The following is a 248,917-nucleotide window of genomic DNA, read 5'->3' on the forward strand; positions in this document are numbered from 1 at the left end:
CGTCATGTACCAGGGCTCAAGAGCTTTCTTGGGTCAAGTAGTGACCTTGGGGATATGAAAAACACAGAAGGTGCCTAGGCCACATTGGTCATCGTGTCATCAGCCATGGTGTCATGGCCATGTATGAGAGAGAGAGAGAGAGAGAGAGAGAGGAAGCTCTGTCTTATTTAAGCCACCATTTAGTGTTTAGTTACACACAGAAAAGCAAATCCTAAGGCCCAAAGGATGTGAAGTGAGCACAGACTCTTGTGGGCAAACTCCAGTTGTGATTTTTCTGTCTTTTCATGTTATGAATATATCTCTATCCATCTAAGAAATGGATGAATTTGCACAAAAATGCTTTGAGGTTCCTGCAAGATAACTAGAGAAGTGGGATTCTAGCAAAAAAACAAGCCAGATTCGAGATTTAGAGACCACAGGACAATACTGGGGATCTGAAAATATTTTGGAAGCTCATATTGGCAAATCCATATTGACCCAAATAATAAGCACATTTGGATGGAAAATTTCCCATATGTAAACAAAAGAACTACTTGAAAACCACAGGGATTATTGATAAATTCTGGAGACAGTGAGATAATGAAGTCTGTGGTGTGTGTGTGTGTACATTCTAGACTGAATATGCATTTGGCCAAATTCCAAATTGGCAAATGGCACAGTTAATCTTTGGGTCAAATCCAAGGCAAAAGTTGAATATTATAATCATAGAATTAAGTTATGTAATAAATAATAAATTTTACATGAAATACATTAATTTTGAATTTTTCTTATTAAAACAACTTAGTGGTTATCCTAAAGCTTGGAATTAGAGTGTAGGAACCATACACTTCATCATTACTGCCCCTAGGTCATTCTTCTGCCCTCTGTTAATACTAAATAGATGCCTACTTTTCATTATCCATAGAAGATCCTGTTAGCCAGCTCCGTCAGGAAGGCTAAGGTGTGGCTGATGGTGATGTTGCCAATAAACTATCAGGTTTTACTCACGCGCCTTTCTCTTTTATTTATTTTTTGCAATGCTGGGGATGGAACCCAGGGCCTCACACATGCTGGGCAACTGCTCTACCACTGAGCTACACTTTTAGCTGTTCTTTCACTCATAGCAAAGCAGTTGGCATTGAGACTTACCACCTCTCTTTATGCTTGAATAGAGAATTTGGTTCATGATACTAATGGAATTTCATTGAAGCAATTTCACATACTGAAGCTTGGAGCACTATGACCAAAATGCCTGACAAGAACAACTACAACTTAGAGAAGGGAAAGTTTATTTTGAGCTCACAGTTTCAGAGGTCAGTTCATGATTGGCTGACTCCATTGCTCCAGGCCTGAGATGAGGCAGAACATCATGGGAAAAGGGTGAAGCAGAGGAAAACTGCTCAGCTCATGGCATCCGGGAAGGAGAGTGGGGCGGTGGCAAGGACAAGAGATAGTCCAAGGTCATACCCCAGCGACTTAAAGTCATGACTAATTTGCCTGCAGTTGCAAGGCAGTAGTCCATTCAAATTATTAATCCATCAAATGAATTAATCCATGGGTGAAATTATAGTCCTCATAATCCAATCTTTTCACCTTTTAACATGGTTACATTGTCTAACATGAGTTTTTTGAGGTCATTAAAGACTCAAACCATAATAAACTGAAATTATAAAAACTCACACAGGAAAACAGATAACCATGAAAGCCTTTGGTCTATTATAGAAGTGGAATTGATAATTAAAACTCTCTAAGAAAACAAAGCACTAGAATTTCTTTGGCAAATTCTGCCAAACATTTAAAGAAGTAATATTATTTCTTTATAATTTTTTCCCCAGAATATAAAAGCAGATGGTACACTTTCCTACTCATTTTAACAGGGTAATATTACCCTAATACAAAAAAAAAAAAAAACAAATAAAAACATTACAAGAAATGAAAAACTACAAGACAATTATCTTTTATGAATATAGAAAAACCCTTAAGAGATACGGGCAAAATTGAAAAGAGAAATACCAAAAAAAAAAAAAGGATATTATGTCATGACCTAGTAGGAATGTAAGACCAATTCAACATTCATAAAGCAATCAAAATAGAAAGCCCATGGAGTTGGGTCATGATGGAAATGTTTAGAACTCTAGGATTAGAAGGGAACTCCCCCAATATAATGAAAGTAATATACAAAATCCCACAGCTAACATCACACTAATTGTTAAAGATTGAATAGTTTCCCATAAGCTTGGAAATGAGGCAAAGAAGTCCTCTCTCACCACTCCTATTTAACATTTTGCTATGCACGATGACAAGAAAAAGAATGACAGGCACTACAGATTGGAAAGAGAAGATATTCCCAAACATTTCCAAAAGTACTCTAAATTGTTACCCTTTTTTGCAGTTTTTGTTTCCTGTATTTTTGCATTGACTTGATGCTTTGTATTATCTTTGGAATAAGGTGTCTTCAAATTTTGGGTCTAGAACTTTGGTAATAGAACATAGTAATTGGCTTTAAAAGCAGTAAAATCACACCTGAGTTTCTAGTGCATTTCAGTTTTCATGGTATGCACACAAATTTCAATCTTTTCCTGGAAAAAGGTAAGAGGAATGTTCATATCAGCCCAGAGTTGCCAGATATGACACTGAGATCAGCATTCAGCTATTTATTCTCCCAAAGGCCAAGGACAATTTTAATCATATGTGGACAAGCACTCAAACCAAAATGAAACTTCTGTGAACCCCCTAGCATTTATCTGGACATTCCCAAGTTCTCCAACCTACTGGAAACCCTTCCCCTTAATAGCCAATATAGGCCTGAAGTTTAAACCATCTTCTTGATTGGCATAAAATAAAGGATTTAAAAATGTTCTCTCCCAGGATTGCAGAGGGATATAAGCATATCCCAAAATATGTACTGTCTGTTATGTATCACCTCAACAACAGCCTTTTTTTCCAGATCATGCTGGTTCCCTGTAGATGCTTTCATACCACTTCACAGCTGCTCTCTCCCAGGCCCAGAGGGTTCCTTCCTCCCTAATCCCCAGACCACTGCTCAGATGGGGCTGAAGTGGTTGATACAACATTCCTGTAGACAACATCCTAAAAATAGAAAACAAGATTGTGCTCCCAGGTCCTAAGGCAAAGTCCCACTTTGAGGGAGGCTGCCTCCTCAGTGGTTTCTGCTTGGCCCCACACCTATCTCTTACCAACTTTGTCTCCAAAATAAGATGGCAGCCTCTTACCATTTGTTCCTGTAGATATGAGAATCTTGAGTTCTAGATCCAAGGAAAGGAATCTAACCTCATCTCCAAAGAAATGCAACTCTGCCTTCAATGAACATATCCACCTACATCCTTTTGCAACCCACGTTCATCAATTCCTTATTCAAAATTTCTCCCATTCAGAAGAGATTCTGACTTTTTTTTTATAGGAGCCTTACTACAATATCCTCACAAAATCAACCTGCAGTGCCATCTTTACACAAAGTCTGTCCTACTGCAATAAGAATGTATCCTCTTGAACATTAAAAAATAGTGGTATGTCCCCACTCCTATGTACTGAAGTTTTGAAAATATTAGGTTCAATATCAGAATACCTTATTACAAATACACATCCTAGAAGACTCTACTAATGTCTTTTTCAGCATCTTCTCTTCCTTCTTCTTTCCTTCCTGTTTTAAGCACTATGCTAGTGTGATTTCTGGTATTTGCTGTCAAACACTTTCTTAACGTGTGTGTGTGTGTGTGTGCACGCATGCGTGCATGCACACCTATATTTAGCAAAGCTGTGAGCACATAAATTTCTTTTGTCATAAGCCACTTCTTTCTGCCACACTGCTACCTCTCCCAGGATGCCTGGCACACAGGGAGGCACTGGTCAAAATGTGAGCCTAGAATAGACTCAGCGTTATCAGTGACATCCTCTGCACTGGCCATTCGGGAAGATCAAAAAATATTTGTTGAGTAAATGAATGCATAAAAGATCCTGTTGTCAGGGTCCCTCTAATCTATTGGAGGAAGTAATAATTAACATTTACAACCTGTAGGATCAAGTAAGTACTAAAACCAGGGGTTGGGGGACTCACATTTTCTGGTTCAAATTTTACAACAAGAATCCAGAAAAAAAAATTTATGAAATTTAATTTTTTATGAAATTTAATGAAAATCTTACAAAAGATACTCTAAACTCATGCAATTGATCTTCACCACCTCCACTTCTTCTGCCCGTATGTAAACCACACTATCTCAGCCCTGGAGAATGGGGTTGTTTCCCAATGCTGGTGACTGTGTCCCGTCATACCTCTGCAGGTAGCTCGAGGTTTTATGGATGGACACTGAGCAAGTGAAGCACTCTTTCTGGAGTCTTCATCCAGTAGTAGAATGGAAGCCTCTGGTTGTCAGTCCACAGATTACCTTTAAAACACTGGTCAGTGGTGTGGAAAAGTAAAATTAGCAAAGCCCTGGCAACATACCTTGAGTCCCTGGATTCAGCTGTCCCTAAAGCCTTTCTAGATACCTAAGACAATTTCCTTTTTATGCTTAAACTCCTTTAGAGTTAAGTTTATGTCACTTTCAATCAAAAGCACTCTGGCAAATGTAATTTTCTAAGCCCTTGTTTCTTCTTCTGCAAAATAAACTTTCTAAGGCCCATAGTGAGAACCAAGCAAACCAATGTTTTTGTCAGAACTTTTTAAGTATAAAGTAAAATTAATCATGGTCACATACCCTCCAAAAGCACTTATTGGATAAGATGATTTGGGGTGCATGTACAGCAGTGGGCAACTAAAAGCAGTGTAGGCCATAGCTACTCAGAGTGTGGTCCCTGGACCACCATCATCATCATCATCATCATCATCATCATCATCATCATCATCTGGGACCTTGTTGGAAATTCAAACAAGGGCCTTCCTCCAGCCCCACGGAATCCAGAGTGCTGTGTTCTAAGAGGTTCCCTAAGTGATCCGCATGCACACTAATATTTGGAAATGAGTGAATTAGGGAACAAAGGATTCATTATCTGGTATAAATAATAATCCAAAGGCAAGTGGAAGCAGGTGGCATAGTTCAGGTTGCTCATTTAATGCTGCCCAGGGCCCAGCAGCTCTGGTGTTCACCCATCTTACACCCACGAGTATAAGATGGCGGCCTCAGCTCTCAATAGTTAAGTTTCATAGAATTATGTCCAACAATAGGAAGGGCCATTTCTCCTCACAAGTCCTTTTCACCAGGGAGGAAAGCCATTCCTAGAAATCTCCAGAGGACGCTGAGGTTTGACCCACACCTGTGCCTCAGCAGACGTGTAGGTGACAATGAAGTGACCACAACCAGCTTAGATTAAACAGCACTCATCCCCTTTCCCTGTCTCCAAGAAGAGGCCAGCCCTGGAGCACATGGGAGAGAGTGCTAGGCCCGGCCAGGGCATGGCCAGCAAGGTGAGAAGGAGCCCAGCAGGAGGGGCTGCCACACACCTCCCAGCAGCGCAGCCTGGGCTATGGGATGCCAGTCGTGCTGCCTGTCACCCTGACCCTTCATCAATCAAGTAAAATCAAAGTTCTGCGAGCCTTCTCTGGGTCTTGGTCCTCCATGGGCATGGATGATGGAGATAATTCAAGGCCTATCAGGTCAGTTTTGTTTGTTCGTTTGTTTGTTTGTTTGTTTACTGGTCCTGGGGATGGAACCCGGGGCTTTGCACATGCTAGACAAACATTCTATCACTCAGCTACAACCTCAGCCCTTTTTACTTTATTTTGAGACAGGGTCATGCTAAGTTGCAATTGTCTGGCCTCAGTCTCTTTAGTAGCTGGGATTGGTGTGGGCCATCCTGCTTGGCCAGGTGAGATTTGTGTTAGCTGGGAAAGGCCAAGAAAAAGAGATTGGGCAGGCAGGGGCCCAGACTTCTCAGAAGCTGCCTGAGGCATCACATGCCCCACAGTTCCCTAAAGTTCTATGCAGCATGGATTATCAACCCTTCCCCAATACCAAGGCCACACCCATAACATCAACAGTGTTTCCTTTGCAGTTCTGCACAGCATGATAGTTCTACGTGCTCAGGTAGCACAACTGAGGTACCTAATGGGTACCCGGCATTCTCAAGAAATAAACTCCAAGGTGTTTGTATTTCTGAATGCATGAACACCACCATGGCACATAAGATCCCCTGTGAAATGCAGGTAAGATCCCCGTGAAATGCAGCAAGTATACTTCATGTAAGTGACAGTATGTGAGAGGAGAAATGATCACTTAGGTCGGGGGGCAGGTGCTGGGCAGGCAGCTTGGCTCACTTGTTAGCCTATGACCTTCTGCACAAGAGCCCCTGAAGCTGCAGAAATAAGACCACAGATGCAAAGTGGCTTGACAGAACACTTCAGCTGTGTCCTAAAAATTCTGCATTCAGGAGGAAGTGACCAATTTATCTGGCAGCCAGAAGCCAATTAACAACTGCCCCTGAAGCTTATGCGTTCTGTTTTACTCGGGAATGCTGCCCGAGATCTTATCGCCACCCCCCCCACACACACACACACACACTCCCAACTTACGCACCTTTCCAGAAAATTCCTTGTTGCATTATGTTTGGGAATATATCAGGAAGTAGGTTCTGGTATTTACAAACAAGAAGTTTATAGAGCACATTTGACAAGCATTGTAAGTTTTGAAAAAGGATGGCATGATAGTAAACAAGGTAAAACACGTACCTGAATGGAGATTCTAACATATGAGCTGGGGACAAGAAGAGATAAAGACACAGTAAGGGAAAGAAAGGAGGTTTAGACACACCTCTAAATAAACACGGTATTTGTTCCCTGTCTAACACTGAGGTTATGTGATATAAAATTGGATAGGGAGGCTGATTTCTCTCATTACTGCCAACAACTCAAAATTCTCAGCTCAGGAAGATGGCAATTTAACGCCTGGATTGTTAAATCTACAAAATCCAGGGATGTAAGCTATGCAGTCTCTGACTAGGGAGAGGAAACAGCTGGAGAGGGAGCCCAGAAGAGCACATGGATGCTATAAACCATCCCATGTAGACAGATCTGGGGCATCCTTGGCCTTTGCCAGTTGATTCTGGGGCCAGCTCCCTGAACTTGACCCCTGACCCATCACCGACCAACCACGCATGACCTTGGGCAATGCCTATCTGTGAACCCCAGTTGTTCCTGAGATAGGGGTCCTGGGGGGTGTGGAGAAGGACCCAACGCAGGTGGCCCAGGGGTGTGCTTGGTGTTTAGTGAGCTCCCAGGGAATGTCAACCTAGGGGTCACTGAAGATGATGATGGTGTTTCTCACACCTCCCTCCACCACCTCTCAAGACCCTGCACAAAGCAAGGGCAACTCAGTAGGTGCAGCCCACCAGGAATGCCAGCCAGGCTCCTGGGACCCTGCCAAAAAGAGACAGTGACAACAGGAGGCTGGCATCCCACATCCACCTGGGAACTCAGAAAGCAGACCACTGATCTGAGCCCATGGCAAGTGGGCCGACGCTCTCACATTCCACTCAAGAGAGGGATCCTGCTTCCAGGCTCAAGTCCCACTGGACAGGCTGGGCGGCCTCACCAACAGGCCAACCTGGCAGCTATGTGGGCCTCTAGTCCCAGGGTTCCTGGAGATTGGGGAGAGCTGCCTCCTGCGAGTACTCCCATCTCTCCGAGAGCTCTCCAGAGACAGAACTGCAAGAACCCAGGCTCTAGAGGGGTGTGGGCTGCAGGGTGAACCCTGGGTCCCCAGGTGCCTCCGTTGGAATTATTTATGATGCCATATAGGTCTAGCAGTGTTTTTAATTAGCATCCTGGGAAAAGGCTGCTGTCTCATGGCCTCCTGTGGACCCACAGGAAAGCTCTGCAGGCCCATGGAATTGTTTTGGTAACAGGATCAAATACCAAGCTCAGTGAGCAGGGGCACCTTTGGAAGAGGAGTCAGACCTGAGTTGTGTCTTCCTAGCTTAACATGACCCTGAGGCATCTGCCCTCAACTTGGGGATTGTGACGCTCCTCCTAGGCAGAGCTGGGAGGCGTCAGTAAGAGGCCATCCTGCAAGGCTGGCCCAGGGTCTGACGCCGTGCAGACAGCCCTCTCTGTCTCTTGGCGTGGCATTGCCCAGGGGCCCTGTGCATGGTCAGAGCTGTGCCTGAGTAGCTCTGGGGCCAGCAAACCTATCTTGGAAGCACTATGTGAGCTTCTCCAGTAACTACCAGGAGACATCAGAGCATGAGGCTGGAGAGGAGGCAAATGGCAGCCCTGTGAGACCAGGAAGGCAGAACGAGATGCTCAGAACCACACAGAGGTGAGGCCCCCTAGACACCTGATCTAAATCCCAGATTAAGGGCCTCCATCACATGGCGATGAACTAGCTGGGTGAATTCGGACATTCTTGACCACTCAGCACCTCAGTTTCCCTCTCTATAAAATGGGGCAATGATAATGAGCTAGCACATAGAGGTACTCAAAAGAGAATGTTTGTTTCCTTGACCCTTGGTTTCTTCCTCTGTAGATATAAGAACATTCACTTCATTGAGTTGGAGGGGAAAACATAGCAATAGCTGTTGTATATAGTATTGACTGAGCACAACTCTGTGCCTCACGTCATTTTTTTTTTGTTACTAATTTATCCTCCCAATAAAGTGGGCACTGTTATCATTTCCATTTTAACAAGCTAGGACCAACAACAGAGCAATTAAACCCGCCCAGGGCACACAGCACCTATATTCTCATCCACATTTGCAGAGGGAGAAAGGCATAGCACATTAGCAAGGTGATTCTGAGGGATCCACTTAGGCCATTTTCATTTTTTTCCTTTAGTCTTTTTGCTACTTCCAAGCTTTCTTCCATGAAATATGTCACTTTCATTATCATACACAAAATAGGCTCAACAAAGGTTAAAATAAACAAACAGGAAAACCACAGCTCAACCTGCCGCTGCCTGATGCTCTGCGGGCCATTAGGAGAGGTGGTTGTATAATTCTGTTTATGTGAAATGCCCAGAATAGGCAAATCCACAGAGACAGACAGCCGCTTGCTGTTTGCTGGGCTGCGAGGTGCGGTGAGGAGCCGTTGCTTTATGTGAACCAAGTTTTTTTTGGGGGGGTTCATGAAAATATTTTGAAAGTAGACAGAGGTGGCAGCTGTTCATGTTAGGAATGTGCTAGATGCCACTGGTCACTTTTGAGTGGCTAATTTTGTTGTTGTTGTTATGTGAATTTACCCTCAATGTAATAAAAAATTTAGAGAGAGAGAGTCAGAGAGAGGAGGGGGTCCTGCCCAGAGCTAATGCTTGCTTGGTGGCCTGGTCTGCTGGGAAGACTTTCCTCTGTTCTGGGCTTGCCTGAGCCCTTAGGGAGAGGCCAGCACTGTTGGTGGCCCCTAGACCCCCCAGGAGGGGGCATTCATGAGCTCTTGTCCCAGGCTGCCTGCTCCCCACCCCTGCCCCCGACTTCACTAGTAGCCCTACAGTGCGGAGCCCTTGTCTCCAGCCTGGTAACAGTCCCCCCAGGTGGCCAGCATGAGGAGAATGAGTAAACCCAGCGACTTTTTCTGAGCTTCATCATGGTTCTCTGCCTGTGATGGGACATTGCAGGGGACTCATCCCCCTCCTAGGCCCCCTTCCTCTTTTGAAGCTGCTACCCTGTGTCTTGCTGAGCACAGGCATCAACACCAGGACTCTGGGTGGTAGAGGTCAGAGCCCCGAGGATCCTCACAATCCAGAATTTTCTCGGGGCACGATTACCTCTCAGGAAAAGCCTGTGCCACAAAGGTTAGCCACATGCAGTGGTCACCGTGGGCCTGCTTTGTGGCCCCAGGTCTTCAGAACTTGGGGTCTGGGTAGTAGGATCCCCCTGATTCCAAATTTCAACTGCGCTCTTGGGAAACCAAGTTAGCAGGGCAGCCAGCCCTCAGCGAGAGTTCAGAGCCGCCAGCTGCAGCCAGGGTGGGAAGGTGGCCCGGTGTCACTCTGAACATCCTCTGGAGCACAACATCAAGTACTCGGGTACAGTTTCCGGGTGGTTCTGAGGAGACCCAACAGAAGGGTGTGTTTGGCTCTCGGCTCTGCCACCGCTAGTGGGGTGACTTTGGGTCTGTTGGCTTCTCTGCTTCCTTGAGCTTGGGTTTCCTTGGCAGTGACACGGGGAACCGGAGCCCAGCCTGTACCTCCCGGAGGCACAGGGAGCCCTGGTGGTGGAGGTGCAGGCTGGCCGGCCTCTCGGAGGGTCATTGGACACAGCTGTGACTGGCAGCGGGGGAGGGGGCCACAGACACTGCGCTTTCAGCCACTTCCTGCTGCCAGCCGTCTTGTGTGTGTTCTTGAGGTTGCGCCGGGGTTTGAGAGCTGGGGCCTCCCACAATGTTTTGCAGTGTAAATAAGGAAACTGCTGCCAATGTCAATCAAGATTCTCTGCCCCTTCGGAGAAGCAGGTGCTCTGTCCTGTGGGCACCAAGGGAGATAATTGGCAGTGTTGCTACCTAACACACAAGGGCACCAATGGCTGCCATGGCAGAGCCTCTGTTTACATGCCAGGGTGCAGCTCCTTCTAGGGCAGGCGTGGGGCTCTCAGAGCTCCAACCCCTGCGGCCCCCAACAGGGAACTTAAATCTCTACCTCTTCCTGGATGCAAGGACCCTGCAGCGGACACCCAGCCTTTCCAAGCCTCGGGCCTCAGGGGTCCTCATCAGTAAATAAAGATGATGATCTCTTTCTCACAGGGGCGGATTCGTTTCTTAGGGCTGACTTAAAAGTCCCCCAGACTCAGAGGCTTGGATAACAGAACGGCATCGCCCAGCAGTCCTGGGTGCTGCCAGGGGGAGACCACAGTGTGGGCAGGGCTGGCTCCTCCTGAGCACTGGTGAGAGAGGATGCCTCTCTCCTTGGCTTGTGGGTCTCCCCCTTCTCCTGATGCCAGTTCATGTCATCCTCCTTTTGGGCAGGCCCCTGCCCCTCTCCTCTGGAGGGCACTTTGCCAAGTCTCTTCACCTTGGACGTCAGAGTTAATTGCATACTTTATCTCTGGGTCACAGTAGATGGGCTATGCTCTGTGGGGGGCCTCTCTACCCTCCTGGCAGTTGCTCCAGGCTCCAGGGCTTCCTGTCCCATTGGAATGGACAACAGCTCTGTACCATTTACTTGATTGTTATCCGTCTTGTAAACAGGCTGAGACTCCTCAGCCCCATGCATGATGGGTAAGGGGTGGCAGAACCAGGATTTGAAGTCAGTCCTACCTTTAAAGACAAAATGGGCTGTATTCATTTTAGATTATTTTTACTGCTACAAATTCAGCATGGAATTCTAGAAAACAGCTTAGTGACACATGAACAGGAGTAGACTGGCAAGACTGATCTTATTGTGCCAGAGGGCAAATACAAAGAGTGTGCCCTTTTCCCAGAAGGATTGAAATTATTTTACAGTCTTCTTTTTGGGTGAGGAGACACATGTATATTGACCTCAGATGAATCAAAAACAATTGGCTACTGTGAGGTCCCAGACATTAGTGATGCTGGGTTAGCATTTTTTTTTTTTAGTTGTAGATGGACACAATACCTTTATTTTATGTATTTATATGTGGTGCTGAGGATGGAACCCAGTGCCTCATACATGCCAGGTAAGTGCTCTACCTCTGAGCCCCAGCCCCAGCTAGCCGTGTTCTTAAGACAGGACTGGTGAGGAACACCCGGGACTCCTGGGCAAGCGAGAGGTGCATGGCCACAATCCCAGCTGGTGTCAATTATTTGTGAGCCAATTAATTTTTTTCTAGGAAAAGAATTTATTCTAGGAAATCTTATAAATACTGAGCTTCCTAGCTATCATCAGCTGAAGTAATACTTTAAAATTAATATTTCTTAATTCCCTCAGTGAAGATACGAATCGAAAAAGAGAGGGTTGCCACGGAGGGGCATCTAAGGGCAAATTTAGTTCAGTGGGTCTAGCTTGGACCCTGAAGAAAGAAACCTTTACGATAGTTCAAGTCTTTGCCACATCAAAGCCAGCCATGAGAAGTCACCTGACCAAAAATGCAGTCTGCCATAGAATGGAACGTAGAAAAGCAAGAGAATTATACTCTAAAGCACTTCCAATAATTCCTTTTCCACTCAGCACTTACTAAGTGAAAATGCATGTGTTTTAAAACTTTCATGCTTTACCCACCCCCAAAAAGTTGGCTCCCCAAATGTCTCACCTATAAACCTGAACAGAGCAGCACTATTAAAACCCTAGAAAAAATATCAAAAGGGCTGAGTTGGAGAAACTTTTAGATCACAATGATTGGTTTTTCCTAAAGAAAGATTTCTTTTTTATTTTAATGATAATTAAATCGAATTTTTTTTTTCCATAGAAAATCTGGAAGCTACAAAGAAATAAAAAAGAAAAGAACGTTGCCCTGTTGCACACGGAGAAAATCATAGTTGTCGGTGTATGTTCTTTCTGTTTTCTCTGCCCTAATCTTGCTTTTCACAGCCTTTGTGTTTGCTGCTATTTATTTGCTCATCATTGTGTTCTAAACAGCAACCATGCCCTTGAGGATGGAGGTTGAGGCCCCAGAAGGATCTGGAGACAGAGGCTGAGTCAAAGAGAGGCTGCGATCCTAGGTGAGTGTCTGTTAGCTCTGGGCTAGAGGTTTATACAGGTCAGTTCCAAGAAACGGAGAGAGCAGAGAAGGTTCTATCCACAGCAAGGCATAGGCACCTGCACTTTGTGTAGTTCAGAGCCTGAGTCCAAACCCTTAGCCCCTAGTGGTCCAGGAGCCCCAGGTGAAACAGCCCCTCCACCTTGAACCAGGAGATTTTTAAAGACCCTTTGAGTTTACAACTCTGCCTTTCCAGAGAAGCTTGCGCTACTTCCAATTAGGACTGAAGTCACCCTGAGTCCTAAGGAAGAAAGGAGGAGGAGCCCTCTGGAGGTTTGCCTGGATTCTCCCCCCAGAGAGGGCCGCCATTCCTGGGAATCACAGAGCCATGCTGTACGAAGGGGAAGTTGGCAGCCTTCCTGTGCACGGGGCCAAGCCCACACTCAGGGACATTTAGATTAGCAAGGCCTGTTTGTGTCGGGGTCAGGGCAACAAAGCTCAGTCATCCGAGTTCAAGGAAGAGTTTGTTTTTCTGTCCATTCAAAATGGTCCTGGTTCATTACATGCCTTGGCCACCTGGGGTGATGGCCACACCCAGGATCTGACCACACAGAGTCCAAAGAAACCAGGACAATGACTAGCTCCAGGACAACATCCACTCCAACTAGGTACAGAGTTGGGTGCTAGGGTCTAGCTGGTTGGTTGGGGTCCTGGGGTGAATGTGCCCTGGGAAGAGCTTCTGGTGGGGAGCTGGAGTGAGGGATGGAGGAGAAAGAAACAAGGACGCGCTTGAGGGACACTGAGATGGCTTCAGGCTGCTCGGGGAAGGCCTGGGCATGAGAGCTGAGTGGGTGTCTGGGGCAGACCCTCCACCCAGTCAGGGGGAGCACCGAGCACAGGCAGCAGGGAGGGTCAGGGTGTTAGGGGAAGGCAGGGAGGAGGAGCAGCTGGTGTCCTGTTAGAAAGGGGAGGACGTGGGAGTTGGGGACAATGGGAGGCTATTACAGGCCATGCTGGATGTTTGGACATTGTGTGAGTGAGGGGTGAGATGGGAACAAATGGTCAAGGGGATTGAGCAAAAAGGTAACCCGTCTTCCACTTTGAAAGCGTCGATCTGGCCACTGGTAGGCAATTAGACCGGGAATGGGAAAGACAGAAATCAGGGAGCAAATTTGGACTCCTCATTTTCAGACAAAGATTCTGAACCTCACGAGTAGGCCTCCAACCTCTGATGGCCGGCCTGAATCTTTGCGGAGAGAGCACACCTGTGCAGGATTCTCTCCAGCTGCCCTTCCCATCTCCTGGACACCTGTTGCCTATGGGATGTCCCTTTGGGCTCGAGGCCAGTGTTCCTGCTATTTACCTGGCCCTTGTGCATCTCTCCCATGCCTATGACACTCTCCTCTGGGAGAGTCTTCACCTGGTCCAGTCCTAGTAGCCTTTCACATCCCCAAACATCCTTTTCTCAAGGAAGCCACCCACATCCCCTGAAGAGCAGGCGACAAGCTCAGCACCTCTGCAGGTCTTTGCTCTTTGTTGGTCTCCCACCTTGGCTTCCATCACCAAGGTCAATGTCTCTCTAGCTCACCCATCAGCACTTCCACCAGGAGCAGAATCTCAAGAATCCGGTGGCACTGCTACTGTCTTGGGACACTCTATGAGGAAAGTCTGGTGCTTGCCTAAGTCCACACAGATAACAACTGGAAGAGAAGAGGTCTAACTTCTAATAGCTTCATGGAGCCTGGGCTCAAACCCAAGTCTTGCTGCGCCTTGTAGCAAGAGATCTAATGTTTCTGGGACTCAGTTTCCCCAGGTGTAAGTGAAAGTTCTAGAGCCACATGTTCTGCAGAGGCTCCCCCAAGCTCCTGACCACAAGAACCCCCAGCTCTGGGATGTTCCTTAAGAATTCTTCTGGCCTCACCCCAACCTGCAGAACTACAGCTCCAGAATGTGTGGCCTCCGGACTCCGATTCTGTTGCTTTGTCTGTTTAATGAAGAGGCTCACAAAACTTCTCCCCAAATAAGTTTTCAACATGTATTTCTACAGGACTTCTTTTCAAGGAAGTTTCCCCAGAGAGAAAGATCAAAGGGGAGGAAAAACAAGATTGCAGTGACTATGACAGCCACGACAACAGTTCCTTCTCAAATGTCTTCTCTCTTTTATAAAAAGAAAGTCTGCAACTGATGCCTGCTATTTATTTAGGGGGCCTGCTGGAAGGTTCCTGAATCTCCACTGAGAGTGTGTTCTTGGAAAACTCTAAATAACATTGCTCTGACAAGCTTGGACCAAGTTTGAATTCAAAAAAAAAAAAAAAACAACTTGTGGAAGGAGCACAGCAAAGGCAGGGAGATTCTCAAAGGCTCTGAAAGGAGACAAGAGGCCCAGAGGGGTTAATTAACTTGCCTGTAGGCACACAACTGTTAGGTGGGAGAGCTGGAACCAGATCCAGCTCCGAGTTCCTGACTGGTGTTTTTTCTTCTGAACCATAAGTCCATATTGGGGCAATATTGGATCTGCCCAGAGAACTGCAGAGCTCACACGTTGGAGCCACAGGTGCTCCATAAACCCCACATCAGTGATGACCTGTCCAAGAGCAGCGGCATGTCACAGGCACTGTCCTCTAGAGAGTGGTTCTCGGATTGACTGGCCCCACCCTCTTATCACCCTGATCTGACAACAGCCACTTTTCAGACTGTTTTATTCTCTGCCTTGTTGGATTAAATTCATGGAGCAGCTCAGCTAGTTTTCCACTAGTGCGGTGGACACATGTTGGATGAATTAAAATACAATGTTGGGCAGGAGGAGGCAGCTGCTCTCACGTCCTCACCTCTCAGAAGCTCGGTTTCCTCGCCTGGAAAATGGGGGTGGTGCCCCATCTGTGTGTGGCTGGTGAGGATTGAGATACCACACAGTACCTGGCACAGAGTAGCTCCCAGGACTAGAGAAAGGTACTTGTCACCTTATTATAAGGGACATTCCAGAGGATCCAGAGGTGGACACGCTGAGGCATGGGGAAGGGCACGGAGCTTCCCTGCCCTTTGCCAGTGCCCCACCCTCCAGGAACCTCTGTGTGTGGGGGTTAGGAAATTCTCCAAACCCTGTCCTTTGGGGGTATAGGGGTGCTTCACTGCCTAGCCGTGATGGACACATGGACAGCTGTGTGGAAGTGTGATTGGACACAAAGGGTTGCATCTATGTGAACAGAGAGCGGGGAGCCAGCAAGGCTGCCCACTCTGATTCCTCCTGGCCTTGCGGTGTGGCATTCTTCCTCCTGGCTAGGGGACAGGACCCTCTGACGTGGGGACCTTATGATCTACTATCAGATAAGGTAGATCAGAGAATTTCTTTATCTTCAGCTCCAAGACTGAACAGTGAGGGAATTTTTATGACCCTTCTTGGAAGAGAAATCCTGGTTCTGTGGCCTGCCTTGGGGAAGGAGCTATGAGCCAAGTTCTATGCATGAAAATTCAAAGTGTCTCTCATAATAGCACGCCTTCTGCCGAGGAAGGAGCTGGCAGGCTGTGCGCAGGGCCAGCTTGGCTAGATGCAGCTTCCTGCTGTGCGCTTGGCTTTTCAAGAGAGAGCAAAGGGCTCATCCAAGGTCACGGGGTCAGCTTACCCCCACTCCTGCCCTGCCACCTCCCACCATGCCTCTCCTTCCATGAGGATGTTCCTTTGGGCCTTCATTCCTGTTGTCTTCCTCTACTGTGGGATTGAAGGAGAGATACCTGAGCTGAGGAATCCAGGGCCTCGGTACCCATCGTCCATAGTCCTCTATGATCTACTGAATTCTGCTGCTTCTCCACCTACGTCAAGGACCAAGTGCCAGGGAAGCTGTGCAGAGAAGAGCTATGCAGGCAAGACCTGAGCAGGTGCACGAGATGCTCCTGGCCCAAGCTGGGTGGTCACCACTCCTGGCATTTGGGAGGGAGGAATGCATGGGGTGTGTTTAAAGGCCGCAGCAAACAGGGTGGGCCCCACAGGGGAAGACAAGGTTAGTGGGGGACTCCGTCAGCCCAGCTGTCTGCAATGGTGCACAAGAGTTTGAGAACCACTGGGCTGGACACTCTCGGGGATGCTTGCAGTCTTGCCTCGCTCTCTCCTGAGATGCTGGTGCCAGGAGCTAGAGACAGAATGGAGGAGCAGCCTGGGAGTTCTCTTTATCAACACAGATGGTTCTGGCAATGTGCTATCATTGGCCCCATCGGGGCACTCTAGGCTTCTGAAGCCAGAGGCAGTGGCTTCACATTATAATAAGGAACAAGGACTTTGTGGGCCCCAGAGAAAAGGGGGCATGATTGACATATTTAAGTCTTCTTTTTTTTCCCCTAACTTGAAAAATGGGGAGATCATGAGCTGGACAGAGTGGCAGATTGAAGTCAGAGAGACCCAGGGTTTTGCTCATCCCCTACTGACCCACACAGTGACTGTATTAGTCAGCTTTTCATTACTATGATGAAAAACTTGAGGCAGGCTACGTACGAAGAAAAGAAGTTCACGGGATTCAGTTTTGGAGGCTTAGATCAAGATCAGGCAGCCCCTTGGTTGTGGTTCTCCCTCTGGAGAGGGTGATGGTCAGCATCAGGGCATGGCAGGAGCAGGTGAGGAGTGTTGCGGGAAACAGGCTGGCCGAGAAGCAGCAAGCAGCACTCAGAGAGGACGAGAACTCCAGCATGTATTTTACACTGGCAGGCCCAGAGGAAAACAGAAACTCCAAATTCTGAGCCCTGATCCACAGTTTCTCACAATATTTATAGGCTACCTGACATCATCTTAGACCCATCCTACTATTGGGGCTTTTTCCTCTTTTTAAAAAAGTTCCTAGTCTATGCGGCAGAAGGCCTGTGCAGGGGCTCTGACATAAAGCATGCTCACAGAAACAGACCAGAGGAAACAGCTCTTTTTACAGGCATCTGATACATTTCCAGAGGGAATAGTAGATTCCTAGGGCAGCTATTTACAATCCAGAAGGGAGGGACCCAGGGCTAATTAGGCTTCCTGGAGAAAGGCCAAGAGAGGGGAGCGGAATGGACCCCTTTCCTAGGCGTTGGCTTCTTAGCATAACATTTCTGTAATTTCATTTCACAACCAGGTCTGGTTTTGCCATCATAGGAGCAAGCTGTCACACCCCCCTAGACGGGAAGCCAAGGGTGGGGGCAGCCTTGCTCCTTTTATAATCACCTTCCTCTAAGAACTACCCAGGGGTAGCACAGGAGTTATCCTCGTTCTGTTCAAGATCACACTTCCTCATAGTGCCACCTGGGAGCATGCCTTTAACCCAGGGCTGTTTATAGGAGCTCAAACCACATACAGACCATGGCAGTGTCATTAGGAAAGACACCAGCCAGCCTGGGACAAATGCTCAGTGAAGACTTATTAAAAACAATAGGCTCAGTGATAGAGCACCCTCCTAGCACGTGTGAAGCCCTGGGTTTGATCCTCAGCACCCCATAAAAAATAAATTTATATAAAGGTGTTGTGTCCAACTGCAATTAAAAACAAACAAAAAAGAAGAAGAAAGAAAGAAAACAGACACCGTGAAAAGCTCTTCATGTGACAGCCAGAAGCGCACAGACCAGGGACCTAAATACAGAGAGGCTAAATAACTCATCATGGGGACATAGATTTTAAACAACAGCTACTCTTCCTCCAGAGCCACTGCTTTTACCCCTCACCACCACCACCCATCCCAAATCCCCACTCCTGGTATAAAATAATCAAAACATAAAACTCCCGGAGCCTCCTTTTCTCTTGAGCATCCCGGCTGGTAGATGGGCACAGCTTGGGTCACATCCTTCCCAGGGCTGAGACTGAGACCAAGGAGAGAGAGATTGTCCCCAAGTCTGAGATGGACAAAAGAAATCGAGGAAGAGGCAGCATCGTGAGCCCAGCGGGAATGGAGGAGGCTCGAGGGGCAGAGACCCCGGCGAGCGGGCGGGTGTGGAAGGAATATTTACTGAGCACTCACTGTGCGCTGTCATGAAGTCTTCACATTAACCCAGGAAAGTAAGGGGCTCTTCTCATTGTTGATGCTAAAACCGAAATCCTGAGCCACGAGATAACATGTCCAAGATCAGAGCATGCTGTAGACATAGGCTTTGAACCCACATACGTGATCCCAAAGCCCATGTTCCCCCTCCCATGCCTATTTCATATTTTTCCAGAGGTGGCCCCACAGAGGACATACTTGTCACGTCAAATAGGCTTCCAGACCTGCCACTGCAGAGCAATGCCTCCAGAGAACTCCCTTACAGCACCTAAGGCCAGGGACCAGCTGGTTTCTCTGAGTGATTCATAAAGCTGGGGCCACAGGGAACCTGCCTCAGGAGGGAGAGTGGCCAGGAGGCTGGACCATGGCTCTCATGAGCCTCTGCACGACATCCAGCCCCCAACACTGGGTGACACCATGAGGTTTCCTGACTTTCACTTAAAACTTGGGATCCATGCACTGGTGGTGAAGCTGCTGAGGGTCACAGCAGTGTCTGTTACAAGCCATTTAATGGTCTAAATTAAAATAGCAAGCTCCCTGTGAATCACAGCTTGTTCCAATATAAGGATAACCTTGGGGGAAAAAAGAAATCACAAACCATCAGAGATTCCACCCTGGGATAAGGAAGCTGAGACCTGGGGATAGGTGTGCCCTCTCTAAGTCCCTACCCAATCAGGGGCCCAGTCAGCACTGGACCCTCTGGGCCCTGATCCCAGTTAGTGCCCAGCATTGGGCCACAGTCCACAGCAAAAGAGATGCCCACTTAGGTTCCCATCTGCCTATGGCTTTGAGAAAACCTCTGCCCTCCCTTCCCTGGTTGTTTTCTTTATGTGATTATCTCCATGGTTCTTAGCACCATCTGAAAGGATCTGCTTGGTTTTTTTGGTTTATAGATCTTTCCACCCTTTTCCCAAGCTAGAGGATAAGGCCCCCCTAGAAGATCAGGGTTCCCCTCTTCTGTCTGGATCTTGCTGTGTCCCAAACTTGGAGTGATACCTGGCTCACAAAGGGGTTCCATAAATGTTTGTCGAAAAGCCACAGGTTGGGAAGGGGAAGGGCGGGAGGAGAGAAGCAAAGGAAACACCTCCAGGCACCTACTGTGTGTCCGGTGGTCTCTATAAGGCCCCATTTCCTCTTCTTTGTGAATTAATACATACCTTGCTTTATTTTTAAAACATAAGTATTGTGAGGCCCATTTCCAATGAGGAAACAGGTGCAGGAGGCGAAGGGACTGAGCAGGATTTGAATCTGCTACGCAAATGTATACCAAGCACAATCCTTCTGAAGGCAACCTGCTTGCTCAGAACCAGTATCGTTCATTCAGTGTGTGTGTTTATTGAGCTCCAACTCTATGCCAGGCACTGTTCTAAGCTCGTGGGATATTTCATGAACAAAACAGACCAAGCCCCTGCTGTTGCAGAACTGATATTTCATGGGAATCTAAAACTTCAATGAGGTGGAACAGAGGAAATGACCAGGAGCCTAGAAGCAAAGTCCAAGGGAGGTGGACCCTTGGAGGCCACCCCAGGGTGGAGCTCCTCATCTGCTCTGTCTCCTGCTGACCAAAGCTCCCCTGTGGCAGGGAATGCTCAGGGGAACCAGGCAGCTGGCAGCCTTTACCCAGGCTGGGCCTTGGCTCTTACTCCTCCAGTGTCGCTGGCAATTCAAAGCTGAGCTATTCTCTGGAAAGAAGTGGACACTGGGATTATATCCAAATGGTTCTTTTTGTTTGTCTTCTTCTGTTTTTAATGTAACTACTACTCACCCCAGTGGGCCTCTAGCTATGCAAATGGAAACTAAAGGTGTTCTGAGATGGAAGTGTTTAAAGCCATGGCTCTGGGAAGCAAATAGGCTCTGACCACTGAGGGAAGGTGCTAGGCCTCAGGCTGAGCTTTGTGGGGAGGACAGGGGGGTGGGGACGAGCAATGGACAGCACAGAGACTCCTCCCTGCCCTCCCCCAAGGAGGTTGGAGCACGCGAGCCTTTCTGATCACAGGTGTAGTAGATTCTGAAGCTGAGGAGCCAGATCCCAAGATGCTCATGAGTCTCTTGGAGCAGCCAGAGCCATTTTGGTTCTGAATTATGGGTCAGATCTGGGGACAAGGCCACTGTTCCCACATCTGTGTGACAGCCCCTGGGTCCCCAGTTTTGAGGACTCCAGAAGAATCTGGAGGTGGCAGCAGCATGGCTGCTGGTATCTTGGTCTGGACTCTGTGAACAGGGGCTGCAGGGGCTTCCAGCATGCATGGTGGGCTGTGCGTGTCAAGGCGGGAGCCGAGTGGTGGGAGGTGGGCAGGCACAGACTGTTTCTATTGAGAATGAATGAGAGCTTCCTGAGGGTCTTCAGCCTCAGGCATTCACTGTGTGCAACGATTGCACTTTTCTTGACAGCAGTCGGGAAGAGGAGAGGTTAGGTCTAAGATTATTCCAAAGCCCAAATCCCCCAGGAAAGGCCATTGGATGCCACCACCCTCTTGAACCAGTGCTAAGGAACCACATGGGTGGCCTTCTGCCAGGCTCCTACCACTCCCCCCATATTTTCTACTCCTCGGCCTCCTTCTAGAATGACCCTCCTAAGACTAATGCAAAGGGATTACTCTTCTACGCTGTAACCCCTGATGGCTCCCCAATGCCATCGACGGTCTGAATTCCTGGGCATGGCATTCAAGCCCTCCACAGCCTGACCCCTCCCACCTGCCCATCCTTACCGTCCTGGATTATGTTCGAGCATGGTGCAACCCAGCCTCTGCTCAGATCCCACACTGCATCTGAGTAGCCCGTGTGCCGACTCCTCTGCCCAAGGTGTCCTTCGCCTCATCTCACCTGGTGAGTTTCTCATTCTACTGAGTTACCTCAGCACTCCAGCCGCCAGGAAACCCACCATGTGTTTACCGAGCCCTCCTGCCTCCTCCCTGTGCGGACCATGTCCTCACCCTCTCTTGGTGCAGTTAGAATTCAGAGTGGCATCTGTTTCCCCTACAAGAAAGTGACATTTTTTAGTATCAGACATCCTAAATGACAACCAGAAAGAGGTTTATTAAAGATAGTGGGTTTAACGGGGACAGCAGAGCATTGCAATGAGAATTTGGGTGCCACCGTGAGCCACAGGTGTGCACAGGGTGGCAAAGGGAGACAAAGCTTTTAAAGGTAAAATGAGGAGGATTATACCAGTGGCTTGGGAGGCTGAGATAGGAGGATCACGAATTCAAAGCCAGCCTCAGCAATGGCGAGGTGCTAAGCAACTCCATGAGACCCTGTCTGTAAATACATAATAGGGATGGGAATGTGGCTCATTGGCAGAGTGCCCCTGAGTTCAATCCCTGGTACCAAAAAAATAAAAGAGGAGGATTATGTAAGTTATTTTGCAACGATTACCCTTGGCTACAAGGATTAATAACAAGGTGGCGCCAGTCCTTGGTCACACAGACAGTTACTAAGTTGCAAAGCAGAGGTCCTTGTGCAAGTATTTTTGTGCAAGGTCATGGTGGCCTTTGTGTAGTTATGGTTTTGACAGAGCCTTCTGTGATAGTTTCTGCTGTTAAGAGATCATGCCTGAGGACACACACCCTTTGTGGCCTTCCCTGACTCCATTTTGATTCTGAGAACTTGGCCACTGTGAATTATCTCCATCTCCTTGGGTCCTAGAACAGATGGGCACAGAGCAAATCTCTGAAGAATTTATTCAGTGAATGAAAGAAGTATGTGAATGACCTCTGGTTTTGTGTAGAGTTGTGCAAGGGTGCACAAAATTTAATGAGATGCCCAAACAGCTCACCAATTAAGACCAATAATATTTAATGCAATATTTTAAAAATCCATATTGATATGTATGCAAAAAAACTCCACAGTGAATCCATCTCAAAATGCAAAATAAAGATAGGATCTGACCCTGCACTTACATGACCTCTCCCTTGCCTCCCCCTGATCCTGTCCCCGTGCACTGGCTCAGAGAAAACAGGACACAGTCAGTGGCTGAATTAGCACTACCACCACGAGATGGGAGAGGAGGAGACAGATTAGAAAGTAAAGGGAGATGTTGAAGGTAGTGTGTTTAGTTTAACCATTAAAGAGCAACAGAAGCACCTTGTGGCTAAACTTCCTTGGAAAAATAACATACTGTAAGGGTGTTGGATGACCTTGGGCCTTGCCGGGAGAATGGAGAACAGGATGGAAACCGAGGGTGATCACAATATTTATTGTTTATTGTCTGTTTTTCTATCCAGAACGATGGCTCCGTGAAGGCAGGGATCACTATTTTGTTCATGAAGTTGTCTTATGTGCTAGCACCAGGCTGGCACGGGCATGCTGTAGATGCTCAGTTAACTATTTGTTGGGTGAATGAATGAGTGATTATCTGTTTTATGAAGATGATCACTGACAAGCATTTCTGAAGTGCTCTCTCAAGGCCTGTTTCCTTGAGAGCTGTTTTAGCACCATGGTTAAGGGTCTGACCTCCAGAGTCAGCCATACTCAATCAGAATCCCACTTTGACTGCTCACTACCTGGTCGATTTCTTAGTATCAGTCCTCCACCTGTAAAATGATGCCATTGTGGGTTGAATTTTGTTCCCTTAAAAGATGTTAAGGTTCCAGTGCCCGTAAATGTGATCTTATTTAGAAATAGGGTCTTTGCAGAGGATCCAGTGGAGAGAGGTCATCGTGTTGAACCCTGATCCAAAATAGCTGGAGTCCTTTTAAAAAGGAAGAAGTGTGGACGCAGAGACAGACATGTCTGTGCGGAGAGAAGATGATGTAAATACTTGGGGAGAATCTCATCTACAAAGCAAAGGACATCTGGGGCCACCAGAAGCTAAGAGAGCGGCCTGGAACAGATCCTTCCTCACAAACTTCACTAGCAGCCAACTCTCCCAGTACTTGATTTTAGTTCCAGACTGTGGGACAGTGCATTTCTGCTGTTTATGCCATTCTGTCTGTGATTATTTGTTACAGCAGCCCCAGGAAACTCATACAGACACCCTCATTATATGGTTCTATAATCCATGTGGGTACAGCCTATGTCAGTCTCAGCTTTTTGTCACAATGACCAAAATACCTGACAAGAACAAATTAGATGAGGAAAGATTTATTTTGACTCATGGTTTCAGAGGACTCTGTGCATGGTTGACCAGCTTCTAGGCAGAAACATCATGGCGGCAGGGCAAGGAAGCAGATAGCTGCTCAGATGGTGGCAGCAGGGGAGGGGTGGGATGGAGGCAGGGAAAGGATCAGGGACAGATACAGTTCCCAGGGCCATTCGCCCAGTGTCCTACTTCCTCCAGTCACATCCCACCTGCCTACAGTCACCACCCAATTATTGAATGAATGATGTTTTGGCTTTCATAATCCAGTCTTTCCATCTCTGAACACTGCAGTATCGCCTAACACCTGAGCTTTGGGGGGCAATATTCCAGATCCAGACCATAGCACACCCTCTTCTGTAGCATTCCACTTTACCTGGAGGTGTTGGTTGATGTCAGCTTCTCTTCCTAGACTGTAAGTTGCATGAGGGCAGGACCACTGGTGCTTCAGCCTCTCCACCAGCAGCTCTGTCTTGCCACCTAATAGATACTTCCTGACTTCCTGAGATTATCTTAAAAATTAAATGCAAGGTGCTTAAAATTGTGGTTGACCCCATTAGTGTTATTCTTATTGTAGAAGTGAGAAAGTAGAGCCTGAATTTGTCAGCCTCTATTTCTTGCTCTGAGAAATGGAAATAACAAGATCCTTATGAGGCTTTAGTTAAATTAGAGAAATATGTGGAAAGCACCTCACTCGGGGCCCGGCAAATAGTAACTCAAGAGATGGTAGTAACAGGTGCGTAGAACTACCCTGTGGATATACTTTGTCAATCTTTTAGAATGCATTTGCTGTGGCTACATTTATTTGTATTCTTAAGCACTTTCCCCTTCTCTTTATTGTTCCTTGTTTTCCTCTGATTCATTGAAAACCTATTCTGTGCTAAGCAATTTATCATTTAGTGCAAGGAAAAATTCAGTAATTCCTGCTTTCTAAGTGCTTTGATGCTCAAACTTAAGTAGGGTTTGGGATTTCAACACGTGCTGGACTATATGCAGAACAAGCTCTGTGTGCTGCCCGTGCACTTGCCCATCCGTGAGGAGCCCAGGGAGGCATGCTACCTCCCCTGGAATAATTTACTGGGTAATTATTGCACAGCGGGCTGTCATTGAGGCGATGTGGTATAAATGCAAGGGTGACCTCCCCAGTGCAGTCCTTATTTATGGCCATCTTTTCTCCTGCTCCCTTGGTTGTTGGAGAATTTTACCTGCAAGGTATCTCTGATTAGAGGCTGAGTTACCCACTCACATGAAGTACAGATTCCCACAGGGGTTGCCATGGTCCAAATGTCCCCTCCCGAACTCACATTGAACTATAAGTGCCATTGTGACAGTAGTGGAAGATGGGACCTTTCAGAGGTGACCAGGTCACAAGAGTTCTACTCTTAGATGGTCAAAAGGTGTCGTCTCAGGAATGGGTTCATTATGCATTCACACTCCACCCTCCGACTCTCAAGCGTTTGTTTGCCCTTTACCATGTTTTGACATGGCACGAAGACCCTCATCAGAAGCAATCCCCGTCTCGGCCTTCCCTTCCCAGCCTTCATAACTGTGAATGCTGTTTATAATGGACCCAGTCTGGGTATTCTGTTAAAGCAGCAGAAATTGGACTGCAACCAGAATCTAGGGCTTATATCGTACCTGGACAGTGTAAAACCCTTCTGTGCTGTTCTACGTGAGAAGAGTCCTGATAAGGAGTCAGAAGGTCTGCTCGGTCCCACCTGCAACAAGAGGCAAATCACTTGTTCTCTACTCCTAGACTTTCCCATCTGTCCAGCGTGGCAACTAATACCTACTCACCAGGTCTGTTGTATTAAAAGAGGAAATAAGCATTGACTACAAAAATCTAGTAATCAGGAGAAGAAGATGCACCTGCCTACAGGGCCAGGTATGCAATTGGTCAAGAGTGCAAGTAAGGATGCTTCAGCTCATGACCACAATCCTTAGCCTGTGCCAAATTACTACCAGCAACCCCTTTTTAATATATCTGATAAGATTATTCCCCAAATAAATAGTAATTTCATTTGTGACTTAAAAGCCCTCAATGTCAAGAGTGCTGGAATTTTAAAACCCTGATTTAAAACAATTTGCTCATTTAAGCTATCATTTTTCTTCCTGCTATAATAACAATTCTGGAAATATCACTCAAAATGTTCCCACATTATTGAAAACTACTAGGCAGCCTAGCTATTTTATCCCAACTCCAACATGGTTTCTGCAAAAATACTCCACCCTTCCAGCCCTGTCCTGGTGCTCCCTGAACTTTGAGGCAAGGTAACTCTATTTAAATTCTGATGATGGATGTGTTGTCAACATTTGAACTTGCTTCTCGGGCACTTGCCTAGACCTTTAAGGACCTCATGCTTGGGCTGAGGATGTAGCTCTGTGGTAGAGCATGTGCTTAGCATGTGCTGCAAGGCCTTGCTTCAGTCCCCAGAAGTGTACACATGTGCGTGCCCACACACACACGATGAAAACAAAGCCTCAATCTTGTTAATTCAAAAACATCAGCCAGGTGCTGCGGTGCTCACCTGTAATCTCAGTGGCTCGGGAGGCTGAGGCAGGAGGATCACAAGTTCAAAGTCAGCCTCAGCAACTTAATGAGGCCCTAAGCACATTACTGAGACTCTGTCTCTAAATAAAATATTAAAAAGGACTTGGGGATGTGGCTCAGTGGTTAAGCACTCCTGAGTTCAATCCCCGGTACAAAAAAAAAAAAAAAAAAAGTCAAATAATTTGTTCAGCAGTCAAAGGAGTCCCCTGGAATCTAGCTCTTTTAATATCTCCCTCTGTCTCTAGCAGTTGCTTGGAACAGTAAGTGAAACACTGCTCCGAGTGGGGCTCCTGTTAGGAAGAATTAAAGAAGCATTGACAGAAGCTTTGGGTGGGAGGCCTGTAGCGTCTCTCTCCCAGGAAAAGGGCTGTTACTGAAATTCTGGGTTAAACCTTGAAACTCTTGAAAAGTTTAAGCTCTTAAAAGATTTAGAAGTAACTGTGGATTTCACCTTTCTGGCGTTTACTCAAATTTTAATTAAAAAATTAATTGCATGATGTTTAAAATGTGCCATTCGTTTCCCAGGAGATGATAAGCCCCGTGAGGTCTTCTAAGCTCTAATTTTCAGGGAATTCAAAACCTGACTCTGCTGGGGCTTAGCTCCGTGGTAGAGCATTTTCCTATGGTGTGTGAGACCCTGAGGTGCCCTAAATCCTCACATCAAAGGTGTCTGTCAAAAACAAAACGGCAAACAAACAAAAACTTGACTCCCATACAAATATACAGTGAACATACATAAAAGCTTCTGCTCAACTTGTTAATTAACAATGGAACCATAAGATCTTTCTACTTGATTAGTTCAGAGTGATTTGAAGAGCAGACATTCATATAGATAATCAGGAATCTGAAATGAATATTTTTAATAGATGCAAAAGTTGTCAATATTTTCAAATGATGAAGAGATGTGCAAATGAATGATTCTTTAGAGCAAGATAATAATAGTAATTATTTCCAGAAAGATGAAGTTCTGCCGTTGTATAAATTCCAAGTTCCTGGCTGAACAATTTACGGGTTATGATAAAAACTGGTAGGTCTCAGAAAATGATGAAATTCTTCAGCCTACCTCCAGTAGTAATCTCTCACTTGTATTGGAAGGAACCTCGTCATTCTTGAGAAAGTGGGATGGGTACCCTAATGCTTTACAATTCTCCGACTTTCTATGTGGTTCACGTGGTTGCTACCGGCATATTATAAAACCTCATTTGAGTTAGTGCATGTTTAAAATGATGTCAGAGGGAAACACACAGATGGAAGCCAATGTCAGGAGTGCTGAAATTAAAAATGCCTAGGATGAGGGATTCATTTGAAATGGTAATTGACCAGAAAGCAGATTCCAATGCATGAAACCCCAAAGTATCCCAGGCCTGGCCCTGTCAAACTGCAACTGAGTCTCCAACTTCTCTCCAGCTTTCACATTCTCAATCCTGCTTCTGAGGTGCTGCCACTGCCTGGTCCCATCCAGCTCTTTCCTTTTCTTTATTTAAACTGGATGGAAGTTTTCTTCCTCTGCCTTTGAATTAATATGCAATGGGATAGACAGATGAATCACAAATCCTACCTGAAGGTGCTCAAAGTACAAAAAGAATGTTTTATTGGCTTTTGGTTATTAAACACCATCGATGTTATTTTTGGCATCTAAGCCCAGAGGCAAGGGAGAAAAAAAGCAAGAGGAATGGGGAACTCACGAGGTAAAACATTTACAGGAGAACTGGTTTGCTCCAAGTTACGCCCTGTCACTCTCTCTCTCTCCCCACTCCTTCCTCTCCCCCTCTCCCTGGCTATGGCACCGCAGTGCTGAGATGGTACAATTCTTTCTCTAAAGGTTCATACACTGCTATTTCTGCCGGTCACAAAAACACATTAGCATAATTATTATTGTTAAACATATTTATTTTGCTACAGTCTATCATAAATAAATCCCTGGTCTGCCACAGATGCATCTGAGAAGAGCCCTGTACCACCCAACCGGTGACCTTCTGAAGGATGAGCCACTTCTCATCTCAGCCAGAGCACATGCTTTCTGTGCTGTCCGTGTTTGGTGAATGCCTTCAAATCCAGTTAACCAAATATTCCTTTTGTTTTTGGTACCAGGGATTGAACCCATGGTCACTTAACCACCAAACCACATCACCAGCCCCCCCCCCCTTTTTTTTTTAAATTTGAGACAGGATCTTGCTAAGTTGCTTAGGGCCTCGATAAGTTGCTGAGGCTGGCTTTTAACTTGCGAATCTCTTGCCTCAGCCTTCTGAGTGGCTGGGGTTACACATCCCACGCCCAGTCCCAAATAGTCCTTTATCCCCAGAGTAGTCTCAAAACAGTTGATCCAGACATTCCAAGATCTTAAATTCCAAGGAAGTCAAGAGGGATATACAGCCCTAGCAGTGGGCCTGGCTGCCCTAAAAGAGCTGCTGCAGCCTCAGCTGGACCTTTTGCTCTACTTCCCCATGGAGACGGTGGGCGACATAAGAGGGAGGACCCTAGAACAGTGACTGCTGGGACATCTGAAAAGTGAAATTATTTATTTTGAATCATAGCTATTCATGGTAGAAATTGAGAGGTGAACTTGAACTGGCAAGCCTATTTTGTTTTAGTCTTAAAGACTCAAAAAAAAAAATATCTAAAACCACCATCACAAACATCTTGTCCAGGGAAGAGAAGGTTATTGAGTTACCAACTTATATGTAGTCTGACAATAATTAATTTCAATTAATTTTCTTTCTCTCTTTCATTATTTCCTTCCCTCTTTCCCTTCCTCCCTCTCTCTTTCTTTATTCCTTCCTTCCTTCCTTCCTTCCTTCCTTCCTTTGTCTTTTTTCTTTTTTGTGCTGGGGATGGAACTCAGGATCTTGGACATGCTAAGCATGTACTCTACCACTGATCTATAACCTAAGCTCAGTGCTTCATTTCTAAAGCCATATGATCTTCATAATGTTTGTTGAAACTTAGTTTTCTTCTCTCAGTTTTAATATTCCCTTTATTATAGTTAGCCACTGTGATTTAGCCTAATGCAGTCAAATAGACCTGCAATAATGGATATATCCTGTATCTGTGACATCCAAAATGGCAGCCACTAGCCCCATTGAGCATGGCCACTTCACTGAAGTCATGGGAGGTGCCGTGACTTGCAGTTTTGGCAGAACCTGATCAAATCTTTTACTTCTTAGCAAAGTATTCTTCCCAGAACGACATGCCATCTCACGTTTAGATTTCAGCCAACAGGGAAAATGAGGAGTGATTTCAGAAAGAGAGACCTTATTTTTTGTATCATATGACTCTGAGTATGTGTGGCAATAAACTTCACTTCTGTTGGCCAGGCAGACAGCATAAATACAGAAATGCAGTTGAACTAAATAGCAGGAGTGTAGGATTAGGGCTCCATGCTAAGTGTAACAGAACTAACTATTAGGTCTTACTACTCTCTGTGGAAGGCTGCCCAGAACATCAGCCTTAACATTGCCTTAACATTAGGTTCTATTTTTCTTTGCTTATTGAATATCCACAATGGTCCAGATGAGGAGGTGCATTAAGACAGTCAAAGCATTCAGTGCCTACGAAAAGACAGGTAGTCAGCAGCCATTTCAATCAGATGTAACAATGTCTCTAGAGAGTGTAACCCATTCTCTGGTGAACTGGCCAGGTCTGGGTTCAAATTTAGGTCTTCTCTTACTAGACGTGTGACCGTGGACAAATTTTTGAACCTGTTTTAGCTTTACCTTTAAGATGGAAATAATAATAATATGATCTCAAACTGTTGTTGCTAAGGTTACGTAAAAATTCATTTGAAACACTTGGCATAGAGCCTCATTCATAGAAAATGCTCATTGAACGCTGCTGCTCAGCACTACTGCAACTGCTGTTATTATTAGGATTGGAACCAGTGCGTATATCAGAGTTGTCACCATTTTGCAGGCAAGGAAGCTGAGGCTCAGATTAAGCAGCAAAATCACAGGGATAAAATGTGACAGGACCAGACTTTGAGGAAGATTGAATCGAGCTGTTCTCTAGAGAGGGTACTCACTTTCCACCTACCTGGCCTTCTCCCCACCTTCTTCCAGCTAGCTGCCTCTGAACTAGTGGGGTGGCCCCAGAGCAGGAGGACTGCAAAAGGGCTTTGAGCAGAACTGAATAGAAGCCTGGGGTACCATTAAGTTTGCCATGTCCTCCTGTACTTTTCAGAGTTTTATGAGCAACCATTTTCTGGTCCTGGAAATATGCACATTTGAGATCAATGTAAACTCTTAAAAAATAAGACTTTTCTCTCCTCCCAGTATCTGTTTTATGCTGAAGTAAATAAAAGAGCTACTGAGTTAGCAGTCCTGCACATCATTTGTCTGTAGGTCTGTACAACCATTCTTCTGTCCTTCCATCAGACCATCCACCCAGGCATCCATATCACAAACATTTATTAAACACCTGCAGGATGCTAGACACTGGCTGGAGAATGCTTTTCTCCCCAAGTTCTATTTTTCCTACCAGACAGTACAGTCATCCCTTGGTGTCTGAGGGGAGGATAAATTGGTTCCAGGATCCTGACAGATACCAAAATGTGCAGATGCTCAACTCCCCTATATAAAATGGCATAGTATTCACATATACCCTATGAATATTCCCTCCTGTGTTTTAAATCATCTCTAGATTTCTTATAGTGCCTAATATAATGTAAATGCTATGCAAATAGCCATTGCATCGTATAGTGCAGGGAAGGACCACAAGAAAAATCTGTACATAATTGGTGTAGATGCAATTTTGATGGTGAATATTTTCCATTGCCCTTGGTTGAGTCCACAGAAGTGAACAGATAAAAGGGCCACTGTATTTTCCATTCCAGATAGTCAATGGTAAGTGAGGATGTGGTGCCTATCAGTGAGGGAAGTTAAAGGAAGGGGTGGTTACTTCTGTAAGAACCTTGAAGATTCTGGGAATGTCAGGCAACTCAGCCCAGGAAGGCCTACATGTAAAGAGTGATTAGGAGGTAGTGTGCTTCCTGCTGTAGCGGATGCCTGTGTGCATAAATGCAAAGTTCTGCTTAATGGCCTTTTTTTTTTTTTTTTTTTTTTTTTTTTTTTTTAATGATTCCAGTAAGTAACCATTGTGATTTTACACCATAAGAACCAAATGATTCTGGGGCCGGGTGTGGGCTTGCACAGGGGTTCAACCCTGGGGCCTCTCTCATGCTAGGCAAGCATTGAGCTATGTACCCCCAGTCCCAGATCTGGGTTTTGTTTAGCAATTTTCTCTAAAGTTTTTTTGTTTGATTGTTTGTTTTAATGCATTTGGAGCACGCAGCGATGTCTAAAGTGGTGGGTGTGTGTGCGTGGGAGTGGGGGACAGGCAGTCCGCAGAGTCAGCAGAGGCATCTGAGAAGCAAGGAATTTTTAAGGGATAGCTGCACTCCATGTAGAGGCCTCTGACTTGCGTAAAGGAGGGCATAGAGGGTCTGAGCACCGCTCCCATAGCAAGAAATAAATGCTGGCCAGGTCTAGGTGGATTTCCGCGGGCATTGTGGCCGGCTGCTCAGACTGTCCAATCAGAGTGCGGCCAGAAACCTAGGCTTAGTGATCTTTAAGTTACTGAGCCAGGTCCCGACACACCCGGCCACGCGCTCAGCTCTCCCGCGGCGGTTAAGTACGTTTAAGTAGTCATTCCTATCCCGGCGGTTCCATGCTCAGTTCTTGGCCCGGGCATAGGGGAAGCGGCAACAGGTCCTCGCGGACACCCTCGGCTTCCCACACCCGCATTCCGCAGCGTGCGTGGGTGCGGCTGCCCGGCGGTCTGCACCCGTTAGCGACCCAAAGGCTGGCCAGCCGGGCGGACTCTCGGGAATCCACCCCGGTGGTCTCCGGAGCCAGGTTTTAAATAATTCATGAGCTGGGCCCCGCGAGCGGGGCAGTGAAGGGAGAGGTCCGCGGCAGCGGTGACGAAAGCCGGAGATGGAGCAGGACCCCGGCGCGTGGTGAGTAGCTACGACCTCCCTCCGGAGCCGGAGAGGGGTCTTCGGACTGGCAGGGGGACTGAGCGGTCCCCTTTCCCAAGTACTAAGGACAGGCCATGGCGAGAGGAGAATCTCTCTCTGGGCATCTCCCTGCCCCGGTAGCAGGTGGCTGGAGCCCCGGTAGCCACCAGGGAACTGGAGGGGCAGCGAGAAACCGGAGGTGGCCCAGGAACCACGCCAACCCGAGGTTCCGAGATGTTCTGGGAGAACCGGGTAGGGAGCGCAAACTTTTCCGGCTGCGCGGTGGCCGGCGTCGCACGGCGCCGCTGGGGTCTTCCTCCTATTCTTTGGAGTGGAGCCGGCAATTGTGGGTCTCCAGGTGTCAGGGCATGAGATGGCGAGGGAGGCCCCCCGCCCCCGAAGGCCTCAGGCTCGCCCTTGGGGAGGTGGTGAGCGAGGGGAGGCTCGCCAGGGGTTTAGGAACTTTTCCGCGGTTAGGGGAGCGCTGGTGGCCCAGGGGACGCAGGGTGCCGAGCCTCTCCGGTGGAGCCTGGAAACGGCCAACCTTCCTCGGTTTTGCCAAGCAGAGTGCGCTGTGCAACTGACCGTAGTAGGAGGGGGATCTGGGGTTGCAAAGGGAACCGGTTCCCGGGGGGGCCACAGGAGAGCGCACGCGCCCTCAAGGTGGAGCACCACCGCCTCTCCACCCTCCACGACCCGCTGGTTGCTCAGCTCCGAGAGCTTGGGCTTTCCTGGGATGGAGAAGCGGAGTGCTCCGGATGCACCCTGCCGGAACGCGCCGACCGCGACAACAAAGGGGAACAAGGACAGACGAAGAGCTCCGCGGCTGCAGGAGAGTCGGGGTTCAGGATCAGTTTCCCTGAGAGCAGGCCCGAGGGCGGAGGGGCAAGGGTCCAGATCCCCCGCTCTCTGGCGAGAGCGCCCCCAATCCATGCCCACGCGAGGCAGCCGAACGGAACTGGCGCCGACGCGCTGGGGGCAGCCAAGTTACTCCGGCAACCCCCTCCCCGGAGCGGCGCGGCGGCCGGTTCCTGGAGGCTCCCGACTTCCCGCGCCCGCGTGGCCGCCCATTCTTTTGTGTCCCGCAGCTTAGGAGAGGCTCCTGTCTAGGGGTAGCGGAGGCTGGAGGGAGGCCGGCCTGGAGTGGGGTTAGAGGGAAGGCCGGGAAACCCGCGCCCGGTGCCTCCTGCAGCTACAGGTTTCTCCGCGAGCCCGACCGACCTTCCTCCGGTCCGGTGCCGGCTGGAGAAAGGGCAGCCGGGCTTCTTGCGGGCAACTACCGACTTTTGTTAAGATAAGCAAGTGCGTGATTGTGGTCCTTCGCGGCTTCCTCCACCCTCACTCACACTTGACTCCAAACAACTTAGGCAACGAGTTAGGTGGAAACAAATGAAGTTGCTTTTGGGGGATTGAATATTTGAAAAACAGCTCTCTACGATTCAACTTGGATGATGTTGTATATTTTTCTTTTCTCATTTGTGAGAAACTTTCTGTATCCACGGAGCTGCCTTCTCTGGCAAGATGAGCCTGGGGGTCATGGTGGAGTTTTGCTCAGAGCTTCGATGGCAGAGCCCCACCAGCGCTTTGTGAACGCCCCGGCTGTGGGCCAGGACTTTACTGTCCCTTGCAACCCAAGCTGCTTCCCACTGTACAGATGAACGAAGCAAAGGTTGGAGACTATAAACAGCTGTCATTGTCACAGTTAATGAGTGATACCAGAGACCCAGCCCTTTCTCAAAAGCTTGCGGCTATTTTCTATTTAGCAGCACCCTTTAGTTTTGTTTTCTTGATATGCCCTATAAATTTTTTATGAACTTCCGTATGTTTTCCATGCTGTACTATTTCTCTGTGTTCTAGTTCAGTGAAGTAAATAAGTGCATCAAACCACAGGTTGAAAATAACAGAACTTTACGCCAAGTATTATGTTGTTGGTATTGTTTTAAAATATGAAGGAACTAGGTTTTTCAGCGGGGCGGGAGCTGGCTCTGGAGTTTTGTTAAGGATCAGGATGCTTTGTTAAAAACAATGTAAGCAGCCTGACATGTTGGTGCCCACTTGAAATCCCAGCTAGTTCTGAGGCTCAGGCAGGAGGATTGCAAGTTCAAGGCCAGCCTCAGCAATTTAGTGAGGCCCCTAAGCAACTTAATGAGATCCTATCTCAAAATAGAAATAAAAAGGACTAGGCATGTCCTAAAATGGTAAAGTGCCTCTGGGTTCAATCCCTAGAACCACCAACACCACCAACAAAAGCCAATACAAGTGAACTCTGGGAAATTGTTGCAGAAGAGGGCTTCTGGGAATGGTGATTACGGGGTGGCTTGAAGGAGGGACAGGAAGGCTGGCTAGGCCTAGGAGCCCAGGATATGGCAGGGACCCAGACTGGTGTATGGCTATGGTGCTGGATATGGCTGTTGGCACTGCCATCTTTGGTGCTAGAATTAATTAGAAACTATGTGACTTCAGTGTATGCTGCAAGCACAGGCCCAGGGATAGACACCTGATTGGCCCGGCTTGGCTTACCCCTCCAGGACCAATTTGGGGACCTCAGTTGGCCTCATAATGAAAGGCAGGGCTTCCTCCCTCAGGACACACAAAGGTGGGCCCAGAAGTTAGGGAGCCCTCACATCCTGCCCAGAGCGTCCCACATGATGAACACCTAAACAGGGACCCTTTTTTAAAAAAAGAACAATTTTGAGAAGTTCCCATCAAATGAAGAAAAGAAAATGAAGTTGCTCATTCACCCTGTTTGCTTTTTAAACCTGTGTTTGCTGAAATGTGGTTCTTGGACTCCAGACTCAGAACCATGCGAGGTATTTGTTTAAAACCAATCTTTTTGGACCCCTTCTCCTCATGAATTCATTGTGTTTGGGGTAGAAACCAGGAATCTGTATCCCATAAGTCAGGAAAATGGTAAGAGGGCCTTGTTGATTAGTACCTGTTTAAGATGATAGCCCCTGAGGCAGAAATTTCCAGAGCTTGCAAAATTGAGAGTCCAAACAAAGGTATCTCTCCCATTATGGTAGACCAAATGTTCTGCATGAGGAGCTGCAGTGAGGATTGGGTTGGAGGAAATGGCCATGGGCAATCCTACGGGTAGGATAGACCATCCTTTCAGAGGCTAGAAAGCAGCAAATAGGTAAATGTTTGGTACCACTTTAAAAAAAAAAAAGGTAAAAATGAACATTTTGTGTCAGTTTTTCCCACTGCCATTTTATTTTTACAGTCCTTTACTGAATACCTACTGTGTGCCAGGTCCTCAGATTACAGGCGTGAGCAAGTCAGGATCCCTGCACAGCAGCTGGGATAGACCAATTCAAAGCAACATGACAAGGGCCTTTGGGAGAGCACACTTCACATCCGTGTCCTATGGTTGTATCTGAGAAGCCCATGGTATCTGTAGAAAGCGGAATGGGTGATATCCAACCAAGAGCATAATCGTTCTCAAACTTCAGTTGTCTTAAGAATCAGTCCTGAGGAGATTTTATGGAAAATCAGGTTAATGGGCCTCATCCAGAAATTAGGTGTGGCATCTGCATTTTAAGCGAATACCATTGCATGCTGATACAGAAGTTGCTGATACAGAAGCTCAGCAGCTCTTGGGACCAGGTGGAGTTTATCAGGAAGCACCCAGACCTTCTATTTTGGCACAGCCATTAGAGTCAAGGTGAAAAAATGTCTCCATTTGACCTGACAATTTCTTCAATTGTCTAGCATTTCTCTTGTGAGATTTTAATATTTTCTTACAATTTAGTTTAAAATTTAAAATGACGGATCTACACTTCAGAGCAGGATGTAAAGAAATCTGGACTTGCAGCTCCAGTTGCCTCTAGATCGCTGGCTGCCTGTCTTTGCAGGGGTGAGCTGTAGTGTTTCCCTCCACCTGGAATTTCATTTCTGCCTTTCCACCGAGGAGGGCTTTGGCAGTGAGCTTAACCACAGCTCTCCCTAGTCAGTTCTGACTCTGGCTATAGGTTAATGGTATTACCAGGAAGTGAGCCTTTTTCAGCAGCTGAACCTTTAATCCTTGCAGCTGCTAGGATTAAACTTCTTTAGCAAAACTCCAGCTAAGGTTTGAGTGTTGTGTGTTTGTGTGAGAGAGACGTTCAGAAGGGACCCTTCGAGAGATGTTGCCTGGGTCCTGTGCACATTGTGAGTGTCATGGAGAGCCAAAAGCAAAGTGTGGGGTGAGTGCCTTTGTTCCTGGTAGCCACTTGGCGTCCGAGCAGCCCACGATTTGCTGTAGGGTCATGCTGTTGGTTGCACTGTGCAGAAGAAATTGGAGTTGTGTAATGCATTAGATTTGCATTAGTATCTTCATTCAAATAACTCATGAAATCCACCTCTCATCTGGAGCTTACTTTGACTTGGAATCTAGGTAGTGGGTCCTCTGGATTCTTGTAAAATGTGTCTCTCTCTTTTGATTGTTCCCCTTTCCCTTTTTCACAATGTGCATTTTAGGGGCACCTTTTGCTTATCTTGAAAGTTAACGAGTATGATGTGTATGTAGCTTACAAAATGGCAGCAATGTTTTGCAGAACACCTGGGTGGGGGTCAGGGGGAGACACAGACACACGTGTGAGCCAGATTCCACTTCTGAGTTCTGGGCTGTTCACCTCACCCTGTGACCTGGCACGGGAAAGCAGTTACGTTGATTTGTTTATTTCTTATATTCAGCAGATGCTGAATACGGACACCAGCTGTGTGCCCTGCTCTGTTAGATTCTGGGGATGGAAAGAACCTAAGGTCCACCAGGACAAGGGCGAGGAGACTCTGCCCTGTCTCTCACCTTCCTGTGCCTAGCCATGGAGTTGGTGACCTGGGACAGAGGTTTCCATCAGGATAACTCAGCTTCTTAGGAAGGCAAACAGTAGTGTCATAGGATCTCCAACAGTTTGGTCCCTGACCTCGGGGTCATCCCCCTTTTGGTTTGGATTGTGGGTAAGATGGAGAAGAGGCCTTTGGAAATAAGATCAGTCTAATAATAAGCAGAATTTAAGGCTGAGTGAGTTACCTCCAGGCAGGGAGAAAAACACAGACTTGGAGGAGAAAAGTGAGCATATAGTTATTGCTGGGTGCTCTGTGGAGCCTTGATTGGAGCCTAGGACAATGAGCTCTGTAGGATCTGTGTCTTGGTGTCCTGGCTAGAGCTTGGGCTCTGAAGGCAGACTGCTGAGTTTGAGTTCTGGCTCCTGCGATCATCACCTGTGACTTTGGGGAGTTATGAAAATCCTCATCATGAAGTGGGCTAATGCCTTAAGCATGCACAACAGCATTTGGAATCTAGTAAGTGTTTGGTAAATGTTAGTTTCCACCATTGCACGGCCCCTCAGTGCCTGCCTATCTGTAGAGCTTGGAAAAGGTCTGTATTCTGAGTCAGCCCCACCCCCAAGGAAGGACCTTCTCTGAGTTCTTGTTCCTGCCAGCCCCTCCCCTGCAGCTCTGGAGCAGCTGTGTGTTTGATTTCCACCCTCCCGGGATTAGGCTGAAGGGTTTTCTCTAAAGCTTTGCAGTCTCCTCTCCAGAGCAGCTCCTGGTGCAGGCAGGTGGCCCGTGTCGGTGACTCTACTACTGTCTCTTTCATTGCCAGAGATGTTGCCTTGAGTGAATGACTCCATTGAAGGAAGCTCTTCTGCGTCCCTTGCTGCAAGCCAGCCCTGCCAGGAAGAAGACTCAGCAGGTCCAGGACCCACTAGACCACCTCTGCACAGGAAGGACCTGTCTTCCCTAAGGCTTCCAGAAGCTACCTCATGTTCAGGGAATCTTGCTAGCTATGGCCCTCCTGTTTGGTATACTGCTGCTGCTGGGGCTTTGTGGGAATATCATCTCAGAAAACACTTCTGAGGCATTGGATTATGAATTGCCTGCATCCGAATATGAGACTGAAGACACCTACAGTCCCGGGCCCATTAGTGTTCTCTTCGAAATGGTGCGCATATTCATCTACATAGTGCAGCCCGGAGAGTTCCCTGAAGGTAAGTGCCGACTTCAAGGAAAGGTGGGATTTTGTCTCCACATGCACCATGGTATTGTTCTTAATGACAATGCAATTCATATCAAATATATTTAGTATTTTAAACTTGAGTTTCAAAAAAGGCTGATTTGCATAGGCGCAAAAAACTTTGAGACAGAACTTCAGTTAATTAGGTTGGCAGCAGTGTGATTAGGATAAATGAAATTCAACTCTATTGCTATGTTGGTTTTCCAAGTCCTTACCTTTTTTACATTTTGTTTTGCTTTGCTTAGAGCAATGAATTTCTCTAAAGCACATACCGAAGGTAAAAATCAAGGTAAAAATGCAATTTCTCTGTCATGAACTGAGAGGTTAATAGCTACCTGGCTCCTCTTGGCGATGTTAGTGCTTACAAATTTAATTCTGCCCACTGCGAAATGCAATTTTGACACTGCTTAAGGAAAGGGCAGACCTGTCCAAACCTATTTATCTTATTAAGTTTGCTTCAGATCTAAGTTTGGGTATAAGAGAGGGGGGTGGAACTTGACGCCCAGTGTGCTATTCTTTGTACACAGTGCAGATGTCCACTTTGGCCTTCTCGTTCTGCTTTATCCTACACATCAGAACTTGGAAGTTGTGATTGTCTTCATGTTAGGTCTATCCCATGCTTCTAGATTTGAATATTGCTATTGATTATAAAATTTATAGCAACCTTTATTATGTTCCTCAACTGGTCAGTTACTCTGTGTGTGTGTGTGTGTGTGTGAGAGAGAGAGAGAGAGAGAAGGAGAATGAATTTATTTTGGTACATCTCATCACTTATTTATATCATGGGAATAGTATAAGGAGTTTCACTAAATACATGTTGATTGAGTTTTTTTTTTTTTACATGTTTGTCTTTTATCAGCTTGAAAGAACTTGAAGTATTTTGGTTAGTTTAAATTTCAATTCAAAGAAATGAGTCTTACTGAGCTCTTACTGTCATAAAAGAGTATCCCAAACTAATGCTGCTTACGTTTCATTGCTTGAAAGACTATAAATTTGGAAATTCAAAAGATAAAAGTAGGAAATAAGTTGAACTTATTACTGTTGATTACATAATTCACTGTTTTGAATGCATCTCTTAGTTTATTAGTAGGCTTAATACAAGTCACATTGAACGAATAAACAAAATAACTAGGAGTGCTTCTCATCTCTACTTCTTTTTTTATGGTACTGGGAATTAAACCCAAGGGCACTTAACCACGGAGTCAGATCCCCAGCCCTTTTTAGTTTTTTTTATTTTGAGACAGAGTCTTACTAAGTTGCTTAGGGCCTCAGTAAATTGCTGAGACTGGCCTTGAACTTGCAATCCTCTTGCCTCTGCCTCCAAGTCACTGGGATTACAGGTATGTGCCACCATGCCCAGCTTTACTTCTTTTTAAAATATATGTACCAAGTGTAGAATTCAGTTGTTTAATGTGAATTTGCAGTGGATTCTTCAGAAAGATGAGAAGGCTTCCCATGTCTTAGTCTAAAGCTCCTCGTGTACTTGTCTAATCCCTTAATCTCTTTCCATATGTTGTTCTATTTTGCTTCTTCTGAATTTCAGAGGAAGGTTTCCTCATGTTTTACAATGAAAAGCAGTATTTAAAATCTTCCTTCAGATGACCTGAGTAGAGGCGATCTTTTAGTCTTAAACAAAATTAGCAATGCATTTGAAGATTCTGAACTCCAGCAACATTGTTAGTCTAGGAAATACCTGAAGAATTTAAATCCAGAGGTAATCTGAGGTGTTAGCCTGGTTTGTTCCTTGACCTTCATCAGTACTTCGTAGCTTGGAGCAAAATATTATCAGAAGTTTCAGCAGAAGAGCAGAGTAGACCATCCTTACAACCTTTTTGGGGAAAAATCTAATATTGAATATAATGAATGACACCTTGCAATGTTGGTTTTTCTCCACCATCTTGCTGTTTATATTCTTTCACTCAGCTAATGGATTTCATAATGGTCTCAAAGTGTTCACTAGGGGTTTTACAGTGTTGTGAAGGACACATATTAGTCAGTCACAATTTTTCCATTTGGGGCAAATGCATTTCATGGGCATTATAGATATCTTCAAAAGCAAAGATGCAAAAGCATCCCCCCCATAAAAAGTAAAAAGAGGAATTCTTATTTCTTATTCATCAGTTTAACTAACTTAGTTTATTAACCAAAACAAAACTATGGGGTAAATATAATATTTTCACAGAAGATACTATCCCATGGGTATATTTTTTTATTTGAAAGAACAAAAGTACTTTGAATGCAAGGTTCCACTGTGGCTTGAGGACTGGGAAAGGAAGGGACAACCCTGGATCTGGGCTTTTTTTCCCCCCCAGTACTGGGGATTGAATCCAGGACCTCGGACACTGAGCTACAACCCCAATCCTTTTTATTTTGAGAAAGGGTCTCTCTAAGGTCTTGAAGTTGGAATCCTCTTGCCTCTGCCTCCTGAGTGGGTGGGATTACAAATGGACACCACTGTGCCTGGCCCCATCTCATAATTTTTTTTATATACAATTTTCAATTTGCTATTTATTTTTTAATGTGGTGCTGAGGATTGAACCCAGGGCCTTGTAAGTGCCAGGCCAGTGCTCTATCACTGAGCCACAATCCTAGCCCCCCCCCCCCGTCTCATAATTTTTAAGAATTCAGCATGGATTTTTCTTAAGATTTTATATGCAAAACTTTGTGAACAGTTATTGTTGGCCAGAGGATATAAATATGAAAAACTCCCCCGTCTGGGGGCAAAAAAAAGGGGGAGCCTGGCCAGGTGCAGGGGCACACACCTGTCATCCTAACTGCTGGGGAAGCCGAGGTGGTGGGATCTCCAGTTCCAGGTCAGCCTGGGCAACTTACTGAGCCCCTGTTGTAAAACATAAAGTAAAGCTCTTCTGGGTTCAGTCTCCAGCCAGCGCTGGAGGGAAGGAAGATGAGGGAAGTCCTGCTTTCTGCAGCATCCTTGCTGTGAGTTGGGAATGGTACCTGAGGACAGCTGCTAGGGTAGGTCACTGGGGGTGGAGGCTCCTGCCATGGTTCAGAGGGTTGATGGTGAACTCACAACAAAGCAGAGGGTCACGGGGAGGTGGATACAGTATGTATCTATGGCCAAAGAACTGTAGCATAAATCTTGGCTCTTACTGTTGCCTTCTGGGAGGTCTTGGTCAAGTTCTCCCACCCCCAGACCCTCTTTTCCCTTGGATGGAGTATGACTATCACCATAGCCCACTTTGGCTTTGTGCAAGGCTTAAATGAGATGCCTGCTGTATGTGTAGCCTTTGTTTAAAACCTGGCCGGAAAGGCACAGAGAAATAGGCTCAATGATTATAGTTGCTATTGACTTCAATATTTGAGAGGGAGGGTTGGCCAGATAGCAGGACTGGTTGAGAGCCGTGTGTAGGAATGAGAAGGTGTCTCCAGGAAGGATCCCGAAACCGACCACATCGCTGTCCCAGGAACGTTCCTCATGGAATGGCCCCATTGGATGCACTTTTGTTACTTCTGGTTGGAGGGTCTCCTGAGCGCCCCCATGGGAGCAGAACCAGGCAGAGAAGACAGTGCGATGCCCGTGCCCTGAGTGATCTGCACTGCGCTGCGCTGTCTGTCCAGCAGGCTCTTGGTTTGTCCATTTCTTTTTTCCTTTTTGCTGTCCCAAGCCTCCTGTCAAGGCTGGCTTTGCCATGCGTCAGCTCCCTGGATTCCCCACAGCTGGGGGGTGGGTGATGGTGGTCGGTAGGGTTGCTATTTCTACTTATTATCCTCCCCTTTACGGATGTGAAAACTGAGAAAGACATTACACATTCAGGGTGTGCCAGTAGCAAGTGGCAGCCAGAGAAACCCTAGCCCCCAGGACCAGTTATCCTTCCCATAACCCATATCTCCCTTGTTTTCCTTCCATTTTACTGTGATGCTTTTAAAACTAACCACGGGCAGGACCGGGGATGTGGCTGAATGGTAGAGCAGCAACAAAACCCCCACGAGTTAAAGAAGAGAACAAGAAAGCAAGCAAAGAAAAAGTTTAGAAAAAAGAAAGAACCCAAATAACCATTAGTTGGTAGGGAAAATAGTAAATTTTGCACATTAAAAAGAATGTACAAACCTGATGGGGTCGTTAAGTACCTCTTTTGGTTTTATGTGGCTGGGATGAATTTGGCCTAAGAACCAGATCTGAGCTGCTCTAGTGAAGCAAGCAAAGGAAAAACACTCATCTGCTTTTAGTTTTATAAATTGTCTGAAATGGTTCTCTACATTGCTTCGGTATATTTTTTAAACGAGCTCTTTGGATGGTTGACCTATTTCTAAAAGCATTTTCGGCTGATCTGATTTGCTCGGAGAATAGGGTTGAGATAGAGGTACCAGGGGGGAAGTCGGGGTACTTGGGGAGTTGGGGCTGCTGCCAGGGTGTTGTAGTAGCTGCTCAGTTGCAGGTGGGGAAACTTACTCACTAGGTTGACCAAAACAGGGAGTTTATCTTCAGAACTCCAGGTGCCTCCTGGTGCTCAGTGAGGTAGGAGCCACAGGACTGCGCCTCGCGCTCAGGATCCTTCCGCTGTCCATCTTGGCTCCTCTGAGCATGTCCACGCTTGGCACCTCCTCCCCACCCCTTCCCATCTGGTTCCCCCTCTGCCACTGTCCTTGTGGTGGACATTGCATTGTAGAGAGTGGCCAAGAGTTCTTTCTCTTCTTGTCCCAATTCTTCATTCCCCAGGGATGGCCTCTGGACCCCAGGGCCAATTGCCAACTGTGAGCCCATTGAGTGGCTGTGGCCAGGATGGTGCTGTGTGGGCCTGGCTCACCTACCACTTGCCACCTGCCACCATGGCACCATGCCACCATGGCATCAGTGGCAAAGGAGAAACCTGCAGTAAAGGCAAACCTTGGTGGACAGCCCAACAGAGTGTCGGTGCCAATGTTCATGCAGCCCTGGGCCCCCACACCTGTGTGTTCTTACCTAAGTCACACAAAGCCAGCATTGTTCCCTAGAGACCATGTGACTCATGTTGGCATTGGACCCTGCCATAAATAAGGTCATAGAGGGAAAGAGCTCATAGGCACTGCTGCTCCTTCCCCATCTCGGTCGCTTCCCCATCTCGGTCGCCTTCAGTCCACCTATCTTCCCTATCAGTCCACCTACCTATCTTATCACTGGGACACTTCAAGGAATTTAGACAAGTCAACCCCTCTGTGGACGAGGTCCTGTTTGTACCCATTTACAGAAGAGGAAGCTAAGGCTGGGACCTGCCCAGGTACTTCAAGTGAGGTAGTCAGGGCTGAGCCGACTGTAAGGTCTAGACTCATAATTTCTGCTGATTTATTTTGCTGATAAAGTGAGACTCACAGAGGTTGAGGGAGTGCCCCAAGGTCACTCATGCTGATAGCCAAGAGACGGTGCCCAGGTTTGAACCCAAGGTCCTGGAACCCCCAAGCTTGGGCTTTTCCCTGAGTGCTGTCCTGTTGGCTCCACAGAGGGGGAGGCCTGCTGTCCAGATTGTGTCTGTCTGTTGCCAGGGACCTGTGTGAGTGTGTGTGTGGGGGTGGACAGGGATGATAGCGGGCGCTCCAGCCCGCCTCTGTGAGCGTCTCCAGTTTCACAGGACGGCCTTTGAAGCGCAAGTGAAAAACTTGCCCTGACAACTATTGTTTCACTTCCTTGTCTACAAAGAAGCCCTGACGAGTGGTCCTGTCTTTCCTTAAGTAAATAACAGGCCAGCTGGGCCCAGCCGGAATGCCTCTAGAAAGACACCTTCCTACCCTGCTGTCCCCACCATGATGAGGCCTTCCCATGGGCGCAAGAAATTGGAGATGAAGCAACAATAAAGTGGGGCCACCCTAGCAGCTGCGGGGTGAAGCCAGAGTGGTGGGCACCTCACCTTTCCCGGGGACTGGGCAGAATTCACATCTTCACATCTGTGCTTGGAGAAGCGGCTGGGAAATGTGGTCTCTACAGCGTGGCACCAGCTCCTAGCTGCCCAGTAGGATGGACATCACCAGGGGAAATGGCCATGACAGGCCTGCCATATACCCTCTGCTGGACTGAGGTCCAGATTCAGGAAAGGGCCCCAGGTGCTTTGTGGTAGCGAAGAACTTGTGTCCTGTAACCACTGCCTGGGTTTGGATCCTTGCTTCTTTTACTAGCTCTGTGATGTTGGGCAAATTACTTAATCTTGTCTGTTCCTTAGTTCTCCCTCTTTAAGATTGAAATTGTTAATAATTATACCTGCTTTTTAGGTCATTGTAATATGTAAGTAATTAATATTCACAAGGCACAATAGTGCTTGATAGAAATGCTGTGTGTTTTCAAATAAAATGTGAATATATAAACCCGTGCTTATTAAAAGCTTTTAAATATCAGGCTTTGGTGAACATGGAGGGGAGATGTGTTTATCTGACCCTCACTTTCATTGATTCTGTATTAGGGCAATGACATGTTATCACAAACTGGGTAGCTTAAACCAGCACAGATACATTCTCTCCCAGCGGGAAGCCAGAAGTCTAGAATCAAGGTGTGGGCAGGGTGTCATACCCTCTGAAGAATGGTTCCTGTGTCCTCCAGACTCTGATGGCTCTAACTGTCCCTTGGCCTGTGGCAGGCTCACTGCCATCTGTCTAGCTTCACATGGCTGTCTTCTGGGTCTCTGGCCCAAATCCCTCTTTTCCTTTCCAAGGACATCTGCTGTGGGATTTGGGGCCCCACCAAGTCCAGGATGATGTCATCTCAAGACTCAACTCACATCTACAAAGACCCCCCTTCTCTAAGTAAGGCCAGTTCACAGGTTCCTTCCTGCATATAAGCATATATCATTTCAGGGGCCACCACTCAGCCCACAACCCGTGATGTTCTTCCTTAGTTCTCTCAGTAGCCCTACGCAGCTCACAGATTTTAAACCACGTGGCCCAGATCACATTTCTAGAAAAGGACTGCAACCAGGTTGAACCTGTCTGACTTCAATTCTGTGGATAACTGGTGAGCTGCTCCTGCTGCGAGTCAGGTGCCTTTCGGCTGAAGGCGTTGGCGGTGTCCTGGCTCTCAGAAGGCGGCACGCACAGTTGGCTCTGACCCTGGGCAAGCTGGTCCACGCACATCTGAGGGATGAATGGTGGGGCGTCAGAGGAGGCCACACGAGGAGAGGAAGCGGCATCTCAGTCGAGCTGGGAAGTGGGTGGGAGGGCTCCAGAAGCAGAGAGCGTTCTGGGCAGAGGGCACTGCCCATGTGAAGCAGGCTGAGCGGCCAGCCTGGATGGAGCCCTGTGTGGCCAGGAGGTTGTCAAGGGTCTGAGCCAAGGGGTGGTTTGTGGGCAGTGGGGTGGCACGCTCTGGCACATCACATGAGGTTCTGCAGAGAACAAGGCAAGCATTCCTGAAAAAGCCTGACCAAGGCCACCTGGAGCAGCCACGGGGCAGGCATGCGTTTACTAACCTGCTGCTGGAAATTCTCCTGTCCATCTGCTGCCAGGGTGTAGTCTAGCTCAGTGTCACTCCAGGTGTGGCCTTCGGGCCCGCAGCATCTGCATCCCCTGGAGCCTTTCAGCTCCCAGATGCTTGGGCCCTTTATCCCTCACTGAATCAGAGTCTCTTGTTTTGTTTCGGCTAAAAAATATTTAAATTTTTATAAAAATTTTAAAAATATTTAAATTTTTTTGAAGTATAGAATGCGCGTACAGAATGGTGCAGGTAAGCTGACACTGTGCAAGTGAATCACATTCAGACCAAGGGAAAGGCTGTCGCCCAGGAGAGCGCCTTTTGTTTCCTGGTCACTGTCCCCTGTCTCATGCCAAAAGTGACAGCCCCTGGCTTGCATGGCATGGCCCAGCTGCTCCTGGGGACCTGCATATGTGCACTCTTTGGCTCTGGCTTCTTTCACCAATATTTTATTGATGAGATTCATCTATATTATTACATGTATCTGTCAATATTCTTTTTACATATCATCCTACTATGTGAATGTTTCTAAATTGATGGTATCCACCCTACTGGGCTGCTGTGTGAGAGTTTCTGGTTGGGGCCGTAATGCCCGGTGCTTTGGTGCCTTTTGGTGAGCCTGTGTATACATTTCTGTTAAGTGCTTACCTAGGCGTGAGTATTGCACGGTTTTCACCCTTAGTAATACGACCAGTTTTCCCAAGAAAATGTGCCAATCAAGTCCTTAAAAAATCATGGAGAACTTCAAACATGTGCAAAAGAAAGAGCAGAGTCTGATGAGCCTTCGTTTCTGTGTCGCTCAGTTCCAGCAGGACCCTCTTGTGGTGGCCTTCCACGTCTTTTCTTCCTTGCAATTTATTTGTCAAAAAACCAAGTTGCTTTTCCTGCAGTGTTTCCCACAGCCTGCACTTTGCTGATTGCGTCTTTGTGGTGTTCCTTATCATGTTCCTCTGTCCTTTGCATTTCCTGTGAAGTAGTGCAGTCTCTCCTCACCGTCCTCCAGGAGGGATTGGTTTCCAGACCCTCCGTGGATCCCCAAATCTCAGGATGCTCCAGTTCTTTATATAAGATGACACTGTGTTTGCATATAACCTATACGCATTTCCCCATACGTTTTAAAACATCCTTAGACTACTTACAATACCTGATACCCCGTGAAGTCTCTGTAATAGTTGTTATATTACTTAGGTAATAATAAGAAGGAAAAAGTCTGGACACGTTCAGTTCGGTACAGATATAATTTTTTTTTTAAGAGAGAGAGAATTTTTTTTTAATATTTATTTTTTAGTTTTCGGTGGACACAACATCTTTGTTTGTATGTGGTGCTGAGGATCAAACCTGGGCCGCACGCATGCCAAGCAAGCGCGCTACCACTTGAGCCACATCCCCAGCCCCAGATGTAATTTTTTTCCAAGTATTTTGTATCCACAGTTGGTTGAACCCAGAGATGCATTATGCATATGATCTTTATACTTGTAAATACTTTCTATGCATATGATCTTTATACTTATAAAGATCAAATTTGGGTTCATATTTGAGGAAAAAACAGCTTACAGATGGTGTTGTACATTTGCATCAGAAGATGATGGATAATCTGGCTGTGTCTGTTTCAGATGTTAGCAGTGCTTGATGGTCACTGTCTAGATTTATTCATTCCTAAACGGCTCAGTCTTTTAAAACTGTTCAGGAACATGCTTTCAAAAATATTGAAACTTTGAGACTTTGCATATTTTGTAACTTGAATTTTTCACTTAACATATCATGGGACCTTTCCATGTCTGTTCTTATTATAGTGTCGCCTAAATTAAGAAGGTTCTTTTAAGTAAGGATTTTAAAACTTTCATTCACCAATCTTTTGATGTACGGCCAACACTTAAAATTTGTTTTTATTACAAGTTAATTGTTTGAAGTTCCAAAATTAGTGTTTCTGATATAAATCACACTCAAAATGCATCCTTTATACTTTTTAGTTTCTTTGTTTTGGTTTCTTTGAAGTATAGTAAAAAAGTAAAACACATTTGGAATTCATAGGTTCTAGATTTTTCCATCTTTTATTTTCCTCCAGACTCTTAACAGTTTACTCACACACAATTTCATCCAAATGTCAAGCCTTGATTAAGTCTTTATAAAGCATTTGACTTAGTTTTTAATGCTCACTCTCTATGTTATATTTCTTCAGTTTATGTAATATTGGCATGTTCATTATTTTACATCAACAGTTGTATTTCTTATATAGAAAGAGGCAGAAAGAGGCTTGGGCGCAAACCTGGCATTTGTGGCTTGAGTCCTGTGCCCCTGACCAGGTTCTTGTGTGGAAGTCCTAACCCCCAGTGTCTCAGAATGTGATATTCAGAAACAGGGCCATTGTGGATGCCCTTAGTTAAGATGAGGTCACACTACAGTGGGGTGGGCCCTTACTTCAACATGCAGGTGTCCTTTTATTTATTTAATTTAAAAGTTTTTTTTTTTAGTTGTAGATGGACACAATACCTTTATTTTGTTTATTTATGTTTCTGTGGTGCTGAGGATTGAACCCAGTGTCTCACATGTGCTAGGCAAGTGCTCTCCTGCTGAGCCACACCCCAGCCCCAAGGTACCCTTTTAATTTTTTTTTTTAGAGAATTTTAATATTTATTTTTTTAGTTCTCGGCGGACACAACATCTTTGTTTGTATGTGGTGCTGAGGATCGAACCCGGGCCGCACGCATGCCAGGCGAGCGCGCTACCGCTTGAGCCACATCCCCAGCCCCCAAGGTACCCTTTTAAACGGGGAAAGTTGGAGCACAGACACACATAGGAAGAACACATGTGAAGGTCAAGATGGCACGGCCACCATCCTGCCCCAGAGCCTTCAGAAGGAGCACACTCAGGTGACGCCCTGAACTCAAACTTCCAGCCTCTAGAGCTTTGACAACAGATTTATGTTTTTTAAAAAGCCACCCAGCTCCTGGTACTTTGTTAAAACAGCAAACTATTTCAGCTGGTAAGCGAACCAGGGACCTGGAGTTTGTGGAGAGTCAAGGGCAACTGAGGGAGTGGTCACCTGGAGGTGAGGGACAGTGAGCTGCTGTTTTTTTTATTCCTCCCAGTGCTGGGGATGGAACCCAGGGCCTCACACTTGCTAGGCAAGCACTCTAATACCAAGCCACACCCCCAGCCCTTTTCAAAGGATTAATTTCTTTTTTGAATTCTGAGACAGGGTCCTGCTGAGTTGCCCAAGCTGACTCTGGACTTGGGATCCTCCCGCCTCAGCCTCCTGAGCAGCTGGCTTTGCAGATATGCACCACCATGGCCCCACTGGGACCATGTGTTCTGTGGGAGGAACAAATGACAGGTCACGTAGATGGCTGAGAAAGTGGGATTTAGCTATCAGAGTCTCTGCATGAATGCCAACACCGGTCACATCACCCATGCCTTTAGTTCATGAAGACTTCCTTCTGTGGGCCGAAAAGAAAGAGAGATCAGAAGTGCATGTGACTCTGCCCAGTTCTCTGCAGCTACCTTGTGCAGTTCTCACCTCAAGGAGGCCCATTTCAGCCTCAACTTAGCTTAAATGGAAAACTGCCCTGCTTGTGTGAGTCAAGCGATGTGCGGTTTTCCTAGCCGATTCTTCTGGGCCCTGCTTTTGGCTCCGCACTGGGTGTCGGGCTGGAAGACCTCACCTGGAGATGGAGCCTGTCTGTCGCCCTCCCTCCACTCGCCCACTGACACTCTCCTTTCTTTAAAGCTTCCCTTGAGCTCTGCTGACTCTTGAAATCCACTCCCTCTGGTGTCGAGGTCTTGACGGCCACTTCTCGGTCCCGCACACCATTTCACTGTGGCATTTCACCCAGTGCCTGCTTCCTCATCGATTCCTGTTGTTTCAGAAAGTTTGAGCTTTTTAAGAAATTAGACCTACGCCATTTTCCCCACCACCCTTTCTTTCTGCATCCACTCAGCACAGGTCAAGAATTTCCTGTGTGCTTCCTTGAGATAGGAGCCGCGGGGGTCAGGACAGTGCCCGTGTTATCTTCTGTATCGTGCACATCTCATCCCCGTAGGACCCTGAGCCTTGCGGGAGCTCGGAGCTCGCTGTGCTGCGTGTAAACTCTCTACTCCCCTTGCTTTCAGAGTTGGTGTTCTTTCTGGCATTCCTCCTCAGCTGTGAATGCATCTCCTGTCTTCAAATCCTGAAGTGACATTTTTTACAACTTTCTGGAGGAGTTCCAGTGGGTGGGCTCCCTTTTTTTTCATAGAATTCAAAGTGCATGGATTTTTTTGGTGGCTGTTTGTAATTCAGAGACCTTGAAATTTATTTCCAAGACTACTGCTTTTTCTTCCATGGGAAAATTCAAGTTTATAATTTTTTTTAGCCAACAGGATTCCCAAACTTTATGATAATTAAATATCTGTGAAAAACTGTGATGTGGAGAACACCTTGTGTGATCAAGACCAAGGGTGACAAAGGGCTCCTGGGGATACCTGAAATGAGGAGGGGTAAATATCAAATGGAATTAAAATCAAGTGAGCTCAGTGAGTAGACGATTACACTATGGACTTTTTATATATTGCTTTCCTTCTCAAATCATTAAAATAGAAAACTAAGGTTATTTTATAATATAAAAGCAATATATATACACACACATACACACACACACATACATACATATTGGGAAAAAAACAAAAGCAAATAGCACTTAAAGAATGAAGAAGGAAAAGCAGAACAACCCACTCCACTCTCCAGAGGTAATGATTGCTGACAAGTTTTTATGAATTCATCATCATCCATTCATCCATCCATTCATCCATCCACCCCTGCCTACCCCGTCCACCCACCCAGTGGGTGCTTAGTGAGTACTGACATGTGCCAGGCTCTATTCTTTTCCAGGCTGTGGAGAATAAACATCTATCCATAAAACGTTTTATAACTTTTTTTTTTTCCCCAAGAGGAACTTTTGACATGCTTTCCTGCCCTTGTTTTTAAGACCTAATATATCTGGTACATAATTCTACACTCACATTCCATTTCTTTTTTATTTGAAATAATGCAGAGAAGTATGGAGAAAAATTACCCCCCCCCAACAACAAAAAGTCCATAGTGTCATCATGTACTCATGAATCTGTCATATTGTTTGAAATCAAAGAAAGAAAACATTATTGACAGCTTTGGGATTCCTTTATCCACTGTCTCCAGCCCCACTCTCTGGATTTCCTTGGTCCCCTTCCTGCAGAAACTCTCATCCTCTGAATGCATCTTATTTTGTGCTCACCACATACATGTTTTGAATCTGCCCCCCCACACTGTTACCTTTCTGGTTTCTAGCCACTTTGGAACCCGGGGTCCCGGTCCATTCCTCTGAGCTGTGCTGGGATGTCCCCCTGCACGACTAGGAAGACTGCTGGCCTGTAGTGATGGTTTCAGGGTTTTCCTCCGCTCACTGCTCCTCAGTGCTCCTTGATCACACAGTTGATTTTTTTATTGATGGATATTTGGGTTGTTTTCAGTGTTTTACTATTTCAAATGCTGTTGGAAAGACCCATTTGAATGTCTTCCTTCCCACGCTTCAGCAAGTGAAACTAATGTGAGGAGTCCTTAGGAAAAGGAGGAGTGCAGCAAATGATGTACGCACTTGAGCTTGTTCTCTGGTTTGTTCAGTGATTTGTGCTCCCTGTGTTAATGCACAGAAATGCTGGTTTTCCCACCCTGTTTTTTTTTAAACCATGATAATTAAGATTTTTTTAAATCATTGTCAATCTGACAGGTTCCAGAAAACAATGACATGTAAAACTATATCTTTAATCACAAGTGACTCATGTCCTTTGATCCATTTGTTCTTTGTTTTCAAAAAACTGCCTGCTCTTGCTTATTTTTCAGTTGAATTGCTGGCTTTTTCCTTTCTGCCACGTGGTGTTCTTGTGTTTTAAAAATGATCATTTATCATTTCAGTTTTCATTGCTCCTTCCACCTGGCTTGACCAACGTCAACCGTGTAAGCTCCAAGCCCTCCTGTTTTTGGAAGGCAGTGATGAAGACTGAGTGTGTGCTGGTGTAGTCGTTTACCTGACAACACTGAAGTCGTCTGCCGTGTGTTCACCAGTCCAGCTGGCCTGTCCCCAGAGGATCTGGTGTCAGGTCCTCCTGCACTGTCCCTCCTCTGTTTTCTGGAATCTCACTGCCAGGTGACCTTGGCCTCTTAGCGCTCGGTTGAGGTCCACTGTGTCTCAGACTTTCCTTTGGTAGCAGCTCATGACATGGAAAGACAAACTTCTTTCTAGTCTTAGCTTTTCCCCAGACAATTGGCCTGAAAGTTTCCAGGCTGCTATTGGGAAGTTTTATTTATTTATTTTTTTTTCAAATAAAAAATCTCAGGTGGCAGATGAATTAGGGTCTTTTTTTTTTTTTTTTTTTTTTAAGTGCCTAAGGCTTGGGCAGAGGTGTGAGACTTGAGTCGCCTCTGCTTCTTCAGTTCCTTTGGAGTGCATCTCTCCTGGTGTGGGGCTCCTGAGTTCTTCCAGGGTTCCTGGACTTGTCCCTGATCTTTGCTTCTTTTTCTTGTTTATGCTGTCTTGATTTTAAATGTATCTTTGTAAGCCTTGGTAGAATAAAAATAAAAATAAAAACCCCTAGCAATAAATATAATAACAATTAGAACACACATAAAATCCTAAAAATCAACAAAATAAAAAGAATCCAAAAGCTCAGATCAAATGGAATTAAAATTTAAAAAGAACCAGGTAATTGAAAGAGATCCCCCCTCCTACGGCACACAGGCCGGGGGAGGGAGGGGTGACTGGTTTACAGTAAGCAGCTTGAGCAGGGACAGGGCTTCTGTTTTATAATCCTGCACAAAAGAAACTTCTCAGTCAAATCTGGGAGCTGAAAGGTGCTTATGCACCTTATTCCAATTTGGAATTTCTTTAGCATTTATTGCCTCCTGCAGGAATCTCTAAGTTCCTGAATCATGAAATAAAACGTAATTGAAGGTTCTCTTCCAACTGCATTGTAAGTTAATGGCATTGTGCCTGGGGGGCAGGAGGTTGGGTGTGTTTCATATCCCTTTGGAAGTGGCTGACCTGGAAGCTAGGCCTAATGAGACTCTGCAGACAGCAGCTTCTAGAGGAGCCAGCCAGACATGCTGCATTCAATGTACCACATCTACCGCGTGTTAATGACCCCACTACCTGGATGTGCATGCCTTCCTGCAATGAATCACATTTCTCTCAAGAGCCGTCTCACATAGAATTTGTGCATAGAAATAAAACTGAGCAGAAATGATTTGACTGCCTCTGACATTTAGGCAGACAACTCACCCACTTTGGAAGTGAGGGCTCCCAAGCATGGATGGCAGCAATGTGGTGCAGGCCAGTCTTCCCGAAGAGCTCTTTGCTCACATGGAAACCGAATGGGACAATGTTCTTCAGATCTGTCCCCTGCTCTCTGCAGTAATGCCCTTCCCCAGCTGAGGCTCCCAGACAGCTGGACCACAGTCAGGACCTTCTTTCATAGGTGGAGAATGGGGAAGAGGGTACAATAGCAGCCTCCAAGAGACTGTCATTCCTGTACCAGCCGTCTTCCCCATCCCATCTAGACATGCCTAGCACTGCTTTGCCCCAGTCCCTTTGCACCTGACTCTCCCTTTGCCTGTACCCTCTCCTGGGGTCTTCCTTCTCAATCCTTCCTGTCTTTGCTCAAATTTCATCTCCTCAGGGCTGGGGGTATAGCTCAGTTGGTAGAGTGCTTGCCCCTCGTGCAAAAGGCTCTGGGTTTGAACCCCGGCCTCCTGCCCCAAACACACACACACCACACACACAATTCATCTCCTCAGACAGACCATCTGCCTAGACCCTAGACCGTCTCCTAGACCCCCACTTCCTTACCTTGCTTCATTTTTTTAAGTGTCTCGTGTGTCCTGAAATTACAGTGGTCAATTATTATCTGCCTTTTCTTTTTCTCTGGTTTTAGTAACCTGAGGTCTGAAAATATTAAGTGGGAAATTCCAGAAATAGACTATTCATAATTTCTAAATTGTGTGCTGTTCTGTGTAATGTGATAAAAATCCCAGTGGATCATTCCTTTGTCCAGTATATCACACTGCTTACACTATCTTCCTGTTAGTCACTTAGTAGCTACCTCTGTTATCAGACTGACTGGCACGGTATCACAGGGCTTGTATTCAAACAACCTTTTATTTTACTTAATAATGACCCCAGAGCACAACAGTAGCAACGATGGCAATTTTAGTACTCTGTGTTACAGTTGTTCTATTTTATTCGTGATTTTTTTTAAACCTATTACTCTGCCTAATTTGTGAATTAAACTTCGTCATAGGTGTGTATGTGTAGGAAAAACAGTGTGTAGGGGTTCGGTACTTTTGGCAGTCCCAGGCATCCACGAGGGATTTTGGAACATATCCTCCAAGAATAGGGAAGAGGACTGTCTGATAGATATCTGGGTGTCTCTTGGCAGAATGAGACTGAACATCTGGAGGGGTGGGGCTCTGTTGGTTCCTTCACTTCGTCGCTGTATTCCCAGAGCCCACACTGTGCCTAGAAGTGGCCAGCGCTCAACACACGTGTGCTCTGCGGGAGCCACTCGCTCTTGTGCCTCACCTGCCCCAGGGCTGGGGTCTGCTACAGGAAGCCCATCTGGGCCGCCTGTCCTTGCTCACTGTGCTGCATCGCGCTGGCCTTTGAGTCCCCAGGACTCTGGGAGGTCCTCCGGACACCGGCCCCTGTGCACACGTGGAGCTCCATCTGAGTGTCCTGTGTCCTTCGGGTGGGTGCTTGCTGGGCGTCATCCAGGTCTCCGCCCGTGCTGCCTGCCCAGGTGGGTCTGTTCTGGCCTTGCTCTTGGCACCTCTCCTCCTCACCCTGTGGCACCCTCAGCCCCAGTCACAGTGCCCCGCTGCCCTGCTTTCCCACCATGACCCTCTTTTGGCTGACCTGGTTTCAGCAGTTCCTGGTCATTGTTTTCTCCCCTGTAACCTGGCAGCTGATTGCGCCTAGAAAAAATTGCATCTGTGCCAACTGGACTCCTGGCTGCACTGAGAAAATCCTCATTCCCACCTTCTGCTTTCATTCTCCCTCTCCTCTTCCTGAGTCTCTTGGGAACCCTTCTCCACTGACCAGTGACCTCATTCTCCGTGAGAAAATAGACAGAATCACATGAAAACCAGCTCACCCCTGCTATTTCATTTTTACTGGGGTTGTATATGCAAAACATTTTTTTGTGTGTTTGTTTGAACTTAAGATTGTTTTCTTCCATTAGGGTTTTAGTCAAAAGATAAGATCATTTTCAAAATTTTTGAAAGAATTACTATGGACCAGAAGGTTTATAAAAAATTGAATTGTGAAGGAGACATCACATGATTTTAGTGCTAGGAGCCACAGCAAAAATATTGATACAGGCACCTTTGGGTTTAGTGACTGCCAGCCAGCCATTCAAATTATGATTATGTTAAGTTACATTCATATGCTAATTGGACTCCTGCTGTTTACCTGGGCCCCTTTCGGGACTCAGGTTACTCATGTCACTCTTGTAATGGGAGAGTTCCCATTGGTTGGGAAAGGATGGTAGGAGGGTGTTCCGGGGGAAGTGGAGCCCCCCCCCCTGCTCAGGACACACACGTGGATGGACCCACTTGTTAGGGCAGGAGTGCGGCAGGCGGTGCTGGGCGACAGCAGCGCAGCGGCAGGAGCAGAGCTCAGCCAGTCCGCTCGACCCGGGGCCGAGCAGCCTGCAGCATTTTAGAATACTTTATTTTTTAAAAAACATTTCCTCTTAAGTTTTAGATGGACACAATATCTTCATTTTACATTTACGTGGTGCTGAGGATCGAACCCAGTGCCTCGTGCATGCTAGGTGAGCACTCTCCCACTGAGCCACAACACTCTCCCCTGATTTAGTATACTTTCAATACCCACTTCTTTCTTTCTTTTTTTGGTACCGGGGATAGAACCCAGGGGCACTCAACCACTGAGCCACATCCCTAGTTTTTGTATTTTATTTAGAGACAGGGTCTCACTGAGTTGCTTAGGGCCTCGCTAAGTTGCTGAGACATGGTTCTGATTGCTAGTGAGGTTGATCATTTTCCCATCTGTGTGTTTCTATTTTTTCGGGGTTTATATGTGAAATGACTTTGCCTGGGTATTCAGGAGAGTGTTTATTTAATGTTATTATTATTATTATTATTATTATTATTGATCCTTGACTGCAGCTCTTCATTATGGATCCCTCTGTCTCACACTTAATCTAAATTGGCATAAATTAGGCCACTTGGTTTAAGGGAACTTGTCATTGAGGGGAGATCAGCTGGTCAGAAGTTATAGAGGAGAACACACAGGGAGGGGAGGCTTGCCCACCAGAGACAGGCAGCCCAGAGCCCACAGGACAGGTGCGCACGGAGGAGGGTGGGGACGTTCTCCAGCATACAGGGCGAGAGGGTCCCCTGATCTTCCTGATTGAGTTTCTGGCACTTGGAAGCTAGCAGGAGCTCTTGTTATGTCCACATTCTTTGACCAAGGAAACCAGCAGCCACTGAATTATTTTTGTAATGTTAACTTTTGCAAGCACAACAGAGACACCTTAATTCATTTCCATTTTACAAGTATGTGTTTATATAAGATACACGTAAATAAGAAAAGACCTGCAGATAACTCGGTATACATTTTGGTCTGTTGTTTTTCATATTTTTTTATATGGTTGATTTACAAAGCTAAAATCACATTGCATCCCCGTGTGGTACGAAGGCACAAGGATAGGTCCTAGAAGAAAACAGATTTTTAGGTCATCTGGTACTGAGCCATTTCCTTGTGGGTCTCCTGTGTATGCAGATTATCTAGAACTGACTGCACTCAAGGGCTGGATGATTTTTATTGTAATAAATGAGGCTGGGAAAAAAACTAAGCTCCACGCTTATGAACCAGCCAGCTTCAAAACTTAGAGCTATGGGAAAATCAGGTTTTGTCTGACATTCTTCCTCTGGGACTTTGGGGTTTTAAAGTTCAGCAAGGATTTAGGATTGCAGTTTAGTTTGTAAGAAGCTCTTGTTTCCCACCCCACCTTGCCCACCTCTGGGGTAGTAAAGAAGTGGAGGTGGAAGTCCTACAGTACTTAACCAGAACTTAAGAGTAGTACCCTTGTTTTTCCATATTCTTCCCCCAAGGCAACTCCTTCCCAGAAAGTTAGTTTCTTAGATCTCATCTGCGTGTCTTGCTCACAGCGTGTACTTTGTACTGAGCGCTTGCCACAGGTGAATAGCCCTGGGTCAGCGGTTGTGGCATTTATGTGGGAGAGAGAATATTTCCTTCTTTAAGGGACAAACAGTCTCTCTAGCAGAGGAGACAGAATGCATTTATATAGAATAAATAGTCCTGGGAGCACGTAGCCAGTGGATTGCTAAATGTCACAAGGGAGTGATGAGCTCTGTGTACTTAATGATGAGGAAAGTCAGCTGAGGACCTTAGATTTTAATGTTCAAGGATACAGGGAGGGTTTGCTGGGTGGGGAACAGCATCAGCAAGCCTCAGAGAGCTTATGAACTAGGCATGTTGTGGGAGCCAGGGATCTGGCTGGCAACTGTATTAATTTCTTTCTACTTTTTGTGGTGCTGGGGATCAAATCTAGGGATGCTCTATCATTGAGCCACATCCTTAGCCCTTTTTATCTTTTATTTGGAGACAGGGTCTGAAACTGGCCTTGGAATTTATGATCCTCTTGCTTCATCCTCCCAGGTAGTGGGGATTATAGGCATTTACAACCATGCCCAGCTGTTAATTTCTTTTCTTTCTTTTTTTTTTGAGGGGCGGGGTTAGGGAGGTACCGGATATTAAACTCAGGGGCACTCGACTACTGAGCCACATCCCCAGCCCTATTTTTTATTTTATTTAGAGACAGGGTCTCACTGAGTTAGCGCTTCTCTTTTGGTGAGACTTGCTTTGAACTCTCTATCCTCCTGCTCAGCCTCCTGAGCCACTGGGATTAAAGGTGTGCGCCCGGCCACCACACCTGGCTGGTTAATGTGTGCAGGGCATCGTCTTAAAGGATTTTCACATATTAATTTTAAAAAGTTGGTGTCATTGTCTTCATTTTACAGAGAAAATTGAGGCCCCAGGAAGTTAAATAATGTGCCAAGGTGGCACAGCATTAAGTGTCAGACCTGAAATTTGATCTCAGAACCACCTGATTTCTGGTCATCTTGTGATTCTTCATACAAACTGGGACATTTAAGATATTCATAGAGAGGGCTGGTAACGATTATACCAGGACCACAAGGAGTGTGCTTGGTCACTGTCCTCCAAAGTCTATAGGCACTTCAATTGGAATAGGAAGGGAGGTGTCACATATGGATAGCTTTCGGGACAGTTAGTGGGGTCCGTGTGGCAGAGGGTGCAGATGGATGGAACTGGCAGCCCTGCATGGACCAGGATGGGGTGGAGCAGAGATGAGATGCCACAGGGAGCGTTAGTGGGTGACTCCAGGAAAACTGGGTTAGAGGTGATGAGGGTCTGAACGGGATGGTGGAGGGCGAGGGCAGGGAGATTTCCTCGAGCTCCTTTATAAGGGGAGATTTCAAACCTCCTCAGAATGGGAAGGAAGCGCACAGTGAGTCCTCCTCTGCCAGGTGCCCAGATGGAAAAGTGAGCTGGTCTTGTTGCATTTGTTCAATTCTCTTTCCACTTTTCTTCACTGAAACATTTGAAGCAAACCTGGACACGGTATTCCGAGACAGCATCCATTTCTAGGGCATCTCTTCCTCAATGTCCTTTCCAACCGGCCACAATCAATAAGAATGCCAAATTTTTTACTATTAAGTTTAACAACCCATATTTTCTCAATGACCTTGTTACAGTTTCCTTCCTTCCCTTGAATCGGCGTCCCAGGAAGGAAGGAAGAAACCATAAAACACTGACTCCCCAAGACTGAGTCGAAAAGCTTTGAGCCTGATGATTCAGGAACACTGGCTAGCTGGGTATTTATTAAAGGGAGAGTTTGGAAAAGGCAAAAGGATTGCAGAGAAAGATGGAACGAGGTCCAAGCATGTCTTTCCTTCCAAATTTCTATTTTGAATGACTTCAAACTTGAGCAGCATGGCTAGAATGGTGCTGGTGAGCACCTGTTTGTCCTTTGCCAGATCCTCACCTCCTGAGGGAAGCCCTGTCCCAAAAGTAAACACATTAGAGGCGTCTCCGAAGTCGTTGTGCCTAACCACATGCAGAGAAGACCCTCAGGACACGCAACACTGTTGAACCACTTTCATCTACTGTTCCGTTCCCGCTGATGTTTCTCAGATTTCCCCATCGACATTCCTTATAGCTTCTATTCAAATTTCACATTTTGTCAGGGACACTACGTATGTGAGGTAGGTCCCCCCTGCCGCCCAGTGTGTCTCACAACCTCTGTCAGTTTGTCCCATCATTGCTAATGTTAAGTTTGACTCTTTGCTAAGGTGATGTCTTCCAGATTTTTCCTTGGCCTCTCCTTAGCCTCAACAATCCCTCGTGCTTTAAGATCCACGCAGTATTCTCTCTTTAATGGGTCTTCACTGCTGTATTTTGGATCTTGAATATCCCCCTAAAGGCCCATGTGGTAAAAGCTTGGTCCCCAGGGTGGTGTCAACAGGAGGTGGGGCCCAGTGGGAGGTCTTTAGGTCACTGGGCTTGTGAAGAGGATTGTGGAACCCTGGCCCCTTCATTTGCTACATACTCCTGCTGTGATGTGCTGTCTCATCATAGGCACAAAGCTGGGGGGGCAACTGACCATTGACTGGAACCTCCAAAACCATGAGCCAAAATAAACCTTTTCTCTTGATAAGTTTATCATCTCAGACATCTTGTTACAGTGATGGAAAGCTGACTAACACAATCACTATTGTGGCTGTAAAATGGTGGCATTCTGTCATTTCTTTTTCACTTATTGGTGGGCTTTCTGTGGGTACTACATTACAGGGATGGGGAAAACCTGCCTATCTCAGTGTTTCCCAAGGACTTGATGGTAGTTCAGTCAGTGGTCCAAGCATAGCTCAGAGCTCTGGATTCCGTGAGAGTGCAGCAGATAAGGCTGGAGGTGTGGAGATGTGGAAACAGCAGGGGAGGAAAGGCCTTTGGGTGTTGAAGAGGCTAACTTTAGCCCAGACATACTCAGTAGGGGCTCACGAATCATTAAGCATTCCTTCTCATCTCTACCGGCTTCTCGGTTTCCATCCCCAGAGCCAGGGGACGGCCTAGAGAGAATCCTGCAGGAGCTGGATTGTTGTTTGTTGAAAGAAGGCAGCCACTGGGCATTTCACCCCCCTTTCTTCGGGGTGTCCATGTTAAGGACTTCCTGTAGGAGGGATTCGACGCCAACAAGACGACACCGCGTTCATATGGGGTTCTGGGAAGTTGTCTCAGGCACCACCAGGCTCTCACGAATCCCCTGCTCATTCTGAGTACCTACTGGGGCTCTCAGTATGGCTGCCAGGAATACTGAGAAGACCTGTATAAGTGCCGGATCGCCTGAGGCCTGCTTGCCTGTCTGGGAAGAGATCATTTCATGTCCAGAGATGGCCCGGGTCTTGACGACTGACCGGTCAGCCACAGTGACTCCATCTTTGGTCACCAAGTCGGGGGAGCCTTGCCTGGACTCTGAACTCCCCAAGCCCCTCCTGACGAGGCTGCCAACGTCCCACGCCCCCTGTGGTCAAAGCCCCTCCTCAACATCTTAGGACAAGAAGTCAGCTCCTCCTGTGTGCGGCGGGCCCTGGCACACAGTAGGAGCATCCTTTGCATCACAGAATGATGGCTAGTTAGAGCCGGCGGAAGCTCAGAGCTGACCGTTAGTTAATGGTCCCTGGTGCCTCACAGGATATTGGTGATGATCATAGCTTGACATTTGCAGAGAGGAAACCAAGGCTTCTGGTGGTTAAGCTATCGGCCAGGGCCACCCGGCCACTGTACGGCAGAGCTGGGATCCTCCACTCTGACCCAGGGTGCCTATGGCCGGCTTTCCTCATCTCCCATCTTGGTCTTGGGGTGAAGCGGGGCCAATTCTTTGCAGTCTCTGGAACCTTATGTCAACTCGTGGCTCTGTGACCTTGAACCTGCTGCCCCGTGTCCTGGAGTTCCTTCCCTTCGCTTAATGTCTGAGACATTTCTGCTGCTTTCATGTGTCCTCCGCTGCAGTAAGCCTTTCCCTTGTCCCCGTAGCTCCCCATCAGGGACAGCGGTGTGAGCCCCGTCAGCACACATCTCCCCCCAACACCTGCTTCAGTCTTTTCCCTCTGTGTCTCCCCAGGGCTCTGGCAGCTCATTGAGGGAGAACTGCATCTTTTCATCTCTGAAGCCTTGGCTCCCATTAGAGGTTTTGGGAGCATATTTGTGTCTAAGCATTTGGGGAATTAGCTAGATCATGTCACCATATATGGGAGGGGTGTAGGCCCCGAGAGGGTAAATGACTTGCTCAGTATAATGGAGCCAGAAAACAGAGAACCAGAACTAAACCTCCAACCTGTCACCTCCTGCTCTTCGCCTCTTGCCTACTGCAGACAGGTGTTTTGCCAGCAGTTATGCCCTGAGAACTGCCTGTGCACAACCTGCTACAGCTGCTTCGGTGACCTCCACCACCATCCTCCACCACCATCCTCCACTACCATCCTCCACCACCATCCTCCACCACCATCCTCCATCACCATCTTGGAAGCATTTACCTTGTGTCAGGTACAGTTCCCAGGGTTCCACATCAGGGTTTCGCATGTGTTATTTGTGCTACTTAGAGTCATCCCCCTTTTCATGCATGAAATTGAAGCTCAGAGAATCCAAGTAAATGGCGCAGGCCACTCCATATGACCAAAGGGGTCCAGGGCAGAAGTGGAGTCAGAATTCACGCAGGGGATGTGGTGGGAAAAGAAGGGGCAGTGGCATTAAAACCCCTCGGAGTGGGAGTTCCTGGAGAGTGGTCTCCTACAGCTCCTTCAACCTTCCCGGGCCTCAGCGTCCTCGCAGGTTTGCTGGGAGGATTCTGGGAAATGCCACGACCTGTCAATTATAGTCTTTCAGGATAACAATTACTCCCTCTCCATTTTATAGATGAGGAGGCTGGGCCCAGAGAGCGTCTGTACTTTGACTCATTTGTGGGTGCTGGAGGCAGAACTGGAAGCCGGTTTCTGTTAATCTAGTTTGCAGGCTCTTCCTGCCCTGCCGCCTGGCCTTGAGCGCTTAGCTCCCAGGGTGCTATGTGCACAGCAGATCCTCCCTTCTCTTCTCTTCGCCTACCTTCTCCTTCCCTCCTTTCCTCTGAAGCCCTCTGAGAAAGTTAGAATTGGATGCAGAACTTGAACCCAGAGTTTGGACACTTGATCAAGTAGGACAAGTTTTGATAACTTAGGAAATGGCCCCAGGATTCAAGTACAGTTAAAGAATTATCTGTTTAATCTCACTATCTATTCATCCACCTATGGACCAATTTAAGGAGAGTAGAGCCCTCCTGTGCAACGTGATTGTGACCAGCGCTTGGTAGGCTTTTTATGCATGCTTAAATACTGTAAAAATCACTCTCAGTCACATATCCTACACAAGATGTGGTAAAATCTGATTCATGCCTACAGGAACCAGAATTTTTAACTTCACTCTGTTAATAACTATGTCTTCCTTAAGTTTCTCTTTTCTTGGAGTTGGGAGGGGAGATTGAAGAGTATGTCAATAAAATTGTTTTATTTTTAAAGAATCTAAAAAGGTTTTAAAAATTGAAGTGAACTCAAAGTATATACCAGTGACAAACACAAACACCCCTGCCCCACTGTCAGTCCCCAGAGGCCACCCTGTGTCACATAGAACAGAATGGGGCTCAGTTGACTCATGTTGGCACAGCCGTGTCATTGAGGTCATGTGAGAGTCAGGACAGATCAAAACAGGTAATTCAAACCAGGCAAACTTTTCCTGATGAAGAGCAGACACAAAGTCTGTAAACGGAATTACACTCTCCAGGCATGTTTTGCAGGGGGAATGCCCATGGGAATCCACAAATATTTTGGCAGTGGTCCTTGCCCCCTCTCCTTGAGTCCACCCGCAGCTTCGATACTGGGCCCCGATCATCCCGCTGTGGGGGAGCTGGATTCCCTGCAGCCCGTGGTCAGGGAGGCCACAGAGCCCCAGCTCCTGTCCAAAAGGAGATTTTGCCAAGGATTCCTAGCTCTGTGAGCCCTCAGAAGCCCCCTGTAGGCTTCTGCAACATGACCCCTTCCTCCAAAGGACTTGGAAATGATGACGGGCAGACCTGCCTGGTCACAGGCTGGGCCATGCCACACACTGCGTCCAGGTCAAATAAATCACAGTCCCCGGATTCCTGGGAGCCTATGGCTGGCAGAAAGCTGAAAAGGCCAGACTGATCCCAGGTGTTAAGAGTAACTTATGCCATAGTTTTTCCTAGTTCTTCATTCAGTGAGGGTGTGTGAGTGCTGTCACTAATTCTAGTAAAAGCTCAGTCAGTTGAAGGACAGGAACCAAACAGAGTCACTTGCTAATCACTGTCCTAAAGGAAAAACTATACTAAGGGTGTTTGTGTTGTTGTTGTTATAATAATAATAATAGTAATAATAATAATAATAATAATAATATTATTATTGAAAATGGATTCTCCCTATGTTGTCCAGGCAAACTCCTGGGCTCAAGGGGTCTCCTGCCTTTACCTTCCAAGTACCGAGACTATGGGTATGCACCTAAATCCCAGCAAGAATTGTGTTTTTGATGAAGGGAAAGAAGCTCTCTGTAACTCAATACTTGGTCATGTGCTTGGAGGTGGTGGTGGGGGGCTTGCATTCTCATAAGTCTGATAGACCTGCTGTGGCTTCTAAGTGTCTGAAACATCAGTCTTTTTATTAAAAACAAAACCCAAGAATAAACATAAAGAAATGAATAATCAAACCCAAAGGATTGCATTTGGACGGTGTGAGGATTTGAATGGTTTCACCAAAAATATTCATTTCCATGAAGCTGAAGAGTCCAGCTGGGTTGCAGCAGGAGGTGGTGGTTACGTTTGCACCACTCAGGTACCCGATGGAGACAGGCTCAGCTCAGCTGCACCGGCCACAGGGAGAGGTGAGCCAGAGTGGGCAGGTGTGGTCATTCCTCTGTAGATTATGGCTGCTGACGGATGGGATTGGAAGTACTCCTTTCCAAAATGTGGCACTAAAACTTTCAAGTAACAAACTTCTTTAGTTTTGTCACTTTCAGTGGAAATCTTTTCAGAAGGTATTTGTTGGCTGGCCTTTTAATTCAGTGCACACAAAACAGATCAATCTTTGGGGGCATTTAAGGGTCATCATTCAAGGTGAGTTGTCTTCGGAGACCCCGTGTGGTCTCCTTCCCTTGCACAGATGGGGCCTCAGTTCTGCCCTTATCTTGGTGAGGGGGCTTGAGCTCTCAAGAATTCTTGGGAGCTGTCATTGATAACATTTTATCTCTCTTTGGAAATAAGGATGCTCAGAAATATTTTGCTGTGTGATGCCTCCTGCTCTGAGAACCATTCTTCTTGGGATTAGCAGCTGGCTTGGGTAGAGTGGTGGCCAATTTTCTGTGCCATCTTGGGCAAGCTGTATTACCCTGCAACTTAATCAAACACTGGGCATTTTATAGATGTGGTTAACATCCACAATTAACTGCCTCTCTGTTTAGGTGCTGGGGATTGAAGCCAGAGCCCTGTGTATGCGGAGCACTTTTTCCTACCACTAAGTTCCAAAGCCAGCCTGCAGTTAGTTGACTTCACGTGGAGGGTATTGCCCTTGATAATGTGGGTGGCTCCAGCCAGCCAGTTGAAAAGCTGTAAGAACCAAAACTGAGGTTTCCTGAGAAGGAAGAAGTTATGCCTCAAGATGTAGCATCAGCTTCTGCCTGCATTTCCAGCCTGCCAGTGGGCCCTGTAGATTTCAGATTTGCCATCTCCCATCATGCTGCGCAACATATCTGTATATTTTTATGTCTCTCTCCATGTTCATGCACCTCTGTCTCTGTCTTTTATTGCTCCTGTCTTTCTGGAGATCACTGACAGGTGTAGACAGCCTTCCTAGCGTTTGGGGATGAGGTTGGGAGGAGGGTGTAGTTTGGGAAAAGCCTGGCCTTCTCCCTTTGCAACCACTGGAGAATCAAATGAGCAGAGTCTCCCAAATTCTGCGGCAGAGTCTGATCAGCCAGTGCATTCTCTGAAGGGCCTGTACTGTGTGCAGGCCTTGTGACTTGTGAACTGTATCTGTCAAGTTTTCGTTGCTGGGGCCAAAATACCTGACGAGAACAACTGAGAGAAGGAAAAGTTTATTTTGGTTCATGGTTTAGAAGGTTCTTTTCATGGTTGGCTGGCTTCATCGCTCTGGGCTCAAGGGGAGGCAGAACGTCATGGTGGAGAAAATCTGCTCACCTCAGGGTAGCCAGGAAGCAGAGAGAGAAGGAAGAGCCAGGAGGACAGGATGTAATCCTCAGGGGCATTCCCACAGTGCTCCCCTCTTCACCTGCCTACAGTTGCCACCCAACAATCCATTCAAATTATGGATCCGTCAAATGGATTAATCCACTGAGTAGGTTATGACTGTCATAATCAAATCATGTCACCCCCTGAAGAAACACAGAATCTTTTGGGGGAAACCTCATATCCAAACCATAACATGGGCCAATGAGGTCATTCTCACCTTGGGCCTGTAGTTTGGCTGGCACTTGGTTTTGTTTTGGTGGTGCTGGGGATTGAACCTGAGCCTCACACATGTAGGATCTACCCCTGAGCTACACCCCTGCCCACAGGCCTACCTCAGTGCTTAGCTTTCTTTCACCACAGGTGCTGTCTTAACTAACCTCCATTCTAACCAGAGAACTCGTACTCACAACAGGGCTTGGCCTGGCATCAAATGGAGTGTGATACGTAGCTGTACGCCTTAACTCTACATAAAATGCCTACGGCATGGTTCCCTTCTTTTTACCCTTGAACCTATAAACTATCAGAACTACCATACCAACTGTGATGATTCAGTGTAGACTTGACCATTTTCATGCAATCAGTTGGTTCCGTCACCTTTTTTCTTGATAAAAGGTAAACTGAGTCAAGCTTTCCAATTAACGAGACATTCTGAATTTTCTTAAAGTAATGAGATATCGTCCTGTCAAGACAGGACAAATGTTGATTTTAGTTTTCTGAATCAGGAAGTTTGAAGCATCAAAACAAAACCTAGCAAGGCCAGACCAGTGAAGGATGTCAAGACTGGGCAGCAGTGAATTACCCCTTCCTCAGGGGAGCTCTGGCAAAGGTGTCCTGGGCCATATAAACCACATAAATAAATGCTCATATTTCTGCCCTCAGGCTCTGCATCCCGATTCAATCTGCATTCTCCATCAGAAAGAGCAGCTGATGTTCCTAACCATCGTATGGGCCATTTTGTGCACATGACCCTTGCAGATTGTACCAAATTCTTGAGCCTAACGTGCCTTAACCCTCATCTGGTGCACGTTTTCCAGGATAATATTGTTACCTAAGAGCATTTTCTGTGAATATTTTGGTGGCAGAGACATGTTTGAATCAGTGGTTTAAACTGGCTATGAACATGTGTTTTGTTGATTAGGAAAAACCAGTGGGGGCGGTAAAACTTTAGAAGGCTTACGGACACGTGTCAGGCTCAAGGTGACTGTCAAAGCTTGGAGACGTGTGGGTAAGAAGCAGGCAGGAAGAGTACTTTATCTGAGCTACACTGCTCTTTTTTTTTTTAAGTGATTTTTGTGGGCTTACATGCCTTTTCTTGCATTCTTCCTTATGAATGCAGGAATTTGGATCTCGAATGAAGCTGACTTTTGGAATCTTAGTATACATTAGTGCCAATCTATTGGCTTTGCCAACTCTCCATCTGCGTGTGTTAATCTGTGTATTCTGTCTCTTAAGAAAAATGAACTTTTTCTTATTCTTTATTTGATCAAATAGGCTTCAGGTAGAGGAGGTGTCTTAGTGCTCTCTCTCTTGCCATATCACAGACTGGATAAGTTATAGGGAAAAGAGGTTTATTTTGGCTCACAGCTCTGGTCCATGGTCAAGGGACCTCAGCTGGTGATGGCCTCCTTGCTAACAAAGCATGGAGGTGGTGCTGTGCCGAGGAGGCAAGAGACAGGGAGAGTGTGTGAGATCTAACCAAACAGGCTTTTATTGCTGACCCATTCTCAAGGTAAGCCATTAAGCCCTTAATTGTACAAATGGAATAACATTCTTAAGGGTAGCTCCCCAATCACTCCTTCGAGTTTCCTCTTCTGATATCATAATGGGGATTAAATCTCAACATGAGATGGAAAGGGTCAAACGCCATTCAGACCATAGGAGAAGCGTGCGCCGAGAAATAATGGACACTTGATTGACCACAGCTTATTTTAGTTCGGTTAAGTAACATCATTTGCCCAAGTTTCAGTTAAAAAAAAAAATTCTCTTTCATGGCTCAGTCTTCTCTAGAGGGGAAGAGTTAGGGCATTGAACTAGGATTCTACTTGCTCTGCCTAAAGGTTCTGCCATGCCCCTGGGCTTCAGAATTCTCCATGGGATCCTCCATGTTTGGCTGGGAGATGGAGAAGGAGGCAAACGTGTGTGGTCTTGTGGGAGGGTTTAGAGGCCAGACCTAGAAGTGCATGTATATCTGCATGGTCCCACCTAACTGTGAGGGCTGGCTAGTAGAGTCAAGCAGTGGGACAAAGAAGGGGAGGCAACACATGAATCCTACTGAGCACTCACATGCTGGCTCACTTGCTGAGGGACTAGTAGGGAGCAGAGTGCTGAAGGCTGTGGGGTACCAGAGTGGAGGTGAAGACACTCACATATTGATGTGGTGCACCATGTGGACCGGGCTGAGCATTTTGCTCAGGGCACAGTGCTTCTTGATCTTCCTTACCTGTGCAATGCCAACACAACCCTTTAGAACTCTCTAGATTTATGTTATCTCTGTCAAGCTTTCCAGTTGGCATGCCTATTTGCCCCTGGTCCCATTAGGAATTTGGTCTAGTCAGGAGCAAGTTGTCAAGTTTATTTTTAAGAATCTGTGGAAAACCTTTCATACCCAGAAAGAAATGATTATTGTCATGTTTTAATTAGTATCTAATTTACTAAAATCATGATTTGTACACTTCCTATTTGCAAGTCTCAAAATTGAACTGGAACATCATATTATTCTATTCATAAAACTGTTAAGAGTAAAAGTATGAACAGCTTTTTCACTTCGATTAATAGTGCATTAACACAGAATAGCACACCAAGTCCTTCTTAGCACAGAGCCATGTGGGGGAATCCCCAAACTGGGTGTAAGACAGTGGCACTGAGAGCAAAAGTGGGGCTTTGTCATCTCCCCACAGAGAGACACTTAACACTGTTTATTCTCTTAATTAATCACATTTCTAAGCAAACCCAAGAGCCCGAGAGAACTGACTTACAGATACCATCAGCAGAATCTTTCCAAGAGCACTTAAGCTCAAGACACAGCTGATAAATCAGCCGCAAACAACAGGGGTTTTAGAATTCTCTATTCACTTTCCAAGGAAACATTTCGAGAGTGAAATTCTACTAGGCCCACCTTGAGGTTGAACTGCATATGTATTAAAGAAGTCAGTGAGGGAACAGAAATGTCTTGGTCAAAGGTGAGTTTTGACTGGGCTAAGGGAGGTATATCCATCCTATGTAGGTTCACACACAGGGCACTTATTACTGTGACTTGAGACATCACACCACTTCTGTAGAGAATTGACACACAGAGCCAAGAACCAAACCCAGCTACCTTCTAAGTTGATGCATGTGTAATGCAAGGGAATCAGAATTAGCCTCCTGCTGATAGATTTCCTGATTCATATCCTCATATAAAACTACGAGCAACCCCCAGGTGAGAAGGCATAAGATCCAGAAGCTGAACAAGGAGAGGTTTTCAGCAGCCGTTCCTGGACCTTGAAGAGCCCCTCTTCTGGAGTCCTGCACATGATTCTGCAAGTTCAGACACGGAGAAACCATCTTTCACTAAGAAAATAACCTCCTCATCTGTTAGCTGAAATGCCTTCCATCCACCTTTTTGATATGTCAAGAAAATATTTCGTTGTTGAAAAAACCATGGAATTGGCATACTGGGAGATGAATTAATTGCTGTGTGGCAGAGGGGGCCAGAGCCTCCGACCCTGTGGTGGAAGGCGCCCCCAAGAGCCCAGGAAGGATCTGGTGTCACTGTCATCTCCACATGGAAGCCTCCTGGAGGGCAAGAGAAGGCTATTTTCCCAAGAGTGGCCCAGGATCTCTCCGTCCTGCCCTGTGTGTGTCACATGGCGTGGCTCATGGTGGGCACTTGGCAGATGGCTGCACTGGACAGATGGTTAGATAATGTTAAATGACCCTGAAGACTGGGTCAGGTTTAAGTGCACAGCACACTCAGAACAAATGGAGGCTGCCGTTACCATGGCTCACCTGACTTAGAACCCGCACTGGGCTCTGCACTCATGGGGCTGAAAAATTGGCAAAGGGGATGGGAAATGTCAGTATAAAATCTTTTACTTGGAAACCATCAGTGCTGGTGTTGGTCATGATGTTGTCATCCTTGGTAAGCACTGGGTTAAGGTGTTTGTGGCTTGTCTTGTGTGTCACCTGGGGGTTGATGGGTACCTTAATCACCAGGTGACATATGAAAAAAAAGGCTCAATGTCACCAGTCATTAGCAAGATGCAAATTAAAACCACAGTGACATAGTACCTGACAGATATCACTTATTAGAATGAATATTACCAAAGAGCCTAGAGATGGCACATGTTGGTGAGACTGGAGAAAAGGGGAACTCTTGTATGCTGTTGGTGGGAATTTCAGTGCAGCCATTATGGAAAACTGTATGGAAGTTCCTCAAGAAACTAAAAATAGAATTTCATATGACCCAGCAATTCCACTTCTGGATATCTACCAAGATTTTAAATTAGTGTGTCTAGGAGGTCCCTGCACACTGTGTTCACCACAGCACTATCCACAGTAGCCACGTTAAGGAATCTCCTTGTGTCCACCAAGGGATGAGTGGATTAAAAAATGTACAGATACGCACTGAAGCACTATTCAACCTGCAGAAGGGAAGAGATGCTGGCCATTTGTGACAACATACGGAGAACTGGAGACTGTCACGCCAGGTGAAGTAAGCCAGACAATCACGGCATATTCTCACTGTTGAATCAAAACAATGAAATCAAACAAGCAGAGGGTAGGATGGCTGCCACAGAGGCTGAGGGGTGGGCAGGAGAAGGAGGGAACGACAATCAAAGGACATAATGCCTCAGATAAGAGGAATGAAGTTGTTTGATTCTTTTTTTTTTTTTTTTTAATTTGTTGCACAGTGGCTAGGAGCTGATAATGTACACTTTAATGTCGCTGGAAGAACAGATCTCAAAGATGCCTGTCGTGGAAGATGTCAAATGTTGTTTTGTTTTTTTAAAATTTTGTGTTTAAATTTTTATTTTTTTATTTTTATTTATGTATTTATTTATTTGGCACATCTTCATCAACTTGTTGAAAATAAAAAGTTCTGAACCTGAAAAATCTCTTCAATACACTACTAAAGAAAAACTTTATACAATGCGAATAAGAAACTGCTAGATACATGGAATTACCCTGCCCTCCTGGTCTACCTAGCTCAAACGAAAAGAAAAGTGCAAATTTCTTAAGAATGCTTTCTTCTGAAATGGCATGTGACATACCAACTTTTTTCTTAAGCATTTTTAAATGTTTTATCAGTGCACGATAGTTATACATAATAGTGGGTTTCATTTTGATGTCATTGTACCTGCATGAAATATCATTTGCTCATTTCAACCCCCAGTACTACTTCCTTCCCTCCCCTCCATCCCCCGCCGTTCCCCTTCCTCTGGTCTCCTGGTCTTCCTTGTATTTGTTCATTGATTTTAAATGGGGGCTTTGTAGATACACGTCCAGGTGGAATTCCCTGTGGTGTAATTCATATATGGACATAACATAATCTGGTCAAATTCACTCGGCAGTTCTTCCCTTTACCAGTCCCTCCACTTCACTCCCCTTCCTTGGCTCTGCTGACCTCCCTTCTATTTTCATGGGATTCCTTCTTCCTTTTTCCCCCTTATTTTGCTCTAGGGGAAAAAGCAGGGGAGGGAATCCCATGAAAATCTCGTATTTTTCTGTATCGGAGAGAGAAATTCAACCCTTGACTTTCTGGTTTCTTTCACTCGGTGTGATGTTCTCCAGTTCCGTCCATTTACCAGCCAATGCCGTGATTTCATTCCTCTGTAGGGCTGACTAGAACTTCATTGTGTAGACGTACCCCATTTTCTTTATCCATTCTTCGGTTGGACATCAGATGTTTGAGGCGACGGCTGGGTTGGGGCTGGGTTGGTTGACTTTGTTTAGCCCTGACTTGGTATTCAAAAGTCATGCTGTTATCTTGTATCCCATAAATATGTTCAGCTGTCATTCCTCAATATATATTAAACTACAAATAAATAATGGAATCACTTAAGTGACTCCCACTGTATTTCTATAGGAGAGTGCTGCTCTATCCCACAGGAAGTGAGAACATCTCTGCTCCAAAAGCTTAGATGGGTTTTTGCCCTCACAGCAAGGGGACAGTGTCTACTGGCAGCCAAAGAACAAGAGTCAGCTGCAGGGAGGGTAGTGATATAGATGTAGCTAGGACCATTCCTCGGACTCCCAGGACCACCAGGGGGAGGCTGGGGGGTCCTCAAACACACTTCTGGTAGAACCTGCTAGAACTTGGGCTGCCATGGCCCAAGCTGCCTCCTCTGTCTAGGAGTCTTCTGTTGTATGTGCTATTGATAGAGCCTTGTCCAGGTTCACTCAGAGGATGTGATCTGTCCCTGCTTAGCCTCAGGGAGACTTTCTGCAATCGCAGTCCTCTGGCCTGGTGTCTGAATGAGGCAGACAGACAGAATAGCTCCAGTTCCAGAGCTGGGTTCCGCAGGGTTGGCTCCTGCTCCCAGGATACCTCCCCCGCTCCCCAGGTTCAGAGTGGACCTACTTACTCCACACAGCCTGGAGGGGCTGGCAGACACCAGAGAGAAAGGGCCACCCGCTGCAGGAAGGAACGGGGGCTCTATAAAAAAGCAAGACCCCCTGACTCCCATGGGCAATCAGCTTTGGCCCTAACTTCTCTCCGAAGAAGCTTGCTATCTCTGTTCTGTCTCTTTCTTAAATAAAATTCACTTTCTACGCTTGCCTCAGTGTTTCTGGGGTGTTTAATCTTCAGCACCAGGGGAACAATGACCCAATTTTGATTTCCAAGACCAGTATCACTTAATCCAGTGAAATTCTGATAGAAGTCTAATCTACAGGACAGACCAAAGCTTGGTTGAGAGGAAGGCAGCCTGTTGGGCAGGTCTGCCTTGGGCTCCCTCCTGCCCCTGTGCAGCCTGTGGGTGCCATGGACAAACTGCCTGGGTTCCCCAGTCCCTATCCCTTTTCCTGCAGCCTAATCTTTAAACACCTTCTCCGGTGTCTTCTGTGTATCGAATGGAAGTTGTTTTCCAGAAAACCCTGTTGGGATGTGTTTTGCTTTGTTTTCCAGCATGTAAATCTGATCTTCCTTGTTTTAAAAAAGTATTCATAGTGGGTTCTTTTACCCCGATCCTGGTACTGGTCAGATGTGACGGGTGCAGACCGAGCATCACACAAGCTATTCCTGGGATGTGACTGTGGGTGGCATGGTGGGCAGGAGGCTCAACAGGAGGGGGAGCTGGAGCCTTGGCTTGCTCACCAGTCCCTATTTGCTTCCTTAGCATGTCCTTCACTGTCCGGCTTCACTGTCCTGCCTCGGTTGTCTTGTATCATTTGTTTCTGGTCCAGCCCTATGAGAATTTGAAAATGCAGGAAAATGAAACGGGAGGACAAAATGCAATTTTGCATGACATTTCATGCTCTGCTCATGGGAAACAGAGGGGTTTCCTATACTAAGTACTTTTGGATTCGGTTGACTTCTAGACTCATTTAAAAAAATATTATGCAAATGTGGACTTATCAAAAGGTAAGTTTTTTGCAAATAATAATTAGAAATTTGAACATAACATTTTATTAGTGATTGTTAATGAGCTGCCTTTTGTTTGCTGGTAAATAAATATTAAGGTATATCATGAGAAATTATGAAACCTTTAGAATAGCAACCCTTTAAATTCTGCCACTGGCAAAACAGTGAATCAAAAATATTTGCTTCTTCGATTTCAATTAATGAGTCAAAGGGCTCATTAATTCAATTATTTACCTACATTAAAAAATAAGAACAAAACCATAGAATACTATACATAAAAGTAATAATTTGTAAGCATAGATAAACCTATTTTTTCTAAATATGCATTTTATATTTTTCCTGAAAAAATAATTTTGCTGTTTTGTGGCTCTTTTCCCCCAGACTCCATCAGAAAATTTATACGGAACAAATTTGAAGTCTCAGCTGTTTATGATGAGGTAATTTTTTATTGATGTGTTTGTTATTAAAAATAACATGTATGAGAAAAATCGTGGCTGAGTGGCAAGTAGATCTTCAAACAGCCATTATTTAATCAGTAATTTCAGTATCCTTTGTTATCGACCATTGAACAACCTTATGGATCCCATTTGAATGACAGCAGAAATTTCAAAAGTAGCATTGGAAGAAAATCTTTCAAACTGTGTGTTGTTAAAAAGTCAAAATTTCCCCCAAAGAAATATTGACATTTTTTTAGCAAAGGGATAAGAGTAGACTTGTTTGAAAATCTCTGCAATCGGTGACAGTGTGCTTCGTTTTAGAAGACGACCGGTTAGAAAGCAGCTTCACCTCTATAAGTGACCTTCAGAAAACAGGGAGGGAAAAGAGCTGGTTCTGCACAGAAGCTCCTCCAAGAGGGATTGACTTTGGGGTGGAAAGGATAAGAGGTCAGGAGCAGGTGGGAGGTGTCTCTGTCTCATCCCAGACTGGGAACCACGTGAGCCAAGGGTCAGGTGTGAAGGAAGCAGGTAGGTTGACCAGAGAGAAAGGAAGGTGAGTCAGGGCCCCATCTGCAGGCAAGTGGACAGAATCTCAGAAAGTGCCTCTCTGCCTGATTCCCACGGTGCTGCGGATTCACTGGTTTGGTTTTGTGACTGCCACCTAAAGGGAAGGAAGTTCGTTCTTTTGATCTTGGTTTGTGATGAGAGTAGGTTTTCTGGGAAACCCACAGACAAATAATTGCTGCCTTGTATGGAGAACAATAAAAATTAGTTGAGTCTGTTGGTCACTTTCTCGGTCCTTAGCAAGGTAAGCAAGGCATGTGGCCCTGTTCTCTGCTAGAGTAGCTGAGGTCCTTGAGTTCCAGTAAGCAGAGGTCCTGGTGGACATTCTTTACTGACTAGTGCCACAAATCTCAGTGCTAGTGTTTGAGTGGGGGCAGTTAACACTTGCCCAGTGGACAGTGACCTCAGGTGCTAGAGTTATGAATGACCTCATCATATTCTCAATTTGCAATAAAATGCTACTCAAGAGAAAAGTGAATATAGAAGTCAAAGAGAAAACCTTCTCTAAATGTCATTTATATCTGATGGCAGGAAAGCCTGAGATGGCGGAGGAGCCTTACTCCTTCCTGGATGCAGCTCACTGCGAAAGCATTTTACTCTTCAGTGCCACTGCACTGACCATTCCAGGATTCTTAACTGGGCAGCTCCTTCATGCTCAGCTTAGTATTAAATTGGGAGCTGCTCTGCCCTCGGGGATACTGAATAAAAACCAATGGGGGAGGATAGAGAGAGGATACAGACCTGAGCCCACTTGAATGAACTGAATTGTTCCCTTAAGGTGGAATTGGATCACACTTTCTACGGTTATCCAGGGAGAAGGGATTTCATTAAGCAAAGACACCAAAGAAGTCAGGGCATCTTGGGAGGGTTGGGTTTAGTCAGGTAACTGCTGCATTTGATAAGTTGTCCCCAGTGCCCCCTGAGTCAAGGAGTGAAGAACAGGGAGAGGCAGGGAACACCAACTGGGATGTGGGGAAGGGTTCCAATGAGCCACCTGCCCAGGGGTAACAACTGCCTACTGCAGAAGAGCCCTGGGAACCTGCAAAACATCAGCCTCCAGGTTACCTGGGGAAGGAAGGGTCAGGGAGCTGCAGTTTCTATATACCAAGACCAAGCGGCACTGCCTAAGGGCTGCCTAAGTGTGGAGGACAGCGTTCACTTCTAAGTACTTCTGACCTTCTGTGGTTCTGGAGAAAGCCCTCGAGCAGAATTAACGATGCCAGTAGTTAGAAGTCTGAGGAGGCACACCAGGATGGTAGAGGCCCGAGGGCATGGGCAGGCACCGAGGACGACTTCACTGTGTCCACATAGCACAGGCACACAGGTAAGGACTGTCCAGGTGAGTGGTCCTGGGGTCGAGCCTTCCTGGTCTCTTTCTCCTGGCTCTGTGCTGCATCTTTGGGTCCCTTGATGGCGGAGGAGCTGGGCAGCTGAGTCAGTGATCTCTGTTTGGGGTTCTTCAGCGGACTTTCTTCCTAAGGAGATTCAAAAGCTGTCACAAGTGTAGACCTTTTGTTCCAAGGAGTGAGTGACCCTTGGACCCCTTCTCTTTTGTGACTTTTTTTTTTTTTACCCAGGCTTTTTCTCCCCTTTAGTTATTACAGTGTAGTTGCTTAATTTATATTTATGGAGTTCCAGTTAGGATCAATGCATGGTAGGGGTTCAAACATGCCAGAGTATGGCTCTTCCTCCAAGAATTCAGAGTTGGCGAAAGAGAGGCCAAGAAAAGAAACAGACAAATGCTTGGATGATATGGCTGACTTGCATCCAGAATTCTCACGTCCGCGTCGTCTTACTCAGGAGCTCAGAACGTGACTATATTTGGACAAAGGATTTTCAAAGAGGTAATTACTGAGATGAGGGTTAGGGTGGCCCTCATCCATTATGACTGGTGTCCTTATAAGAAGGGAAAGCGAGGACACAGTCAGGCAGAGAAAACCACGTGATGCTCCAGCCAGAAGGTGAGCGCCCTCAAGCCATCCAGGAGAGAGGCAGCACAGAAACCAGCCCTGCCGGCCCCTTGACGTGGCATTCTCCAGCTTCTAGAACTGCGGGGGACATGAGTGTCCACTGTGGAAGCCACCGTGTCTGTGATGCTCTGTCATGGCAGCTGTGCAGACTGAGACCCTGGGTAACTGGCTGGCGAGATGGAGGGGGATGTGTACCCCGTGACCAGGGCCAGGGTGTTCAGAGAGGGACCCTGCCCCGGGGAAACCAGGGAGGACTCCGTGTGCAGCTGGCCTTTAAGACTGACTGAAAGGCCAGGAGAGTGACAAGTAAAGTCTTACATCCACCAAAAACACTTGGCGGAAGCACCAGGCCACTCAACAGCTTCTGAAAGCCTGTTCTTACACTAGCTCACCATCTTCCCTGTGAAAGTAGGAGCCGCCATCTCCGGCTGCCTGTGCCAGGCTCTGGGCTATGAGCATTGCCTTGTTTCTAACTCTCACAAGGACAGCCTTCCAAGGAGCAAGCAACTGTGCCATTGTAAAGGCAGAAGAAGTCCTGCACTCAGGGAGGCCAAGGGAACTTGCCTAAGGTCACCCAGTGGCTAAGTGAGGAAGCTGGGATTCACACCCAGACCTTTTCTGACTCTGAAAGGACAAATAGCATCAATGAATGGGAGCCTTGTCCCAAGCCACAGGACTGCTTTGGAAGAAACAGGTCTTATCTGAGCTCTTTGGCTGTGTGCAGAGAGTGTCACGGACTCAGCTGTCCTTGCACATTTTCAGCCACACATTTTTAGAGTGGGTGATTGTCCCTGGGCAGAAATGGTCACATCCCAAGTTACCTGTTACTGCAGTGTGACTGAATCCCCAGTTTGCTGAGGAAGGAGTACTGCATGTGCTCTCAGAGAACCTGTGAGAGATTCTACAGCCAGGATGAGGCAGGTGGAGGCAAGTCTGGGTGGGGGGTGACTAAGCTCTCCTGGCCTTTGAGTAAGCCTTAAAGGGGGATCATGGAGCTGTGATGAGAAAGGAGCAGTGAACAGATGACCTCAAAACAACTCTGATGGTCCGAGTGCCCTCAAACGGAATCCCAGCATCTCCTCAGCACGTGCTGGGCCCCAGACGTACTTCCATGTGACCGATATCTGCTGATTCTTCTGGTTTTCACAAGACTCGTCTGTCCACCTGAGGTGCTGAGCCAGAGGGGACTCGGGCAGCTGAAGTGTCCACCCCATTTATTGCCAGGGCCTGGGCTCATGATACAGAAGTGAGCCACACCACGCTCAGCCCTTTCCGCAGAGCTCCGGAATACGTTCTCCTGGGGGTCAGAGCTTGGGGGTGAGCCACTTCCCAGACCCTCCACATCCTGGTTGACGGTACAAGAGGAGTACAGCATGGTGTCACTCAGTGACATGCTCCCTTGGGGTTCTGCCTGGAAGGCAGCTCGAGAAGGCAAGCCTAGCACTTGTCAACTAAGAGGAAGGACAGGGTTCTCACCGTGATAGAATGCCTGGCTTGGGGCATCTGGGTAGATTCCTTAAAACCACCTCCCACTGATAACCGGTAAGTATCATCCACAGTTTTCAAGGAGAAACCTTTCCCTGAGTCCGTTCTCCTAGCAGACCCTCCCCACCTGCTGCTTGCCATCTTGGTTGTTCTGTGCATCTCTGTCAGCGGGACTCAGGAATTTCCTTGTCATGGTTACTGGATTCGTTTCCATGTGGTGGTGTTTTACCTCTACTCTTATTTCTTGATCAGCTCCCTACTAGATTCAGCTGCTTCATCCTTTCCTCATTTATTTCATTTCTCACTTATTTCCTTGCCCTTTCTTTATGTTTCCTCTGGGGAAAGGTACAGGGCTTGGGACTCGTCCCTGTTGCTGTGACAAACTCACTAGCACTAACATCCTAAAAAATCACTGGGCACCAATGCGGCATTTAGTAAATGTTAGGAGCTCACACAAGCAGGGTGGTGAGTTTGGATGCCATCTACTTATCTAAGGCATAAGTGACTTAGCTCCCATTTCCGGCCCTCCCAGGGGGAGAGGACACTCTGCCAATAAGAAAGTTCAGTTCCCTTTCCATGGCACATGGAGAGCACAGGGCAGGGTAGTGCACCACCAGGAATCAAGGCTCCTGGAGCTCAGGTGGCACTTGAGCATCAACCTGGCAGGCATTGGTCTTAAGAATTTGAGAGTATCAGTTCACTTAACATTCATCAAGACACTTGGAATAGAAGAAGGCACAAATCACATTCCTGCCATTTTCTCATGTAGTTCTTGCAATAGCAGCATAAGGCATGGTCTCGGCTTATTCCCATTCTGTCAGCCAGGAAACTGAAGCTCAGTGGAGTGTGGATAGCAATGTCTAGACCCCATTCTGATGTAGTCGTTCAGGGTTGGCTGGCTACTGGTATGTTTTAATTGCTCCCTAAGTGACCATAATGAGCTACAGAATCACAGACACTAAGTGGCAGAGCCAGGACTCACATTGCCACATTACACAGAAGATAAGATCTGCATGACAGCCAGCGTGGAAAGAGAAACAGTGAAATGCACCCAGCTCTCCAGAGGTGTGGGCTGCCACCCTATCATGTGGATCAGGGCAGGGTGACTCTTGGGTGGAAGAAGTGAACATGAAAGAATCGGCTGATTATTGTAACTTTTGGGTGGCTCTGCCCTGGCCACAGCCCAGAGTGGCGAGCCATTGTAGCCAGACTAGGGCAGGGGTCCCACACTGACCTAACTGTGAGTTCAGAATAACGCTACAATCACCAGGGCTCTTATTAAAGACATTGCTGGTCTTTCCACATCTCCTGACTCACACACTCTAGGGTAGAGCCCGGAAGTCAGTGTTTTTAACACTCACTGTGAAGTGCTTGTGGTTGGCACATTTGGGATACTGAGGCCTGAGGGTTAATAAGCCTATGGGACCAACTTGGGATGCTGAGGAAGAAGGATTGAAAGTTTGAGGCCAGCCTGGGCAACCTAGCAAGGCCCTGTCTCAAAAATAGAATTAAAAAAAGACTAGGGGTGTGGCTTATGGGTAGAGTGCTCCTGGGTTTAATCCTCAGGGCCACATATACATACAAAAAATTAAGCATAAAATCCATAATGACTTCCGTTTTCCTTCCTACACATATCACCAGAAAAGGATAGTTTTATAAATTGAGCAAATCTAGCTTTATGGAAAACTCATCGCATCTTCACTATGGGTTGGTCTATCCCCAACACTGCCAGCCCCCATCTCTGCACCATTGTTCAGGAGTTGTTGGTGAACAGTATACGGTTGGGTCTCCTGTTCCTCAGTTCATCAGTTCATCAGAGTTTGACTGGGTGACTGTTAGTGCCCGGTCCTGGGCTGGGCACCTGGGAGCACACGGTGGGCATGACTGTCGCAGGTCTTGCTCTCCCAGACATGAGCAGGGTGTGGAGATAGCTGTATCCTCTACGGAGCATCCCTGCTGCCACAGGCCAAGTGTAGGGCTCCATGGTGGTAAGTAGAGGATGTTGGGCACCCCAATGTCTTGAGGAGGCAACACCTAGACTTAGTGTTGAGTTTCATCAGGAGAAGAGCAAATGAGAATAACGTTCTGGGTGAAGATGCAGCACGGGAGAGCCCAGAATGAAGAAGGGCAGCACACAGGACACGTTCTGGGGACATTTTATAGGGTGACAACAAATACCTTAAGATGGTCAAGGATGGTTGAGAAGAACAGGCACCTGAAGCCAAGATTAGATGATACAGAACAGATTGAAAAGTTTGGAATAAAAATGGCGGAACTCCATTGACCACTGTGAAGCCAGGAGGACACCAGCAGATTTCATTTTAGAGAGGATGGGACTCTAGGCAGCCTCTGGTTTTCTCTTTTATGAAGATCACATGGTTAGCATGCTAAGCATTTGTGACTTTCTAATTCACTTTTTCACAAGTGACCCGTACTGATTAAAAACCTTTCTCCAGGTGTGGCACACGCCTGAAATCCTAGCCGCTTGTGAGGCTGAGGCAGGAAGATCCTAAGTTCAAAGCCAGCGTCAGCAATTAGCAAGGCCCTAAGCATCTTAGTGAGCCCCTATCTCAAAATAAAAAATAAAAAGGGCTGGGGATGTGGCTCTGTGGTTAAGTGCCCCTGGGTTCTTAGTACAAAGACAAAACAAAACCAAGAAGCTTTCAGTAATCGAAATGTAAGCTTCAGAACTTGGCTCTACTCAGAACAGTTCCTCAAATGCACACTCGGGTATTACACTTCTTTCTTACGTTGTTCTTCTGTTGGTTGATTTTCTCTGTGCGGGATGCTAATGTTCTTGGTTGTGGTCAATCACTCACGTGACTTTTCCTGTCTGTTTTCTTGATGCCGCTGCCTCTGCTACACACAAACTCCTCCACTGCTTTGACTTCACAGCCAGAAAACATAGTCTTGATCCTGAAGGTAAAGCTCATGTCTGCTGTCGCTCGCATGTTGCTCTTTGCCTGAAGGCAGTAAGTAGTGCTGCTTTGCTTAGAGCTTTCTGTTCTTCTTTGCTGCCTTCCCTTTGATGGTTTTTAGTTATTCATTTCATTGTTGTTTTTGCATTCATCTTTAATCTTATCTTGAGCATAATCTAGTGCTTTAAGATCTTGGTGTATCAAAAAATAATTTGCATACTCCCAGATCTTGGCTAGCCTTTAGCTTAGGAGTCAACTTTCAAAATGATGCATTCTGAGTCTCGATACTGCCTGATTTAGCCAGCAACATTGGGACATGGGGAAGGTTCTACAGAAAGTACAGAATTTGTACTTGAAGCTAAATTAGTGCATTGTCAACATTTAAAAATACCTTCTTCCTGGGCTTGGGTTTAGTGTCTCCTGTGATTCAGAAAGGGTTTAAAATTCCTTTCAGAGTAATAAATAGAATATTTGGAATAGCAAAATAGGTAAGTATGTAGGAGTTTGGAGTGTCTGGGATGGTTCCTTAGTTGGCCAAAGACACTAGTCTTTGAGGAAGTGTTGAAGAATCTGCTGCACATGGCTCTTCACGGCGGTGGGAAGGGGGTCAAGGTGAAGCATACAAATGTAACTCATGAATGCATCAAAATTCAGCCACTTTGTTTTTCTTTTTAGCATTTTAATATGAATATTGAAGTAGATGGTATTCAAGTGTCACATGCACCTGCTTTAATACTCAAGCATTCACCCAGAGAGTGAATTACTGTTTCTTGATATGAATTCATGTAATTAGTGCATGTCATTATGTTAGGCCATGTGATTCTCCTCCCCACACAGTATGCTGATGGGGTCGAGGACTGAGGAAGTATTTGCTCCCAGGAATGTGACCTAACCCAGGTCTGGCCATTTGCTGCATCCCAAATCAATTTAGTCAAGAGTCAAGGTGTTGAGCCAAGGCAGGTAACTTCATTTGAAAAACAGCTGGAAGAGATGAGGGACTCTTGTCACAAGCCTATCTTGCCAGGAAGCTGACTTGGGAGTGGCTTATACAGGCAGTTGATGGGTGCTTCCAGACTGGCAGGTGTCTTTTCACAGGGAGTGGGCCAGGTCATGCACATGTGATCCCAAATACCTCGTCACAGGATGCTGTTTAGTTCTGCAGATCTCCAGAGCAAGGATCGTTGGGTCCTCAGGCCATTCTTGGTTAGTTTGCTGATGTTCAGCTTCTGACATGTTACAGGATGAACAGGCAAGAGGGGGTTGCTGCCCCCAGGCCTTCTTGCCTATCGCCAAATTCATGGCAACAAAAGAAAATAGACTTTGCTTGATTATTATGGAAAACTAGGGTCAGGCGAGGTGGAATAGGAACTCAGGCAGGAGAGTGGCTCTCAGTGCTCAGCTGTAAGAACGGGATCTGTGTTTCCTTTAGCTCTGCTTGGCCTCAGCATCTATTGCTGTCTAGCTTGTCTGTAGGTTGCCCACTGCCAACTGCAATTTTCTGCCATTCTCAAGAAATGTAGGTATATGCATGAATTGGAGCAGGTCAAGTTTCACTCATTTTCATTTTCCTTGGAATAAAGCCAGTGGTGTTAATGAAAATATAGTTATTCCTATGATTGCATCTAGAAGTTGTACTTGTTCCTGGGAACTTGGGACCAGTCTTAGACATGGACTGCCAAGCCCAGTACTTCCGTGGGTTATGCCTCATGTGTGTGGCATGGGAAGTGTCATTAAGTGTCCACCCTGCTCCTGCTACTCAATCAGGCACTTTTCCTCTAGTCATACACCACAATGTATGGATGGAAAACTAAGTGGACTCTATTTTACCATCAGACTCAGAAAGCCTGGGCCTTTGTTCTAAATCTAGATCTATTCCAGATTCTTTTGAAACCATGAATTTGTCGCTAACTGATTCAATCCAGACTGCCTCGAATCTTTAATAACTTTGTGTGTCCTATCTACATAGAGGATTCACTGTGCAGGTATTCTGGCCAAGACTTATCAAACTATTTACAAGCAAACAAAATACATTTGGGATTAAAATTAGACCATTTGCCCACATCATGCACAAACACAAAAATGGGAAGTTATACTCCATGTATGTATAATATCTGAAAATACATTCCACTGCCATGTATAATTAAAAAGAACAAATTTTTTAAAAGTGAAAAAAAAATAAACCATTCACAATTTGACCCTGGTTTGGACACCTTCCTGGGAATCGAAAGGAAGATAGTAATCCCTTGTTACCATATTCTAATAACTTAATTCTGTTTCAGAAGGGAGTTTCAAATGCACATTAAGGTTCAACTCGTGATAGTGAATAGGTAAAAAAAAAATGAATTGTGTCCACTCGGGGATGTTCCACTTTGTATTTTGTGTGACCGTTTGTGTTGTTTCTTTTGTTTGAATTACAGATCGCCCACTATGAGATCGGCGTTATCCTGTGCGTTATCCTGGGAGTGTTATTTATTATTCTGCTACCTGTGGTGGGTTGTATCTTTGCGATATGTCGTTGCTGTAACAAATGTGGTGGGAAAATGCACCAGCGTCCGAAGGAGAATGCGCCCTACCAGAGGAGGTGCCTTGCAATCTCCCTCCTGGTGATTTGCGTGCTCGTAAGGCAAGTAGCATCGTGGACGACAGCTGATTGGTTTTAGGGTGATGAGCTGTGTCCCCTGTTTTAACTGTTAAGCCCATGAGTTTAAAACAGAACCATGACAGCAATAACAAAACAGGAAAGGGAGAATAGAGGTGCTCATCCAAGACATTCAAAAAGGTGTCACCGTTCCTGGATCATTAAGCTCAGGGAGGAAGCTGCCCTAACCTGACTGAGGAGCCTGCCCTGTGGCATTTTTCCCGTTTGTGGCTATGCTGGAGCATGCAGAGACCGTCCACGCCCTGGAAGCTTCCTCTTCTGAGACAGCTGTGCAGGGGTCAGCCAGCCTGCTGAAAGGCAAAGGCCACATTTGCTAGTTGATTTTCTAGTTAATTCCAAAAGGAATCTCGCTGGACAAGGGCGGTCCCTGCATTTGGAAATTCGAGAACATCGTAGAATACACCTAACTTTCTACTAATTTCTAAACCCACTTTTCTTGAATTTGCTGTTCATCCACTGCCCTCTTTTGAAGTCTGCAACACATTTCATTATTTAGGATGTTTCTGCTGCAGTTTTTGCTGCTACCAGAAGTTTTCCAATTGACAGGCAGATCAGAATTACATTGCTCCTAAGATGAGGATGTTTTGTTGAGTCCACGTCGATTCCTCCACTGAGGAATGTGCACATGGCACTGGTCCCCTTGTGACTTTTGGTTATAGTGCCGCCTTTCCTCATTTATTCAACCAGTGTTTCACATGGCAACCGAGGTGAAGGTCCCAGGACATGACAATCGGCAATCTTGTCTTTCTCCACACACCACATTTGCACAGCGTCCATAGGTAAGATATTTCAAGTTTCATTAAGTAGGTGATGATTGTGTGTTTAAGCCCAAAGCAGTAATTCCTACTAGTTGAAGTTCTAGCTGCAAACCCAAGAGCAAAAATCATTAAGTGTGGCCATCAGTAAGGGTCTGGTTAGATGTGTGTTCTGGGGGTGACCGTTCATCCATCTTGGAATCGAGGATACCCATTCAAAGAACTGGGTGGCTCCAAGAGAGATGCAAGGAAAACTGCAACCCTGTGTGCATGGTCATGAGGCAACTATGATATGAACAGAAAGGAGGGAGACACAAACGCTTGGTTATGTTTGCACAGAATGTATAGGAAAGGCTGGTGAGGGACCAGCCCCAGTGGTTACTTTTGGAAAGGAAATTGGGGGGCAATTGGGTGGAAGGAAGGAACCGTTCTTGCTGCAGCTGGGCTGCCTGACTCTTCTGAATTGTTGTACCACCTATTGAGTACTACCTATTGAGCCAATTAAACTTGAGCAACGGAAAATTCCAGCAAAAACCAGTGCGTTACCACTTGTTCCAGGGCAATTATTATTTAACTAGCAAAGACATAATTTTGCTGAAATGTGTTTAAAAGGATCCAAGTGAATGTGTTAGTCACTTCACGTGCTGTTGGCTAACGGGGAGTCTTTGTGTGTCTCTAGGAGCTTGCGCTCTGACAGGTCTTTGGGCATTTATCTTCTGTGCCTGTCTCTTGTCTTTATCTCCCTTTTGTCTGTCTGTCTTTTTTGTCTTGGCCTCTCTGTGTGTCTGTGTCTTTTTCTGTCTCCCTCTTAAAGTGATTCAAATTGGTTTCTTCACACTGGATTCTGGAAGGCAGATTAGAATCTGGTTGATGGCATCTCCAGATGTCTCTTTCTCTCTCTGCTGTGCCTTTGAAGTATTCTTAGGAATGCACAGAATCATCCCCCTGCAGAAGTTAGTGACCTCCCTCGAGTGCTAGAAGAATGTCACTTACAGCCCAAAGACTGTTAGATTCATCAGGGGCCCTGTGCATTTTCCAGAAGGGGAAGACCTACCTGGTCTTTTGTCCAAAGACTGGGCAGCCATGTTTTTCCTTGTCCACCTACTCACCCTAGACATTAAGATGAGGCTCAGGTCTCAGTGTCCTTTGAAAAGGCTGCCTTTAGAGTTTCTGGTTAGAGTCATCACTTATTTAACAGGTTAATAGTTTTCATGTCATAATTTCAGGAAAATTTTTTATTGTATGTATTATACTTTATTTTATATTTACCTGAATAAATGTTTACATATGTAAATACATAATGTAAGTAATAATGGGCTTTCATTTTTTTAATAAAGCATGTGGTATGTACTTAATTCTTTTTAAATTGGACTTCTATTTGCATTTCATATAATTGCTAGTTCATGCTGAACTGATTATTTACATTATATTTAAAATACCAAAATATATAAACAATCAAGCTACAAAGCTAAATATAAAGTTGGCTTCCATTTTACATAAAATGAATGTTACAACTATTTTTTTTTTATTCTTAAGATTTAGACTAATCAAACAAATTTAGATAACTGTTTTCTTTTAAGTTGGGAGAATCTTTTTTTAAAACACATCCCATGCTTCTATTGCCTCCTATACATACAGTTAAAAAATTTTCTCCACCCAGGTGAAAACTAAATTCGAAAAATAATAATTTTAGATTTTAACATAATTAAACCAAAGTTGATCAACTGTTTGAGGTGGTAATAAATTTAAAACTAATTTGACTTCATATAGTACATTTAGTACATTGAATTTATATATGTAATATATATATATACACACACACACACATATATATATATATGTATAAACTATATGTAGGTCTCAATGAGAATAGTGTATTTTTCCTTTGTATTTACTTTACATTAAGACAAGAAGCTTAAACTTTGCCTTGAACTTTTCAATTTACTGTTGCTATTTTGATGTCTTCCTTGAGAAACCCGTACTCGCTAGCAAGTGTCTTAAACATCGTGAGTCACATGATAGCTAAGTAATGTTTGCAAGTAATCAAAGCTAACCAAGAAGATTAAAGACTGGGGGAAAGTGAAGATGTCTTTGTTTTGATTAGATGAAAGGGAGAAGAAGGCACATCACCAAAAATAAGAGGGGACAGACGTCAACTAAATTAGAAAGCAGAGAATGAAACGTGTTAGTGGACTTTTTTCTTACTGTTGGGTCTCTGGCTTACACAGCACAAACTGCCTGCTAATCTTTGGTACAATGTTTTAAAAACCTCTCACAAACCCAGAGCAGTCCAGTTGCCTTTCATTGGGCTCAATTCCATTGAGTGATTCTAAATCTGACAATTAATTGTAAGTAGTTTTCAAATTAGCTTTGACTACTCTTAATTTTTTTTCATTCATCCCTTTTTATTTCAAAAATTTTTATTTTATTTATTATTATTATTTTTTTTTTTTGAGAAAGCCATGGGTTTAAGAAAACCTTTGTTGGGGAACAAAGGTTCCCCAGTAAGTGTGGAGCACATCCTGGCCCACTGTTTGCTTGAGCCTTCCCCAGGAAGTTGGAGCATCAGAGTCTGTGGATCTTCTGTGGTCTGCCGGACCGTTAGCTAGAGGGTGAACTTCCACCAGTCATGTGGACGGGTCAGCAAATGTGTCCAACTCCTGGGAGAGCCCAGTGTCTGCTCCTCCTTTCTTTTGAACTTTTCATCATTGCATTTTTTTTTCAAAATTTCAAGAAGACTATAAAAGAAAAAAGAAGGAACAGCCAGCCATACCTTGATTTTCTTCCATGTATTTCCAAATTGCTGAGTCTGATAGTTCAGCTTTGCCAGCAATGACCCTGGTGAATTGGATCCCAGTCATCCTCAGGAAGCTGGCTGTCAATTCCTGCCTTGGAGGTCACAAGATTTCAGAAAAACAACAAACTAAACTATAGCATTCCTGAAAATCATGGGACTTTCATAATAAGAAGGCGAGGTCTGATTATTTAACAATTATGTTAAAAAAATAAGAGGTCAGTTACAGACTAAACACATGTACTTGACTTTCATTGGCTGATTCCATTAAGTCAGTAGAAATGATTAAGGAAAAAATTGCTACAAATTTTAATGCTTTAAGTATTTGTAAGTATTTTAAGCTGAGTGTATATGTAAACAATGAAAAATTGTTTTTTCATAACACAATATAGAAAATATAATGCTAATATGCCAAGAAAATAAAAATTCCTACCTTCTGCTAAAATTTTTGAGATATTTTGTTGTACTTCACAGATGCACATGCTTTTGATGACTTAAAGACGTTTATGTCAAGTGCCAGAGGACAGATATTCACTGACGTTTTATTCTCTTTTGGTGCTAGGCATATTGCTCTCATTATCCTCATCTCCTAATAACTGACCAGTGGTTGCCAAAAATACAAAGACATTACATATGTGACTTTTTTTAAAAAAATGTATTGAACAGTAGTGAGTATCTAAACCACCCCCAACAAAGAACATCACTTCTTTATTTTCTATTTTGTTTGCATATAAAGGTTTAAGTTAGAAACTGCAAATGAAGATCCTCAGTGGGTCTGCACAGTACTTAATGTTTTTTTAAGATTAGTTATTAATACTTAAAAATTGGAGATTTTACCTAAGAAGCTACCTTTGCAGATGTTTGTGGACAATGGAAAGGTCTGGCCACACTGGTCTGCCATCATGATGGCTCTTGGTGACACCCTCCACTATGGTGGCACATGTGAGAACTACAGTTCAACCACCCCACCCCACCTTTGTTCTCCTGGCTCCATAGCCCCTTGACCCACGTGTCCCTCTTGCTTCAGTCTGCCCCTTGCAGGCTACTGGACTTGTCATCCTTAAAAATATAATCTTTACACCATGTGGGGATCTGAGAATCAGCTTTGCAAGTTGCTGAATTCTGTTGCAGACTTCTGTTGATTACTGTTTTTTTTTTTTTAAAGAAAAAGATTATCAGTGTGTTTATTTCAGTTGGATCCATTACTGGTTACCAAAAATGAGGGTCTTCATTAATATGTAGCATTGTTGTACTGAAATATATAGCAGCTCATTTTTCTTACTGATGTTTTGTGAACAAAGACACGTATTCAGTAAAGGAATGATGTTTGTGCATTGGACTCTCCAAACGTGGTTAATCTTCTCAGTAGTGCAATGAAACCAAAGTCCAGTCCTTAAACACGCCTTTAGCAAGACTGCACTGTGCACAACTGAGACAGAAGCAGTTTCCAGCTCCTTTTAGGGAAATTAAAGAGGTAGAAATGAAGACAGAGTAAGCAGTGAGAAATACCCGCCCCAGAATCGAAGGGAGAACCCCCCCTTAGAGTTTAAGGCAAGGAGGTTCTCTTCTCGTTGAGGAGGGGTGGCAGGGTCAGTGAGGGTCAAGTGGAAGTGGACTTCCAAGTTCGCTTTGACTCCCTGCATGACCAAACGGGTCTGGAATAGCCAGGGTAATCTGAACATGCTGGAGAAAGCAAGGGTCCCCACTGTGAATATCAGGTATATTCGGGGATGATTCCGACTCATCTGGCATAAAACGTTTGAACTTGGCATGGTAAACGAAGCTTTCCAGTCTCATTGCTATAACTCAACGTTTGGTTTTGTGTTTTTCCTCTGCACACAACTCTGAAATCCCATTTTGGGTCATTTGGCCTTATTTGGCACGAGGGCATCATTTTGTAACTGATTGCCACAGTCTAGCTTCTGCCTCATCAATACCAGTGCAGATGTAGGGTGGACAATAGTGGATTGTTCGGCAGTCATTCCAAATGGCACAGAGTTTTGTTGACATTCATGTTTTAAGGTCACCATCAGAAAGATCCCCAACTTAAAAACGATCTTGGAGAAGGTGGAGGCAGCCGGAAGCCCTCTCCCTTGCCACTTGAGTGGTTTCCAGTTTAAGCTAGACAGGGTCTAAACGCATCCTTTCAGCAGTGAAGTACTCACTGAGACACATAGAAGAAAAGTGACTTTCTCATACTTGGTGGCAGTAGAGGGACCAGGACACACATCTTGTTCTGCTCCTGCACGCCTTCTGCTGCAGCTTGTTACCTCTAAGAAACCTCACTCAGGGCGCGTCACTTAGAGATTGGAGCAGGTGCAATACTGCCATGGGGAGTGGGTTCTGAGGGAGACCAGCAGGGAGCCACTGATGCTCTACGTCCTCATTTACCCAGGACTCAGAAGTTATCTGGGGACATGGACTTTTTTCAGTGCAAAAACTAGGACCCTTGGTGACCTTGCCTACAAATATATGTAAAGTCCACAAAATTGCATATTTTGAAGAGGCAGTGCATTGATTTTCTGCATTTCCCTCTGCCCAAAGTTTTCCTAATACAGGCAGAACTTTGTTTAAAATATATCCACACCTTCCGTTGTAACCATTTTTAAAATTTTTTATTTGTTTTAATTACTTGCACACGACAGTAGATTGCATTTATGTACTTTGGTATATCATACATAGATGGGATATAATTTCTCATTTTTCTCAGTGTACGTGTTGCAGAATCATATTGGTCATGCAGTCACATATATACATACAATAATAATGTCTGTTTTATTCTACTATCTTTCCTATCCCCACATCCCCTCCCCTCCCTTCCCATCACTTCCCTCTACCTAATCTAAGGTAACACTATTCTTCTCTAGCGTACCCCACCTTATTGTGAATTAGCATCCGCATACTAAAGAAGACACTTGGCCTTTGGTTTTGTGGGATTGGCTTATTTTGCTTAGCATGATATTCTCCAACTCCCACCATTTACTGACAAATGCCATAATTTCACTCTTCATTAAAGCTGAGTAATATTCCACTGAGTATATATACCACATTTTCTTTATCCATTCATCTATTGAGGGACACCTAGTTTGGTTCCATAGTTTAGCTCATGTGAATTGAACTGCTATAAACATTGATGTGGCTGTGTCACTATAGTATGCTGATTTTAAGTCCTTTGGATATAAACCGAGGAGTGGCAAAGCTGGGTCAAATGGTGGTTCCATTCCCAATTTCCTGAGGAATCTCCATACTGCTTTCCAAAGTGGTTGCACCTATTTGCAGTCCCACTAGCAATGTATGAGTGTACCTTTTTCCCCACATCCTTGTCAACATTTATTGTTGTCTGTATTCTTGATGATTGCCATTCTGACAGAGTGAGATGAAAATCTTAGAGTATTTTTGATTTGCATTTCTCTAATTGCTAGAGATGTTGAACACATTTTCATATATTTTTCATATATTTCTTCTATTTCTGTGAAGTGTCCAGCTCCTTAGCCCATTTATTGATTGGGTTATTTGGTTTTTTGTTTTTTTTTTTTTGGTGTTAAGTTTTTTGAGTTCTTTATATATCCTAGAGATCAATGTTTTATTGGAGGTGCATGAGGTAAAGATTTTCTCCCAATCTGTAGGCTCTTTCCTCATGTTATTAATTGTTTCCTTTGCTGAGAAGAAGCTATTTAATTCGAATCCATCCCATTTATTGATTCTTGATTTTACATGCTTTAGGAATCTTGTTAAGGAAGTCAACTGGAAATCCATATGTAGCAAAATGAAATTAAACCTCTTTCACCCTGCACAAAAATCAACTCAAAGTGGATCAAAGACTTAGGCACTAGAACAGAGACTCTGAAACTAATAGAAGAAAAAATAGGCCCAAATCTTCACCAGGTCAGCTTAGGACCTGATTTCCTTAACAAGACTCCTAAAGCGCAAGAAGTAACCGTTTTATTGAGGCTTCTCCAGGTGACACCTGTGCTGTGCTTAGCTAATGTGGTTCCACGCTGCCATCCAGTGGACAAGTTCAACAGGGCCTCAGCTATTCATACTTTCAAATTTAACACTCTAATGCTGCAAGCAGAAGCCATTTGTCAAATTAGTTTAAATCAAAAGATTGTTAGTAACTCGTCAACATGAAGGACGTTTACAATGATTGAGTAAGGGCATTTTAGATGGCTTGAAAAAGTGCATTTTGTGCAGTCTTTCGTGCCAGATTCCTTTTCGTATAGTATTTTCCCAAATTTTTATTGGTGCCTTGTAATTATACAAAATAGAGGGATCCATTGTTACATGTTCATACAGGCACCCGATAGATCAGTCCCAAATAGCATTTTTGAAGCTTTTTATGAAGTGTATTTTATGTGGAGAAAATTGTCATCTTCCTTCCCCGTGAATTCCCGAGATGGCAATACCACGGACAGAAGGCTGCCCTGAGCTGCTGGCCAGCGTGAAGCCGCTGACCTCCTGGCATCGTGGAGCTGCTTGTTTTTCTCCTTGATGGAAATGAGATAGCACAGGAGGGCCTCTGTGTCGACTTCTGATGGAGCATTTCAATGCTAAAGTAGCATTTCCCCCCAACTTGAACAACACAGAGACTAAAAGAAAAATGAGAGAAACTTCACACGCTAGAAGGCCAAGTCACGCTTGTCATCTTGATCCTTCCCTAGAGGCTTCTTGGGGACCTGAGGCGGCAGCGAGTCTGTGGGCAGGGAGGACGAACCCACGTGTCCCTCTGGAGAGGATTGGGACCGATCGTGCACACTGCCTTGTAGATTTCCTGCTTTCTTTACAACTTGGGGGGACACTCTCCATTTCTGGGAGTCATCTTGAATGGAGGACTTTATATTAAATGGAGATTGGTCTCTCTTTTTGGGGGGAGGTCCTAGGCATGTGTGGCCTCCTTTGGTGGTGGATCCTCCATGGGGTCTCAGTGGCAAGGCTGGAGCAGGTGAGGGCAGGGGAGGAAATGGGCCCTGCTGCAGGGGACCAGGGGGTCACGACTCTTGCTTTTTCCCTTTTCCTGCAGCATTGGAATCATCTACGGCTTCGCGGCCAACCACCACGTGAGACACCGCGTCAGAACGTCTCAGAAGCTGATAGACAGCAACTTGAAAGACCTGCGAACCCTCGTGAACGAAGCGCCACAGGTACAGCCACAAGCTACACGTCGCGGGCGCTTTGTATTCTGGGCTTCTCGGAGTTCCTGGGTGTAACTGGGACCTCACTGCACCTTCCAGGACCCCGGAGGGAGGATCTGTGTAGATGGGAGTTGCCTTTTTAAAAATGGGTTTCTATTATTGCATTAGAATTCTACACAGGACTGGGGTTCACAGTGACATAGTGATGGGGCACGAGGCTGCTATTTCTTTTCATGTGGTAGATGAAGAAATCAAGGTGCAGCAAGTATTTTTCGAAAGAGTCCAAAAGCATAATTTCAGAAATGGTATTTTAACGTAACGAAATGATAGAATTGCTTACAATTTAAAAATTTAAAAGTTCTCATGATTATTTTTAAGAAAGAAAGGTCTTGGCTGTCCTCATCCTTTCTTCTTGGCAGTATGGTTAACTCCTGATAATTTCCGTGGTTATTCTGATGACGAAAGCCTTTTGCTGTGTAAACACCCATTTGTTGACATCCATGCAGGTGTGTCCCCTTCCTTGGGAGGGCACACACACCATCTTTCTCTCACATGCACACTCACACATTCACGCATTGTTTCTGTAGAAAGGGAGTTGAGTGGGGTCAAGGACCCTCTTTTCTGTGTCCCAAGAGCATGCTGATATATTGTTATTTGGAACGTTGTTTGAAAAAGCGTCTGGGCAGGAGCCCTCCTGCATCTGTGGTGCTGTGGGTACCCACATCAGGAGGAGGAGCCCACCCACAGAGCCACTGGAAGAGCCCACCAGGCCCCCGGGGCCCCCTCACAGTTTATTCTATCTTAAAATATAAGTATTGCTAGTTTCCTAAAAAGTGGCTGGAAATGAAAGAGAAACAAATGCAGGCATTTGAGAATATTGAGAAATTGACTTTATCTTTAGTTTTATAGCCTGTATACAGATGCAAATGTTTTATTTGTCCGATCCTGTGAGAAAAATTCACAGCATTCTTTTACCTGACATTGTAAAGAGTCCAAGGAAAAAACCTTTTTCCTAAACAGCTGGCAAAGTCGGGCAGCAGTGCAGGCTACTAAAGTTTGGGATGGCTCTCATCCTCTTAAATGGACAGTAAATTGTTGGGACTTTCAGGGAAACTTATCTGATTTGAAATAATGATGAGCTCTATGAAGTCTAAAAAAAAAATTGGGCAGAGAATGTGAACCTGCAGTGGATAAAAAAAACACAATGGCCCTGCACGTTTGATCTTCCTCTACTAACTGAAGGAATTGAAACTGAGATGATGACGCATATTTTCATTGAAAAGATTGGCGATCATTATCGAAAACTGGTAAAAGGCCCTCAAACCCCCTGTGGTGCCGAGGAAGTGGGGACTGGGTCTCCTGAGCCACTATAGACAGGTGGCAAGCAGCCCCTTTGAAGACCAGTTGGTAATTGTCACTAAATAAAATGGGTCTAATGTGGCAGAACACAAAGGGCACAAGTTCTTGACAGTTCCTCCGGTCACACAGTGGATCTGTCTCCCAACCCTTGGAGTCTGGGCTGTCCCTGTGGTGTGCTTATGACCCGGGGAACACAGCGGACATGACCTCAGGCCAGTTTTGAGCTTCAGCTTCCAGAGGCCACTCAGTGTCTACTCTTTCCCTCTCGTTGCTGGTGACCCTTGGATCACCAAGCTGGTCACTCAGAAGATACGAGGCCATGTGGAAAGAGTGAGGGGCCCACCCGTCCCGAGCCATGCTAGAGCTGACAGCAAGATCCAACAGCCAGTCCACAGGGTCCTGGGACATAATAAACCAGCACAAATAATACATTCACAATGAACAAGTAAACTCAGTGAATCCATCAGTTTTAGGCTAATAAGCTGGAGAGTGTTTTTAAGAAGTTTGTCAGAAAATAAAAATATCTCCAGAACTTGTTGACAATCTCTTCCTAAAGCTTCTCTCATTCGGGTTGATTTTTGAATGACATATATGTCTTTTTATTGTGGCTTTGGGCTTTAGAAGGTCGGGTTTCACGTAATTTTTCTTTCCCTAGCAAATTGACTATATCGTGGACCAGTTCAACACCACCAAAGAGAAGGCCTTCTTAGATCTGGACAGTGAGTACAATCAGCATGTGTGGCTGACTATTTGCTTGTTTGGGCTCAAGAGAGGCTGTGGCTGCCACCCACAGAACATGGACTAAGAAACCAAATAGTGGGAGGTAGGAGAAAGTAGGATACAAATCCCCTTGAGTCGCCGACAGTTTGCAATCTGTGGAAAGCCTCTGGCTGGCTGGCAGGCAGCGGGGCCTTTGGCTCTCTTATTTGGCATCCGTTGCAGGGCACTTGGCATCTTGAGGTCACTGGCACTTGTTCTTCATCCCCCACGTGGGGGAGGATGTGTATCCCTGCCAGGTGCCCTGTTAAAGTGGCCCTCAGAAGTAGATGGGGACTGTGCTGGGGCTCACAGTGTGGCTTAGCAGTTCTCAACCAAGGAGTGACAGGGGGTGCCCTCTGGAGACATCTGTGGTTGGCACAGAGAGGCCAGGTGGAGGCAGTGCAGGTCCTGGCACTGTTGGTAGAGGAAGCTGCAACACCCGACCGTGCACAGAACAGGCCCCACCCGAGTTACCCAGCCCACAATGTCAACAGGGCCACCGCCATGTGAGAATCCGGCCTGGCTGAAGAGATGGGACAGAGGTGGTCACATACAGCTCAAGGTGCTTAACTCTCTTTCCTTACCTTACCTTAGAATGTACAAATAGCAATGAACTTCAGAGATAAAACTGAGAACATTTAATTAAAAAGGAAAGAAGAGGAGGAGGAGGAGGAGGAGCAGCAGCAGCAGCAGCAGCAGCAGCTAAATTCTGTGTTCCTAGCACAGATTGTCAGTCGGTGGTGTCTAAGTTTTCACCTGGGGACGTCCATATGGGAACTTCAAATGATGTGATGAAATCTGCACACCAGGGTCAATACCTGAACAGGGTCTAGAATGGAATAGAGGTGGAGCCTGTTCTTCAGGGCAGCTGCCCTCACTGTCCCTTCTGCTTCTTCAATCCCAGATATTCATTCGTTGCTGGGAGGTGGAATTCTCGAGAGACTAAAGCCTAAGGTGATCCCTGTTCTTGATGAGATCCAGGTCATGGCGAAAGGTAAGCACAGTGGCAAAGGTGACTGAAAAGACACCCGTGGAAGTCCCTGGGTCACTAACTCTTTCCTGAGTTTCCCTGAGAAGTGGCCAGAGTGAGAGCGGCGATCTGTGGCCACACAAACAGGCCTGGCAGAAACACACCGTATAATCGTAGTTAGTGTTTTATTTTATTTTTTTTTAAAGCTGGCACCAAAGATATTGTACTGAAGAAAAGTCATTTGAAATAATACTGGCAGAATTTGATAGGGGACCACCACTTGGTTTTGTAAATAAAGTTTTATTGCAACACAGTCATGCACATTTCGTGGCTGCTTCTGGTCTGTGATGGCAGAATTGAGTGGTTGTAACTGAGACCTTAAGGGCCACAAAGGCTAGAATATTTACCATCTGGACTTTTATTGAAAAAGTTCATCAACTCCTATTATAGAAGATGAGTAGCCTATAGACTTTTGGGTCTTTTGCATTCTATTGATTACTCCCCCTACCATGAAGGGACGGCTTTTGAAAACAAGGAATATACTTATGTATCTTAAAACCCACGAGAGTCAGTATGTAAGTGAACAGATTTTAATAAACATGTTCAACTACCATGAAAAAAATCCTCAGGTCCTTCTGAATATTGAAAAAAAAAATGTCTGCTGGGTGTTTGATGGGGAAGATGATTCCATCTGTCAAATGTTTGGCCAATTCCCGAGAAAACAGGCCATCAGGAAGGGATCTTATGGAAGACAATTATGCCTGTTCCCTTTGGCATTCCTGATAGTCCAGCTACTCAGCAGACTCTCTGGGACTAGGAAGGCTGGCAGAATAGGCCGGGAGTCCTCTGCGGTGAGTCCTCAGCCGCCTCCAGACGTCACCAACCTCTCCATCACAACCATTTCCTTTCCTGGCCAGGAAATAGAGGCCCGAGAAGGAATGGGACCTCAAAGATCTATGCCTTCCCATCCACTTCCCCCTCCTTTCCTTCCTTCTTCCTTCCTTCCTTCTTCCCTCCCTGGCCCTCTCCTGTCATTCCAGCCTCACTTCCCGTCTTAGACACCCATCTTTAAGTGTCCCTTTCTCTTAGAACGACATCAGTCCTACCCCATCAGGGCCCCACCCTTCTGACCTGATTTCATCTTAACTACCTCCCTGGAGACCCTGTTTCCAAACACAGGAGGGTCAGGACTTTGACGTATCAATTGGGGGACACTTCAGTCTCTAGCAGTTGGGTAGCTTGGAAGGGGTGGAGTTGGGTGGAGTTGGAGCACCCCATCTGACAAAAGCCTCTGGTACCCTGACGACCCTAGAGAGGATTCAGAATACTGGGGAGTGCTCAGATATAGGGTGCTGCTATGCCACCTTCGGGAAGGCCACATGGGGAACCTCTGGAAGAGGAGTTGGGAGTATGGAGCTCAAGCTGGCATGGCCGTGGGACGATGCTATTTATCTCTGCACCCCAGGCCTCTGTTGTCAGGGCATTGGGTGTCAGCGTCTTAGGTCTTCCAAGATCTCCTCCAGCCAAAATTCCACAGTGGCTGAGGCTGCATGGAAGTATATGGACATGCAGCCTGCTTGATGTGTCCCTTGACTTTTTGCTCAAAGTTCCAATGATTCTTTTAATATATTTTTTTTAGTTGTAAGTGGACACAATACCTTTAGTTTATTTATACGTGGTGCTGAGGATAGAACCCAGTGTCTCACATGGGCTAGGCGAGCACTCTACCACTGAGCTGCAACCCCAGCCCAGCTCCAATGATTTTTAGCATTTCAAATCACAGTGCTTTCTAGATGAAAGGTGATTAAAACAGATTTTATTTTTCCCTTCAGTGTTTCCTGTATTATTAAAATTCTGCTGTTTTTCAAGCCAATCTAAATAAGTCAATGTTCATTTAGCCTTTGTGGTGCCAGAGCTTCTTAAAACTTGCTTACCAAACTGCTCTAGCTAAGTTTTTGCTAAAAATGCTTTGTAGCCTTATGTGTTTTGTGGACTTTGGAGAGAAAAGAATCATGCAGTTGTTTTGAGTACATCATGTTTAGGCTGCAGGTCAAGAGGAAATGAGCTCTGGACTGGTGAAATGTTTATTAACTAAAATTAAGAATCTGAAATCTTCCCCAGTTACTTCAGATACATAATGCATGGGATCTCAGTAGGCCTGGAATGACTCCCAGAGTTATAGCCCTGGAAATGTTTTATGGGCATAAAAATGCTTTGAAGCTTTTGGAAAATATAAATTTATTACCTCTGAGTCCTTTTGGAAAATATAAATTTATTACCTCTGAGTCCTTCCATAGACATTCTGGGATGTGGGTAATATCCCACATCCCAGAATGTCTATGGACAATGACCACACACACACATATTTCCTGGGCCATCAGTTTGTTTTATCATCTGTCCATCTTTGTTGTTGTTATTTGTTTCTTGCACTAATTTATCTTAAAGTCAAAATGGAAAGGGCCTTGAGAGGTAAACCTCAGAACCTTGAAGCTTGAGGTGTGCAGCATGAAGTGTCTCAGCACGTTTTTGTGCATTCAGGTGTATGTCTCCAGTGCGGGTTCTTTGTTTCTCATTTGCTGTGCTACATATTCACTGAGCCTCTACCACGAGCTGGGTACCAGGCTTCATGCTTTGTTGATAATGCTACCAGGTAGGTGGGAGGAATGAAAAACTGATACCCGGAGTACTCTTTTATGGTCTCATCACTAGTGTAGCCTCCAATCCTGTTAAAATACGATCACCCTGGAATCAAGAGCAAAGATGGAAGCAGACTTTAGAATTATTTTTTCAATCAGGTGAAGTGATAAAATTTGAGACCAGTGATCATGCTGCCTAATTCTGGAAGCCTCTCCAGGTCTCTGGATAAATCCTCAAAGTTCCTCCAAATGAGACCCAGTTAACATGGGTTTTAACTAACCTATCCAAGGCTCAGCCTCACAAACCTGTCAGGACACAGTCTAGAATCACAAGAGACAGCCTAACCAGCTCCCTCATTTACAGATGAGGAAACTAAGGTACCAAGAGATGAAAGAACTTGCCAAAGATGCCATGCAAGATAGAAGTAGAACCAAAAGGAGAACTTGTGCTACTTTTGGAGAGATTCCATGGTACCGTTGTGTGTATGTGTGTGTGTGTGTGTGTGTGTGTGTGTGTGTGTATGTGTCTATGTCGAGTTTTATGTGGTTGCAGGAAGGTACTGCAAGCAGTTTTTAAGGGCTTTCACATTTTCCCTTGCAACACTGCACTGCAGCCTGATGCTCTGCTGTTTTGCAAGCCGCAGAGCAAAGACCTGACCACAAAGACTTACCTGTTTAGACGAAGAGTGACCTCCAGTTTAAATGTCATGACTATTACCACTGTAGCTTTGAGCCACTGTAAAAAACAGTTGTGATTCACATCCACAGTCTCTGGTAGGGGATTCCACCCTCCAGAGGGATCAGGAAAGCCATCATCATTTGGGACTTGCTGGTATAAGTCTGTGTCCTAGGCTGTGGGACTCCCAAAGCAATGCAGACAGACCCACTGCTGTTGAGGAGTTTGGATCTGATTAGTCTTCCCCACAGGTTCCCATGATCAACATGGTGATAGTTTCAATATTTTAATAAGAATAAATTGATTTTAAGGGGTTCCAGAATCTACTTCGGGTCACACAGGTGGTAACAAAGCTCGGATCTATACCCAAATCTGCCTGAATCTAAAACTCTCCTCTCAACTATCTGTAGGTTATTCCAACTCTTTGAATACTTATAACTAAAATGTAAGTGTAATCTGTTTTTATATGGGTTCAAACCACTTGGGATGGATTTGCTTGGACTGACCTCTTCAAGGTTGGGCAGTAATGCTGTTGTTGGCCCAGTAATGGGGCACTGAGGTGTCCCCATCACAGTCCTGTGTCGGTCCTTGGCCCCAGCTTCTTGGTTGAAAGAGACCCCATACCATAGAGCTGAGCTGGTCAGAGGAGCTGGCCGAGCAGCCCAGCAGTACCCTGTGCTTCCTCTCAGACTGCCCCTTGCAGTGGTCTAAGGCCATTTACAAGTTCGTCACAAGTTCCTTTAGGTCCGTCTTATAGATGGAAGGGCCCTGGTGTCTCTGCTCTGAAATGGGCCGTGTTCCCGCAGCAATTAAAGAAACCAAGGTGGCCCTGGAGAACATGAACCAGAATTTTAAGAGCCTGAGGGATGGAAGCCAACAGCTCAGCAACAGCCTGTCTGCTGTGAAACAGAACATGCAGAATTCTCTGCAAGGCCCTGAGTGCCTTCTTCCACAAGTGAGTGACATCTGCAAGAACATTGAGTCGTCTCTGAGCCAGCTGGAGGGCAACCCCGAACTGAGCAAGGTGAGCTGCTGGAGCCTGCCACATCAGGGCCCCGAGCTCCGGTGGGTGGGCATGGCTAAGCACCGGTACACCTGTCAGGGGCACAGTGGCCTCTCATCACCACAGGGGTGTGGCTACAGCAGGAGCAGAGGAATGTAATGAAGCCCCCTTCTGGGCAGTTCTTTACCATTTGGTGAAACACATTCAACTTGAAAAAAATAATAAGGGGAGCAGAACACTTTCCTGTAGAAGTTTAAAATATATATTTAAAACCATATACCTCATGTATTAACCCCCAAATAGAAGGCAATTCATCCATTTTCCCAAAGAGTAGATTCCCTCCCAAAAGGACTTCAGGCAACTTGAATATATAAAGTTCTGGAATGTAGAAAAAAATGGACATGCGTTTCACTGGCATTTAACGTATTAGTTTTATATTACAATTAGTGCTACCACCATCTCCACGGTTCCTGTTCAGATGCTGTCTGTTTTTCTGAAAATTCCCTTCACAGCTATCTTTTCACTTTGCAGCCAAGGGTCCTGGCCAGGGCCACATGTCGTTCTCAGTGTCGTGCCTCTTTCTCCTGGAACCGTTTCTCAGGCTCTCTCTTTTGTGACACTGACGTTTTTTATTTCTTTTTAAATATTTTTCTAGTTGTAAGTGGACACAAAACCTTTATTTTATTTATCTTTATGTGGTGCTAAAGATCACACCCAGGGCCTCACACATGTGAGGTGAGCGCTCTACCGCCGAGCCCTAGCCCCAGCCCTCATTGACATTTTTGAGCAGGCCACCTGTGTGGTGGAGTGGCCATCTGTTCAGGTTTGTCTGGTGATCTCTTGTTACCTGTATTTGCCAAGGACTCATTGTAGAGTGATGCTGGGTCCTCCTTGGCACATAATGTCAAGAGACATGTGACACTTGGCCAAGTGTTGGTAAGAACCAGAGATTTCCGAGGCACCTGCAGTGCTGGACATGAAAAACTTGTTCCAGGCTTCTCAATAATGTCCCCGCTCACTGTATTACTTTTATATTATTTGTTTGATTTTTTTGGTTCCAGGGATCAAACCCAGAGCCTTGCATGTTAATTGGGCTCTTTACTACTGAGCTGCACCCCAGCCCCTGTATGACTTTTTGTTTGTTTTTGGTGGTGCTGGAGATTGAACCCAGGGCCTTGTGCATGCAAAGCAATCACTCTACCAACTGGGCTATATCCCCAGCCCCCTGTATTACTTTTAAAAGTGATTTTTACAATATTGTTCACTGCTGTATTCACTAGAAGGTCACATATATTCTGTCTTGCATTGCTTTGCCTAAGTTTTAGTTGACTGCATCAGGAGTCCTCCAAACATCTAAAAAAACAGTGCTTATCCAGGCTGTGCAGAGTAAAATGAGTTTTCCCAAACTTTCCAAAGAAAGCAAGGTTGAGTGGGTGATGCTTGCCTGTAATCCTAGCTACTTCAGGGAGGGGTGGTGCTGAGGCAGAGGATTGGAAATTCAAGGCCAGCCTCAGCAACTTTAGCGAGACCCTGTTTCAAAATAAAACATTAAAAGGGCCGGGGATTAGCTCAGTGGTAGAACACCACTGGATTCAGTCCCCACATGGATTGGGGTTATTGAGGGGTGGGGGGGAGAGAAAAGTGGAGCGGTTCCCTACAATATCAGTGCTTTGGATCTTGGATACAAGTTAATTCCATTTTTTGTAGGTTAATTTGGGAGTAACCACCTTGCCTTATATTTTGTTGTGTGAATTTTCAGCTCCCATCTATGGACACAGAACTTCAAAATATTAATAATGTTCTCAGAAATGATTTGGATGCCATGGTCCAAAAGGTATGTTGTTGTTGTTGTTGTTTTTTTTTTTTTGGAAAAAATAGATCAATTTTTTTTGGATCACTTTAAAGAATAAACTGAAATGTAAGATGTTAGGAAACAGAAAAAAATTGACATTCTGGAGAGTGACTGACAAGAAGAGGGAGACCTATTTTGTTTTATTCCAATTCAAGAAGTTTTAGTTGAGCGTCTGTTATATGCGAAGCACCCTTCCAAGGCCATTGGAGGTCACCCTGGCCCTGCTTTCCTGGGCTCAGTATCCAATGGGTGCAGGGCCCATATTAATCCTGATATGAAGGCTGCCCTCTGCCCAGGAGTTGGCCACACTGGTTCTCTGCTCCTCCCCGTCTCACACCTGCTTGCCCTCTACCCGGCTCTCTCTTCTTCTTCCCCGTCCTTTGTCTGGCTACTTGGTTTCTAAAGCTTTTTATACCACCTGTTCAGTTGTTTGTTTATCTTGGTACTGGGGATGGATCCCAGGGCCTCGTGCATGCTAAATTCATAGTCTGCCTCAGAACTACATCCCCGTATGTCACCCTCTTAGCAAGAATTTTCCCGGCATCTTGACTAGGTCAACACTTTAAAAATACATTTTTATAGCATGGAAAATATTCTTTAAAGTCCTCCTAGCTATAATTACCCATGACTACCTTTAATGACTCTGTTCCCCCACCAGACTGAGAACCGCACAAAGGCCAGGGCAGCGTTGGTCTGGGATACCATGATTTGTGTGGTGGCTCAACAATTGTGATTTATTCAACCAGTGGATACTGAATATGCAATAAAGATTCTTCATGGACTGGGATTCAGTAGAGTGCCCTGGACCTATAGGAAAGGGGAGAGAAGCTTGTTGACGATGCTGTGTCTTTAAGCATGGCTATAGAGAAACCTCAAGAAGCGATTAATACAGTCTATACTTATCGCCAAGGCGAGTGTCCCCTTAAGTCATTTGACATCATTGATCTTTGCATCCTGGAATCACTTGGCTTGTTATACAGTGGGAATTGAGCCAGGATACCATGATGGTGACATCTACAAGTCCACCTGTGGATGTGAAGAGAGCAGACACACACAAGCCAGGAGCTTAGCTGCCTTTGAGGGAACAGAGGTTGTGGCCCTTCTTCTGGCATCCAACATAGCTAGACTGAATTGGGGATTGACTAGCCCCTAAATCTTATGAACATTAGAAGCATGGCAGTGACCCCTGGCAGATGGCTGACGGCTCCAGCAAGCAGTTAAACACAAACTGAACCCCTCCAGGGAAGGCCCAATGTTGAGAAATTCTTTAGAAATACCATGGCCCTCTCCTGAGTTAGCCCAGAGCCACACAGCTTGGCATGGCTGTTCTTGTTTTAGCCTCACTGCCATTTGTATTCTCTTTAGGCTGCGTTTGGGGACCTCTTCCCCCTCCTCCTATGAGATTAGATCTCTTATTGGATCATTGCACTGTAAAGTACAATTGTTTTCAAAACTTCACGTTATGTCTGTACCAGTGACTGTTCAGCTCACAGTGTCTTAACCTCAGCACTGTCCTTGGGCTGGTGGGGACAGTCCTGTGCATCATAGGGTGTTTATTAGCATTGCTGGCCTGTGCTTGCACAGCACCCACAGCACCCTAAGAAAACATCTCCACTGGTGTGTGTGTGTGTGTGTGTGTGTGTGTTTATGTATATATTGTATATATCCATAATAATTCCTAGAATTGTTGTGGGCAAATAGGGAGATTTTAAAATTAGGGGATACCATATATATATATATATATAAAAATTAATTTGATCTTTGATTTATTCAATTTGAAGAAAACACTCTCTAAAGGGAATTTTTTTAGAGTCCTGATGACCATAATATGCTCATTTTAGCTGTAAGATGAATGTTACATTTTTGTTTTAATTCTGTACTCCATAATAAGCAGAAAAATGAACACCGGTCAACTGGTTTTCAGCTCACCTTGTACATCAATTAACTTTGAAATATTTTTTAGGGCTACCAATCCTTCAATGACATTCCTAAGAGGGTGCAAGTCCAAACCACGAACATCGTAGCAGGTGAGGTCATCTTCTGAGGTCATTCGGTACCTCTCTTTGTTAAGAACTGTACGGTTGGTCAGCTCAAAGAACTATGTGGTTGTGAATTGTATTGTTCTTTTCTAATTAAAAAAAAAAAAAAAAAAAAGGTCTCTCGCTAAAACCCTGACAACTAGGTGAAGATCAAAGCCCTTGGATTATGTCATCTTCCGTCAGTGACGCAGATTTGAACAACAGCAACAAAATGTTTCCAAGCAACACAGTTCTGGTCACTAGCCACCAGGTGCTGGGGCTGACAGCTGCACTGGGCTGGTGAGTCCCCATCACGGCTCTCACAGGCCTGAGGGCAGCTGTGTTTTGGAAGGTCACATTCTGACTAATTTCCCAGAGAAAGGGGACCCTGTACATTATTTTATTTTCTAAATGGATTTTAAAATGAACTTCTAAAATTAATTAATTAGATTATGTTTAGGAAGACTGTCAGGACTTATTTTGTCTTTTTGGGAGGTTTTTTTTTTTTTTTTTTTTTCTGTTCATGATGCTGATATAATGGTATGTTAGGCTCCTAAGGTTGTTTACAGACTTGGAGAGACAGAACCTGTGTGAGAGATTCTCAGGTGTTAAATGACTGAATCCTGCCTGTTCAGGACATGGTATTTTGGGGATGTTGGTGGTGACAGAATGCAATATAAGCATTTTTTGTGTGTGTGCTGGGATGGGAATAAACTTATGGTTATTTGCTTAGAGAAGAACTTTCTGCATCTATGCAAGACCATTTTCTTTCTCTCTCCTTTTAACCATTCTTTGTATCTGTTACCAAGTGGTTTAAAATATTTTGTTAGTATAATTTCACTTTGTTTTTCCTTGTAGTGTTCTTTCAGCTCATTAAGAGTTTGGGTAAAAAGCATTTTTCCTTTTTTTTTTTTAACTTGTAGATGGACACAATACCTTTATTTATTTATTTTCATGTGTTGCTGAGGATGGAACCCAGTGCCTTACACATGTGAGGCAAGAGCTCTACCACCGAGCCACAAACCCAGCCCTGGATAAAGAGCATTTTATCTCATTACAGCTTTAGATGTCTTGTGGGCTTCTTTTGGGGTGATGGAGCCATGAAGAGGTTGCAGACAGAGCTCAGGCGCTGCTGGGACTCCGTTTGGGACTGATGGCGTGCTGTTTGTCTGCAGCCCCCTGCTTATTAACCTGTATTTAATTCTTGTTTCTCCTCTCTGGGCCTCTTATGCCCGTGTGTTCAGTCTTCCCCTGTGAGTCTGAGAGAGGCTGGAGCACTCGGTGTCATTGCCTGGACACACACCAGCATTTCCCAGGGCCAGGCAAGGGCCACGGTGTCCTCCTGGAGATCTAGTATTTATTTTTGTGTCCTTAGTTCCATGTCCTGCCCCTTTGGGCCTGGCCTGAAGTGCCCACTGCATGCAAGGCTGTGCCAGGTGCTGGGGCTGTGAGAAGTCTAAGGCATGGCCCTGCCTGTCCTTTAGCCAGCCATGCGTACAGATGCCATTGATCAGAGCTGGGTGACCTGGCCACAGATGAGCAAGGGAGCCAGGTGGGTAAGGGGTAATGGCCAACTTCCTGGAAAAAGCAGCGTCCAGACTGAGTCTGGAAGGAGGTCTTTGCTGAGAGAGGGCACCTGCCACACACGGAGTCACCACAGCTGACAAGGCTGGGGACTGTGAGAACAAGACAGGCCAAGAAGCAGACAGGGCCCCCAGGAGCTGTGCGTATCAGATGGGGTCCATGTGTCATGTTTTCCGAAACCCCAGTGTTAGGGAAGAGGCCTACAGATTCTTCTGATCCAGAGCCTCCGGTATTTTGACACATGAGCCATTTGGAGGAAGCTGTGAGCCACCATGAAACAACTCTCCTCCTTGTGAGCCACCTCCAAGCACCCGGTCTGCGGTTGCTCTTGTCTGTACCTTTGGTTTCTGGATTTAAAGTTTTCCACCACTTTTTACGCAATTGTGTTTTAGACTAACCCGCCACCTTCACCACTCAGCTACTGCTCGCCAAGAACCCTGGTGTCACCTTTGGGAACTGCTCATCCTGTCTCCACTGCCACAGAGAGACTTCCCTGTCTTTCAGGATCAGTGGGCTCTTAATTGATTAGTGCGTCTTATTCCTAGTACATCTGTGGCAAGAATCGATGTGGGGCCGGGGGCTTAGCTCAGTGGTAGAGCAGGCACAAGCCATGGGGTCAATTCCCAGCCTTGAAAAAAAAATTAAAAAGCCACCAAGAATCAGTGTGGTCAGGGCCATCCTCAGCACTGCCAGCTCAGGGGACTCACTGGGGCCCAGGCGGTCCTGATGGGCAGATCTTTCCAGAGCCCCATGGTTCTGAGAAATGAGACCAATGATAATGTAAACTGACCACTGGGAAGTACCTTGCTTTCTGCATGTAGGGGCACAGATGTCCTTCTTTAACACGTCCCAAACTATAGGAGTCAAGTAAAATTGTAACAAATATATCACCTAGGGTCACTTGTTCAAAAAAAGGATCCTAGAGAATTACTGTGTTTCTGGATGCCATTTCTTAGGCTGAGAAGTTAGTGTTTTTCCCTCAAAAAAAAAAAAAAAACATATAATAGGGCTTCAGTCTTAGATACACCATGCTTTTAACCTCATTACCAGCATATTCTTAAAAAGAGACCTATGGCTCACCTTAACCTCAGTGAGCCTCAGGGCAGTTTTATTAAAATGGGGGTTTAGAATACCTGCCTCAGTGGAATAACCAAATTGATATTTACAAAAGTGCATGGAACGTGGTGGCCATACCCTGTATATGATTTACCTGATTTTTTTTGTGTGTGTGTGTGGTAACAGGGAATGAACTCAGGACACTGAGCCACATCCCTAGCCCTTTTTGTATTTTATTTAGAGACAAGACCTTGCAAAGTTGCTAAAGCTGGCTCTGAACTCGTGATCCTCCTGCCTCAACCTCCTGAGCTGCTAGGATTACAGGCCAGCGCCACTGCACCGGGCTATGATTTGTTTTTTTGTTGGTTTGTTTATTTTTAGCAAGGTAATGGAAGGAAAAAAAAACCGTGTGGCTTGACTTCATTGATGGCTTATTGATGTCCCCACCCACAGCCACTGTTTTGTGAAGTCATTGCCTTTCTTTTTATTTATTTATTTATTATTAGTTGTTCAAAACATTACAAAGCTCTTGGCATATCATATTTCATACATTTGATTCAAGTGGATTATGAACTCCCATTTCAATGGCTGTTTGCTCTTGTAGAATCCTATCTTATTACAAACCAGTTCATAACATAGGAAAAACTGAAAGTGGCTTGAGCTTTTCTCTTTGGTTCCCGAACAACATTTCTGTGTTTCCCACATTTGAAAATGCATAACCAACGTTGCTTTGATTTCAGAAATCAAAAAGCTCTTAAATACCGTGGGTTCCAAAGTCAAGGATGCAACCAAAGATATTCCTATTCAGAAGTCCTTGTCAGAGTTCAATAGTCATATGGATGAGATTGAAAAAGAAATCAAACAGAAGTTGCATCGGGCAGAAGAAGTTGACTCCTACTGGTGAGTGCCTGCTTGGACTGGTGAACCAGGAGCATGCAACTGGGTGTGCAGTGCCGAAAAAAATCTCCTGTTAGCTCCAGGAAAACCTTAGGAAAGCAAGTCCTACTGAGAAGCCAGGACCTGATATGGGTGAACCCTAGTTTATGTTCAGTCAGAAGGTTGAAGTGCTCACTTAGCACATAGACCCAAACTGAAACAATACAGAGAAGATCAGCATGGCCCATGACTCATAGGGTGGCATGCAAATTCAGGATGACTCCATATTTTTTTTTTTTTTTAAGTTTCAGACCGGAAGTTCTTGAGTCAAATATTTAATGATTTTCAGTTTTGATATCATGAGTGGCTTCTAGAATCTTTCTTATAATTAGTAAGCCAGGCATGTGGTGGGAGTTTAAAACAATAAGTAATCAAGGACATTTGGAAGGTCTTCTTTTCTGATGAGGTAAAGGTATCGAGGTTGGTTCTACCAGAAGAGTGTGGTCTTAAGAGACTGTGCTTGAAACCAGTAACTAAACTCTCCAAGCCCAGGTGAGCCGTGGCTGCACCTGTGTTTGTTTACAAGGTGCAGCTGGAGGGATGTGGTCCTGGGGAGGATGGGTAGCCATGCGGGAGAGGGGAAGGGCTCAGGGGCTTGTGGAATTTAGCAGATCCTCTGAGATGTCCAATGCACTTTCTCCTCAGCCTCGTGTCCCTTGGTAGTCCACAGTGCCAAAGCCCATGGAGAGTCCAGAGCCTGCTTCTTACTCTGCAGGCTATTTTTTTGTGCAAGAGAACAAGATAAATAATAAAATGATAACCAAGATGGTGCTCGAATTTCAGGGTTAGGGTTTCAGTGTGCCCGCCCTGTGCTTTACACAGCACATCTCATTCAGCACTCAGAGTCCCCTGCTTGTGCTCCATGGATGACCCTGCTTTGGGGACAAGGAAGTTGGGGCTCAGGGAAGTGAAGTGACTCAGCTAAGGCCAGCTGGAATACGCATGGCAGAGGTGGCCTTTCAGACCCTGTGTAGTTGTGCTATTGGTCGTGACCCAGGATGAATGACTTCCTGGGACACTGGCTGTGTCTTCATTGTGGGTCATTCCACAGCTATCAGGACACAAGACAGAGCCTTTCTCAATGATCTTGAAAACTCATTAGCCATCACAGTTTCACAGGTGGGAGAGAGGACAGCAGTTACCTGTCTATCTGCTTCTCTCTTCCTCTTCTTCCCGCCTGATCATAAGCTTATTTCTTTTTCTTTTTCTTTTTTTTTACAGAGAGAGAGAGAAAGAGATTTTAATATTCATTTTTTAGTTTTTTAATGGACACAACATCTTTATTTTATTTTATGTGGTGCTGAGGATCAAACCCAGCACCCCACGCATGCCAGGCGAGCGCGCTACCGCTTGAGCCACATCCCCAGCCCCATAAGCTTATTTTTAAAAAGAAATTTAACCAAATGAATGATTTAGTAACTCCAAAAGTTTTCTGAGGCCAAGGTCCCTGACGTCTTTAATTTTGTGTCCTGAATATCTGGAACAAAACCTCCCCAGAATGGCTGCTGGTAGCTCTCATTATAATTAGCAAAACTGCTCTTAATTGAATGAAAAGCTTTAGTGGCAACTTTTGTCAAGAGGCAGTAAGCAGAAGCAAATTCTTTGTTTGTTGGTTTCTGAAGTGTTGGGAAGGAGATGTACCCTTGAATGCCCCTTAGCTGCTGGGAAAGGGTGGTGTACATTTGGATAATGCCAGGAAGACTTAATTGAGGATCCATTATCCTAAAATGTCTCCAAAATTGAGATTTCCATTTTGAAGGTGTTTGATTTAGGATGCTCATAAAATTTTAAATGTTCCATGCATCCACCACACAGAGTATTTCTGGTTCAGTAAGGAATACAATGCCCTAGAACATTACTGTGATCCCAAGATACTTTTGGAGAAAGTCCAGTGGGAAAGAGTCTGGTATTTCTTTATTAGTATTCTAATCATGATCTATCCACGGTAGTAGGTACTTCCACATCAGGAACCCAGGAAGAACTTGAAATTCGTCTTAAGCCATAAGACTTTGATGCTAGAGATTCAACTCAGGCATTTTACCACTGAGCAACACCCCCAGTTCTATTTATTTATTTAGAGACATTCTCACTCAATTTAGTGAGATCACCTCAAATGTGTGATCCTCCTGCCTGGGCTTCCTCAGTGGCCTGGATCACAGACCTGTGCCACTGTGCCCAGCTTACTGGGTGTTCTTACCAGTAGTCTTGGAGTAGCGCAGGCTGCCCTGCAATGAGCACCAAGGAAAACCGTTGGAAATAAATTCTAAAGAAGGAAACAAACAGAGCCATTGAGAGAGCATTTCAAAGCTAAGGTAAAAGCATCTCACTTGGGCCAGTCCTATCTCAGCATCCCACTGTCTCACCCTCTGAGGGATCCCCAGGACTCTGATGTCAAGATTGCTGGAAATCCCTGGAGGCCTGTGGCCTTGGTCAGCAGCTCCTAGGGTGGGATGCCCTCCCTTGCCCTACTCACAATGACCCTGTGCTTGCCTTACCAGGTGGCTGTGTAGCCTGATCTCCTGCTTTCTGCTGTTACTCATCGTGATTTTTTTTTACCTGGGCTTGCTGTGTGGCGTCTACGGCTATGACAAGCACGCTACCCCAACCACCAGAGGCTTCGTATCCAACACGGGAGGCATCTTCCTCATGGTGTGAGTGTTGGCTTCTCTTGGCACCTGGGTGTGGAAACGTGGGGAGGAGAGCAGGGGCTGTCTGTGGCATTACACCAGACTTGTGCCCTCGGGGCCACACACTCTGGGTTTCAGTGGAGCAGGCGTCTTGGGGTGATGGTTCTGTCAGATTTGGGTGCGTCCATCAGGTAAAAGAAAGCTTCATGGGTTCCACTTTGATTGAGCAGCTTAAAAGAGCTGTTTACAAATGGTGAGCTGCCTTTAAAAGCCACTCTCATGGAGGTCACTTCCAAGTTCACTTTCTTGACTTCTCACTGTTTCTCACTGTGTTCATTCATTCATCCATTCACTCTCCAGCAACTGGGAGGACCTCCCGTCAGACACCGTGCCATGTGGCTAGGACTGCTGCCAGCTTGCCACTCAAGGAACTTGAGTTTAGTAGGGTGTGCCAGCCCCTTGGGGATTTACATAGATAGCCTAAATTAGGGACAGGAACAGAAGTGGTGAGCCCCTGGCACTGCTTCAGAGGCCTTCAGATCTAGGTTCCTGCATTTGGGAACCTTTACTCCAGCAGACAGCAGCAAAGCAGAGTGGGCAGGAGCCAGCAGGTGTGCCTGGAGTTAGAGCCAGGAGTGCCAACCAGGGGGATGCAGGTGTAGTGGCTCTGTGTGCCCCGCAGAGAAGCCATGTGAGCTCCCAGTGTGCGTCTCTGTTCTGATGAGCTCCACCGAGGGTGAGTGGCAGGCTGAGGATGGGGTGGGGGTAAGGTAAAGCCTTGAAACAACCCTTTGTGGAATAGCCTCATGCTCCCGTCTATCTCCTCAAGCCACTAGTATGGGAGTGGCAAGGGCTGGAGAGCAGGGGGCACGCCACCATCTGCTGTGTCAAACATGGGATCACTATAAAATTAATATAAGATTAATTCTTATAAAATTAATTCTTCAGAGCTTTCCCTCAAATGGGCGCCAGTGTAGCACAAGCCCTTACTAACATTAATGTGGCACAGGGATCCTAAAAACATCCTCAAAGCTAATGGTCTGGGACTGCTAAGGCCAGAAGAAGAACTGCACACACACCCAGATTTAAGAAATCACGCTCCAATGCAAGTACCTCCGAACTGGGAATGAAAAAAATCAAAAATTAAGCCAGCACGGAAAAAAAAAGATATTTGTCTTGCCTTTTTGGTCAAATATACACAGACACAGGTAGGAAACCAGTTAAGCATTGCAAGTCGAATAATGCGGGCGTTCGGCAGTGGTCAGGGTTTTTGGAGGCGAGGTTTCCTTTCCACCTTCTTAACTGCTTGAAAGGGGAGTAGTACCTCGCTCTAAACAGACACATTCATAAGTTCTGTTCACAGTTTTTTGGGATCAACACAAAATCTGACATCTACTTTCAAAGAAAAGGAACAGGGAAGTCACCAACAGACTGGTGGAGGTTACAGGCGCCTTCAGTTGAGATGGAATTCTTCTGCAGATTAAGGGATTTCTAAGGAGACAGAGCTCTGTGGAAACCTGAGGGTTGTGGAAAGGAAGAAGGCAGGTGACAGGACAGATTACCTGCCCAGAGGCAGGATGGCTGCGATTGCTTCACTGTTGATCCCGCACCCCCCCCCCCCCACGGCAGGCTTTGCTGTGCTGGGCAGAAGTCTCCACTCCTTGAGACATCTGGTAAGCAGCTGGATAGATGCAAAGGGGAGCGGGGAATGGCGCAAGCCTAGTCCGACTCATCAGACTGACCCCCAGGTGAAGTTTTTTCTTTCCAGCTGTCGACTCCCTGGTAGAAATCAGGAGACTCGTGTTTAGTTCTGCTGCAACCCCGTCCCCACCTGCTCTTTAAAAACAATGACACTGTCCTGTCAAGAGCATGCAAGAATTCCCATCTCCCAAAAAGATTCTGGTGAGAGACTGGAGGAGTCTTCCTTACACCTGGCTCTGCCTGGGTCCTGCCTGCCGAGGGTCCCCAGAGCATTTAGGGGTGGAGCAGGATGCCGCGGGGAACATGTTTTGTGCTGCAGCGATGGAGAGGGTTCCCAGAGACAAGGGAACCTGACATATGCAGTGACAATCTCCTGCACTGAAGCTCATGATAAAACTTTGAAAACCATGTCCCCCTCACTTAGACTTATGGGCAACCACAAGCGTAAGGAAGGGGCACATCTGTGTGGCTGGTGGCAGTGGGAAGACCAAAATGCCCTTTGCCCAGTAATTCTTATTTCAGAGAACCTCTGGCAAGGAAGTAGACCAAACTAGGAAAGAAGCATCCTAGGCAGGGGTGTGTTTTTGTGGTTCGATGTATAATAATGAGGCACTGGAGATAGTATGTTTCAAGAGATCCCCAGCCAGGTGTGATGACGCACACCTGTAATCCTAGTGGAGGATCATGAGTTCAAAGCCAGCCTCAGCAACTTAGCAAGACCCTGTCTCAAAAATAAACTAATAAATAAAAAGGGCTGGGGATGTGGCTCAGTAGTTTAGTGCCCCTGGATTTCAATCCCTGGTAATAAATAAATAAATAAGGTTTTCATTTTGCAGGAGAGCAATCGGTGGCAGCTTCTCTCTTCCCAGATACATGTTTCTCTCTAAGCTGCTGACTCCTGAGGTGTTCTGTAGCCAGAAGTCTGCGCTGCACACTCGTGTTGAACTCCTACCTGACATCTTCACTGCCACAGGACACATCACTGACATCTTTCTCACCTTCTCTCCCTGTAGGGTGCCTCAGTGTTCCCTGCCACCACCCTGGGGCCCCTCCCCACCTTTATCCTTTCTGGCTGCCTCTGGACTCCTGCATCCCTTTCATCACTGGTTTCTCTCCATCAGCAGTGTCCCATCTGGGCTGAGGCCTGTCTAACCCATCCTTCTCCCTGCACCAAGACTGCTCTCCTTACTAGAGAAACCAGGCTGTGTTCTTCCCAGGCCCCATTCCGTTCACCCCTCCCTGCCTCTGGAGCTGCTGTGGACGCCATTCTCCACTTTTCCTGTGGATGCAGAGTTATGTTGGTCCCTTTCAGACTCTCAAGGAGACACTTCCTGCTTAGAATCTCTCACCCTACTGTATCCTTTGAAGAAAGGATTGGTTCTCAACTGACTCCAGAACCCAGCTCTAGCCCATAATGCTAGACAGCATTCTGGTCTGCTATGGTCTGCCAAGGACAGAAAGACCACAGTGCTGATCCCTTCCCTCCTCACCCCCAGGCTGGCTGATCTGGTCAACCTGCACAATGCAGAGGAACAGGTCCACTTTGTACACTGACCAGGTAGGAAGCACTGCTAGGTCATACAGACTAAATCTTTGCAGAATTTCTGACTTTATCTGTGTTTTTGTTTTTTTTCCCAGTGGAGTTGGATTCTGTTTCCTCTTTTGCTGGATAGTGATGATCCTTGTGGTTCTTTCTTTTGTTCCTGGTGTGAATATGGAAAAACTGATCTGTGAACCTTATGCAAATGGGAAGATATTCCAGGTAAATATGCTTTTCTACTCATTGTGGGAGGACTTGAATGGACACTTGGGTTTCTCCATGTCCTGTGGGTTACTTGAAGAGCAGTGGTCATGGTTTTGGTAGCGACTGTATCTCGCCACCAAAATCATGAGGAGTTTGCTCTTTTTTCTGGGGGTGGCAGTCGTGAGTACCGAGGATTGAACTCAGGGGCACTCAACCACTAAGCTACATCCCCAGCCCTATTTATTATTTTATTTAGAGACGGGATCTCACTGAGTTTCTTAGAGCCTCACTGTTGCTGAGGCTGGCTTTGAACTTGCAATCCTCCTCCTGGACCTCCTGAGCTGCTGGGATTACAGGCGCATGCCGCTGCACCCTGCTGAGTAGTTTGCTTTTAATTCAACAAGTTGATTCTCTTTGCAAGTCCAAAAAGCACACACCCGTACACACACAGAAAGATACATACGTAGTAATATAATAGTATTCTCATTTTCTGATTGTAAATGAAGTCAGTTTCAGGAATTAAGACTTGCACATCGATGTGGATTGTAGTATTTTGAGAGAGTAAAATTCTTCTTAGCAGTAGTTTCCAAAGGAGGCTGGGACCATCAGGAGATAAACTCCAAGGTTCCTCCCTTACCTTTCTTGAGGTTTGTGACATGGTAGATTTTCCCAAGTGACAAAGATATCCAGCCACGTGGTTCATGGCCTTAAATTCAAAGTGAAAGAGATGAATAAGATACACCCCATGGCAGAGGGTCGTCCCAGGTGGATATATGATGGGCAGTCAGGAATGGAATTCAACTTTCACTTTTTCTAAGACCAGCTTCCCCTGACTCTGGGATGCAGATGGCAATTTTGTCTGGCTTCTAACTTAGACTTCCCAGTGTTTTTCTCCAGACTGATTTTTTTTTTTTTAAAGTATGGGCCAATTCTGATTTTTAAAATACAATTTTATTTCCTTCTTTAATTGCATGTCTATTTTTCATCTCAAATCAGGTGAGATGAAATCAGTAAGTGACTACAAAGGCAGCCACTTGTCATTGGTGTTTTGGCAGTTCAGTTAGTCAAGAGAAGTTAAATTGAGTTGATTGATGATCACATTATCTCCATTTGGCTTCTTAATAAAAAATAACAAGACATCAAACCAGGATTTATTATCTCCTGCGTAGTGTTGAATCCTTTAGCATAATTCTTTAAAATTAGAGGATATTTTAAAATAATTTATTCAGATTGAGCATCCCCAATCTAAAACTCCAAAATCCAAAATTTTCCAAAATTTGACAAGGGGAAAATTTTACACCATGAAACTTTTCATGTACAAAGTCATTGAACATATTGTAAAAATTATTCTCAGACTCTGTGTACAAGGAGTATGTAAAATAAGTGAATTCTGTGTTTAGACTTGTGTTCCATCCCCATTTTGTGCACGCAGATATTCCAAAGTCAAAAAACAATCTGAAACTGAAACCATTTCTGGTCCCAAACATTTCAGGTAAGGGATCCTCTTACCCTGCTCTTACCAGGCAAATACCTGGCCATGCACATAAATATATGTAGTCAGAAGGCTGTGAGTCTTCATTTACTGTGTCCAGAGGGAAGTTGTGAAGAAGCTGTGTCCCCGCTTTATGACTTTATATTGGCTAGTTACAATCAAATGGTCTATTTTACTCTCATTTCTAATGTGTTTACTAAATAAAGTTGAGTTCTCAAAAAAAGTAATTTTCATAATTTTTATCAAGGCTGTGGTCGATTGATTTATTCCAGTTACACTATTATTTTCTAGTTTCAGGCTGGAGATTAAAGAGAAATATTGTGATATAAAAAAAATCTTTAAAATAATTTAGAGAATATTCATTTTGATATTTGTATGCATGTTAATATAAAAAAATTTAACACTTTTTCTAGATTTTGGACACCCCCTACTTACTAAACAAGGAATGGAAATACTACATCTCTGGCATGGTTCTTAAAAAACCAGATATTGAGCTCACTTTTGAACAAATTTACAGGTACCAATAATTGCATTGTATGTTTTGCTATTTAAATTTTTTTTTTCAGGTAAGAATTTTGCTTTCAATCTGTTTCTTTTTACCTTACTCATAAGGCTTTTCAGTTTCAGAGCTAAGCTGTCCTCTAGACTTAGCAAAGAGATTGTAGAAATGAGGCCCCTGAAAGCCTTTGAAACCTGGAGATGATGATGCCTAAGGCCCTTATCTCCAGGTATCTTTGGGGTTCCCTGGATAAGGTGACCCTATGTTGCATTAACAGGAACCTGTGAGAATCAGTGAATGTGTCCAAATCACAGCTGTGATAATAACAATGCAAGACTGGGTGCGGTTGAGAGGCTAAGGCAGGAGGATCATGAGTTCAAAGCCAGCCTCAGCAAAAAGCAAGGCACTAAGCAACTCAGTGAGACTACTCTGTCTCTAAAAAAAAAAAAAAATAGAAAAAATGGCTGGGGGTGTGGCTCAGTGGTCAAGGGCCCCTGAGTTCAATCCCTGGTACCAAAATAATAATAATAATAATAACAACAACAACAACAATGCAGGTACAGGGCTGGTCCTGCAGTGAGGCCACCTAGGCTCCCATTCTTTCTCTGCAGCTGGGGGCCCTGTGACCTTGAGCAATTCTACTTCCTCTCCATTCAATAGGGATCATGACAACAGAAATCTCACCTTGGGTCTTTTGGGGTCCAGTGAAATACATGAAATTAGAACAGTACCTGACATGACAACAGGCGTGGGTGTGGCTCAGCGGGAGAGCCCTTATCCAGCATGGGAGACCTTGGGTTTAATCCCCAGCACCACATAAGCAGAACAAATCATGGCAAAATACCTGTTCTTACTTACGATTGTTCATCAGCACATTTAAGCTCCTGTCTGATATACAGATTTCTCTAAACCTTTAAAACCTTCTGGAATCTTTAAGGTTTTACTTGCTGCTGTGGTGATGTGCCACAAATTGTTCTCCTGCATAATGGAAAACTTTTTTTGGGGGGGAGGGGTACCAGAGACTCAACCCAGGGGTGCTTAACCACTGAGCCACATCCCTAGCCCTTTTTATTTATTTAGTAATTTTGAGACAAGGTCTCACTAAGTTGCTTTGGGTCTCAACAAGTTGCTGAGGCTGGCTGTTTTATTATTATTATTATTATTATTATTATTATTATTATTATTTAGTTGTGAATGGACACAATACCTTTATTTTTTTACGTGGTGCCAGGGATCTAACCCAGTGCCTCATGTGTGCTAGACAGGCGCTCTGCCTCTGAGCCACAACCCCAGTCCTGAGGCTGGCTTTGAACTTGTAATCCTCCTGACTCAGCCTCCTGAGCTGCTGAGAAGACAGTCAGGTGCCACTGAGCCCAGCCCTTTTTTTTTTTTTTCAACCTTTTTGTCATTTGCCTCTTTGCACCTCCAAAGAGGGGGACACCCTCTCCTTGGCAGTGAGATCATAGCCGAGTGAGTTGAATTGACCTTCTAAATCTTCCTTAAATCCGTCTCCTCTCCTTGCTTGCGGCTTCCCATTTCATCCTGCAAGTGTCTGGGAATGTGAAGTGACCCCACCAAACAGATCACTTCCCGCCTTAATGTCAGCAGCTCCACAGTGCCACCAGCTGAGGTCACAAACAAGTGGTGCATGCATCCACCCCTCTCAACCTGTACTCTGTTAATCAGTTGTATACTCTTCAGCTTAACCTAGGGAGTCTCAGGGTCTTTCTCAATAGAAAACTCTAAGCAGACCTTATCAACCCATTGGAGCCTCTGGGCACAATTGAGCCTGCTCACCATCCCCAGGCTGGGAGGCAAGGCCTAGCATCTTAGCTGGCATGCAGCAATTTGTGACCAGCTCTTGCAGAACTCTGCAATATTACCTTTGTTGGTGCATGGAGCTCTGGGTTCCAACAGCACCACCTGGTTGTTGGAGCAGGTATCACACCTCCTAGGAATGTGGGCAAATTACTGCTCATGGCATCCTGCAGGGGCAGAGGGCACTGGCTCTTGTGGCAAGGAAGACACTCCCCTATTATGTGACTCTCTGTGTGGCAGGAATATGAATCCTACCAGCCCTATCCTTCTTAGCTCAGTTAGATAAGCACTTCCCCATTTTAGAGATGGGATTGAGTCATGGAGAGCTGAGGACATTTCACCCAGGTGACCAGATTAGTTTTATGGGCAAACTGCACCAAAAGTCTGGATGTCTGTGGGTCCTCACCATGAGAATAGATGTCAAAGCATATGTTTAGTCAATATAGCCCAGCCCTGGAAATGGGAAGGGGAAATATTCTTGATAGGGGCTTGATAGAATCTTTTAATAAAGCCTATGATGCACTATGCAATGCACCTCTTTCTAGTGAGTGCTATTTTTGTATTTTTTATGAGAATTTATTTCTTCCCAGTTTGTAAATTTGTCCACAGCAGTACAGACAACAGTGTAAAGGAGACAGGTGCAAGGACACATTCATCAGTGTTATTGTATCTGTTCCAAAATTTGGACTGTTAACAAAAGAGGAAAATAAGTCAGGAGTGCCAGGTGCCAGCCATTCACGTGGTTGTGAGTGATAACCTGAACCCACTTAGTCACAGATTGCACAGCAAGAAACAGTTAACCTCCCTCCTCACTCTCAGATATGGACCGAGGTCACCATGCTGCTTTTCTGGGTCATGATTTCTATGTTTGCTCCCACAGCGATTGCAAAAACAACAGAGGAATTTATTCCACACTTCAACTCGAGAACCTCTTCAATATCAGCGAGAGTCTCGACATTCACAAGGTGAGTCCTTAGAAGCCAGCTCTGGACCTGACACATTGTTTTACTAAATCCAGTTGTTTTTCCTTCTTTTTGTTAAAATTGCTGTGAAATCTGCAAAAGATAAAACAAGCCACTTTAAAGGGACATTTAATATGTTCAGTGTTAGGCAATCTTCACCTTTATCCAGTTCAAAACATTTTCTCACCCCCAACCAGTTGTCTTTCTTGCAGTGTGAGGTCTTTGATTTTTTATGCAAGAGCTTCCCAAGGGGCCTCACTTAGGACATGCCCCAGGGAGAGATTCCACTTCACTCAACGTAGATATTCCTATGAAAGCAACCCCCACTTGCTTCCCAGGGAGGCTGGTTCTCCACGACCATCACCCCTGGTCTGACAGGTCCTAGGATTGGGAAGAACAGTCCACACCATCCTTATTCCTTATGATCACACTGTGGCCTCAGGACTGCAGGGTAGTCTCTGCTGAACCATGGCAAGAAGGAAGGATGGAAGCAAGCCAGATAGAATGACTTTCCCTCCCATTTTGCTTCAGCCCACGCCCCAGTCTTGACTCTTAAGACTCAAAGAAAATGCCATTCCAGAGCATGCTGGTCAGAAGAAAGAGGAATAGAGTCCCACTGCCCCAGTCTGGAGTGCTGTTGGCCCAGACCCTTCCACTCCACTGTGCCTGCACGCCTCATCTGGCCTTCTTGGTTGTGCAGGAAAGAATGTCGTCCTCTTACTTTTGGGCTTCCAGCTCGAGAGCAGATTCCAGGCAGAACTTAAGGAAGAGGCATTCACCAAGTCCTGCAGCTCTGGCAGGCCAGTAGAGAGACCATGGGGTCATGATGACTTGACAGTTTTCAAATGTGAAGAGCTTTATTCAAAACCTGCATATGAATTTTGTTTTGATTCGCTTCCCTAAATATTGCTTATTGTCCATAAATAAAATGTAATTTTGTCACCAAATCCTAATTAGGTGTCCTCTTCCCCCTTGTCCATCATGCCATGGGCCACTCTCCTTGTGCTGTGCTGGGTAGCAGTTGAGAGTATCACTGGGACACTGAGGCACTCCCTGACTTCTGAAACTACTGATGGGCTACTAAGTCAACCCCAGGTCAACCACGGCATTCCCATGACCTTTGCCCAAGTAACTAAACACTGTTTCCCAGAAGACGTCTCCCATGTCTTTCTCTTGCCCAGCTCTAGTGCAAGGCGGTCCCTTCCCTAGAATGCCTGCCCACCTGTCCCTTTCAACATCTCTTTTGGGCAAGCCTGGGTGCTCCAAAGCCACCTCCTCTCTACCCTCTGTGCTCCCAGCCTCTTTTCTTGAACTCCTCTCTCCCTGGTGCCCTAATGGAATTCTTGTGCCCCTCTGATGACACAGCCTCTTCCTTTTGAGGTCTTTGACAGGGAGATGAGATCTTATTTTGCTTTGTACTTGAAAAGTGCTGACCACAGGATATAAGAAGCCATGGAGGCAGGGGAGGAAGAAATCCCAGTCAAATATAGATATAAATACACACCCATGTATGAATATATACCGTTTCTGCATGTGTACACAGACATACGTATGTGTGTATATGTATGTATGTATATTCTTGCCTAGTTTTATTGCCCTTTTAAAGCATTAAGTACTTGACATGCTTGGAGAGTAATGGCTCGGTTTCCACATCTTGTTTCATCAGCATACTGACGACATAAACAATCGACTTGAACGTCTGGATATAAAACTTGGTGGCATTGTTCTTCTGAACGAGGAAGGAAAAAACAACCTCAAGGAATTCTCTAATAGTGGGATAGACAATATAGATTATGACACCCTCTTGGCTCAGGTATCATCCACTTATGCCTGTGTGATTTGGGGGAGAAAGTGGGGCACCAAATGTGTGTACTTCATTTTTTAGCGTTTTTTTTTTGTTTGTTTTAATGAGAAGAGATTCAGAGCATGAATTGCAATTTTAAATTGTGCGGCTTAGTGACATTTAGTATATTCACACTGTCACACCCTTTTATTCTACCTGATTCTAAAACATTTTTATCACCCCAAAAGAAAAGCTGTGCCCGTTAACAGTCTTCCTTTGTTCCCCTCAACTTGGCAGCCATCGGTGTGTGCTCCATTGCTATGGATTGACTTATTTGGATACTTCATGTAAATGGAATCATACAAGAAGTGGCCTTTGGTGTGTAGCTTGATTCTGAGGTTCACATAGCATGTTTTCACCCACGTCTTAGCATGTGTTGGCATTTTATTCTTCTCTATGGTTAAATAAAAATAATGGGTATAAATTAAAATGCAAAAGTCACCTATGGAGGAGTTTCTTCAATCGGTGGCCTATTAGATGTTGTTAAGGATTAAAAATCCCATAACACACATTTTTTATTTCTTTTGTAGAGTAAAACCTCTCCTGGAAAAGTGAATCTTGTATCATTTTCATATGATCTGGATACAAAGGCAGACCGTTTGGTGAGTTCACATAGTTGGCTTCAGTGCCGTAGCAGGGTAGGTGTCTAATGTCAGTGCCACCAAGAGGGAAGCTGCTGCAGAGGTCCCTTTCACTGTGAGTGAGTCCAGCCTTGCTGACCGCCCCTCCTGTGCATGTGGAAAGTTGCCCTCAGTGGTCATTGCTGTTTGGCCCTGGTGTCGCTGGAAGTTTCCAGGGCCCACCTCCATCCCCACCGACTCCTTCACCCTCAGACTCCCAAGTGTGGGCACATGTGCTTCTGTATGTGCAAGCACACACACAGTCACTTTCCTGGCAGCGTAGGGACCAGAGAGAGGACCTGGGAGAAGTCCCATGGGTTGCTTTGCTGCCTCATCAGCAAGAAGTGGCTGAGGAGGGCAGAGGCCCCAGTGGGCCCACAGACTCTGCTTCGTCATCGCCTCCGCTGGTTGGTGACTGCATGGCCTTCACTGGCCCCTTGTAGCATCAGACCACGGTGATGAGAACGTGGGCTTTGGAGGAAAACCCAGGTTTAAACCCTGACTCAGTTTCCTTCCAATGGTCGAAGCTTGAGCAAGGTATTTCAACCCTCTGTGCCTCAGTTTCCCCATCTAGCAAATGAGGGCAGTCGTACTTTTGGGATTCTTAGAGTTGGCATGCCAAACCCCATGTTAAGTGTGGGTTAAATATAAAGCTCTCGGTTGAACTTTGGTTTTCTCATCTGTAAAACAGAGAAACCAATGGTGGCTCCACCTCCTGAGGCAGTGGTGCGGGAACCCAGTCTCTGGCACTCAGAGAGGGCTCATGAGTGCAGGTACTGCCTTGTCCATGGTTCTGATCCGAAACAGAACATTTTGTGCTGCCCCTTTCCGCCAGCCCTTGTGCCCACCCGTGGCCGCCATTGCCTAAGGAGAGCCATGTGCTTATGTTACAGCTGCCGGAGTCTGGAAGGATCCTGTGGATCTTGACTTATTTTCTCTTTGTAGCCCCCCGGACAATTAAAGCAGTCCATGAAGTCAGAAGCGCAAACTCTTAGAAAAATTCACCAGGATCAAGTCCTTCCCATGGAGAGGACCCAGGTAACATCAGCTACCTATGATATAACGGTGACCTGAGCAAAATGGATTGCACCTCCTTGACTTAGATCTAGCCTGAGGCCACGTGCACATCTCATGGAGGTCTCGTCCAACTGGCCTCAGCCTCAGCAATTGAGCTGGGCTTTGAAGAGCACAAAACTTAAATTACACCACCCCTAAGTCTTATTTTCCTCTCATTTTCCCAGTGGAGTGTGAGCAGTTAGCTTTGGTCTGTGCCTGGCCCCCACTCCTTGCTGTTAACACACCCTCCAAAGCCAGGTGTCTAGCACATCAGGTGCTGATCATTTTGCTCTGGACTTACTCTCATGTATTCTCTAATTCTTTCTCTCCAAACTCTGCCTAGAAATATGTGAAAGTGAGGGTAAGTGCTTTTCTTCCTGCGTCCTGTCTGCTCTGTTACTGTCTCGTTGACCATTGCTGCCCTTCTTCTCTCTCCCATCCCTCCCCACCTGTCTCATTGCTTGAGACAATCAAGGCAGGCTTGTAGCTGAGCGAGAACAAAGACTTTGGAGCCAGGAAGATCTGGCTTCAGGGTCTGCTTCTGCATCTCCAAAAACTATAGTATCTCAGTTTCCGCATCTAAAAACAGAATATTAAAAAATGAGATATAACAAGGGTGGGAACGATTCCTGCTACTCCGTGGTTCATGGAGATGTCAGACCTCTGACCTCAGAGGACTCAGGGATCAAAGAGTTGTTGCTAGACTTGCATGTGGGTCATACTCGCAGCTGTCAAGGGGGGAATTGTGTGGAAACTGGGTTACTAGGTCAGTTGCTCAAGTCTGGAGATGGGGGTTAGGTCTACCTGCTCTGACATCTGAACCTTCCTGATGGAGTTTTTTCTCTGTCTCCGTCTTTCTCTTCTGCCTTCTGACTTCCTAGTTCCATGGAGGATGCGCAGTGTCCTCCTGTGGAGGAGCTCACTTCCCTGTGTGTCGTGCTCATCACACTGTTCTGCTATCCCTGTTCAGATCAGATTTGTTAACAGAACAAATCTGTTAACATTGGAAGCTGCTTTTGCAGCTTGTCTTCAACCAGACAGGACCCCTTGGCCTTTTCAGAGTTAGGGCAACTTGTCCACAGAAAGACAAGAGGGTCAGCCAACTGCAGTCTGAAGGCCAAATCCTGCCAGCTTTTGTAAACAAAGTTATTGCAACATGGTGGTGCCCAGTTATTTCCAAACTGTCTGTGGCTCCTCTTGGCTATAGGGTGAAGTAAAGTGGAGTCGTTGGAACAGGCCATTGCCCCTAAAGCCCAAAATATTCACTCTCCAGCCCTTCATAAGTTTGCCACCCCAAACCAAAATCATTCAGGGGTGCCACTGTAGGGCAGGCTGTGTTTTAAATGCCTTTCACTTTGATCAAACCAGTTTGAAGGCGTTTCTTGGGCACCTTGCATATGATCTGCACCCTTTCCAAGTTTTTGAACAAGTATCCTGATTTCTTACACCAGGTACACATCGTTACTTGTTGGTTTTTCTAGAATGAGACCTTTGCAGTGTAAGATCAGATTGATGGCTATTATGGGGAGCGGGGAGACACATGCCATGTGTTCTTGCTCCCTTGTTTAATAGTTTTGACAATATTTTCTGTTTTCTTCACCAGGTCGATGTACAAAAAAATATCAAGATTCTTCAACGCACAAGTGGGGGACTAAAGGCAAGGATGCATTTTGTTTTTCTGTCACAGGGTTTGTTATTAAATACCATGCATAGAATTTCAGAGACATTGATGTTTACAAGTACTTTAAATTTTAAAGAAAGTCTCAGGTATGTACCCATCTAAATACCCAATTGGGTTTTCCTACCATTTCCCTTCTCCTTTTGCTTCCATAAAGGCTGACCTCTCCTAGCAGGTTGTCTATAGAACTGAAATCTATTTTGATGCGTAGAAACTTAGAAGGTAACATGGGGAAGTCTCACAGAGCTATCAACGCCTAGCAAACCAGTGTGAAGGCTCAGTGCTCTCTAACCACATCCAGCTCACTGCTGGGCTGCCCCCAGGCTGCTTGACTTATCCCCCCCCCCTTAGATAGGCAGCCTGAAGGAGCAGCCTCTGTCATGGCCACCTCACCTGCTCTTAGTGGGTACATGAGTTTGGGGTGACAGGACCACAGTTGAGTTTTAAGATACTGCTTAGAACTAGCACATTCCGCTTTGTTCATGTTCCCCTGGCCAAAGCAAGTCACATGGCCACACCCATGATCATCATGGTCAGAGCAGAGAAGTACAGTTGTCCCTCACTGGGGGAGGGGTCGGTTCCAGAACCCTCCATGGACACCAGAACCCATGAGTGCTGAAGTCCCTTGCATAAAATGGCATACACAGTATTTGTATATAACCTCTGCACATCTTCTCGTATACTTTAAATTCTCTCTAGATTACTAAGACTGCTCAACGCAATGCAAATGCTATATGAATAGTTATTCTACTGCAATGTTTAGGGGATAATAACAAGAAAACAATCATATCTATATGTTCCATATACTTTTTTTTCCAAAAAGATTAGTTGAATCCCCAAATGCAAAATCTATGAATTTGGAAGGCCAACTATGTGCTCTAAGCCCTGAGAAGTCATGCCAGAGAAGGTGTCAATCATCTGGAACAGTTGCTGTGCTCCACTGCAAGGGTACCCTAGCCACAAACACTCCCACGACAGAGACTCAGCTCTGTGGCTGTGCTATATTCATCTTGTACACAAAATGCCAACAAGCAACTCAATAAGGAAGAAAATATTTCCTTGTTGAGTAGGTAGGCTGCCCACAAAGGTTTGGCTATGAGCCCCACAGTGAAAATCTCGGTGTTCCTTCCTTCACTGTTCTCCGTGAACCAATACCAGGACTCACTTTCTCTGAAGACATTCAGGTTTACTCTGCACTAGGACCATCCCTACACCTCCAATCCCTGGGGCCATTTCATCATGCTTTATCCCTTGCCAGGGGACCCCAAGAGACACCCTGCTGGCTACAGGCCTTTTGCTCCCTTTGGAGCAGCAGTGCATGCCGTTTGGGGTTGCATTCACGGGGCCCAGCCCAGGGAGCACTAGGGCCAGGACTCAGTCGTGACCCACTGGTCAGGCTGTGTTGCTCAGCACTTTGGGCAAAGGAACCCATCTTCAGATTTTGCACCAAGCTCTCAAGCAGGTTGGCCACAGTGCTATCTTGGAATGACAGTGCAGGCAAATTCCCACACCTTAGTATGTTCTCAGCTTGGTGGTCTTGAAGTCGTCAGCCACCTCCTCCGGGAACAGTGGCCAGCAGCACCCTTCTGCCCACTTTGCTGTGAGTTCTCCTGGAAGGAAGTCCTACAAAGGCTCCACTCCAGTGCTGGCCCCCCAATGCCTGATCTTGGCTCTTCTCCTTCCCCTACCCTCAGGTGACTGGGCCAGGTCTTGGTGGTATTGGACTGGGGCACCAGTACTCCTGACTGTCCGGATCCATGGGGTCTGTATCTGCAGGTCCAGCCAGCCACAGAACGGAAAATATTTGGGGGAAATAACTAAGTCTGTACTGAACGCATACAGACTGTTTTTCTTCTCGTTGTCCCCTAAAAAATACAGTGACAATTATTTGCATAGTATTTATATCGTGTCAGGCATTATAAGTAATTTGGAGATGACTTAAAGTATATGGGAGGGTGTGGGATGTGTTGGTCACCTGTCATTTTACACAGGGACCTGAAGATCTTTAAACTTGCTATCCCAGGGGCTCTTGAAATCCGTGTTCCCAGGGACAGCTGCACTCAAATTGATTTTCATATTGTCTGTTTAATTCCTCTTATCCCTTGATCCCCTTCTAATTACTGTTCTGTTTTCCAGGAGAAAGTGACCAAGATCCTGCAATCTTTGGATTCTGTTCAGGTCTTCATAACAAACGATATTTCCTCCGTTATTGTGGAAGTGAGTTTTCTTTCTTAAAATAAGCCAATCAATAAATGGGCCTGTGAGCTTTCCATAATTAAGTCTCTGTGGTGTTTGAGTATGCTGTCATCGTTTTAGTGGCATCACTGATCTTCAGTTTCTTTCTAGGAAACGAAGAAATTTGCGAAAAAAATCTTACGCTATTTTGAACACTACCTAGAGTGGGTGGAGCTGGCTGTAAGTAGTTGACCTTCTATGAACATAAATGGGGTGTCCTAAGACAGTCATTGTCTAGGGTAAAATATGGAGGAAGTGAGGTTGAATTCCTGGTAATTGGACTGACACCAGGTAGAAGGGCTTTGAAGTGTGGAGACCAAGACCTCTGAGACCAGCCCACCAGGTGGGAGCCCCTTCCCCCTCCGAAATCCCCTCTTGTCCCTTGGCACACCATTGTGACATGGGTTCCTCCATTTACTTCTCACCTCCTTTGTCATATAACAAAGGGATCAGACTAAAAATTCAGTCTGAACCACTGCTGGATATGTGTGCTTTTAGTTCTCTCAGCAACCCTGAAGGGTGGGTCCTCTAGTTCACATAACATTGGAGGAAACCGGAAACCGAGGCTCAGAGAGAACAAGGTTCTTGCTTTGAAGTCCTTGGATTCACACCTGTGGGACTCATCCGCACAAACCCCCAGTCAGCTCCGCATCTCCCAGGAAGGGAGGTCCTTATGTGAGACGGGCCAAAAGGGTCTAATCCTTGTGGGGTTTGGTGATCTGCTCACTCAGTTTTCCCATGTCCCTCGCCTCCATAGGTCACTGAGAAGATGGTGCCCTGCAAGCCTGTGGCCACCGCCGTGGATTCTGCTTTTAAAGTGATTCTGTGTGGCTTCATTGTGGACCCTCTGGTGAGAGCTCCATCTTCCCAAAGCAGACGTGTTAAACCCATCATCTTGATTGTTTTCCCCCAGATGGAAATAGACACTATAATATTTGTTTATATTAGTTTTCTGTTGGGGTTTATTTTGGTCTAGAACCCAAATCCTAAACCCTAAAATTTAGATCAGTGTGTTATGATACCCAGTAGACCAAAACAGTCACAGTCCTGTTTACAGCTACTCGTTCCTTACTAAAATTACACTTGGAAGTTGGGAGACTCCTCTTGGTGGGAACAATCGGCAAGGAAGACTCCTTGCTATGCTGATGGCTAATATCAGGAGATTCTTCATGTGACTTTCTGCACAGGCCCAGTGCTAAAATCCAGACTTCATTTTTGTTTGAAAAGTGCTTTAACATGTGACACCGGGGACGGCAGATTTCGGTTTATCAGATTTGTTGCTCGCCCCTGTTCACCCTCAGCTTGCACTGACCCTGTCTGTGGGCAGATTCTCTTGCTTCTTCTGCTCAGAGTGCCGTGGTGGTTTCCCCTTGCTACCACGATGAAGGCCAGCACCCTACAGAGAACACGCCAGCCGAGCATGATGGCGTCCTGCCCACCCAGGTCGCATTATGTGCTGCTTCCCACCTTTCTCCCTGGGCTCCAGACATGCTCATTTCCTTTCACTTCTTCAAAGCTCCCCACCTCTAGGCCTTTGCACATGCCCAACTTCCGGTCTGCAGACCGTCTCCCTCTCTCTTTCTCTCTTCTCCCCACCCTTCCTATGCATTGGACTAACTTCTCCAGATCTGTTAGCCGTGGTTGAGAGCATGGACTCTGAACTCAAATGCCACTTCTACCCTTTCTGAACTCTGACTTTGAAACACCATTGACATTTCCTGAGCTTCATCACCCGAATGGGGCTGTTTTGGTGGTTCAGCTACCTTCCATGTAAAGCCCTTGACACCATTACTGGTACATGAACACCCTCTGTAGCTGTTAGCAGTCCTTTGTTGTTCAGTTTTCTGAACTGTATCCTTTTCTCTGGAAGGATTTTATGATCCTCCAAACTTACAGGATCCCTTTTCCACATTCCCACAGAACTCTGTGCTTTTCCTGAGAAATATAATTGCTGTTGAATTACGCACCAGTGTGTATCTCCACGATCTGGCCTCTGCAACACACACTACACTGAACTGCACGACAGAGGGCGCTGCTGTGCCCTCTGCTGGCACAGAGCATTCCTAAGACATGCTGATCAGAGAACTCAGTGCATCCCGCTCTCTTTCTCCATCTCCCTCTTCCCTGCTCACAAGTTCATTTGCTGGCTGACTTGCATGGCCCTGAGAGGAATGATCCTTCCACTCTGGCACCCCAGGCCATAGCTTATTGGCGGCTTACCCCCCGTGGCAACTTCTTGCCCCATCTGTCCTGTGTTTGGTGGCCCTTGCTGCCAGCTTCTGTGGAAGTCCTCATTAGGCCAGTCCAGGGTTCACCTCATTTATTCTGAAATGACCTCTTCCTGGTCCACTCTCCACCTCCCATCACCAATCCGGCAAATTACCCATCTTCTAGATGCCTCTCTGCAAAGATTGGGGCAGAAAAAGGAGAGGTCCAGAGGCTGCTCAGGGGGATAACAGGCTGGATCTTTGCTGCTGGTGGTTTACAGCGAGGAAGAGCTCTGGGAACCCCATTGCACCAACAAAATAGATGCAGGTTGGCCGCCATGTCTCTTTAGTATCTTGATCACTCCTCAAAGGATTTAGGAAGCTTCCAGGGAATGGATGTGGCTGTCAGAAGATTGGAAAGCCTGGAAATTAGAGGCCAGGGATATGCCGCCAAAAAACATCAGCCAGCTCATCTAGGAGCACAACAAAGCTTCCTGGCCAGGCTGGGACAGGCAGGTGGAGGCTGGTGTCCCAGCTGCCTTCTGCCTCATGGTGGCTGGGGAAGCTGCTCTGGTGGTCCTGCAGCATTGTCCCGAGGCAGGGCTCAGACTTGAACTTCCATAGGAGCCTGGAATGTGCAGGATTACCAGCCAACCGAGAAGGATGCTGATCAGAAGTGGTACCAGCCTGTGTGTACCACAGGGTCACACTGTGCGTAGCTGTTACTGCTTTGTTTGGTAACATTAAGGGATTTGGGGTTTCACTCTTCAAAGGATGACATGGTCTGTGCCCAAATGAGGGCGAATGCTGCTCTTGAGGGAGAAGCATGACTCTCCTGCTGTTGGCTGTTGTCTCATGGGCACACAAGGGTCCAGGGTATGAAATGCAATCTCAGATTTTTCAAGAAAAGACGTTAAGTTCAGGTTTATGTGTGAGAGCTGACTTATAAATATTGGCAACTGTTTTTTAAAGGACACTTTAATTTTGCTTTTTAAGTAAAACATGGTTGTACTCAGCCTGTGGCCCACCTTCAGAGTGGTTAACATGAAACACAGGACTTCCCTCGGGACCCTGGCGTGTGCCCAGCTTTGCTTCTGTCTTGTTGACACACTTGTGTTATGGGGTGGGGCTGCTGCGCCTCCACTGCTCAGAGGCAGAACAAGCGAGAAAGTTTCATGAGTCTAGCTCCGAGAAGGGGCGTGGACTCACACCGCACAGCTGGCCATCCTGCAGGCTGGACAGCTGGGGCAGCCAAGGGAGCCGTGGAGGGCGAGACTGGGAGTTTTCCTGGAGTGTCCTAAGTGAAATCCTGGCTTCACTGCTGGCTGTTTCTGTTTGTCGTCTGGAAAATAAATGTAATAATATAACAAATACAGGCTCTTCTCAAAGTTTTCAGAAAAACAAACTGGATTGTAGCATGTGGCCCTTCAGACAATGGCTGCTTCATGTGACATTCACAAATAATTTTAAAGAACAAAATGAAGATTCATTTATAAAAGATGGCAAAACACATATTTTCCAATAGGCACCTGTTATTTTCCATTGCCCATCTTCAAGTATTTAATTTTCTTAAATTTTAATTTAACTTTTTGATTTCTTTTTCTCCCCAGAATTTGTTTTGGTTTGGCTTAGGGAAAGCTACTTTTCTTTTACTCCCGGCTCTAATCATCGCCGTGAAGCTGGCCAAGCACTACCGCCGCATGGAATCAGAGGATGTATATGAAGAGTAAGCATGAGCTTCCTAGAAGGTGGGGGTCGAAGTCTGGGCAGGGCTTCAAGGAGCTGCTGCATCTGAGCTCGGATGCCTGCAGCTGACTCTCTTCTAAAAAAAAATCTGTCCTGGTTTTGTTAAGTTTTAATGCTAATCCTGCCTTTTCACTCTCAATCTCAACTTCATTAACCAGTCTTCTCATTTCTCCTTTGCAGTTGCTCTCAGTCGGGGACTTGGCATTTCACTTTATGATAACTTTTATTACTATTTTCCTTTCCATCCTGTCATCGGTCCTTGGCTCTGTGTCTGGTGATCTCGTGTGTTTCATATTCATGTCACTCACCTCCTCAACATGTCTCTCTGGAATGTGCACTATTAATATCCATATTGGAGTACAAATGTGGAGAGTGTAGCTGTAGAGCTGAAATAGTCGCATGAAAATTACTAATTTTGTCTCTACTTTTTATATTTTATGGTGTTGAAACTGTATGCATGGAAATGTAAGCCTTTTTTTAAAAAAATCATATTCATACATGGGATGGGAGAAGATTTATTATCCTACGATGGACTTTAAATTAATAATATCTTTAAATGACATAAAAATAATAGATACATCTAGGTAAAAATAGATTCCAACAGTTCTGAAAAAGAGGACGGGAACACAGAGGGTGTACAAGAAATACTCATTGAAGGAATGAATATTTTACATGTTAAAAATTACTAATCCATACAGAAGTCATTCCCATCTTTGGGAGGCAGAGGCAGGAGGGTCACAAGTTCAGCCAGTCTCAGCACCTCAGCAAGGCCTTAAACGAATAGTGAATCAAAATTTAAAAAGAAAGAAAGAGAGTTTTTTTACAAGTTGATAACACAGACTTTGAGGTCCCAGAAATGTCTCAGGACACTAACATTGCCATGGACCCTTTGCCATTTAGAAATGATTGTCCAAGCCATAGACATTCAATAACTCCTGGTCTCAGAGCTGAGTGCTGAGAGTAGGCAGCTGTGTGCCATCACCCATCCTGTCATGGCCCTGTCTGAGCCCTTTGCTACATATACAGGCCAAAACCTGCCTCCACCATGGATGAGACAACACCCGAGCCCCCACTGGATGCGTAGCTGCACCTCACGTGAGTACTCAGCACTGAGGGCTTAAGAGGTGTGTGTGAGTGTCCTTGCTTACTAGTTTTTACCCATGTCCCTGCACATGAGAAGACTTGCTAACTCTTGGATTTCATTTACTGGACAAAAGGGGAAAACAATAATGATAGGAAACAGGAAAAGCCCTAGGAGATGTTCAGAAATGATTGTCTCTTCCCACTTGCTAGTGGGCATTTCATCCTGGGTTGTTAAGGCAGAAATTCACAATCAGTGACTCCCACCTGGTTGTACTAAAGACCATTGAGGACGATTCTGTAGTGATTCTGGGTGTAATGCACATTTGAAGGAGTTGCCTTTGGGAAGGACCTAGGTCCTCACACTCCTGTGAAGGGCAGAAGCAGAGTGTGTTGGTGTTGGAAGTCCCAGGCTCTTCTGAGGTTTCTGTATTCTATATTCTGTGTGCAGCCCACAGCAGGTTGACAGGCTTTGTTTCAAGGAGAGAAAAAGCACAGACTAACTGCCCGCCCCCTCAGGTTCCCCTGGGGCACCTTCTGTGGTCGCTGTTGAAGCAGGGCTGGGTTTCCATCCAGAACAGCGCACCCTACAGGGGAGTCCTGGTAGGTGTCCTGGCCAGTCTGCTCTTCTGGGGGCAGTAAGGAAGGAACAGAAAGTTTCAGGTTAGTGGAGTTGATTTATTTCTAGAAGGGGAGGAAGCAACATCTCAGACGCTCTTGGAACACAGGGATTCATTTCTGCCCCACCAAGAACTTCCTTGAGGGCTTGGGTCCCTGTTGGGGTAAATCATGTTGCACAGTCTTGTGTCTCTATGTGAGTTCAGTGGCATTTCCTGGAGCCTCAGTGTCCTTATATGTGAAAGGAGACAATAGGATCCCTGCTCACTTGGGGTTGGGAGGTCACAAGGCTAAAATATTCAGCCTTTGACAGTGGAAGCCCTTGCTGGAGTGTTTCTGGTTCATGAGAGTAAGGACAATCTCATCTTCTGGTTGCCCTGAGGTTTCTGGTGGAACCCCAACGTGTTCAGAAGAAAAAACGTGTCTATTTTGTTAACAAGCCAGGGCCACTTGTCCTCTGGGCTTGCACTGGTGGGAAGGAGGCTTCACAAGCTGTGGGAGAACCCATTGGCCTCCATTCAGTCTAACCTGAGCCCCTTGTACCTTCCCGTGTCTGTGAGTTCCATGAGCGCTCACACCAAAAGACTTCAAATGCTGCCTCATCTCAAGACAAAGCCAGGTTTGGGAGCAAAGAGGACAGTGCATGAATAAGGTGCCCAGCCGTCTAGGAAAGGCCTTCTGCAGGTCAGGCTAATACAAAGTCAGGAGCAGCTCCACCATTGGTTCCTGAGGAGCCCCCCAGGAAAAGTCTCCTGAAGGGGAACCATGCAGCTTCTGAGTGGCCAAGTCAGTCTCAATGCCTTCACCCTCCCCCTCCCCTGTCATCTTGGTTCTCTCTCTCTCTCTCTCTCTCTCTCTCACACACACACACACACACACACACACACACACACACGTAGGCCACCCTGGGCTCTCTGTCTGGTGATTTCCTGTGTTTCTTGTCCATGTCACTCATCTGCTTAACCTGTCTCTCTGGAATGGGACTATTAACATTCATGTTGGAGTACAAATGTGTGGGGTGTGGCTTTAGAGCTGTAAGAGTCACAAGAAAGTTAGTAATTTTGTCTCTTCTTTTTGTATTTTATAATGTTAAAACTGTACGCTTGGAAATGTTTTTTTAAAAAATTATATTTATACATGGGATGGGGGAGGATTTTATTATCCTATAATAGACTTTAAAGTTAAATTATTAATATCTTTAAATGACATAAAAATAATAGATACATCTAGGTAAATAAAAGAGGACCGGAACATAGATGGTGCTCAAAAATACTCGTTGAAGGAATGAATATTTTACATGTGAAAATTACTAATCCATGAAGAAGTAGTTTCCATTTTTGGAATCTGCAGATTTAACAAATTGTCACGTACCTTTCATGACCCATACATTGTCTTTGTGATCCATGATGTAAACACTTCATCTTAGAGATAACGTGGTGTTTTGGTGTCATTTATTTTTGTTACAGTATGGAAAATGGTTATCATAAAGCTCATCCATATGGTATTCACAATGCTGTTATGCCAAGGTAAACAAAAGTTCAGAAGTGCATGTGTGTGTCTCGTGGTGAACTTTCTCTTTCCCTGTAGATCTTCTGAGATCTCTGCATGCTCTTGGTGCCTTACACTTGTCTCTGCATGATACTCTATCAACACCTAGCTACAATCTTGACCTACATAGTATTTAATGATGCCATAGTTTGAGATTTCAGTGACTTCTTAGCAACGGAAATGTGAAGCAACTAAAATTTGGTGTCATCAGAAAATGCTACATATAACTGAAGATCATAATGATTTTAATGCACGCACACTTTAGCATTTCTCTGCTTCAAACTAGGTGCTTACTGTCTTCCAGATTTACCCCTCTTCCCTTCTCTCATCCATTCTCTTTCCTTCTCATAAATTATGGTCAGTCGAAAAACGAACTCCAACTTCTCCAAAATCTTTTCATGCATTCAAATTTTCTGGATTTGTAAGTCACTTTCCATGAACCTGGACATTCACTAAGTAATTCTGAGCACTATCTGACAGGTGTCCTCTTATGAGAATCCACTAAAACTTGAGATGTACCTGACAATCAGGAGGCCTGTCTGCTGAAAAGAAGTGGGGCCAGGATAAGCAAGGGCCAGAAGGGCAGCCCTGAGGTATCAAAATGTCAAATTCACTTCATGTCATTTGCTGCCTCTAGGATAAGGTGGATATGTGTTGGATTTGGTTGCTAGAGTGCTAGGTTGTGAGAGATGTGAAGATTGATTCAAGGGTCACTTAGCTCAGTCTCCTCCAGGCAGAGTAGACAGGGCTGTGGCCTGCCTCATACACATCTCCCGTTTCATAGGACAGCATGCTTGGAGGGCATCTTATACTTATGGACTGAAATTTCAAGGTCAAAGGAGAGTTCTCAGCTATCCTAATGCCCCAATATCAGTTCTTCTAGGAGTCTCTGAATTTGTAGAATTGGTTTCTGGTCTTGCCTCCTGTTTACGAGGTCTGCAGGTGTCCTCTCTGTACCAGGAAGTGTCATTGAGTTGGCTTAGAGGATTCTAGCAGGACAGGCAAGCCTGGGAGGGAAGTGTGCTGAGGGTCAGGTCTCCTGGTGGCAATGCTGAGGTGGAGTTTGGGATGCGAGGTGTTTGAAGAGAAGTCCAGGTGGACCTTCTGAAGCCTCAGTCCTCTGGAGCAAATATGCCCTGCCAAGAGTTGCCTTCATTCGGCTAAATGGAGACTTTGTGCCCCCACCTCTCTAGCCACTTGAATCTGGGCCACCCAGGAAAGGAAAAGCCCTTGGGCAGTGCAATTGGCGGCAGAGCGGGCCCTGAGAACTCTAGCAACAGGAGGCCCTCTGCTGACTATGTCCCCACTGATTCAGCAAATGACATGAAGTCAATTTGAAATTTTGCAACCTTATTTTTCTATTATTATTATTATATTATTATTATTATTATCTTTATTATTATTATTATCACTTTTGCTTTGGTCTGAATGCTTGTGTCCCCCTAACATTCAGTGGGAATCCAGAAGTTACAACATTATGGCTTCCTGAGGAGTAGGAGGCTTGGAAGAGTTTGTTGCATCTAGGATTCCTTTGGGAGGGTCAGGTTGGGCTTGGTGGTGCATGCCTGTAGCCGTAGTGACTTGGGAGGCTGAGGCAGGAGGATCACAAGTTCAGCCAGACTCAGCAACTCAGCAAGGCCCTAAGCAAATAATGAGACCTAGTCTCAAAATTTAAAAGTAAACAAAGAAAGAAGAGGGTCATTTTGCCAGTTGATAACACAGACTTTGAGGTCCCCGTAACCTTACAGCACACTAATATTGCTATGAACACTTTGCCATTTATAAGTGATTGTGAAAGCCATAAACATTCACTGACTCCTGGTCTCAGACCTGAGTGTTGAGAATAGGCCACTGTCTGCCATCACCCATCCTGTCATGGCCCTGTCTGAGTCCTTTGCTACATATGCTGTCCAACACCTGCCTCCACATAGATGAGCCAACACCAAGCCTCCACTCGATGCACTGATGCACCTAACGAGAGTACTCAACACTGAGGGCTTAAGAGGTGTGTGTGAGAGTCCTTGCTTACCAATTTTTCCCATGTCCCTGCACATGAGAAGACTTGCTAACTCTTGGATTTCTTTTACTGGACAAAAAGTGAAAACGAAAATGATAGGAAACAGAAAAAATTTCTAGGAGATGTTCAGAAATGAATGTCTCTTCCCACTTGCTGGTGGGCATTTCATCCTGGGTTGTTAAGGCAGAAATTCACAATCAGTGACTCCCACCCAGTTGTACTAAAGACCACTGAGGACGATTCTGTAGTGATTCTGGGTGTAATGCACATTTGAAGGAGTTGCCTTTGGGAAGGACCTAGGTCCTCACACTCCTGTGAAGGGCAGAAGCAGAGTGTGTTGGTGTTGGAAGTCCCAGGCTCTTCTGAGGTTTCTGTATTCTATATTCTGTGTGCAGCCCCTCAGCAGGTTGACAGGCTTTGTTTCAAGGAGAGAAAAAGCACAGACTAACTGCCCCCCTCAGGTTCCCCTGGGGCACCTTCTGTGGTCGCTGTTGAAGCAGGGCTGGGTTTCCATCCAGAACAGCCCACCCTGCAGGGGAGTCCTGGTAGGTGTCCTGGCCAGTCTGCTCTTCTGGGAGCAGTAAGGAAGGAACAGAAAGTTTCAGGTTAGTGGAGTTGATTTATTTCCAGGAGGTGAGGAAGCAGCATCTCAGAATCTCTAGGAATGTTGTGATTAATTTCTGCCCCTCTGAGACCCTCCTTGAGGGCTTGGGTCCGTGTTGGGGGTAAATCCTGTTGAGCTCTCTTGTGTCATTAAATAAGGACTATGGCATTTCCTGGAGCCTCAGTGTCCTTATATGTGAAAGGAGACAGTAGGATCCCTGCTCACTTAGGGTTAGGAGGTCACAAGGGTGAAATATTCAGCCTTTGACAGTAGAAGCCCTTGCTGGAGTGTTTCTGGTTCATGAGAGTAAGGACAATCTCATCTTCTGGTTACCCTGAGGTTTCTGATGGAACCCCGACGTGTTCAGAAGAAAAACGTGTCTATTTTGTTAACAAGCCAGGGCCACTTGTCCTCTGGGCTTGCACAGGTGGGAAGGAGGCTTCACAAGCTGTGGGAGAACCCATTGGCCTCCATTCAGTCTAACCTGAGCCCCTTGTACCTTCCCGTGTCTGTGAGTTCCATTGAGTGCTCACACCAAATGACTTCAATTGCTGCCGCAACTCAAGACAAAGCCAGGTTTGGGAGCAAAGAGGACAGTGCATGGATAAGGTGCCCAGCCGTCTAGGAAAGGCCTTCTGCAGGTCAGGCTAATACAAAGTCAGGAGCAGCTCCACCATTGGTTCCTGAGGAGTCCCCCAGGAAAAGTCTCCTGAAGGGGAACCATGCAGCTTCTGAGTGGCCAAGTCAGTCTCAATGCCTTCACCCTCCCCCTCCCCTGTCATCTTGGTTCTCTCTCTCTCTTTCTCTCTCTCTCTCTCTCACACACACACACACACACACACACACACACACACACGTAGGCCGCCCTGGGTTCTCTGTCTGGTGATCTCCTGTGTTTCTTGTCCATGTCACTCATCTCGTCATCCTGTCTCTTTAATGGGTCCTATTAACATTATATTGGAGTACAAATGTGGGGGGTGTAACTATAGAGCTGTAATAGTCACAAGAATATCAGTAATTTTGTCTCTCCTTTTTGTATTTTATAGTCTTCAAACTATACCCCCGGAAACGTAAGCATTTTTTTAAAAGAAATTATATTAATTCATGGGATGGGGGAGGATTTTATTATTTTATGATGGACTTTAATGTTAAATCAATAACATCTTTAAATGACATAGAAATAATAGATACATCTAGGTAAAAATAAATTGTGACACCTCTTGAAAGAGAAATGGAACATACAGGGTGCTCAAGAAACAGTCTTTGAGGGAATGAATATCTTACATTTTAAAATTCCTAATCCCCCATATAGAAGTCACTTCCATCTTTGGAAGCTGCAGATTGTCACATACCTTTTATGACCCATACATTTTCTTTTTTATCCATGGTGTAATCACATCATCTTATTGATAAAACATGGTGTTTTTGGTGTCATTTATTTTTGTTACAGTTTGGAAAATGGTAATGCTAGTTATGATGAACCTCAACCACATGCTCTTGACAAGGCTATCATGACAAGGTAAAGAAAAGTCTGGAAGGGCATGTGTGTCCTGTGGTTAACTTCTCTTTCACTGTGGATCTTCTGAGCTCTTTGCATGCTCTTGATGCCCTGTACTTCTCTCTGCATGATAATCAATGACTAACTCCAATCTTGACCTACATAGCATTTCATGATGCCATGAGTTTGAAATTTCAGTGACTTCTTGGAAATAGAAATGGAAAGCAACTAAATTTGGTGTCATCATAAAATGCTACATTTAACTCTAAATCATTATGGTTTAAATGCATGTGTGTACTTTAGCATTTCTCTAAACAATTTAAGTGCTTACTGTCTTCCAGATTTACCCTTCTTCCCTCTCTCATCCATTCTTACTTCCTTCTAATAAATTAGGATCAACCGGTAAAGGAACTCCAACCTCTCCTCCAAAATCCTTTCATGAATTCACATTTTCTGGGTGTAAGGCACTTTCCATTAACCTGGACATTCACTAAGTAACTCTGACCTGCCAGGTGTCCTCTTCTGAGACTCCACTAAACTTGAGATATACCTGACAACCAGGGGACCTATATACATGGGCTGAGATAAACAAGGACATCAGGGCAGCCCTGAGCTCTCCTACATAGTGAGTGTGGTCTTTATCACCTCCACACAGTTAGCCCCAAACCAGTGTTCTTTGGCCCTTCCAAGTGGTACATCAGGTGCAAAGGAATGATTCTACCATCAGTGTGCAGAGGGATACACCTTCTATTAGAAGCCTACACTCCATGTGGGACAATCTTTTTCAAAGGTCGCCATGTTCAGAGGAGCCTGCAGCTTGGGCTCCCAGTAAGATTTTATATAGCTAAATATATAGGGTGAAAGGTTTACTGAATTTACAATATTGAATATCACAAAAATTTCAAACTTCAATTTAATTTGCCATTGAAGGGAAAAGAAATTGTATTTGTGTATTCAGGCAAAATACTATCAAAAAGATCGATTACAAACAAGAGAAATTCCTTCCTCACAGTTCTGGAGGTGGCAAGTGTTTGACCAGGTGAAGTCATGTTCACTGGCTTGTTCATAGACGGTGCCCCTCCCTGTGTCTTACCCAGTGAAGGAGTGAGCCAGCTCACTGGGGTTGCTTGTACTACATTCTTCCCCAAAGGCCTCCATCTCCTAGTGCCATCCACCTGGTGACTAGGACCTCGAATTATGAATATTAGGGGTCACATGCATTCAGACCAAAGTAAAAGTGATGATGATGATGATGATGATGATGATGATGATGATAATATAATGGAAAATAAGGTTTCAAAATGACAAATTGACTTCATCTCACTTGCTGCCTCTAGGATAAGGTGATGTGTGTTGGATGTGGTTGCTAGACTGCTGTGTTGTGAGAGATGTGAAGATTGATTCAAGGGTCACTTAGCTCAGTCTCCTCCAGGCAGAGTAGACAGGACTGTGGCCTGCCTCATACACATCTCCTGTTTCATAGGGTAGCATGCTAGGAAGGGATGGATCTTATACTTAATGGACTGAAATTTCAAGGTCAATGGAGAGTTCTCAACTATCTCTATTGCCCCAACATCAGTTCTTCTAGGACTCTCTGAATTTGTAGAATTGGTTTCTGGTCTTGCCTTCTATTTGCGAGATCCCAAGTGTCCTCTCTTTTCCAGGAAGTGTCATTGAGTTGGCTTAGAGGATTCTAGCAGGACAGGCAAGCCTGGAAGCCTGGGAGGGAAGTGTACTGAGGATCAGGTCTCCTGGTGGCAATGCTGAGGTGGAGTTTGGGATTCGAGGTGTTTGAAGAGAAGTCCAGGTGGACCTTCTGAAGCCTCAGTCCTCTGGGGCAAATATGCCCTGCTGAGAGTTGCCTTCATTGGGCAAAATGGAGACTTTGTGCCCCCACCTCTCTAGCCACTTGGATCTGGGCTGCTCAGGAAAGGGACAACCCTTGGGCAGTGTAATTGGCTGCAGAGCAGGCCATGAGGACTCTGGCAGCAGGAGGCCCTCTGCTGACCATGCTACCCACTGCTGACGGCAAGACCTTTGGGAATCTGGAAGGTACAGGATTATGGCTTCCTGAGGAGTAGGAGGCTTTGGAGAATTTGTTGCATCCAGGATTCCTTTCCGATTATAAGGGATGGTCAGGCTTGGCTTCATGTGCATGCCAGTAGCCTTAGTGACTTGAGAGGCTGAGGCAGGAGGATCACAAATTCAGCCAGTCTCAGCAACTCAGCAAGGACCCAGGCAAATAGTGAGACCCGATCTCAAAATTAAATAAAAACCAAGAAAGACAGAAAGAAAGATACAAAGAAAGAGGGTCATTTTGCAGGTTCATAACACACACTTTGAGGCCCCAGAAAACCTCTCAGGACACTAACATTGCCATGAACACTTTGCCATTTGGAAGTGATTGTGAAAGCCATAGACATTCACTGACTCCTGGTCTCAGTCCTGAGTGTTGAGAATAGGCCACTGTCTGCCATCACCCATCCTGCCATGGCCCTGTCTGAGCCCTTTGCTACACATGCAGTCCAACACCTGCCTCCACATAGATGAGCCAACACCGAGCCCCCATTCGATTTGTAGGTGCACCTCACGTGAGTACTCAACACTGAGGGCTTGAGAGGTGTGTGTGAGAGTCCTTGCTTACCAGTTTTTACCCATGTCCCTGCACATGAGAAGACTTGCTAACTCTTGGATTTCATTTACTGTACAAAAGGGGAAAACGATAATGATAGGAAACAGGAAAAGCCCTAGGAGATGTTCAGAAATGAGTGTCACTTCCCACTTGCTGGTGGGCATTTCATCCTGGGTTGTTAAGGCAGAAATTCACAATCAGTGACTCCCACCCAGTTGTACTAAAGACCACTGAGGACGATTCTGTAGTGATTCTGGGTGTAATGCACATTTGAAGGAGTTGCCTTTGGGAAGGACCTAGGTCCTCACACTCCTGTGAAGGGCAGAAGCAGAGTGTATTGGTGTTGGAAGTCCCAGGCTCTTCTGAGGTTTCTGTATTCTATATTCTGTGTGCAGCCCCTCAGCAGGTTGACAGGCTTTGTTTCAAGGAGAGAAAAAGCACAGACTAACTGCCCCCCTCAGGTTCCCCTGGGGCACCTTCTATGGTCGCTGTTGAAGCAGGGCTGGGTTTCCATCCAGAGCAGCCCACCCTGCAGGGGAGTCCTGGTAGGTGTCCTGGCCAGCCTGCTCTTCTGGGGGCAGTAAAGAAAGGAACAGAAAGTTTCAGGTTAGTGAGGTTGATTTATTTCTAGAAGGGGAGGAAGCAACATCTCAAGACGCTCTTGGAACACAGGGATTCATTTCTGCCTCAGTGAGAACTTCCTTGAGGGCTTGGGTCCGTGTTGGGGTAAATCATGTTGCACAGTCTTGAGTCACTATGTGAGTTCAGTGGCATTTCCTGGAGCCTCAGTGTCCTTATATGTGAAAGGAGACAATAGGATCCCTGCTCACTTGGGGTTGGGAGGTCACAAGGCTAAAATATTCAGCCTTTGACAGTGGAAGCCCTTGCTGGAGTGTTTCTGGTTCATGAGAGTAAGGACAATCTCATCTTCTGGTTACCCTGAGGTTTCTGGTGGAACCCCAAATTGTTCAGAAGAAAAACGTGTCTATTTTGTTAACAAGCCAGGGCCACTTGTCCTCTGGGCTTGCACAGGTGGGAAGGAGGCTTCACAAGCTGTGGGAGAACCCATTGGCCTCCATTCAGTCTAACCTGAGCCCCTTGTACCTTCCCGTGTCTGTGAGTTCCATGAGCGCTCACACCAAATGACTTCAAATGCTGCCGCAACTCAAGACAAAGCCAGGTTTGGGAGCAAAGAGGACAGTGCATGGATAAGGTGCCCAGCCCTCTAGGAAAATCCTTCTGCAGGTCAGGCTAATACAAAGTCAGGAGCAGCTCCACCATTGGTTCCTGAGGAGCCCCCCAGGAAAAGTCTCCTGAAGGGGAACCATGCAGCTTCTGAGTGGCCAAGTCAGTCTCAATGCCTTCACCCTCCCCCTCCCCTGTCATCTTGGTTCTCTCTCTCTCTCTCTCTCTCTCTCTCTCTCTCTCACACTCACACACACACACACACACACACACACACACACACACACGTAGGCCACCCTGGGCTCTCTGTCTGGTGATCTCCTGTGGTTCATGTCCATGTCACTCATCTTGTCATCCTGTCTCTTTAATGGGTCCTATTAACATTATATTGGAGTACAAATGTGGGGGGTGTAACTATAGAGCTGTAATAGTCACAAGAATATCAGTAATTTTGTCTCTCCTTTTTGTATTTTATAGTCTTCAAACTATACCCCCGGAAACGTAAGCATTTTTTTAAAAGAAATTATATTTATTTATGGGATGAGGGGAGGATTTTATTATTTTATGATAGACTTTAATGTTAAATTAATAACATCTTTAAATGACATAGAAATAATAGATACATCTAGGTTATAATTAATTGTGAAAGTTCTTAAAAATAGGACTGGAACATAGAAGGTGCTCTGGAAATATTCTTTGAAGGAATGAATATTTTACATATTAAAATTCCTAACCCATGAAGAAGTTATTTCCAACTTTAGAATCTGCAGATTTAACAAATTGTCACATACCTTTCATGACCCATACATTGTCTTTGTGATCCATGATGTAAACACTTCATTTTAGTGATAACATTGTCTTTTTGGTGTCATTTATTTTTGTTAAAGTATGGACAATGGTAATACTGGTTATGATAAACTTCATGACAAGTCTATTATGACAAGGTAAAGAAGAGTGTGGAAGTGAATGTGTGTCACATGGTGAACCTCTCAACCCATGTACATATTCTGAGATCTCTGCATGCTCTTGATGCCCTGCACTTCTCTCTGGTACTCTGTCAATGTCTAACTCCAATCTTGACCTACATAGCATTTCATGATTTCAGTGACTTCTTAACAATGGAAATGTGAAGCAACTAGAATTTTGTGCCATCAAAAATGCTATTTATAACTCCAGATCATTACGGTTTAAATGCATGTGTACTTTAGCATTTCTCTATATCAAACTAAAGGCTTATTATCTTCCAGATTTACCCTTCTTCCCTTCTCTCATCCATTCTCCTTCCTTCTAATAAATTAGGGTCCAACAGAGAAGGAAATCCAACCTCTCCTCCAAAATAATTTCATTAATTCACATTTTCTAGACGTAAGGCACTTTCCGTGAACCTGGACATTCACTAAATAACTCTGACCTGCCAGGTGTCCTCTTCTGAGACTCCACTAAAACTTGAGATGTACCTGACAACCAGGGGACCTGTATGCATGGGCGGGATAAACTAGGGACATCAGGCCATTCCTGAGCCCTCTTACATAGTGGGTGTGATCTTTATCACCTCCATACAGCTGGCCCCAAACCAGTATTCATTGGCCCCCCAGGAGGTATCTCGGGTGCAAAAGAGTGAGTCTACCATCAGTGTGCAGGTGGATCCACCTTCTCTTGGAAGCCTACACTCCATATGGGACAATCCAGTTTAAAGGTCACCATGTTCTTGGGAGCCTCCAGCATAGGCTCCCAGAAAGAGTTTATGTTGGTAAATATATAGTCCAGGCAAGTGCATCCTTATCTTAAGCAGTGTTGCCTAGTAACAGCCGATGCTCTACCTTTCTCAGACCTCAAAAGGAACAGAACTAAAAAGGTATTTGTGTTTTCAGAAGGATGAAAGGTTTAACCAATTTAAATTATTGAACCTGAAAATAATTTCAAACATTTCAATTTAGTGTGCCATTTAAGGGAAAGACGATGTATTTGTGAATCCAGGCAAAATACAATAAACAAGATCCCTTACAAACAAGAAAATTCCTCCTCACGGTTCTGGAGGTGGCAAGTTCATAGGCAGTACCCCTCCCTGTATCTCACCCAGGTGAAGGAGTGAGCCAGCTCACTGGAGTTTCTTGTCCTAAATTCTTCCCCAAAGGCCTCCACCTCCTAGTGCCATCTACCTGGTGTCTAGGATCTCAACCTATTAATATTTGGGGGGACACAAGTATTCAGAACAAAGCGAAAGTTATAATAATAATAATAATGAAAATAAGGTTTTAAAATGGCAAATTGACTTCATGTCAATTGTTGCCTCTAGTGTAAGGTGGATGTGTGTTGGATTTGGTTGCTAGAGTGCTATGTTGTGAGAGGTGTGAAGATTGATTCAAGGGTCACTTAGCTCAGTGTCCTCCAGGAAGAGTAGACAGGGCTGTGCCCTGCCTCATACACATCTCCCGTTTCACAGGGTTGCATGCTAGGAGGGGATCTTGTACTTATGGACTCCAATTTCAAGGTCAAAGGAGAGTTCTCAACTATCTCTATTGTCCCAACATGTGTTTTTCTAGGACTTTCTGAATTTGTAGAATTGGTTTCTGGTCTTGCCTCCTGTTTGTGAGGTCTGCAGGTGTCCTCTCTGTACCAGGAAGTGTGATTGAGTTGACTTAAAGGATTCTAGCAAGACAGGCAAGCCTGGGCGGAAAGTGTACTGAGGGTCAGGTCTCCTGGTGGCAATGCTGAGGTGGAGTTTGGGATGCGAGGTGTTTGAAGAGAAGTCCAGGTGGACCTTCTGAAGCCTCATATGCCCTGCCAAGAGTTGCCTTCATTGAGCCAAATGGAGACTTTGTGCCCCCACCTCTCTAGCCACTTGGATCTGGGTTTCCCAGGAAAGATAAAGCCCTTGGGCAGTGCAATTGGCAGCAGAGCAGGCCCTGAGAACTCTGGCAGCAGGAGGCCCTCTGCTGACCATGCTCCCCACTGCTGATGGCAAATCCTTTGGGAATCTGGAAGGTACAACATTATGGCTTCCTGAGGAGTAGGAGGCTTGGGAAAGATTGCTGCATTCAGGGTTCATTTTCAATTGAAAGGGAGGGTCAGGTTGTGCTTGGTGGTGCATGCCTGTAGTCCTAGTGACTTGGGAGGCAGAGGCAGAAGGATCACAAGATCAGCCAGTCTCAGCAACTCAGCAAGGCCCTAAGCAAATAGTGAGACCCTGTCTCAAAATTTTAAAAAAAGAAAAAAAGAGGATCATTTTGCAAGTTGATAGCACCCACTTTGAGGTCCCAGACACCTCAAAGCAGTCAGTGCCATGGAACCTTTGCCATTTAGAAGTGATTGTCCAAGCCATAGACATTCACTAACTCCTGGTCTCAGACCTGAGTGCTAGAATAGGAAGCTGTGTGCCATCACCCATCCTGTCATGGCCCTGTCTGAGCTCTTTGCTACATATACAGGCCAAAACCTGCCTCCCCCATAGATGAGCCAACACCGAGCCCCCATTCGATTTGTAGGTGCACCTCACGTGAGTACTCAACACTGAGGGCTTGAGAGGTGTGTGTGAGAGTCCTTGCTTACCAGTTTTTACCCATGTCCCTGCACATGAGAAGACTTGCTAACTCTTGGATTTCATTTACTGTACAAAAGGGGAAAACGATAATGATAGGAAACAGGAAAAGCCCTAGGAGATGTTCAGAAATGAGTGTCTCTTCCCACTTGCTGGTGGGCATTTCATCCTGGGTTGTTAAGGCAGAAATTCACAATCAGTGACTCCCACCCAGTTGTACTAAAGACCACTGAGGACGATTCTGTAGTGATTCTGGGTGTAATGCACATTTGAAGGAGTTGCCTTTGGGAAGGACCTAGCCCCTCACACTCCTGTGAAGGGCAGAAGCAGAGTGTGTTGTCTTGGAAGTCCCAGGCTCTTCTGAGGTTTCTGTATTCTATATTCTGTGTGAAGCCCCACAGCAGGTTGACAGGCTTTGTTTCAAGGAGAGAAAAAGCATAGACTAACTGTCCCCTGGGGCACCTTCTGTGGTAGCTGTTGAAGCAGGGCTGGGTTTCCATCCAGAACAGCCCACCCTGCAGGGGAGTCCTGGTAGGTGTCCTGGCCAGTCTGCTCTTCTGGGGGCAGTAAAGAAAGGGACAGAAAGTTTCAGGTTAGTGGAGTTGATTTATTTTCAGAAGGTGAGGAAGCAGCATCTCAGAAGCTCTTGGAACATCTGGATTCATTTCTGCCCCAAGGAGAACCTTCTCGAGGGCTCTGGGGTCTGTGTTAGAGTAAATCGTGTTGCACATTCTTGTGTCTATGGAAGTTCTATGGCATTTCCTGGAGCCTCAGTGTCCTTATGTGTAAAAGGAGACAATAGCATCTCAGGTCACTTAGGATCGTGTTTGGCCACTCAGAAGCTGCATGGTTCCCCTTCAGGAGACTTTTCCTGGAAGGCTCCTCACCAACCAGTGGTCGAACTGCTCTTGAGTTTGTATTCATCTGACCTGCAGAAGGATTTTCCTTAGTGGGCTGGGTACCTTATCCATGCACTGTCCTCTTTGCTCCCAAACCTGGCTTTGTCTTGAGATGTGGCAGGTTGGTTTGTAAGGTCACAGCCTTTGACAGTGGAAGCCCTTGCTGGAGTGTTTCTGGTTCATGACAGTAATAACAATCTCATCTTCTGGTTACCCTGATGTTTCGGAGGGAACCCAGACGTGTTCAGATGATAAATGTGTGTGTCCATCCTGTTATCAAGCCAGGGCCACTTAGCTTCTGCAATATACAGGTGGGGAGGGGGCTTCAGATGCCATGGGAGACCCCATTGGTCTTCTATTAAGGTTAGTCTGAGTCTCTTGTACCTTCCCGTTTCTGTGAGTTCCATGAGCGCTCACACCAAAAGATTTCAGTTGCTGCCACATCTCAAGACAAAGCCAGGTTTGGGAGCAAAGAGGACAGTGCATGGATAAGGTGCCCAGCCCTCTAGGAAAGGCCTTCTGCAGGTCAGGCTAATACAAAGTCAGGAGCAGCTCCACCATTGGTTCCTGAGGAGCCCCCCAGGAAAAGTCTCCTGAAGGGGAACCATGCAGCTTCTGAGTGGCCAAGTCAGTCTCAACGCCTTCACCCTCCCTCCCCTGTCATTTTGGTTCTCTCTCTCTCTCTCTCTCTCTCTCTTACACACACTCACACACACATACACACACACACACACACACACACACACACACACACACACACACATAGGGCGCCCTGGGTTCTCTGTCTGGTGATATCCTGTGTTTCATGTCCATGTCCCTCATCTCATCATTGTGTCTCTCTGGAATGAGACTATTAATATCCAAGTTAGAGTACAAATGTGCGGGTGTAACTTTAGAGCTGTAATAGTCACAAGAAAACTAGTAATTTTGTTTCTCCTTTTTGTATTTTATAGTCTTGAAACTATCCCCCCAGAAACGTAAGCCTTTTTAAAAGATATTATATTTATACATGGGGTGAGGGAGGATTTTGTTACCCTATGGTGGACTTTAAAGTTAAATTAATAACATCTTTAAATGATATAAAAATAATACACACATCTAGGTAAAAATAAAGTGTAACACTTGTTAAAACACAACTGGAACACAGAAGGAGCTCATGAAATACTCATTGAAGGAATGAATATTATACATGTTAAATTACTAATCCATGAAAAACTCAATTGCATCTTTGAATTCTGCAGATTTAACAAATTGTCACATACCTTTCGTGACCCATATATTGTCTTTGTGATCCATGATATAAACACTTCATATTAGAGATAACATGGTGGTTTTTTTTGGTGTAATTTATTTTTGCTACAATATAGAAAATGGTAATAGTGGTTATAATAAGAATCATTTATATGGTGTTCACAATCCCGTTATGACAAGGTAAAGAAAATCTGGAAATGCATTTGTGCCCCATGGTGAACTTCTCATCCCATGTAGATATTCTGAGCTCTCTGCATGCTCTTGATGCCCTGCACTTCTCTTTGTGTAATACTCTGTCAATGACTAGCTCCAATCTTGACTTACATAGCATTTCATGATGTCATAAGTTTGAAATTTCAGTGACTTCTTAGCAACAGAAAGGTGAAGCAACTAAAATTTGATGTCATTATAAAATGCTACGTATAACTCCAGATGATAACAATTTAAATTCATGCATACTTTAGCATTTCTCTGCATCAGACCAAGTGGTTACTGTCTTCCAGAGATACCCTTCTTCCCTTCTATCATCTATTCTTCCATCCTTCTAATAAATTATGATCAAGCAGAAAAGGAACTCCAACCTCTCCTCCAAAATTTTTTTATGAATTCACATTTTCTGGATGTGAGGCACTTTCCATGAACATGGACAGTCACTAAGTAACTCTGACCTACCAAGTGTCCTCTTCTGAGGCTTCACTAAAACTTGAGATGTACCTGTCAACCAGGGGGCCTGTCTGCTTAAAAGAAGTGGGGCCAGGGTAAGCAAGCGCCAGCAGGGCAGCCCTGAACTCTCCTACTTGAGGGTGTGGTCTTTAACACATTCACAAAGCTGGCCCCAAAATAGAGTTTATTGCCCTCCCACAAGGGGTACCTCAGGTGCAAAGGAGTGAATCTAATATCATTGTGCAAGGAGATCCACCTTCTCTTAGAAGCCTACACTCCACATGGGACAAGCCATTTCAAAAGTTACCATGTTCAGGAGAGCCCCCAGTATAAGCTCCTAGTAAAATTTTATATAAATAAATATATAGTGCTGGCAAGGGCATCCTTATCTTAATCACTGTGGCCTATAACAGCTGATGCTCTACCTTTTTCAGACCTCAAAAGGAACAGAACTAGAAAGGTATTTGTCTCTTCAGAAGGGTAAAAGGTGTTGAGAGCCACAGCAGAAGGGGCCCCAGCAAACTTCCAGCTGCCAGCTGATGATTGGCTCACAGCGGCCCCAGCAAACTTCTAGCTGCCAACGGATTGGCTCCTCTGCGGTGATGCTCATTGGGCTGTTTCCCCGCCCTTTCAGACCATGGAGCTGCTCATTGGAGGACTTTTTTTTTTTTTCCAAAAGAAACGAACTTTATTTTTAGAACACACACACCACACCACTCAGCTCCTCAGAAAAACCCTCAGAGCCCAACTGCCACCACCGGCTTCCCACAAGCCTCTCCACCTCCCCCACTCCTCCTGCTCTTGAGGCCGATTGGCTGGGTCGCGTGGGCTGAGCCAAAAAAAACTCCTGGTTTGACAGTGTAAGCCCTTGCTTGAGGGTTTCTGGTTCATGACACTAATGACACTCTCATGGGTCAGTGCACACAGAAGGTTCCTGGCCCTCTAGGAAAATTTCTCTACAGGTCAGGTTAATACAAAGTCAGGAGCACTCGACCATTGGTTCCTGAAGGGGAACCATGCAGCTTCTAAGAGGCCAAGTCAGTCTCAACTCCTTCACCCTCCCCATACCCTCTCATCTTTATTATTTCTCTCTCTCTCTCTCTCTCTCTCTCTCTCACACACACACACACACATACACAGACAAATGTAGTCCACCATAGGCTCTGTGTCTGGTGATCTCGTGGGTTTCCTATCCGTGTCACTCATCTCCTCAACCTCTCTCTCTGTGGAATGGGTACTATGAACATCCATATTGCAGTGCAATGTTGGGGGTATAGCTGTAGATCCATATAATGCATAATACTCACAAGACAATTAGTAATTGTGTCTCTCCTTTTTGTATTTTATAGTGATGAAACTGCACCCAAGGAAATGTAAGCCTTATTTTTAAAAAAATAATTATATTTATACATGGGATGGGGGAGGATTTTTATTATCCTACGATAGACTTTAAAGTCATATTAAAACATCTTTAAGTGACACAAAATTAATAGATACATCTAGGTAAAAATAAATTGTGATGCCTCTTAAAAATAGGACTGGAACATAGAAGGTGCTCTAGAAATACTCTTTGAAGGAATGACTATGTTACATGTGAAAATTACTAATCCATGAAGAAGTCATTTCCATCTTTGGAATCTGCAGATTTAACAAACTGTCACATACCTTTCATGACCCTTACATTGTCTTTGTGATCCATGATGTAAACACTTCATCTCAGTGATAACATTGTGTTTTTCATGTCATTTATTATGTTACAGTATAAAAATGGTAATAATCATAAAGATGATTATTTGGTGTTCACAATCCTGTTATGACAAGGTCAAGAAAAATCTGGGAGTGCATGTGTGTCCCATGGTGAACTTTCTTATCCCATAGAGACATTCTGAGCTCTCAGCATGCTCTTGATGCCCTGCACTTCTCTCTACGTGATACTCTGTCAATGGGTAGCTCCAGTCATAACCTACATAGCATTTCATTATACCATACATTTGAAATTTATGTATAAAAGATATTTGTGTCTTCAGAAGGGTGAAAGGTTTGCCCAATTTACAATATAGAATATCACAAAAATTTCCAAACTTGTCAATTGAATTTGTCACTTAAGAGAAAGAAAATCATATTTGTGTATCCAGACAAAATATAATAAACAAGATCTCTTACAAACAAGAGAAATTTTTTTCTCATGGTTCTAGAGGTGGCAAGTGCTGGACCAGGTGCTGTCAGGTTCACTGGCTACTTTATAGACAGTGCCCCTCCCTGTATCTCACCCAGGTGAAGGAGTGAGCCAGCTCACTGGAGTGTCTTGTCCTAAATTCTTCCCCAAAGGCTTCCACCTCCTAGTGCCATTCTCATGGCATCTAGGATCTCAACTTATGAAACTTAGGGGAATATAAGCATTGAGACCAAATCAAAAGTGACAATAATAATAATCATAAAGGAAAAAAAATGGTTTCAAAATGTCAAATTGACTTCATCTCATTTGCTGCCTCTAGGATAAGGTGGATATGTGTTGGATTTGGTTGCTAGAGTGCTAGGTTGTGAGAGATTTGAAGATTGATTCAAGGGTCACTTAGCTCAGTCTCCTCCAGGCAGAGTAGACAGGGCTGTGGCCTGCCTCATACACATCTCCCGTTTCATAGGGTAGCATGCTTGAAGGGTACCTTATACTTATGGACTGAAATTTCAAGGTCAAATGAGAATTCTCAACTATCTCTCTTGCCTCAACATCAGTTCTGAATTTGTAGAATTGGTTTCTGGTCTTGCCTCCTGTTTGTGAGGTCTGCAGGTGTCCTCTCTGTACCAGGAAGTGTCATTGAGTTGGCTTAGAGGATTCTAGCAAGACAGGCAAGCCTGGGCGGGAAGTGTGCTGAGGGTCAGGTCTCCTGGTGGCAATGCTGAGGTGGAGTTTGGGATGCGAGGTGTTTGAAGAGAAGTCCAGGTGGACCTTCTGAAGCCTCAGTCCTCTGGGGCAAATATGCCCTGCCAAGAGTTGCCTTCATTGGGCAAAATGGAGACTTTGTGCCCCCACCTCTGTAGCCACTTGGATCTGGGCTGTTCAGGAAAGGGACAGCCCTTGGGCAGTGCAATTGGCAGCAGAACAGACCTTGAGAACTCTGGCAGCAGGAGGCCCTCTGCTAACCATGCTCCCCACTGCTGATGGCAAATCCTGGGAATCTGGAAGGTACAGCATTATGGCTTCCTGAGGAGTAGGAGTCTTTGGAGGGTTTGTTGCAATGATTCATTTTCTAGGGGAGGTTCAGGTTGATGTTGGTGGTACACTCCTGTAGTCCTCGTGACTTGGGAGGCTCAGGCAGGAGGATCACAAGTTCAGCCAGTCTCAGCAATTCAGCAAGGCCCTAAGAAAATAGTGAGACCCTGTCTCAGATTTAAAATAGAAAGAAAGAAAGAAAGAAAGAAAGAAAGAAAGAAAGAAAGAAAGAAAGAAGGAAGGAAGGAAGGAAGGAAGGAAGGAAGGAAGGAAGGAAGGAAGGAAGTAAGTTGGTTATTTTGCAAGTTGATAACACAGACTTTGAGGTCCCAGAAACCTCTCAGGATGCTAACATTGCCATGGACCCTTTGCCATTTAGAAGTGATTGCCAAAGCCATAGACATTCACTAACTCCTGGTCTCAGACCTGAGTGCTGAGAGTAGGCAGCTGTGTGCCATCACCCATCCTGTCATGGCCCTGTCTGAGTCCTTTGCTACATACGCAGGCCAACACCTGCCTCCACCATAGATGAGCCAACACCCGAGGCCCCATTTGATGTGCAGGTGCACCCCACGTGAGTACTCAACACTGAGGGCTTAAGAGGTGTGTGTGAGAGTCCTTGCTTACCAGTTTTTACCCATGTCCCTGCACATGAGAAGACTTGCTAACTCTTGGATTTCATTTACTATACAAAAAGGGAAAACGATAATGATAGGAAACAGGAAAAGCCCTAGGAGATGTTCAGAAATGAGTGTCTCTTCCCACTTGCTGGTGGGCATTTCATCCTGGGTTGTCAAGGCAGAAATTCACAATCAGTGACTCCCACCCAGTTGTACTAAAGACCATTGAGGACGATTCTGTAGTGATTCTGGGTGTAATGCACATTTGAAGGAGTTGCCTTTGGGAAGGACCTAGGTCCTCACACTCCTGTGAAGGGCAGAAGCAGAGTGTGTTGGTGTTGGAAGTCCCAGGCTCTTCTGAGGTTTCTGTATTCTATATTCTGTGTGCAGCCCACAGCAGGTTGACAGGCTTTGTTTCAAGGAGAGAAAAAGCACAGACTAACTGCCCCCCTCAGGTTCCCCAGGGGCACCTTCTGTGGTAGCTGTTGAAGCAGGGCTGGGTTTCCATCCAGAACAGCCCACCCTGCAGGGGAGTCCTGGTAGGTGTCCTGGCCAGTCTGCTCTTCTGGGGGCAGTAAAGAAAGGGACAGAAAGTTTCAGGTTAGTGGAGTTGATTTATCAGAAGATGAGGAAGCAGCATCTCAGAAGCTCTAGGAACATCTGGATTCATTTCTGCCCCAATGAGACCCTCCCTGAGGGCTCTGGGGTCTGTGTTGGGGTAAATTCTGTTGCGCTCTCTTGTGTCATTATGTAAGGACTCTGACATTTCCTGGAGCCTCGGGGTCCTTATGTGTAAAAGGTGACAATAGGATCCCTGCTCACTTAGGGTTGTGAGGTCCTAGGGTAAAATATTCAGCCTTTGACAGCATAAGCCCTTGCTTGAGGGTTTCTGGTTCATGACAGTGATGGCAATCTCATGGGTCAATGCACACAGAAGGTATCCAGCCCTCTAGGAAAGTCCTTCAGCAGGGCAGGCTAATATAAGTTCAGGAGGAGTTTCACTATTGAATCAAAGGAGTTCCCCAGGAAAAGTCTCCTGAAGGGGAACCATGCAGCTTCTGAGTGGCCAAGTCAGTCTCAATGCCTTCCCCCTCCCCTCCCCTGTCATCTTGGTTATATCTTACACACACACACACACACACACACACACACACACACACAAACACACACATGAGTCCTCTATGGGCTCTGTGTCTGGTGATCTCGTGGGTTTCGTGTCCATGTCACTCCTCTGGTCATCCTGTCTCTCTGGAATGGGCACTGTATCATCCATGTTGGAGTACATTTGTGAGGGGTGTGGCTGTAGAGCTGTAATATTCACAAGACAATTAGTAATTTTGTCTCTCCTTTTTGTATTTTATAGTGATGAAACAGAACCCACGGAAACGTAAGCCTTTTTTAAAAAAAAAACACATATCTATACATGTTATGGGGGAGGATTGTTTAATCCCATGGTGGCCTTTAAAGTTATATTAATAACATCTTTATATTTCATAAAAATAATAGATACTTCTAGATAAAAATAAAGTGTGACACCTCTTAAAAAGAGGACTGCACATAGAAGGCATTTAGAAACAGTCGTTGACCAAATGAGAATTTTACATGTTAAAATGACTAATCCATAAATAAGTTACTTCCATCTTTGGAATATGCATACTTAACAAATTATCACTTACCTTTCCTGACCCATACATTGTCTTTGTGATCCATGATATACACATTTCATCTTAGAGATAACATGGTGTTTTCAGTGTCATTTATTTTTGTTACATTATAGAAATTGGTAATAGAAATCATTTATATGGTGTTCACAATCCTGTTATGACAAGGTCAAGAAAAATCTGGAAGTGCATGTGTGTCCCATAGTGAACCTTGTCTTCCCATGTAGATCTTCTGAGATCTCTGCATGCTCTGGATGCCCTGCTCTTCTCTCTGCCTGATACTCTAGCAATGACTAGCTCCAATCATTTCATGATACCATAAATTTGAAATTTCAGTGACTGCTTAGCAAAGGAAATGTGAAGCAACTAAACTTTAGTTTTATCCTAAAATGCTGCTTGTATAACTTCAGATTATTATGGTTTAAATGCATGCACATTTTATCATTTCTCTGCATCAAACTAAGAGCTTACTGTCTTCCAGATTTACCCTTCTTCCCTTCTCTCATCCAGTCTTCTTTTTTCTAATAAATTATGGTCAACCAGAAAAGTACCTCCAACCTCTCCTCCAAAATCAAATCCCGACCTCATATTTTCTGGACAGAAGCCACTTTCTGAGAACCTGGACATTCACTAAGTAACTCTGAGCATTACCTGCCAGGTGACCTCTTCTGGGTGTCCACTAAAACTTGAGATGTACCTGTCAACCAGGGGGCCTGTCTGCTGAGAAGGAGTGGGGCCAAGAAAAGCAAAGTCCTGCAGGGCAGCTTGAGTCTTCCTAGTTAGTGGATGCGGTCTCTCTCAGGTCCACACAGCTGGTCATTGGCAACCCCCCCACCCCCAAGAGATACCTGAGGTTCAAAGGAGTGAGTCTAACATCAGTGTGTAGGGGGATCCACCTTCTCTGAGAAGCCTACACCCCACATGGGCAATCCAGTTAAATGGTCACCATGTTCAGAGGAGCCCCTAGCATGAGCTCCCCATAAGAGTATGTGTAGATAAATATATGCTCTTGGCAAGTGCATCCTTATCTTAATCACTGTGGCCTGTAACAGCTGATGCTCTACCTTTGTCAGACCTCAAAAGGAACAGAACCAGAAAGGTATTTGTCTCTTCAGAAGGGGAAAGTTTTATCCAACTTACAATATAGAATATCACAAAAATTTCCAAACTTTTCAATTTAATTTGCCATTTAAGGGGAAGGAAATGGTATTTGTGTATCCAGGCAAAATACTATAAACAGGATCCCTTACAAACAAGAGAAATTTCTTCCTCATGTATCTGGAGGTGGCAAGTCCTACAGCAGGGGCTGTCAGGTTCACTGGGTTGTTCATACATGGTGCCCCTCCCTGTGTCTCACACAGGTGAAGGAGTGAGCCAGGTCAACGGGATTGCTTGTCCCCAAAGGCCTCCACATCCTAGTGCCATCCTCCTGGAGACTAGGATTTCAACTTATGTATATTAGGGTGACACAAGCATTCAGACCAAAGCAAAAGTAATAATAACAACAACAACAACAACAACAAAGGAACAATAAGGTTTCAAAATGTCAAATTGACTTCATCTCATCTGCTGCCTCTAGGATAAGGTGATGTGTGTTGCATTTGGTTGCTAGAGTGCTGTGTTGTGAGAGATGTGAAGATTGATTCAAGGGTCACTTAGCTCAGACTCCTCCAGGCAGAGTAGACAGGGCTGTGACCTGTCTCATATACATCTCCCATTTCATAGGATAGCGTATTAGGAGGGGATCTTATGCTTATGGACTGAAATTTCAAGGTCAAATGAGAGTTCTCAGGTATCATAATGCCTGAACATCAGTTCTTATAGGACTTTCTGAATTTGTAGAATTGGTTTCTGGTCTTGCCTTCTGTTTGAGAGGTCTGCAGGTATCCTCTATGTACCAATAATTGTTATTGAGTTGGCTTACAGAATTTTAGCAAGACAGGCAAGCCTGGGAGAGAAGTGTACTGAGGGTTGGGTCTCCTGGTGGCAATGCTGAGGTGGAGTTTGGGATTCGAGGTGTTTGAAGAGAAGTCCAGGTGGACCTTCTGAAGCCTCAGTCCTCTGGGGCAAATATGCCCTGCCAAGAGTTGCCTTCATTGGGCAAAATGGAGACTTTGTGCCCCTACCTCTCTAGGCACTTGGATCAGGGCTGCCCAGGAAAGACAAAGCCCTTGGGCAGTGCAATTGGCAGCAGAGCAGGCCCTGAGAACTCTGGCAGCAGGAGGCCCTCTGCTGACCATGCTCCCCACTGCTAATGGCAAGTGTCTTGGGAATGTGGAAGGTACAGCATTATGGCTTCCTGAGGAGTAGGAGGCTTGGGAGAGTTTGCTGCATCTAGGATTCCTTTGCAATTGAAAGGGAGGGTCAGGTTGGGCTTGGTGGTGCATGCCTGTAGTCCTAGTGACTTAAGAGGCTGAGGTAGGAGGATGACAATTTCAGTCATTCTCAGCACCTCAGCAAGGTCCCAAGCAAATAGTGAGACCTTCAAAATTAAATGAAAGAAAGAAAAAATAAAGAAAGTAAGTCATTTTGCAAGTTTATAACACAGACTTTGAGGTCCCAGAAACCTCTTAGCACACTAACATTGCCATAAGCCCTTTTCCATTTAGAAGTGAGTGTCAAAGCCATAGACATTCACTAACTCCTGGTCTCAGACCTGAGTGCTGAGAGTAGGCAGCTGTATGCCATCACCCATCCTGTCATGGCCCTGTCTGAGCCCTTTGCTACATACACAGGCCAACACCTGCCTCCAGTATAGATAAGACAACACCTGAACCCCATTCAATTTGCAGGTGTACCCCACGTGAGTACAATCTCATTGGTCAGTGCATACAGAAGGTGCCCAGCCCTCTAGGAAAGTCCTTCTGCAGGTCAGGCTAATACAAAGTCAGGAGCAGCTCCACCATTGGTTCCTGAGGAGCCCCCCAGGAAAAGTCTCCTGAAGGGGAACCATGCAGCTTCTGAGTGGCCAAGTCAGTCTCAACGCCTTCACCCTCCCATCCCTCCCCTCTCATCTTTGTTACTTCTCTCTCTCTCTCTCTCTCTCTCTCTCTCTCTCTCTCTCTCTCTCACACACACACACACACACACACACACACACACACACACACACACGTAGTCCACCGTAGGCTCCACGTCTGGTGATCTCCTGGGTTTCGTGCCCATGTCTCTCATCTCCTCAACCTGTCTCTCTGGAATGTGTACTATGAACATCATATTGGAGTACAAATGTGGGAGGTGTAACTGTAGAGCCCTAATAGTCATAAGAAAATTAGTAATTTTGTCTCTCCTTTTTGTATTTTATAGTGGTGCACCTGGAAGCAAAAAAATGTAAGCCTTTTTTTAAAAAAATTATATTACTACATGAGATTGAGGAGGATTTTATTATTGTATGAAGTACTTTAAAGTTAAATTAATAACATCTTTAAATGACATAGAAATATTAAATACATCTAGGTGAAAATAAATTGTGACACCTCTTAAAAAAGGACTGGCACATAGAAGGAGCTCAAGAAATACTCATTTACCGAATGAGTATTTCACATAATAAAATTATAAAATCATGAAGAAGTTATTTCCATATTTGGAATCTGCATATTTAACAAATTGTCACATACTCTTTGTGAGTCATACGTTGTCTTTGTGATCCATGGTGTAAATACTTCATCTTGGAGATATCATGATGTTATTGGTGTCACTTATTTTTGTTACAGTATGAAAAATGGTAATAGTGTTTATCATAAAGATCATTGATATAGTGTTCACAATCCTGTTATGACGAGGTCAAAAAAGTCTGAAAGTGCATGAGTGTCCCGTGGTGAACCTTCTCACCCTATGTAGATATTCTGAACTCTCTGCATGCAATTGATGCCCTGCACTTCTCTCTGAGTCATACTCTGTCAATGACTAGCTTCAATCTTGACTTATGTAGCATTTCATGATGCCATAAGTTTGAAATTTCAGTGATTTCTTAGCAATGGAAATGTGAAACAACTAAAATTTTGTGTCATCCTAAAATGCTAAGTATAACTCCGGATCATTACGGTTTAAATGCATGCACACTTTAACATTTCTCTGCATCAAACTAAGAGCTTACTGTCTTCCAGATTTACCCTTCTTCCCTTCTCTCATCCATTCTTCTTTTTTCTAATAAATTATGGTCAACCAGAAAAGTACCTCCAACCTCTCCTCCAAAATCAAATCCCGACCTCATATTTTCTGGACAGAAGCCACTTTCCGTGAACTTGTACATTCACTAAGTAATTCTGACCTGCCAGGTGTCCTCTTCTGAGACTCCACTAAAACTTGAGATGTACCTGACAACCAGGAGCCCTGTCTGCTGAGAAGAAGTGGGGCCAGGATAAGGAAGGGCCAGCAGGCATCAGCGAGCCCTCTTACTTAGTGGATATGGTCAAGTCCACACAGCTGACCCCAAACCAGTGTTCTTTGCCCCCCGCCAGGAGGTACCTCAGGTGCAAAGGAGTGAGTCTGATATCAGTGCGCAGGGGAATTCACCTTCTCTGGAAGCCTACACTTCACATGGGACAATCTAGTTAAAAGGTCACCATGTTCAGAGGAGCCCCCAGCATGGGCTCCCACTAAGAGTTTATATAGAAAAAAATATTTAGCAAATATATAATCCTAGCATCCTAATTCAGTGTTGCCTAGTAACAACTGATGCTCTACCTTCGTCAGATCTCAAAAGGAACAGATATAGAAAGGTATTTCTCTCCTCAAAATGGTGAAAGGTTTACCTAGTTTACAATATTGAATATGACGAAAATTTCCAAACTTTTCAATTTAATTTGCCATTTAAAGGGAAGGAAATTGTATTTGTGTATCCAGGCAAAATGCTATAAACAAGATCGTTTACAAACAAGAGAAATTTTTCCCTCATGGTTCTGGAGGTGGCAAGTGCTAGACCAGGTGAAGTCAGGTTCACTGGCTTGTTCATAGACGGTGCCCCTCCCTGTGTCTCACCCAGGTGAAGGAGTGAGCCAGCTCACTGGGGTTGCTTGCCTAAACCTATCCCCAATGGCCTCCACCTCCTAGTGCATTCTCCTGGTGTCTAGGATCTCAACTTACAAATATTAGGGGGACATAACTTTCAGACCAAAGCAAAAGAGATAATAATAATAATAATAGAACAAAAAAGGTTTCAAAATGCCAAATTAACCTCATCTCATTTGCTACCTCTAGGATAAGGTGATGTGTGTTGGATTTGGTTGCTAGAGTGCTAGGTTGTGAGAGATGTGAAGATTGATTCAAGGGTCACTTAGCTCAGTGTCCTCCAGGCAGAGTAGACAGGGCTGTGGCCTGCCTCATACACATCTCCCGTTTCACAGGGTTGCATGCTAGAAGGGGATCTTATACTTATGGACTGAAATTTCAAGGTCAAATGAGAGTTCTCAACTATCTCTCTTGCCCCAACATCAGTTCTTCTAGGACTCTCTGAATTTGTAGAATTGTTTTTTGGTCTTGCCTTCTGTTTGCAAGGTCTGCAGGTGTCTTCTCTGTACCAGGAAGTGTCAGTGAGTTGGCTTAGAGGATTCTAGCAAGACAGGCAAGCCTGGGAGGGAAGTGTACTGAGGGTCAGGTCTCCTGGTGGCAATGCTGAGGTGGAGTTTGGGATGCGAGGTGTTTGAAGAGAAGTCCAGGTGGACCTTCTGAAGCCTCAGTCCTCTGGGGCAAATATGCCCTGCCAAGAGTTGCCTTCATTGGGCAAAATGGAGACTTTGTGTCCCCACCTCTCTAGCTGCTTGGATCTGGGCTGCTCAGGAAACACAAAGCCCTTGGGCAGTGCAATTGGCAGCAGAGCAAGCCCTGAGGACTCTGGCAGCAGGAGGCCCTCTGCTGACCATGCTCCCCACTGCTGATGGCAAGTTCCTTGGGAATGTGGAAGGTACAGCATTATGGCTTCCTGAGTAGTAGGAGGCTTGGGAGAGTTTGCTGCATCCAGAATTCCTTTGCAATTGAAAGGGAGGGTCAGGTTGTGCTTGGTGGTGCATGCCTGTAGTCCTAGTGACTTGGGAGGCAGAGGCAGAAGGATCACAAGTTCAGCAAGTCTCAGCAATTCAGCAAGGCCCCAAGCAAATAGTGAGACCCTGTCTCAAAATTAAATAAAAAGAAAGAAAAAAAGAGGGTCATTTTGCAAGTTGATAACACAGACTTTGAGGTCCCAGAAACCTCTCAGCACACTAACATTGCCATGGACCCTTTGCCATTTAGAAGTGATTGCCAAAGCCATAGACATTCACTAACTCCTGGTCTCAGACCTGAGTGCTGAGAGTAGGCAGCTGTATGCCATCACCCATCCTGTCATGGCCCTGTCTGAGCCCTTTGCTACATAGGCGGACCAAAACCTACCTCTGACATAGATAAGACAACACCCAAGACACCATTTGATGTGCAGGTGCACCCCACGTGAGTACTCAACACTGAGGGCTTAAGAGGTGTGTGTGAGAGTCCTTGCTTACCAGTTTTTACCCATGTCCCTGCACATGAGAAGACTTGCTAATTCTTGGATTTCATTTACTGTACAAAAAGGGAAAACAATAATGATAGGAAACAGGAAAAGCCCTAGGAGATGTTCAGAAATGAGTGTCTCTTCCCACTTGCTGGTGGGCATTTCATCCTGGGTTGTTAAGGCAGAAATTCACAATCAGTGACTCCCACCCAGTTGTACTAAAGACCATTGAGGACGATTCTGTAGTGATTCTGGGTGTAATGCACATTTGAAGGAGTTGCCTTTGGGAAGGACCTAGGTCCTCACACTCCTGTGAAGGGCAGAAGCAGAGTGTATTGGTGTTGGAAGTCCCAGGCTCTTCTGAGGTTTCTGTATTCTATATTCTGTGTGCAGCCCCACAGCAGGTTGACAGGCTTTGTTTCAAGGAGAGAAAAAGCACAGACTAACTGCCCCCCTCAGGTTCCCCTGGGGCACCTTCTGTGGTAGCTGTTGAAGCAGGGCTGGGTTTCCATCCAGAACAGCCCACCCTGCAGGGGAGTCCTGGTAGGTGTCCTGGCCAGCCTGCTCTTCTGGGGGCAGTAAAGAAAGGGACAGAAAGTTTCAGGTTAGTGGAGTTGATTTATCAGAAGGTGAGGAAGCAGCATCTCAGAAGCTCTAGGAACATCTGGATTCATTTCTGCCCCAAGGAGAACCTTCTCGAGGGCTCTGGGGTCCAAGTTGGGGTAAATCGTGTTGAGTGACAATCTTGTGTCACTATGTGAGTTCAGTGGCATTTCCTGGAGCCTCAGTGTCCTTATGTGTAAAAGGAGACAATAGGATCCCTGCTCACTTAGGGTTGGGAGGTCCTAGGGTAAAATATTCAGCCTTTGACAGCATAAGCCCTTGCTTGAGGGTTTCTGGTTTATGACAGTAATGACAATCTCATCTTCGTGTAATACTGATATTTCTGATGGAACCCAGATGTGTTCAGAAGATAAATGTGTCTGTCCATCCTGTTATCAATCCAGGGCCACTTAGCTTATGGGCTTACACAGGTGGGTAGGGGGCTTCAGATGCCACTGGGTCTTCCATTCAGTTTAACCTGAGCCCCTTGTACCTTCCTGTTGGTGTAAGTTCCATGAGTGCTCACACCAAAAGACTTCAAATGCTGCCACATCTCAAGACAAAGCCAGGTTTGGGAGCAAAGAGGACAGTGCATGGATAAGGTGCCCAGCCCTCTAGGAAAGTCCTTCTGCAGGTCAGGCTAATACAAAGTCAGGAGCAGCTCGACCATTGGTTCCTGAGGAGTCTCCCAGGAAAAGTCTCCTGAAGGTGAACCATGCAGCTTCTGAGTGGCCAAGTCAGTCTCAACGCCTTCACCCTCCCATCCCTCCCTCCCCTGTCATCTTTGTTATTTCACACAAACACACACGCACACACACACACACACACACACACACACACCCATTCTCTCCTATTAGTTCACTGCATGCTCTGTGGCTGGTCGTTTGCTTCTGTCTGAAGAAAGATGCAACAATCACCCCGGGAGCCTGGAGAAGCCTGGCATTGCCTCCAGGGGTGCTTCTACCTCCCATATAAGTGCCCCGCCCAGGGGCAGGCATTGAGGGGCTTATTTCCCAGACTTCTGTGTATTTTTTTCTGTGTGTGTGGAGACAAACCTATTCTATGTAGCTCTACCTGAGAGAATAGGAGAAAAAAAATTGCTCCTTTCTGTTCCACAGTATCTCCAGGGTAGCGGCATGTGTTGGCCTAGCAGCCCTGGGCTTCGGGTCAGGCCATCTGCCCTGCTTTATCCTGCACACCCCTCTGAGCCCTTCACAGCCGCCCCCCATTTTCAGGAGGACTTGGGGATATAAACACTGGGCCCCAGGTCCCACGGCCAGTCCCAGGCCAGCTGGGGTCTGAGCTCTTCTTTCTCCTGTTCTCCCAAAGGCCAGGGCAGTAGTTAGGTTCCCTAGGCAGAAGTTGACAGAAAAAAGGGATAAGAAAGAGGCAAATGGTACCTCAAAGTTCAGTTTCTCTGGAAAAGAGAGAAATCTGGGTTTCAGATGAACGTTTCCTTTTGTAATGTTTAAAAAAGGCATGTTGAGGAAAAACCCAGCACAGGTCCAAGGAGGTACTCCTGTGGACCGTGGCCTTCTCCTTGCTGAAGCTGTGAGTGTGCTCTTCCTGCAGCCCAGTGCTGCAGCAGGAAGGAGCAGAAGGGGACCCCGGTGACACTGAGGGAGCAGCAGCCGCCCCCTCACTGCACGGGCTTTGGCCGTGCTGGCCTAGTGGAAAGTGCATGGGGCCCTTTGGCTGTGTGACGCTCCAGGCCTTGGGGCCACAGGGCCCAGCGGATTCTGTCTACTGGCTGCCTCTTATCTGTGGGTCTGGCTGCCAGAGTCCTGTGTTGTTTGCCATCTGGAGCGTGAATCCACACTAACTTGACGCGTGCCACCTCGGCGTGGTGCCTGCTCTGGGAGACACGTGCCCTGCTGTCATTCCTTGGCTTCTGTTATTATTTTATTAGGGTGAGTGCCCAAGAGGTTGTAGTTCACAGCCTGAATTCTCATAACCTCCAGCTGTCCCATCCAAGGACCTATTGTCCCTTTCACATCAGAAGCTTCCAGAATTAGTTCCAGTTGCTTGAATTGGTTCAATTGAATTAGTTCAATTGTTTGTTACCTGGTTCTGAAGTTTCTTGAACACCCTCTTTTCCAAGGTAGGGAGAGTTGTTTGGTCTAGAGTTCCTCAGAGAGGGCATGGCTAGGCAGAAGACCCAGTAGGTCAGTTTGTGTGCCCAGCACCCCTGAGGATGATCTCAGAGCCCACTGGCCTTCATAGTGTTCAGCCCAGGGCCTGATGCTGTGGGCCAAAGCAGGACCCTGAGCAGGCTCCTGCCTGTACCCTTCCACAGGGACCCCTGAGCCCTTCAATAGAGCCTGCGTGTTTATTTAATGCATAAAAAAAAAAAAGAGAGAGAGAGAGAGAGAGAGAAGACACACAGGAGTAAGTGGATGTGGCTGCCAAAGTTAAATGATGAGTTTGGAGGAATGCCTGCCCTGCAGGGGCTCTGACACCCCACCGCTCTTCCCCTCTTCCTGGGGCTCTCTGCAGCACTGAGTGCTGATGTGCCTGGCACATCCTGCAGGGTCCAAAGGGCTGTGATGCCCTAAGTCACGGGGGGTGGGAGTGGGGTCCAAACTGAAGGGAGTTTGTGGTCTCCCCTCGCACTCCCTCGAACACCCTCGCACACTCTCACAGACCCTGTTCTGGTTGTCAAGGCCGTGACTGTGGAGACAGTTAGGATAGCGTAGGACAACTGTTGACTGTTAACCAGAGAGCCGGTAAGGATGCACACCATCTGGACGCACAGGTGGGCACACCTGGCCACACGTGGTAACAGGGCCCCTGAAGAACTCCTGTCTTCTGGTCCTTGCAGCTGGGCTTCTGCTGTGGGGTCTGGGTTCTGCTGGTCTGCTATTTTGGACACATGTTCACAGTGACCCTTACCCGTTCCAGCCTCAGTTCTGCTTGTCCGTCTCTCTCTATATCTCCTCTGCCAGGTGATGACGCCGCCCAGGGCCTGGCCTGCAAGTGTTATATTTATGTTTCGTTTTTTTTTTTCTTTTAGCTCGTTACAATATTATTTCTGAGGTTGAAATTGTTTGAGGTAAGTTTGATGCTTTCATGTAAAATAATTTATAGTACTATAGTTTTTTAATTTTTTTAGATTATTAAAACATAGATCATCTTAAGTGGAAAATCTAGGTCAATGTATGGGTTAGACAGTTTGATTTTGCATATATATGTATATGTTTATTATAATGACTTTACATGACTGTGTCATATATGGTCCTGTGTATGTATGTATACAAACAAAAACACAGACATGATGGTTGTATTTATCATAATAAGAATTTTTTCTTATAGTAAAAATAAATTCCTAGGTATTTATGCACTAACCATGTACCTTGTTCTTTAGACATGTTTATATTTTAAATATAAAAATATTTTGTATTGTTTTACAACAAACATTTCTGTGATCATTTGGTTTTTTAAAAAAATAATTCAGAAACTAAAATGATGGGTCAGGACAAATAAGGTTGGACAGGACAATGGCCTCTAGAACCAGTTGTCCCTGGAGTCTTGTAGGAATCACTTAGGATGATGTGTTCATGGTTTCTTGGCCAGGGCAAAGCCAAATTCTGAAATTTTGTCTGACCTTTGTTTCAGCATCAAGACACACAAAGTGGAAGGAATGAGACTGTTGGTAAATCTGGGTCTGCGAGAACTTTCCAAATTCAAGAGGAGCTCTGGTGGCAACACAGTGACTCAAGGGGACTTCTTGGTCTCTGGGTAGAGCTTTGTTAGGAATGAACACAGTCACGTTCCTAGTCCATGTGTCCATCACTATTCAAGGATAATCTTCCCTCCTGTTTATTATTTTTTTAATACTGAATTTCTATTTAGATACCATACCATATGGGTTTAGGCACATTTCTGGGTCAAACAGTCCATCCGTTATTAATACTGAGATTCTAATTTACTCACGTAGGTAGAGTGTGCTGGACACATACAGTTTACAGAAAATGTGTATTTTGTGTATAGTAGATTGTATATACACCTTTAACACAGCTAGGGTTTTTTAAAACAAATGAGTATTGTAAGGGTTTTCTTCTAAATGAGCTTACTATCGGGTCAGTGTTGATTTATTGGTGCTGTTGAAAATAATCCATTTTCACTAAAAGTATGTGAAACCTACAGCATGTCCTTCACCTAGGATTTGCATTCACTTTGTCAATGATTGGTCACGGTGTTTGGGAACAGAATACAAAAGCAGTCCCAGAGTACCCCCACTCTATTAATAACAAGTTCAAAACAGAGAGATCTTGAGAGAAGGAATGCTGTTTGGCCGAAGGTGGAGCTGTTTGAACAGAGGCCAAGTGCAGTGTACACTTAATCTTCTGATTCAGGATGAGAATCATCTGGATGTCATCTGATTGTTGTGAGAGGGGACTCTGAAGCGAAACAGGGGACGACCCTGTCATGGTTCTTAGATTTTTGGTGTCCAACATGAATAAGGCCTTCATGCTTGGTCCTTAGAAATATATGAAAGCATGAGTCAGTATCTGTTTGTTTTGGGTTACTCACATTGTCTTTGCCTTTTTCAAAAGTGATCGGCAATGAAATACTGTCAAACCAAAGTAGCAGTGATGTCATGCATGACATTCAAGATGTGGGCTTTGTACCAGGTCTTTTGAGTGAAGATCACTGTCCTGATTTATTTCAATAAAAGGGGGCTTGGAAATTGTGGTCCGTGTGTTCCTTCCTTGAGTATAACCAGACACTGTCAAATTCCAGGCGATAAAACGTGGCCTGGGGTTGTCTGTTTAATCCACTACTTTCCCATCCCCCATGTGCCCACAGTACAGAGAGAATGCACCCCATTTCCCCAAAGTCAGCTGCCTTTCAGGTCCTCGGTTTTACAGATCTAAAATGACTATTTCTTAGATAACCGACTAAGCGGCAATATCCACATTCAGATCACTCACAACTATACATACACTCCTAAATATCTGTGTGCACAAATGGGATTTTTATTAAACTATGCACAAGAGGCCAAATAGTGGAGAGTTCTTTCAGAGGAAATCGTCCCTTGTTTTCTTAAAACCTAATTTTTATATCCCACATTAAAAAGTTTCAGTTATTTAAACAACTGATTGTAATACGCCAAAGCTCAAGTCTTACACCTTTCATCATGTGCTTTTCAGTACCTTCTACTGCCAAACACACTAGTGGTGGGATCTGGTCCTAAAGATCCCATCTTTTCCTCAGCCCCAGAAACACCCTCTCATTTTCTCTCTCCTTCTCCCCTTTGCAAATAATTTTCATGAAAGAATTCCCAGTGCATCTCTAATCACCTGCTCACCTCCGTTGGCTCAGCCACTGTGAAATGGCTTCTATCCCACACTCCATTCCTGGGAGAGGACTTTGTGGACCACTGGTAAAGATACCAACATCTTTTGAGGCTCCCAAAGGAACCCTCTGTCTTCCTGGGCTTTACTCTGTTCTCCATGTGCTCATCATCTTTCCTGTCCTTAAATTTAGTTGGTGTTCCCAGATTTTCTCCTGGTCCACCCCTCCCTGTCTCCCTGGACAATTTTATCCACCCTCACGGTTCACCTGCCTCTCCTGGTCCTCATGATGCTCATCCCTGGTCACTGTAGAACAGCCACAGGTCCACGGCACATCTCCACCTGATATGCCTTAAGCCACAGGTCCACAGTCTTTCCCTGTGAAGGGACAAGTAGTCACTGTGTTGGGCTTCCTGGGCCACGTGGTCTGCATGGAGCTCTCATACACAGACATGGTCCATCAACAATCTGTGAGTGGACCTGGCTGAGTTCTAAAAAAGTGTTCCAAAGCCAAGCCATAGGCCTCTGACCCCTGCTTTAAACCACTACCCTTTCCTCCACTTTCTGACTCCTGCTCTTCCTTGACTTGTTTCACCCTCACTGCCCTTGAGCCAGAGTTGACCAAGTCTGCTGTGTCTCTCCCTTCCTCCCACCCTTGCTCACCAAGGCTTGTTCTCTGTTCCTTCGGCGTCTCTCTTCTTGCTATGTTCATAGTATCTCTTGGTTAGTGTGACGTTCTCCCCTTTAGGCTTCCAGCCCCCTGAGTTTGGCTGGACTTAAGGGGGGTGCCTGGGTGGGGACTACATTTCCCAGCCTCCTTTGCAATTCAGCGAGTTCAGTGTTGGGTTAGGTTGGTGGCAAGTGAATCAAGTATCAAACAAAGATGCTTATGCTGGACTTGTTTCACTGCAAATGGCCACACTGGTCAGATCTTAGAAGTCAGGAGTTATATTTGAAGAACTGCCTGGCATAAACCTGAAAGATCAGTTTATGAGTGAAGGGGGCCTTTTGTTATAGCAGCTCACCTGCACTACTTCCCCAGGGACTGCACTCGCTTGCCTGCTGCTCTCCCTCTGTACAGCTTTGCGCCAGTGCCTGTCCTTTCTTAATATGCAATTGTATCATCTCATGATGCAAATCTGATCCTGCATTCCCCACCTAAAGATGGAAAATCAAAAAGGACAGGAGTCTTTGCTTTTCAGAGGATTAAGGCAGGATGAAGTGATGGAGTTACAGAAGAGCTTCTCAACATTGGATGGTCAGGAACTTCAGCTACGAAGGTTGCAGGCAGAAAGGAGCCAGCCAGGCAGTAATCAGTGGAAACAGGTTTTCAGGCAATGGGCACACGTAGTAGTGCTGAGGCCTTCAGGCCTGCCGTGTTCCAAGAGGCAAGAGGGAGAAGAGCACAAGTGAGCTTTTTTCTAGTAAGTTCCCACTGCAGGGACAAATCAAAGTCCTTAAGAATCTGGAAGAGACGGGTCATAACAGGGCAGCTGGAAGTGATGCTCTGCCTAATACCACCGTGGACGGGTCAAGTGAACACCTGCCCTTGTCTGTGGACGGGGCACAGTCTGGCTTGGAGCACCATGCATGCCAAGGTTCCCAGATGTGGGTAAGGGTAAGGGCCACATACCAACCATGCCAGCTGTGGACACCAGATGGCAGCAGAGGATGGACCAACATGATCTATTTGCCAGACAAAGGCAGGGGCTAGCCCTAGTGCTAAGGATCCTTGCTCACCATCAGGGGGACATATCAACTCTGAGAGGTGCTACCGTGCTAGCAGGCTATTTCAGTCTATATAGTACACAATGGAGGCCCAATTTTGAACCCTTTGTGTTAGTGGCAGAGTCGCTGTTGTCAGACCGGGGGCAGTGACGCTGGCCCAGGGCTGCATAGACCAGTCATTTAATCTTATCTGGACAGCTACTTGCTCCATGGGCATCCTTAAGGGGTATACAAAAATATCTCACCAGGCTGCACCAGAGCTTGTCCTTAGCTTGCAGCCACGCAGTGGGAATAATTGGATCCTGGTGAAGCAGGAAACGAAGTGGGGGGGGGCACCAGACTGTCAAAGGCAAGGTAAGTGGGATTACTGCAATGGCCAGCAGAGACAGAGCAGCAACCACGTCTGGCTTGTACAGATAGATCTAGGGTGCTGCCTACTTCATCCCAGTGCTCCTAGAGGGGAAACCTACTAAGTTCTCACTTGATCAGTACAAGCAAATAACTTCCAGGTCAAGTGAACAAGAGTCTCACTTGAATCGTAAAACAGAACTATGGCTCCTCCACCAATCCCCAGATTTAAGCCAATCTGCAAATCAGAGCCCCTTGAATGAAGGAGATGCTGGGTCACCACTACTGAAAATTTATATTATTTATCTTTAGTTCATCCATTCCCAAAGGGACCCACCCAGGCTTTTCCCATGGTAACTGTGCATCTGGAAAAAGGAAATAATCATTTCTTTCAGGGACTATCAGACACTGGCTCTGAATCGACAATGATTCCAGAAGACTCAAAATGTCACTGTGGCTCACCAAGGACTGGTGAAGTAGAGGTCAGGTGACCCATGGAGTTTTAATCAAGTCTGACTCACAGTGATTCCTGAAGTTCTGTGAACCATCCTGTGTTCATGTCTCCAGTTCCAGAATTATAACTAGGATGTAGAGACTGAATTGGCAGAATCCTTCCATTGGTTCTCTGACCTGCAGGGTGAGAGTTATTATGGTAGGAAAGTCCTAATGCAAACCACTTGGAAAACAGCACATCAAAAGCAATACCACTTCCTGGAGGGACTGCACAGATTGACGCCACCACTAAGAACTTGAAAGGTACACCAGTGGTAGTTCCTACCACATTCCCGTTCAACTCTCGTGTCTGGTCTGTGCAGAAGACACATACATCAGAGAGGATAGTGATTGCCTTCTGTTTAACCAGGTGGTGACTCATCGCAGCTGCTGAGCTAGATATGGTTTCATTGCTGGAGAAAATTACCACATCTCCTGGCAGCTACTGCTCTGGCAATGCCTTTTTCTCCATCTCCATCCATAGGACTCACCAGAGCAGTTTGCAATACACCTTCACTGTCCTACCCCAGGGTACATCAACTCCCTAGCCCGGTGTCACAACTTAATTCACAGGGAGTTTTGATCACTGTTTTCCTTCCACACAAAATCCCTCTGGTCCATTACACTGCCACACCACGCTGACTGACCCAGCAGACACACAGGAGTGACTGCCCAGGATGTACTGGTAAGACACTGGCATGTTAGAGGGTGGGAAATACATCTGAAAAAAACTCAGGGGCCTTTTACCTCAGCAAAAGTTCTAGGGCTCTGGTAGGCAAGACAAGGTAAGAACTAAGGATAAGGTACTGCATCTGGCCCCTCCTACAACCAAGAAAGAGGTGCCGTGCTTGGTGAGCCTATTTGGATTTGGAGTGTTACTACCATTTTCATTCAGGCATGTCACTCCAGCCCATCTATCGAGTGACCTGAAAATATTCTTTGTGTGAGGCTCAGAGCAGGAGAAGGATCTGCAGCAAATAGGTCCAGACTGCCCTTCCCATTGTTCTGGCACTTGAGCTAAATGATGCAGCAGATACAACCTTCAGTGGTTGAGAGAGATACTGCTTAGAGCTCTTGGGTTTTATAGTGGAAGCCCTTAGAATTTTGGGGCAAGACCCTGCTATCATCTACAGATAACTGGACACCTTTTGAGAGAGCTCTTGGCCTGTTACTGGGCCTTGGTAGAGACCGAGTGCTTGAGCATCGTCCACCAGGCTGCCTTGGGACCGGAGCTAACCACGATGAACCTGGTGTTACCTGGTGGAGTCACAAATGCTTCTCATACCTGGAAAAGAGGCTTGCAATCAATGTGGGAATATGGAACCCTAAACGAGCAGGTTCCTACCTTTGGCAACATGTCATAAAAGTTGGGTAGTATAAGCTTAAATCCAAGACAAATTAATTTGTTGAAATCATTCAGATAATTGTATTTTTTTTTTAAGATTGAAAAAGGTGGCTGATTCCTTTTCTGATTTTAGACCATTTGAACTTGAAAGAAGAGGGGGGCCTGTGAGTCCATCAAACCTGGCCCCCTGTTGGCTGCAGTCAGATTCTCTGTCCCTCCCCTCTGTCACACCCAGGGGACATGGTCAAGCGGCAGGGCTTGGTTCTTCCATGTTTGAAAAGGTGCATAGGTTCTCAGGCCCTAACCTCGATGAAGCTGGTGATGGTTTTGCTGTTACCTGTGCCTTGTCCCAGAGGGGGATTTCTATTCCCTTGTCATTTAAGCATTGCAACCTGTATTGCCTAAGGATACCCGAGCAAGGCCTGGCTTGGGGTGGAAAGATCAGAGAAGGAATGGGACTCACAGGGGGAGTTGTAGGGATTCACAAGATCATTAATAACATATCTTATAAATAAATACAAAATTCATTTTCAAAAGTCCGTACATAATAATAACTTTCAACCATATTTATAGGTATTATCAAATTCCCATTGCTTTGTGGCACTTTGACAACAATCTAGGCTAAGTGCATGGGTATTTTAGAGTCTCCATGATCCACCTGTCACTACCTATCTGGCCTCAGGTGATTTTTCTTTTGCTCCTCTCTGTAATAACAATGGGCCTATTTCCTAAGTATGGTGCAAGGATATGAGATGATCCATGAGAATTGCATGTACAAATCTCTCGAACCATGTCTGCTGTGACTCTCACCATTAAATTGTTTCTTAATCTCTGTTAATCAAGTGTTAGTGTGTGATGGAGTGAATCTGGGCAGAATCCATGCCATCTTCATCTGTGGGAAGATTGGGTTTCCACACTGCAGCCCAGCTCCAAGTTGCTGACTCCCATATTTGCACCATGGAAGAAATTTGGGTAGAAAGCAAAGCACACATAAGAACAGAAAACGGGATGGAATTGGAAAACAGCATGCTATGACATTTGTGTCCCAAGTTCTATGCGTCTAGATGATTGTATTAACATCATGTTTTAATTTTGTGATGCTTTGATGTCTTTGGGGGCCTTAGAGGCCCAGAGAAAGGCAATCCTTCCCAGGGTCAGCTAATTTCTAAAGATATTAAGCACTTTACTTGGAATCCTATCTCTCACATGCAAGCAACCAACATGTCATCTGATCCTCCCTACGTCATGCCAGGGCCAGGACCAGAAAGCTAGGTTGCAAGCCAGAGAACTCGTTGGAATTATTCGAACTAGCTCATTCTAAAGTGTGTACTATGCCCAGCTTTGACTTTCCCTTGGAGCCTGCAATAAAAGCTGTGCCCATGGGCGCCCCTAACTCTTGCTTCTGCTTCCAGGCCAAACGTTGAGGCTTCCGTGACGGGACCCTGCGTGGTGTGGCAAGCCTCCATTTCTTTCTAAGTGTTGGTAGCAAATTCTTTTTTCAGTGGCTTTAGCGGCACTGTGTGATCACTCCATGACCTTCATGAACGAAAAATCTCACAGGTACGTTTTGAGATGACCGTGCAGCCAGCAGGTGGCTCGGTGATCCAGGCAGGGCCGGCCCTGGGGCTGCTCTTCATTCCCTGACTCTAAACAGCAAGCTGTCCCTGGGGTGTGTCGCTGGCTGTTGGGGCGTCTGTGATACTTTGCTCCCTGTGTCCTTTCATGATGTTCCGGTCTAAACTGTGGCAAAAGAATGAGCGGAATCTTATTACTGGGAGTGCAAGAGGTGGCCCATGGACACCTTATTGGTGAGGGAGTGTCCTGTGTGATAGGAAATCAAGAGGCTTCTAAGGCTGACTGTCAGCAAGGCTTTCTGGAGAGAGTGGCCACAGAGAGAGGCCACCCTGCAGATGCTTTGGATGACCAGACTGGCAACACCATAGAGCATCGCCAGGGTCAGCACAGAGGAGAGCTCTGACTTATAAGGAATCTTCTCTTCCTCTGGTGGAAGAACAAGTCCTGGGCATATGAGATCCCCTCAGGGGTTGACATTGGCTATTTGTCCTCTGGGCATGACTGCACTCTAGAGACATTCACCCATTGAATTTCCTATTTGGTCAGGCCCAGCTTGGTGCAGGGTGCCCTTGCAGTGGAAAACCGTGACTCCCCAAAAAATCCTTGCAGATGGCTTCAAGGGCAATCTCTGCCACGGCTTGCCTTGCTGCTGTCATTCCTCCCTCAACCTCGTGGGATACATGGGACCACATGCTCGGACACCAGTGGCCCGGTGCTTCATGAAAAAAGGAGAAGAGGAAGAGCATTTCTCCGGCTTCCTCTGAGCAACCTGCGGAGGTCTTCCGGCGTGGAAGAGGTTGCCAGCATTTGGGGACCCCAGCACCAGTCAGCAACACGTCAAGAGCCTCTACTTTGACTAAACTGTTCAAAACCAAGAATTCTGCATGTTTCCCCACGTTGATACAGACCCCAGCCCCTTGAGTTGACGGGGGTAGCCTAGGAAGGAAGACCACCACTAATAGCAGAGACTACTTGGGCCCACCAGGAGCTTATGAGATGAGCACTCAAAAGCTAAAAACAAAAACCATTTTGGTAAAGCAAGGGGACAAAAATTTTAAAAAAGGAGGGGAAAATGTAAATGTTTAGCCAACTAGAATATTTCATTTAATTAAAAAGAGAAAAATGGGAGGGGGCAGGAAGGGATTGGAGATGCTTCTGTAGTGGAGGGTGGAGTGGGGGGCTGTCCTGGGGAGAAGCTGCTACCTACAGAGACAGGCCCCTCTTCTTCCCCTCCCCCACTTTCCCTCACAATCACTGACTCTATCCAATCAACAACTGACAGATACTTTGCTTTTAAAGATTTGGCCAACACACTCTGTCCAGGGCCTCTCAGAGCAGCATCTGAGGTGCAGTTGCCTTCACTTCATATGGCTTCGCAGGCTGCCCGGGGTCCTCAGCCCTGCCACCACACAGAACCTTTGCAGACAAGGGCTTAGCCGCTCTGCCCTTCTCCAGGAGCACAGTTGCAACACTTCCTTGATGACCTCCTCCTCAAGGACAGTCCTTGGCACACTCGTCATGGAAGACAAGTCCAACACCTGTTAGTGGTTTTGGGGTTCTGATGGCAACATGTTCTTCATTTACAACTTTTCTTTCCAAAGTAAAGCCAACAGGCACTGCTGCTAGTGCCTGCAGATAGATACTCCTTCACTGAAGAGGCTTCATCAACTTCTCAAGCCTCCTGAAGTTTCTAGACCACTTATGGTGACCACAAGTTGGCCAGGGGCTCAGATGCAGGCAACTGTCTCTTACTAAATACTATTAAAACAGCGACCAGCTAAAAACAGAGACTCTTTCAGCCCTGAGCCTATGCCTCCCCTCCCCAGCTATCCACTGTGCTTTGGATCAAGGAAACCACACTCCACAGCCTCAACACAGCTACTGAGGGCCTGTTCTCAACATCTTGTCAGACGTCAGAACGCTGGAGGAAGTCACCTTTCCCTCCTGGCTCCCTGGGGACTTCCTTAGAATTAAGTAGTTGAATAGCCCTGGGGTCTTACCGACTGTTCAGGTGGCACTGTGCCCTCGTATACCACGGAGCTCAGCAGAAAATTGCAGCTTTGTGGCCCTTAGCCACCATGTCCTGGTGGACATAGGATAGAGCCCAAGAAACAATGTACTTGGCCAAAACTTTGGCCTTCATCTTAGTACTAGACATCCTGGCCGACAAGTTGCCTTGACATTTATTATAAACTGCTGGGCCAGTACCTAAAAATTATCCCCTTCAGGGTAAAATACTCTGAGCTCTCTTGCCTCATAGATACCCAAAATATAAATCAAAATCACACATGTCTGTGCATATACTGAGGCCAAACCACAAGGCCGTGCCAAGACACTCCTTATTCCTTTCAGAGTTACAGGCATTAGTAATAGTAACCTAGACACAAGCTTCAGTTCTCAGAACACACAGTGCTCAAGGGCTGAAGGAAGAGGTATTCAAGAGAACTTTCCTGTCTCCGGTAACTGGTATGGCTGAGATACGTAGGGGCTTCGTCAAACGATGCCTTTCAAAGTCCAGCCCATGTATAACTAATTAGAACAAACTTTAAAAATGGGGAAAAAAATCCAGCCCATCAAAAGCTTGAGAGCATGGTCTTAAGTAAAATAAGCTCAGAAAGTCAAGGGTCATATGTTTTCTCTCATATGTGGAAGCTAAAGAGAAAAAATGGGATAAGTGGTGGGGGGACCACAAGAAAACAGAAGAGACACGTGGAGTAGAGAAAGGAGATGAGGGCGGGAAAAGGGAAGGACTAGGAAATGGAACTGACCAAATCATGTTGTGTGCATATACAAATAAGTCACAATGAATCTGCTATTATATATATAATTATAATGAACCAATTAAAAACAATTTTTATAGTTCAGCCTATCAAATAAATGCCTAAAAGAACTGTTTTCCATTAAAGCTTAATCTATTTTATAAATTTTCCATCTTGCTTCTATCCTATAAGCATAGCTAATGGAGAGCCCAAACTCTTCTGGGATCAAATAACTATACATTGTTCCATTGGCCGAGTGGCTGCCCATCTGATGGGAGACCCATTTGAACCTCGACTTCCACCAAAAACAAAAACTAAAACTTGGTAAGAGCAAGTCCAGTCATTCTCTTAACTGCTGATCTTGTTGCTTGTGGTCTGGCTGCTTTCATTGGTTTACAATCTAGAAGACTGGCCTCCAAGGAAGCCATTGCTTTGGCCAAACATGGAAATGCCAAGACTCACTTCAATTCCAGTGGGCACCCACATGGAAAGGACACCCAAGTCCACATCCCAGGCTCTGAAGCTCACCACTGGGTATGATGTCACCTCAGATTTCCTTAACATGATGTGAAGACATCAGAGTGATGAGATAACGCCACCACAGCAGCCCTCTGATGGTGAAGGCTACACTGGCCAGGTGAAGAAGAAGCCAAGCCATATTCACCTTGGTATTCCTTCCGGTGCCTGCCTACTGCCCTGCACATACAGTAGCCATGGGACAATGGCTGAATCAATAGCAATCCATTTCCCTTGCCATGAAGCTGTCTCTGCAGCTGTGGACTCCTGGTAAATTATTCTCTGCCCCTTTGATTGGATATGATGTCCCCACCCATAGCACCCCAGGCTGCCCTCCAACATTCCAACCAACCCCTGTATTTTCATTTATAAACTTATTATTTTCACCTTGTCTGTCTTCTCTTTGAAGACAAGGACTGTCACTCTTGACTGCATTTTCAGCCATCCAGTAACTGAGAGGGTCTGGTCATAGCAGGTGCTTCATGAAGGTTCTTTGGACAAATGAAGGAATTAGCAAATAAAGGAATGACTAAGTAGCTCGTCTTAGAGTCCAGTCCTTTTCCTTATGGAACCAATCACGGTTCTATCTCCTGGGCCTCCCTGTCTTCTCCTAAACAGAACACTGATGTGTGGGTCCTTTGGCTCTGTGGGTTGATACACTTCTGTCTGGATGCCCATAGGAGACTTTTCAGAGATGTCTTCTGGGGTTTTTAGCTAAACCTTTTCACCCGTTTATGCAATGGAAGTAACGTGGTCAGATGTCAGGGTGCGTGGCGACCCCCAGTCTGACCACCCAGAAAGAGGGTACTCATCTTCTGACATTTCCAGATTTCCAGTGGGGCAATTGGCACTCATTGTAACACACATGGGCTTATTGAAAATTGAAAAGGGAGCCTCTCTAGAACCTTCTTCTGTCCCATGAGGTGGCCTAAAGGCAATTACACAATTGTGTGTGTGTGTGTGTTTGTGAGTTGTGTTCCATGTGTGCACAATAGCGTGTGCATAGACCTGTAGGCACACATGCCAGTGTGCAAGCACATGCATGTGAGGGCATCCGTGTGCACATACAGGAAGGGGTATGTGTGTGTGGTGAAAATTTTGTCCAAAGGGTCAGACCTCTTTAAAGGATACTTGCTGTTTAAGAATGATTTCCTTACAAACAAAGTTTCAAAAAATTCAGAAAGGGTGAAAAAGCTGATCAGTGTACATATTTATGGAGGTATTTCTGGGTAATATATTTGTGTTTTGAAAAATCATTCTTATAAAGGTAAATGAATTTTAATAGATTTTTATGATTTCATAACCAAAGCTATAATACCAATATTTTGCTGTATCTTAATTTTCTATAGAAGTAAAACTTCAGCACTGTGTCTCATTGAATTTGCTGAACAGGAAATTCCGAAAGCTCATGACTAATAAGCACTTTCAATTTGGAAGCAAACTCTCTAGGGTGAGTCTAAGATGAGTTTGTTTTTTTTTTTCCAAACTGATTAGATTTTACTGATATTTCTTTAGCCAATATCTCCATTTTCTCTAACAAGAGAAGTTTGGAATGCATAATATTTTACGAAATGAATTAATATTGCTTGAATGCAGCAACTCAGCATTTTCAGTCTGTTCACAAAGACACTTTTGAAGAAAGGATTGATTTTTGACAGCCTTCACTGGTGTTATTGCAGGGTTAGGACTCAGCTAAGAACCCCAGCACACCCACTCATATAATCCCTGGTGACTGCTCCAACAGGGCCAACCCTCTAGGTCAAGAAACTATATGTAGTAACAAGCCAGAGAGTAAAGTCAGCCTTGAACTTGAAATTGCATGCCAGTGACCACACCAGATGAGACACACATTCAGTTATCAGCTCCATTGGTGGTGGTAATCAATTGTGTTCATATCATTTAGACTCTCAAAAAAAAAGTTGCATTCATTATTTAAAACTCTCTGGTAAAGAGAACAACAAAACTCCAATCTAATTAAAAGACACAAAAGTTTAAAATGAAGAACATTTTCAAAATAATGCATAGGTGATAATATAATGTCTGTTTTCAAAGAACGCAGCTTAAGAAATTATTATGAACCCAAACTGTTCTGTGTCACTTGTTAATAGCTCAGCTCCAGTAATTAAAAAAAAAAATCAGTATGCAGTCCTAAATGAGGTGCTGAGATCATCCACAGGAGTTTAAGTCAAGTAGTTTGGATAAAGTCACACAGTTCACCGAAATCATTCCCCACCTCGGTCATTCTTGTGTAAAACTGTACTTCCAGCTGGATGGCCAGAGTGAGATCCCTCATGCAACCTGGAAAGGAATATTTTCAATAGGAATTCCAGTATTAAGGACTCCCTCTTAACCAGCCTCAGGGCCCACAGATTCCGCTGCCCACGCAGTAACTTCAGATGGCTCAGTGAAAACGACTGAGAAACCAAGAAGCTTCAGCCACTTCTGTCACTCATTCCCCAAGTATTTATTGAGACTGGCAGGTGGGAAGAGGACAGAATACAGACGCTGAGAGTCCTGGTTTAAATTTGGAACTCCCCCTTTCCTACCTCGGTGAACTTGAGCAAGCCCTTGGATATTTCCAAGAGCCACTGTCTCCTTCTGTAAAATGGGAAGAGGCATCCTTGGGTGGTGGTGAGGAGGAGCAGGAATGAGCTCTTAGGAATGGGCTCAGGGCTTCACAGCTGTAATGTAGTTACAGTTAATTTATTCCCTTGGGATATCATTGTTAGGTGCTTGCCTTATCAAGGAGGTTTGCAAGGCTGAGCTCTGCCTCTATCCTGGCTGCTGGGTGGAAGGGGAGAGGCCTGCAGGAAGCATGTCTAATGGCATACGTGTAACCCCCTGCTCACTGGATTCCACCCAGCACTTTCCCTGTAGGAACTGGCTCCATCTGAGGGGCGTGGCTGGGAGGAGTGTGAGCAAAGCTGCTCAAGTCTGAGTGCTGTAAAAACCCAGGCGTGGGCTCCTATAAATAGCCGACCCTACCTTGCACTGCGTCTCAGAGGACTGCCAGCCTGCCACCGCTCCCACACCGGGGTCGCCCTGGATCTGCATACTCAGAGCAAGGTAAGGGTCTGGCTCTCTTAAGACTTCACTATTGCCCCCAGTTCTCACCCCACATGAGGATCTGGCTTTTTTGAGTCCAGATGCCTTGATGGACAAGTAAGAGCCAAGTCCCAGGGCCCTGGGCAGCTTCATTGCTTTAGCCCAGACTCGGGTGATGGTCTCCCTATCATGACTTCAGTGGGTGGGCAAACCCCCAGGTGCAAATGAGATCATAGCTGTTTCCTGGGGCTTTCCCTTTTTCAAACAAAATTCAATACGTGAAAAAAGGAAAAAAAAAAGTGAAAAAAGGAAAAAAAAAAAAACAACCACAAAACAAATGATCTGAATAATCCTGTCAGTATGGCCAAACCAGACCGTTGAGAGTTTTCTGATTCCTCGCTAGTATTTTCTGAAGATCAGAGTGAAGGTGAAAGCGAGAAGTGACCAAGGAGGGGTGGGAGAAACCCAGTGAGATGTGGTCTGGCCGGCCCTACCAGCTTTGTCACCGCCGGCTTCACCTGCCTGAGCCCTAACTGTCACAGCTGTTACTGTGAGTGACAGACGAATAGCGATGGGGCCGGGTTCTTGTAGAGATTAAACAGGATGAGAATCAAATGCTAGAACAAAGCTCAGCACTTAGTGGGTGTCAGATAGACCTGGGATTCTTTGAGGTGTGGCTTTTTTTCTTTTCTTTTATTGTTCACCTGATAAAACCCATGGAGTTTAGTCCAGCATTCAAGGTCATTCTCTGGATCCAAGGAATTTTTTTTCAAAACACCTGGATTAAAGGTTTTGTGTCTGCCCAGCACTGTGCCACCACAGGGCTCCGGAAGCCAATGGGCACCACACTTGCCTTCAGATTGTGGTCTAAGCATTCGGCTTGAAGTCCATCCCTCTCCACCTGGGTTCACTCTGCCCTGTCATGTCCAATGACCTCCCACCTTCGTGCCTTTCCTGGGGATCCTCCTCCCTTCGGTAATATTCCCTCTACCCCAGAGCACCACCCAGCTCCAGGTGTCAAACCCTGAGCAGGTTCAGCCTCTGAGTCAACATCACGTTTTATGACATTTCTATGGCTCTTGCCACATCCTTTCTGATTTTGTGGTCATCTGTGTCTGTGCAGACTTGTGAGGTGGAAAGTCAGCACATTGGAACTAAGGAAGGGTTTGACTATTTCATTCAACACCTTGATTTCCAGGTAAAGGACCTGAGACCCAGAGTGGGAGAGTGACTTGTCCAAGACCAACTCCATGGTCAAGGCTATTTAAATCTCTCCAAGGGCAGGCTCTGAGCTCTTTAAGACACGAGGTTTTCTCAGTCAGTGTGGTGTGATCAACAGCTAGGATAGTGCATGACCCATTGTTGGTGCTCAATTAATGCTTGTTGAATGAGTGACTGAAGGGTGGGGCAAGTGCAGGAGTAACTGAGTGAGTGAGTGGGAGAGTTAGGGAGGCTCTGAGAGTGGTGAGGGATGAAGAATGGTAACATTTTGCCACTCAAAGGCTCAGGTCAAGTGGAAGTGGGAGCAGACAGGCTACTCATCTAGTGATTTCAGGAGCCAGACAGATTTCTGGTCTCCTCCTAAAGTGGGCAGACACGGATCAGGCTGCAAGGAGGCCAGCCTGCAATCCTGCACACTCAACTGCTGCCCAGCACTGAGTCCCTGCCTTTCATCCAACAGGTGCTTGCCCAGCTGAAGCCATGAAGATCCACAGCCTTGCCCTCCTCTCATTTCTCCTCCTGGCTGCTCAAGTGCTCTCAGCAAAGGTCAGAAATGGAACAAAGAACAGACGGGGCAGCATACCAGAAGGAGATCCATCAGTTCCTCTGGGCGAGGGCCAGAGTAAGCAGAGAAGCAGAACATCCAAGTCCATGACCAATGGCAAGTTTGCCACCAAAGACCAAGCTTCCTGCAGATGGTCAGTGACTGAGCAGGAGCTGGTCATCACCCTGAAAGTGGAGTGCACTCGAATGGACCAGGAGTTTTCTTGTGTCTTTGCCGGAAAGCCAACTAAATGCCTCAAGCTCAATAATGAGAAGGCCTATTGGAAACAAATTGTCCGGACGCTGCGCAAACAGAAGAACTTATGTGAGAACTCCAAGAGTGTCCTGAAGACCAGGGTGTGCAAAAAGCAGTTTCCAGAATCCAATCTCAAGTTGGTAAACTCCACTCTGTATGAGAACAAGAAGCCCAGAAAGGAGAAAACAGAGCTGTCCCCCAAGGAGCATATTGAGGTCACCAGCCCTTCCGCCCTGGAGCCAAATGAGGTCAAAGAGAACATCCAGTCCAGCCCAGCAGAGACTCAGACTGTGGCCGTCAAAGGTCCGGAGTGTATGGAGGACCCAGATGTGGTGAACCAGAGGAAGACTGCCCTGGAGTTCTGCGGGGACTCCTGGAGCTCCTTCTGCAACTTCTTCCTCACCATGTTTCAGAGCACAACATGTTAACGAGGTCAAAAGGGACAGTTGCATCCTAAGCGCCCACCCGCCCCTCCCCCATGGTGGAAAATTCTCCAAGTTTCCCACAAGATATGAACTTTTGTGTTATGGAGCACAGTTCAATATTTAAACAGTTTTTATACTTTTGTTTTTGTGTTCTGGAATTTGCTTTCTTTCCATTTCTTTGGTTGTGAGTCTCAAAGACTGTGTATATCACTGTATTTCCATGGTCCACAAGGCTGTGTGCATAGGAGCAGCAAAGACTTGCATTTGAACTGAGCGAACCTCAGTGAGATTTCAGTCTGAGGCATTTTCTGCCAAATTAACAAAGATAATAAAGATCTGGGTGTTCTCAGAAATACCTTCGGCCATTGTTTGGTTTCTAGGTCTCTGGTTCCAAACAAGTTTATGGCTCGTTATTAACAGACCTCCCTATATGAATGGAAAAAGACCTAATGATGACTTCCAGTTCCACCCATCCCAAGCCATCCCCTCACAAGACCCTGTCCAGGTTGCCTCTTTACAGTTTTATCCGATGGTCGGTGGTATTTAACGCTTTCTGAAATGCAATACCTAGGGTCTCATTTTCAGTGGGCATTGAGTAATGTGGCAAGGTCTCTCAGATGGTAAGAGGGGAGGTAGGACTGGAACCCAGGAGTTCTGGCAGCTAAACCACAGACTTGAAGACTCAAGCCAGAGCTGCCCGATCTCCCCCTTCCCACCATATGCAGAATTCTTCCTCATGTGGAACTTGTTTCTGGGTTGGGGGAGAAAGTCTTGGTTAAGCCTAGTGCCCTGTGTTGAGGACTATAATGGAAAAAGGAGAAGGCTGAGTGGGAAACCAGAGAGGAGAGATAGAAACTACTGGAAAATCTGGGGTTGAGTAGGGGGATACTAGGACTGGGTTTGGACAGAACTTCTTTGGGAATGAATTGGGGACAGAGTGGAGGCATTTTAGTCATCTGACAGCATGGATGACATCAAAAAGATATGAACATTCCAGAAGCTGGGAAAGCTGGGTGGTTGGAGTGGGATGGGATGCATGGAGGAGGTGGCTGTGCGCCATTTACACATTAGTAGGAAGGATCTGAAAGTGTGTTAGGAGTGAAGGAGAAAGCATAGACTTCCCCAACACCCTGTCACCATTCCACCAAGAGGGACAGGGAAGAGCCAGAGTTGGTTCAGAAACAAAAACAAAGGAAACCCTGCTCTTTAGCATCCTGTGATGGAGTGGGGAGGGAGGACAGGTGGCGGGCAAGCAGAGCCCCTTATAGTCACTACCCACCAGAGCACCCACAGAGAATGGCCTCACAAAGGCATTGACTGTCACCACCAACACCATGAATTTTAACGTGTGTCTCTCACCTGCTGCAGGTGGGGCTCTGCGCCACGCTCTTCCCTGCGTTAGGCATCCATCCATCCATCCGCTCGCTCACTCACTCACTCACCTGCTCATTCAACACGATTTATGAAGCTCAGACTCCCACCAGGCGAGGTGCTTGACATGTGCAAAGCACAAAAGATGGACGCTTTGCTCTCATGGAACTGGCTGTGGGGAGAGTGGGGATAGACTCATCATCCCCCAAGAGTTAGGAAAAGCACAGCAAGAGTGGGTGGAAGTGAAGGAGGACAGGAGATTTAGGTGGGCTGGTCAGAAGGGACCTCTCTGTAGGTGACTTTTGAGACTGGACCTAACTGGAAGACCTGAGCCACGTGACTCTCCAGGATAAGTGTATTTGAAACAGAGGAAGCTGTTAGAGCAAATGCCCTGAAATCACAATTAAATCCACTCATTCCCTCGTATAATATCTTCTATATGCTTGGAATTCTTCTAGAAGCAGAAAATCGTAGCAAAGAAAATAGAAAAAAAATTCATCTTCATGACATTTCCAGATGGCCAAGATGATGATGCCGTTGTCAGATGGAGCCCAAGGTCTGACCTGTGAACCTTGCCACCAACTCCGGGAGAGTTGAACTGGACCCCCAGCTTCCCTCCAAACCTTCTAGCCACCACAAGGAGAGCTATTTCCTTTTGAAGTGTTACATTTTCTCAGCTCCGGGGCTCTCTACTCAATTCCTACAGTTCAACCCACCCCTGATGGGAAAAGACTGTGAACTCTTCCAGGGGTCACTAAATAGTGACAGGCTGGTCTGGGTAGGTGTAACCTTGGAGAGCCAAACTGAAGTCTCTTAAAGATCCGTTCCAGCCCGTGAGGCTACTGGTTCTGTTCACTCATGGCTTGTAGCCATGGGCAGAACTGGGAGGAGTTCTGCCCTCTGGTATGGTAGAGTCAGCTGAACCTGGACTAGAGGTTGGCCTCTGTCATTAGCTAACCAGGAGGTGGGCCAATTAATTAACCCTCTAATCACAAATCAGCATATCAGGACAATGGGTTAATGAGACCCAAATTTAAGGGTGGCTGCAAGACACACTGGTTGATGTCTAAAGCAACTATTACTGCCCCATCTGTCGAGTGGCAGTGTTCAATACAAGTGACCACTTGAAGTCCCCAGCACTGGACTGTGGAGGGAGGTAAAGAATTTCCTAATAAAAACTCTAGGAGCTAACCCTTCCTTCCTTCCATCTTTCTTTCCTCCCTCTCTCTCTCTCTCTCTCTCTCTCTCTCTCTAATAAGTGGTGAGGAAGGACCATAACTATCTACCTACTATTGTCCTTACTCTATCATTTAATTCCCTCAGCAACCTTGTCTGGTAGGATTTCTCATCCTCATTTGCTAGATGAGGAAACTGAGGCTCCCAAAAGCCGTGAACTTGTCACGGTCGTGAAGCCATGGGTGGCCGCACCTACAAAGAGAAGCCCTGGTCTGGAGGCTCACAAACACTTTGTCCTCTGAAGCTCATGATTTTCTTCACCTGATGAGAGCAGAGTGACATATGTGACCTTAGACATGAGTCAAACTGAAAGTGAACAGATTCCATCAGTCTCTTCCACACACACATCCCCTTGAATGTCCCTACAAAGAGAAAGTTCCAGATCACTCCCATTTGTGTTTGGCCTTTTATCATAACCAGATTTTGAGTTTGAGGATATGTTTTAAAATCACATTTAAAAAAATAAATGAAGATGTCACAGTCTTTACAGCGTTTTTTGCTTGTTTGTTTGTTTTTTAAGAGGAGAAAGAGAGAGAGAAACGCAGGGTGGCGGGGGGAAGAAGAGAGGAGACCTTTCCAGTGGTTTCTACCAAACTTTCCACTACGTCTTTTCTCTACAAGAACCTCTTGAATGAGAAGTAAAGGTACAACTGTGTGTGTGTGTGTGTGTGTGTTCTTTGAGGTGGGAAGTTGTGGACAGGTAAGAGGTGCTCAAGGCCAGCATCTCTGCATTCCTAAGCCTTGCAGAGGGGGGACAGGAGAATGCCTCTCCTCCCTCACACACTCTCACTTCAGCAGAGGAGGGCCTCGGGCACCCCAGCTCCATGTGGCAACTCACAACCTCACTAGTGCTGACTTGAATCGCTGGAATCCAGAACATCTCACCTGGCCTCCTTCCCCCACCCCCTCCTAAACCGTCTTCAGCAGAACAAGCAAAAGATAACAAAGCATTCGGGGCTGACGGCTCACACACAGGGCAGGTTCAGCCCCGCTGCGTGCACTGGTCTTCACAATGTCTCATGCACCATGCTCAGCTGGAAATGTCCCCCTCCCAAATCCCAGGACACCACAAGCAGGAGAATGTTCATTAGGCTTCCTCCAGGTGAGGATCAGGATGGGGGCCGGGAGAAGACTCCCGACAGGCCGGCTTGGGACCTGGGAGTTTGGGTTGGGTCATCCAGGAGTCTTCAGAGAAGCTGAAGTGTGGATGAGGAAAGGCAACCGGAAACTCTCTTGTCCACAGGCACTTGGTGCCTGGCCTGGCCGGGGCCTGGGGCATTTCCCACAAACACTGGCTGAGCAAATAGAAGAGAAAAGAGAGATCAATGCAGGGGCAGAGGTTATGGGCTTCGGAGTAAAAACCGAAGGTGAGTTTCTAGTTGTACAACCTGGGGCAAGTCTGTTCATCTCAAGTTCCCTGGGTACAGCTTCGCAACACCTCGACCCACCTCCAGGGGGGGCTCCTCCAGGGCTGCTTCGTCCTCCTCCCGTCACCTCTTCACCTTGCGTGCCCTGGGCTGCCCCTCCACCTGCTCCTTGTCACTGCTGCACACTGGCCACTCCCACTTTTACATGTCCAGCCAGACCCCTCCCCTTACTATCAGCTGCTCACCAACACCCTAGACACTGCCTGGGCCAAACATGCCTCGGATCGCCCCTTAGGGCCCCGCTGCTCCCATGTTTCTCCCACGGCACGTCCTTCCAGTTGCTCGGGTTACCGTCCTTCAGAGGTCACATGTGACACGTCACAGCCTCTTTCCAGTTCACCTGCATGGCCTGCCATCCCCACCTGCAAACTACATTCCAGGACATGAGGTAGGGCTTTCTACCACCACGCCCAGCCCTGCCCCAACCTCTGCTGCCTGGACAGTAGCAATAGCATCTCCATGGGCCTCCCTGCCTCGGTCCTTGCCTCTTACAGTCTATTCTCTCTACCACAGTGGCCAGAGAAACCCCTTCCACTTTGATCACCTCCCCTCTCCGCTAGAAATCCTTCAATGGTTCATCACTTCACTCAGAGTAAACACTAAAGCAGTCTCACAAGGACTTCCAAAGCCACGCAACAGGATTAAAACAAGAGATTTGTTTCAGTGCAGACAGTCTTTGACCCCAATTTCTCCTCTAACAGTGTGATTGGGGTTACAGGGCTTACCTTTAATAAGAACCATTTCCTTATCTAGAAAGTAGCATTCAAAAAATTCTCCCTTACACAGAACTCTCCACTTGGAATACAGTTGGTCAAACTGTTAGTTGTTGTTATTATTCTTGGATGTCATGCTCTGCGAAGGGCACAGAGCTGCCTTTCTCTGGGCCCATGACAGAGGTAACAAGGTCTTCACCTCCTAACTTGCCTACATTTGGTTATATGGACCCTCTCTCTTCCTTGTTTCTATTCTGCTGATCTGATTAGAAAGATGGCTTTGATGTTAGGAAGATGGTTTGAAAAGATAAGAATTGAAGGAATTTGCCAAGGTCATGAAAGGGGCTGGGAGAGAGTGAGGGCCATAGGGCAGGACACTGGCCTTGAATGACAGGGGTCCAGGGCTGAGCCGGCTCTTCTCTGGGAATGGAAAACAAAGGGCTCTGGCTCACTTCTGAGGGCCTGGGCCAGCTCTGCCTAGGAGGCTCAGAGCTCCCACCAAACTCTTAGCATGTCCTCCAAATAAGTTATGAAAGTGGGCACAGCTGTGTAGTAGCAGACTGGTGGCATGGGACAAGAGCATGAGCTCCAGCAACAGAGGTGTGGATTTGAATCCTGGATCTGCCATACACTAGCTGTGTGACCCTGGGCACACTCCTCAACATCTCTGAGATTGAACAAGTATAACTGAGTGCTTGCTGCCTGCCAGCTACAGGAGACAATAATAGAATAATAGCCAGTGTTTGCCGAGCGGGTCCTGCAGGCCAGCACCTGGTAATGCACACCTGTCACCTCATTTAATCCTCAAATCTCCCCCACCATAAAGAAGCTGAAGCCGAGAAAGTTAAGGATCTTGTCCAAGGTCACCAGTAAGTGCCAGAGAGGAAGTCGGGTCCTAGCACTGTGGCCCAGGGCCTGTGCCCTGCACACTACTGCACTTCCAAGAGGTTGGGAGCTACAGCATGATGGTGGGATGGGGCTGCAAGCCATGCGGTGTAACCAGGTGACCTTGAAGGAGAGGGGAGCAGCCATCAGAAGGTCAGAGAAGGAATCTCCAACAGGCCATTACAGAGCTGAACATTCAGTGGGAGGGGGTTTGAGAAAACCAAGAGTTAGGATGAGGGGCCCAAGCGGAGCTAAATGGGCTCTTGCAACAGATCTACTCTTTTTTTTTTTTTTAAGAGAGAGAGAGAGAGAGAGAGAGAGAGAGAGAGAGAGAGAATTTTTCTTTTAATATTTACTTTTTGGTTTTCAGCGGACACAACATCTTTGTTTGTATATGGTGCTGAGGATTGAACCTGGGCTGCACGCATGCCAGGCAAGTGCGCTACCGCTTGAGCCACATCCCCAGCCCCAGATCTACTCTTGAGATGCCCCATGAACCCACTCACCCACTAACTGTGTGGGTTGATTAATCTATATATGAAGACAGAGCCCTAGTCTCCTCTTAAAGGTCCCCCTGTCCCTCCTCTTCACATCTCATCATAGGAATTAAATTGCAACATGAGTTTGGAGGGGACCAACCAAATAGCATACTCTAAATGCAAACCAGTGAGCTTGTCTGGTACTTGACCACAGAAAGGTCATTGAAGACAGTTTTGACTAAAACAAATTTTTACAAATATAGGCACTGCCTCCTGACCCTGGCTACCATGTACACTGTGACTCTGTGGAGACACTCGCTACCAGGTACCGTCAGAACTGGCTTCCAAAGTTAAGCAATGGCCCCCACTAACATCAACCAAGATGGAAGATGTTCCACCCATAGGAGGGTCCCTAGAGCACATAGGGTCCCCCTAGTGAGAAGGTGCCACCTCCTTCTGCACCCACTTCTACTAGCACAGGGCTCCGGGGTCACCTTTCCTGGAACTGGCATGAGATTTGCTCTAGGCCAAGTACCTACAGCCCCAGGGCAGTCTGGGGTAAGGCCAGAACAGGTGACCCAGGACGCAGGTGCATCAATGTGGCTGGAAAAGCTTGAGGCCAAACCCTTGAACTTGGGGAAACCAGGCCACCTGAGGACGGGGGAGGGTACTCATCTTTCCAGAGCTGAAGGAGACGCGTGGGCAGCAGAGGACACATGGTCATAGCCGGCCTTTGTCAGGTGCTTCCTGCATGCAAGGGGCAATGGTGCCCAATCCTGGCTGCAGGTCAGAATCATCTGGGGAGCTTTAGAAAATGCCAGTGCCCAGTGCACACCCAGAGCTGTCCTAGTGGAACCCTGGGGGTGGACAGCTCAGTGACTCTTAAAGCACCAGTGACAGCAGGCAGCCATGGCTGAGGTCCACTGCCAGGCACTGTCCCAGGGCTTCCCCTGCATCCTCTCGTTGCACACCACAACCACCCTATCATCAAGTCTGCCCTACAGATAAGGAGCAGGCAGGCATCAAGAGGCATCAAGAGTCCAGTGCAAAGGCACCACCAAGGCAGACGCTAGCTGACAGAGAACATCCAGGAGGGGACAAGGCCAGGACACCACGGGTGTGTGAAGTGTTCTTGCACAGCCGTGTCTCCCTCTGTCAATCATACCCTCACTCTGAAGGCTTGGGCACGGCTAATCATGGCATCAGAAAAGTGTCGAAGGTTCTCTGGCCACCTGTCTCCCTTGGCACTTCCCTTCCCTCCGTCCCCAGCCTGTGCCCATTTTCTCCTTACCCCTGCCTGGCACAATTCAAAAGATAAATGACTTTGCCAAAAAGAAGCTAAGGTGGGAACCTCTGTCTACCTATGCTCACCTGCAACCAGGGTGGGGGTCCATATAAAACAACACATCAAAAGAAGGCAGAAAGGGATGGGAAAGAACATGCTATTTATTTTTTAGATTTTGAAAGTCACTTAGGTACATAATAGAGCAAAAACCAACCAGAAAGCACAAGCTAGTGGAAGGAAGAGAGGGCATAACCCCGTCCACTGAAAGACTGCATTGGTCAGACTCCAGTGCACCCCTCAGATCTTCTGTAGGTTAGATAAAAATTTATAATCAGATTAGAATATCACAAACTTTTGTAATATTTTTCACTTAAAACATCACACACACACACACACACACACACACACACCTACAAGCATCTTGCACCTGTAGATATACTTGCTTCTACAATATCTCCCGAAGTCTGAATTGTGTTCAGTATGTGGATGTATCCTCAAAAACGATATAACCTCAATTGTCCCACAGTTGGAAGATGAAATCATGGCAAATTGTTTATTATAAATAATGCCATCAAAAAGCAATCCTTAAAGAGAACTGTTTTGTTTAGCAATCAGGAATTTTTTTTTTCTTCTTTAGGATAAATTACTAGAAGATAGACTGAAATGAAATGTCCAAGAGTTTGTTTATGGAAAACATATTTAGTATTGAAAATGTCAAACATTCCTAAGAGAGGCATGTAATGAATGTCTAAGAATCTGCCCCAGCTCAAACAACTCCTTGTGTCCCATCTCACCGCCTCTCTATACCTTCCCTTTACCCCACCGGCTGGATGGTGCTGAAGCAAACCCCAGACATCAGATCATTTCATTCATTCATAAATATTTCAACACGTATCCCTCAGATAAGGCAAGAGCACGCTCATTTTGAAGCTCTTGGTACACACTGCCACTCTGCCTGCCAGGAGATTTTGCAAGAGTTTCCATTCCCACCGTGGGGATGAGAATGGGCCCTTTTCTCCCAGCTCACACTGCTCAAGATTTATCAGTTCGGGGTGCAGTTCAGTCAGGGAAAGCTGAAGCAGAAAGCTCACCGGGGTGATCAAGAACGGGCAGCCAGGGATGGGGACGTAGCCAGTGGAGGAGTGTAGTCCAGCCAGCACAAGCTCCTGGGCCCCAGTCCCAGAACTGCAAAGCCGAAGAAAACAGAAAGCAAAGGAACCAGTTACAAAGATAACAGAAAAGTTAAAAGGGCAACGAGGCCCAGAACAGCAATCCAACAGCCCAAAGCTGCACTCAAGCAGCCCGAGGGCTGGGGAGACAAGGGGAGGAGGAGGGGTAACTGGTAGTCAGGGGCCAGGACACCTGGCCATCCCTGTAAGCCCTGGCAGGGCTGCAGTGACTGGCACCCTGGAGGGAGGAAGCACCTGAGAGCAACCGAGTCATAGTGGCTGCTGGAAATGCCCCACTAGAAGCAGATAAGCCACGTCTTGGCTCCTCCCCTTTCTCTGCCCCCATGGGCCAAACCTAACTAGAAGCAGCAGGTACAGAGGCACAGCCCTGTAACCCTGTGACTCTGGAGGCTGAGGTGGGAGGACCGCAAAGCAAGGTAAAGGCCAGCCTGGGCAAGTGGGTAAAATCTTATCTAAAAATTTTAAAAATAATAAGGGCTCAGATGAGCCACAATGGATGTGGCTTAGTGGTAGCACACCCCTTGGTTCAATCTCCAGCACCACACACACATACACACACACACACACACACACACACACACACACACGCACACACACGCACGCACGCACAAATACTAACCAGAAGTGGACAAAGAGGCTTGGATATGAGTTTTCTTAACCTCCTCAACCCCCTAGTACAAAGCAGCAGGGAGAGGGTGGGGAACAGGCCTGAGAGGCAACAGGCCAAGGGACCATACTCCCAGCACTCCCAGCACCACAGACTTAGCCTAGCCTTGTTGATTGATGTGAGCTACGACCAACCAAAATGAGTCTGTAAGTCATGAGGGAGGGATGAGTGTAGACCAGGGAGAAAAAAATACCTGCTGTTAGAAAATGCAAATTATGACATGAAGATGTTCATTGTGGCATTGTTTAAAATATCAAAAGAGTGGAAGCAGCTCACACATCCATAGGTATTGACTCAAAAAAGTGAGTGAGCTGCAGTTAACCAGGTAAGGGTGTAAAAAAATGTGCACATCACACTTCCCATGTGGTTCTTAAAAAATGTATGTAAAGTGTTTCTTAGATGGTAACTATTTCTCAAATCACTGGCAATAGTAATTGCCTTTGGGAAGACAAGACAGAAGATTGAAAGAGAGAGAGAGAGAGAGAGAGAGAGAGAGAGAGAGAGAGAGAGAGAGAGAGGAGAGAGCCCTCTCTGTACTCTTAGTACTTTTAAAATTGCTCCCTGGACTTTGAATAAGCTAACCACATGAGGTCTCTAAGGTTCTATCATTTCTGATCAGCACGATCATATGATTCAAATTAGTTTTATCAATTATAACATTGTGAATTTTTAAAAGACCAGCAAGAAGCGTTGAAATTGGCAATGTGTGCTTGGAATTGGCCTGTGACCCATGATTCTCTGTTCCCTCAATCTGGAAATTAGAGAAGCTAGAATGAAGTTGGTTCTTCCTTAAGAGCTTGGTTCTTCCTTATGCATCTCCACGCAGGATGCCCTCTGGATTCTCCTGGCAACTTTTAAAGCAGCTTCAGATGAGGAAGTGTCGGGGAGGCAGAGTGCAGCTGTGCGTGCTTTCCCATGGGTTCTGAATGCTGCTGACCACACAAAACAAACCCGAAGTAGGAAGCAAATGATCCCTCCCCATTCTTTGGGGATATTGTGTGTGTATCTGTTCGCAGAGATTAAGTATAATTTTCTTCACTCTGAGAGATAAAAAGAAAGGTAAGCAGTCTTGGCAGCTTCTGATGAAACACTCCCCAAGGCCCTTTGCATCGCAGAGGCTGCCAGGGACTTCTAGGGCCTCCAAGAGCGACTGGACTTGTTTAGATTCAGGGGGAGCCTCTCGGCGCTGGGCCCACTGGGACTGCAGCCATGCCAACGTGGTCAGATATGGGTTTAATAAGGACTTTACTGGCCGCATTCTGTGGTCAGAGCCGTGAGTGGCAAGGGATGAGCCAGGGAAGTGAAGGGCCAAGGAAAGGGCTGATAAGGAGCTGGGAGCGCCATAGAGGAGAGCAGAGGGAACGTGTCCAGAGAAGGATTGAAGGAAGGCATCGTCGGAAGGGCGGAAAGGAGAGTAAGATTTGATTTAAATGAAAGAAACTGGCAGGTCTTAATGAAGAAAAAAGCTAGGATTCAAATTTGAATGACCAACTAAATTTTTGTGCCAGTAAGTGAGATTTTAAAACATACAGAAGGAGCAACAAACAGGGTTAAAAACAGGTGACCCATGACTTTATTTGGGACATCAAACCGCACATGGCTAACAGACATTCAGATTTGAGATTATTATATTAAAGTCATCAATAGGCATATTCTAGTTAAAACCATGAGAGCAGATGAGATATTCCAGGGGGAGGAAGGAGTACTTAGAGAAGGGGATGGGCCAGGGAACATGGAGCAGATTGCCTAGGGCAGAGGCATGCTCAGTCGATGCTTGCTGAGTGGATCAATGAGCAAGTGATGGGGGTAGATGTTCATTCCACATGAAAACAGAAGAGAGATCAGTAGAGTAGGGGAAGGGGATCAGGAGGAGGGGGAGGGAGGAAATGGGGAAAGAAACTGATCAAATTATGTTATGTGCGTGTACGGATATGTCACAATGAATCCCACTAGTATGTATAATCATGGTGCACCAATAAAAAAAAAAAAAAAGTTTCAGACAGAAGAGAACCATCTTTGGCAAAAATTTTGCAACGTGCACAAGATGGCCAAGGTTGAAAATATGAATGCATCCAACAGAGCTGCAGACGTCTCCAGCAAGATAATGGCCTGTGGTGAGAAAATCAAGATTCACTTTACACATACCCGAGAACAAAATCTCCAACCACATCAGGCTGGATGCAGGCCTCTGTGGTTGGATTAGAATCAGAGCGGTTGGAAACCAACAATCTTTGTGTTTAGGTTAATTGGACATTTTAATAGCACCAATTTTTACTAGCTCGTTTAATTGGCTTAAGAGGTTACTATGGTCGTGCTGTCTGGCTTTTTATCTTCGCGGGAGGGAGAGTCAGGTTTTTTTTTTCTCAAAGTATTTTCTTTAAGTTTTCAGTTGAATTTCTTTCTCAGAGCAACTACAGGTTTAGCTACTTGCATAAAGAGCAGAGGGAGGGGTTCCTGTTCTGCTTGAGCAAGGTCTCCCAGGACAGTGGTCTCCATCACTCCTCCCTCCTACCTGGAAGCGGGAATATCATGGGCCTGCAGTTGGCTGCATCAACAGGGAAGTCCGTGTGTCGCAAGTGCCCGAGAAGCTGCTGGAAAACAGAACAGGAAACGTAGTAATTTGGGGAAGAGAGTGAGGGCCAGAAGCTGGTATTTGAGAAGTAATATGGAGGTGGGGAATGTTCTCACTCCTTAGGTCCCAGCTTCACACTTCCCTTTTGTCTGGGCAAACCTCCATGAACTCCAACCATAAAATGGGAATCCATTCTATTGAAATTTAGAGACTCCCTGTCGTGTGCTACACACTGCTCCAGGTACTTGGAGACCTTCAGTGAGCAATGACACCCTTCCTCAGAACCCCTTATGAAGTAAACCAGAGTTACCTGACGACCTAGAGAAAGTGCTGAATTAGAGGTAATGGCAACATGGATGGTGGTTCTCAGACATGGAGGACACCAATGACAGCAGAACATGCCATCAAGAGGAAGAGGGTGGGTAGATTGATCCCTGAATGCCTGACATCCTCTAGGCGATGAATTTCCTGAAGCAAGTTGGGAACCATCTAGGACTTAGTCACCTCTCTAAATTCCCTGCACATGCCTGGCCTATAAATATTTGGTTATCAGTAAGAAATCATTCTCCATTCACGATTGCCAATTAAGTTGTGGGGCCTTTCATATTGTATTCTTTTGTGTTCTTCAGTGGCATACACCCTCTGACCTAGTGTCCTTCTGATAACTAGAGAAAATATAAAGCAATGGGTACAATATCTGGTTCGAGGTGGTGACTAGGAAATCCAACCAGTTCCTGTGGTCACTTCCTATTTGTAGATATGGCCCAGGCATGAACAAGAGCTCAGAGGTGTGAGTGGGTGTGGCCAACCCAGGGGACAAAGAGGAGAGCCAGATCCTAGCAAGAAGCAAGATCACCTTGTTTCTGCATGTCTGCCAGGACTTTCCCCCTAGCTCACTTCACCCATTCTGTTAGCTTGTGAGATAGAATTTCATTGTCATTTGTTGCCATCTGGGACTCTTTGGTAGGTAGCAAATCTGATATTTGAACCAGATCTGACAAAACTCTTGGCTTTTCACTCTGCTCATGTATCTTTCTAAAGGGGCCATGAGGGACTTTGTTGGTCAGGAGCTCTCCTCCTGGAGCTTGGGAGATCCTGAGTCTACTCCTAAGTAGCTGAGCCATGTGGGGAAGTGGCTCTCGTCCTCCTTGCCTCCTCTGTAATGTGGAGTAGTAATGGCTCCTGGTCTGTAATGGGAACAGCAGCTCCTACTGTCTGCTTGTCTCAGAAACAGATTCCCCTGTGGGTTCTTCCAGCGGATGGAGTGCTCTAATCACGGAGAGAAGGAGTGTGGAAAGTCGGGAATGGCTTTTGAAACTGTCACCAGTGGCACGCTCATTCTCACCTCTTTGGCCAATGTAAACCCACTGTCTACACCAAGATCAAAGGGGTAGAAACATCCCAAATGCCACGTAGCTGGATGGAAGAAAACTGGAAACATGAATGATCACCACAATTAATCAAAAGTGATATCATTCTGAGTGTTTTGCAAGAGCTTATTACATACCCGAGTTCTTTTCATTGTTAGAACTTGTGAAATTTTAAACCTCAGGATGAAGAAATTCTAGGCAATGGGAAAAGTATGATTTCTGGAAAGGGAAGTACAGAAGTTCAAAAAGTCAATGAATACCATCATCAAAATGGAGTTGAAGATCGATGATGATGGTGATAGAACATAGGGCACCTGCAAAATAGGGGAACTGGAAAAGTTGGGGCACCTTGGAAGTCATCCTGGAATAGTCCAGGTGCCACCTGGTAGGATGGTGGTGATCAAACAAAACAAAACAAAACAGAAAACACAAATGGGGAACTAGAGTATGGAGATGACGATCTTACTTCTGAGTCACCTCCAGTTCTATAGAGAGACAGATGTGAACCCAATGGTCTGGTCTCCACAGGCAGCCTCTGCTCTCACCCTGTGTCCACCTCAGCATCATATTCAACACTGGGTTGCATCTCCAAAAAAGTAAACCTGCAACACTCCAGCAATGGGTGGTCCATACTTCGCTGAAGCTGTAGAAACTGGGGACAGCGCTACAGATGCACTGCCAGTCCCCACTTAGTGGGTCCTCTGCCTCCTGCCTTTTCCTTGACCACTGGCTGCACCAATCTCTGGGACATGCATGCACACACATGCACGAGTACCCTTTCTAAATCCCTCCATTTTCTTTTGCAAGGTAATTTAGTCTCTCTTAGCTTCTCGGAGTTTGCTGTCCAGCATGCACCACAGTTCCAGGCAGATGCTCAACCCTCCTGACAACCCACCCTCTGCAGAGGGGACGTGAGGGAGAAAACAACCACGAACTCTCTGCCTCAGGCAGTCACCTTCCCTGACACTGTTCAGAGAATGGTGACTGCTCCCCGGGGGCCTGAGAAGGCTCCTGCCGGGGCCCATCTCACTCCTCCTTAGACACTCTCCCTCTTCCTGTGGCTCTGCCCTGTCATGAAGGAAAGGGGCAAGTTCGCCTGCTTCCCAGGGCAGGCTCTGGTGGACTTGGGGCCAGGGGATTTGTAGCCCTCTCTGCTTCTACACACTAGTACTGGGTGCCCAGGGGCTGGGGCAGGGGACAGAGGCCTCTCCCTGATCTCTATCTCTTGTCTTTCTCACTATGCTCTGAAAACTCAGCTCATCGTGCCACAACTAACATAGGTAGACTTAATGTAAATAAAAGTTAAGTGATGAATATTTATACGTGTTCTTTCTGGCCATGTTAAAGCATGTTAAATATTGTTGATGTTTTCAAATATATAAACAAAACTGCAGAAGGAGTGACATACCATACTAATGAATGATGCTCATTTGCCAAATAATGTTCAGACACATCTTATACCATTTGTCCAAGATGCAAACTGCTGGCTGGAGCCTGCCTCGTCCTCAGCGCCTCCTGGGAATGGAGAAGGTCTGCACATCGACTCCCTTGAGATGAGGCTGAAGTTCTCACCTTGGACTGCTCAAGTCTCTCCAGATCCCAGAGAAGGGCCTGGGACAAAGCCCCTCCAGCGGAAGAAGTGTACCTAAGCAGGTTCTGTCCGTCCTCTCTCAGCCCAGCTAAGGTCAGAGCTCTTACTTCACTGTAAAGAATCAGCCTGCCCAGAACACAGTTAGGCTGGTTGGTGTGGTTTATAGAGCAGAGCCCAAGACAGCACTGAAGATAGCTCCTCCCTATAGAAAATAGACCTTGGAGCAAGTCCCCAACCTCAGCATGGACTTTTCCTGGAAAACAGAAGAACAAATTACAAACCAAAGCAACTAGGAGGAAGGAGAGAGTGTACACCTGCAGAGGTTGTTACACAAAACCTCATTGTTGAGGTGACGGTGCTGCCCAGAGCTGAGTTTCTATCACAGAGCAGGAAGCCCAAACCCAACTCCTCAACTCTGAGCTGCAAGTGAAGGAGGAAAGTAGACTCCGGTCCAACCAGGATGTACCAGGGCTCAGAACACCTCGCACCTCCAAGGCAGCACCTGCTCCAGGCTATAGAACGTGGCCATGCAGTGCACTCCAACTGCCCTGAGCCCATCAAAAAACAAGACCATTGTCATTCCCTAAATCATACAGTGTCACAACTATTCATATACCATTTGCATGGCATTAGCTACTATAAGTAGTCTAAATTTGATTTTAAGCCTACGGGAGAATGCAGCCAGGCTATGTGCAAATATTGTGCCAGTTTATATAACAGATTTGAGCACTGAGGATTTGGGTATCTGACAGGGTCCTGGAATCAACCTTCCTCTCCCCCGCCTCCCCAGGATCTGAGGGACTACTATACTTTGCACCTCCTTCACTGAGCTCTCACAGGGCTCTTAACTCCAAGTCTGACTGACTCTGGTGCTTCCCCATGCAACCCCTCCTCTGGGGAACTGTGATAACAAACTATTTTTGTCATTTCCTGGTCTGTTGATCTCACCAAACCTGAATATATTTATTTTTATTTTTTGAGAGAGAGAGACAGAGAGAATTTTTAATATTTATTTTTAGTTTTCAGCGGACACATCATCTTTGTTTGTATGTGGTGCTGAGGATCGAACCCGGGCCGCAGGCATGCCAGGCGAGCGCGCTACCGCTTGAGCCACATCCCCAGCCCCGTGAATATATTTTTTTAAAAAAACCTACATTTTAACACCTACCTTCTGCAGAGGGCTAGAAGTGGTATGGGAAATATTTGCATATTGCTTAGTTTTGTCTTGGAGGGAGGGAAGTTCTCCAGCTACTCTTAATCTTTTGGTGTCCTGAAACTTTTGCTTTCCTGGGATTAATAGAATTAAAGTCAGAGTTAGGACAGAGAGATGAGTCACTGACAACTTGACAAGTCCTAAAATAGAAACAGTTAACATGGTGGAGTTTCCCATGTGCCCTGATTTTGTGGTGAAATTTGCCAGAATTCAAAGCCTATGTCCACTCCTTCCATGCCTTTCTTAAAGTCAGACGCCTTTAACATGGAGCAAGGAGCATAGGGATCTGATGCATAAAATCTGGATGCTATTGAAGAATGTATTTGAAACAGATCACACTTGTCTCCACTTTCTTGTGAGAAATTAAAAGAGACATGACAGATCATAAACCAGGCAACCAAAGTAAGAACACTTAAGCTCATAGCAAAAGCCCAAAGTACACATGCATCTGTCAGTAGCACCCTTGGGCTTTAGTGTCAGGATATGATCTATTTTGATGGTTTAAGAGACATGTGTCCCATTTCCTTCCAGCTTTGTGGAAAGTTATAATGATACTAATTTTATTAGTATGATTAAGAGTGGGATAGCTTCGATGGTTCTTTATCATCCTCATTTACCAGGTGAGGAAAATCAGACTCAGAGAAGAAGCCAAGTGCCCAAAGATGTATGGCTGGAAAATGGTGAAGTGGGATTTGAAACCAGATCTGCTGGGTTCCTGAAGCCTCACTCCTTAAAGTCCTGTTGACATGAGCTGGACAGCTAACTGTACCAGGTTAGCTTTTGCATGATTGGTAGGTAATCAAATTTCACCTACAGTAAGCTTCCTCAGTAATACAGATTTCATGGCAACACAGAGAAGGGAAGTAGCTGTCAGAATCAAGTGAAAAGCCACTAGAACTTACTCAGTGACAGAGACCAGCTCCAGCTGATAGGTTCTGTGACAAACGTCCTTCTGCCACAAGACATCCTTGCTCCTTTTGGAAGGGTTTACTCCCGAGCCCATTTCCCTATAGCAGAGGTTTTTTCTTTCTTTCTTTTTTAATTGGTTTCTTCTTACTTTTCCAAATGCCATGAACACCAACTTTTCACCAGAGTTGCTTAATTAAGAGCTTCTCTCAGTGAGAACTAGTGGCTCTAGTGACTGCTTGATTCAGTTTTAAAGCTTAGTGACCTAGAGCCGTGTGAGTCTTTGCTTCTGCATTTTGTCTACAACAAAACATTTTTGACAGATTGATTTGGGGTGCAGCTGAGCCCCTGGGCATGGCAAGTGTGGTTCAGAGTTCACATAACTGTGTTCTGCACTCCCTCGCTAGGGAATCAGAAATCCTGGTTCCATTCCCAGCCTTTCTCCAAACAAGATGTGTGGCCACGAACTCATCTTTTAATGACTTTTGTGCCTTGATTTCATTTGACTCACTTAGAAACCATTCATTGAAATCCTACTGAGTTCTAGGCCTTGGATTAGGGCACCCACAGAGTTGTTAAGAAAGTAGCATCTGGAGCCAGGCAGAGCTGGGTTTGCATGCTACCCGTGTCCTTCCTCACCCTCTGACCTGGAGCAAGCCACTTCCCTTCTCTGCGTTGCTGGTGGTGAAATCTGCATTGTTGAAAAGATTAGGGAAGGACATGGTGTGAGGGTGTTCAGAAGTTCCAATTTCCTTACCTGGCTCCTCTTACACAGGCTCTGCTGAGGCCATCGCTACACAAGTAAATTTGATCTCAACTTAGAGTTTAAACAACAGAATTTCTGTTTTCCCTGATGTCAGAGTTTAGCCAAAAGCAATTCAGTTGGAAAAATCAGTTAGCTGACAAGTCTACCTGGCAAAAACAGGGGTCTGTCAAAGGTGCCAGGTGCCAGGCCCTAAGTTTTCTGCTATGTGCTGATACTATGGATGTACCATGTCATGCACATTATTTGAAATCATCTTTTACACATGTTAGCAAATTTCAGAATTTCTCAGGTTTGAAGAAAAAGGATTCAAATGTTTTTCTATTTGTTCTTCATTTGGTTTTAGTCTATAGTCAGAGTTTTGTTAGGACTGAAACTATAAAAGGTGAGACCATCTAAATGCCTAACAAGACAGATTTATGAAACCACCTAAAAGTGCACAGAGAATGCACTGGAAGCCACCTACAAGTCTCCTGCAGAACAGGCAAAATTATACTTCTGTATAAGTACCGCATGTCAACCAATTCCGTCCCTGGAGCATCTTAAAATTGTACTTCTATGTTCTTAAGGTTTTCTAGTTGGGCCTGGAAATTAAGTTGACATCAGATAGATCAACAGGCAAAAAAAAAAAAAAAAAAAAAAAAAAAAAAAATGAAAATTTATTTAATGCATAGTTATATGGCATGAGAGCTTTTGTAAGGAAATAAGATCTAAAGATTCAGGCAGAGTGGAATGCTTTATCTGCTGAATTGTGCCAAGAGTAGTAACCTGAGAAAATGGGTTTGGGCTTGCATAGTTAGTTGGGTGGAGAAGTAACTGGGAAGATAAGGGTCAGTTAAGCAAAGCTGGTTTGTAAATTTCCCTTGGCTCCCCACTCCCCATCCTTGATGATAGGTATGGCACTTTATTTCTGGTTTAGGGAGACATCTTTTTCATACTGGAAATCTGGAAATTTTACCTCCTGCTTCTAAGAAAAAGAAGGGTAAGTCTTCTTCCTACAGTTCTGGGGGTTGAACCCAGGGGCGTGCCACTACTTAGCTTCATCTCCAACCTGTTTTATATTTTATTTTGGATCTCACCAAGTTGCTGAGGCTGGCGTCGAACTCCTGATCCTCCAACCCCAGCTTCCCCGAGTTGCTGGGATTACAGGTGTATACCATTGCCCCTGGCCAGAAAGCCATATTTTGGGTTGTTGTGTTCTGAACTCCTTTACTCAAGTCGGTGGCTTCCATAAGTGAAATGCAATCTTACAGCACAGTATTGGATGTGTGATTGAACTACAGAAAAAAAAAGGAGTCTATACACAGTGTAGGTGTTGATGTGCCAAAAATAATCTCTCAAGTACACTCCAGGCCTGACCCCAATATTTCCAGAACCCAGATGAATACAAATGGAATACCAATACATCCAAATACTTTGAAATTATAGATCAAACTAACAAACTATTAAATAAAACATGTTCTGTTCTTCCCCTAACAAGCACACTTTTCTAATGACCTGAAAGGTAAAGGTGAAATATCAAATTCCCGGGACTCCTCAGAGCTCTGAGCTACAGCATCAGAGCAGGTCAGCTTGGGGAGCTGCTCCCACACACCCAGCTCTGGCTCCACTTGCAGTGACCAGGCCAGCCCTGGATCCCTCTGCTTGACTGACCCCTCTTCTCACCCACAGTGCCCCACACCATGAGGGGCCTCACGCACATGTTCGTGAACGTCCTAGCCTACACACCCAAGTCTTGTCCAAACCATTCAGTATTCACCACTGGGCCCCTCTAAGACTAGGGATGTGCACACCAATAGCATGGCCCGTCCTTGTGAGAAAGGACCCAGGGTCACAGGCTGGCACAGGAGGCCGGGGTCCTGAGTGCCCCAAGAGGGGCTTTCAAAGAATGTGGGCACCAGCTCTTGGTGGGCACATCTGTCTGGCCTCACAGCCTTCTCACCAGTAGACACAGGCCTGCCTCAGGACAGCCCAGCTCCCCATCACCGCTGTAACAGATCATCACAAACCTGGTGGCTTTGATCAAATATCAGAGCAAAGATGGAATAAATCATTCCTGAGAGTTGATGCCTGACAAAAAATCATCCTCTTTTCCTTCCCTTGGCCTGTCTGCCTTGCCTTATAGTCTATTTTAAAAAAAAAAAGAAAGAAAGAAGAAAAGAAAAGAAAAGAAAAAACAAATACTTTATAGCTATAAAACAGCACAATGTGTTATCATCCCAGAAGTCAGAAGTCTTGCACAGATCTCAAGGACACGAAAGCAACTGCAGAGTGGCATTTCCTCCTGGAAGCTCCAGGGGAGAATCTCTTTTCTAAAAGGCCACAAAGGCCACCCACATTCCTGGGCTGTGGCTCCTTCCCCATCTTCAAAATAAGCATCGTCACTTCTCTCTGACACCTTCTGACCTCAGTAGGGAAGGGTCCCACCTTTGAAGAAGAAATAGGGTTCGATATGCCTCACCTGGATAATCCAGGATACTGTCCCCATGGCAAGACATTTAACCTTACATCTACAAAGCCCCTGTTGCCACATAAGGCTCCAGGGGTGACGCCATGGCCTCTTAGGATGGGGCCTTACTCCTAGTACAGACAGGGACCCCCCTGCCCTGGTCTGTGGTCTGTGCAGTGTACACACAGATGTAACAATGACTGACTCTCAGTATATGTGTTTAGGGACAGACGAGGCAAGGCACTGAAGATAGCAGGTTCAGAGGGCACAGCTTTGGCTGCCATCAATCAATCCCCTGAACCCTGAGTTCAGGGAGTTTTAGAATTTTATACCCAGCCTGTAAGGGGAGGGGCTCAGAAGTTCACAGTCTGCAGAAGTTCACATGAAAGCAGCTTTTTCTTCACTGTTCTGGGCAAGTTAACCCTTCAAGGACACCTGAGAAGGGGAGAGCTTCTTCTCTCCTTTCTTCCCGCCCCCTGCCAGCTGTTACCATAGAGCCCAACAAATTGGTAACTTCTCTTAGAAATGTAGACATCTCTGTGAAGCTCAGCTCAAGGCCAGAGGTCTTGTTTACACATTTCTACAAACTACTATACTGGTTAAATGTTTGTGAAAAACTAGTAAGGGGGTGTCCAGCACCTGGAGTGCTGGTATCTTCCCGACCAGAGGCCAAGTGAAACAGGGCAACATGAAAATAGGAAGTTTATCTACATTGAACTCTTTTGTAGAGACTCTTTTGCTGACGGTCCTAAAATCAGCCATGGTAAAGATTTCTGGAGAAGCCAGTTAAGACTTTTTGTGAAGGAGGGGGTGCCACTACATATGAGGTTATGGATGTTTACAATCTCCTAATTTTATTGTTGGGAAGATACTGCATTAGCATAGTAAAAATATTTTTTATGGCTTCATTTTATTTGGTTTAGGGAGTTACCCACATCCTTTCTGTTTGACATCTATAACACATGTGAACTTTATCTGGAATAATCCACACAGAGCAGAAATGATGAGCAGAAAATGAACCAAAACATGAAAAGCAAATAGAACAAGACCAAACAAACAAAAAAGTAACAAATTCTAGAAAATGTCAGCTGTATTCCCCATGACTGGGGACTTCCAAGACCCTTTGAAGAGTTCACAAAGTCACCACTGTTGTCCTAATGGAGTAGGACAAGATTTGCCTCTCTCCCTGCCTCTCCTCTTGGGGTAGATTCCCAGTTGCTACAATGGTATCCAATGGATGGGAAGATGCAAAAGAGGTTTGCAAAACTGTAAAACAATGTCTCTTTTCTAATTATTTTTGGTTTTGAAAAATACAGTTATTTTTCATAAAATTATCTGTGAGTACATATTATGGATTTAGGATTGTCCTAAGATGACAGCTTTTGAATCTCAATTTTACCTTAAATACCTTTCACATTTACAGTTCATACACTAAATATTAATAGCCATACACCACAAAACAAAAGCTTAGGGGTTCTCAGTAATTTTTCAGGTGATAAATGGGTTGAGGGCAACACCTTGGAGATGGCTGTGCCAGGCACTCAGCTGGGCCACATCCCACCCAGAGAGACCTAAGGACACCCCCTGGTTGGGTCAGAACTGCAGGCAACTTTAAACAGCCTCTCTTGCCCAGCTGCCTGAAAACTGTCTAGCAGGGGAAGGCAGTGAGGGCCTGTCCTCAGTTTCTGACTCGGTGGTTCAGTGCCATCAACAATTCAAGATGAGCAGGTTTGGAGTGCAGGGAGGGAAAGCCGTTTTTAGGCGTGTGGGGTAAAGATCTGTGTGGGCTTCTTGCCACCTACAGTGCAGGAAATTGCTTTAAAGTCCCTAAGTAAATCTGGCATAAATAAGAAGATGTTCATTTATGGCAACTTTTCATCCCTAAAAAGAAGTATAAGTGGCTGTTCATCCCTGCAGAGGTAACAGGCTGTGGGTGGGAAGTCACATACTCACCCTCACCATAGTGGGAACTATAAGTAGCCCCCACCTCTTAGGATTTCTGGAGGCTCCGCGGAGCCAGGTGAACAAAAGATGCCACACAATGCCCACTTAGAAGGTGGGTCATACACACTTTTTCTGTTGGGGGGAGCAGAAGCGCCCTTTGAAGGAGGTGGATCGGCAAACTCTTATCATTCAAACTTCACTCCTCCACCCCTCCTCCTGGGGCGAACTTAGTCACCCACTTGGCAGCAGCTGCAGGGCTAGGTTGCCTAACCACACCTGGGGAAGGAGGGAACATGCCAGGGCTGACGCACCCCGGGTGACTGCGCCCCCCGCCCCGCCCCGCCGCCTGATGTCGCCCCATTCGCGCTGGGCCAATCGGCAGGGCGCGGCGCTCGGCAGGTACCTGGGTCGCACCTGGCGGGGCGGGGCGGAGCGCGCTCCCCAGCCGTCTCCTCCGCCTGCTCCGGGTCCCCAGCTTCGCCAGCGCGGCCGCCGCCCCTCCCGGTCCTCCCGAGCCCGCCCCTGAAAAGGCGGGTGACCAAGTGCCTAAGGAGAACCCGGGAGGGAGAAGTGGCCTTTTTTTCTTTTCTTTTTCTTTCTTTTTTTTAATTTTGGTTTCCACAATTATTTATAAAAGTTTCGTAAAATGCAGTTAACAGCTTCTCTGGGTATTTTCATGGAGCTTATTTCTAATTTTTGGCCAGAATCAAGTGTAACGGGAGGGGTTTTAGATGGCAAGGAGTAATTTCAAAGGTGTTTTGTTGTTTGCGATGTTTGACTTATTTTACATTTTAAACATGTTTTCTCTGGTGCATTCTAGTTAGGCATAATAGTGGGCTTCCTTTCGAGGTAATGGCCCATGCAGGGAATATAATTTGCTCCCTTTAGTCCCCGGTGCTTCTCTTGCCTCCCTCTTTCCCTCCCGTTGTCCCCTTCCTCTACTTCACTGGTCTTCCTCTATTTATTTGTTGTTTTTTAAAAATTGGCACTTTATAGCTATACATAAAGGAGAATTCACTGTGGTATATCATACAATTTCATCCCACTGCTCCTTTCTCCTCCAGCTCCCAGAAGCCCCCCTCTCCACTCCGCCATCTCCCCTTTATCTTCATAGGATCTGCCCCCCCACACCCCCCCTTATTTTGCTCTAGATTCTGCGTATGAGAGAAGACACTAGATCTTGATTTCCTGAGTCTTTTGAGCCACCTGTTCATTTTCCCCCCCTCTAATACCTAAATTGGCTTTTTTTTTTAACCTCCTTGGCAAATGCTATCACAGGGACCAGCTGGAAATTCACTAGTAGGAAATGGAGGCCTGAGGAATATCCTCTCAATGGGATGCTGAGACTCCGGAGGGAGAGGGGAGCAGTAGTCATGGCCAGGAAACCCAAGGTGTGACTACCTCCCTCCCAATTTTATCATGAGAGTCTTTAGAGCTGGGAGCTTTATTGACTCTAAGATCCACTTTCCAGGGGCAGATAGCTCTTGTATAATGTTAATTAGTCAAAATCCATTGAGCACTTCAAAAATGGTCCCATCCTGCTAAAAGACTTACATTGTTCTCTTAGTTCATCTCCCCTGGGAGGTTTGTATCATTGTTCCCAATTTGCAGATGAGGAACTGGAAATCCAGGGAGGTTGGCTTACACAATTGGTAAGTGACAGCCAGAAAGCAAAGCCCTAGGTGTAATTACTCTGCTTTTCTTTCTCTCTTAATCCCTAACGGGTCAGTTGATGTCCTACTGAGAGTCAGAATTGGACACATCAGCTTCCTGAGAGCTTGAAAATGGAAAAATGGCGTGAGGGAAAATGCCCATTTTGATGGTGAGTGTGTGTCCTTTGTTTCCATGGCCCCTCAACAGAAAATGTCTGATTTATTTATTCATTTATTCATTCACAAACATGCTAAGCCAGGCGGTGTTCCAAGGTAGTGCAATAATCAGACAAAACTCCCGCCTTCACTGAGCTGGCAATCTTGTGGAAGAAGGACCCGGCAATAAGCAAGGGTAGGAGAGTGTGCACCTGCTGGTGTCTTGGGAGAGTTTTCCAGGCAGGGGGAGTGAATGGCCAGGGCAATGATTCTGAGGCTGGAGCAACTAGGAGGCAGGTGGGGCGAGAGAAGGTAGGAGTGTGGAAAGGGGAAGGAAAAGTAGGGTATGAGGTTCGAGTGGCGGGCGGCAGGGCAGGTTGTGACCTGTAGGATCCTGTGGGCCATCACACACCCTGGCTTTCACCCTGGAGGCCACTGGAGGAGTGGCTCACCTAATCAGGATCACTCCATGCTCTGCTGAGGACCGCATGAGGTCGTCATGGGTGAAAGGAGACCAGGTACGCATTCCCAGACGTCCACTTGAGAGGTGATGGTGAGATGACCAAGGTGCCAGCAGTGACAGTGGAAAAGGACCTGGGTTTGGGATAGATTCTGAAGCTGGAGTCAGTAGGATTTGGTGATGGACTGGGCATGGGTTATGAACAAGAGGAGTCAAAGGTGGTTTGAAGGTCTAACCGCACTGAAAGAATGCAGTTGGTATCGCCTGAGATGGGAAACTCTGTGGAAGGAGTGTTGGTGGTGGGGGATAAGAGTTCACGGTCATTCCTCAGCCATTGTGCAAGCACGTGGTCAGGCACAACCTATTTGCCTTAGGGTTTTGCCCGCCCTCCAGCACCCTGTTCATTTTGTTAATTGGACTTTCACTCCTCTGTGCCCTTCCTTCTGCTGCTAGTGTGCCCCAGCTTCCATTCCACCATCCCTGGTGCATTTTACTTATTTTTAAAATCTTAGGCAAATGTTATCTTTTTATGAACCTGCTGGTAACGCCCAGTGTCCAGTGTCAGATCTCCATTCTCTGAACATTCTCAGCCCCATCGTCCATGCCACCCCACAGGACTACATGCAGTCACCTTCCTTAAAAGGTAGATGCTCTCTCCTCATCTTTGGTGTCTCATAGGGTCCCTGACACATGGAGCTGAACTTGCTGATGGAGCAGCAGCTATACCAGGAGGTGATTGGCCACTCCACATCAGGTGGGCATCACAGATCTGGAGTCAGAGTCAACAGTTCAAACTTCTATAATTCAAAGTTCTTTTCATCCAGTGAAAAACTTCAGTGCCAGGGAGGGGACATCACTTCATCAAGGTCTTCTAGGGAATTGGAGGGCCAGATCAGGACTCATTAGAGTTCTATTTTTTTCTCTCTCCCTTTGTGGTGCCAGGATGGAACTCAGGGCCTCACACATGCTAAGTGAGCACACTACTACTGAGCTACATCCCTAGCCCCAGAGCTCTGCCTTTTAAACTAGTGTTCTTTCCCCTACACTCATAAAACTGAGCCAGGGGCAAATGGCACCTCCCAAACTAGATTCCAATTTGAGATTCTAATGGCTTAAGACTGAGTTCAAAGAGGGTATTTTGAAACAGGCAGTCTTACTCGTAGAAGTCGGTCCTGGTACAATTACCAGAACCTCTTTAGAAAGCAACTTGGCAATATCCAATCAAACTTTAAATGAGCAAAACCTTTCACCCAGCAATCCATCTCTAGGTATTTGCCTTCAAACCAACTAGCCCATGTGAGAAACAACGTCTAGGCACGATTAGTTATTGTAGCAGTGTTTATAGTAACAAAATCCAGAAATAATCTCAAAGAACCCTGTTTGTTAGGGAGTGGCAAGATAAATTTTACCCATCCATTCATAGCTTGTGATTATAAAAAGGAATACAGTTGATTTTATGTGCTGGTATGAAAGCAGATCCAGGGGAAAAGGCAAAATACAGAACAGCATATTTATATAAGAAAGAGATGGGTGTGTGCATACTAATGTTAGTATATTCACAGTGTGTTTTTGGAAGGAAACACAAGAGATTGATACTAGCAAGTGTTGCAAGGAATAGAACTGGGGAGGGAGGTTTATCTTTTTATATTATACACGTGTATAATATTTCAATTTCTTGTTTCTGCATTACCTTTTGATCAACACATTGGTTAATAGACTATATTTGTGTCATTTAAAAACTATTCCCAAAAACAAAAACAGAAAAGTGAAATAAAAAGCTGCCTCCTTCACCTTATATTTGAGCAGGTTGAGCAAACCCCCATGCCCGAGGAAGGAAATCTATCAGCAGCCCCTTCCCTGAGGACAGTCGCTCATTTGGCTGTCACCTGCATGTTTCTTCTTGCTGGTGACTGTTGATAAGTTGAGAAATGACTCCACCACCTAGGTGTCCCTGAGAGACCAGACTTCAGGAGGGGATCAAGGAAACGAGCTTCCACCTGGTGCTTCTGCCCTGGTCCCTTCAGGGTTGGGTTCCTGGCTTATGCATATGTGAGTCACCCACTTCTGATGAAGCAAGAGGACCCGGCATTGTGGCCATTAGCCCTGAGCCAGTGAATCAGAATCTCTGTGCTGAGGCTCAGGCAGCCCCATGGTATCTCTCGTTACATAAGTGCGCGAGCACACACACACACACACACACACACACCAAGGTAGTTGTCGACCTTTCTAAGGACTTCCCTCTTCAAGTTGCAATGGAAGTCCCTGACAAGCATCAATCCCTAACATAGGGGCAGTTTCCTAATGGACTTCTTGATATGATGGTACACCGTGGGTCACCTGGAAATGGGGAGGCAGGATACTGTCCCCCAAGATACCTGTGTCCTTCTCCCCCTGCTCTGTGTGTGTGTGGTGTTATCTTCCATGGCCAAAGGGACTTTGGGAGTGAGGGAAGATAGGGACAGTACTTTGACCATCAAGGGGTCCAAGCCAATCACATGAACCCTAAAAGGGATAGAATCTGACTTAGCTGAGGGCAGAGGGAAATGTGGCCATGGAAGACAACCAGAGAGATGCTGGCTTTGAAGATAAGAGGACACAGCTCAGGAAAGTGAGCAGCTAGGAGTGATGCTAGGAGTGAGCTCTAGGAGTGATGGGAAACTAGTCACACAGACTCTGTACAGAGGTGTTTCATATCAGCTTAACCAAGTGCATTCCCAGCATTGAGACTGCAGAAAATACCAGAACACTAGTTGGCCATAGGAGGAAGCAACCAAACGCACTAAGGACGTAGTATGACCTTGAAGTCACCTGGCCTGGATAGTTCAAAAAAACAGTGCCAAGGATAACAGTCCAAGAGGGGCTATTTTAGGTTAAAATAGAGACATAACCAAAAGCAAGGTGTGATTCTTGATTAGATCCTGATAAAACAGTCTGGAAAATACAGTCTTGAGACAAAAGGAGAATTTGAGTGTAATTCATAGATTAGTTTAGATTATGGAATGATTGGTGATATTCTTAGGTGTGATAATGTGATCAGTAGAAGAATGTTATTATCCCTGCGAAATACTTGCTGGAATACTGAGGGGGAAAGTCAGAATGAGGGAGAAAGAGATAAAGTACATACAGCAAAACATGGACTCCTGGTCATTCTGGGTGGAGGGCTTCTTTCAATGTTTGGTATATTTGAAGATGTTCATCATTAGGAAGAAATTGACACAGGCAATGTCACTTTGAAACGTATTATCCATCTTGGAGCAAGAGCCACCTCACAATCACTCTGACTCAGCCTGACCTAAACCCCAGACAATACTCCATTATGCAAAGAAACCCCAATACTGCATCATTATAAGAAAGGAAATTGATATCTAGAACTGAAATCCTGAAAAACACCTGGTTCCTTATGAAGGTGACACCACAAGGACCTTTCCCTGACAACCCCTAGCAATAGCCTAATGGCAAAAATTAAACCTCTCTCACTCCCCCATGTATACCCAGGCTGTAGGGGGAAGGTGGGTTCCAGTGTCCACTGGGCCCACCTCTGCAGGTGAGCCCTGAGTCAACCTGTTACTGTTGACCGCCTCTCCTCTGTATTTCCTTTATTTGGTTCTTTCGTTACATTCATAATGAAGGTTTATGTTTGTTTTGGGTTACTGTGGTCACCCGGGGCCTTGCACATACTAGGCAAACACTACCACAGAGACATATCCTCAGCTCTATAATAATGTTTGATGAAGTCTGAGGTGAGGAGGAACTCGATCTGTTGGAGAATTCAAAGACACAACAGATCTTGAATTGCCTGTTCTGGCAAGTACTGCAGACCCTTGTGTGTTAGGTTTTGCGGTGTCTTTCATTCATGTCTTCTCTTCCTTCTTTATTTATTTTTCGATTCACCTACTTCTTGGGAATGAGACAGGAATCTCCTCTTCCTAGGTCATGATGGCAGGGAGAGAGCTCCCTGGGACAAGAAAATGCTGGGGTTAATGCTGGCTAGCCCCCAGTGAGGAAGACCCTTTCGGGGTAAAGGCAGATCAGGTCAGAAGAGATCTTTGCAGGTCTACCTCCTCTGGGAACCACTGGGTGGTAAAAGAAAGGAAAACAATGGGAAAGACCTTCTGACCCCCACCCATGAGCATGAAATGCAAGGTTGCATTTTCCTCAACTGTACAGTTCATCAAGCAGGTCTCATGACCATCTACCTGTCTGAGCAGGCAAATCATTCATTCTTCCTTTCAAATAATGTTTGCCAAACTCCTATCCTGTGTCAGGAGCCCATCTAGATGCTATGGGTTCATGGTGTTGATAGTGAAGTTCCTATCCTAATGGAGTTTATGGGAATGGGAATGGGAAATAAGCAAATAAAAAGCAAGCACAATAACATTTATAGTGGTAAATACTGCAAAGATAAGGAAGAAAGAATGGATAGAGAGAGCTTAGTTGCTGTATTGGACATGGTGGTCAGGAGTGGCCTCCAGAGAAGTTGAACTTTGATCAGAGACCAGAATTGTTACAAAAGCTCAGTCCTTGTCCCCAGTGCCAATCCAATAATGAGAACACAGTTTTGAAAAAAAAAAAAAGGAAAAATAAGTTTTATTGCTTTGCTAGCAAAGGAGAAGCCCAGGGGACTCCTGTTCCGGAGATTCTGGCCATCAAAGAGGTGATTCAAAGGCTATATTCCATATATTCTCTTTCCAGAGTTGAAATTCACTTGTTAGTTTGGGAGGTGGTCATTTCTGAGATCTTCTGGTGCCATCCCCAAGTCTGAATCACTTTGTTCCTGTGATGAGTATATTCTCAAGGACAGATACCTCTGCCTTAGATGGAGAAGAAAGATAATCTTGTTTCCCTGAAATTAACAAGAGGGTGAGATTAGGGAGGAGTAAGGAGAGAGGAAGAGAAACAAAGATGTTTGTTTTAAAAGTCAGTCACAGGGGCCTGGGGTTGTGGCTCAGCGGTAGAGCACTCGCCTAGCACATGCAAGGCCCTGGGTTCGATCCTCAGCACCACATAAAAATAAATAAAGGTATTGTGTCCAACTACAATTAAAAAATAAGTATTAAAAAAAAGTAAGTCACAGTGGATCTAAGAAGTAGGTTCCCTTCCTATGGCGAGGTGTGGGATTTTTTCCAAACCAATTAGTAGAGTTTCTAATGGACTAAACTTAAAAAGGAAGCCCAAGGAAACAGAAATCCCAAATCCAGGGAGCTTGTGAAGGATCTATCTGTAGGTACCCTCCTTTTGAGAAGCGAAGATAAAATGTAAGGAGGGTTTGGAGCTTTTCAAGATGCTGGAATAGAGGAGGTCGCTTTCCTGGCTGCTCTGTGGAATGAAACCGAAAGAGTGGGCAGGCAGCTTCTCAGCAAGGTGGGTGAACAAAAACAAGGGAGGGGACTTTCCTGGAATTTGAAACTGGACATTCAAAGCAGATCGGGGACTCGGGAGGTTGGATATAATAAAATAAGGAAGAAATCCCAGCAGAACAGCCCTGCTGTGGCTGGGCAGGAAGCAGGAGCCAGAGCGGTCCCTCTGTGAGCAAAGTGGAAAGATAAGCAAATTAAAGGAACTCAGGATTTTGTGAGGCCAAGGCATGTCTGGGTACCCAGTGTTTAGAGATCAAGGACATTGCCCAGCAAACCTGAAAGACACACTGCACAATATTCGTGTGCCGGGGAAAGAAGCTGCCATCTCTCCAGGTGTTGTGCAGAGGACTAAGGAAGGAACCATTTTACAGCCACTGTGCAGGGCCCTGCAGCTGAAGACGCCAATCCCTGGCAAACCCAAGTTTGGCCTGAAATACAGGCACAGTAAACACTCACGGCATGACACAGAGTGTGCTTAAGTGACTAGGAGAAAGTCAAATGTGGAGAGAGGTTTACACAGGAGACAGTGGTTGAAGAAACCCACGTGGCTCTACCCCTCCCCCTCCAACCCGAATGCTTGCAGGACCACCTGGGAGAGACACATCTGGCCAGGAACTTGGAAGGGCAGGGGCAGGAGAGATTGTTGAGAGACTGAAACTGAGACCAGGAAACGTGGGGTCTAAAGATGATGTAGAGGACTAAGTATTGGGTGCCCCACCCCAAGAGTGGAACTCAGAGGAGATTCTGGGGTACAGTCTTCAATCATGGACCAGCAAGTCCTGGGCTCTGGAGGTGCACTGATTTAAAATCTCTAGACCAACTGGCATTGAGTGAAGAGCCTGGAGCCCACCTACACCTAAATCCCACCTCCAGGAATTCTGCCTATGGGATTACCTCTCACTCCAGCCATCCAGAGGGTGGAGCATCACACTCCCAGACTACTTACAACTTCTGAGAAGAGAAGCTGAGACTCCTTTGAACTCTAGCGAAAGAATTCTTTAGCATTTCATCAAAATTTTTTTATTCTTTTCTTTTCTCTGTTTAATTGTGACCTTTATATATTAATTGTGACATTTATATATATATCCATATTTTTTTCTCATTTCTAGCATTTTTGAAACCAGTTATTTTTCATGGATTAGTTTTTGTGAACTAGGATGTTTGATTAGAATAGGTTAGTTTTGTTGTATACTCTTTTATTTTTATTTTTAATTTTTTTAAAATTTTTGCTTTATAGACTCATATTTTTTCTCCTACCTGTTTCCCTTGATTCTCTCTTTTCTTCTGCTAACAGCCAAACTCTATTGTTCTCCCTTTCACTCTTTCCTTAACTTTTTACTTCTGCTCTCCTCCTCTCTCATAATCACCACATCCTGTATTACTTCAATTCTCTTTCTGTCCATTTGAAATTATAAACAACCCTTTTGCAAACTTGCTTTTATTGTAGTCAGTAAATGATCATATCATTTCTATTTATTGTGATAATTAACATTGTAGACAACATAGTAGGAACTATTTGGTTTAAAGCTATAAATAGTTTGCATTGGTTGTTGTTATTATTGGTCTCCCCCTAAGCACTGAGGTCCTAGAAACCTTCAGGGAGACTATAAGTCCACAGTGTAGAAACTCCACTGCCTTAGATCCATACTGTAAGATGCGTAGACACACAAAGTTACAACAGACCTACACCAAGGCACAATATAATTTAAAAAAAAAACATGAAAAAGCAAGGGAACAAATTGCCCCAAACAAACCAAAATAAGCCAATAACAGAATCCATTGACACCACAGTGGAAGAAATGTCTGAGAAGGAATGTACATATTAAACTGTTCTGTGAAGTAAAGGACAGTATAAGAAATGAAATCAGAGAGAAGTGAAAGATCACTTCAATAAAGAGGCAGAGATTCTAAAAAAAAAAAATAATAAAAGCTGGAATCCTCAAAATAAAGAAAAACAAAAAAACAAACAAATTAAATATTGAATAGAAAGCATCACCAACAGACTAGGCCACTTGGAAAATAGAACCTCAAGCAATGAAGACAAAATATATAATCTACAAAATAAAGTTAGCCATGGAGAGAAGATGTTAAGAAACCATGAACAGAACTTTCAAGAACTATGAGATAACAAGACAAGACCAAATTTAAGATTTATCAGGATATATGAAAGTACAGAGATATAAACCAATGGAATGCACAATCTTTTCAATGAAATCATATCAAAAATTTTTTCCAAACTGAAAGAATGAAATGGAAAATTGAATACAAGAGGCTTACAAGACCTCAAATGTATAAAGTTACAACAGACCCACACCACGGCACAATATAATAAAAATGCCTAACATACAGAATAAGGATAGAATTTTAAAAGTTGCAAAGAGAAAAATATCAGATTACATATGGGGAAAACCAATTTGGATCTTGGCTGATTTCTCAATCCAGACTCTCAAAGTAAGGAGGTCCTGGAATAACATATACCAAAGTCTGAAAGAAAATAGATGCCAATCAAGAAACCTATATCAAGCCAAATTAAGCTTCAGATTTGAAGATAAAGTAAAAACCTTCCATGATAAACAAAAATTAAAAGAATTTGCAACTAGAAAGACTTCACTACAGAATATTCTCAAGAAAATATTCCATGAAGATAAAAATAAAACAAAAAGTGAAAACCAGCAAAAAGAGGAACTACACTAAAAAAAATAGTCAATCAAAGGCGAAACTAATTAAAATTAAAAACTAGAAATAAACCCAAATGACCTGGAATTCAAATCATACCTCTATAATAACCTTGAACATTAAGGGTCTAAACTCATCAATCAAAAGACAGACTGACAGATTGGATTAAAAAAACAATATCCAACCATATGCTTTCTTCAAGAGACTCACCTCATAGGCAAAAAAAAATCCACAGACTGACAGTGAACGAATGGGAAAAAACACATCATTCATATGAATCTCATAAACATGCAGGGGGTTCTATTCTCATATCAGAAAAAGTGGGCTTCAAGCCAAAGTCAATCAGAAGAGACAGAGAAGGACATTTCACACTGCTTAAAGGAATTATACATCAACAAGACATAACAATCATAAGTATTTATTCCCCAAACAATGGAGCAACTATGTACATCAAACAAACCTTTTCTTCTTAATTTCAAGGGTCAAATAGACCAAAACACAATAACACTGGGTAACTTTAACATGCCTCTGTCATCACTGGATAGACCCTCCAAACAAAAACTAAATAAAGATGCTAAAGAAGTAAAAAATAAAACTGATAATTTAGACTTAACAGACATATATATTTTCTCCATCAATGACTGAATACACTTTCTTCTCAGCAGCACATAGATCTTTCTCTAATATAGACCATGTTATGTATGTTATCACATATGTTGGTATATAATTGTAATATTACCTTAATATAGTTTTAGCATCTGTAGGGTTATTTTGATAGTTACCTTTCCATGAATATTAATATTTTTGTGGGTTTTTTTTTGTTTTTGCTTGATTCGACTTTTTTGATTTTTGTCAAATTTTAGCTCTATTATTACCTTTCAATTTCATATATTTCTTCTCTTACTCTTATTTTGTCCTTCCTACTACATAATCTGAAAACAATTTCTTATATTCTAGCTTTTTTTTTTTCTGATACAAGTTCTTTAAGTTACAAATGTTGATCTGAGGACCATTTCATCCCAGAGATCCTGATATTTTAAGCTTTTATTATCACTTAGTTCAAATCACTTTTGATTTGCTTTTCTTGTGCTTTTTTTCCTTGGCTTCTGAGATATTTATAAGTGTACCATTTAATTTTGAAATAGTTGACATGTAGGGGTGGGGTTCTATATATCTTAAGGTGATTGATTTCTAATGTAATAAATCATCCAGGAAACACAGTGTGCATGATTTCAAATTTTTTAAAAAGTAATGGAAATGCTTTTTATATTGATCATATTGATTGCATACATGTCAAAAACTGATCAAATTACATGCTTAGGTACATTTTAATGTACTTCAGTTTTACTTCAATAAAACTATGGGGGGGGGGGAAATGAGTCACAGTGGCAGAGCAGCAAGGGCTGTGTTCATAGCATAAAGTGGACCATTGTAACAAAGTGAGGAGACTCAACCTTGGAGGGGTGTGTGGGAAAGGGATAGTACCAGTGGTCTTGCTGCTGGATACCGTCCAGGGTGTGCCCAAGCAATGGGACCCTGTGGCAGGAAAGAGTAGGAAAAGAGGCTGTAGGTAATAATTTTAAAATGAATTTTCCTCTGGTTCTGGCACAGAGCTTCTTAAACCTTTGGAATTTCCTGAGTGACAGGGGTCTGAGGAGCCTCTTTTGTTATTCCTGATGTGTTTATATTAATGCAGCCATTCATGGGTCCCTCTAGACAGCTTCATAATGGGGGCTGGTCACCAGAAGATTAAGCTTTGACTAAAAGCTTGGAACTTGCCCCCTCACTTCCACCCAGACCTTGACTTTGGGGAGGTGAGAGGTAGAAATTGAATTCAGTCACCAATGACCAATCATTTAATCAGTCATACCTGTAGGATAAGTCCTTCATGAACACCCCTAAACAATCCATTGGGGAGCTTCCAAGTTGGCGAACACCTTCACCTGCCAGGAGGGTGCCGTACCCCAACTCCATGGAGAGAGAGGCTCCTGGACTCAGCCCCCTTTCAGATTCACTTGAGGTCCCTTCATCTGTCTCTTCATTTGTGTCCTTCATAATAAACCACCATAGTAAGTAGAGCACTTTCCTGGTTATGTGGGTGGTTCTAGGAGACTATTAAAGTGGAGGGGTGTAGTGTTGGTGGTTGTAGAGGAGACCCGTGGACTGAAGCAGCTGTGGGGTCCACGGTGACCAGTTCTTCCAATCCCACAGGCAGGATTTCAAGTGGGTCAATTGCACAGAGTAATGAGTTTACTAGATGAACTGAGATGAGCAGGATCACTGCCCGGTGCAGGCACTGAGTGGATGACTTCACCGGGAATAAAGGGCATAGCTCCCACAGAGTCTGGGTTCTTAAGGATTTGGGTCCCTTTCTTCTTGCCTTGGTGTCTCATACCCCCATAAGTGGATTATTATCCTTTGTCTACCCCTCAGCAAATTTTCTCTGTGAGGGTCATGATGACCTGGTCACAGGGGGAGGATCAAGAAAAACCTGATCAAAAGAGACAGCTGTGAAGGATCTTGAAACAGAAGTCTCTTAAGGGGTATCATGACTGTTTTGGTTTGGATGTGAGGTGTCCCCCAAAAGCTCAGATGTGAGATAATGCAAGAAGGTTCAGAGTAGAAATGATAGGATTATGAGAGTCTTAACCCAGTCAGTGAATTAATCCCCTGATAGGAATTAACTGAGTGGTAATAGAAGTGGTGGGGTGTGGCTGGAGAAGGTGGGAATTGCGGACATGCTTTGGGGTATATATTAGACCTCTCTCTCCGCTTCCTGACCACCGCGGGAGCTGTTTCCCTCTGCCACACTTTTCTGCCTCACCCAGAGCTGGCTGTCTATGAACTCAGACCTCTGAAACCGAGAGCCCTCTAATAGATTTCTACTCCCCTAAAATTGTTCTGGTCAACTCTTTAAGTTGCAGCAGTGAAAAATCTGACTATAACAATGACTGTGGCTGGAGAGGTTTGATATACCATTTACCCGCAGTTTTCTGTGAGTTATGGGCTTTCTTTGACATACATGTCTGAGGTCCTCCTTGTAAGTCACTGCCCTTCATTGTCCTCCGCCTACCCACCTGCTCATGGCTGAACTAGCTATGTTGCTCTATGTTGCTCTGGGCAAAATCCGCAACAGGAGGAAAAGTTTATTTTGAGCTCATAGTTTCAGAGGTTTAGTCCGTGTTTGGCCTGCCCCTTTGGAGCTGGAGATTAGGCAGAACATCTTGGTGAAGGGCAGCTACAGAGCAAAGCATAGTGGGAGTGGGAGAAGGGGCCTTAGGGGAGGTACACCTTTCCAGTGCACGCCCTTAGTGACTCACCTGCTCCAGCCATACCCCACCTACCTCCAGTTACCACCCAGTTAGTTACTCCATTCAAACTAAGATGGACTGGATTATGGATTAGGTATCTCATAATCTAATCATTTCACCTCCAAAGGATCCTGCATTATTAACACAGAGGCTTTAGGGGACACTTCATATCTAAACCATAACAAGCTAACATTTACAACTAAGTGAGATAGGAGTGTGTGTCACCTGAGAACCTGGTTCTTATAACTGGCATCTGAAGCAGGGCAGTCTAGTGGGATTGAGCCCTTAATCCTACGAAGTCAGTTAGTGTCAAAATGGATTTGAGGACCCAAGTTAGAGTCAAAGAAAAAGCCCTTTAGAGGTGGAGGATGGCCAGAGATCAGACTGTGAAGCAATCTTGTAGATTTTGAAAAGAAATTCAGATTCTATCATTAGTAATTGTTGTTTTATTATTTGTATTTCCTGAAGTGCCAACTCCATAAGCATCTCTCTATGTATGTCAATTCCTTTATCTTCAACATGCACAATGATCCTTCGAGATCAGTATCATTATATCCATTTTACAATTAAGACACAACTAAGGCTCAGAGGCCATAGGTAATTCACACCAGGTCAACATGTCAGAGTGGATGAAGTGAGGTTTCAGTTCTAGACGCTGTGACAGTCTGTACCTGGCAGGGGCAGAATCAGGGTGAGAGTGCTGGGGTCTCCCCCTGGCTGCACATAGATTCTTTGAGTGGCAGCAATGGGAGTGTGCATGGGAGAAGTTTGGAAGACCTTCTGGGATGTGGCCGAAAGGCACTTGAGAAGTCAGAACAAACGTGACTCTCCAGACTACAGCAGGGGTTTTATAAGAATGGGTGACGTGATTAAGATAGGCTGCATGTTTCCTTTTTCATTCCTTTAGAGCACGTTTCCCTGTGGCTCCAGATCCCATGGGTCGACGGGTTTTCTGGTCTGGGAGGAGGGCTGATTGTCAGTCATTTCTTGGCCTGAATGTCAAAATGGAGTTTCTAGTCCCTGCTAGAAAGTTCTTCTTTACTTACAAAGAGCCCAGCCCGTGCCTGGGATCCCAGTGACCTCACAAGCCAGAGGGAGACCTGGGACAGGAAGGAAGCAAGCCTTGGAACAGGAAGAGGAAAACCACGAAGAAGGTAAAGGGGTCAGAACAAGTGTCCTAGCTGTCCCCTCAGGATTGATGCCCCTGAGAGTGGAGGTGGGAGAAGGACAGTAGGAACACTTCTCCAAAGGTTAGGAGGGAATATAAAAGGTCTTTAATTCTTCCTTTTCCCACCTTTGCTCGGGCAGATTGCAAGACTCTAAGAGAGGGCCTCTAGGCAGCATGGTGCCCACAGTAGGGTGGCCATGGCTCACAGGCTTTCCATCAGGGAAATGGAAAAGCACTTTTCCTGTAAACTTTCAAACCCTTCCTAAAGTTTAAGGAATTTTCAGACTTACTGTCCAGAAATGTATAGTCAATAGCCAATCTGTACCACAGCAGCTAATAAACCTGCTTCCTGAATATTCCTCAGGTGTCCATCCAGCCTCATCTGTCCTACATCAACACCTGAAGTCATGCAGCTGGGGAGTCCTGGGCAGCTTTTCAGGGTCCCGACTGGGACGTCCCAAACAGAGTGTTCTCTCCACAGGTGAGACTCCAAGGTCTCATTCCATGTGGGGTTCCTTAAATACAGGTTAGAACAAAGAAAACTCTAACAACCTGTGTGACCTAGTGATGTCCTCGGGGACACTTCATCCATCCATGCCCCAAGGACTGGCCCCATCTCCAAGGGAGGGAGGGAAGGAGGGAGGGAAGGAAGGAGGGAGTGCCTTGAGATGAGTGAAGGATTCCGAGTTCTTGAGAGTGAGCCAAACCCACCAAGAAGCCAGCCTTGTTTCCACGTTCCACCAGGGAGATGGGAAGGTCACACAGCCGTCGAATGGGAAGATCTTGAATATTTTCCTTCGCCCTTTATCTGGCCACAGGTGGGAGGGCTTTGGGATCAGTCCTGGGAACTCTAATCCAGTCATTGTCACTCCCACCTCCCAAAGTACCAAAAAACTAATCTCTCCTCTAAGACCAGACTCATGGACCCAAGTGGCCATTTGTCCTATCACGTGGGTGTCTAACAGAAAATGTGTCAAGGATGAGTTGGCCTGAGAATGGGACCAACAGAGAGGACAGCAGACTTGGGAAGCAGAGAGAGGAATGGTAGTGATAGATCTTTCCCTACTCACATCTCTACACCAGAGGATGGAACAGGGAGCCTTTGGTTCCAGCCACAGCTGGATGAGAATCCTTGCAGCACCAAAATCTATTCTTTTTTTTTTTTTAAAGAGAGACAGAGAGAGAATTTTTTAATATTTATTTTTTTTAGTTCTCGGCAGACACAACATCTTTGTATGTGGTGCTGAGGATCGAACTCGGGCTGCACGCATGCCAGGCGAGTGCGCTACCGCTTGAGCCACATCTCCAGCCCCCAAATCTATTCTTTTTAATTTTTTTCCTCCTGAAAATCCAATCCCTTTCATCATGGTAACCGAAGCCACCACACTGGCTTGCTGCCTTCCTTGACATGACCTTGGCACTGTGCTGTCTGCACAGCATGACTCTTCTCTGCAAGACAAACTTTTTGCTCGATTGTCCCTTGAAAACTCCCAGCAAAAACACCACTGCATGATAATTCAATGAGCTCTTGATCAATAATTGCTGCTCATGCTTTAAAGATGCTGAGTGGCAAAAACCGAAATCCACAGTCACTTCATCCATGTGGCTTTAGTAAACTGGGAAACTTGTCCAGGAAGAGAAAAAGACTGTGTCACTCATGTCAGGAACATCCTGAGAAACGGATGAGACTGATATGGCAATAAATGGCATCATTGTTTATCCTCCAGGTCCAGCCTAATCTTCTCCTGGGAACCCCTCATTTGCTGTATCCAACAATCCTAGAGGACTGTGCTGTAAGTCCTACCCCATCCTAGTCCTGCCCCTCCCTCCTGCCCTTCCTTCCTTCCTTCCTTCCTTCCTTCCTTCCTTCCTTCCTTCCTTCCTTCCTTCCTCAGGGCCCAGCTGAGACAGAGGATTCTAGATTTTAATCAGTAGAATTTCCTCACATGGTAGAGCAGCTTACAATGGCTGAAGGAAGGAGGAAAGGAAGGAAGGAAGGATGGGCATAGGAAAAAGAAGGGAGAGATAATGACAACACACTGAAATCATTCTTTGATGTAATCAGAAAGATGGAGAAAAGAACTTTCAGGGTGTCGTTTTTCTTACCACAATATGTGGTGTGATGCTCGTTCTGGGAATGACTACTGCAAACCTTAGAAGTCTCCTCTCATGAATAGAGACACGGACCTCTAAGGCAGAGGCCCTGTTTTTGAAGAGAGGGATTCTGTGCCCAGAGTTAAAACCAAGAAAGCCTGTGTGCGTGTGTGAATGGGACCGGGGTGGGGGGCTGCCTGCTCTGCAAAGCCAGCCCTTTCCTCTGCTTTCCCTAAAAACCTCTCAATAAAACCTACCTCAGACGCCATGCAACTGTACGGAGTGTGTGTGAGATTTACAGGCCACCACGCTTACGGAGCCAGACTGAAAGGGAAAAGGCCCTTTAATAGCGTGGCAGGTAGGCGGCTGGGAGCAGGCTAGCATCTAAAGAACTTTCCAGCACCTGTATTTTGGAAGTACAGAGTTTATAAAAGCAAAAATTACAAAACCCACAAGGACATGGGTCAGAAAAGATTGAGACAGACATTTTGATTACATGAGAGAATTGTTTTGATCATATATTTCAGAGTCATTTTTTTCTTTAAACATCAAGGCCATCATCAGGGACGTGGGAAGGTGCTTCTGTACTGTCAACATAGATGCACACGCTGTCGGGAGGCCGAGAAGAAAACATTGTCAGCAAGCACAACGTGGAGTCAGGTCAGAACAAAATGGGAGTGACTTTGGTTCTTTTCCATTTCACAACGAGTTCCTTACAGCTGTGAAAACGTGCCAAGTCGAGCTTCAAAGTTGCTATGCGGTAAAAACAAAATCAGACCAACACATGGGTCATAAACGCTTTTTTTTTTTCTTTTCTTTCTTTTTTTTTTTTTTAAGCAATTATTGAATACAATTAGGACCCAGCTCTGCTCGAGCTTTGGGATCCGTTTCCCCCCCTCCTGGAGCCCTTGAGGATGAGCTGTGTTCCACAGAACAAATGCCTTTTCATATAGTAATCCTGTTTCATTTTAGAGTAAAAAAAAAATAATAATTATAAAATGCCCCTGTGTCCTTAAAACAGCTGTCGTGAATGAGTTTCACTAGTAGGTGAATTTCTCTAAACCAATCCTGGAAGTTCCAAGTTGGAGAAGTCAAGGGAGCAGCGCCATCTGGGTTAGGGAGTCAAGGTCCTCTGTACTCCAGTAGCCCTGGCGTCCATCACTGGTGTACCTCTGTCATTGCTTGAGAGCACAGCTGCCTAAATCCAGCAGATAGATCCATCCATCAGCAGTTCTGAGTAGGAGCCAACCAGCGTATTAGTGTTCAATGAGAATCTCAGCTCTGACATTTGAAGGTGAATCAGATGACCCCCTGGCGGCCTATTGTTCTCTAGATGATTCTTGGATTATAAAAGTTTCCTCATGTAGGAAACCCAGAGGGAAATACCAAGCAGTCAAGCTTGTACAGAGCATGTTTGAGCATGAAGGTAGCTCATACCAAGCCTCTCTGCCCACCAGGCCTTCAGGGCAGGGTTCAAACGACTTCTCCTGGAAACCTGTAGTGATTCATCTGCTTTCATCAGGTGCCCCACGTCCTACCAAGTAACTGCCATGATTAAAGGAAGTCTGTTTTGCGTAAGCCGGGGGCATCTCTTAATAGTCTTTCAACCCTGGCACTGAACTGAATAAAGAATGTGTCATTATGCTTCCTAGAAGCCAGTGGAGCCAAAAGAGAGAAGACATCTTATCATCATGGTCATCGTCGTCATCACTAAAAGTCCCTCTTAACGAACCTCAAAGTTTGCTCACATTTCCAAATATCCCATATTAATGCACCATATATTCATGCCCTTGGCAAACAACACTTATGTTACCCTCACCATGGAAAAACTGGTAGAGGCTTACAAGCCAGTGGACCATCTGAGCCCAATATGCGCCACTACGCCAAGAAGGTAAGGAGAGACTTCCTGAAGAGCCACAGTTGGGGCTGAGCAATGAGGGCTGGGTGCATGAGTCAGGCAGGGGTGCCAGGGAACTGGGGTGCAGCCAGAGAGAGGAACACACAGAAAGGATGAGAGCTGGGAAAGGATCTAGAAAGGAAAGATCTGGGGAACAAAAACCCAAGAACAGCTGATGATCAGCGTGACCTGAGGGACAAACCTGGGGGGCATGGTAGGAGAAAAGCTTAATCTGAAAGCAGTGGGGAACTATTTAAGAAATCGGAATTAACTTGGTTCCCTGAGTACTACATAAAGTGGTAGTAAGATCCAACAGTAAGAGCCATCTCACTGCAATTTAGAGGAAAAGCAAAACTAAAACCACAATGCAGTTCCTCCTCTCAACCACCAGGTGGGCAAAAATGTAAAGGAGAAAGCCAAGTGTTGGCAAGGATGTGGAGCCACTGGAACTCTCATACACTGAGGGAGTGTCTACTGCGGCCCTGACTCTAGAAAGTTTTTTGGTAGTAGCAACTAAAACGGAGCACATGTACTCAGCAATTCACTCCCTAATCACACCCAGTAGGAATACACACATACTAAGCTCACCAAGAGGCACACAGGGAAACACATGAGCAGTATTCATAACCCAAAGCTGGAAATTACTCAAATGCCCATCCCAGAAGCAAATTATGTCAACAAATTATGACATATTCACATGATAAAATACTGGATAGTAATCAAAATGAGGAAATGGCAGCAATGAAAATGACAGTCCCAAGCACAATACTGAGCTGAAGAAGCCACAAAAGAATGTGTGGTGTGATTCCATTTGCATAGAATTCAGAAAGAGGCAAAAATACTGGAAAGGAGACCAAATCTGTGAAGAAAAGCTGTGGCTGCACTTGGGGTGTTGTTACTGGAAAGGGCATGAAGGATGCTTCTTCAGTAGTGCATACGTTTTATTTCTTATAAGTTTTATTTTTTAAATTCTATTTTTATTATTGTTATTATTATTTGGCTGTTTGGAGATTGAACCCAGGGCCTCACGCATGCTAGGCAAGTGCTCTATCACTGAGATATGCTCTCAACTCCAGTATTATTTTATTTTTAATTCACAAATAACAATTATATATATATATATATATATATATATATATTTATGGGATACAGTGTGACGTTTTGATTCATGTATACATTGTGGAATGATCCCCTGGACTAATTAACATATCCATCATCTCAAATATTTATCATTTATTTGTGATAAGAATATTCAAAATCCTCTCCTTTGGTAATTTTAAAATATACTTTACTGTTCCCTACGGTCACTTTCTGCCCACTAGAATGCCAGATCTTATTTCTCCTATCCAACTGCAACTTAGGACCATCAGTCAACCTTTCCCATTTCCCACCACTCTCCACAGCCTCTGATGACCACCATTTTACTCTCAAATTCCATGAATTCAATGTTTTTATATTCCACATATGAGTAAGATCATATGCTATGTGTCTTTCTGTTCCTGGTTTATTTTACTTAACATAACATATTAGTCAGTTTTTATTACTATGACCAAAATAGCTGACAAAAACAGCTTAGAGGAGGGAAAGTTTATTGTGGCTTAGTTCCAGAAGTTTAGTCCCTGATTGGCCAGTTCCATTGCTCTGGGCTTAAGGTGAGGCAAAACATCATGGCAGAAGGAATTGGTGGAGGAGTGCTTCTCAGCTCATGGCAGCCAAGAGAGAGAGAGAGAGAGGAGGAGGAGAGGGAGAGGGAAAGAAACAGAGAGACAGAGAATGAATAATGAAAGGGGACCACAGGGCAGATGTCCCCTTTCAGGGCATACCCCCAGTGACTCACCTCCTCCATCCATGCTCCACGTGAACAGTTACCACCCAGTCAGTCCACCAAAACTAGGATGGACTCATTAGCTAATGGCTTTCATAATCCAATCATTTCACCTCTGAACATTCCTGCATTAATACAAGAGCTCTTGGGGGACTACTAGTACATATCCAAACCATAATGCATTAAGTCCTCTAAGTTTATCCATGTTGTCACAAATGATCGAATTCCTATAATTTGAAGACTGAACAGTATTTCATTGTGTATATAGTAGAAACTTGTGTATATAGCATATAGTTTTTAAAATTCACCCATCCATTAACCAACACTCTGGTTGATTCCATATCTTGGCCAGTGTGAATAATGTTACAATAACTGTGGAGGGCAGAAAACTCTTTGACTTACTGATTTCAGTTCCTTTGGTGTATACTCTTAAATGAATTACCAGATCACGTGGTAGTTCTATTTTCAGTTTTTCAAGGAAGCTCCATAACGTTTTCCACAATGGTTGTACTAACTTATATTTCCACCAACAATTGTGTAAGAGTTCCTTTTTCCACATCCATATCAACAGTTGCTATGCTTCATTTTTTTAATGCTAGCCAAACTAACAAGTGTAAAGTGATATTGTTGTCGTTTTCATTTGCACTTCTCTATTGATTACAGATATTGGGCATTTTTTCACATATCATTGTCCATCTAGATGTCTTCTTTTGAAAAAAAATCTACTCAAGTCTTTTATCCATTTTTAAAAGGGTAATTTGTTTTCTTGTTATTGTATAGCTTATTTTCCTTCCATGTTTTAGATACTGGTCCCTTATTCAATGTATGATTTGAAAATGTTTTCTCCCAATCTATGGGTTGTCTGTCCACTTAATTGTTTCCTTTGCTGTACAAAGACTTTTTGGTGTAATGCAATCCTGTTTGTCTATTTTTGTTTTTGTGGCCTGTGCAAAACATTTCTTGACCTGGGTGCTTGATACATGGGTTTCCTTATCTAAATAATAACTCATCAAGTTATTATTATTTGTGCATTTTCCTGCATGTATGTTACAATAAAATAAAAATCTGTCTTTCCCCCACCCCACCAAAAAGAAAGAAAGAAAGAATCAAAAACACAGAAGAAGTAAAGAAAACAGAAGTTGTCAACACATGGAATGTGTTGCTAGAGACCAGAGGAGTGTCTTCTGCAGAGAGGGGTGTCAGTACAGAGGTGGTCAAAGGAGGCCAGCCAACAGGTGGTGTTTGCAGCTCTTCATGGTGTTTTTAACATTGGTAAAATTTCACCAACCTCTAAAATATTTCACATAAAAAATGAAAGCCCCTTACTCCTAGATTCTCCAAAAGATTTTTAAAGTCTATCAATACCACAGGGCATATGGCAATTATTAGAGGAGCTGCACATGACTGTCCCTCTCTGTGGCAGTCCCTGCCACCTGCTCCACTCACCAATGTCACCTACCCTGTTGGCATCTAAGTTAGAGTGGATGGATCTGCTATTTCAGGAACTCACAGAAGCTTGGGTTCGGACTCCTGTGTATTGTACTCACCGATTTGAGGCAACATCTTTTGGCCCAAGTGGACCATGGAGAGGATGAGATGAACACCCTGCTCACTAAAGGCTCTAAGAAAACATGAGTCTATTCAGGAATGAGCCAGGGATTTGTACACCTGGAGTAGGTGAGCCACAGAGAACCATGGTGGGGGCATAGGTGTACCCAGGGAGGCAAAGGCAGCTAGAGGGTTTTAAGGCAAGTGAAAAAAACACAAGCTGTTTTGAAGCAATAATTTTGGGGTACAAGGATTAATAACACGAGTAGCATCCGTCCAAGATGAACAGGAAGTTACTGGGCAGATGTCCTCGGAGAAGTGTCCTTTGTGTAAGGCTGTAGTCACCTTGGCAAGGTTGGGTTCTCACAGAGTCCTTGTAATGGTTTTCATGCCTGTGTGTGGATGACAGCCCTATCATCAAGGCCTCACAACTACCTTTTATTAGGGTTTGATATGAGTGAGTCTGTTTTGATTCTGATGTCTTCCACACCTTGCAACACTCAGCTTGAGGCTTTGGAGGGAGGGCCTATTGGTGTGATGCTGCCTCCTAATCTCTGGCAGCAGAGCTCACACAGAATAATCTGACAGAAGCCCAAGTTCATTTCAATTGCACTTCTTTTAATTCCACCAGGTACATTCACGCAGTTTGGATCCAAAGCAGAAAGCCTGTTGGAAGGTAGAGGAATCACCCATAGTGGAAGCCAGAGTGAAGCGGCTTAAGAGAGCAGGATTGGAGGCAACCTTCTTGGGCTGCATCCCAGTTCTGTCAGACAGTGTGTGACTTCAGGCAAGGTAATAGATCTCTCTGCACCTGTGTTCTCAGCCACAAAATGAAGACATCATTTTGAGCATTTAGAACAATCCCTGGTTCAATGGTGCACAGGTTTAATACGTTTTTGTGAATTTTATCAATGAAGTTTTCTTATGATTTTGCTCAAGACTTTTTTGGGTGCAAGGAATAGAACATTGACAGCATGAGTTGAAAGGAGGGGGCAGTCTTAAGTAGAGAGTGCATTAATGAATCCATTGCTGCATACAAACTATCCAAAATTTAGAGATTTAAAACTACCACCACTGATTTGCTCATGATTTTCTGGGTAGGCATTTCGGGTTGGGTTCACCGGGCAGCTCTTCTGTGGTCCCTTTCTGGGGTCACTCACATGGCTGCTTGGCTGGGGCTGGGGGGTACCAGGTGGCCTCATGCATGTGACTGGGGGTTGAAGTTGGGTGGCCACCAGCGGGGCCCTCAGCCAGTACCCCATCCAACTCCAGAGGCAGGAGATTGAGGCTTCACACAGCAGCAGGATTCTCAGAACGTTGTGTGAGGGCAGAAGCTGCAAAGCCCTTGAGGTCCATGGACAGAAACTACCCAAGATGACTCTGCCACATTCTACCCATCAAAGCTGGTCACCAAGCCAGCCCAGATTCAAGCATTGGGATACAGACACCTTCTTTGGCAGCAGGATGTATCAGTCAGTCCAGGCTGCCATAACAAAATGCCACTAACTGAGTGGCTTACACCACGGAAATTCATTTCTAACAGTTCTGGAGGCTGGGAAGTCCAAGGTCAAGGTGCCTGCCAGGCTGGTTTCACTCTGAGGCCTCTTCTCTAGCTGTTGGCTGGTTGGCAACTGTCTACAATCTCTTCTTTTGCCTGTGTGGGTAGAAAGAGAACTGTCAGGCATCTCTTCTCATGAGAACCCCAAGCCTCTCAAATTAGGGCCCCTCAAGACCTCATTCAACCTTAACCACTCCGTTGTTTGTATGCACCACATTTTCTTTATCCATTCATCTGCTGATGGACACCTAGGTTGGTTTCATAGTTTGGCTGTTGTGAACTGTGCCACTGTAAACATGGGTATGCATATATCACTACAGTATGATGACTTTAATTCTTCAAGGTAAATATGGATAGCTGGTTCGTATGGTGGCTCCATGCCTTGTCTTCTGAGAAAACTCTATATTAATTTCCATAGTGGTTGTACTAATTTACAATCCCACCAACAGTATGAAAGTTTTCCTTTTTCTTCACATCTTCTCCAGCATCGAAAATACTTTTTAAAACTTGTGTCTGTACTGAACATGTGCAGACTTTTATTCATCGTTATTCCCTAAATAATACAGTAGACCAACTATTTGCATAACATTTACAATGATTTATTTGGGATTCTACCTTCTCTGCTCCACTTAATCCTTTGAAGGCAGGAAATGTGTCTTTTTCATTTCTAGTAACTATGAGTCTAAATATTTATAGACAAATAAATAAAATGCATATATAAATGAAAGAGTGTTTATTTAACCAATGTTTTTTATGGATTGCCTTTATCATCTAACTAATGTGGTCTGGGCAAGGCAGTGCCTCTCTGATCTCATGGAAGCATTTGGCTCAGGAGTGCCTCAAACTCCACCTGTGTACACTTGAATGAAGTGAGTGCCCAATATTTGCTTACCCTGAAGCCAAAAAAAATGCTTCGGCTCCATCTTCTGTGCTCTCAAAATTCCACCACTTCCCCAGTCTCTCCAAGGATCCCTGTGATGCAGACGTTATTCTGCTCAGCTCTCCTAGATTTCTTCTCCTGCTAAACTCAGCCCTCTGCTTGCCTGATTACAATTTTGCTGCTACTTGGCTGGGCAGTACAGCAGACCAGTGATTATACTGAAGACTAGCAGGTAAGAGTAGGGGGGCCCCAGGCATAACATAGAATATCGAACAACCTAAACATGCAATCAGAAACAACTATTCAGTTCAGTTCCTGAACCACAGCAAATTACTACTCTCTGAACACCTTAGCCGTCCTTTAGTTCCTCATCTGGCCCTGATTGTTGAGGCCAGTGTCTCTGACCCCTCTCTCCTCTCCCAAATCCAAGTTACAAAGATTTCGCCTTCTTACTCCTAACCTGTTGGTATGTTCTGTAGATCAGCTGATGATTCCGGGGTCATTCTCCTCTTCTAGACCCTCTCCAGGGAAACCCATGCATCTCAATTGTAAAGCCCTCAATTGCAAATTGCCTGGGCCAGAGAGTCACCAAACCAGACCTTGCATTGAGCACAAGCTATGCTGACATTGCTTCTTTTCTCTCAGTTCAAGGTCTTAGGCAAGAGCCCCTCCTGGGTAATAGACTCTATATGTGAAGAAGAAGTAGAAAATGGATTATTTCCCCACCCCAGGTAAACCCCAGAGGTGATGGGGAGGTGGGCAGTTCTGCTCTGGTGATTTCTTTTCTTTTTCTTTTTTTTTAAAGAGAGAGTGAGAGAGGAGAGAGAGAGAGAGAGAGAATTTTTAATATTTATTTTTTAGTTCTCGGCGGACACAACATCTTTGTTGGTATGTGGTGCTGAGGATCGAACCCAGGCCACACGCATGCCAGGCGAGTGCGCTACCGCCTGAGCCACATTCCCAGCCCCTCTGGTGATTTCTTGAAACAGGCCTTCCACTTGGCTGTCACCACCATGGCCCTTACATCACTGCTCTTTTCCGATGGCATGTATGAGCTTCCTGTGGCTGCTGTAACAAGTTACCAGACATGGTGGCTTAAAATATGACACATTTATTCTCAGAGCTGTGGAGGCCAGAAGTCTAAAATTAGTTTCCCTGTGCCCAGAGTGAGATGTTGGAGGGTTTAGAGTAGATTGGCTTCCAGGCTTTGTCCAGTTCCTAGAGCTGCATTCCTCTCTGTAGCTCCTTCCTTCTGGGATTTCAGCTTTTACTTGAGAGACACGAGGAGCCACTGAAGAGTTTTGAGTAGAGTTGTGTTCTGTTCCAATTTATGTTTTAAGAGGACAATGCTGGCTGCTTTGTGGAGAATATGATACAGGTGTAAGAGCGAAGGTGGAGACCAGGTCGGAGACAATGGCCATAATCCAGACAAGAGGTGGTTTAGATCCCAGGGACAACAGGAAAAAGGCTGACACACGTGCACCTTCCGGATATATTTGGAAAGGACTCCCTGGTGTGGAGTGTGGTGTGTGAGAGAAAACCAAGGACAACGGCAAGGGCTTTGGTCTGACCAACTGGAAGAAGAAAGAAAAAGTCATTAACAGCTGAGATGGGTGAAGCCAGAGAATGGAGCAGGGTACTGTGGAGAGCATGGGTGGGATTAGTCCATTTGGATTGCGTTAAATTCGAGCTCTGTCTTATGTAGCCATGTGGCAGTATCAAGAGCTATTTGCGTATTTGAGTTTGGAGTTCAGTAGATGGATCTCAAACGGAAAGAGAGCTGTGTCAGTCATTGGTAGGTGGATAATAACCCATGCCATGAGATCAGAGGCAAGGCAGAGAGTGAGGGCAGGTGGAGTCAAGGAGTGAGAGAGACCCAGGCCTTCAACATGAAGGGTTCTGGGTGAAAATGGTAAGCAGCCAAAAGGAGACCAAAGAGGAGTGGGCAATAATACAGGACGCCAGGCAGGAGAGCACGGGACCCTGGGAAACAAGTGAAGAATTGCGGAGGAACTAGCTAACCATCACGATGTTCACTGACAGAAGAAGAGGGGCTTTAGCCACAGGGAGGTCATTATGACTTTGTTAGGAGCTCTCTTGGTACACTGGAGACAAAAGGCAGATGGTATGAGCTCAAGAAAGAATGAAAGGGGAGGAATAGGAGTCAGTCAATTTAGCCAACTCTCCTGTGGAATTTTGCTGCAAAGGGGAGTTAAGAAGTGAGACTGCAAATGCAAGCATTCAGAAGAGGTGCTTTTTGTGCATGTTTGTCTTTGTTAAATTGACTCTATATTTGTGTGCTGATGATAATTGTTAAGGTCTGTAAATAAGTCAAAAATAACACCTGGTATTTTGCCAGAGAAATGTTAGAGTTCGTAAACAAGTCTGGATGGTGCCTGGCAAAATGTCAGAGGGAGTGGTTTGAGAAGTAACAAAAGTGAGCCATTAAGTGTGGAGATTACTTATTGGTTGATTGATGTATCTAGTTTATGCTAATTAAGATAAGCTGTGCAAAATGTATAAATAGCTCTGTTGCCCTACAATAAATGGCTCCTATTCCTGCTGCATCAATCTACAGAAGTTATTCATCACCCCCCGGCTATTCTGCTGCAGCCGGACTGCGGCAGATAATGACCTAGCAATGGGGAAAAAAATGACCTACTAATATTATAGAATACAAAGGGAAATTTCTAGAAAAATATTCTTGCAGAGCAAAAGGGGTAGGATCTACTCCCCAAAGTCACTGGATTTAGACATTATCCATTGTGGCAGTTGAAAAGGTAGAGTGTGTCAGTATCGATGGTAGGAGATGGAAAACCTCTCTGGCTCTCAGTTTTCTTAGTCCTAACTCGGCCTTAAAATGCTCACCTCTCATAGATCTTGTAGGGACCAAATAAGTTAATGCAATTAATACAGGTAAGGCCTCAAAACCAGAAACCTCTGACTAATCGTTGTCCCTGAGACTTCAGTTTCCAGATCTGGAAACCTCTCCATTGAGACAGCTGCATCAATTAGATAACTTGCAGAAGTTAGAAAGGTTGAGTTTATCCATAAACAGCTGGTTAAAATTTTAAAACATTTCACTTTTAACAAAATGCTTGCATTTAAAATATCAAATCAAAGGCAATCACAAAATCTGACAAAGTATCATATTTTGTATCTCTAACATCCTGTCTGGATAAGCTAGTTTCAAAACTAAACATTTATTGCCCTAGATTTTGACAAAATTTAAGGTACAGCACCTGCTGTATCAGAACCTTTGTGAAAACATCTCCTACCCTACTTGATATCCTAGCAATTATCAGCCAGACAATGAGCCAAAGTGTGCAGTCAGCCAGGTTGCATGGGATCTGTGACATCACTTTGGCTTTCAAGATCTGTGAACTGAGATTCTGCTGTGCTTTATGGGACTAGATTGACTGGGGGCCTCCACTCTCCTTCTGTGGAATTTGGGTAGATTGTTCAACTTCTCTGAATCTCACAATTTCCTCATCTTCCATTTGCATCATGAGAATCAAATACAATCCAAGGAGTAAACTACTTACCAAGGTCACCTCTAGGCATTTGAAGTTAAGGGGCTGAAGCAGCTGCTGCCACCCAGAGGAGGGCAGAATGCACCAGGATCTACCTGTGGAGGGTGTGCAAAACACCTGTGTCTCTCCACTTTTTCAAGCCATTAGTCTGGAAATGGTGGTCTAGACCTTGTCTTGAAGAGAATACCAAGGACACAAATGGACTTCCTTACAAAGATCCAGGGAGAATTAATACTGTCTATGATGTGTTCAGGATGAGCAAGAGTTATCTGTGGCAGGGCGTTTGCAATCCCAGGTTTAAAGCTGTGCAAGTCTGTCAGAAGTGTTTTTCAGTTCCATTTCATTGACTTTTCTTTTGCTTCCACATTTATCTCCATGTAAGACCCTCTTCTTTCCCTAGATAGGCCTTGTGCGCTCTTGGATTTTTAAATTTTATTAACTCTGAGGGGAGATGAGTTGGTAGAGAGTGTCGTGAGAGTTTCTTTCTTCACTTGGATTCTGTGGTGACTTTTCTGCAAAGATGGTCCCACGTCCCTCCTCCTATCAGGAAACAGAGTCTGAAATTTCCATCTGACAAATTGGGGCTGGCTTTGCCCCAGTTTGGTTGGGCCTCTAGCATCCAGCTGGTGTGATTGCATTCTGGAACTCCTGAGCCTGGACCCAGAGAAGCCATGTAGATTTGCCTTCACTCAGAGGAAATCCAGCCCACTGTGGAAAGAGGCCCAGGTTATCCACGTGGACGGAGGGAGGCCAGGCGGAGGAGAACCTGGGCTCTGAGGCATGAATGAGTCTAGTTGACAATGACAGAATAGCGGAGCCTGGCAATCTTAGCCAGCTGATCCAGTCTTTCCAGCTAAGGCACAGAGACCTGGATCAGGCCATCTTGAGCCACCCAGTCCCAGGTGAGCCACCCACCTGAGACACAATGGGGCAGAGATGAGCTGTCCCAGTTGGGCTCTTCTCAGATTCCCAGCCCATAAGAATTGTGGACAATAAAATGTATATCGCTCTGTTATGGTTTAGATGTGGTGTCCCCCAAAATCTCACATGTGAGATAATTCAAGAAGGTTTGGAGGAGAAATGATTGGGTCATAGCCTTCACCTTATCAGTGAATTCATCCCTAAAAGGATTAACTGAGTGGTATCTGAAGTTGTAGGTGTGGCTGAAGGAGGTGGGAATTGGGGGTGTCTGGCTTTGGAGTATATATTTGTATGTGGCAAGTGGAGTCTCTGTTTCCTGATCACCACATGAGCTGCTTCCCTCCTCCATGCTCTTCCACCATGATGTCCTGCCTCACCTGAGCCTGGAGGAACGGAGCTGGCTGTCCATGGAATGAGACCTCTGAAACTGTGAGCCCCCAAATAAAACTTCCTCTTCTACAATTGTTCTGGTCAGATCCTTTAGTCACAGTGGAAAAAAAAAAAAACCTGACTAAAACATGTTCTAAGCCACTAAATTTTGTGTTTTGTTATGAAGCAACAGGTAGCTGAAACCATTGCCAGCAGCATTCTTAGTTTGTTTGCTCACAGAGTTTCATAAGTAAAGAACGTTTGAATGTTGGAGCTACAAGTGTCTTATAAGCCATGGAGCCCAAATCCTTCATTTCACTATTGAGAAAACCCAGGCTCACTGGTCCCAATCACTTTGTTGTTGGGTTTTGTTTGGTTTGGTTTGGTCTCTTTTATCCTTATAATAATAAATCCCAGTGTTTAATTCCTTCTGTTGTAAATATTACAATGTTTTTGTTTGCCGATTAGATCTTTATGGTTTAATGACATGACAAGTGTCAGAAGACAGTGAGTTGAAACTTCTGATGAATATTCTGGATAAAATAGCTCTGAGATACCAAGGGAATGAGTCATCAGCTACAGTCCTGAGAAAGATCAGGACACTAAGAACTATCTTAAAACCTTCACCCACACTGAGGATTGACCTCTCAGGCCCACACATCCCAGGTTCCCATGCCCTCTGGCTTCTGGTTAGGTTTCCTCCTAGTGTACGGGATTCTCCTGCCATGGGAGGCATTGGCAGGGGAAGCGGGTACAGTAGGAGAAAAGGGGTATACTAAGGCAATTCTTCTCAATCATGGACACAGTACTAGCATGGGGGTGGCAGGTGGGGGTTCAATCTTGGCCACACACCAGCCGGAGTCAGCCCTTCCATCCTTCCTGGTCCCCTCCAGGCCTGGTTTACAGTGGCTGCTTCCCATACCCACAGCCAAGGTTCTTGGCCTGTGTCCCTTCTCAAATGCCAACAGCTTCACCAGGTTCTAGTTACGCTCATGTCTGGGGAGGTCACAGGTCCCCTCTGTTGCTTCCTCTGGGCACATCACCAGCCTTTGTGGGCTGCATCTCTTGTTGGTCAAACCCAGCCACACCTTTGGGAAATGGCTTCTCTTTAACTGTTTCCTGTGCATAGACTGACTTATACAGAGGGTGCACAAGCTGAGGGTTGAGAGACGACCTGTGAAAAGGATCTCCCTGGAGACATCTGTACTGCAAGCCCCATCTCTTCAAGTCAAGACAGAGGAGCTGCCACAAAGCCCCTCTCAAAACTGGACCTCTTCCTGGTGGATAGGGGGACAAAATTGTGACCTGCCTAATTCCTTCATGAAACAGCCACAGGCCCAGAGGTAAATGGGAGCGTGGTTGGGAGATAAGGCCAGACAAGTGGCTGAGAGGGAACCAGCCAGGGCTGCAGAGCTCACTGGGACAAGGATGCGGAGTGTGACTTGTGGACCAAATATGAGTAAAAGCAAGAAGCTGGCAGGGGGCATCTCAAGTCCTGTCCAAAGGAGACTTTGGAGAAGCAAAAGGCAACACCAGAGAACATCTGAAACTATTACCAGTTTCCTAGAAGTTGAGCAGCGGTCAGCTATTCCCTGAGCCAGATGTGATGTGCATCTGCCCTTATCAAGCTGCTGGTGACAGAGGCCAATGCTGGGGGGAGAGAGGGCCATCCCTGACGAAACAGGCGAAAGTACCTACAGGAAGGAGAGACCCTTCTACACCTCTGCCAGCCCCCAAAGCAGGATGCCAAGTTAGGACAGTACCAGGCGGCCCCATTAGAACGTTCTCGCACCTGTCACTCTTCTCCATCTCCTTCACCTCAGAGGACTCAGATACAGCAGTTGGTGAGTGGGAAGAAGTGTGTGGGGAATAGAGGGAGCCAGTTGTCCCCCTTGGTCCCCCTGCTGCTTTCCCCTGTAGCCGGTGCTTTAGCTGGGAAGGTAGGCAAAGCTACGATTGTTGTTTGGAGATCCTGTGTTAATGCAGGAATGTCTGCAGGTGAAACGATGGGATTTTGAGCTCTGTGACCTGATCACTGCGTCCTAGTTTGAATGGACTGACTGGGTAACTGCAGACCAGTGGAGAGTGGCCAGAGGAGGTGGGTCACAGGGGCGTATCCTGGAGGGATGTGTCTACCTGAAGCCCCTTCTCCTGCCCTCTCTCTGCTTCCTGGTTGCCATGAACTGAGTGGTTCTGCTCTGCCATGCCCTTCCGCCATGATGTTCTGTCTCATGTTGGGTCCAGAAAATTGGAGTCAGGCCACTGTGGACTAAACCTCTGAAACCATGAACCTTAATAAACTTTCCTTCCTCTAAGTTGTTCCTGTCAGGTGTTTTGGTCACAGTGATGCAAAGCTGACTAGCACAGCTAATTTTAAGCCAAGATAGAAATCTTGATTATTCTATGGGCTCCAGTTTTCTAGAGTTTGAATAGTAACTGTGTAATCATGACCAGGAACAGCCAGTTTTCAAAAGTCATAGTAATTTTCACTTAAGGACAATCAAAGAACAGCCCATGCACACATATATAAGTGCTGTGGAAAGCCAACAATAAATGGCTCTGCTGGCACCCTCTACGATCTATGCTTGTTGAAAATATTAGTTATAGCCTCAGATGTTGCAAGGGTTAATTTGTAAAACTAAACAACATGATAGGATTTGTCCCAAAATCGGTGCAAAAGTATACAGTGGAGACATGGAGGTAACACAGAAAGCAAGGGAAGGTGACCCACAGGAGAACTGTGACCATACAGGGCACTATTCTCCAGGAGTTGGAATTCAAGGAGGTGGGACATGGTGGATGCCCAGGTTGAGATGACACTGAGTTTCTTGTCCACTATTGGTGGGAATGTAAATTAGTATATCCATTGTAGAAAACAGTATGGAGATTCCTCAGAAATCTAAAAATCAGAACTACCATATAATCTAGCAATTCCACTCTTGGGTGTACATCCAAAGAAGAATAAATCATTATGTCAAAAATAATATCTGCAGGCTGGGGATGTAGCTCAGTTGGTAGAGTGCTTTCCTCACATGCATAAGGTGCTGGGTTCAATCCCAGCACCACACACACACATACCTAATAATAGAAATAATAATAGTAATATTTATATTCCTATGTTTGTTGAAGCACTATTCACAATAGCTAAAATATGGACTTAACCCAGATGATGAGGTGTATTTACACAATGAAATGTTATTCAAAAGAATGAAATATTGGCACAGGAGGCAGCATAGATGGAACCGGCAGTCATTATGTGAGGTGAACAAAGCCGGATGCAGAAAGAGACATACTATATGTTCACACTCCTTTGTGGAAACCAGTAAGTTAAGCTATACAAGGATGGAATTGAACAGTGGTCACAGGAGCCTGGAGAGGAAGGGACGGAGAGAAGGAAGTTCAATGTGGGCTGGGCTAGGTGGTGCCCACCTGTAATCCCAGCGACTCCAGAGTGAGGCAGGGGAATTACAAGTTGAAGGTCAGCCTGGGCAATTTAGCAAGGCCCTGTCTCAAAACAAAATTTGAAAAGGGGTGGGGATGTAGTTCAATGGTAGAGAGACCCCAGGTTCAATCCCGAGTACAGGAAGAAAAAGAAACAGGAAGAGGAGGAGGAGGAGGAGAAAGGAGAAGACATTGTTCAACAAGAGGCACGGAAAACAGAGTGGAAGAATCATCCCTGGTTCTTCTGTAGTAACTACTGGGCAAAACAACCTATGATATATTTCAAAGCAACTAGAAAAGGAGAGTACAAATTCCCAACACATACACATGACTAATGGTTGATGAGACAGAAATGCTTATCACCTTGATTTGATTATCACACATTATGTCCATGTATGGGATTACAATAACGCACCCCAGAAAGATGTACAAATTTAAAAATATAAAAACGACAAAATGACTAATAAAGGGGAGGGCAAAGAACACACCGAGTTTCTAGAGCTTTCCTGTGTACTCTGAGGCCTTGGTAAAGTCCTTTAATCTCTCTGAGCCTCAGCTCCCTCCTCCATCCTAGGTGATGTTGGAATCACATGGTGTTTGATGTTCTCAGCGTGTGGCTAATGCTGCCCAAAGGGGAAACAAACACACTAAGCACCTACTTAGATTAGGAGGTTATTGTCCCTGTGAACCGTGCTAGTCTGGCCCAGTCCCTACTGGGAGAGCTAAAATGATATAAAGTGAACAGTAACTTTACAAGAGTCCTGGGTAACTTCCATCACTGGGTAACTTGGTCTCTTGCCCTAGGACGTGTTCCAGGAACAAAAAACATAACAAAACATCAACAAGAAAATGATCCCTGGAGACAGGGAGGACCTCGCCTCCACTCCCAGGGTTCTCTTGGGTATTTGGGTGACACTGACTGCCTGGGTGTGGTCTGCTGCCACAACCAACAAAGGAAAGCACAATTCTCTCTGGGTGGACAAAGAGAGATTGGAAGGCTTCCTCGCCCGTTTTCAACCACAGCCGTGCAGGAGGTCAGTTTCTGTCCTCTGTGCCCTCTCAGGTCCTGCTTTGCTCTGCAAGGTCAGTTTCGGGCTCATTCCACTTTTCTGCCCAGCTCTTCTCGGAATGCTACAGGTCACAGTGCTGCACCTTGGCAGAGGTGTGTTCTCCTCTCTGGTTTGGAAGCTTGGTGGACTCTTCTGATTTCGCAATCCGAGTCCTCGTGTTCATTCAAGAAGGTGCTGGAGTGTCCAGTCGTGGTCCACCCCGCCCCCTTGCTCTTCTCTCACTGCTGCTGTTCTCTCTGGACCTTGTGAACAGGAGCTCCCTTTTAGTTCAGTTCTCTCCTTTTCTTTTCTGCCTTATTTTCCAATGCTTTTATTCTGTCTATCTAACTGATAAAATTATTTTGTGGAACTTAATTTCTCATTTCCTCTATAATTTTTTTTGATTTCCAAAAAAAATCATTTTTAGCTAACTAGCCATTTTTTCTTTTTTCTTCTTAAAGCCAGCATCCTGCTCTTTATTTCTTCATTTATTTCGGTTCTCACATTTCTAACTGCTTTCACGACAGCTTTGCATTTTTTTGAGTTTTCTTCTTGAATCGCCTAACTTCCTCCAGACTGTTTTCCTGCTTGTTTGGATACCTAATGTTCATTCCAGAGAATCTCCTCAGATGCTTAGGGACCTTAGTGATCTTCTTAATCCATCAGGTAATCATGGCATGCTGCAGTCAGAATAAACCAGAACTGTCAGGAGCTTAAAGTCACCGTGTTGGCGATTGCTCCAGGTTCGCATGCTTCATGGATGGGTAAGCAGGTTCCTGCATCCCCTTCTCTGGAGGGTCCGAGTGCTGTTCACTGCCCAGCAGCTCACACCTCTGTGCCCCAAAGGGCAGAGAAGGGGCACAATCTAATCCTTAGGGCTTCTTTTCTGAAGCTTCCCTGCACATCTAAGTTCATCAGAGCCAGCGTCAAGCCTCCCCACGACAGAGATGGGTTCTGCTCCCTCAGGATCGGCAAGATGCCACCACCCATGGCACCTGCTCATGTTATAGAATGAGGCACTGACAGGACAACCGGGAGTCTCCAGCACAAGAAGGTGGGCTTCACCATGGTGTGACCTCCCCAAGCTGTTTCATAGAGGAAACCCCACGTCTTAGGCCTCCCAGACTCACTAGAGAAGACTCTTCAAACCTCTCTCGATGATGTCAATAATCTGAAGTCCACACTTCAGTGCCCAGGAGCCGGAGTGAGCAAAGAAGGAGCCAAGACCCCGCCTTAGCTTGGGAGTTTTACTGATCCCTTCATTTTGTGTTTTCTTGAACTGTTGCTCTTTTAGATGTTCTCTCTATTTTACTCTTTCTTAAAAGGATAAAGTCACCTCCCAGAGTGGGGAGGGTAACTTTAAGGACAGGGTAGGGAGATTTCAACAGCTTCTATGGACGGGTAAGCGTACCACTCTTCCTTCACTCCAACTTCTTCCGAGGGACTGGCAATGTGTTCGTTTTCCAGGGCTGTCGTAACAAAGTACCCCCGACGGGGTGGCCACAACCACAGTGTGTTTTCTCATAATTCTGAAGGCGGGAAGTCCACGATGGAGATGGCAGTAGGGTTGGTTTCTTCTGAGGCCTCTCTCCTGGGCTTGTAGATGGCCATCTTCTCCCTGTGTCCTCACGTCATACCTCTGTGTATCTCTGCATCCTAATCTCCTATTTTCTCCTCAATTATTTAAAAACAATACAAATAATCATAAAAAATAGGAATAAGTTTAAGTAGGACCCCAGTCCTGTTGGGTTAGGGCCCACCATATGACCTCAGTTCAACTAAATCACCTCTTTGAAGATCTTATTCCCCAAAAAAGTCACGTTCTGAGGTACTGGGGTTAGGACCTCAACATAGGAATTGGGGGAGGAAGGACCAGCAGTGGAGTATCAGGTTATTTTGGTTCCCTATGGGTTAACTTAAATCTAGCTTTTTAAATTTAAGATCACTAAATTGTTTTCACCTTTCCAAACGTGCTTATCTTTAACTCTTCTCAAGTCTTTGACCTGAAGGGATTATGCTTTTTCCTCATATGCCTGCTTATTCTCATTTTGGGTTGGTTTCACAAAGCAGAACAAATAAATACTGTATCTCCTCCACCGCCTCTCTTCAGATGTCTCTAAACTACTCTGTATTTCTTAAAGCAAAAAGACTTATTATATTTTTTAGATTGGAAATCCTTTTAAAGCTAATATTTAGAACTGTGTAACAAAATCCATTTTCTCTTTTGCAGTGCTGGGGACAAAAGCCAAGGCCTTGTGCTCAACAGGCAGCTGCTCTGCTCTAAGCCACAGCCCAGACCCTAACTTAATCTTCTAACATGAAGGAATCATGCTTTATTTACCAACTTAGTTTATGGATTTTTTTCCTAAGTTTTTAATAAAGCTCATGCTTTAGTGGTCATCCAAACCAAGAATGTCAACTCTTGAAACCTTTTGTTGTGGTGTGAACTGATAAATACAATCAATAATAGTGTAAGTTATAAGTTATAGATTAGTAAAAAAAAGATAGATTATAGATATAAGATTTTGATAAGATACGATAATTATGAAGCAAAAATTGTCATAGACAGACCTAAGACTCCATTTTGCCGCCTTCTACAAAAAAAAAAACTGTTGAAAAACTGAAATGAAAGCTGTTTTCTTATAAAAATTGTTTTCCTGTACTTTGTACCCCACAAATTGTTCCCTACTCAGGATGCAGCGGTGGTCATGATGAGCTACATCCTGGGTTTGGGTGCACTGGTGGGTCTACATGACTTTGATATAGATTCTTGCCCTGCTCAATCTCAGGATACAGTTGTCTAGCACCTTCTTGAACCTGGGAATGTTTAACTGAAGTGCAAAGCTGATTGCCTCTTTTCTAGTTTCTGTACTTGCTTGCTTGCTAACTGGAAAGTTCCAGTCCTGCTTAGGGTTCCAGGTCCCACTTACTATTGTCTTAATTTCTGTGATTGGTTTGCTTGCATGACGCTAAGGAAAGCCCCTGAGTTGTGGTTTTTGTCTTTAAGTTCCCAGGATACAGGCCAGGAAGTTGCTGTTCTCCCACGGAGCTTCAGTCTGTACGTGTGGGTGACAGTCCCTGGCCAGGTAAATAAAGCTCTCTTTGATTTGAATTTGGTCTTAGAGTGTTTTCTGAAGCGACTCCCCAGAACACTTTCTTGATACATTCCTCAGTTCACCAACTTCAAGACACCGTTCAGCATAAAGAACAGCAGAAGGGGCTGAGGGAGTTTGCTTCTGTACCAGAGGAAAAGGAGGCTGGCGAGGTAGAGATGGTGGCTCTTTCCAAGTCTTTTTAAACAATTTGACTCCATAGGCATCTTGGAAATCTGATAGAAATTTAAAAACTGAGGTGGAAGAAAGGTCAAGCCAAAGTTATATGTACAATGTGACTTCAATGATTTAAAAATAGTCATAGGAAAAATAGAATTAAGATTCACAGGGCAAGTTTAAAAGTGAATTTTATTTGCACTATTATGTATTTGGGGTTTTTTTATTTTTATTTTTTTGCAGTGATCAGCTAGTTTGTAAATTGAAAAAAGCTTACTTTTTTTTTTTCCTAAACTTTGTTCTAAAACAACAACAAAATAAACAGAAGGAAACCTACCAAACTATGGCACTTAGAGAAACTATGGATACAATTTCTCATTTGGGCTTCTACAAGTTCACAAAGTTCTTTTAAGCATGTTTTGGGCCTTTAGGAGCCCAAGACACACTGGTTAAGAAATAGACAAAGAGGACAGATGGAGATGTGGTTGTCTAGCACCTGCTTGAACCCAGAAGATGGAGAAAGATTTCCATTGGTAAACACTAAACTGGGGGACTGGCTTAAAAGTCACATTTCTGGGCTGGCTAACTAATTAATCTAATTAAATGGAAATTTACCAAGCATGCGCTCTGCTTTGCTTTGAGGACCAAAATGCACTTGGAATTGGCTACTGAGATATGACAGACTGGAGCTTTGTAGTCCCTAGCACTCAGAGAGTTATCCCAGCCATGTCCCCTGTGGCTCGTGGTGTGATCCAATGGCATCGTATTCCTGCTGCTAAGTGACAGTGTCTAGCTTTGAGGCAACCAGGGATGGAAAATGGAGACTTGCTAAAGGGACTGACTAGGAAGTTGCACGAAAGATTGTTTAAGTGCTTGAGCAAAAGTGAAATTAGGAATAAAAATGTAAATGTGCATAAAGGAAATCTGAGTAATCTCCAGAGCACACTCTGAGGGGTAGCTAGAATTTTCTCCAGGTTTCTGGAAATCGTGTCTTGCTGCCAATCAGGGATTGTGTAAACGGTGGGTGTGTGTACCTGTTTCAAGATGAGTACTTGATCCCGTCAAAGAAGGGGCCCTGCTCTGGGATCAGGGATAAAAGGCGTCTCAACCCAGAGCAAATCTCTGTCTTCTCATCATCGTCTTCACTGTTAACAACCATAAAGGCCTCTTTGTCCCTTCTCATTAAATGTGATCCCTTTAAATGCAATAATGTTCCCTGAACATAATCCTATTTAATATTTACCAAGACAAAAATCCACATAAAAAGGGAACGGCATAAAACAAACCTTCATCATCCTTGGATGGGTGAACCCAAATTTATTCATTTTACCCAAGGTTCATTTTACTTCATCTGTTTAAAGAAGGACTGTTCTCTGTTTAAACAAACAGAGTGACAACAGGATCCTGGGACCAAGGCTCACTGTATTAATGATGCTTTGCAGTGCTACAGAGATTTCTAGAAGTTCTTTTCTGCATTTTACAAGCATTCAAGCTTTGGCCTTTAGAGTCAGCATTTATATCCCTTCAGAATCATGCCTCATTCTTCTATTGGTCTGAGTCCAAAATAACACCTTTCTTCTTTAGCACAATAGGAGTACAACAACTTACCAAGATCATATTCACAAAGGATAGTAAAAAGAGTGAGCCAGTATCACTTGCAATACAGCGACAAATAGAAGACAAGGCCAGTAATTCGAAAGGGGAAAAAAAGAACTAATCAACTCACACCCTACCTGCTGATGCACAGTGACAGAAACCCAAGGTACTAGAAAATAGAAAGCCAAAAGAAATGAAAGCTTAGACTGACCCACAGCAGCGCAAAGTCAAAGGACTGAAACTTCCAGAATTTCTGCTTTTTTTCCCAGGCAGAGTCTAGGCCTTATAACCAAAGATATGAAAATGGTGGTAAACACTGGGTGGTGGAGTTAGAAGTGATTTTAACTTTCTTCTTCCTCTTTTTAGAATAGTTCCCAAATTTTGTTTTTTGGCAGATACAAAGTTAGAAAAAAATGACTTTACAAATCAACATTGCATAAATAAATTTGCATTACATCAAGCATTTCAATGAATATTCCCTGCAATTTTCATAGACAAGTTTTTTTCCCAAACTTCTTTCTTCAAGCTCTGAAAAAGCCCGAGATCTACAAAAATAAGAAATGTCATTTCAATAGAAGTGGAAGAGCAAGTTTTTTTTTTATAAGTGTGTCTATATATATATATATATATATATATATATATATATATATATATTTATTGGTTGTTCAAAACCTTACAAAGCTCTCGACATATCATATTTCAAACATTAGTTTCAAGTGAGTTATGAACTCCCATTTTTACCCCAAATACAGATTGCAGAATCACATCTGTTACACATTCACATTTTTACATAATGCCATACGGTAGCAGAATACAACAGTCACTAGTATGGCATTATGGAAGAGCAAGTTTTGAGCATTTGGGGATCTGGGATCTGCGGAGTTGTCAGTAATTCCCTAGTACAGAAAGCAAAATCCTCCTGAGTCTTTGTGATTCATTTGCATGTTGAAGCTGGGAAAAGGAGATTGGGGCACTTCCCAAGGACCTCAGATTGCACGACAGCAGGCACCTAAGAGTTTCCCAGCCCTGAATATTTAAGGAGGACACGATAGACTTCAAGAAGACAGAGCCTAGTCTCGTGGGTGTGAGATCAACCTCGAAACACCCTGTCGCTGTTTATCAGCCCTATCTGGAACCTGCCACCCAAAGATAAGATTCATATATTCTCCTTTGCCCCACATTGACTTGGAATATATTCCTCACTGACTACATTTGGTCTTCAGGTCAGAGAGGAAAAGAAAATTCATATATTGTCATTGTAAGCTTAAAAAGGCAAAAGATAGACAAAGTGTTCTGAAGGATTATTCCTTTCCCCAAATGTATTTGTTTTGCTTTTTGTGTGTGTGTGTGTGTGGTTGTTGTTACTGTTCTGGGATTAAATCATAAATTATTTAATTATTACATCTCCCTGGCAAAAACTTCTGCAAGGTTAACCTGAAGGTTAATGAAAATGTGGACACTTTTATAGAAACTCTTACAGTTGCTAATGAATTTCTGCCAAGTCAAGATAGAAAATAAGATGTAAAGATATGTCCAGGGCTGGGGATGTGGCTCAAGCGGTAGCACGCTCGCCTGGCATGCGTGCGGCCCGGGTTCGATCCTCAGCACCACATACCAACAAAGATGTTGTGTCCGCCTGCCGAGGACTAAATAAATAAAAAAAAAAATAAATAAAGTAAATTAAAAAAAAAAAAAAAAGATATGTCCAAATTGGGAGTCTGGCCATTATGCCGATTCCATGCCAAGTCACATCCTGGGTGGCGCTGTCTGCCCTAATTGAGCACCGTGTAACTAAGGAGGTCAGAAGCAAGAAGCCAGGAGGGTCAGCCCCTTTAACAGCTTTCCCAGCTTTCCCCATCTCCAGACAAGTGAAGGTACAGTGAGAACTTCTGGGAATCAACATTTCCAGGGCTGACGTGGAGTTCTCATTGGAGAATTGCCTGGGTCAGGCCTGTGGAGGACAGGCTACGCCCTGCCCCAAGTCACTCCATTTTATAAAGCAGCAATTTGCCCTGAGCTGCTCCATTTTGAGTGCAATGCTAAGGCAGGATGACCTGGTAACTTACCCAGGCAAGTAAATAAATACCAGAAGGTAGACATACAGAATCTCCTGAAGAGAATAACCCCGGCTACACGGCACAACCATAAGGCATGAACTGATAAATAGTTCAGTGATGCTAACAAAAATGACCACCTGTGAACTTATCAAATTAAATCAGAAGCCCTCGGACGCATGGGCATATGAAACCCTCATCGGGAAAACCAGACCCAGGAGCATATCAGCACACCAGACCACACAGCAATGCAATTCCTTCCCAGATGTTGTGAGTAAGCTATGTCTTTGACACAGACCAAGCACATGTGTGTCTTTCCACAATGTCAGAATGTACTGAACAGCAATAAATTCACAAGTAGACCACTCTCAGCCACAGCAGTTTATAGAACACTCGTGGATCACCTGACAGTCATACACTGGGCAATCACAGGTTCTTTTATCCAATCTTAACTACTAACATCTATAACACTCAAATCACATATCACACTTTATACAAATAAATATCTACATGTATATAGAGGAGACAGAAAGGCTAAGCAAGGGTTAAGGTGGCCACAGGGGTTCAGGGGGCTGAACTAAGAGCAAAGGCAGGGAGCAGGTACTGTAGGTAGACAGAGATTAAGACTAAGATTAAGGAGCTGGGGTTGTGGCTTAGTGGTAGAGTGCTCGCCTAGCATGCACAAAGCAATCAGTTCGATCCTCAACACCACATAAATGTAAAATAAAGATATTGTGTCCATCTAAAAATAAAAAATAAAATTAAAAAAAAAAGACTAAGTTTAAGAACCAGCTGGAGAACTTGCTCAGGGTGCAGAGCTGTTGGAGAGTGATACTCCTTCCACACGGATGGCAGGTTCAGGGTGTCACTTAGAGCATCAGTGTCAGCTTGGAGCTAGTTGTGTGTCACTATCACGAGCAGGAGAAGCTATCCTGTGCTGACACCTGAAGACAGAGGATCAGAGGATCCTTGCTGTGGCAATTTTCTTGCTAAGCACTCTGACATTTTACTCTGAGTATTTGCCATTGCTTTCCTTTAGATATTCGGGTTTTATAAGATCATTCTGAACAGGGTCCCATTTATAAACATTCTTTGTGTGTCCTAAATCCCAAGTAGTTAATTGAAAAGTCATGTAACATTATCATGGTCACACCAACTGTCCACCTTTGTCCCACTTATTTTTTTCTTTTTAACATTTTCTCATGCATTACTTCATTCACCTCCTCTGCAAGGTGAGAAAGGCATTATTTCCATTTCATACCAGAGAAAACTAAGGCTCAAAAAGGTGATGTGACTTGCCTGCTCTAGGACTCCTTCTTGTCCCTGGAAAATATGCCTCAATGACTAAGAAGCTTGGTGACATGAAAGCAAACTAGAGGCCACCATAGCATTTCTTTACGTCTTGGGTTGTGTTTCTCTAGTGGCTCCTGACAAGGAGTACTCTCCGTTGTGTCTGCCCCAGTGCTGAGCCGGGCCTTTTAATATCCTCAGCATCTGTGGAGTAGGTGCCGCTCCGGACCCCACTTTACGTGTGAGCTCCCTGAGGTGTGGACAAAAATGACTGGCCCATGGTCCTGGCCTCCCAAGGAAATCCCTAGCTCGCATTGGAAGCTAGGTCCTAGGTCCACACCACTTCCTGTCCCCCTCTGGCTTTCTCTGCCCATGGGGAGCTGGCCTACAGCTATGCTGCCCATGGAGAGCTTGACCTGGGGCATTTCTTCCTGGGATGCTGTAGCACCTTTTATGTCCAAAGGGACAGCACCTGCCTCAGGTCGGGGTCTGCTGCATGTTTGGGTGGACTCCTGGGCCTTTTTGCCTTTAGTGCCTTCCCTGAGCTCTGGGATGTGTTGCACCCATCAGGCAGGGAGAGATACAGGGTTTGGACTGCACTGTCCCCACTCCACAGGGGAGGGCTCTCTCTGAAGCTCATGCAACGTCGGGGAAATCTCTTTTGACTAAGCACCAGAAGACTCACATTTAAGATCTAGGCTTTATTATCTGTGTGACTTCAGGCACTTTTCCTCTCTGGGCCTCTAGTTTCTCATGCATAAAATGGGAACCAACTGAGAAACCAATGACACCATGCACCTGAAAGTCCACTGGCACCTCTGATGTGCTGCACACACATGCCATGGCTCCTGTGGATCCACTCCTCCAAGATTAAGGATGAGGCTCCGGATTAGAACCAAGCTCCACCAGTTCACAGTTGGGTCCCTGGGCACTTGGTCTAAGTTTTGTCCCTTCTTTATTTCCTTTTAAAGGGAATCATAGTAGTAGCCACCTCACAGGACCGTGGTGAAGATTAAGGGAGATAATGGTTCTTTCAACAACCATCACTTCTCAGGCTTTTGACCAAAATCCTGCTGTAAAAATGTCCATCCCAGGGCCTGGCACCAAGTGGCCACAGATATCTGCCCTTGTTGTTGCTCTTGTGTTGCAAGTATTAGGATCATTGTTTCATTTGGTTTTGGGGGAGAATTTTTTTGTTTCTTTTTATTCTTCAAGGCCCTGCATCGGACCCTATGAACAAACACATTTCCTGGAAATGTTCCCAATGTTGGGTGACAGTGAGAAGTGCCTGCATTGGCAGACAGAGGAAGGGAGACATTGTTTTCTGAACGCCTCCTCTGAGATGTTTCTGGGCTAGGTGCTTTGGACTCCCTGGGCAGGGAGATCTTACCCTGCTTGCAAGTTTTAAAAGTTAACATTTCCTTTTGCCACTAAGGACATTTCTGAGCCATTCGTTAAAGTCCTGTATGGGGTGTTGCTGGTAAGTGTCTTGCTCAGAGAGCTCAGACCTGGGTGAGCCATGTTAGTTAAACTCCAATAAGTGACTCGATTTGACCCACATCACATAACACCCAGGAGACAAATCCAAAAGTCCTCGAGCCTGGTAAAACCCTTGTCCTCCGTGCCCACCTCCCCTAAAGATGTTGACCACCTGTTATATTTTTTTCTTTTACCAAGCTGTATACATTTTGTTGTGCTCTGTTTTTTCTTTCATGTGAAAATGATGGACTTTAATTACCACTGAGGATAAAAGTAGGAAGCACTGGGATATCAGGATGGAAAGGAACAGATTTTCCTGAGCTGTAAATGGCCATTTGTTTATTATATCACTGAAGTCATCATCACCAAAGAGCCATTTTCCAAAAAAAAAAATTTTAAATACATCAATTTTAAAATGTTCCCCATTTTTGAGATGTGAGGATGTGAAACAAATGAGCTTCTTGGATTTGAAGAAATGGGGTAGAAGTTTGTCTTAGTTGGGCATTTTTTTTTCCTTTCTTGAATGTTCTTATACCCAAACCCATCCATCCATTGAGTTCTCCCACTCAGCAACATATGTCCTCTCCGGTGCTGGGTTTTCTCTCACTTGCTTTTACTGAAAGACAATAATCAGTCTTCAGCAAAGAAATGGAACTAAATACAAAGCATACAGGAAAACTGACCAATCGCCCCTCCATGGCAGCCCCAATATTTGTCAGTATTTGCAGTAGACCAGCAAGTGGCTCTCAGGTTATGTGTCTTTAATGACTGGTTTGAGCCCCGGTCAATGCCTGTAGTGACTCAGAAAATGGAAAAGCCTGGGTTCCTTGATCAAGTTCAAACTTGGCCTTGCTTCTCCTGACTTTCTTGAAAATCAGGCTACACCCATGTTGTAACACAAAAACCTGGTTTTCTGCAAATGGATTTAACATCAGTAGCCTGTCTTATAAATCTCCCCCATATGACAATGAATACATTAAAAACTCAAAAATATGTGACAGCCTTGCAACCAGCCCAATCAGAAGAGCCACTTCCTGTATTTTACACACATGAAACAACTCTGAGAAATGAAGTGACATGCTCAAATTCTCACGATCAGTTAATAACAAAGTTCTATCTCTAACTCCAAGTGGGAACCACCAATTGTCCCACTGGCCTGGGTCTGAGAGGGATCTTTGATGTGGGACTTTCAGTGTTAACGCTGGGACAATCTTGGGCCAACTGGGAAAATTAGCCGCCCTGTGTTCAACCCAGTGCTCTTTCTACAGACAACTCTATTTAAGAGGTTGCATGGCCTGCTGTGAAATGGTTTGGTCATCTAACCACTGTGTGTAACATGAGAATTTTAAATGGCCAGTTACAGACTAGCTAGTTCCGTCATGCTTTATGCTAATCTCATCATGGTGGCCCTGTGACACAATTCGTGATGTTGAACTGGACTTTGACCTAGATTTATTTTGTATTTCCAGTCTTTACACTAAAGGTTTAGAAAAGGTACCCATTCCTCACAAACTAATGGACAGGACAAATGGGCAGGCACAGAAATTTTTTTCTGTGAAAGAAATGGGAGGCAATCACACTGCAGCTCTCTGTGCACTCAGGGGCCTACATGTCCCCCACTAATTTGCTGGATTAGAGCAAAGCACTAACACATACATTCCATGACTGCAGATTGCATCAGACAAGAGCTATTGCAACGACCACTCAACTGGGGACATAAACGTACTTTGTAGAGATTATCTTACAACTTTAACTGGAAAGAATGTCTTGGTTACAAAAGATGCACCTGATACTGGCAAAACAATAAAACCTGGCTTCCTTTGGTGAAGCAGCATGGTCCCAAATGGTGGACACTGCTAGACAGAGACCCATTCTGCTGGATTTAGACCATATTGTATTGGATGCAAAACTCCAGACCAATTTGTTGTGGGATATATCCTTGACTCTGATTAATACTTCAAGGATTTAAATCATGCTTGTGTCTTTAGCAAAAGTGGGAAAACCAAAGAAAAGGCCCAGAATGGGAGTCAAGTTGAGGAGTTTGGGAACGTGGGAAGTCCCATTGACACCAACAAAAAATAAATGGTCAGAGTTATAGTTCTGTGGTCATCTGCATAATAGACCTTTTTGCATGGGAATTCGGAGTATTTTTTCTGTTTTGTTTTTGTTTTTTTAATTTTAGAAGTGATGCTTTGGCCATCCTGAATTCACCATTTACATTATGAGTGGATAGACCATTAGATTCCTATAGGATGGGTTGTTTTTACTTGTGAATAAAAGAAACATCCTTTAAAAAAATAATGAAAATGTTCTTAGGTTCAAAGAGAAGATATACTAGTTTATTAATTGGTACATTAATATATAGATATTCATGAATTCATGAAAAGCAGTAATTGAATATTGTTAAATATTGCACCAGTAAAAAAAAAAAACATAAACAGCACTCAATTTTCTTATGACAGCATCTAAAAGGTTTTATTGTAAATTTTGTTGTAAATTTTATTGTATTTGTAAACCATGTCTCCCTGACTCATGTTAGCCATGTTTCCACAGTATTAACTAAATTTTCCATTTTTTTTGGCAATTATTTTCCTATTTGTCAGTATCCTTTATAGATTTATTTAAACATAAGTCAACATATTCCAAAAACCTTCACACATTTTAATTCTTCAATGCAAAAATGTTTAAAGAGTGTCTAAAAAATAAAACAAACAAAAAAATAACCTTTGATAAGCTTTATGTTGACAGTCGAGGACAAGACTGTAAATACTCAGCCTTGCTCAACCCTGAGAGAGATGTCTCCTTAAATTGCGTGCCCTATGCTTCTCCCATTTACTCTTCTCCTGGCTTTGCTGTATAAAATGGACTTGGAAATACTCTGACCTGGCTCTCAAGTTTCATATTTGCTCTGAAGTTTCTGATTCACAACATACAAGCCCACCCCATTGTGGTGACATATGAACTTAATGTCTCAGTTGTTTCAAAGTAACTCAAGGGGCAAGCCCTGTGTTGACATCTACGTCTTCAAATACTCTATCTTTCATGCAGTTTTTCATATAATTCTATAATATAATTTATTCTGATACAACATTTCTATCAGGTGTTCTTTGACCTGCATGTTGAACTCCCTATTCCACTGGAAGATTAGACTCTATTTTAAACCATGAAAACCACAGACATTTTCATTCCAAAATATCATTCCAAAGAGTGCATGTCCCATATTATAGCAATAACATAATTTTGTTGATCTTCAAATAATTTAAAAGCACTAGGTGAGGCGCTTGAGCGGGATGCTTCCATGAGTGCCCCTTGACCCACAAGTATAGGGACTGTGACCCAGAACAGTGAAACCCAGGAACCTCAGCGCTGAAAGAACGTGTTCTGGGAATCCACGCTGGTCTTTACATGAGTGAAGTGTGTGTAGATGGAGGATGAAGGTGAGGATGATGATTGTTGCACACTTACCCTGTAACCAGGATTAAATGGCAGACAGGTGCCCCAGCCAATGGCTGTTTCTCCAAAGCCCATTCTCACCTCCACCGAAAGGAATAGCATATTTAGTCGGTGCATAGCTGGCCAGAATAAAACCTTCATTTTCTAGCCTCTTCTCTGGCTGGGTGCAGTGATGTGAGTGAGTTTTAGTCAAAGGGTGTTAGCGGAAGAGTCATTCTTTCCTTCCTCTTGCCACTTAGAACATGGGTATAAAGACTGGGGAGTCATTTGGGGCATGGAAACCAAAGGATGACCTTATAGAGATGAGGAAGGTGGCTAGGTCTCTGCAGACCTTGCAGCACAGAGCTGCATAGACCACTGACGTCAGGACTTCTCCATGACAGAGAGAAATAAGTACATTTCAGATTTAGCCTACCCTGAAAATGAGTGTTCGTACACTTACAGGTAACTCCAGTTTTCACTAAGCCTCGCAGCGACAAGGTAAGTTATGGTTATTGCCTCATTTTACAGCAAAGTGAAGCACAGAAGAGCCAATGGGCAAGTTAGAATTCTCATAGTCTGACCCGTTCCACCTGCTGGGGCCTTCAGCTCTCATACATTTCTGTCTCAAATTGGGTCTCTGCAAGGCAGAACAAGGTCTAGAAAATAATAAGAAATTAAAAGCAGCCCTTTGATGAATCCTTACAGAAAGCTGGGCACTGGTAGCCAAGTCCAGGGAAGTTAAGTACCTTGGCCAAGGTCACATAACTCCTAGCAGGTGAAGTGGAACCCGTGCCCAGGGAGCTGGCCCAAAGCCTCACTCAACCACTAAGTCTGACTGCCAGACAAGAGGATTCCAGCCAGAAAACAGCGTGTACTGAGCAGGGATGGCAAGAGCCAGCACTGAGAAGCGGGAAGACCAGGGTGGAGAGGGTGGGGGAAGGTGGCCTGAGAGTGGCTGCAGGGGACAGGGCCTACAAGTGTCTCCCAGTTGCCACCAGCGGTCTTAGGCACCTTTCTTCTTTCTGCTCAAGATAAAGGGTGGGGGCTTCTCATTTCCATCAAGAAGAGCTGCTCCCCTTTATTGCCAGAGCAGGGGGTCCTGGCCAGGACAGCAGGGGACTGGACTGGCAATGCCAGGAGAGAAGACGGAACTCCATCTGCTCAAAGGATGAAAACGACAGATGTTAAATTCTTAGATGGGGTGCAGGGAAGGTTCTCTTGCCACATTTTGTCACAAGTAGAGGGGATGGGATGGGAGACAGCTCTTAATCACAGGTCCTAGGATACCTGGTTCATTTCTTTCAGGGAGGAAATTGCTGGCCTTCTAGGGTGATTCAAAGCTAGGGAGAGATTGTGGTTGATCTTGTGGGTAGGCAAGAAGGCCATTCCCCTCTCTCTTCTCCACGGCCTCCAGGTCTCAGGGTCTCAGCTTCTAATCAAGTTAGTTTGTCAAGCAATTTCCTCCATAATAAAAATGGACTCCAATAATTTTCTAAAAGCTAACATTGATAGAGCTCTTCATATATGCTCAGCACTCTTGAAGAATTTTGCATGCATCATTTAATGCTCCGAGCAATGCTTACAGTTGGGTATTAGTATGGCTCCCATTTTACAAACAGAAAGGCTAAGTTCTATTCTGAATATTTTATTTATATCAGCTCTTACACCGCCAGACAGATCTGTGCAACTGTGGATTTGAGGCTGGCACAGCAAGAAAACAGTCACCATTTTGACTCACTCACTCCATCATCCATGTTGGTGGCTTCTATTCCCAAGAACAGCCATGGACATGTTCTGGCACAGCCAAGGGTCCATAGGCCAATCAGTGTAGTAACTGGTGGTGTTGTTATTGGTTAATTTCCAAACTGTTTTCTTGCCCTCCTGGAGAAACTGTAAGCTCCTGACCGTCTTTAGCAAAATTGCTTTCAGTAAAAGTTGGATTCCGTGG

General features: G+C 45.2%; 2 protein-coding genes and 1 non-coding gene across 15 annotated transcripts; all 3 read left to right on the plus strand.

The window, feature by feature from the left end:
• The first annotated feature begins 31,728 nt into the window (after nt 1-31,728).
• On the plus strand, nt 31,729-161,392 carry Prom1 (prominin 1). 12 transcript variants are annotated; one of them, XM_077803087.1, is made up of 32 exons: nt 31,729-32,087; nt 37,675-38,059; nt 72,837-72,892; nt 79,807-79,833; nt 82,247-82,452; nt 91,058-91,178; nt 93,184-93,247; nt 94,192-94,281; nt 98,376-98,593; nt 100,332-100,406; nt 102,388-102,451; nt 105,823-105,982; nt 108,517-108,669; nt 111,985-112,108; nt 113,996-114,099; nt 116,780-116,864; nt 118,528-118,674; nt 119,235-119,306; nt 120,270-120,362; nt 121,984-122,037; nt 124,195-124,275; nt 124,405-124,473; nt 125,051-125,143; nt 128,111-128,226; nt 135,160-135,183; nt 135,564-135,632; nt 139,906-139,929; nt 144,819-144,842; nt 147,129-147,152; nt 150,974-150,997; nt 154,578-154,601; nt 161,354-161,392. In XM_077803087.1, the coding sequence occupies exons 2-32, from the start codon at nt 37,858-37,860 to the stop codon at nt 161,373-161,375; spliced, it is 2,709 nt and encodes a 902-aa protein (XP_077659213.1). In that variant the 5' UTR covers nt 31,729-32,087; nt 37,675-37,857; the 3' UTR covers nt 161,376-161,392. The 12 variants fall into 12 exon arrangements, with proteins under 12 accessions (XP_077659213.1, XP_077659204.1, XP_077659207.1 ...); XM_077803078.1 differs by lacking the exon at nt 79,807-79,833 and adding an exon at nt 131,411-131,470; XM_077803081.1 differs by lacking the exons at nt 79,807-79,833; nt 150,974-150,997 and adding an exon at nt 131,411-131,470.
• Nucleotides 106,147-106,251, plus strand: LOC113193491 (U6 spliceosomal RNA). Its single transcript, XR_003302154.1, has one exon. It is a non-coding gene; the product is annotated as a U6 spliceosomal RNA (small nuclear RNA).
• Nucleotides 161,393-177,146: 15,754 nt separating the features above from the next.
• LOC113193428 (fibroblast growth factor-binding protein 1-like) lies at nt 177,147-177,893 on the plus strand. Of its 2 annotated transcripts, XM_026404001.2 has the most exons (2): nt 177,147-177,680; nt 177,714-177,893. In XM_026404001.2, the coding sequence occupies exons 1-2, from the start codon at nt 177,147-177,149 to the stop codon at nt 177,891-177,893; spliced, it is 714 nt and encodes a 237-aa protein (XP_026259786.2). The 2 variants fall into 2 exon arrangements, with proteins under 2 accessions (XP_026259786.2, XP_026259776.2); XM_026403991.2 differs by having other exon boundaries at nt 177,147-177,893.
• The last annotated feature ends 71,024 nt before the right edge of the window (nt 177,894-248,917 follow it).

Source organism: Urocitellus parryii, chromosome 10, assembly GCF_045843805.1.
Source record: "Urocitellus parryii isolate mUroPar1 chromosome 10, mUroPar1.hap1, whole genome shotgun sequence".
In the NCBI taxonomy this organism is placed as follows: Eukaryota; Metazoa; Chordata; class Mammalia; order Rodentia; family Sciuridae; genus Urocitellus; species Urocitellus parryii.

What these genes read in the sequence shown, in the direction of transcription:
- Prom1 (XM_077803078.1), top strand. Translation starts at nt 37,858, where the DNA reads ATGGCCCTCCTGTTTGGTATACTGCTGCTGCTGGGGCTTTGTGGGAAT. An exon ending in GATCCAGGTCATGGCGAAAG is followed by an intron (nt 94,282 to 98,375) that starts GTAAGCACAGTG and finishes GTGTTCCCGCAG; the next exon opens with CAATTAAAGAAACCAAGGTG. An exon ending in GAAACTATCCCCCCAGAAAC is followed by an intron (nt 144,843 to 147,128) that starts GTAAGCCTTTTT and finishes TGTATTTTATAG; the next exon opens with TGATGAAACTGCACCCAAGG.
- LOC113193428 (XM_026403991.2), top strand. Translation starts at nt 177,147, where the DNA reads ATGAAGATCCACAGCCTTGCCCTCCTCTCATTTCTCCTCCTGGCTGCT.